Source organism: Diadema antillarum, unplaced genomic scaffold, assembly GCF_040938485.1.
Source record: "Diadema antillarum isolate AM-2024a unplaced genomic scaffold, OU_Dant_1.0 scf00000112, whole genome shotgun sequence".
In the NCBI taxonomy this organism is placed as follows: Eukaryota; Metazoa; Echinodermata; class Echinoidea; order Diadematoida; family Diadematidae; genus Diadema; species Diadema antillarum.
In genome coordinates, this window is record NW_027271001.1 from 3,754,458 (window position 1) to 4,006,762 (window position 252,305).

The 252,305-nt window shown below is 39.6% G+C and overlaps 11 protein-coding genes, 1 long non-coding RNA gene and 2 pseudogenes across 12 annotated transcripts in view; 4 read left to right on the forward strand and 10 right to left on the reverse strand.

The window, feature by feature from the left end:
- The window catches only part of LOC139719656 (protein retinal degeneration B-like), a 70,099-nt gene extending 69,656 nt beyond the window's left edge, over positions 1-443 (forward strand). Inside the window, exon 22 of the mRNA XM_071631062.1 lies at positions 1-443. This exon is cut by the window's left edge and continues 3,391 nt beyond it. The gene's annotated coding sequence lies outside the window, so the exon portion shown is untranslated.
- Positions 444-48,618: 48,175 nt separating this feature from the next.
- On the reverse strand, positions 48,619-76,648 carry LOC139719593 (xaa-Pro aminopeptidase 1-like). The gene is made up of 24 exons (XM_071631004.1): positions 76,524-76,648; positions 73,785-73,882; positions 72,749-72,865; positions 71,255-71,318; positions 70,508-70,612; positions 69,641-69,784; positions 68,991-69,260; positions 68,057-68,197; positions 67,330-67,411; positions 66,978-67,072; positions 66,223-66,374; positions 65,398-65,484; positions 64,455-64,520; positions 63,941-64,011; positions 63,048-63,125; positions 62,531-62,602; positions 61,972-62,098; positions 61,182-61,251; positions 60,403-60,507; positions 59,648-59,719; positions 59,131-59,228; positions 57,831-57,947; positions 57,210-57,418; positions 48,619-48,895 (listed from the first exon to the last, which is right to left on the reverse strand). The coding sequence occupies exons 1-24, from the start codon at positions 76,570-76,572 to the stop codon at positions 48,619-48,621; spliced, it is 2,766 nt and encodes a 921-aa protein (XP_071487105.1). The 5' UTR covers positions 76,573-76,648.
- A 6,328-nt stretch (positions 76,649-82,976) lies between these two features.
- LOC139719628 (uncharacterized) lies at positions 82,977-93,221 on the forward strand. The gene is made up of 3 exons (XR_011710111.1): positions 82,977-83,079; positions 92,427-92,531; positions 93,179-93,221. It is a non-coding gene; the product is annotated as an uncharacterized lncRNA (long non-coding RNA).
- Positions 93,222-94,151: 930 nt separating this feature from the next.
- LOC139719594 (ATP-dependent RNA helicase DDX18-like) lies at positions 94,152-102,773 on the forward strand. Its single transcript, XM_071631005.1, has 10 exons — positions 94,152-94,263; positions 94,891-95,041; positions 95,745-95,845; positions 96,320-96,519; positions 97,227-97,341; positions 98,055-98,194; positions 99,629-99,790; positions 100,881-101,033; positions 101,508-101,678; positions 102,585-102,773. Exons 1-10 carry the CDS (start codon positions 94,152-94,154, stop codon positions 102,771-102,773), a joined length of 1,494 nt encoding a protein of 497 aa, XP_071487106.1.
- Positions 102,774-107,223: 4,450 nt separating this feature from the next.
- LOC139719629 (tubulin alpha-3 chain-like) lies at positions 107,224-150,098 on the reverse strand. Its single transcript, XM_071631035.1, has 4 exons — positions 149,973-150,098; positions 122,732-122,954; positions 108,623-108,771; positions 107,224-108,441 (listed from the first exon to the last, which is right to left on the reverse strand). Exons 1-4 carry the CDS (start codon positions 149,973-149,975, stop codon positions 107,458-107,460), a joined length of 1,359 nt encoding a protein of 452 aa, XP_071487136.1. The 5' UTR covers positions 149,976-150,098; the 3' UTR covers positions 107,224-107,457.
- Positions 150,099-152,899: 2,801 nt separating this feature from the next.
- LOC139719631 (tubulin alpha-1 chain-like) lies at positions 152,900-162,350 on the reverse strand. Its single transcript, XM_071631036.1, has 4 exons — positions 162,162-162,350; positions 155,756-155,978; positions 154,956-155,104; positions 152,900-154,447 (listed from the first exon to the last, which is right to left on the reverse strand). The coding sequence occupies exons 1-4, from the start codon at positions 162,162-162,164 to the stop codon at positions 153,467-153,469; spliced, it is 1,356 nt and encodes a 451-aa protein (XP_071487137.1). The 5' UTR covers positions 162,165-162,350; the 3' UTR covers positions 152,900-153,466.
- Positions 162,351-168,484: 6,134 nt separating this feature from the next.
- LOC139719632 (tubulin alpha-1A chain-like) lies at positions 168,485-171,429 on the reverse strand. Its single transcript, XM_071631037.1, has 3 exons — positions 171,421-171,429; positions 169,988-170,210; positions 168,485-169,617 (listed from the first exon to the last, which is right to left on the reverse strand). The coding sequence occupies exons 1-3, from the start codon at positions 171,427-171,429 to the stop codon at positions 168,485-168,487; spliced, it is 1,365 nt and encodes a 454-aa protein (XP_071487138.1).
- A 4,587-nt stretch (positions 171,430-176,016) lies between these two features.
- LOC139719595 (tubulin alpha-1D chain-like) lies at positions 176,017-180,062 on the reverse strand (annotated as a pseudogene).
- A 2,356-nt stretch (positions 180,063-182,418) lies between these two features.
- LOC139719660 (tubulin alpha-1 chain-like) lies at positions 182,419-188,590 on the reverse strand. Its single transcript, XM_071631064.1, has 3 exons — positions 188,418-188,590; positions 184,234-184,456; positions 182,419-183,717 (listed from the first exon to the last, which is right to left on the reverse strand). Exons 1-3 carry the CDS (start codon positions 188,418-188,420, stop codon positions 182,585-182,587), a joined length of 1,359 nt encoding a protein of 452 aa, XP_071487165.1. The 5' UTR covers positions 188,421-188,590; the 3' UTR covers positions 182,419-182,584.
- A 3,782-nt stretch (positions 188,591-192,372) lies between these two features.
- Positions 192,373-196,283, reverse strand: LOC139719633 (tubulin alpha-1 chain). The gene is made up of 3 exons (XM_071631038.1): positions 196,151-196,283; positions 194,660-194,882; positions 192,373-193,505 (listed from the first exon to the last, which is right to left on the reverse strand). The coding sequence occupies exons 1-3, from the start codon at positions 196,151-196,153 to the stop codon at positions 192,373-192,375; spliced, it is 1,359 nt and encodes a 452-aa protein (XP_071487139.1). The 5' UTR covers positions 196,154-196,283.
- A 9,523-nt stretch (positions 196,284-205,806) lies between these two features.
- LOC139719597 (piggyBac transposable element-derived protein 4-like) lies at positions 205,807-207,654 on the forward strand. The gene has a single exon (XM_071631006.1). The coding sequence runs from the start codon at positions 205,807-205,809 to the stop codon at positions 207,652-207,654; it is 1,848 nt and encodes a 615-aa protein (XP_071487107.1).
- Positions 207,655-217,357: 9,703 nt separating this feature from the next.
- On the reverse strand, positions 217,358-220,532 carry LOC139719661 (tubulin alpha-1 chain-like). Its single transcript, XM_071631065.1, has 3 exons — positions 220,429-220,532; positions 219,066-219,288; positions 217,358-218,734 (listed from the first exon to the last, which is right to left on the reverse strand). The coding sequence occupies exons 1-3, from the start codon at positions 220,429-220,431 to the stop codon at positions 217,602-217,604; spliced, it is 1,359 nt and encodes a 452-aa protein (XP_071487166.1). The 5' UTR covers positions 220,432-220,532; the 3' UTR covers positions 217,358-217,601.
- Positions 220,533-227,455: 6,923 nt separating this feature from the next.
- LOC139719598 (tubulin alpha-1C chain-like) lies at positions 227,456-231,307 on the reverse strand (annotated as a pseudogene).
- An 11,561-nt stretch (positions 231,308-242,868) lies between these two features.
- Positions 242,869-245,221, reverse strand: LOC139719599 (tubulin alpha-1D chain-like). The gene is made up of 2 exons (XM_071631007.1): positions 245,101-245,221; positions 242,869-244,784 (listed from the first exon to the last, which is right to left on the reverse strand). Exons 1-2 carry the CDS (start codon positions 245,219-245,221, stop codon positions 243,652-243,654), a joined length of 1,254 nt encoding a protein of 417 aa, XP_071487108.1. The 3' UTR covers positions 242,869-243,651.
- Between the last annotated feature and the right edge of the window lie 7,084 nt (positions 245,222-252,305).

Consider the following 252,305-nt stretch of genomic DNA (forward strand, 5'->3'; position numbering starts at 1 on the left):
CATTGTTGCAAAATGTTTACAGTTGAGTGGCTTGTACTAGAGTTTAACAGTCATTTACCTGTGAAGGACCAAACCTATATCCAATATGGTTTTAGAATATATGACTTAGACAGAAACAATGTAGACTGATGATCAACACCAAAGTTTTCCTAAAACACACAAATGAATTAAAAAAAAACACATGAAATTATATTGGTGTGGAATATATTCTTAAAGCAAAAGATAGAGTTTTATAGTTTGTGAAGAAGGAAGAAATTGCTGACCAAATATTTTGTCTTGCAGAGTCAGTGTATCTCGATCTACTGGTACATACTCATCATTTCAGCACTCTGCAACTCCGAACAATTACAAGCCTTGAAAAGTTGGCTCCATGTGAAGTAAGATTTTGCCAAAATTTGTGGGGTTCAGCTGTGTTGTGGTGTCACGTCGGGTTTTGATAAGGTGAGATATGTTTTTATGACTGCACCATTCCAAGATGAATCAAAATATTTGTGCGTCAGTAGTGATAAAGATTTCCTTTTTTCTTTTTACTGTAAACTGTAACAACTCTTCTATCTATCACATACATGTTTTGTGATTCCAGTGTTGGCTTTGACACAATTGATTTCCCCCTTTAAAATCGAAAGGGGAATTGTCACACAACGGTTTGTCACTTTCGACACATGAGTATTATTCAGTACTAGTGGCTAGGTACGTGTACATGTAGATGTGTCCATGCTCCCATGTAGCAACTATCCTGATTAAACAAGAGATCAGAAATTTAGTCGGTTGTAAAGTTACATGGAGTTTAATGTGTGGGACCACATGTCACACTGTAACTGCCACGGGGCTACCATTTCAGTGGAAGTGGAATTTTGTGAGTAAATATGAGATTAAACCAAACCAACCTTTGACTTTAGAGGATTTGTTGTAAAATATGGCATGAAAACATGAATGGAAAGCAATGTGAGATACTTTAGAAATATTTCACAAGAGGAAGACTTGACCTCTGACTAGTGTTACTGCTGTGACAACTTAGTGTGCGATAAAGAAGACAAAAACTGGAAAGAGATTTTTTTTTTTTTTTGGGGGGGGGGGACTGCAGTTGAATTTAGATTCACAGGCCGTGTCTGTTTGGAATGTGTAAGTTACCTAATACCTCTGGGGCTAAGGTGTGCTATTTCATTCCCGCACAGTGAGTGAATTTGAGATTTAGAAAACTATTTTTGTTGTGTCCCACTCTCTATACACTAGTTTCTATGACAGCTGAAAACACAGAATATTTAAAAGTCATATCTACGGGAAGACATGCCTTACGTAGGCACTCAAGTACTGTTGTATTTGTTGTGTGAGTAGCTAAGTCTTGTGCAGTGAAGGTTTGCGTTCAAACCATAACACTGTCAGGCATGGAAAACAAGCATCTTTTGCTGCATAGTTCCGTCAATGTCTTTGTATTCTACCAACGACTTAAACTGTAAAAAGAAAAACAAAAATCTTGCAAATACTATGTATATATTGTATGCAAATTGAATGCCTTGGCAGAGATTTAAGATATATTACAAATCATTTATGATGACTCCCTTTAATGGGGAAGAAGAAACAGGTGAATTGTATCTTGTGAAGAAGGAAGCATGACTGAGATTTAAAAAATAGAAATGAAGATGAGGAAGGGAAATTAGCAAGAAAACTATGATACATCATAAGCAGGGTTTTATGGTTTGCATGTCTGTTTGTGTGTTAATGATGTGTGTAGAATTGAGGATATAATACTGTTTTGTGAGTTGCCAGTGTTGTTAACATATTTGAGGTACAATGTCCACTTTCAAATCCCATTTCTTGAAGGGTGAAGAGGTTTTAGCTCCAGCAGCCAGGGGCAGAAGTACGTGTCAGTTGAAGCCAGAGTGAGGGGCAAGAGATGCACCTTGCAAGTTTTGTCAAATGGAACTAACATCCTTCTGCTTCTACATGGAAGATGTGGTGCTTAGATGCCCATTGTCACAGACATAGTAGTATGTGCAGAAGGTCACTTGTGAGGTCTGTAGAAAGATGTTGCGATATCAAGAGGCTAGAACTTTATGTGGGTGAGATTATGGAGTCTGGTAGAGTTGAGTGTGTACAGAGAAAGTATGTGGCAGAAAGTTACTTGTGATTGTGAATAAATGTTATATTAGGTATAGTGCACCATGTGATTACTTCTGTCTGTCATCAAGAGATCTGAGCATGGTCTGCATGGCCTGTGTTGCCATGACAACATAGCACATGTAATTCATGCTGTCTCAAATGTACATGATGATGTGCATACTTGTGTGACGTATGCGTGCATACACCACAGATATTTGAATATTGTGTCTGCTCTGTCTAATCTTCATATGCCAAAAGCATTGCTTGAGCAAAAAATTGTTTTCCTTTTTTTGCACACATTTTCAAAGTGTAAAAGTTGTACAATTGTTAATAAGATTGTATATATTGTAAACTTCTTCAATATGGACAAAAAATATACCCACTCTCATTATGGCATGGCTATTTGTTAAGAAATGCTCGGTACTATGGTAGTGTAGAAGTTGTGGATTATCTGTTGTTTTTTTTCTTCCTCCGACATTGCGTTTTTCATGGAGTAGACATTTAGAAACTTTGCGTCACTGGCGGCGAGTCAACGCTAAAAAGGTGCAATGGCAAGTGTTATTTCTAGGGTGTATATGTACAAGGTCACAAACGGGTGTGTGACATTGGTTCAATGCTTCTTCTATTTCTCATGAAGCTTAACATGCAGGAAGATGTGATATGTTGGAAGAAAGAAGTATCACTGATAGCGTTGGGAAGTATAACAAGTTCCTGTACCTGCATGTAGACCTTTGCTAACATTATGCGTTATTGTTTGGTTTCATGTCACTACTTCACTGTTTTTCACAAGTGTGTTAACTTTTTTTTCTGTCTTTTTTTTTCATTTTCCACAATAATAATTATGTTCTTGTGAACTTGAGTCATTAACTGCAACATTTACAGAGTTGGATCTCTTGAGATCAGACAGAGTTATGTGCCAAGGTTTGCTGAGGTGGACACAATCTTTTATCTATTTATTTGTTTATTGTCTTCTTTTTTAAAGATGTGCATGGTCTTAGAGCATCTTTTATATCGCTAGAACCCCATTTAGTGCAGAGCTTTAGCTGTAGTAGAATCTCCCTCATACTCCCCCACTTTTTGGCTGCTACAAGTGCTGCTGTACTTCACATTATCCTATCCCTAATGCAATTCAGAATGCCAGATGTAAAAATTGAGTCAAAACACTTCCAAAAATCATGTACTCCTATCATATTTATGGTTTCTGTTAGAGATATTGCAAAATTGAAGACCGATGTCGAGAAAAAATGAAGTGTCTTCTGTGTGTAGCTTCTTCAAACTCTCCAATGGTTGTTCTTTGCATTTTGAGGGAATCTCCAAAATCTTGTGTACAGTTTCATAACTTGGACATTCAGACACCCAAACTGTGTATTATCTATTTATTGAACTGTACGTGTATTTGTCTTCAGGTATGTGCCCATGAATGCAGTGAACAGTCACAAATTTGGACATGTTTAAATTTTGTGTTTTTCTTAAAGTGCACAAATAGAGGTCCGTCTACTGCAGTGTTGTATGGTATTTATTGCTTATTTTTGTGCTTGAAAGAGGCTGTTTTGGCTCTGGACTATAATATAGTTATGTGCTATGGATCGAGACTTTACACCATATCTCATGGTCACTCGTTTATACTAAGGATACAGATTTATTTTGTCCCCCACCCCATTTTCATTAAGTTTATATTTTTGGGGGGTGTTTCTTTCTACCCCATGGGTATTGGCCGATCACTCTTTTTCTAAGCATTTCAGCCATTCATTATATTTTTTTTATTTCATTTTTGTTTTGTTGTATTTTGTTGTATTTTGTCAGGTGAGACCAGTTTGTACAATTCAGTGGCAGATCCAGAGGAAGTGGCACTGGGTGCGCGCCCCCTCTTTATTTTTTCGTAGATCAAAAGAAATAACCAGGAAAAAAATGGGGGGCGTGCACCCCCTTTGATATTGTAAAGGCCCCTCTCCTTTATGGAATTCCTGGATCTGCCCCTGTTATTGGCTATAATAAACATTCAGAACTCCAGAACCTTCTAGAACAGTCCTTTCCCATGCGTGATTTTAAATAGTACGTCCCCTCAAATTTGTAAGGTGTAAACTAGCTTGATAATGGCAAGGATTTGGCGGTCAGCTGTGGATTATTTCTGTATTTGATTCTTTGTGGCACTGACAGGGTCTTAATGGCTTGATGATGAGGCCTTTATATGCATGTTTCAGAAACATTTTGTGTAAATAATGTTCTTGCTAGGGTGAGCTCAAATGGAAGAAGGGAGTGACAACTTAAGGCAATCTGTATATTTGATATACTTCACTGTGAGTTTTGTGTCATTGTGTGCTTGTTTCATCTCTCCAGGTATGCAACCAGGCATCTGCTGTGATGAAATATTTATCAGCATTTTCCTTTTTAAAACAAGTTTTTTAAATGCTTAATGTGTACAGAATTCATTCAAAAGTAAACACTTGATTGCTTCTTCTTTTTTTCTTTCTCCCAGAAAAACTGTTGAAGATGGTATAGCTACATTTGACTGTTTTGCAATGAAATTAGGCTTTGGTGTAGTTTCCAAGCTGTCTGTATTGTAATATCGCTAGATTGAATAGTGTATTTTTTTTTTAAAGTCAGATATGAATATAACATTCTCTTTTTGACAAAAGTACTATTTATCACTCAGAGTTTCTTCTATTCTATGTCATCGAATATTGTGAACCTTCTCAATTGGCACTCTGTGTTGGGCCATTTTGCACCGATTTTCACAGCATAAGTTATTTTATGTATCTAAATACTGTACGTGATTGTGGAAGCAGAGATAAGGTTTGTGTGTATTTGTATTGTCGAGAAGCTTGCCTATTTTATGGTGACCTCAATTCTTTTTCTTTTTTATCCGCAAAAGACCTGTGTAATATTGCAATTCAACACTGAATCAAATTGCGTATTTCCGCCCGTACTCTCTCTAAAAAAAAGAAGAGTGAAAATTTTCACTCTTCTTTCTTTAGAGAGTAGTGCTCGGAGTGTTATGTATGTATGTGTAGTGAATAGCACATTATGTTCTGACCCCATACTACACCCCATAAAAGATGTGGATGTAGTTTTTGTGAGTGCGTTGAGAAATCATTGAAATTGTACTGCACTATATCAATTCAGTCAGAAAAGTATGTGGCCTATGCACCTTGCTTTCACAGCTGGCTAATTACAAAATTAGTGGGTTTTTTTATGCCCCTAACCCAATTGCGTTCCAGAGGGTTTAAATTCCACAAATGTAGAAATGTCAGTGAGACTAAACTCCCCAAAGCTCTGATGTGTATTTTGGTCCCCATGCATGTCTTGTGATAATGTCAGATTCCAAGCTGCCAGTATAATGTAATAATGATGTATCCATGATACCAGGAGAGCTGATCTTCGGCTAGATATTTATTTCTTCAGTAAGAGATGTGTTGCCTCATGTTTTTGCTCCCCTGACTTCGCTTTGTTTGTTGGTTCACTGCGACCATTGCTGTGAACCAAGACCTTGTCTATCTCTTTGGGTTCCTTCCCTTGAAAATGACTGTCAACTTTGTGTGGGTCAATGCACTTTAGATCGTCGCTAAGGCTTGGACTTACACCATTTGACATATCATTTATTGAAAGTTGTGATTTCATGTGCAGGCCATGCTTTTCTTGTTTAAAATTCTGCATTCATATATGACGCTCAAGCTGTGCTTGCGCTCTGTGAACAAATACTACAAAATTATGATTATACAAGAGAGTGCATTCTTGTACTTTGATGATATTTTTTAAGAAGAATATTTTGTTGCTCTGCTGTTGCAAAGAAAGTAGTTTACTTTGGTTTTTATTTTTATTGTGTGTGTGTGTTCACCTAAGTTGAGATGTGCATATATATGTTCTGGGCGTTTTGATGCACTCAGATTTGTTTTGATGGTAAGATCAGATTTGTTTTGATGGTAAGACATGTTCTGGTGTTATGAGGAACTCCGAATTTCTGCAAAGGTAATTTGAATATCTATACAAGCCCTCCTCCTCCTTCCCCTCCCCCTCCCCCTGGGGGAAAATAAGGGGGGGGGGGGATTGTCGGGTGATTCCTTTAGCTGGGTGCATATCCAGAATCAATCCTATCCACAAATAAGCGGAAAATTAGTGAAAATGTGCACATTTTTTTTTTCAAACAATGGGTTAATGACATGGAGATTGAGCTTGGAATGCCATCAATATTTGACACACAGAAATTTTTTGGACTATACATGTATTAAGAATCTGATTATTTGTTGCCAAAGACAAAACAAAAACAAATTTCAGTGCGACAGTATTAGTATGCATCTAATCAGATTATTACTGTGTGGAAAAAAAAATGAACGATTTGTACACAGTAAGTTTTCCTCCCTTTTCACTTGAGGAGAGAAATCTTAGTCTGTTTTAATTGGACAGAAATCACAAGTCGGGAAAATTCAGCACAAATTCAGATAAACAGAGAAGAATCTGTACTTTTTCAAAATTTGCCAAATTGTCTCGTCTGTGGTGCGATGGCCTTGTTGGAAATACCAGCTGTCTTATGACTAAAATGACTAGGGATTCCCTTACAGAACACTTCTCATTTGTGTTGTATATGAAGTGCTAGTGATCTTGATGTTTTAAAACATCTTTCTTTTCTAACTTTGCTGAATATGTACTAGAGGTAAGCTCTAACATGTCTAGGTAAGGCATGCTGGCTCCTTTTCTTGACAGCAGTATTTGATGATTTTTAGCTATTCAACTACATGTATTAGACAAAACTTTCTCAATACAAGTCTGACTTTGCTCAAAATTTCCCTTGTCTGTTGCTCCAACATCATTAAATATGAGGAGAAACCAACATTTTCTGAAACGAAAATTTCTCTTCTGACACCAGAACCTGTCTTTCCATGTCTATTCTTTTCATTTCACATGTATGTGTAGCTGCAATTTTGACTGTGATATTGCATTATTTGATTTGTGTTTTCATTGACGTCCGAATCGATGTAGGACACTCTTTGTAAAAGCATTCGAGGCAGTCACTAGCTAAGGGAAATAAACCAAAATTAATATATTAACACAAATTATTGAAGTAATATTATTGTTTCTTGTATGTTGATGTGCAAAGATAAGAAGTGTAATGGCACTTTTATTGAACATAATAAAATGGAGAAACAAAAGCATGGATGTCACATGATTTTTTTTTTCTTGTGGTCATGAAATAATGAAAAGTTGTCAAAAATGTCTTGTGCTTCTCTATTTGTGATAATGTATTTGCGATATCTAATGGGTGATGTTCATTATTCCAAAGGTCCGTTAGTCTGAAAATTAGATAACGTTCGCTATTACGAAAGTTCGTTAGTCCAAAAAAATAAAAAAGGTTGTTGATCCGAAAATGAAATAGACTGCGTTATTCCGAGGGTTCTGCAATCAGATATAAAAATTGTTTTGTCAGTCCGAAAGTTGGTTATTCCAAAGGGTCTTAAATCCGAAAATGACACAGGATTTGTTTGTCATAAAATAAAAAGAAAGTGCGTTTTGGGTTTTGTTTTGTTTTCGATTTTGTTTTTTAGTCCGAAACTGAACTATGGTTGGTTAGTCCGAATAGATGGGAAAATCAAGGTTCGTTGATATCAAAATGAAATAATCAGTGGCGAAAGTGGAGGGATGAGAAGGATACACGTACACTCTTTCTGTCGAGTATATTTGTGACAGTTGTCGGGACTGATCTATCCGACTACTGTATCACGGCCACGGGATTACGCAGGATTCTTTCAAAAAAGGGGGGGGGGGGGGGGGAGTGTGGTCAGTACACACAATCATGTGTGTACTGACAATGTGCGTCAGTAGGCAAAGTATTTTCCTCTAGATTATGTAGTCTTTGGTTGCTACTTCTACAAAGGGTAAGCCTTGAAAAGAAAACGTTGAAATAATTACACTGACTGTGATGCTCAGTTTTTAGAAACTCGCAAAAAAAGAGAGAACGCATTAAGCTGGATGATTATTATATATTATATATACTTTTTTTTTCAACATACAAACATATTAAGAAAAAGTTCCTCCTCCCAGAGTTTTGTTACTTACAATACTACAATAATCAAACTAAAGGATTCATGCACCGATTTGATTCATTTTATCACGCAATTATTTTAGCAGTTCTGTTTCCAGCTTTTGTCAAACATGTATGCATGGAGGTTTATGTATGCATAATAGAAATTCAAACCTTCACCAAAATATGCATGTAGACAAAAACCTCTCATGAACGCAAGCACACAAACATACCATACACACGTAAGTGTGCAGAGGAAAGAAAAAGTGTATAAATGTCCAGCGATTTAATTTTTCTTCAAGTTGTAACAAGTATACAGAGTCGTGCTATCACATTCAGTTAGGTAATAATCATGAACATGATACAATTATCTTATAATTCTTGTACTAAAATACAAATTACTCTGTGATTCCATTTTTATGACTCCTTTTTTGTAATGTTTATTTTTTTAAAAGATGTATTATTTTCATGATGATGTTCTATACTCTCATTCAAATGGAAGAACCTCCAACACTATAACATCTAGTCTGCATGGGCGTCGACCGGGGGTGAAGGGAAAGGGTGTACAGATCCCTTCCCATACAAATGGGGGGATTATTTGTCCATCAATAATTCCCGAGATGTGGAAAATATTCTTTTTTTTTTGTTTAGAAAATTGTCGAAATATTTCAAAAAGATTGTGCACCCGATCGTTGAATTTTAATTCTGAAAATATAAAGTATCTCGAATTGGAGAAGGAAACCCCTTCACACCTCCCCTTGCTCTGCCTCCCTATTTAGACCTAGTATATATTTTGAGGATTAACAATTTTCCGAATATTCCACAAAAACTTTGCATAAGATTTTGTTTCAATTCCACAAAAAAAAGGGATCGGTCGTGTAGGAGGGGATATCCCACTCCCAAACACCGTCCACTTCATAGATTCGTGAATATTACACAGTGATGATGCATGCACAGAACTAAGTCATATTTCCAAAAAGGTGCACCAGACACCTGACCGCTGAATTCACAAAATGTTGAAGATGCAAAATTTCCCTCATGTAGGAGGGGATGCCCCCCTCCCACACCATTCTCGAACTCGGTCCCCCTTCACAGACTTAGAAAACTTTGAGGACTTACAATTTTCCGCTTAGTCTTTACAAAACGTGCATCAGATCATTTTATTTCAATTTAAAAAAATGCAAAAGCTCATTCGTTGTAGGGAGGAGGTATCCCTCTCCCACATTCTCCCCCTCCACCTTAATAGTACATGTATTATACACTGTGAAGACACATGCGCGGAACAACAAGTGAAATAATTCCATATAGCCATTCACATTCTATATATTTGAATATTTATTTTCTTACATTTTTATATAAAATAATATCCAAATCGTTACTTCACCAATTAGTGAGCACTAGATCGCTGAATTTCATCTCTGAAAATGCAAAATCTTCCCGACCCCCATAATTGACCCTCCCCCGTTCGGCTGCTCTACTCCCTCTCACATATCCTCAAAGTATTGCCCCACCCCTTCCTTCATAAAAACCGATCGATGCCTCTGTTTTACATGCTTATATAGTAAATATATATATATATATATATATATATATATATATATATATATATATATATATAGTTTGAATATAAACGAATACAATATCCGGGCATATTACCTCAACTGGTCCGTGTATACAATAAACCAACCACTGATTATAGACCCTATATCGTTTACTTTACATGATTGTAATAGAAAGATATACATGTAGATATAAAATTGTATAGACAGGTAGAAGGATTATAGAGAAAGTTAGAGAGAGAAAGACAGAGGAAATGAAGGAGACAAAGGTACTCTAAAAAAGAAGAGTTCAAATGTTCACTCTTTAAGGAGTGAATAACAGAAAGGGTGAGCTTCGAGTGACATTGGAGTGAATTTTGAGTGAAAATGTTCATTTCAGTACTTTTGATGTGACCTCAGGGATTACTCCAAAATCTTCGAGTGATCCCGAGGTCACTCCAAAATTAGTGAAAATGAACATTTTCACTTAATATTCATCCATTTTTACTCGAAACTCACTCTTTTCTGTTATTCACTCCTTCAAGAGTGAAGATTTTCACTCTTCTTCTTTTTCAGAGAGTAATGTACCTGTTAAAGAGTACACAAAACATCATGGGTATGTAATTACATTCTTGTCTCAAGGTTACGTGATGGAATCATAATATGACAATGTTTCAGATCACAAACGATGTCAAAATCGTGACAAAACAATTAAACTTTTCATTAAGTAATCAATTTTCCAACTAATGTGAGCATAATGTAGCATTGTTCTCATAATACTATATTCTGATATAGCGCTATATATATACTTTATACAGCAAGGATTTGACACAAGTCATTATCAACATTTCATAATTGAATTCATATACTTAATGGCCATGCATGAGTACATAACAAACTTGCCCTGGAGTTAAACCAAGTCAATGTGGTTTACTATAAATTATATGAAATAAATCACAGTGTAATTACGTATTCCTGATTGTGCTAATAAACGGAACAGGAAAAATAGTCAATGATAGTCTCTATCATAGTCTCTCTTGATATAATGATTCATTAACAAACTGTGCGTGCACCGCGCGAAGAAAGATATGTATCTACAACAAAATTACTCACGGAGGCCCTATATACGTCTAATAGCATTCAAAGATTATTGTTGTAACATAAATGTATTTTTACTCCGAGTGAGTACGAGTGAGTATGTATTTTACTGCAAAGTGATGTTCACCGTCAATGTGGAGTTTTTGGTCGGAATGGAAGCGCCTATGTGATTAGAAATTATCATGCAATAAAATGAAACGCAACTCTTTTGCATACATTTCAATGCCCCATTATAGAAAAAAAAAACCCTCGTCAGATAGAAGGCGACCTTCAGCATAGATAAATTCGACCTTGCGTATTCAATACTGCACTCCATGCCGTGTCATACGTTTGGTTTGGTTTGGTTTTACTTCCGTACTTGTTCTCCAAGACATCAACAAATTGATACAAAGTATGTACAAATATAAAATATAAATCATTATACGAATTGTTAATTTCCTAATGAAACTGTCCGCGATAGTATACAATAGCGACATTGTATTGCATATACTATACTATTAAATCGTACGTATAAATGAGGAAGAAATACAGGAGATCGTCATCATACACAGAGCTTGACAAATGGGGTCCCATCATTTTCCCTACATGTATATAACAACCTATATATCATTTCTCTACCATGCTATAAATGTACATTACTATTCTTTCACACACACACACAAAAAAAAAAAGAAATGACACTGTGGTCTCCATACACCATTTTGATTATTTCACAGTTCGTAAAATGTTGTACTTCAAAACGACATAGAAACACACAAGGCCTACCACGTTGAATCAAACGCGAAATGTCGTTATGGCATCTGGTATACCTCCGCCATATCTCCCAACGGGTCCATAGTAGGCTCACATCTTTACAATGGGAGATGACGATTTCACATCAAGGGCAAAAAAAAAAAAATCAATCAGAAAAAACACCTGAAATGACATGTTTGAAAGTTAGGTGGCAAAATCCCAAAATGTGTTGAGTAGTTTTCGTGTGTACGTGCGTGCAATGGATGGTACGTAGAGTACTACTCATTTCACCTGAAGCCAAATATACGGCGTGATTTTTTTTTTTTACATTATCTTGCATCATAATTAATATGGAGAGTCTCCAGAAAAAAAAAAAAATCAGATTGACACTTTGCGTACAAGTCAATGACAATGGATAACACGTAATGTCAATGAATCGTGGCTATTGGAATTGTCAATTATGCTAAAAAGAATTGCTCGTACCTTTCGACTTACCTAGGAACAGATATGTAGTGACGTTGATTTCATGTCACGATTGAGAGAAGGGGGTCGAAAATACCGAAGGCGACCCTCGGGCGGAAAAAAATAATCCCGGAGATACAATGAATACATTAGGCAGGAGGGGTAGAAGAACAGCCAAATATTGGGGGGGGGGGGGCGCAACCACAGGAGCGCAGCGAGCTGTACGGCAGGGTGCGGAACGGGTATCCCCCTGCAGCACGTAGGAGCTTTAACATTTTGACAATTATCAAGATTCGAGAACCTGCAATGGTACACACTAATGGTGGCTTATATTGCAAAATTTAAGATAAAAAAGAAAGAATAATTAATGTTCATCAATCGTGATATTGTTCACTGATCCGCGTAGTTAGTTTGTGGAGGGGCTTGGTACTAAGGAAGGGGAGAGGCGAGAGTGTTAAGAATTTTAATACTGTAGTATAAACGATCTTGTGTGCGTACTTTGGTAAAGTTTTGCACATTTTTTATAAAAAACTAAGAATATAAGTATATTTAGGAACAACGTGAATGGCAAAATCGTGGTATACATGTACCTGTTACATCTCGATCAACATGGGCGGCTTCACTGTTATAATACATGTATGAGATGGAGCGGAGGGATCGATGTCCCCCTCTCAAACGACGTAATGGAGCTTTTGCATTCCTTGAAATGAAATTCAACGATCTGGCGCATAATTTTTGAGTGATATTGAGAAAGGTTGCTATCACTTTATTTTTACCTTTTGAACAGAGTCCCAGATACAAACTGTATTAAAATCCTATCATAATAGAAAAATCGACGGGGGGGGGGGGGGGAGGGGGGTCCCCCCACTCCTGTCGCCTCATTCATATTGGTATAAATAGAAATTGACCATATGCTTAAACTTGATAGACATTGTAAACAATATTCAGAAATCTCCCTACGAATTAATCCCCCAGAAAATAAATGCAAACAAAATAACAGCGATGGCGATATTTTGCATTTCACATTATATCGCATCATATAACTATGTAGAGTCTATCTGGAGTGCAGAAAGCTATCTCACCATTCTCGAACTCTTGTAAATAGTACCAATGCCTTTCTGGCTTTTGTATCTTGAAATCACAGATGATATTGCGCATGTGCTCCAAATCTCTCGTGTATCGATCGATACTGACGAGACCCTCCTCGTGCTTCACCCAGGCTACAATGACCGAATCATCTCGACACACAGCTGGGAAGGCAGACATACCCTCGTCCTTCTTCAAGACATTCTCCTTCTTCCCCTTACCATCAAAACACACGACAGTTGAGGAATCTTTCAGTATCAGTTTCCCCGTGGTGTGAAAGGAGAATAGTTGCATAGGTGTATATCCATCACACATTAGTTCCCTGAATGCCTGACCACCCTGTGGGGTGAATACTTGGATCTTTTTGGGATTCCTATAACTCACATAGATATTATCATCTCTATCCACAGTGAGACCACCAAGACCTCCTTCATCATTATTCATCGTCTTGAACGTGACGTCAAGCTTCTCCCACTGTGGAGTGTAGAGTGACATCTTTTCGTTTGTATCACGTACAACACTTCGACCATCAGACATGAATCTAAGTTCACGGATACCGACATCCTTCAGCACGGTTTGCTGTAAATCGCCATCAGGTGAGTAGAGATAAATTCCGCCTTTATACGATCCCACCGCCATCTTACCGTCTGGTGTAAGCCTCATACAGTTCATGCTGTCTTTGACTGGGAGCTCTACGTCTGCTTTGACATCCCACGTGTAACCTTTCAGCTCTCCCAGACGAAGTTCATTGACCTTCACGTATTGAAATTTACGGAATGAAATCTTTTGAGCTCGTTCTGTCACACCTCTCGGTGGTTGGTTGTCAGGATCAACTCGGCCCAGAAAGTTCTTAAAGTTCTCAATTAGTGTTTCATGTACAAACAAGTCCTCTTTCTCCAGTGGTATGTATAGCTCCATACCTTTAATTATCGTCTTTTCCAAAGCAGTCATGTTGCTAATTGTTTGGTGCCTCTCATCCTCCATGATTTGTAACTCTCTTGCGAATTTTTCAGTCAATTGTTTCACTTGACATTTCAGCTCTTCTCTTCTGTCTGACAATAGTTGCATATATACCTCGTACGTCTTGTCGATGTCATCGTTGAGCCTTCTCATCACGTTTGTTATTTCACTACGTTGTGTCTGTATGAACTCGATATGGTTTTCTGCGGTTGTTTGTTTTGATCTTCGTCTTTCTCTCAACTCATTAAAATTTTTCATTAATTTCTCGTAGTGGATGACAGTTTTTTCCCGTCGATGACCAGTTTGAAAGTGCTCTAGGATCCTACATGTACTGCAGATATGTAAAATAATATACGTCGATATGAAACTGCCTAATATAACTATGCAGAACCACGCTTTATCTGCATTTAAAGGGCCTGTCTTCCTCCTCCTCCGCTTTTCCAGGGAAAATTTTCCCTTGAGTACTGCGCTCACACCAACTACTTCGTGGTTAGAGGACGGCTTCTTAAAGTGGTTTATATCACATAATTTACACATAAATTTCCTACAGGTCCGACAGAAGGACAAAGCTGGACGTTTTTCGTCCGTATCACAAACTGCGCATGTTGGGCTCTTGGTCTTCACTTCGTCTACAAGAGAATTCAGGGGTACGTTTCTTTGTAACTTACTCCCATCTCCACGGGGTACAGAATTTCCATCCCTGCATGCAGGGCATACGATAGTTAGTTGGCCGGGATGATTTTCAAGGTCAAGTTCCAAGCAGTTTTTGCAGAAAATGTGAGAACAATCCAGTAATTTTGGTTGATTGAAAAGTGCCAGGCAGCTAGAACACTCCAGATTCGGTCTGCTGATTTGATGAAACGTTGTCATGGTGTCTGTCTGTCTATTAGAAGAGAAACACAGAGGTAAACATGACTGTCAACATCAAGGTTATTACCAGCAGAAATATTATTAATCAACTTATCTTTATTTGTACCATACAGGAATAAGAATGTACATCTGAAGCGTGCTGTACACATAAACGAGTGTGAATACTGTTCATCATGTTTTATATCAGTATTAAAGTATAATTGCTGATCTATGTCGGTTATTTAAGAGGAGGAGATCACAACATGTTGTCCGATTTACCGCAATATCAATGGATGGTGCGAGTAAGAATTGATATCATATTACTATCATAAAATGCAGAGTACCTCAGGGGTCTATTTTCGACCTTTATTTTCCTATGCTGACGACACATCCATGAGTTACTCATATTGCAATAAAGGAAACCTCACAGATTATTTGAACGCATTGGTTGAAATCCAATTAAACAATTTATCTCTGAATGTAGACAAGACAAATTTCGTTGATCTCACATGAACGTATTGTCAGTACGCATACACATACACAGACACACACACACACTTGCATTTCATAAATTTCTCTGAGCGAAAGAAACTCTCAGCATTTTTATGTGTCACACACAAACACATACGTCAGACAAGTTGGACAGTAAAGTTTAAGCATTTTCAAAACCAAGTGCATTAGCAAGGCACAGCTTACTGTCGTTCTATAATAATAATAATAATAATAATAATAATAATAAGAAGAAGAAGAAGAAGAAGAAGAATGGTTTACATTTGGGTTCTACTTTGCTGATTTATGTTGAATTCTTTATATAATTAATTATATATATATATATGCACTTTTTTTTTGCGAAAAGATATTCTTAACATTTTCAAGTGAAACACACAAACACACAATAATGGACAGTCAAGTTTTAGCGTTTCCAAAACCAAGTGTATTAGCAAGGCACAGCTTACCGTCGTTCTGTAATATCCAGAATAGTTTACATCCGGGTTATAATTTGCTGATTTATGCCGATTCCTTTACTTGAAGGACACCGCATATTGCATTTTGTTGTTTTTATCATCCTGTTGATGAGTATCGAGAATAAAACAACAATGAAAGAGAGGAGTCACGAAACATTCATTAGCGAACTTTAGATCTGCGTCGCGAGCGCTGTAGACGACGCCTTCTCACGGGTTCGACAATGGAAACATTGTCTCGCCCATGTGCAGAACACCATTTTTAGCCTTGTAGCGTCGTCTTACGGTTCCCGTCACAAATCTAAAGCTCGCTATTTAATGATAGGCGATTTACGTATTAGATGTCTCCTTTCACGGTGACTCTTATATAACTGACAGTGCCTCAGCAGGTTTCTCCCGCATGCTCGTCAGTTCTGGAGGCTTCTTTGTGTCTTACGTGAATAAAAACATAGAATGTAATACCTCTATACAGAAAGGGGTTCTTCCACGAAGAAATTCCTCCAGCGAGAGAGATATTAATAGACAGAAGTCATGTACAAAAAGAGAATCAGAGAGAGAGGATATGAGCCAAATGATAACAAAGAAACGAAAGTTCGTTTAGCTTTTCGTTTATCATGTAAAAAAAAAGTGTCTTTGATCCATACACAGACCTCCCAATCTTTCTGACTGCAAAACAGGGATGATTTGGCTCAAAGGTAGGAAATAAAAAGCAGTTTCCTTATTATGTGTGTTGTAAAGTTATCAAGAAAAAATAGAACACCTTTTTCAAAACAGGAGCTGCGAATGGTCAAAATTCAGATTCTTTCCTCCAAATTCAGAATAGTTGGGAAGTCTCCCCACAAAACATCTAAAACCTTTGGGTGACAGTAACGGCACTGATTTCCTTTGTCTTCCTATACATGAGAGAGTTTTTACATTACTTTAGCATTGTTGTTTTAGCAAACAACACGATTTGCTGCACTCTATTTGTGCAATATCTTAAAATCATGAACCATTTAAGTATTTATGGCAAAATGCAACTTTTGCTTGCAATTTGCCATATTCACGTTTTAGCAATCTGAACTCCGAACTTGCATGGTCAAAATCCAATAAACAACAAAAGTAAATACGTTGCCTACAGAAGGCCATGCGGTAACATCCGAAGCACACTAGAAGACTATACACGAATATATACCCACTCGAATAATATAAGCCCCATCATTCGTGCATTTTGATAATCGCCTGCTTATTGTCAGCGCCTACAGTAGTCCTTCTCAACTCTGTATCGTTCTGTTATAACAGAAAGATTTGTCTCCAACAAATTCAATCAGCTTTTTGTACACCTTCCTGCACTTAATCGTTAAAAAAAAATCATTCTCCACCGCAGTTCAATCATCAGGGGCCTTTGTGGAAATAGACATGAGAGGATCGCTCAACATGACCATGACGAAAAGACATAGGCCTACATGTAATAACAGCGTGAATGGCGAGGGTTTCATGCAAACAAAGTTTCCCTTGTTTGCGAGACTTGCACCTTATTTCAGGCACACCTACTATACAGGTTCAAATCCTGGCAATATTGCCATAAGGTCTATAGTTTCCAAAGATGAATTCATCTCAGGTTTTTGCCTTGATTTTCAGATTTCTGATCATAATTATACTAATACCTGTATGGAAGATTTTTATTTAATTATCCTGTAAAAATAAACAGCCAATATACTTAGATAATGGAATAGAATTATATGGCAACAGGAATCATACTATGATACTCAAAATAATTTTAATCTACTGGTATTGTATATTGCTTTCATAACCATGATTTCATGTGAAAATCAACGACTTGTGTGTGATTTTGATGATTTAATAATTAATTCATCATTTAGTATGTCAAAAAAAAAAATGTTACCTTCAACTCTCCCGTTGAATCTGTCCCGAGTAAACTTCTCCTTTTCTATTCTATATATGAAACCTTGCTTCATGCAAGTTACCGTATATTCCTGACACTGAAATGTTACAAATAAAAGAAAAATGCAAGAACTTAAATGATGATTTAGTCAATGAAAAATGGAATGTCGCTTATAACAGATGATATAAAAAGTGTATTCTATACCACTGTATACAATACAATGATAAGAATCTAAAATAACCTTTGGTGAAAAGTATATGGCGTGTAAAAAAAAACCAGCCACACAAAGACCTTAGCTTCTTATTAACGCTAGGACTTTAAATTCAGTCGAGATCCGTATAATGATAAAACAATAAATGTTAACAACATCGAAATGATCTTGTAATAATAAGATATATTCATGAGAAGTGCAAATTGCGAAGGGTAAAATTATGAGTCAAATAATAAGGCAAAACACAATGACTATGAATAAAGAAAGAATGAACAGATCTATCTTCGATTGCAGATGCGCTTAACTCATTTTTACCCCAACGAACCCGATTTTGTTTCAAAGGTGGATTGCGATAATTCTAGTTTTTTTTCTTCTGAATTTTACTTAAACTGAAATACAAGTTAAACTGTAAATACTGTGAAATCCTTTCAAATTAAGACTTATAGACTTGATAATTACAATCAATTTAGTATGAAGTAATTCAAGCAGATACTCTATCAATATCACATCTCTTTAGTAGACTTGCTAAGGGGGTAAACACCGCATTTTTTAGTACAAATGTCCTACTTAGCACAGATGTTCTCTAGGGCAATTGAAAAATTTTCATCTAAAGAGACACTCTGTATCTATGCAAATAAGCCTTAATTTGCATAATTTATGCAGAAATACATTTAAAAATTATTAAAAAATGTATGTGCATCTTGCAGAAATATCTAATTTGTTAGAAGTATTCTATAGAGTAAGTGGAAACAATTCCTGCAAAAATTGATATCATACCTATGTAAATAAACATAAAAATTGACATAATTACGCAAGTGATTGTGCAAAAATCTGCATGTTTGAGAGAATTTCTAAACTATTAAGCACTGGATCTTGTACGCTGTAATACAAAGTTTGAACCTGGGATGGATGTTCCTTGGGTCAAAAGTAAATGATTCATCTGAAGAGACAAACTGTCTCTATGCAAACAACTTGTTATTTGCATAATATGCATGCATATCAATACCTACACATCTACAGATAATCAGAACAAACAAAAAGCCTTAATGTGACAATGTCTTAAATCGCTTTGAACTTAACATCCAAAAAGCTAATAGAATAAGACAATATTCTCACAACACTTTTCAGTTGCTTAAATTGTTTCCATATTATTTAATTAACTTAGGCCTTTTATGCATAAATTATGTAAATAAGTACAACAGACGTGAAATTTCAAAACATATTGATCTTTGAAATGATTTTTGCTATCAATTTTCCCTCATTGCATAAATGCTTTCCAGGGTGGGAAAAATAGCAATCGATAGCGACACTCTTTAAATATGATTATGCAAATCTAACAGTAGGGCCTACATATGAACAGATGCAAATCGGAACAATAATGCTTACAAAAGGACTGTTTTTCCCTTGCAAACAGTACACAACTGAGGTCATGGTTAGAAAATCATTACAAAAACGCTACCATATGGAATTCTGATTTTCATTGTATTTTGTAGACAATCAAGCGAATAAGAGGCTTTTTACATCAAACTGATTATAAACTTGTGCAAATTATGTGGATGCAAGGGTATCTGCACACATTAAGAACTTACAAGCTTGAGTTAAAAACAAAGTCTGTTTCTGAAAAAAAAAAATGTTAACTCAGTATACTATGAGCTACTATGGCATGGAAACTATACTAGAAAATTTATACACAATAACATTTTGATAAGGCAATAATATGCAAAACTTGTCATGTGAACAATAAAGGAGATGTTATACTTTAAGTCAAATAATCTCAGTCTCTGACTTAAAATGAGTCAATTTCAACCATAAATCAAAGCAGAAATAATATGTTCATAGCCATAAACGAGTGTATTCGATGGCTTTTACAATTACTAGGTGGTGATTTGTCAACAGATCGTAACAGGCTACTGTTTACGAGAATCGTAAATGTCATGTTCTCCCTGGTTGTGATTGTTTTCCCTTGGGATAATGTAACTCTCTGGTGGTCCAAAGAATGTTATATTCCACCACATATCAGCTAATACCGGATCATGACCTACATGATCTTGAAGCTTTTTCCAAGAAATAATTATGTTAACTGGTTTAGTATAAAGATGTCAGAGGTTGAATTAAAAGAAATACACAGGTAAAAATGTAAAAGGTAAGAATGTCAGAGGTTATACATGTGTGCATCAAAATTAACTTCCATGCGACCCATACATTATGTGTAATGTGATGTTGTTAAATGTCACTGAATTCCATGTCCTTTCCTACTTATCAAGAGGAAACAAAAACACTTGAGAGGGGAGGGCTTAACATTTTTTCGATAATCAACAAAGGTATCACTGTCAGGTAGAACATGCACAAATATGTACTAATTTTCATGATACCTTGATTCACATTCAAGATATGAAAGAAAAAGTAAAATATATTACTTTCATCAGAGCTTTGACATTTTGGCAGGAAATTTCCCAGAATATATCCATTAGGTAATACATGTATATATCAAATTTCAAGAAAAATCATACAAGCATTGCAAAAACATGAGGGAAATAGTGAAATTTTGAGGGCCCAATCGACCTTGATCTTTGACCCCTGACCTTTGCCAAATGACGCCTAAATTCCCTAGAAAATCCCTGCCAGTACCAAGTTCCATGAAGACACCTTGAACCATTTGCGAGATACAGAGAAAAAAGGGAAATTTTAACATTTTCACCTGAACTTTGACCTTTGACCTCTTGACCTGAAACTCTCATGATTTAAAAATAATGTTTTTTAATTTACTTTCTTTAGTAATTATGTAAGTTGGCTGGTAATGATGGTTCAATTATTCAAATTCTTTTCTCATTTTGTTTCATAAAGTGTTTGTAACGGGTTATATCTATCTAGGATGAGATTTAAGGGGAGTTTCATTAAGGTCATTATTCATATTATGCAAATAACAGGTTGTTTGCACAGAGACAGTTTGTCTCTTCAGATGAATCATTTACTTTTGACCCCAGGAACATCCATCCCAGGTTCAAATTTTGTACTACAAGATCCAGTGCTTAATAATTGAGAAATTCTTTCAAAAATGCAAAAAAAAGCGTAATTATGCAAATTTCATGTTTATTTGAATAGGTATGAAATCATTTTTTTTGCAGGAATTGTTTTCACATACTCTATAGAGTACTTCTACCAAATTAAGGCTTATTTGCATAGATATAGATTGTCTCTTTAGATGAAAAAATTCCAATTGTACAGAGGAACATGTGTGCCAAATAGGACATTCTTGCACTATAAAATGCAGCGATCACCCCTTTTTTCGCCCTTAGCAAGCCTACTACTTAGAACATATACAGTAAAATTTTAATGCAGGGATTGTGCCCAATATGGAGTGCAAAAGCGATACCAATATTTAAACAGACGATGAAGCGCATCTAAAATTTTTGCCATATCCTATTATTGCCCTCCATTTAAAAAGTCTTATAGAAAAGATTACATATATATACATAAATGACAGTTCAAGCCCCTTTCATAATCTTAGTTTGGTTAAAGGGAATGGCTAGTAACTGATCAGTGGGAATTAGTGGGAATGCTGAGGGATGATTGTTCCAATCCTTGTGGGATTCATTTAAGAGTACATTATATATCTATTCTTGTGTGAAAATTATTTGCTTCAGAATGGTCTCATATTCAAGTAATGTGCAGTTTAATGTTTCCAGGTAAGCGTCCCTGGTCAGTGACGGGGCATTAATTTGCACATTACTTGAATATGAGACCGTTCTGAAGCAAATAATTTTCACACAACAGTAGATATATAATGTACTCTTAAATGAATCCCACAAGGATTGGAACAATCATCCCTCAGCATTCCCACTGATTCCCACTGATCGGTTACTAGCCATCCCCTTTAAGGCCAAAAAGTTCCACTGATACTCCACGGTAGGCCCTACAATTAATAAAGTTACAAAACAACTTACTTAAACAAGTTGCTGTTTCAATATTCACGATATATGAATTTAAGATAGGCCTTACCTCAAACATAACATTCTCCTTTGCAACAGGGTGAACGAGGTCAATGTCTCTTATGTCTGAAATCAATCAATTAAAATCATAAAGTGACCATTCCTTATTAATAAAACTACGTGTGAGGTACAAATAAATTTGTGTAGGTATGTTTCTTACACTTACCAAGAATGCTCTACTTCCGGGTCCATTGTTGCTGATTCACTAGTATGTCTGCATCCTAAAGGAACATTTAGACATGGGATCACAACTTGTAGTCTGTTCAGCCTGTAGGAAGGTGCAAACACAAACAAGATCGTTAACAGCCCGTTATACGATCGCCCCGTCACTGTTCCTTGCCGTTCTATTTCTTTCAGGATTTTTTAAAGTATCTATTAAAGAATTTATATACAAAATATATTGCTTTAATTTTACAACTTCAAGTCTTATCTTGCCTGATGATGTGCAGTAAAAAGGACCAAACACGTGATCGGGTTATCAATAGGACTAAAGTTGTTCCGCGAGAATATCTTTTGTTTGTTTTAGGTATTGATGTAAAATGATATTAGTAGGCCTATTTCTATTCGTTTACAATTAATACTGCCAATCTTATCTTCTTAAGTACAAAGTGGTTACAAAGTGATAATAAATATCATAAATTTTATTATCCTTATCATTATTACCATCATTATCTTGCACATGACGCATACAGAGCACAAAGTACAAAGTGATCTTGTTGCCTCTTATAATGGATCGTCCTGTAAGACCAAAGGTTTTCAAGAATAAAGGTTAGGCAAATATAATTATGTTCGAAGAATGGCACGTAGACTCATGAGAGTGCCGTCAAATCACTCGTTTTTCCCCTTAACTTTTTTTTAGGTGATACGGGAGTAGCTGCAACTGTTCTACCGCATGCAATATTTAACATTTATCCCATAAATCATTTGAATTAAAAACTAAATTCGCCATTAACACCGTGGAACCATAAGCGTGTTTAATCCGAGACATAGTTATCTTAATCTAAATTTACTCCACTGCATCCTACTTAATAACTGCCTATAGAGTTTCATGGTAGAATGAAATAGTATGTTCTTTGATGGTTAACGTGGTGGTGAGATTAACATAAGGAAAGATTTGCTGTGCACCAGTAACACAGGGAGTCCTGAAAGGACCAAAAGAGATGGGGAAGGCGACATAAAAAAGAGTAATGAAGAGTCTTCTTGTGGGTGATCTATCACTTGGTCTACTTCCACTTCGTCTGATAGTCATTTAGTCTCAACCCACATTGTCTAATCCTGATATTTTAGTCCAATTACCACTTAGCCTCATAACCAGATGCAATGTTGTACTTCCAGATGGGCTATGCCCATTTTGTCTGATACCCATATTTTATTAGACAAAATGGGAAAAAAAAAATCCAAGGACACAAAATTACAATTAGACCATCTGGTCATTAGACGAAACGATGATTAGCCAAGCTATATTAGGCATTAGACCAAGTGAGGATTAGACCAGACGGGCATTTGACGAAATTGATAGAAGATCAAATGAGTTCAGCCATAGTGGTGTTAGACGAACTGGGAAGTAGACCATCTGGTATTAGACCAAGTTGCAATAAACCTTCCTGCGTTCTTAATCGGTATGATCCGAGGGTGGAATGACCAAGTGGCCAGTCCTAAAAAATGGACTATGGGTATTCTTTTGATAGGAAGTGAAGTCCTGAGGGGACCATCACAGAGTGAATGGCTCCGATATGAACCATTGGTTAGTTCTTATGTTAATGCTGATGCAGGTCTGAAAGGACAGATCTCAGTACCTTTTGGCTTATTTTCATGTAACGCAGAAGGTGTCACGGTCATGTTCACCCAAATGAATTCAAGACGGTCAAAATGAATTGAAATGTATAAATCTTCAAAGATTTATTGAAGTTTGCTTTACAATCAGTTTCCAACCGGAATAATCACTTGCTTAGAAAATTACAGTGCAATTAACCATACCAAGTCAAGATTAGATGGGATCGTTTCAACGAAATGCAATTTAGATATAGATAATAATACCTTGCCAGCAACGGCGTAGCCAGGATTTGATCTTGGGGGGGGGGGGGGGGGGTGGCGGTTAGTCTGCGAGGGAGCGAAGTGACCGAGCCCGAGCGAGCGGAGCGAGCGAGGGGGGGGGGGGGAGGGTGTGGTAGGGGGGTGTCCCTCCTCCCACGGTGAGAACTTTTTGCATTTTGATGTCACTTGTTTAAGGTAGCAATATATTTTCATGTCGATTATCATTGAACAATTTTGCTATAAAATATGGTATCATTTAAATCAATATCTTGTATTAATTCTTACTCTGAATATCATGAACGCGACTGAGCCCGAGCGAGCAGAGCGAGCGAGGGGGACGGGGAGGGTGTGGGAGGGGGGTGTCCCTCCTCCCACGGTGAGAACTTTTTGCATTTTGATGTCACAAATGGTGCAATTTGATGCATGTTTTTGCTTGTTTTTGCGTGTTTTATCGACTTGAAACAGTCCCACTCGTTTGAGGTAGCAATACAATATTTCATGTCGATTATTATTGAACATTGTGGCTATAAAATGGTATTAGTTAAATAAACGTCTTGTATCAATTCTTACACTGAATATCATGAACGCTTTCTACTCAGCAATCAAACAGAAAAAGCATGCACACGAGGGTGTAGATAGGGGCATTTCCCCTCCCACACGAAGGTGATTTTGCATTTTCAGACCTTAAATTCAGCGATCTGGTGCAAATTTTTGGTGAGATACTTTTTCATCGAAGTGTTAAAATTGCGGAATAGCTCTTATTCCGAATGTGCATCATCTGTGTGTATGTACAAAGTCTAGTGAGGAAGAGCTTAGGGGAAGGGGGATTCCCCCTCCCGCTCGGCGGAGCTTTTGCGTTTAAGAATTGAAATAAAGCGATCTGGAGCACACTTTTTGTGGGAAATTCGGAAATTGTCATTCCCAAAAATGTATTAAGTCTAAAGTGGGTAACAAGCAATGGAAGGGTGGCAAGATACCTCTCCCATATTCAAGGGAGCCTTTTTTCAGTTTTGCTGAAGCTTTTTGAACTGAAATTCAACAATCTGGCGCACGCTTTTGTTGGAATATCTGGAAAATTTTCAATCAGAAGAGAAGTGAAGCAAGCCTGTGGAAGGAGATTCTGTATAATTTTCTGATTGCAGTTAAACGTTTTGGTGCACACATTTTGTGTCATATTTAGAAAATTATTTATGTTCAAAGCCTAGCCACAGTCTACTTCTATGCATGGGGGGGGGGGGGGGCGAGCAGGAAGAAGGCGTGGGCGAGTGTTATCTCCACCCTTCCGTACGATGGAGCTGTTGCCTTTTTAAGGTTGAAATTGAGATATCTCCTATACGCATATTTGATGGAATATTTGGGAAATCATCCAAAAAAAAAAAACCCTGATGTGTGTGTGGGGGGGGGGGGGGTGGGAACTGAGGGAGGAAAGGGTCGATTAAAATGGGAAATTCCCCTTGTACATGAGGGAACTTTGAGTTTTCGGAATATAAATTGCGTACCACTATAACTGAGAAACTACCCACCAAGTGCGACTGAGTATACCCGCGTATGAATTAATTAGCACGCTTGATGACCGCGCGCTGTCCATTTGTTTTGTACATGAAAATCGCGCAGTTCCCAGTCTTTTCAATTAAGCGTCTTTGGTACTATGCTATATCCAGTGGTTAGAGATCGAAGGATAAAACCCAAACAAACTAAGAGATGACGTCATTTCGATTCATGGTGCGCCGGACGTGTCAAAACTTGAACTACTTGAAAAACGATTCTTTGCAAATTTGCGGCTGTTTCATTGGTTGAAAGTTAAAATGAGGTCTGTATCGATATTCACAAGAGATATCGATACGCCATCTTCATTCTTTTTCTCAAGTCGAATACTGTATAGTCGAGTCGAGTCAAGATACAAAAATATGTCGTCAAAAGCGAGCCCACTGCTGAAGAAACTCATGGAGTCTCATTTAGATATTAGACCAAGTGACTTGATCATTATTAATGATAAACACATAAAACAAATTATTTCTGATTTACGCGATTTCTTTAATTTAAAGTGTTTATAATTCCATTTGATCAATTTTTTTTTTTTTAAATCATGATGATTATAATTTCATAACCCACATGTTACCGGAACAAGATAACACAGGAAGCCATGTACATGGCATCTGATATAAAGGTAAGCCCTAAGATTTATATTACTATTAGTCTATTCGAATTTGGAACAATTTAAAAAAATATATATTTATTTATTGTTTTGTGTTTGTTTTTATTTACATTTTTTTGTGTGTTGTGGTTGTAATAGAACGTGGCTCTAAAGGCAGTTTGGATTATTTAGGAATGGGGTGGGGGTTTTTCATTGCATTAGGCAGCTTTCTAACGCCAGACCGAACGTCAAGCTTAGTACGAGGTGACGTCTCAAATTCTTACCCTCGGGTCGTCTTCTAAATCTGAGGACGGGAGTCGGTGGAGATTTCCCCGATTCCACGTCGTCGCGACTTGTAACGACGTGAGTGACACTGTATTTCTTTGTAAGGCCTAGATCTATATGATTATGGATAATAATCTAATTCTGCTAGGTTTAATCTTCACGGGCCTAAAAGATAGATTGAAGTGTTAAAATTCACATAAGTTAAAGAGAGAGAGAGAGTGAGAGGGTGGGGGGGGGGGGTTATGAGGCATTTCCCCCATCAGAAATGTTCCCCCCCCCCCCAGTTAACCCAAACACTAAAAATGACCTCTAACATGTTGTTAGAGACTTTAGAGGTCACAGTCGCCAATTCCCCCGAAAATGTCAATCCAACTTAACACCCCAGGTTCTTCCTTCCCCTTGGCCTTCTTCTTCTTTCCTCTTTTTTTCTCTTTTCCTTTCCCCTTTCTCTTCTTCCATACCTAAAGAAAATTTGTGACAAATTTTAGACAAGTTGTCTGATTTTACCAACATCAGCAAAGAATAAGGGGAAAGCACGAATGACAATAAATCAGAGCGAAGAGATTGTGTTACATGCAGTCTCTTCGGCTCGATAAGAAACTTGACACCCCACCTCTCTCCCCTTGTGGAAATTTCCACAAAAGCAGGTGCCACACCCAGGTGCGTGCCAGACGAAAGAATGCGCGCGCTGGAATAAACAGCGTGTAAATATCCTGGAAATATCGATCGAAGAACCAGCTCATTAGTTGAATTAAAGGAATCATTGCAAAAATATCGTGATTCTATAGCCTTTCTTTTGGCGCATAGTAGGAAACATCAAACAGTCGAATATAGTGTACTTGATCGAATATCTTATGTTCCCTGAACACTAAAAAAAAAAAAGATCGATTAATCAGTCAATTAAAAATGCAATCACAGAAATAAAAAGGTCTCGTATGCCCAGAGAAATTCACTACGAGTAGGTTCAATGAGATGCAGTCATCACCTGGTTAGACAGCAAAATCGTGACAATTAATTTCAGTTCACGCTCATCATAACTGCTTATTACTTATCAAAGTTTTGGCCAGGGAGGTCTTTCTTCCACCTCCCTGGTTTTGGCTATCAACATTCGTTCGTACGTGTTTTTTGTTTGTTTGTTTGTTTTGTATGTTTTTCCTCAAGTGAAAGACGTAATGATTTCTTCGTATCGAACGTAGACTATGTTTACCGTTTATCCAAACAGTAGGCGCCTAGGCGTACTTTCTGAATATATTCAGAAATTTCTATCAACATTTTAAATATATTACAAGACTCCCAAATACCAGTTGAAAAAAAAATAAGAAATCGAATTTTTGAGATATGAACAACAACAAAAAATAACTAGATCTGTCGTCTTTGGGACACGATACATACATGGTATAAGTATGAACTTGATAGGCATATCACTTTCTGAGCTAACCTCTGCACAACTTTTGGGGAGAAATAAAGAAAGAAAGAAAGAAGAAGAAGAAGAAGAAGAAGAAAGAAAGAAAGAAAGAATCCGTACAGATACAGAAGGTGATTCGAGAGGATACTCGGATCACCTAAAAATGCATAGGAAAAGACCACTTCAACTTCGAATGACTTCGAATTTCTCAAAACCGTTCCCTAGTTCATGGACATCCCATAGAAACGCGTGTTTTGATATATAGGCCTACACGTTGCTATGGCATGTCCTCGAACTATTATATCTAGTTTCGCGAAACTACGGCCTGGCATGGCCACAGTAATTTTTTTCCGTAACCTCCCGCCTCCCCTTCCCCGATTCGAAAACAGCTTGATTGAAGCCCCTGCCTATATTTAAACACGAACCTTATTAAACCCTAAGTTAGGTACATGGTTTATATGGCTAGTGTTTGAATAGAATTTACTATTTTAAGTTAATAATAGACTGTCAGTATTGCAACTGATAAACAAATTGCCCTACATCGACGTAAATATTTTGTTCATAAATATGAATAAGACTCTCAGTAGTTCCATAATCGTTTGTGTGTCGATCGGCAGGTTAGGGTTACGGAAAAAATAATCGCGGCCTGGCCTCTGCTCTGCCATGCCTCGTCTTCTGTACACGTGTATGTACGCCTGTACTGTACGCCTGTACTGTATACATGTACAACACGGTCCACATCACGCACATGGTTTTGCAGCAGATTTCACGGTCGACGGTCGGTCGATGCTACACTACAGCAGTGAATGCGATTGAAGGATAGCGAGCTTCGCGATGCCGCGGGCTGTATGTGATGATTTTAATCACAAATCGTGTTTGGTAGTGTGGTTTTTTGAGCAAATTTGTGCTCAAACCTTCTGAAAAGACCTTTAGTCTGACATCAGATAGAAAAAGAAGACATACGAGAATGAAGTGAGTATCAGTATGTTATAATAAAACTGAATGAAAATTGTGTCAGTTTCGCGTTTTCAGGAGCCGGTGAATTTGCCCGGCTCGCGATCGCGAGTTTGTTTTATTCTGTTACGGAGGGATACCATGCAAGAAGCCTCGCAAAATTACATGACGGTCCTATTATAAAATGGGTTCAAGAATGTAGCCAATAGGAAGCGCTGAAATGAGACACACCTCCTTCCTTTACTTCAATACAACTGCACTGCCTGTAATCCTATGGTAGATTGCCGATCGTCTGTGCGCGCGGCGGCTCCTTTGATGAATTGCGTGCATACGCGTACGCGCCGTCAATCCTGTAAACAACTTCTAGTTCGGGCTGCCGGCCGGCCGGCCTGTCTTCCCTTGTGCATAACATATGTGGCGTACGTACGTATACTGTACTATACGTACACTTTGTACAGTACAGTAGACCAAGCGTTATGGGACCGGACACGTACATGGAGTCACTTTGAAGAGCAAATCCAACGATTTAGCAGGTTAATTCTCACGCCGTTTTCAGAGTATGTTGTCTAGTAGGCCTATATGAGAAGTCAATATCAAGTCTTTAAGGTAAAGGGTGCATATTCTATGTAAAATAAGTAAGTTTTCATGCGGGTGTCCGGAAACCCAACCCCCCATTATACTTATACTGTATGTGCGGGACTTCCGCGAGTGCGACGTGCGTAAAAGTTTGGGACGAACATCTTCGGACGTCTTGATCCACAAAGGTACGTGAAAAACGCTGAAAAATGATGTTAGTTTTCGAATTTTCGACCCATTTTATAAAACAAATGATGCACAGGATTATTTCGTGGCGTTAGTGTAGGCGTAGCTCACTCTCGGGTATTTACAATGTAGTGCATGTTTCCCAATTGTAAATACCCTCGAGTGCACTACGCCTACACTAACGCACTCTATCCTGTGCATCATTAGTATATTAACGAACCTTTTGACACACTCTGGTTAAATGACCGACTATGACGCACATAATGGGTCAGTATGTGACGGACATTTTGCTCCCGTGACGGTACCACGCATCATCAAATTGGTGGTACTTGACGCGACCATGACGCACTTTTCCCGGGGGTCAAGAGGTGCGTCATACAAATGACAGCTGCATAAACATATACACTCGTGGCTATCTGGTTCAATGCTCAGACACTTCTGCTTGGAGAACAGTTGCTCTAGTTTGCGTTCCTAACAAGAAATATTATCCGTAGTGTTGCTCCACATAACAAGTCATGATGTACAATTTTATTATAACTAGCGGGTACCCGTGCTTCGCAGTGGCCATGGCCACTGTGCACAGTGAACGCGTCGCCGCAGTTACCGTGCATTCGCGTCTGACGCGAGCATCACCGTCATCGCGCGTATAACATGACCCTGATGTTGCAACGCGTAATCCATGTGTAGGACCGCATAGCAACCGGCTTGTGCCGAAAGGGTGGGTTGGGTGGTGGCGCGTCGCGTTAATGGGAACACCACCCTTCGTCCAAAGCCCCCCCCCCCCCCGGTTTTGCCGAAAGGGTGCGTTGGGAGCGTTGGATCGCGTCGCGTTGACTGGAACCCCACCCTTCGTCCAAACCCCCCCCCCCCCCGGTTTTGCCGAAAGGGTGCGTTGGTACTTTTTCTCTTTTTCTCATGTAACCCTATAAAGCCCAAGCTATCTTGATGTTATTGTTTGATGTTTCATCGTCACATTCGGCACATGGGTAGAGCAACTCATAGTCTACATGACCGCATACTTGATTTTTTTTTTTCATGGTGACACATAGAGGGCGCTATTCACCAAAATATAAAGAAATACATAGGAAATATGCTAAAAACATGATTTTTCTGTATAATTTCTTTATCCCCACTATGTGTTATCATAGACCAATATTTTTCATATTTGCCACAAATGATTTGCAAGTCAAAGCTCATTATTTTTTATGGTCGAAATTTCTCAAGGTCACTACATGGGGGCGCTATTCATAACAAAATAAAGAAATACATTATGAGACCTGTGATGTATTGTTAGGAATAGGTACATGCATATAGTTATCATATTTCATATACCAATAATATCGGAATTTTAAGTTTGCAGATTGATAATGTGATAAACAAATGATATTAGAGGTATAACTTGGGTGGAGGAATCAAAATGACACAAAATAGAATGGCAATCTTTGGAAAATACTGTTATTTTCAAGTACCTCTATTATATCTACTGTTTTATGGCATTGTCACAGAAAAACAAAGGAAATAATAGGAAGAACATTTCAGGGCCATAATTACTTCACATTTTGCTCCTTCAGCAAATTTCAGCCAAGAAACGCCCATTTTATACATTATAATATGGGTAATTGGAATTGGAACAGAAAAATATGCAAAATCTGACTGACATGGTTGTCAGTTTTATTGTTGCCATGGCAACCAGCAATATCAAATATAGCTTAATCATATGTCAAAATGTTTGGAATAAGATTTTTAGAAAAGTCACCAAATTTGGTTAAAACTGAATTAAGGGCGAAGGAGTGGCGAATGAAAATCGGGTAGGGGGCACAATGTGCCCCCCCCCCCTTGGGCTTTATAGGGTTAAAAGACGAGTTTTGAATTCATATCTAACCAACTGATATTAAACAACAAATAGCAATTAGACCAAACAGTAATTGGACGAAATGATGACTAGACCAACTGGTATATATTAGACCAACTGATATTAAACAGTCTATTAGACCAACTGGCTGTAGACCAAGTTGTAATAGAGTGTAAACCGATCCGGACGATAGCCTCTTTGAAATGGTTGTTTGAAGGTTAAATATAAATTCAATTCTTTTGATATTACGTAAGAAAAAGTACCAACGCACCCTTTCGGCAAAACCGGGGGGGGGGGGGGCTTTGGACGAAGGGTGGGGTTCCAGTCAACGCGACGCGACCCAACGCTCCCAACGCACCCTTTCGGCAAAACCGGGGGGGGGGGCTTTGGACGAAGGGTGGTGTTCCCATTAACGCGACGCGCCACCACCCAACCCACCCTTTCGGCACAAGCCATAGCAACCAAGCTGTTTATTATTCATTTTTTTTTTGTTATTTGCATAGTAAACGATTGACCCCCTACTCTAACCTACCCATTGCACATCTTAGATACCTGTTCTATCATTGTACGGGGTCAGTTCAGTATGAAAGTACATCGTTTAGGAGCCTATTCGTGAACAGACAAAGAGAGAGTCTCTGATTTTATTAGTTTAGATTTCAAACGGGTTAAGTTTGCATCATGTTTGCTCTAAATAGTAGGTGCCAAAAGAGGTGTTGCTAATGAGTAATGACATCCAAATAGTAGGCCTAATAATGTTACTTCTGAAAAACTGTTGCTGCTTATTGTCAATTAGAGAATGAAGGTATTGTTTTTAGTTGCTGACGTGCATCTGTCGTCTCATATAACACAGGCGATATCAAGAACTGTGAGGCGTAGCCGAACGGTTCTATCAGAGACTCCAACCCAAGCGCCTTCTGATCTGGAGATTCTCCCGCCTGAAACCCCTAGCAAACGGGAGACTCCAAGTTGATGTGTGAGAAGCGCGAAGTTCCTAGGATTCTAGATGTTCTCTGGTGCTATCAAAGGCTTGTTTTTTCAACATACGATAGAAATAAGTAAGAAATCCTTTCCACCGGGAGACACAGAGCCAGGGCGGGAGAAATCAAATCTCAAACGGGAGAACGGGAGATTGTGCAAAAATGGGCTTTCGGCGGGAGATCTCCCGTCGAAAACGGGAGAGTTGGAGTCTCTGTTCTATGCTAAAAATAATGGAATCCGATCGCTTGTTATATGATATATAGATGCAAGTCAGCAGCTAAAAACAATACCTTTATTCTCATTCTTAAACACTTCAATTCAAGATTGGTTTTAATTTTAAAAATAGACTAACTTTTAGACTAGGCAATTTTTACATTTTTTACACAAAATATTACCTGGGCTTTAGAATCGATCAGTCCCGTTATTACTATGCGGCTCCAATTGGTTCGAGCAGCGCGTGTGCGCATTGCGTAGACGTGCACATGCTGCAGCCATGTGTATGTAACACGGCCAGGAACCAATGAAATTTCAAGAACTGACTAAAGTGTTTAAGAATGGTTGATAAAGTTTAGTGATAATGTTTGTGAGACAAATATTTCACCTTTATAAAACATTGTTAGAATTACACGCTTCATATAAACTGTGAAAAGTGTTAGTCATGATGAGAAGTACATAGGCTTAGGACATGATGATTTTGATTGGTGGGGGGGGGGGGGGGTTGGGACTGAGATGCAATGAAATTTCTGTCCAATGTTATGCATTCCAGGAGGCAAAGCTACTTGGCAGGGGTTCCAGGGGGAAAGCCCCTTATTGAGGATCATGGCAAAAATGTGACCGTCCACAACGAATCACTCGTTAAGTTGGTACCAAGGTGAGTCTGGTTTCTGGGTTCTGTTCGTTTCCAGTGGAAGAATTGAACAGGTGTTCTCTACGATAATGTGATCCATGGGCGTTTGTTTGCATTGATTGAATGAAGTATGTTATACATGACCGACCCAGTTACCACCCATTGCCTTTTATCGTTCTTCGTAATCAACAATGCCCAGGGATTGCACTATGGTACAGAACACCTAATCAATTCTTCTACTGAAAACAAACAGAAACTAGTCTCAAGTCGGTGCCGACTTTACAAGCGATTTGTGGTGGATGGTCACAAATATGCTGATGCCTTAATGAGATAACGAAGGTCTAGTAGATTTGTTCATAGGGTCTTCCTTTGCATATGAAGTGATGGCTTGAGAAAACTACTGGTAACCACAGTATTTCATGTGTTTTTACTACTATGTAAAGTGTGCTTGTGCATGTCAACCAAAATCAGTATCAGGTAGCCATTGCACATAGATATACCACTATTGTTATTTATATTAGGCCATATGAGCCGACCCATTCATTTTTAACAGAATTTTTATTGGACTTTTTTTATGGGAGTATCCGCTACAGACCCTATATGCATTCCACCATGCGGAACAGCATTACAATTGAAATTGCCGCCATCGTGGAGGACATGGCTTGTCATGTACACCATTTCGCTGGTTTGCATCAGAGTTGACAACCCATTGATACCGGGAATCGGTTGACCAGGCAACATTTCAATATAACCATTGTTTTCTGGCATCTTGTAGGGGCAGAAATTCTATGCATAGGGTCTATTGCATTTGCAAATGAAAGTGAGTCAGAATTCCCAGTTACACCAGCCCAAATCAAATTATTGTCCCCTGGATTTACATTTGGAAAACTGTTTATAAACAATGTCCCTGCTGTACATGTATCACAAGCAGTGGTGTGTGTATTGTGTAAAAGTATATTTCTTATATTTAAGAATCCCTATATTCCTTAGTTTCTTTTTGTTTGTTTGTTTGTTTTGTTTATTTTTTAAAGATATCGAAATGACAAAACTGGCTCAAAGCCTGTTCACTTACTCCTTTATCTAATTTTTATTTTCTTGTGACAGCTTCTAAAATCCACCAAGAACTAGTAAGAGAACTTAAGTCTGATGGAAAATGGTCAGAAAATTGTAACAAGCTCCTCTGCAGCACAGATGCTTCGTTTCTCCTTTATGAGTTTGACCGATTCAGGAGCATGACTGGCAAAGTTTATGGCGATAAGACCTATGAAGTACTGACAATAAATCCAGTTATGTTCTGGTGTCCAGTGATGGACTGTAAATCAAAGAAAGGTATGATACAATTATCTATAATGGAGCTCTAGGGTCATTCCATGCCAATTCACCCAATGAAAGTGCAATTTTGCACCCTTCCGTCTCAGAATTTGCTCAAATTTGGTACACATAAAGTTTAACATTACCTTCCCATGAAACAAAAAAAAAGCCATTCCGAGCTATGGCCCGCCCTATTTGATTCGTTTTGGCAAAAATGGTTGTGACCTTCCATTTCAACGGCACAATGCGTCTGAACTGGTTGACCAATTTTTGTGAAACTGGTACCATTCAAAATGAAATTCAAAGAGGAATTCAAAAATGGTATCAAACATATTATTGGAGAAAGTTAAAGTGCTATGACCTTTGACCTTTCCTTTAACCTTGCTTTTGCCCCCCAGACGAATAATATTTTTACTTGATTTTTATGTATGTTAATTGTCAGTATAGTATTAACATAACATGTAAATATCTAGGATGATATTTTATTTCTTCACCTTTAAAAACTCTTTTTAATGCAATTTACAAAGTTACTGTTACCCCCACATACTGATATTTTGTTGGTAATGTGTGTACAAGACTCCATTATAAATGAATACTTTCAAACTAAAGTAACATTACAATCAAATGCAATAATGTATTCCATATCTGTTGCTGATGCTTCAAAGATCTCAAGGATGTATCCAGTTTGGGACAGTAGAGCTGACTACATGTAGGAAGCATTTTGTTTCTGTCAAAACTGCAGATTTCTGATGATTTGTATATGTATACCTATTGCACCCCAATCAAAAGGGCTAAACAAATGTCTCTCTTCATAAGCAAATGGAGTCTACGTACATGTATACATTATCATTGTGTTTAATGTTTCCTTTATTACCTGAAATGTTTAGTTTTCTGTTTTAATTGAATGTAATTTAACTTCAGTTTGGAAGTATTCAAGTAAGCCTGAAGACACGTGAAAAGAACGTCGCTGCATTATTTTTTTCGCAAAAGTTCTTAATTTTTTTAATTATTATAATTTATGCAAATGAGGTGCATCAAATTTCATAAAATTCACAAATATATCAATATTTCCTTCAAAAATTATAATTGGATTCTAATTCTTTGCAGAAAGTATCCCAGAAGCATTGTCAACAAGATTATATGGTAATATTTTCAAATTTCAAAACATTTTCTTTGTATTGTATTGTTTTCCGAATTTCTTATGTATTCTATTGTTTTTATTTCTTATGTATTTCCTTGTTTTTAAGATTTTTTTTTGTTTTCTAATCTAAAATTAGTTGATGTGAAGTCACATAACATCTTTTAAATGGCCTAGAAGATTGAAAAAGCTGTGTTTTAGAGCAATTTATGAAATATGCTGCTTTGCACACAAACGTATGGGAAAAGCAGGTTTTTGCCAAATTTTGGGCAGACATGCACTTACGAAATGTCACGTGACCTCGCGACCGGTGGTCGGATTTTCGCAAAATTTATTTCAAAAGAAAAAAAAAGTCACCAAAAATTATCACGCGATCAGCGGCGGTCGCGCGGCAGCAGAAAATTTTTGTACGGGGGGGGGGGGGGGGGTCAATTTGACCCCCCCAGTGGACATAGGGTTAAGGGAATCTCTTAACCATGATTAAGTTAAAGGAAGCACATAGTTTAAGGGACTCATGGCGAGTGTTTTATTACACAAGTGTTAATGGTGAAAATGGCCACAGGACAAAAGTTCCTTCTAAGTCAGCAATATTTAATTCTCCATTTTCAGTGCCACAAAAATCTTCTTAATGTGTGTAATTATGGAAGTTATATCTCACTATAATAAATGCTTTTTCCTGACCCCCCCCCCCTCCCTACTATACTTCATGATCAATTTTGCCAAAACTGGTTTATGTCATTAAGAGACAATGCCGACGAACTGTTCAATACAGTTAGAGGAAGGGTGGTAAACAAAATCCAGCAGTCATATCACATGTATCACATTTTTAAGTATAATAAATTGTTTCTTCCATTACAAAATATTTTTGCAAGCAGGTCTTTTTATTTTGTTCACTAGTACCACATAAAATACTCCAGGCATTGCATGTCATCGTTAGATTTGCGATAGTATATTTAATTAGTTAATGCTAGAGTTCCATGTAATTATCTCCCAAAGAATTTAAAAGGTGGGTGATCCGTTCCACAGCATCATCCCCCACTTTACCGTATTGCATATATGGAGATTTTGGAACCACATGAATGTTAATATTTTCTCCATGATCCCTTTAGATATGAACAAAATATTATAGAGGGCTAGAGGATTAAAAAATTAATAAAGAAATCTTTTATATACATGCACATCTGACATTGCACCATTCTTGGTGTCCTCATACTCTGTGACTGAAGTACATGTATGAATACAGAGTTTCAAAGATGATGTTCAACTATGTGATTGTTTGGCAGAAGTGCATGACCACAGGAAAGATGCAATAGTATTATTATAAAGTCCTGATATTTGAAATCATATACAAGATAAGATTTTGAGACGAATGAAAGAGAGCAGGCACCAAAAGTCAATATATTTTGAAAACCTGCTCAAAGTGGCATTGTATTGTGTGCAGGTGCTAAAAATTGCTAAAAAATGTTTGATATTGTGCAAAGTTCCCTTAAATTGTGCAAACTTTTCCAAAGTTTCCTGAAAATGTGCTAAGTTGCACAAAATTGCTGGAAATGGCGCAAAGTTGGGCAAAATTGCCTAAAATGGCGCAAAGTTGTACAAAATTGCCTGAAATGGTGCAAAGTTGCGCAAAATTGCCCGAAATGGCGCAAAATTGCACAGAAATGCCGGAAAATGGCACGAAGTTGCGTAAAATTGCTGGACATGGCGCAAAGTTGCGCAAAATTGCCGGAAGTTGCGGAAAATTGTCAGAAATGGGCACAAAATTGCCGGAAGTTGCGGAAAATTGCCAGAAATGGGCGCAAAATTGCCGGAAATGGCGCAAGGTTGCGCAAAATTGCCGGAAATGGCGCAAGGTTGCGCAAAATTGCCGGAAATGGCGCAAGGTTGCGCAAAATTGCCGGAAATGGTGCAAGGTTGCGCAAAATTGCCGGAAGTTGCGGAAAATTGCCAGAAATGGGCGCAAAATTGCCGGAAATGGCGCAAAGTTGCGCAAGCAAATGCAAAGTTGCCTAAACTTGCATGTCAACTTTGCATAATGTTGCGCAATCTTTGTCAATTTTGTCAATTTTTGGCAACTTTTGTCAATTTCCATTGTGACATGGGGCCTATGAGCATTACAGCCCACGAGTGTGGCACTAGGTATACAAGGCCCATGAGATCAGGAACAGAAACAGCCCATTCGACATCGCAACACGGGGCCTATGTGTTGGTCTCATGGGCCTTGTTTGCATAGAGTCGAACTCATTGGTTGTGACTCGTATGCCTACAGCTAGTGGGCTGTATATCTAACTTGTGGGCCGTATGACTCACTGGCTGTATGACTCACGGATGTCGGTCGCGTAACGTGCACCCTCTGTTACTGGTAGACCTATATAGGTATTTTCAGCATCTCTGCACATATCAACATTTACCAACGTAAGTCTGTTTGTGTGTACAGTGCATGAATCATTCAATTGGTAGAGATATGAGGTAATGGCAGAGTAAGCTTTTACGTGAGAAAAAAACGTCATTACCGGATAATTAGTGTTTATCCTAGCAGTGCCTGGCAGGTGATCCTACAATCATGTCCTTAGACATGCCAGGGAGGTGAGATGAAATGCCTACTTGTAGGAGTTGTTCCTTTCTCCTGCCCTGACATGGCAATCTTCAGTAAGGATTTTTTTTTTAAAAAGATGCACCACAATTAATCTTATATCACAAAAAATTGTTAGTACCAAGTGGCATGGAGAGCCATCGTGCTATCGAGGAGTTTATCATGTAGGCCTACAGTTTTACTCTACTCATTCTTAGCGATCGCAGCAAGTGTTATTTGAATTGTTGTTAATTCATTTATTTGAGGGGTGAACCGTGGGCCCAAACGAAATCTTACATAATGTTAATAAAGGGGTGGTACAGTAGTGGTGGAGGTGTAGTGAGGATTAGGCTTTTAACTTTTTGCGAGATGACAAGAAACCACCTATGAAATAGCACAAAGCATAACATTCTAAGAGGTATTCAAAGTTTATTTGAAGAAAATCGATTTCTGAATTGCTGAGACATCACTTAACAAAGTAAAACAAAGCGATCATAATAAAAGGTGGATCCCACCTTTTATTAGTATCACTCTGATGTTTTGGATATCTCAGCCATTACAAAACCATTCTTCATCAAATAAACGCTGAATTCCACTTAAAATTAGACGGTCTTCATATTTCATAAGCGGTTTCTCATTATCTCACCAAAAAAATGTTCAAACCTGAAGTTACGTACGTCTCAACCAAAACTGTATGACCCCTTTTAATCTATTGAAAATTGACACGGGTCCTAAACACCAGACGTGCCAGAGGAATATAATGTGTTGCTCATGAAACATGTTGTTACACCTGTATAAGCTGAATAATAAACAAATAGCACTCTGGAAAGAATGTACTGAGATTACATGTATGTCCCTAACGGCGTTGATTTGTTTGTTGTCTAGTTGCTAAATAATTCAATAAGTTGTGGACAAACTTGAATGAAACTTGAATTGATTCAAAATTCAAAATTCATTCTTTATGAAAATGAAAAATTCCATCAACTTGATACTGACATAATTTATGTTCAGGGTAGCAATCATTCCCCCTGTTTTCTGAAAGCGGTTATTCAAGCGCTTTTTCATTATGCCAGAAAAGTGAGCTTTTGTGGAATTCCCATTATATTTTCTTTATATTGTAGTCCACACATACGTCATAACCTCTAGTAGTCTCCCCATCCAGTGGTTCGAACACCAAAACTTTAAAAATTCATAACTTCTGCATCGATTGTCCAATTTTCCTCAAACTTTCACTGATATATTCTACTAATGTTGCTGCTTTCACTCAATCCACATTGCTCTTTGGGGTTGGGTTCCCTTTAAAGGCACCCCGCACTATACGACTTTTGGTCGCACGACTGAGCGACTTTGGATCTGAAATAAACATCATAATGAGGCTATTAAGATTTATTTCGGATCCAAAGTCTGTCAGTCGTGTGACCAAAAGTCGTATAGTGAATTTGCGGTGGCCTTAACGCCCGCCGCACATTATACGACTCACGACTACTTCAGTATACGACCATAAGACCCAGTCGAACGACCTGCCAACGCACACATTATGACCTGACCTTACGAGTAGGCTTACGACTGTTCTGTCTTCAGTACATATCAATGAGTATTAAAGCGCACAGCGTGCGCTTGCATTTTACTGTATGTTGATTGGCTGACGCCCACGACCGGTCGTGGAAATTCAACATGTCAAATCTCTACGACTGGCGTTATGACCCAGTCGCACGACTGGAAACTGGCACGGCTGGTGACGTCACACTTCCGGTCTTAAGGTCGTACGTCCGGTCGGATCGTATTGTGTGCGGCGGGCTTAAAGACCTAATAAAATGCTTGCAAAATGTTTTAATATGCAAAAGAAATGTAAAATATATGTCATGATTATCAATGTAAATGGGTTGTCAGTGTCGTTCCGGTTTTTATCGCTTCTAGAAACTCCCCCAAATATCACATTTTTGGAGGACCCCGTTGCAGCTTTTGCGAAAAAGATAGTCACGTGACCAACACCCCTGAACCGATTGATGACGTATAAGCACGGAGTTGTGCTCAGTTAGCAGACGCCGCTCAGCACAAGCACTCAGATTACTACTGTAGCTTGGTACACGCGCGTACACGATAGCTAGCCCGGCCAGGCCCGGGCCCCGCGGGATGTGCGCTCCCGGTCGACCCACTGACTGTCGACATGTACGCATTACCACGTACATTATCACTAAGTTAGCTTGCACAGATACCTGGTACCTCGAGCATAATGTCTTCCCCTATATGGGTAAACTTCGACATCGATGATGATGATGAAGACTGCAGCTCTGACGATAGCGGAGAAGAAGAGGAGGCACATGAAGTTGAAGGGGAAGATGGGGAGGGAGAGGCAACCGATGAACCAGAACGTTATCGTGGGGCTGCACCTTACCGATATGAACCAGCTGCATCTCCCCCGCTGCCAGTGCAAGAGCGTATGAACATGGCACCAAGCCCGAGAATAGACCTCACGGAAACGATCGCCTGGGAAATACAGAGTGGTATGTCTGGTATGCCCCCATATAGTTTAACGTTAGAAAGGATATACTGTATTCTACATGATTGACATTGTAAGTTGTAACTGTTTGTCTAGTAAGTAGATTAGAAGAACAGGCCCAGCTCGCTCACAAAGTGAGCGGCTACTCCGGCCGCAGCAAGCAAGCGGGAGCGTCCCGGCCGTGGCCTGGCCCGTCGGCCGGCGCTTACAAGTTAAACTACCAGTAGTACTTAGTCTAGTAGTAGATCTAGTAGCAGTCTACTAGTAGTTATAGTAGTCTACTAGTACTACTACTAACACTGCTAGTAGTAGTAGGCCTACTATTACCACTACGGCTCTAGGTCTAGTAGACTAGTAAGTAGTAATAGCAGAATCTTTGGTAGTAGTACAGAGGCTACACTCTTAACGCCTAACGGTTAGGGGGATATGTTGTTACAGGGTGGGTCGTGGCTCAAAAAAAAAAAAAAAAAAAAAAAAAAGGCCTAACCAGTTTCCCATAGTCAGTTTCTGCAACATTTGTTATCAGTAATTTAGATGCGCCATTTTCTAAGAAAAACGATACCAAGAATTATCGTCAATTTTGGTCGAGTAGTTTTTGTTTTATGCTAAAAATCATACTGTGGAAGGAAGCCCAAACGCCGTGCTTATCTACCGATGAATGCCACGGTGGGGCTGGATTCACGAGTAGGTCTAGGCCTATAAAGCAGGCGAGTCGCCGTATAGTATTAGTACAAACACGCAGTGGTGGTGGGGCTATCGTGAAATAGGCCCCACCGCAGTGCGCGTGCACCGTACCCGTGCGTTTATAGCAAGCAAGGGTAGGTCCTCCTAGGGTTTAGGGTTAGGTAGGGTTGTATTTATGGTTAAATTGGCCGTTAAATTAGTCGAGGGCCATACATGTATTATGAAGTCATTTTCGCCGCATTCACGAGTATTTACTGTGGAAGGCAGCCCCACCGCCGTGCTTACCTACCGAGATGAACGCCACACGGCGGGGCTGAAACAGGCGAGTCGCCGTAACGCTAGTATTACTATTACTAGTACAGACACGCAGTGGTGGGGCCTATTTCACGAGTTTGCCGAAAATAATGGATATCCAAGCGTACCACAGTTGTAATCTGTATCATTGGCAGTATTAAATCCGATACAGTTCATTAAATATTCTTTTGTCTAAAGGCTTAGCCAATGACAATAGTGCAGCGCAGCACCTGCTATGCGCTCGCTAGCTCGCTCCCCCGCCAGCGCTAGCCAGTGCAGCCGCCGGCCGGCTGCCGCTGCGCTGCGCTAGCATAGCCTTGCCAGCGCTCGCTGGCTACGGCTAGACTGGTCGTGAACGACTCCGTTCTTAGACGTCATCACAATTTAGAAGTGATAGTGCGCCGCATGCGGCGAAAGTATAGCAAGTTTTCCAAAACCGAGGAAATTGCATCCATTATGTTAACAAATATAGAACAAAATTCAGAACAGTAAAAAACCCCGCACAACCATAGAATTACTTAGAATTTAACATTTAATATTATTACATCATTGAGAAAAAAATGCCTAAACCATTTTATTAGGTCTTTAAGACAACTGGATTATGATTAAGGGGAGGGGTGACAGGGAGGGGTGGAGCTATAGGAACTCACCCAAGATGCAGATCATCACAAGATAGATTGTCGATCTCATGGTTGAGCTGGTCGTGACATAAACCGGCACACTGTTAAAATGGGAAAACAAGTAACATTTCAACTAATATATCTCACCATGATTCCGTACATCGAGTAACGTATTAGAAGGAGAGATGGTGCCTTTTCGATCAATTTATTAACATCCTTGATAAAGTTATATCCACAAACGTTAATACTGTATTTAGTAAGTCGCTACTTTTACTACTGCTTTCTTTCTCTATCTCTCTCTCTATTTTTTGTCGAATGTCGGTAAAAAATTATTGAAGTTGGTTAACGATATACAAAAAGAAACGATGAAAAACTATTCATGGAGAAACTATTACCTCAGCGTTGGCATATAATGGCACAGACGTTATTCCCTGCTTGAGTTAAAAACAACAACAGCAACAACAGTAGCAACAACACTAACAATAGCAACACTGACATATATACTTTTGCATATAAGCAAAAACATTCAACATTTTGTAAGCCAAACATGAAACGAGTTCTAATCAAAAGGAAGACATTTCGGAGTGCATTTATCCAACTTACTCAAAGTGAATTTTGCGTCAAATAAAACAAAGAAATCCACAATAAGTTTGATCTGAATTTTAGGACATCAGTTGATGGTAGCTTTACAAGCATCCTCCACCGTGGATGAATATATCGAGATTAGATCTAAGAAAAAAAAAACAATCATGTTGAGCTCATTTGGACCAAAACTCATAGAATCCTGTACTTATCTTGGAAGTCTCATATTTATGCATGATAACCAGCAGGGCACTGAGCTCAATTACCGAGATTTTTTAAAGCATGTAACCTGAAGGGGGTAGAACCGAAACATAATCATTAATATATATCAAATTAATCATTACTGTCACAATGTAAACGTGACATCAATCCATACCTTTCCCGGTAATGAGAGCTACGTCAGGTTGTATGATATTATGGGAAATATTCCCTTCCCTATAGTTGAGGCTAATTTTCCATCCAACGGATACAATTTTTTTCGGGAGAATAGGATTTATTTTTTTTTCTTGTCAAGGAGACAACCTACCTATGAGCTGATTGCAGTCATCGGCGCTTTCCTTCGACACTGATCGCAAAATTTCCTGCCAGACTTTAAATGCACTCGATGCCCTGAGCTACTTGCCAACAGTTCCAATGCCATGTTTTTTTATTATTTGTTTCGTTTCGTTTTGTTTAATTTTCGCAGTATAAATTTGCTTGCCCGTTACGACAACACAATTTCGTTGTGCATATTTTTATATTCATAATATGCCATTAGCGGCCTACCGATAGACCAGACATTCTTTACTAATATATGTGTACGTGCCTTAATCACCGTTTACGATGACCACGTCTTGGTTTTCATAATTATTTTTACATTCGCGTCCGGCCTGCTGTCGCCAGGCACTTCTCATGAGCATTTCATGAGGTCAAAAGTTTATATACGTTACGAGATTCTTTGATGGTAAAGGCCGTGTCACACCATAACGCGGGCTTGTGGCGAGGAGGTAGTTTTCAGCACGTAGAAGATTTTCAGCGGGCGAACAAGAATGTTTGCAATTTTCATTCATGCCTTGTCATACCGTACGGGGGAACTTCTGCGGCTTGACTTGCGGGGAAACAAATTTACTCCAAGGAGCGCTCCGCAGTTGGTCCGCACCTGACAGTATCTAGCGCGTAGTTGCCCGGAGGTGCTCACGCAAGTCCGATTTAACCGCAGCCAAGTTTTGAGCATGACCAAAACTTTTTCCGGGTGAGTCGCGGGAATGCCCGTAGAGGTCCACACAGAACGCCAGCAGGAGACCCTTAGCGGCAGTACTTCCCAGGCAATTCCCAGGCAGGTACTTCGCAGTCCCGTATGCAGCCAAGATAATAAAATTCTGTGAGATTTCAGCCATTCCATTAGAGGAATTGTTCTTTGCAAGTCGCACGCAAGGCTGGTGTGACACTACCTTTAAGGCCGTGTCACATCAGCCTTGCGTGCGACTTGCAAAGAACAATTTTGACTACCCGGAGGTCCCGTAGATATCCGCACATGACAGTACCTAGCATGTATCTCAAAAGTAGTCGCCCGGAGGTGCGCACGCATATTTTTTTTACCCGCAACCGTGTTTAGGCCCTGTCACACCTTTCCGGGCAAGCTACTCGGGCTTGTTGCGTGTAGGGATTTTCTAGCATACCGGACATTCCTGAGGGCGGAAAAGGATTTGTGCGAGTCAGCGCATGTGTCTTACTTGCTGGACGCGTTATACTTGCGAGTACCTGTATACTGTGTGACCTTTGTACCAGTCGCGTGGGGGCTGACAACTTAGTGAAGAAATTCCTCTAATGGAATGGCTGAAATCTTACAGAATTTCATTATCTTGGCTGCATACGGGACTGCGAAGTACCTGCCTGGGAATTGCCTGGGAAGTACTGCCGCTAAGGGTCTCCTACTGGCGTTCTGCGTGGACCTCTACGGGCATTCCCGCGACTCACCCGGAAAAAGTTTTGGTCATGCTCAAAACTTGGCTGCGGTTAAATCGGACTTGCGTGAGCACCTCCGGGCAACTACGCGCTAGATACTGTCAGGTGCGGACCAACTGCGGAGAGCTCCTTGGAGTAAATTTGTTTCCCCGGAAGTCAAGCCGCAGAAGTTCCCCCGTACGCACAGTGGGCCAGAATGAGCTCAAAGTGCGCCAAAATTATATCCCATGGTTTCTTTTTACCCAAATTTGGTGTCATGGGGTAATTTAGGGCGTAGAATTGATTGAACATAATTTCAAACTCATATGACGTCACTGTAATGCTGATTTTTCATTGGCTACCAAAAATCGGTCTGTAAATGACGCATAAAGCAATGCAAATCTTAGGCTGTTTTATTTTCTTTAAAGATTAATTTGAAAAGGGGTTGATTTATCTTTCCACATTCACTGACACTGCTTATCTACTACCACTGAATACAAGATGCTTACATATTATGTCTCAGAAAGTGTACAAACATTCGGCAATCGATTTCATGCTGCGCTGGAAGTTCCATAATTTACCCACGTACTGCAAAATCATACTGTTGTCCGTGTAAATTAGAATATAAGTTTATGATGTATGCTGTACTTTTGGGTGAATTTCTTCACTCTATTCTAGCAGGACATAAATGTGTGATATAAAATCATTCTCTCTACTTTATAACCTTAGGTCTCTGCCATATCAATTTATACAGGCGCAACACTCGAAAAACCATTTTGTCTAATTTTACTGGAAAGATAACAAATTGTGAAGTCAGTAATCAGGAAAATAAAAGTTTATGACTTAACAAATTGTGAAGTCAGTAATCAGGAAAATAAAAGTTTATGACTTAACAAATTGTGAAGTCAGTAATCAGGAAAATAAAAGGTAATGACTTAGCAACTAAGAATGAGTCTGCCTTGTATGAAAGTTTACTTGAAAAAGCTATAATAATAGATTTTTTTAATGAAAAATCTATCGGAATCACTATCATGTGAAATTATAAATTCATCCCCGTTCCACAAGGATTTTTTTTTCTCATCAGTCAGTCGTCGGAAGCAATTTTTTTTTGCTTCCGGCAAACCACCTAAGTATATGGGATCACAGTCTGATGAATCTGACTTGTGTAAGTCGCCTTATCAGGTCAATGTCAGACAGGTCGGGCAAGATCCGATGAGGCAAGATCGTCCGATGAGGATCACGCGAGCAATGTCTGACACTGACCTGACAGTCGGATTCATCAGACTGCGATCCGATACACTTTGGTGAGCAGTCGGATAGCAACAGACTTTGCTTCTAAAGAGTAACCGATGAGAATAAAATATCTGTGTGTAGGTGTATAACGTTCTATCTGCATATATTATGTCAAGAGTGGGATCGAAGTATTTAGGTGTCCATACAGTATGTATCGCAGAGGGAATAGCTTGTTTACAGTAGTGGCTATGACAATATGGACAATATGGACAATATGGCTATGACCTTGGCTATGTGCAGTTATGTACTCTTTTATCTTTGGAAGAGGGGTCTGTTAGGTGCCGGAACTAGCCCTATTCATGTATTTCATAACTCTGTTTACCTCTTATTCAGTGTTAATCATGTTTCTTGGCCTTTAACGTGCAACCAAAAAAAAAAAAAAAAAAAAAAAAAAAAAAAAAAAGATTTAAAATATAATGCCGCCCTCATGCGGCGCCGTATGATAACGTAATTCCTAAGCGGCTGCCAGGTCCAAAATAGACGTAATGTGCCGCGGAAAATCAGCTCTAACACAAAAAGTGGCAAAAGGTGGCAGCCAAATCTTGTATCAGCTTAAAGCTGAGACTTCAGAGAATGTGGTGGTTATAGAATTTAGTTGGAAATCCGTGGCAATCTAAACTTTTCATTTGGATATATTAAAAAAGACAAATATTACCATCTTTTCAAGGATATTTACCAAAAAATATTCATGAAGATTAAGTTTCTTTGCATTTTTACGGCATTCGTAACGTTAAATAAACTCTGAGAAATATGTGGGAAAAATTACAGGTTGATATCTCAAAAACTACATGTCGATATTACTTATTTATTAAAGAGGTTGCAATTTGCTTTGAAACTCTTAAAATGTTGTATTTTGCTACTTCAGGTAGAGAATATATCCCTTTAATGTACATATCTGATTTAGATATTTTTCTTCAAAGTATTTCCTCTCAATAGCGCATGTCAAAAATTTAAAAATCCCAAGTGCCCAAAATGACTTTTGGCGCACTTTGGTATCTCTCTGGCCCACTGTGGTACGGTTTGACAAGGCATGAATGAAAATTGCAAACATTCTTGTTCGCCCGCTGAAAATCCTCTACGTGCTGGAAACTACCTCCTCGCCACAAGCCCGCGTTATGGTGTGACACGGCCTTTAGGAAAGGACTTTTGGAGTTTTCTTGCGCATTTTGTTAAAGGTGTGTTTGTTCATTTTTATTTTGCTAGCATTCCGTGCGGAGAAATCCTAAACATGACAGGTATTTAATACCATAAAATGGCGTTTGGATCTATAATTCAGATTATTCTAGACATTTACCAGCATTTTTTGCAAGATGATTCTTTGTAGTTTGAGAACACATATCAATAGCGTACTTACGTAAATCCGCAGTACTCGTATCAAGTTTAAAGCGTCGGTTAATGCATGACATGCATGAGTTACACCACAACCGACTTCTCCCGAATAAATTTGTCAATTTGTACCGATTCTGCCCGAATATGGCCTGAAGCGGATGGATTCGGAACCTATTCGTCTCTGATTCGGGGAGCTCCCCGAATCAGAGAGGAATAGGTTCTGAATAGGTCTCGAATCAGAGCAGAATCGCCAAAAATTAATTGACCCGAATCAATAAATGGGCATCCCGAATAAAGCCGAAGGCCAACCAGAATAGCGGCCAGAATCGAGTCAAATGTGGCCAAAATCGAGCCGAATAACACGAATAAAGCCGAATCTGCCCAGAATGCCCCGAATACCTTCCCGAATTCATCGGAATCATTACCCGAATACAGAGCCGAATAGGTCATGATACGGCCGAATAGCAGCCGAATAGGTCGAATTCATGAGCGGACAGAATGACCCGAATAGCCTCGCTAATATAGCCAGATTGGCTATACGAGTGCAGGGAGGCCCCTGCTTCATTCCGCCTGTAGTACCCGACGGGGAAATTCGTTGGCGTATTCGGCGCATTTGGCCATATTCGTCCCGATTCTGGTCGGCATTTGGGCTACATTAATTTTGGCTCGGTTCTTGCCACTATTTTGGTTGGCATTCGGCTTTATTTGGTATGCCCAAAATTGATTCGGGTCAATTCTTGGCGATTCTCCTCTGATTCGGGACCTATTTGAAACATATTCGTCTCTGATTCGGAATGCCCCTGAATACCTCAGTGAACTCATCAAGCCATATCATTCAGATCGTAATCAACGTTCAGAATTAAAGAATCTCCTGTACGTCTGAAATAAGTGTCAAACCTAAACATTTTGTAGGCCCTATTGTGATAGCGTGGGCCGCTTTCGGGATTTTGGCGGATCGGTGTTTACGACGCCGCTGGTGGAGGTGGTGGTATCGTAATGTCGTCGGGATCTGGGGGTGTTTCATCAATTTTGTCAGCGCTGACAAGTTGTCAGTCTCTGACAATAACCATAGTAACAGTCAGTGACCAGAGCAACTCAACCAATCAAAACCAAGGATTTTGCTGAAAATTGTCAGGGACTGACAACTTGTCAGCGCTGACTAAATTGATGAAACATCCCCAGGCGACGGATTCTCGACGGATTCCGCGGATTCTTCGCATCAGATGACAGAGTCGTTCATGTCTCCTTCTGCAACAGGCCTCCCAGCTGTCCACGAGTCAAAGAGGGAATCACGAGGACGATCGAGGGAGGAATGCTTTTCACAAGTTCGAAGAACGTGTGGAAAACGTTCCTCGATGCCGACCTGTTCCGCCACACGGTTTCTGCGAGGTGGGTCTCAAAGTTGGTCATGCTGGTACCATTTATCCTCTTGAAATGGACCTTTGCATGCTTCCACGCCCCCTCTAGATCCTGTTCGTATGCACCTTGATCACTTCGCCGCTTAGTATTATTGCTGGTTGGGTGTCCAATACATTGACACCTTAATGTTTTTCTATGGAAATATCTCACGATTTGCCTGAAATTGTACTCACGTGTAAAGAAAATACTCTTAATTCACAAGCGCGTATTAACAATACGATTTGCGGTACACGCTCCAAGACAGAACTGCTTCGAACGCGTGGGCCTGGGTGTTATTTTGACGCACTCATTGCCCCGTAATTTTGAAACCGACACGGTCCCTCTATTGAAAATAAGTGTGAAATGCACGAAAAGCCTTTCCAATATGCATTCATATTCAACGGTAAGATTATTTTGCTGTTGATCTTGTTTATTGTCGGATTTTTCAGTAATATTTGGACATCTTCAAAAGCCAGAATCGGAGTTCTCGGCCCCTATTGAAAATGCATCTCCTACCAACTAAGCTTTCCTCCAACTCGATCTCTCCACGGAATTTCTCAATCTCTGTGTAATACAGATCGTGGACAAACGGTTTACAGAGGTCTCTCATGTTGTTCGCCCAATTTATAGATGACACCGAATATCCCGTTCCAGACATGTTTCAGACTTGCCTCAGGTTGGGATGAAAATAGCGACAACCCGGTGAACAGGAGGATGTCTCGAACGTCGAAGTGAGTATGAGCATGGACCTAACAGAAAGGTCCATGGTTCGAAGAATGAGTTCTTCGTAACGCAGTATCAAACATGGTCCCTCGGCCTCTCCTACCTTTCTAGGTAGGTGTCCAACACTGGAAACCGACACCCCTCTATTGCGCGTACGCGAAGAACGAAAATGCATGTATGAGACAACGCCAGTGCAGTCGTTAATTGATCTATTCTTCACTGGGGATATGGAAATATCCCAAATATTAGGTTCCCCCCGCAGAAAAACCCCCAATAATAAACCATAACAACAGCCGACGTGGTGTCATTGTTTTGCTGCAAAACAATGATACCATGTCATATTATGAATGCACGATGCAAAAGCAGTACGTGCACTTCACACGTATTGGCAATTTAGAGGGTAGGGGTGTCGGCTTCAAAGTACGGCGTAATCGAGTGCAGGAAAATGACACCCCACTCGTTCTAGCGCGCGTATCTCTAATCGCATTTTCAACACGCGTTCGTGAATTCGAAATATTTTCTCCACGTGATTAAAAGTTCAGGCAAATTGTGTGATTTTTTTTTTAAATAGAAAAACTTAAGGGTGTCGATGTATAAGACACCCAACCCTACATTTTTGCCCAAAAACTTCTCAGATCAATATTGACCGCACTACAAGGCCTTATATCCCTTAGCCACTCCCATATCTGTCCCTCTTCTAACAAGCCAAATAGGCCTAATCCAAAGAAATTCCATGGATTTGAAAAATCCGAAAATGTGGTGGTATAGGCATATAGAAGGATCACCCAACCGCGTACTGAAACCGTTGTTAGGGAGTGAGTCAACTCAGTTGAAAGAATAAACGAATGTAAAATGCAATACAATTTTCGAATAACTATACAAAATAAATCACTACCAACCGTTCGATATTTGCGTCATTAAGGGGCAAGACGGATCTCATCACGAACGCATGGTCTTCATCTCATGAACGCATCGTTTCGATAGCGCATCTTCATGTCTTCCAAACGCACTGGGTCTTGCTTTCTCAGTGCAGCTTGGTGAACAAAACTAGGTATCGCGCATTCATCGGTGTCCTTGATAGCTTAACCAGTCTCTCTTTTATTATCATGCTCATACTTTATGTCCCCCTCCCCTCCCACGTATATTAGTGCAGTAATCAGCACGTATTCATAAGCCCCGTTTCCTCTTCTTTTCTATTCAAGCCGCACTATAAACCATCTGCCTATACGAATTCAGCTTGATAAATATCATCGTCTCTCTCATTTACTTTATGTCCCTCCTCCATACTGTATAATAATGCGGTAATCATCATCATCATCGTCATCATCTTCTTCTTCTGGTTAAAAGCATGCCTTTGCAATAAGCTCTTGCAGACTGTAATAAGCACGTATAATTCATAAACCCCGTTTCCCCCTGTTTTTTTCCAATTCAAGCCGCACTAACCATCTTCCTAAAGAAGAGGTTAATTAACCTTGACAGATATCTTTGTCTCGTCTCTCTTAGTCTTACTTTATATCTTCACCTCCTCGGCCTCCCAGATCAAAGACGATTTGTAGGGCACGTACCGCGCACTTAATCTTTAATATTGGAAGCTAAAAAAAGACCTTTGTCTGCACGTATCCTTGATAATAGCCTCATCTCTTTTATGGTCATACTTTATGCTTGCCCCCCCCCCCCCCCAAAAAAAAAAAAAAAAAAAAAAAAAAAAAAGATCAGGAGACTTTTCCTTGGTGTTACATGCCGGAACTATTTTCCCACAACCACATCAGCAAGGACATTTTTTGTATTTCATGTTTATTTTTTATTATCATTATTTTCTTTGTCGTTCGGGGGAACATAAAGTATGAGAACGCCGGATTGATATCTATTCAGAAGTACATGCAAAGCGAAAGATAGAGTGCATATGTCAGTTTTGTAATGGCTACAAAATGTATTTACATACAGTAATCATCAGTAGGGCACCTACATTATTCTCCTCTTACATGTCCGTCAGTGTTGTTTATTCTAATTACTTGGCGTATACAGTTCGACCTCGATTATCCGGCCATGTCGGGACCGGCACTCATCCAAATAAGCGAATTGGCCGGATATGGGAGACACAATATAGCTGCCGTCCAAGCTACCGTCCCAGTGCACTGGCAGCTAGGCAGGTAGCGTACCCCGCAACGGTGGTGTAATCTATGCCAGCCTGCGCAAAATTGTAGTCCCTTCTTCACAAAAATAAAGTATATCTTTATGTGAAATTCATACATGTTTTACCTCATTTCTGTCGGGAATATTGTAGGTAAATCGTCTGAGTTTTTTTAGAAATTTTAATTGAGTTTAAAGTCACTGTTTTTTTCTCAATTTTTGGATGAAAAAAAAAAGGTCCTTCACTGCGTGAACGCGTCCGGATAATAGAGATTTCCGGATAAAAGGACGCCGGATAATCGAGGTCGAACTGTATTGATTGATTTTGCAGCGTTGATTCTAGTCTGGTAGATTTTACTCACTCTGAGTTTGAAATTATTGTGATGAGCTTTGTGGGTTTGTTCAGTGCAGCCTACAGCGACGTGTATGAAAGTTTCGTGATTGAGATTAGATAGTAGAACTCTCTCTCTCTCTCTCTCTCTCTCTCTATATATATATATATATATATATATATATAGGCCTATAGGTTCTAATGTAGACCCAAACTTTAGTCTCAACTCCTGTGAAAGTTCGGATGACAAAAATCATTTCTACCATAATCTTTTTTTTTTTTAGATGTTAGATTGTATTTTAGTGTTGAATGAAATGATTGATTTATAAAGGTAATACTTCGAAATATTGGAATTATACGACATTGCGATATACATCATATGCCATTTAGACGATACTATTGTTCTGTTGGTAGATCCTGATGAAGACTTGATGACAGGCCGAAGGTTCGATTAAAAGGGAGAACAAGATCGAGAACAACATCCGCCTCAAGTCTGATTTCTTTCACTACATATATATATATATATATATATATATATATATATATATATATACATATATATATATACATATATATATATATATATATATATATATATATCAATTAATCTACTTTGCCTTTTTGCCCTTGGTATAGAAAAATTTGTAACTAATTTGTTACTATAATATGTACTTCAAATTTGATGTGAAAGCTTAGCATTTTTGTTTGATTCGTCACGGTTGACTGCTCACATGAAAATGACCCCGTTGCGCGATGGGATAAAGACCAAGCTCGACAGAGTTATTCCAAAATACCCCCCCCCCCCCCCACAAGTCATGCGGTCATTCGACAATTAGATAGCGATTTATTAAGCTGATTAGGGATGCAGCCTTGAATTAAAAATAAATAAATTTAAGACACGAACATCATTAGCGGGAACATTTCATTGAATTTATTTACTCTTAAAACAGTACAGCAACCAGTACATTGAATTCAAAATGACGCATAAGCTTGTGCTCCTTCAAATGGAAAGAAAAAACAACAACAACAAAGAATACCCTGGAGAGCCACTGTGAAACAAAAGATGTCGCGCGTTCTGCACTTAATCAAGTAATGTGAACTTACTTACGTCGATCAGCATCATTCTGTCTATGGTATTGAACATTCAACGGTTGACGCAAGTAATGCTCGTATTCTTCCAATATTTTCTGCCATCACTTAAAATTCCCAGCACCCTGCTATGACTCACTGTCATATTTCCTGGAGATCGGCCATACCTTCTTCAACAAAACTCGTAGTTGACCAAATTAAAATGCACCGTCTACGTAGAAGAAATACCTATAAGATGATAAAGAGTCCAAAAGAGTCGCACATGGGACTTTCATCTACCATTGATTATAATAACCTTTTGACGACACAATTGCAATGCATGTCGATGTCAACCGTAGAAACAATGATGCTATCGATACGAAGGATTAGAGGCTGCGATTGTAAGTAAGCAAATTCACAACGATAAATTTGTCAATGCAATCTTGGGCAGGCAAGCGCGCGTCTTTACCAACCAATAACTTATTAAGCAAGTTGTTTTATAAATCTGTTGGTCTGTGTTGTATATGTCTTTTTTTTTGTATACATGAATACATGATTTTGCGTTTATTTTGGAACTGAAATGCAGAAATCAAACCATATCAAAGCAAATCAAATCAATATTTAAGACAATTGAATAACATTTCCCTCAGTCTACAGGTTACGACATCATACCGTATTAATGCCGATACACACGTAGAAAAAAGTACTGTACTGGTTAATTGACAAGACATAATTATACTACATGAAAACTAGAGTAACTGCATTATCACCCTTGAGCATCGTAAGAAGCTTTAGATCTGCGATGCGAACGCTAAGACGCCGCTATTGGGCAAAAAATGGTGTTCTGCACATGCGCGAAACAGCTGTTTCCATTGTCCAACCTGGAAGGAGCGTCGTGAACAACAGCGTCGCAGATCAAACGCTCGCTGATGTTGCTGCTGTGAACACAGCTGTCTTTGAATGCGTACGCAATAGTAGGCAATTAAATGCATTAAAAAAAAATCACACACGTTGTCATCATTTTTGTTAAATTAGCCACAAACAAAATGAGACATAAGATTGAACATTTTGATTTATGATAATATGAGATGACAGATGAGGGGAACCATATTATCTGGTCATTAATAAATGATAAGTCTTGAAACAAGACCACGAGGTTGATAATTCATCATTAGTTCCATACAAACTAGACCTTGTACGTATTACTGACAGGCAGAGCCACAAAGAAGTACTAGAAGCTTCGAGGCACTAAAAAAGACGATCACACATCCGAAAGCAGACTGGTCACATGTACATTCACGTGTTGTTATGTACTTATTGAAAATCAAGTAATGTACTCACAGCACAATCAGCTTCAACAGTAAGACGTTTACATTTCTTTTTATGTCTCAAAGATCTCGGAGGAAATTAAATAACAGGGGTATATCTTGCCAACCAATAAAGGAAAATTCAGCGCACGACATGCACACTTCCCTGTTAGAAATTCTCACACGCACTCAACGCACACGCACTCAACGCACACGCACTCACGCACAAGCACCCCGTACATATGAATATACAAACATACACACACGTATGCACAAATACATAAAATGTAGTGACCTATACATTGGCACAATTGCTTGAAGAGTAAGAATAAGTATATTGATATAGGAAAGTAAAAACTTCTCACGTTTTTGGGACAAACAAAGAATCATTGGTATAGTGACGTCTATGACCACAAATATTATAATACCGACAGCACAGAGTATTCTAGTACATGTACTGTTTTTGTTACACAAAATCAATGAGTTTCAAATCAATTTCTGAAATAAATCCGAACACAATTACTTTTGTATCTAACATGGAACATCAAAACCGATAGGTTACTATGGCGAGGTATCATTGGCACAGTATACCATAGCATACAATCATGACTTGTATTCCTCTATATATTGTGACTCCAAACATGGTGAGCACGGAAATCTCGGAAGCACTTGTCAATATCCATGGTGACGTGATTATTTCAGTGTTATGAACATCAAATCAGACGCCAAATACTCGTGATTTTGTTTCATAGTTCTTGGGTGATTGGAGGAAGGAAAACCTCGAAAGAACGAAAAGTTAACGTAAAAATGTCTTCAGTCAGAATGTCAGTGGCGCTAAAATATCGAATCCATTCAAATCAATTTGCTAAGGCAAGATGACACAACCACACACGTGCCCGAAACAGAAAATATCTTTGAATTACAAAAAAAAAAAAGGTAATGGAAGTCCATGCATTCCATAGATTAAATCCAACTAAATCGATTAAATCATGACATAAAGAGAAAATCACAACTTGTCGCACTTCAACTAATAATCACTTTGTTATCATGAAAAGGGGGAGCATTTTCAGATACCTTTGAAAAGGCCAACCATGAATGTTTTGTCAGAAAAAAAAAAATCGTAAAAAATTCACAGAACAAAAAATTTAATAAAAAGCACGCGATCAAGATTCCTCAACCAACAGCAACTTCACAGTGGCCCTAAAGAAAAGCATTTTGAATGTAATGGCATCTAAAAATGAATACGTAAAAACCTGCAATTCAGCCTAGTTTCAGTAGATCACATTTCCTAAATAAATACTGTGGCCATCGAATAAACACTGATATTAATCTAACAATCATTCAATTGTGACTCCTTCTCTACTGGATTCCTACGAGATCACTGAATGAGCACCATAGATATGATCGCATCTAACCGGAGTCCATGGTACACCTTCGAAAAAATGAAATTAACCACGCTTTTTTCCCTCTTTTCAAAAGGCTAATGCTACAGGCCAGGAAATACACCCTGTGCGTGTTTGAATCAAATTTAATGATTTAGCAGCATCACAGCAAAATTCAACTGTGTTCATAACAAGGTTAACTATTATTATGACCTTGTATCGTTTTCTTTATTGTTCCCCCTACCAACTTGCAGCATGGCTTTGATGTAAGGCTATTATGTGTGCACGCATTCAATAGGGAGTACTCACAGGCGGAATACCAACCTAGCCCGTGGATCCTGGTCCGTCAGACAATTTTATCATGAACTGCAATAACTGCACTTCCATGGTAAAAGCTGAGCAACAACGAATCAGCTCTGAGAATTTCAAGTCTTCATTGAGGTAATTTCATTAATCATCTATTAAACAAATGCTGAAGCTAAGAGCTAAGTTGAATATAATTCACGACAATAGGAGACAAATGTATATTATCATTATGGCAACCACAGAAGAAGTCTTTGGTCATCAAAAATGCACCCCGCGAGATGTTTCTGTTCTACCATATGCAAGGGCGGATCCAGGAATTCCGTAAAGAGGGTTCGCCACTACAAAATTGAAGGGGGTGCATGCACCCCATTTCTTCTTTTTATTTCTTTTGTTTTAACAACAAAAAAAGGCCTGGTGCGCCCCCTGGATCCACCACTGATATGAAACAAGTCTGATTACAGACATTGTGAGCTCACAGCTACAAGCATGAAAAGAACGAACTTACTTTGTATTCAAAATACCTCTACGGATTCACATGAACGTAAAGAGTGCAATGGTATACATCACAAGTCATTCATCACATCATAAAAACAACAGTCTGTATCTTCTTTATACAGAAAGCTAAACGCTAAGTCAAAGATTATTCACGACAATAGGAATTTCACTATGCGATGAGAAAAATCTGACAAGAGTCATGACCTACTATTTTGTTCAAACTCTCTTTCTGAATAACCAGTTGAAGATGTAGAAAGGCACAGCCTTTTTATGTGCACATGTATAGGTCATGATGCAGATTCTGCATCAGAAAACTACAGGCCTGCAAGAATCAAAAAAAAAAAAAGAAATCACCTGGCGTGTACGAGTGAAAGTACTGAGAAATCATTACTACAGTGCACATCAATTTTCTGTCCAATAAAGCACATTGGTCCCATAAGACTGACTTTAAAAAGTACAATGCCACATGGAATAATGGGAAAGACAGACAGGTGCATAATATACAAATCATACCATTTTCCATGTCACTAAAAATCTCATTATTCTAAGAGGGGACAGCCACCTTGATTTTGTAGTTTTTTTTCTTTTCTGGCTGTGTTGGATTTATCTTCTGTAAGACCATGGCTAGATGATTTAAAGACATTGCGTAAGAAAGTGTATGAAATATGCAGCCAAAATAGAGATTACTAAATTCTTGACACAAGAGACGCTATGATGGAGCAGACGGTCACAATAATTGCAGTCGTTGTCATGGAGATGGATGGGGCGCCCCCAATGTACTCCCACCTGTATTTCTGGAAGCGTGTTCTCCGCTCCAGCCACCGCCGCGCTGTGCCGGAGAGGCGATTGCCCAACTCGTTATTAATCTTCTTGTTGTACTCGTTGTACCACGTCAACTGGAGGGAGGAGAGACAGAAGGAAAGAAGACTAATGCACAAGAATTCAGTGACGGAGGTTGAGAGAAACTGTTGCTTGAAGCAATCGAGAACCCCCCCCCCCCCCCCGACAAAGAGTCTTTAATTTTCACCCTTGATGGGTAGAATTAAACATCAGGAAATGACAGATTACTGTCAGATTACATCATTGTAGGATAGAGACTACAAATTGACTAATCGATCGACTGATTGATTCATTCATTATTGACTGATATATCATTGGTTCCATCTAGTTCCATTTTTCCATTTTACGGGTCATGCAGTTCATGTGCTTATGAACAGCAAATATGCCACAAGCAAGCACTCATGCATTTTTAAAGAAAATGATCTTGCTTATGAGTGTATGATAAAAGCACGACGTTTTCCTCCTTACCTGTTTTCGAGTAAAGTACTCGAACTTGATCAGCCTTGGCTCAAAGGGGACCAGGGAGACGGTCTCGAACTTGAGATACTGCACGTCATCATCCTCGTCTTCATTCAGCTCTTCGTACTGAAGAGAATACAGAAATGGCAAGACCCTTAACATGATTATCCAACTCTTTCAAGGGTGATGTAATTTTACACGTTGGTATCAAAGGTTGGAGCAAAGCATCTCTATGATTTGCGTACACACACACACACACACACACACGCACACACACGCACACACACACAAAACAACAACAACAACAACTCTTGGTTCCATTACAGTGAATACAGAGAGAGAGAGAAAAAAAAAAAAACATCCACGCAGCTAATCACCTCTCCATCTTCGCCTAGAAATACTTAGTAACTTTATAGGGTCGAAGTCAAACCCGAGGCAGAATTCCTGGGGCTTAAGTGGATATAATGATCTTTCAAAAAGGCGAGTCATAAGTGCAAGCTCATCGCAAATTAGAGTCAGAACTTTTCATCTTAAGTCGACGCGGTAAATAACATTAACGACTGGAAGGAAGACACGGTTAATTTGGAATTTAGAAGGGTTTCCATCCGATCCTCTTGGCAAGACTACGAAGACAGGATATAAGGTGGAACAATGTCGTTCTCGTATACCACATGTCATTAAGCCGTTGAAGACTAGCCCTGAGTAATACTCGGGAAGGTGTCTATAATATGGGAAATGCATATTCATCCGTAGCAAAAATCAGCTCGTCCTCAACAGGTTAAGGAATAAGATTATTGGAAATTCTTACTAAGTGACTGACAAAGAAGGCGACCCCTTGCAAAAATGTTATGCTGCAACATAGAGGTGTATATTCTTGGTATATTAACTTCTTTGTGGAGCTATAGAAAACCTGAAGTTCTATAGAAAACTTAGTGTTACAACGTGGTTTATTTGTATGTAAAACAACTTATATTTTTCTGTATGAAATAAAAAGAGATCAGTAGATTTTCGCCAATTTTGTCAATTTCTAGAGCAAGCGAAGAAGGTATGCTAGACGAATTATGTATGAAAACACTAAAGGTTTTGTATCTAATACGAATTGGAATCGTATTCATATCTATATATTTATAGATTATACATATTTAGACGTTTTGCAGCTGCCTGTAACATTGTATTGTCTTTATGTATCTCATTATGCAACTTCTATTTTGTACCTGAACGTTAAGTGAATAACATTTCATCGTCAAAAAAAAAAATCCTTCTTTGTGGTGTAACAATCACTACAGAGTACACAGAGCATAACACCTACCTGAGGATCAATTCTCACGACCTGTAGCACGTTGGTGACTCGAACGCCGAAGTCGTTCTCTCGATTGCCGTCGGGGTCGCGGTAATAATATCCGGGACCTGAGGGAGAGGGGAGCAGGATATAACAAAAAATTATTACGTAATAATGCATGCGTCTCGATAGCAAAATGAGTGAAGTTCAAAATGAGGTTCCACGGAATATAGAAATCAATAGGTATCGTAAAAGGGAATTAACACACGGAAAGAAATTAAAAACTCTCCAAAACTTTCTTATTTCATGCTTGGTTTCGATAAAACATCTAACATTTTGTACCGTTGATCTGATTATTTCTATCAACTACATTGTAATCAATAGTGCATTGGCATTAAACTCTAACTGCCAAAACCCATGACGCTGGTTAGGCTAGGTCACACATGAAGGCTTTTTCATTGTTTTCATCCTTTTTGAAACTTCCTTTCTTTAAACCAGTACTCTTGACTTTCCTCCGTAAGACAGAATAGATGGGAGTGGCACGTACCGACAGACACAAACATGCTCCGGTTGAATGGTTGCTCGTCCAGTGTGTACCCCATATCGATAAAGACCGGACCTGCGGGAAAAAGACAAACGTGGTTTAGAGAACTTATTTATACTTAAGTTTACGAGGAGGGTTTACACGTTATACCTGTGTACATCACTCTGACAAAATTAAATGATTCTGAGTATATATCACTTCTGGAAAGATTAATTCATTTTAAAGGGAAGACGTGCAGTACATGCAACTGTTATAAAAGAAAATTTCTGATGAATTTACAGAAATAATAATGAGGCGTCCAACATTGTCAAATGATAGCGTCATGCCAAGGGTGCCACAAGGGCGTGGGGGGGGGGGGGGGGGGGATTGAACCCAGGTCCATCCCGTTGACAGCGTAGTATTTAGTCCCCTAGACCCCAGCATCTTCATTGGAACATGTAAGAAAAGAGCATTCTACTTCAATGATTTAACGTATGTTATCAAATTCTAAATGATTTGTTTTATATAACAATGAAACAAAGACCATTCCTGAATGCTAGACAAGTTTGTCAAGCAGTACTAAAAGTTTTGAAATTAAACGGGAGCAGAATGATGCCTGGGACAGATCCATTCTAGGACCTGAAGAAAAATAAACGTCCATAAATTGCAAAACTAAACAGGGCTATTCATATGAGTGCAAAATGGCAGAAGGTCGTTACTTGCCCAAAAATGCGAACGAGCAGTAACTAATATGCATTTACTCTTAAGTAAGGTATTACCTTCGTGAACGTTGAGGTACTGCCCGACGCCGTACCCAGTCGGGTGGAAATAGTCGAGGCCAACCTGCCAGAGATACTGGCGCGCCACAGCGTCCAAATCCCGACCTAGTAAGTCATGGTAGAACGGTAGAAACAGAAGGACGATAATGCTAGTTTTCAGAGAAAAACCTTGTTAATTAGTTTTATCTTCTGCTATCCTTCGTGTGGTGAATTACCTCAAGAATACACTTGTATCGGTATATAAAAGTGGTTTAGGCACAGAGATACATAATACGACATGCACAGTACGAAAAGTAATCAGGCGAAACAGGACACATGGCTTTCGATATCAGTCATTATTGCTAACTTATTATTTACGAGATGTGAAACAGGCGATTTACATTTTACACGATAGTATTTTTGTCTGCATGTGAAATCACGTCCAAATTTGGCGAAAACATCAAACAAGAGGGCATCAATCATTACCCTCATTTGAGTTGCAAAAGGCAGTAAGTCTTGTACTGACATAACAGCGGCATTTCGGTACTAAAATGGCCGAGTGTATAATTCAACTTCAGAAACTTCGTGATTGTGGATGTGTTGACGCATTATTTATTTATTGCATGGGATATTCCTCAAGTCATATCTCCTTTTCATGTTGACAAATGTGCTGTACAAGAAGTCAGTCTTCACAAATACTTTGACTACATGTACAAGTAAGAACGATAACAGTCAATAAAATATTGAAAGAAAACGATAAAGAGGACAAATATGTCATTGTAAATTGACTTGGCCATTACCGTAGACATTTGACTGGAAAGTAGTGTTGGACAGATCAATCAGCCCCATCACAACTCGAGTGTAGACTTCCTGTGGGGGCACAGAAGAGAGAAAGAGATGGGGAGGGGGGGAAGACAAAAAGAAGCATGAGGGCAGGGCAATGATTGGGTAAAAGAAGGTGGAAACAAGACGGAGAGGGAAATATGAGGATCGACATAAATATATTATGATCTAGAAGGACAACATTACAAAATTACGTAATCGAGCTCAAATTCAATCGCCTTTACGATATCATGTGTGTATTAGTGTTTTTATTTAGTAAATCATCATTTTTCATTTCCTGTAATTTTGACTGCCTGATTATCGGCACAGCGTTAATCATCTTCTTGGCAGCATTACCATCAAAGGCTCAAAGCAAGACATCTCATATCTCAAATTATTCCAAAATATTACCATAGATCTAGGTGATATGAGCTGATTGGAATCAAATAATTTGCTTCATATAGATACGCTATGACTTTATTGCAGTGAATGTAACAATCATTGTTCACCCCCTCCCAACCACACGCTCCACAAACACGACGGCAGCATTAACACTCAATCTTTCTTTAAACTCAATCGCTGAAATGTCAGACAAGCTGCAGTCAAGACATTTCAAAAGAAAACAAGCAATATGCAATTCAATGCACTCCCTCTGCTTTTTATTACTCATGGCAATAACACTATTGTTTGCGTGGTGTCATCCCGGGTGTCATCTTTTATCATGATTGCGATCGATATACGACTTTCCCTAATATCTCGATTTCTTACCTTTTGGAAATCTGTGGGAATGGAGGGATCGTAGGCTCGGTCGTAGTTATATCGATTTTCGTTCTCATTATCGCGATACTTTTCGATGGCGAAGTAGAACGTTCTGGAAAGTGTTGTTGTTCCTTCCCTGAAAAAGAAGGGTCAAAAACGAGTTTCAAGTAATCACGTTGTATGCTTTGGCGGCGTGTTTGAATTATTAGCTCACTCTATATGCAGCATTCCATTAATTCGTGAGAGTTTCTTCACATGCAGCCGAAACATGTGGGTTGGAAGCATCAATTTCCTCAATGAAGAAATTTGAAAATAGAAAGAACTAATCTCTCATAAAGATGAATGTGAGTGTAACGCTTTCGTATCCTCCACGAGATACATTACCACTATACTCGATCCTTTGACCTCTGCTTGTTAATCATATACCACTACATCAGCGACCCCTTTTACTCTTGTTACCACTTATCCCCACCACTATTTCTTCTACTTAACTACTTTCATAACTTCCCACTACCCATCATAAAATGCCACAAATTGATTATCATAAATGAAAGAATGTATCACATACCTGTACTGCCCTCCGATGTCGTAAAGAAACATCTTGCCGGTGGGCACGGCTACGCGTGCTTCCTCTATGGGACTGAGAGAAGGAAATGCGGTGAAATAAGAAATAGAACAGTTTTTCACCTAGCATTTACCTTCCCTTAATGCATCACAGTCAGTACATCATATTCTATACAAAGGATAATTGTAGTCGAAGATTATGCATCAAGAAATGAGGGGTTATCAAGCAGATACTTAAATGAAATGGATAATTCGAGGGCATATATATAAACAAATTGCAATCTATAGGCTAAGATTGCGATCTAAAAAAATAAACATATTGCTGTTTGGATCTCTAGTAGCAGGTGCTTTCTACATCCTTTATTTGAGTACAATGACACGCATCAAAGTAGTATTATCAAAGATCATATATGCAGATTATCAGTCTACATAATGGACACACATCCTGCCTGACACCATCCGATGTAGACTACTTGTTATAAGGACAAGAGAGGACCTGTTGCCAATGACACGAAACTTACTGGTAGTAGTAGTCGGCACTGTTTGGTCCAACGGCCGAAATAGTCTCGTAGCTGGGATATTGGTAGGTCGTGTGTCCTCTACATGATGGAGCGAAAAGACATGGGAGACAATTAAGATGGCAATACGAGGTTAAAATCAGCTATAATCAGTGGTGATGGAGCTGACGGCTGGTATTGCGATTAACACAGAGCCAATTAAAGTCTTCTGTATCCCCCTTTCTCCCCTACTCCTCGACAGAAAGATCCCATAAGAAAGTAATTCCTCTATGAAGATTCTTGTTTGCGGCTCATCGCATGACAATTACATTTTGACAGGATATTTGGGGTTCTGTTGCCTGAATTTACTCGTCATTTGTGTTTACTATATATCAAAACCACTGACATTTCGCGTTGTTTTGGTCATTTCAGTTTTTGCTGTAACAACAAAACATATAGACCAGTGGATCTTTTGAAATACTACACTTGAGATTAATTGACAACCCCCCCCCCCCCCAAAAAAAAAAAAAAAAAAAATCACAGAAACCACAATGGTTGAGCGGGAACGAACATCATTTCGAACGCGTCCCTCCACTCACCCCTACCCCTCCTTATTCATCCCATCAAGGACCATACAAATGGTATTTCCTAGATGTATCACAGCAATTTCACGACAAATGATAATAACAAAAACAGCTATATTCATGTGGTCCTGCTACCCTATCCTTTGTCTCTCTTTTTTTTTGCATCACGTGATTTTGCTTTTGATGTCATCCCTAGCGAATAATAGTAATAATAATAATAATAATAATAATAAGAAGAAGAAGAAGAAGAAGAAGAAGAAGAAGAAGAAGAAGAGAAAGAAGAAGAAGAAATGAATAATCAAGAGAGTACTGATCAGATGATGAGGGTCTTACTCTCGGAATGTTTCCGTCTTCTCGGCTACCATCCACTCGGTCAGTGACCTTTCATCTCCGACCTTGGGATCCTGGGAATGACAAAGAACAATAATACAGATAAATTGTGCGCTATAATGGTAAAATCAAACCCACAGCCCTATAGGTATAGCGATATATGTTCTAACTTTTAGCTTTCATCATTCAGATAGATACAAATGAAATCGTTTGACTTCCGAAACAATCTAAATGACTTGAATCGCAGCTAATAGAAATGAAATGATGAAATCACGAATTCAGCAAGAATCCATTGTAGTAAAACTGCAATTTAGATACACTGTACTGCCTTCTTCAGTCCTTATAAAGAGTAAGTAAGTATAGCAGCATTCGCGTTCGTGTTTGTTTTATCTGCTATAAGCAATGCATTTCTTGGCAGAAAAGAGTTTATAGATGTCCTTACTCTGTTCAGGTACGAACGGGCATAACGTCCGACACGTAATGTCTAGTCTATTATGAGATTCATCCTTATACTCACGATTTGATTTTGAAGAATGTCATCCATCCAGGCGCCAACCTCTATCGCTGTTACAGAATCGGCGATCTGAAGAAGAAATAGCGGGACATTGAGGTTTGTAATAATGCTAGAAACGAAAAATTTTAGTAATAATGATGACGAGTGATGACGACAATACTCGTAATGAAGATGAAGATATTGACAATAGCAACAGTAATAACAATATCATTAACATTGATGAGAGTAGTAACAATAATGATAATAATAATAATGACACTAATGATAATGATAACAATAATAATAACACTACTACGACTACTACTACTACTACTACTACTACTACTAATAATAATAATAATAATAATAATAATGATAATATATTAATAATAAAAGCAATACATTTTCTAAGTAATACAATCACATAGAAAAGTTTGAGAATTGCTAGACTAATTCAGCACACGTCCCTGCATGCCAAATTGTCCCTTTAACAATGATAATAATACAAAACTTTTACAATTCATCTCTTCTTTTGGTTATTTGCAAGATGTATGGTCTGCTTATTTCCAGGTAATTATTAACTTTTCTTTACACCATGTTCTGAATCCAAAACCTTAACACATTCAAAGCGTTCCAGCAGAGATTATTGAGCAGCACAGAAGTGAAATGCAAAACTACAAACTAATAGGGAATATGGATGATATGTTAGCAAATGTCCCTTATCTATATATCATGTTTTTGAGCTTTAAACAGTCACGGTTAAGGCTATCTATCACAGCTACAATTGTATGTGGTCTCGTCTATTAGATATGATTTGAACTGTCTAAACATGAATTACAAGCATACACTTCTTTTAAACCAGACTATCAATCCAGCAAACTCTATATACTTTCACTGTCTAGTGCTTCCAACGTATTGGGAACGCAAAGTGTATCTAGCTTGAAGAGCTTAATTTTCACAGACTTACGAAAGCTTTCTTCATGGCTGCAATCTCTACGTCATTCTTCACTGCTTTCATGAGCAAGATTGGGGAAGGTTCAATCAGGTACCGCCTCTGCAGAAATGAAAATGTAATAATATACTGTAAAAGTGGATATTTTCGCGCCACTAATTTTTCGCGCTTGGCCGGGTCAGTAGAGTTTCGCGTGTTTTTAATTCCGCGTAATCAAGACATCACGCACAGGAACGTATGGCAAGCAAAAATATTCGCGTGCTTTCATTTTCGCGCTAGTTTCTGGTTGCGCGAAATGCGCGAAAATTGCAACACCGCGAAAATTTCCACTTTTACAGACTAATTAATATATGCTCCTATAATTGCAGAAATATATTAGTATTCAGCCGTGTCTTCTTCAGCATTATCTAGATTATAATTGAGTGACACGACATTTGCTCCTGCGACAATTGCTCCGGTCTTTTTTTTTTCTTCAAGGACCAAGAGTCGGGGTTAGGGTTGTGATAGGTTTGTAGGTTTAGTTCATTGTGGGGATTAGGATGAGGGTAAGGATTATGTTTGAGGGTAGAATTTATATATGTTTTGCTTAGCGTGCAGACTTGTCATGGGAGCATTGTCGTAGGAACAAATGTCATGGAACCTATAGTTGTGCTCAATTCGCTCTAATTCTTTATGTCAGAAGCCCAGACGAAAAGGGGGACTTTCATTCCTTCATAGTTGCAAAGAAGAAAAAACAAATGTATCGAAAACAGTCATTAGGAAAGGGCGCCATCGAAAGAGGCGGATGAAGAGAATAATGAGGTAAGACGTGGCTTTTTTTCATCTTTCTCCCACTCTTACCCTGTCGCCGTTGACACGGGTGACGACGGCGTCGTAGACGTAGTAGTTGGTGGAGTTGCTGAACCAGATTTTGGAGCTGGAGTGAAGAGTCTTGAGATCCTGTGGGAAGGAGGAGATGTCCCGGGCCGTCACACAGCTGGTCGGTGACGAGGCTGCAATGGTGGTAGGAGAAAGGGATTATATCGCATTAAACAGAAAGGAAGACTACTACTTTCCTTTTCTATTTTGTCATGGAATGAAAAGGTCTCAAAATGAATGGTATAGTTTCGGTTGAGATGGGGCTTCAGGGTTCCAACTTTATTGTGACATATAGTGAGAAGCCTCGTATGAAATACCTTTAGGAAAGATCTCACAATTTTAAGAGAAATTTAAAGTTTATTTGACGAAATTTAGTTTTGAAATGGCTGGGATATCCAAAAACAAAGAGGTCCCAATAAAAAATGGGACCCATCTTTTTTTTTAATTAGCACAACGTTGTTTACAACAGTCCAAAATAACTGGCATGGAAAAGGTTGAATTTTCGTTCAAACTCCAGCTCTAACAACATTTGCTCCATAAAGTTTCAACCAGTCGGGCAAGTTAGCAAAGAACCCAATGCTGGCGAGAACATAACCTCCTGATCGAAGGTGTACTCAAGAAGAGTTAGGCAGGAAGCCTTGCTATATAGGAGCACTTCAACGCATAAATTGAATGTCAAAACGAAAACCATAAATTGTGACGTCATTTCAAGACTCGATATGAATAAGATTACATACCTCCTTGACACCGCGAACTCTCTAACTCGAGGTGTTCCCTGATGTGTGGATACCGTTCTGCGTCAAGGCGACGGTTGGCCTCGTACAGATACAGACTGCGTGAATGGCAAACATGGAGAAATGTGCATGAAAAAAAAGCAACAACAGTTAATTCGTAGTTATTGAAGTTTATTCTTTGTTATTTTTTTCTAATAAAACACAACACACACACACGAAAAAAAAAATCTCCTTTCTGTGCATGGATTTTTATTTACATTGATTGCATGGCATAATACACAATATTACACAATAGGTTCGCAGGATGTCCGGACCTCTTTCAAATCTTCTGACATTTACTGTATATCGAACTCACTTGATGTAGGTTGTTCCGATGATTGCATACGAGATGAATAATGGGTTGTACGGGATATCTTCGCCACGCAGGTTGAATAGCCCTGGACAGCAACATTGTTGAACACACAAAAACACATTTTTAGGTAAATCGATGGTTCTCTTTCATTTTCATAAATAATGTTTCTCTTACGTATCTCACTATCGGTTTTCGGTTAAAGAAAAGTAAAAAAAAAAAGAAGAAGATATAATTCAAAATGAATAAATCAATAAATTGGTAACAAGGTAAACAGTATAAGACCACGCAGTATCATAAACGCCAACCAACTATACTGTTGTCTCTTTCTTGTGGAACATTCATCTTAGTTTGGCTCGGGGATACAGCTCAATTGGTGGTATAATGATAGATATGGACAATACTAGAAGATAGTCGTTTCATTGAGGCATATGGTGACGTGTAATATTTCCACAGGGCCTACTGTTTTCAAGTTTGATGTTATACAGGTCTGGTTATAATTTCACAGTTGTCAAAACAAAAAATGAGTTCGTGTCGATTTCAGAATAGATGTTGCGATGAATTTTAGGGAAAAAAGAACTATGTCAGGATTGAATAATTATGTAAAAAGCAGCAAACATGCTAATCTCAGCCCAGATGTGGACAGGTTTATGCTCGCCGCACTGTGAAGACAAGTGCGATCGACAGTCGTGATTTCTAATACAAAGTAATGGGATAAATACGTTGAACTTACACGCTATCTCGTCGAGCTTGGTGACAACCAACATATCGACGTCTTTCTCAGACATGATTTCTCGCAGAGTTTTGAAGTACAGGATGGGGCTTGTCACGGAAGTCTGTCGTCTCCTGAAAATCTTGTCCTGCCAGTAGTACCCTGAGGTGAAAACAATATTCAGAACTCCAGGTAAACGTGTCGTTGTTTTCTTTTAATTTAATAGTCTAATCGTTTGTTTTCTTCCACAAAAGCTTGACGATTATGACTGAGTGATATAATATGTCATGGTGAAACATCACATCTCCAAAAGTTCCATTAGAATTCTTTTGCTATGCCCAACAAAGAGTGTCAAGAACGATTCGAATGAAAAAAAAGTAACGTCATATATTTAGTTCTCTTTTGTATATCCCAAGGAATAAACATTGTTCACAACAGAAGTCAAATAGGGTTTATTGCACTCTGATTGTTCTCGTGTAATATTAGAATATCCTATACGGTAATACTGTTCGAAAGCCCCCATCATACGCGGTAATGTGCACAACAAAGCACGTCGATGATAATAATAATATTAATGCAAAAATGCATGTCTTTGCATTGCCAGTAATCTTCTAAGCCTGCTGAACACACCACTTAAATTTTCATTCCACTGCGGTTGATTGTTCTCTACAGCCTAGCCCTGTATGATATTATAATTTTGCCGGCAAAGTCAAAAAATCATTTAAAACTTGATTAAAACAATTTCAAACACACACTCAAGTAAACAAATATCATTTTCTACAAACATAATTTTCTAGTACTTAAAATTTCTGAAATATAATAATAAGATTGTTGGTCTACTTCTGTAAGAAAAAAATCAAAAGAAATCAAAAGATTTAAAGTTTTAGAGGAGGATGCCTAGAAAAACAAAAGGATGACAACCAACAACGACAACATCCTATGATCCTACACACACCAGCATATAATTCTCTGTCTTGGATGAAGAGTTCGACTCCAGGGTATTGCAGACCGTACGGGTCTCGCGGATTGTTCCCGAAGGTTTCGTCCGTGTTGGAGGGATCGGTCTGCAACCTTCCGGCCAGCTCTATCCGAGTCCTGTCCACCAGGTTGTACTGCAGCTGATCACTGGTCAGCGTTTGGGACTCGGGGTTAGGCACAGGCGTCGCGGAGAGGTCGATGGTTCGGGGTTCTAGAATGTTCGTTTCTTGTAGCTCATACCAGTAGCCTGGAGCGATAAGAGAATGGACTTGCCTTTTAAGACACGAATTTGTTTGCATCTTTAAACATCTGTGCAATTTTCAACCTATTCGAAATATCAGAATTTCATTTCTGTAAAGACGATTGTGATTGAGGAATGCGCTAACATGTGTACAATCAGGTACAAAGTCAATGATAAATTTGTTGATGAGCATGTACATAACTACAAGTGTAAAACGAAGCAGTTGAAGTTCCGATCCATACCAACAGTTGCAAACACGAAAGTGTCTCGCCATTGTTACAACGTTAGAAAGAAGAAATAATTGACAGCCACAGCGGATCTTCTATAAAACCATCTAATCAATCAAACGACTATTTAGAAACATTATTGTGGTAACCATGACATACCGTAAGGCATAAGCAGCGGGTCGAAACCGACACGGGCACCATTCTCGAGTCCGGCTCCCCGGAGCTCTCCCGCCAACAGCTCCTGTTGATCGAGGTCGTACTCCCTGAGAAGCCATTGCCATGGCGTCAAGTAGTCATTGTCGTCTGCGTGGAAGACAGTGAATAGAGAGGCCATGAAATTGGTGATAAGTTGGAATATTGGGGTTGATTTAAGGGTCCCAAGCAAGTACAGCTGCATTTTATTAAAGTGGCTGAATATGGGAGAATAATTGGGTGCACGTCATAACTTAAGCTCGACACCCACGAGTCATACTTTCCACGAGTCACAATATCATAGCTCATGAGCTTGACAATGGGTTAAAAACAAGGACCATGAGATCGACACTGGGCATAAAAGACCCAGCACGATCTCGACACAATGATGATAATAACAGAAAACATATTCTAGACGAGCTCGACACTACATCACGGGGGCTTAATGTAATATATGCATTGTCGAGCTCATGGCTCATGAGCCTAATTTTTTTAAAATTTATTTCGAAATAACACGTAACTCAGACCTATGAAATTGAAAATTAATTGTGTGGTACATTGTATATTGATTCCTTCAGCCATCTGACAAGTTTCTCGTGTCGCCTTTCCGTTTCGATCTAACCACTCACTTTCATTGAGTTCGGAAGCAAATATCTCTTTCTGAAAGTGTCGACGACACTGTGTTGTCCTTGTTTCCTTTTTTTCTCATACAGTACCGGGTAGATGTTCAATCTTTGCTCAAATCTTGATTTTTTTCAAACAAAGAGAGATATCATCATTAGCTATGTCATATAAGTGAATAATATATTTAGTTTTCTTCTGTGTTATACCTACCTAAAACCATGACGTCCCAGTTACAGTCGATCTGCTGTTTGGCCAAGAGCTCGAATCTCTTCTCTGTCCAGACGGCAGCTCTTTCCATGGTAACTATGGCAACGCCTGATGAGAATCACAAGATATATAAATTACATAATGATTATCTGCAGTTTGCTCGTGAAATCACAAAATTTGATACGGTGCCACCAGGCGGTCTAGTGAAACAAAGCATGATATATTATTCGCTGGTTGCCATTTCATATTTTGCGGGCCGATGATTATTCCCGATGAATAACTGATGTCCCATTTGTACATCGTCGATATTGCATATCACCTCGGCTTCTCATAACCCAAAACGCAACCACAGGTTGTCACACGTTAACCACGTTAACACGTGCTTTTTATTCATGCGAAATCATCACTATACATTATGATAGAACATTACGAATTAATCACAAAAGTTGCTCCCTGAGAAAATTCAGTGCTTCTTCTGAGGGAGATACTATTGTTTTAAAGTGGCTATAATACTTAACTAAGTGATAGGATTTTGCACTTTAGATAAGAATAATACAAAAAAAAAAACTGAATAACCCGTTATTATGCTTCTTCATCGGACGCCGAAAAAACCCCACACAAAATAGTAAGCAAAGAGGGCGCCCTACACTATACCGTACATTGAAGTTTAATAATAGAGCAATGAAATAAACAGAACTGAATGGGCTTCTTTACAGTCGGACGTCGAATAAAAGAACTGTAGCGACTTACCTCCTGTTCCGTTGAAGCCTGTCATGTACCAGATCCGTTTATCAGGGTCAGCTGGATACTCACTCTGAAATTATGAAATACACGTGTATAAGCACAGAATTCACAGATGCATACTAGGCGGTCCAACGTTACTATACATACATCAAAATCTAATTAACCTTCATCTCCAACATCAACTCACGGCGATAAGTATGATGTTAAAGAATAATGGCAACAACAATAAGGTATTTGTCAAGGGCAGCCTCTTCAGTTTTGTCACTGTAACAACCAGAGGACCCTGTCGTTATACTTATAAAAGCGGCACCCATTAATGTACACTTAGGTAGAGAGGGACATCGTGTGTAAAAACGTCTCGTACAAGGACGTTTGTAAGCACCATATAGGCGGGAATCGAACTCGAGACTTTAATGAAAGTGACGCGTCCTATGTACATAGTACATTGTGCAAAATGTATGCCATGGTGCGCACAATATCAATAAATTCATTCATTACTATTGCTTACGATTGCTGTCAGTTTCTATAACTGTGCCTTCTTCAACGTTACAAATCCTACGCCATGCTTGAACTCGTACATTTTTGTATGTAAACAGTTTTTGGTAAACTACGTGGCAACATCGTTGAAATCGCTTAGATTCATAACAGGATCAAAATCTTCACCGTACAACTGATATCGAAGATTTTTTATTGCATTCATATTTCACTGTCATCGGAAACGCCTATCAAAATGAACAGCAGTTCTAAGCAAAACAAACGTCGTCTTTATCAAAACCGCCACCATCAACAACATCACAATCAGCCTCATCGTCGCCATCGAAACCATCGTCGTCATCATCACCGTCAATGTTACATATACTACTGGTTTCAAAACCAATGACACAATCAACCTCACTTACGTTGCGACGTCGTCGTCACCATGATAGCTTTTCGCATGACATTCATTGTCGCTTTTACTATCACCATCATCAGTCGCTTCGTCCTCTTCATCTTCATCACCATCAAACGGCAACCACCACCATCATCACCATCACCCACCCATCACCACCCCACCACCTTACAGCCACCACTATCACCATTACCACCATCACCATCACCATCGCCATCACCATCACCATCACCATCACCATCCATCACCATCACCATCACCATCACAATCATCATCACCACAATCATTATCACCACCATCACCACCACCATCTCTACAATCACCACAACCTCACAGCCACCACTTTACCGTCACCATTACCGCAGCACCACCACCTCCCCACTACCTCACCATCAACACTATACCACCACCACCACCACCATCAACACTATACCACCACCACCACCACCCTCATCACCATCATCACTTTATAAGGCTACCACCATCTCTTAGATCACCTACTCAACATTCTCGTCGCCATCTTCTAAATAACCATCCCTCTACGATAATTGTACAGCAAGGACAGCACTTTATGCTTCTCCTTTTCAGAGTTTGCCATACAGTCAGCTTACCCCGTGCGAGTCGTAACCTGGGATGATGTAGGCCTGATAGTTGAATCGGCCGTTTCTCATCTGTCTCCTCAGCTCTGTGATCCGCACATCGGAGAGGAAAGTGGTTCCTGGGTAGTCCTGTACGAGGTGGCGGGAGGGTGTGACGGTATAGATTAGTAATAATAATTTTTCAACGATGGAAGTCGACTTTACAGTTGTAGCTATAGTCTCTGTGCATACATGTGAACATTTTTCTTTTCGAAACCTTTCGTAACTTTAAGCCATAATCATGTTGTAAGTGTACTTAGTGTAATCAAGAAGTGATCAAAACGATTTACGGTGTACATGTACAATGTACGTTTCAAATGCAAGTAAGTACCAATCAGATAAGATACAACTCGCATCAATACCAGAAGTTACCAAGTATACCAACAATATAAACTGGTATCATTCTGCATTAAATGGCTTCATGATAATGAACCAAGCCTAGGTCCAAGAAAATAGTGTATTTCACAAACAAAACTAAGTTCTACATCGACTGAGAAAACATCAACCGTTTGCTATAGAAGGCACACAAATAGTGAATAGTATATGTACATGATCCACTATATCACGACTTCATCTGGGGGTGTGGGCAAAGAAAAGAATAAGAATGGGGGGGGGGTAATAACAGTTTGTGATTGACAAAACAGCGGAGTAAATAAGAAACGACTATGTATAAATTTCGATTTGAACAAAATCTGACCAGATATCATGCAGGAAAGAAACAAGTAGGCCTAATTGTAAATTATATGATGAGTCTTTGTTGACAAGGCTTTTATTATCAGGTCTGAGAAAAACAACAACGAAAACAAAAACATAGAAATGACCGATTTGTCATGTTAAAATCATAGGAATACAACAACAACAACAACAACAACAACAACAACAACAACAACAACAACAACAACAACAACAACAACAACAACAACAACAAAGTCCAAATTTCACACAGTTGGCAATTTAAGTATTGTCGTCTATCCCATCGAAATATTCAGAGTAGCGTTGCCTCACTCACCGGGGGGTAAACTTCGCAGTTTCTGACGGTCAAGGTGGAGGCCGTCTGCCGCTTGGACCTTGATTCCGCATGGTCTGCTGACCCATGTTGCACGGCGACTGGTTGGAATACAACATGAGAAGGAAAATTATCGTGTACTCGCAGAAACCTTCAAGTCAGTCTTTATCAGTTCGAACTGTAGAGGTACTCTAAATAAGCTTGCACTGCTCTGTTTCAAAGTTATCGGCAGGCATTTTTTTTTTTTGTAATTCATCTAATTAAGCAGTGATAGGAACATATACAATACAATTGTCTACACTGTGAAAGAGCAAATCATTTTGACGAATTCTAAAACACAAATCCGTGCCAAAGGATAATCTATGTCTGATTTGTAATGGAAATATACTGGTACTACGATGGCGCCGTTTTCATAAACTGATTGACACCGACCTACGGGAGCATAATATGATTAATAGCACAAAGAACAAAGTCACTTGTAGTGATCTACAGCTGTAATAATAACACTCATTCTAATGATAATTACTGCATCTATACAGGAGGACTGACTGTGCAGAAGGGGTTTTAAAAATGCGGTATTTCATATCGTACTTATAGCACACTGAAAACATCAATCTCAGTATTAATCTACAATCTTGCGAAAAGCTTTTCGTGTGTGCGTGATGATGGTGGTGGTGGTGATGTGTGGGGGTGTACATGTATACAAGTTGTAGGGATTGTGATTTGTGTAAGTGTGTGTATAGCCTTTAAGCTCAAATATTGATGCTGTCTTTTCGATGATGTTTTGTTTTTTTTTTACATTGTATTTCTGGGGGTTTTTTTTGTATTATGTTCCTGTATATTTCTGTATCATGTGTGTATCCAACTGTTTTTCAAGATGCACGGATCCTTGTGGAAGAACAGCCCGTGGCTGAAGCAAGTACCCACTTGGAAATGAAATGAATGAATGAATGAATGAATGAATGAATGAATGAATGAATGAATGAATGAATGAATGAATGAATGAATGAATGAATGAATGAATGGATGGATGAATGAACAATGTTATGCGTAAATATCAGGTTTTATACGGCATGAAACATGATGTAGTGTATGTCAGTCCTCCATAAGCCTTTTGTATTCTGTAGATCATATAAACTCTGAATGTGCAGTAAAATTACACCCATAATGAAGCTAAATTTAAGAAAATGTTAATTGTTTCATTGTGATACAAGTATACAAACCTACAGCACATGTTCAAACTGTAAATGCAACAAAAATACAATATAATACTGTACACTGCTTACTACAATGTATATCAACATACAGTGTACAAACCATGGAAGGTAGTTACCCTGGTGTCTCCATAGGTTAAGAGTTGTTATGTGTATAATTATCCCATATGTTTCTCTTGTCTTTTTTCAAATTGTTGCCAATTGTGTGTAAATAATGTGATTTTAATTTGATTTAATAAAACATATAAATAGACAAAAACAACAACAACAACAACAACAACAACAAACATACAGTACAGTGTACAAAAACATGTACAAGCATGCACCGGTGTCAATTTACTAGTTATGAAATAAGACTGTCTTTAACCCTCTACATGGGTTTACATCTTCTCCATGGTTATACTGTATGAAATGTACTGTATGTGCGTGAAATTTCTGCACATTGACTCAATTGGCACAGAAAGGATTAAACCTTTATTTTTGTGTTTATTTCCCCTTTTGTTCTGATGAGTACAACCTGCAGTACACTCTATTTACATCGTAACTGTATGATACGTATTTCTGGTACACAAAATGTCAGTATGCTCCTACTGTAACACGGGCATGTCTTCATTGGCGTAAACATCATTCCAGTATATGATATGTATTACACCGTATATTTCATGATTAGGTGCACTGCAAACACAACACATGTATTTCATATCATTATGCGGTATGCCATTACAACACTATACAATGTATTATGCAGAAGTGTCTGACTCATTCTACGTGGAATTACAGTGGTGTATACATGTACATTGTATACACTTGACATTGCATCATATCGTTTTAAACAAAGTCAAAATAACTGATGAATCATATATATTATGAATTCATACTAGAATAAATAAATCAAAGTAAAAAAAGAAAAGAAAATAGAAATGTGTGATATAATTGGACATACAAAATAATGTGCACAGTGGTGGCTTGGTCGGTATGAGAAATTTCCTGATCAAAATGCGTTGCAAACGCAGCACTTGCAGAGGAAATGTCGACAAAAGGCTCAACCTGTTGGTATGATTGCAAAATAATGATTGCCGCCTTCTGACTAACATTTTTATATACAACGGAATAACGGATATTCAGTATAAATGATGATGCTACCAGAAATGTGCCTTTTAAGTTGTATCATATACATGTACATTTGATATCAAATAAACAGAAGGTTGCAGGCTATAAATGGATAACTTTCCTTTCCGACACTGTTGCCGACACTTGATAGATAACGTCGTGGCAAACGAGTACACTCTGTAGATTATATAAAACTCAGAGTCAGGACTGTAATAGTGCGATATATCTAAATACACGCAAATCACTCACCTGCTTTCACCTACTGTATTTTGTATAATATGCACCTATAAGATATACTGTACATACGACGTGTATTCGGTATGGCAGGTTTCTACCATAAACAATTGCAATTTGAGTGACTGAATGATAAAATCCTCCTTCCCTCCAACATGTCTGAAGGATGCGGAACCAGTCTTACCAATCAAAATCCCGACCAGAACCCCGGCGTAGTAGATCATCCTAGCCATCGTCAGTTTATACTCCGCCGACGAAGCAGACTCGGAACAAAATGGCGATCCAAAAACCAACTATGAGGGTTGTGAATACTGCAAAAATGCGAACTTTTCTCGAGCAATGTTCTTGCAGAATACAAGCTCTCCTCACGAAAATATATCGCCAAGGCAACTGAAGCCAGAGGCTGAGGTCAAGACGCCGAACTCGAAACGGATATATTCTGCGTTCGTCAGTGTTTCACCCATTACACGGAGAACCAAGCTGACGTGCTGTAGATTATTTTTCACCAGTGTATCGTGCAAGTACCGATAAATTCACGTACGCATGAATCAACGGTTAGCCAGCATCAATTCTTCTCGCTGAAGCATTGATTTCAACAAAAGGCTTTTCAATTCTGTGCCCCTCTCTGTTATGGGGGGGGGGGGGGGGTGGTGGGACGGTTCGTGAGCCCTGCTCACTGAAGCCTAAAATCAAAGACTAAGCGAAGCCCGTGTCAGGTACGACTTCTCGCTCGGGTGTGGTGAATCATCGGTCTCATTTTTTTAGCATGATTGGTAAGAGGAATAGAAAAACACCAAGTTTGACACAACAATTTGGCTCTTATACCATCGATACACAGACAGGCCACTTGGACATGTTCGGTGTTTATCTAATAATGAGGAAAATAACAAAATGTACTAACTTTTTATCCCCCTTTCCAAGTCTCTCGAGTTATGAAGGCAAATATGTAAATGTTTGCAATTCGCGAGTCAGTATGTATTCCCCCAAAAATCTTTTGTCAGTGAGAGAGAAATTCATATTTGCATTATGTTTCGTTTCGTGGTGCGCAAATAAAGACGTGAGAGTTGGGCAATGGAACACCTTGTAATACCAATAGAAACGTTGCTTTGGACCAAGGAGGAATTGTCAGGAAAATAATAACCCGACAGCTGCTATCATTATTTTCATTTTTTTTTAAATGGAATATGCATGCTGGTCGCGCGTATATGGTTATGATATATGTATATTTTCGGGAAATGTTTTGATCTGCTTGCGTCCCCATTTCATTACACTCATCCCGGTAAGTTCGACGTCCACAAAATACATCTGATGTATTTTGTGGACGTCGAATCTTATGATTCATTAAATATTTGCAGGGGCGCGGGGTGGTTCTTGCAGACCGACAGCAATTTACAACAACGAGTACTGTGTATGGGGAACATGCATTACTTTGTAGGCTTTTGATTTCGTTTGATCGTTACATACAGAACATCACATATGTTGCAGAAAGACATTACGCACTGCGGAAAGTCTACTATTTTAATGTCTTGATTTGATTTTTATTTGATTTATTTATTCTCCGTATGGCATCATTTACATTTTTTATCAAGATAATCAAACATAATATATACAAATATGATACTCATTATAACTAGTTTCTACAATTCAAATAATTTTGATTACACATACTGTACATCTGTGACATATAATTACAGTACATGTGTTATGAATTACCATACAGAACGGTTGCCAATAATAAGCTATAAGCTTGACCCTTTGGCAACCGATGATACAATACGTTAATGAAATAAGAGAAGGGGGGGGGGTCCAACATGATGCTCGTGAATCATAAGGGGGGGGGGGGGTAATATGGTAATGTGAGAGACAGTTTTGTCTTGTTTAAGTTTGTGGTTTTTTTTTTTTCATCAGTACTCCGGATCGGGATCCATCCATCAGAGGTATTATAATCTTTGTCCAAGGAAATAGCATAAAATAAGTGATTTCTATCTTCCTATACGAAAGTCACAGTAGTTCTTGGATGCCTATGTTTCCTATAATCTCTTTATAGGCTGTTGTCTTCGATTTTGTCGCCCCCCAACAATATCCATGGCTTGCCTATGATAGAGTTCCGTCAGTGCAATTGTGTATTGTATCCTGTAGACTACTTGTAATGTACAAATGGATAGAATTAAAGGATGAATAAGTGAATTGAATGATAAACAATTTTTATTGAATTACTCAGTAAACAATGTACTTATAAACGGATAAGAAATAGATCTAGATGAATGATATATAGGCAATAATGTAAATAGATAAACGAAATCATGACTTTACCTATATTAAGAATTAATACATAATACATAGTCCTCAAGAAAGAAATATAAAGAAGCAACTTTTTAAGTCAGACATTGATTGAAATCAGCACCAATGAAGGATAAACATTCATCGGGAGAATCGATTGCGAATATACCGACCAGCAGAAAAGAGCCGCAGTAAGCCATCAACAGTCAACGATTCTTCTGTGTTTCATTTTGTCTGCCATTGAAAATTCTACTGAAGTTTTATTTTTCTTGTTCTTAGCGAGTCATTGCCACCTTACTTCAAGAGATGAAGAGACAGATAACAATTACACGGGGATGGAGAATTAGATAGACAAATAGATCAGTGAAGGTAAATAATGAAATGAATTTGACTAAAAATCAATCAATAATGAGAGCAAATCACAATATCTGGTAATCAGGTAGTGAAGAATGAAAGTTATGTATATCAATGATAATGATGATGATGATATTGATAATAATAATAATAATGTTGGGTGGTAGAAGGCTTCACTGTGCATCACGTATTCTTTCTGGAGTAAGTGAGTGGCCCTGAAAAGGGCCTACCCAGGGCCACTCAGGCCCACTCACTTACTCCAGAAAGAATACGTGGTGCACCGTGAAGCCTTCTACCACCCATCGTTCTACCACCACGGAAGCCTTATAATAATAATAATAATAATAATAATAATAATAATAATGATAATAATAATGAGGACTATCTCAAATTGAGAAAAGGTACAACGTAAAAGAAAAAGGGAGGACTGTCGTCATTGAAGAGCTCAAGCAGCGTGCGACGGCGAAGGCTGCCAAGGTAAAACGATACCAGCAACGTGTAACGCAATTCAGACAGAACAAACTCTTCAAGACGAACCAGAAGAGATTAACATGAGGAATTGAGTGGTACTAGAAACCACCAGGAGGAACATCCAGACCCAGTCGAATGTCAACAATTCTAGGGTAAGATTTGGGGTAATCCAGTTGAACACAACAAGGATGCACAATGGCTAAAAGATGTCAAGAGACAGCTCAAGCATGTCGAGAAACAAGAAAACATCTCCATTGATACACAAAAAGTGAAGAAACAACTGAGCAAAATGCCGAACTGGAAAGCAGCAGGACCAGACGCAGTGCATGGATTTTGGATCAAACATTTCACGGCAGTCCATGAGAGAATAGCAAAGCAACTACAGCTTGCTCTAGAGAGCGGGGAGGTTCCCCACTGGATGACCACAGGCAGGACGGTCCTCATCATGAAGGACAAATCCAAAGGTAATGTTGCCTCAAATTACAGACCCATAACTTGTTTAAACATGATATGGAAGTTAATGACTGGCATCATAGCGAATGAGATGTATTGCTTCATTGAAGGGAAGGACTTATTCCCTGTCGAACAAAAAGGTGGGCGGCGAGGGTGCAGAGGAACTAAAGACCAACTACTAATTGACAAAATGGTGATGAGAAATTCCAAGAGAAGGAGGACCAACCTGTGTGTAGCCTGGATCGATTATAAGAAGGCTTATGATATGGTGCCTCATTCGTGGATCGATGAATGCTTGCAAATGTTCGGACTTGCAGATAACATCCGAGCTTTACTGACAAATTCTATGAAGGCATGGTGCACAACCCTCACATCGAATGGCAAAGATCTTGGTCAGGTGAGAATACAACCAGGAATATTCCAAGGGGACTCACTGTCACCTCTGCTCTTCGTTATATCACTCATTCCACTTACAAGCGTTCTGCGAAATGTATCGGCCGGTTATGACCTCGGAGGAAATCATGGCTCCCTAAATCATCTGCTGTTCATGGACGACCTTAAGCTCTTTTGTAAAGACGAGAAGCAGTGCGACAAGCTAGTTCAAACGGTTCGTCTGGTCAGCAAAGACATCGGCATGGACTTCGGCATCAACAAGCGCGCTACCCTGGTTATGAAGAGAGGGAGACGAGTGAAGAGTGCAGGAATACCACTCCCTGATGGAAGAATACTACAGAGTTTGGAGGAAGGAGAGAATTACAAATACCTCGGAGTGTTGGAATCTGATGATGTCTCGAACAATGCTATCAAAGTGTCTGTGACGAAGGAGTACTTCTCAGGTGTAAAAAGTGTACTAAAATCACACTTAAATGGCGGACACGTGATCACAGCTCTAAACACCTGGGCGGTAGCAGTTTTGAGATACACAGGAGGAGTGGTCGAATGGACGAAGGCGGAACTGGCTGGTATGGATCGGAAGACAAGAAAGATGCTCTCGATCTACAAAACCCACCAAATGAGTGCTGATGTCGACAGGTTGTACCTGCCAAGGAAAGAAGGAGGCCGAGGGCTCGTGAGTGCGTCAGATTGCGTTGAAATGGAGCAAATCAGCCTCAACAATTACATAAACAGCAGTGAGGAAAAACTCCTTCGAGCCGTTCTGGTTGAAAGTGGAAATAATGTAAACGCCATTGATCCACTTACTTTCAAAAGCCAGAAACGAACAGAAAGATCTGCAAAGTGGAGAGAAAAGCAGCTGCACGGGCAGTTTTGCAGAGAGACGGAGAACATCAGCAGTAATGACACATGGTTATGGCTGAAGAAAGGAGAACTGAAGAAGGAGACAGAAGGACTGATCATCGCTGCCCAAGAGCAAGCACTGTCAACAAATGCTCTGAAAGCCAAGATACAGAAGAGAGATGTGGATGCCACATGCAGGATATGCCGAGAAAGAGACGAGACAGTGCAACATATCGTATGTGGCTGTAGTAAATTGGCGCAAAAGGAGTACAAAAGACGACATGACAAACTGGCACAAGTCCTTCACTGGGAGCTTTGCAGAAAACATGAAATACCATGTGAGAGCAAATGGTATATGCACGAACCACAGAAAGTTTCTGAAAATGATCAAGTTAAAATCCTGTGGGATTTCGATGTTCAAACTGACAATGTCATCCAGCACAGGCGTCCGGATATCATCGTCGTAGAAAGGGCTCGACAGATGTGCACAATCGTCGATGTCGCGGTACCGGGAGACAGCAGAGTAGCCGAGAAGGAGAAGGAAAAGATAGAGAAGTACCAAGACCTTGCCAGAGAGCTTCGCCGCCTGTGGAATATGAGAACGAAGGTGATCCCTATTGTCGTTGGAGCACTCGGAACAACGCCAAAGCAGCTGCGACGGCACTTGGACGATGTTGGTGTGCCAGATCGAGTGCAAACGCTCCAAAAAGCAGCATTGCTAGGGACGGCACGAATCCTGAGAAAAGTACTGGAAGTCTAAGGTTCCAGGATGGAACTTGACGTGATATTAATCTCCAAGAGATATCTTGTGAAGATAGAGATACCAATAACAGTAATGATAATAATAATAATAATAATGATAATAACAAGTCGTAGCAGTAGCAGTAGTAGTAGTAGCAGTAGTAGTTAGTAGTAGTAGTAGAAGTATAGTAGAATGACATTGTTCCTCCTGTCTTTTTCTTTTATGATCCTAGCCGCGATTTAAAGTGTACTTCAAAAGAATAATTTCCTCCAGAGCACCGCTTCAACATCGTTCATGATAATGTAATGTTTTGTCGATTTACATTGAGTCAAGAATGCAATACATTAATGGCCTTTTTGAAAAACAAAAGAAGAGGAGGAGGAGGAGGAGGAAGAGGGAAAATGGTTTTCACCTATATATTTTGTATTTATTTTGATGTCGCCTTATGTTATCATTCACAGCCGGGTCATATAGTTATTAGGAGGTTTTGATAGGGCCTATTTTACGATTTGGATAACTTGATAAAATACAAAAATGGCGATAAATTTTCTCATTTCAAACATTTGGCATACATTTGGCAGATATATGATGTTTTTTTTTTTTATTGCTGCACTCGATAAATGCTTGTTGAAGCAAATAAACAGAATATTGTGCCTTCTCACTTCTGCAAAATCGTCTTTTACCAAGTATGCTAGATTACTCGACCCTGCAGTCCTTGTTGTAGACAAAGATAAGCAAATAATGATAATCGCAAAGTTTACAACTACGACGATGGCGGTGACGATGAAAACAAAACAAAAACGATGAAAACTTATAAAAACAAATAGGCCTACATTGTATCTATAGACAGACTACGGGTGTGAGAAAGTGCACGAAGAGTTATTCAGTAATGATGGGTCCGATAATGAAAATACAATAAAGGAACGAGAAAATGATTTCGGAATCATAGTTAGGTAGAGTTTCGTTCCTAAACGGTCTAGCGCCACCTTCCATTCATCGACGCACATGCAATGCATGCAATTTTGGTGTTTCGCTGTCTACACAACCACCAACACGTGTACTAAAATAGTGTATACATATTTAATACACATGTGGTTTCGGCATTGTTGCACTTCTAGACGCCAGAAGTCGTTCCAGATACGACGAATTACTTTGATGCTAAATATCAGGTGACAACTCTGTTGAGTGTAAATGACAGCAACAGGTAAGATATCGGTCTATGAAGGCTTACATTCTTTTTGTATTTACAGTCTTGGTTGATATTCAAGCACGACTACAAGTTGCGTGAACCTTTGGGTTTTTGTGAAGCCAGGTGTTTTGCCATGGTCCCATGTATGGAAAATAATGTGTGTGAGAAACGCTGTAGTACAGTGCGCCTCGTGCTCGACCCTGGCTTTAAAAATCAATAGAATCTAGACCCAGTGCGAATTTCTAATACACTAGCGCCTGCTGCTGCTTTGTGAAATGTATTCTGATGAATACTTGTAGCATGTTTCATGTTGTGTCCCTCTTTCTGGACATGGATTATGTAGATCTAGAAAATCGTTAGACCCGGCCTAACCCCGTCGCGGGGCGCTGTAACACAGTAACAGCGCCCCGAAGCATCCCATGCGATTTTTAGGAAGTACTGCGACGCGTACAATTCTGTCACAAACTCACCGTTCAAAACGACACATGGATTCGCAACAAAAAGCCACATGTTGTAATACCATAATGTTGAATATTTTAGCCGACTATGTATTACTCACCATTACCTCCGAAAACAAGAGAAATCGCCATCATCTTTGCTGGAACCCCACTCGACACTATCGACACTGCCGCTCGCCATTTTGAAAATATCACGTAAGTAAATTGATCTGGGCATGCGCAAATGAATATTCATGTTTACGTCATCTGCCATATATGTACATATGTACAATGTTGCTCGTAGTTCTCGGACCATTCATAGCTATCAGTATCATCATCATGGAGTTCAAAGATGCTATCAAGGAATTAGAGGAGGAGGCTGGAATTAAGTTTAAAGAGGAGCAGGTAGAAATAATGGAAAGCACAGTGAAACAGAAGGACACCTTAATGATATTGCCAACTGGGTTTGGCAAGAGCGTTTGTTTTGGTTTCCATCACCAAATCTTGGATAAAGTGAGTATGCAATGGCATCAATAAGTACAGTGAAAGTAGCAAACTGAAGCCATACAGGGTACTAGTTATGATTAGATATTTCAAATCATGATAATGATAATCATTATATCACTATCATAATCTTATATAATTTATCAAGCAAGGCAGGTTCTGATGACATATTAATAATATTAAAATATCGATCAATTAAAGCAAGCATGGTTATGAGATAAGGAAAAATGATTATTGATTGAACACGAATAGAAAGGCTTGCATTATTGTCACCTTCCCTCCCCAGGTATATAGTATCACGATCATGAGAATGAGTACTAGGGACATGACATAATAATTTAGTGCTTATTTTATTCCTAATGCGAATGAGAAGGAAGAGAATAAGTGTATGAATATGCTTGTACATTACCATCACCAATACATAAAAGGTGTATCACACACTTGTATGTATAAATAACAATATCAATATGAAGCTATAATTGAGTGTATAGTGTTATTAGATATAGTGTCGATAATAGTGCAAAAAAAAAGACACTAAATGTTTTGAAAATGACATAGGGAGCAGTGGAATACAATCCCCATGACCATATGGATGGATCTGAAAGGGTTACTTTCTAGTTTTTCATTAACCAATCCATCATACCTTTAAGATGAAAGCCAGTCTAAAACTTTATCTATATTTCATGAGAATGAAAAAAAAAATCCAGGAGAACACTGCAAAAATGATAAAATCAGATTTTAAAAAAAAGGAAATAATGACATTCTGATATAAAAATTTCGGAAGACACTTCTTGTCCCATTGCTATGAATGAATGAATGAATGAATGAAGAAAATGAAGGACTACTCAGAGTCAACTTTATTGATCTGTATATCACAGTACATAGAAATTTAGCTTCCAGTTCATCCAACTTGTTACACACAAATAATCATTAAACACACATGCGTGCAGACACACACACACAATCAAACAGCAAGTGACATGCCCGAAAGAAAAAGACAGGAAAGGATTCCCATACGGTGGAATTCTTTGAAAAAAGAAAGGTCTCTTTAATAAATAATCAAACAATCCTGAAACATTGAAAATAGACAAGACATGTATGTAACAGAAGTGTATTCAAATCAAATCACAGCAGATAATAAACATGAAGCAAAAATGAATATGAGTCCCCAAGAAGCAGAGCTTGTGAGTGGAGCCCATTGTGAATGTACAACATTTTACAGTGTGAAAGGAAACTTGATTTATAGATGAGACATCTGGGACATTGCCCCTGCAGACTGTTAAAAAACAAACAAATAAAGAAACAAACAAAGAAACAAACATACCCTCTATCATGAAAATCACCTGTTATTTTCTTAATCCGTCATATCTCCAGATGTTCATTATGTGTGCACTTCCTTTATTGCAAATAAATAATGAACCACACATTCAAAATGTGCTTTAAAAACGAAATTAATAAGTGCCGGTAGGCCCGATAGTAAATCAGCGCCCAGCATGCGTTCTTTTTTGTTACATCTCATGAATATTCATTTCAGATCTCAGCGAGCCGTCCGGGTTATTTTCCACACGCATACATTGCGTATTATAGTATGTGCTACGTTTTATCCATATTCGCGCATGCGCTGTGTAAGTCGTACCACAATACGAAATGCGGTAGGACTTTAAAACCCTCGGATAAACTCTTTCACAGGGCTCTCAAAACAGATCATATTGTAAATCGACTTCGCCTGCTGTGATTGTAAGTATCTTATCTAAGAGTAAGGCTACTAATTTCAGTATAAAACCCTGTATTTTGGTCTCTGGTCACGTAAATGCTAAGCCATATCAGGTGCTTCCGTGACAGGATAGGCCTTGCTGTGCGACCCCTTTACGGTACGTATTTGTCCGTATGGGGTCGCTGCTGCGGTTAGACCCGGCCCTGCTGTTAGCACTGGAACTTGATTTCTAAGTTAAATTGCTTAATAATTTAAATCTTACATTTTTAAATCTATTTGGATTCAAGGCCTAATGTTAGAGGCTAGGACCTAGGCTAAGGGCCTAGCTAGATCTAGGTAATATACTGAATAAACCGTACTACATGACTAAATTTTACAACTTATATTTAACTTGAATATTTAAAGCATACTGGCCAACATTTTGAAATCTTGATAAAATTGATAAAAAAAACATATAATCCATGTAAATCTATGAACTGTTTTATAGACTATGCATATAAAATTAAAATCAGACATATTGGTAAATAATTTTTGTAGGCTAAGCATATGTGAAAAAGTAATCAAACATAATTGGCAAATAATTTATCCCCTAATAGTGTAGATGTCTACTTTCTATTGTGGATGGAGCTAGTTTGATGAGTAAGAAATAATGTTGCCCTCACCAAATCTAAACTAATTAGCAGATGACCTGGCTGTGAGATTCCTGTATGTGGCAGATTTTGCTCTCTTCTGCAGTGTTTGGGAGGGTTTCCATTCGTAGCATTCACTCTTGCAGAATATATTGATCTTAACTGCCAATTAGATTGCACAGAGAGTGTTGCGGATTCCTGTCGTTGATGCATACACACCATCTCTTGAGTGTCCTTCTTTACCCTTAACAAGTTGCGATCTCATGCTCGTTGCCGTTTTGTTGACCATATTGAAAATGGTCTCGCATCTGGCATTTGAATGAGGAATGAGAAGAAGGTACTTCGCTAGTTTTGACAGCTTAGGGAACCTTATAGGGAATTATCCTCCACATTCCTGAGTAGGCTAAGCTCATGCCAGAACTTGTCTATGCGGTCATCCTTTACTTCTGGCAAGTCAGTGGCACACTGAAAATCACATACACTGTAGTTCAGATGACAAGTCAAGTTGGACGTCTGTAAAAATTCACAAGTACTGTTAGAGAACTTGGTATTTGCTCATGCCTGCCAACACACAGAGGCAAGCGTGCTGGCAGCCGAAAGCAGAGGAAAATTCCAATTCTCTCCTCTCCTCGTGGAACTCCTGTCAATGGTCAGCATGGTGCAAACAGGGACAATCTCAGGTATATTACCAAATCGACCGCCACACACACACCGGACATGTCATTTTGTCTGTGGAATGCCCACTCTATGCGAAACAAGACTCTCGAAATTTACGACCTTGTCCTCGAAAATGACATCGACATGCTGGTGGTTACAGAGACTTGGCTCACGAAGGAAGATACAGCTGTCATTAACGAGTTTTCTCCTCCTGGCTACTCCTTCATGAACTTCCCTCGAGAAAGCGACCGCCATGGTGGTATCGGCATCCTGTTTAAGTCACAGTTACATCTCAAAATCAAGGAGCTAGATCAGCAAACGACTACATTTGAATATGTATGTGTCAGCGATGATTCAAACAACTTGAACATTGTTGCTGTCTACAGGCCACCTCCTTCAGCAGCCAATGGTTACACAGTGACCGCTTTCCTAGAAGAAATTGATGATTTCCTCGGCAGCTTAGCGATGTTAACTGGAGATCTACTGGTTGTAGGTGACTTCAATGTCCACATTGATGTTCTACGAAATCGGGAAACTAGGCAGTTTCTGAGTTCTGTAAAAGCAGCAGGACTGCAACAGCATGTTACTGGACCTACCCACAATATGGGCCATACATTAGATCTGATCATGTCTCGAAAAGAAAGTTGTCTTGTGTCCAAATGTTCAGTGAGTGACAAAGCACTTTTTGATCATTTCAATGTGGGCTGCATCCTGAAGAGAGAGAAACCAGATCCACAGAAGAAAACGACAACTTCTCGTAACTTCCGCCAACTTGACAGGAAGTCATTTGGACAAGATCTTCTGACGACTCTCAGTGATTTGACTACAGATGACAGCAGTTCTGCCATAGACTCATATAATCAAACTATCAGACGCGTCCTCGATATTCACTGTCCAGCATCAATACGCACAAGGAAGCAACGACCCTGCGTTCCCTGGTATGATTCGATGGTGCATGAAGCTCGACAGAAGCGTCGGAAGCTTGAACGAAAGTGGCGGAAGACAAGAGCACCATGCGATCGCGAGCTCTTCGTCAAACAGAAAAACCATGCCACTCAAGTTATCCAGACAGCTAAGAGAAGTTTCTACACTGATGTATTTCTTTCATCAAATCCAAAGAGTCTGTACACAACACTCCATTCTCTGCTCGGAACTGCAGATAAGCAACAGCTACATGCCTCAGACGATGATCTTCAGCTGAGCAATGACTTTGCAGACTATTTTGATGATAAGATATCCAACATGAGACAATCCCTTGAATCCAACACCTCTGGAAGTGTCTCATGGTCCATTGCTCCCATCATGTCAACCCTACAAGATAGTCCTGAGGATATGCCATCTCTGACTGAGTTTGGCTATGTTAGTGACAGTGAAATAAGGAAGATCATTTTGAGAGCTCCCAGTAAATCTTGTGATCTTGATCCATTACCCACCTGGCTTTTAAAGGAATATGTCGATGTTTTTGTACCAGTCATAAGTCATATTGTAAACACATCCATGAATTCCGGTGTATTCCCAGATAAACTGAAGGAGGCTATTGTCTTTCCTCGGTTGAAAAAGCCGTCACTGGACCAGAAAGTCATGGAAAACTACCGGCCAGTATCAAACATCGCTTTCATGTCGAAAGTAACTGAGCATGTGGTTTCTTCTAGATTGACATCTTATTTACGTGATTGCCATTTGCATGAGGACTTTCAGTCAGCTTACAAGGCCTTCCACAGCACTGAGACGGCATTACTTTGTGTGAAGCAAGATATTCTGCAAGAGATTGATCACAAGAAGGCAGTCATACTTGTGCTGCTAGATCTAAGTGCCGCATTTGACACCCTAGATCATTCGATCTTGTTGGCAAGACTTCAGTCTGATTATGGGATCAGAGACACAGCTCTACAATGGTTTACATCGTACCTTACCGGACGCTCTCTACGTGTCGTCACTAGGGGAAAGTTCTCTGAGCCTCATACTGTAAGATACGGAGTCCCTCAGGGCTCGGTGCTTGGGCCTCAACTCTTCACAATGTACATCAGACCTGTCGCTGATATCATCAGACGACATGGCCTACGATATCATCTGTACGCTGACGATACACAAATTTACTGTACTTTCGATCCACGCAATCCTGCAAGTCTGAACGAAGCCCGGATTAAACTGGAGGAATGCATCCATGAGTTAAGGCACTGGATGGCGAGTAATATGTTGAAGTTAAATGAGGACAAAACTCAAAGCATTGTTTTCTCATCTAGTAGACTACGCCCTACGGGAGATACAAGCATTCGGCTTGGAAACACTACTGTCAATGTATCACACACTGTAAAAAATCTAGGTGTTCATTTTGACCAGATACTGTCGATGACAGATCATGTCAGTAGAGTGTGCCAGACAGCAAACCTCCATCTGAGAAACATATCTCATGTTCGAAAGTATCTTACAGAAGATGCATGTAACCATGCAGTGCGCTCTCTAGTTCTGAGCAGGCTTGATTATGGAAATTCTCTGCTGGCAAATATGAATGTCAGTGATGTGAAAAGACTCCAAAAAGTCCAAAATCGAGCGGCTCGCCTGGTGCTTGGTGTAAAGAGAAGATCCCCGAGTGCTCCTTTACTGAAGCAGTTACACTGGCTCCCCATCAAAGAGCGTATCGATTTCAAACTAGCCCTTCTTGTCTATAAATGCATGATGAATACCGCTCCTCAATACCTATCCAACCTACTAGCCACCCCTACAGCCACCAGATATCAACTCCGGTCACAAAATGATAAGACAGTCCTACAAATCCCACAAGCAAAAACCAAAGCTTTCGAACGTACATTTTCACATGCTGGATCTGTTGTCTGGAACACTCTACCAAAACAACTCCGTCTATGTGATTCAGAGGAAATGTTTAGAAGGAAACTCAAGACTGAACTATTTCAATTGTAACTACTAAGTATGTTCCTATGCTTTGTGAATGTTGTTTGTTGATGTATGTACAGCGCTTTGATCAGGTCCTGTAAAAGCGCTCAATAAGAAATAGTTATTATTATTATTATTATTATACAATCACGTACGTACACGGCCGGCTAGGATCATGCCACGCCGTATGCCGCATCGGCCGCACCACGCACACGTGAGCTACCAAAACATTACTATATGCGTGGTTCTAACTACACGTACACGTGTACAGTTAGTCTTACATGCACGTAGATATGATAGAGACTAGTGCGCCACTGCAGTGTGCATACATGTGTGCATATTAGAAGGCTGAATACGGCGTTTTTGAGGAACGAGTTCCTTGAAATTATTATTAGTATTCTAATTACTAGCTTATTTTAGGGAATCAACGCACAATGAAGGGAAAATATGACTTCCATTTCAATTAATGGTAGGTTTGCTACAAAATCGGTAGATCGAGAAGAGAAAATCGGTAGCCGTTTAAAACCTCTAAAAAGCAGTAGTCTACCGCCCAAAGCAGTAGAGTTGGCAAGTATGCATTAAGGCATGCCATGGTATGGCATCATCTAATCTACACTTGGAAGTTGTTAATGATACCATGCTGATGAGCAGAGACTAGGGAAAGACTTCCTTTTGAGACATCCACCCCAATCACATTAGTACTAAATAAGTGCAGATTATACAACTCTACCTAACCTAACCTTGCTTGTGATACGCACGGATGCACGCACTCACTTTTGGGTGGCTGTCTCAAAAGGAACTCTTGCTGAGACTAGTACTAGTACAGTGCCTGCTGAGCATGCTGAGTTTGCTGAAACAGTTAATGCAGGAGGATGAAACCCAAATAAGGTGTGGATTGGTTTGAGTGAATGCAGCAAAAATAAGAAAACACATCACAGAAAGCTTGAGGAAAGTGGGACATTCTGATGAAAAAAAAGTTATGAATTGTTAAAGTTTCAGTGCAACCATCACTGGATGAGAAGACTAGACTCTAGAGTTCTTCTTGTACTACATAATCACATAAAGTACAGTACATGTAGTTACAGGACATGATGTCATGTCATGTATAAAAAATTCTTAATTAGTTAAAAAAAAATTAAGTGAACAGATTATAGAAAAAAAAAACAACATTCTTCCATAGACTCCATAATGTCACAAGATATTTGATGGCAGCAGCAAAGTTTAAAAAGTCATAATGTTTTAATGGATCGTGTGATTTTCCTAAAACCTTCAGTGATGTATTCTTCTACAAGGTATTGCTGCATTCCCTCAAGTCACATATAGACCGTCTATTTGGGTTTCTGTCTGTATACATGTGGTCAGATTACTGTAAAAGTGGAAATTTTCGCGGAGTGGAAATTTTCGCGCATTTCACGCAACCAGACGTTAGCGCGAAAATAAAAGCAGGCAAATATTTTTGCATGCCATATGTCCCAGTACAATGTAGTTAATGTCCTGGGGTGGTATTCTGAGGTCGTAATTAAGTCTGTAATTAACTTCGTAATTAAGTCGTGAAGTTAATAGGCCCTTAATCATGGGTAAAATCGGTATTCTGAGGACGTAATTAAGGTATGATGAAGTCCCCTGTAATTATCTTAGGTCCCTCCCATCTAATTGTTATTCCATCCAATCAGACGCGTTGTTAGAAGCCAAAATGATGATTACACGCGCAAATATGCCCTCAATGCGCGCTCCTCCACGCCCCTTTAATTACAACCCAAGAGCTCCGTGCGCACACTCCGGTATTTGATTACAACCCCTCACCTACACAAGTGAAGATCTCAACCTCTTTGCTCACAAAAAATGACAAAATTCCTCGAAGATCGGCTATATTTCTTTTTTTCTCTGAATTCTACGGATGCCATGATAACAAGATTCAACCGCTCCTCGGTTACCGAAGACGGTAAGCATCGTTGTGGCAGAGAAAACACAATGTTTTGCGTGATATCGGAGTAGTTAATAACACTCTTTGGTATCATTAAGTTTTCCATTAACTTTCATACTTAATTACACCCTCAGAATACCGATTCGTAATTAACTCTGTGGTCCTCTCAGAGGCGCACGCGCATTGATACGTGCAAACGCGTTGGTCCTTCCCGCCAAAACGTTTGTTGCTATGGTAGTTAATATACCCCCTACTTAATCATGCTCTCAGAATACCAATTCGGTAACTAAGTGCTAATCAGACACTTAATAAGCTCTCAGAATACGGCCACTGATTTCACGGAATTAAAAACATGCAAAATCCGCTCACCTGGCTGGGCGCGAAAAATTACCGGTACTCGCGCCAAAATATCCACTTTTACAGATGTCCAGACATACATAAGGTACAGAATACCGCGTGCTCTGGTACAATGGTAAACAATGTCAGACATGTTGGAAAGCTGATGTCATGAGAAATACTGTACATGTATGCTGCACAGTTTAACACACCAGATTTTACTCATTAACTACAAATATATTTTTAAATGCTTTTTGTCCTCCCTCTAGACAACATGCATGAAGAAGAGATAGGTGATGCCTTGGGAACAAATCCTGCCACCACTCCACGACCATCAGTAAAAAAGAAGAAGAAAAAGACGCAAAAATTGCAAGGTTTGTTTGCTTTCAGCCTTATTTTGCTGTTGTGTCATTCACAGTGCGTGATGTTTCATTCTGAAAGTCCAACTGTGTCCATGTTACTTCATAACTGACATACAATTGTATGTCAATAAGATCAGAGCCTTCAGAAGAATAAAAAAATCACGAAAGAGGAAATTTTCCACCAGTGTTCTGAAGCTCTCAATGCTGTACCAGAGCGAGACTTTAAAAGAAGCAGAAGCTCTCATAAGCGATGCAAAGAAATGTTATGTGTATCTTCTTCTTTTTTTTCAATTGTTCATGTTTTGTCTGGAGAAACATGAATGATATAATTTTTTTAGTAACCTGTTACTGGCAGATATTTATATGGGGGAAAAGTATAAGATCTTGTAAATGCACATGTAATAGGCAGGCTACTGATATCTTTGTACATGTACCTACAGTGTACATGTAATACATACAGTGTACAGGACTTTTCACACATTGGAGAAGTACAGTGTACATTACAATGTAGGTTACAGGGTTGCAACCTGAACGTTCAGACATTCCAGAGGTGTGTATATATATATATATATATATATTGCTTTTTTGTTTGTGTGTTTGCTTGCTTGCTACCACACTGGCAGTTTATTAAATCTCCTCAATTCTGTGATACCATTCAGAGAATTCAGACACAGCCAAGGACGAGGTAAAAGAAGAGGAGCCTGTCTCACAAAGCATCAAGAAGAAAAAGAAGAAGATGAAGAGAAAGGCTGAATCAGCAGCTGAACCTCAAGGTAATCATCAATCTGTTTTTGTAGTGGACATGATTACATACCTAGTAATCTTAGTCATTTGCCAATACCTTCACAAGAGAGTGTTATCAAAGTCATTTGGCGTCTGCCATCCAACATGATTTGATTTCTCCATTACTCATCTTTCTGTACACAGAATTTAAGTGAAAGTTTTGAAACTATCATTTTACATTATTAAAAATGTCACATTTATATAAGTAGTGACACAGGACAATTGACTACTGGTTTGATTTGGAGATTAACTGTAATGATGCTCAGAGATCAGAGTAATGCGTAGCAGTCAGCAATATTTCCATTATTACAAGAGTCCTACATGTATGCATCTATGTTTTAGAAGTTTGCAGAACATTGGTGTTATCATACCAAATGCTAATTATGGTTAGCTTGCAACACTGCTATCCCAAATAACCTGTTAGGACACAAGTTTACTAAGCAATTTCAATGTTATATATCTGATGATGAAAAGAGAAAGAACAAGTGTTGCCAAACTCAGCAGAGTTACTTTTAAGAAAATTGGACATGGTATGCAATCATGTATTTGCAATCATGTCAGTCACCGCATTGTTACTAGTAACCTACACTTGACATTTAGTCATGATTTTATCGATAGTATGTCATTTTGTCCCAGGCAAACTATGCGTGTCACATGTTTTATTACAATTTTACCAAGTTAATGATAAGGCAATACAAAATGACTTCTTGTGTGATCTCTCTCAAATACATTTTACATGTACCTATTTTGCCAAGAATAAAGGCAAAAAATAATGCTTAGAAGTCTGTTAATAGAGTGAAAGTTGATAAATCTGGTGCAAGGTGTCAACTTTCTACAGATGCTGCAAAAATGAGGAGAACTGAGGAGTCCACAGAAGCCCTGAATGATGGGGAAGAGAAGGAGAATGATGAGGATGATGATGACGCTGAAGAAGACATTGCTGTAGAAGCAGAGTGTAAGGGTTTTACAATGAATTGGAAGGAGTGAAAATGAAATGGTGCTGTCATTGTGTACAAGCATTGCTTCAGCTTTCTCTGTTCAAATATTTAGAACTTTATGTTTAGTGCAACTGAGGTACAATGAATGCTTAATGAGAGAGGAGTAAAATCCAAAGATAAAAAGTTCAAAAAGGCTGCTATTAAATTGATTTAGATATATTAAGACTCATAGCTGATGTCAGGAAAGCTGAAGCAATCTGTACTGAGGAAGGACCTTCAGATAATGCATGATACATTTATAACATATACTCATCTTACAGTGTATCTTGTGTGTGAAGAGGAAAAAAATACATTTGGCCTTTGTGCAGATGAGCAGTGACGTACTTCAAATTTTTGTACAGTTGATCTGGGTAAGCTTTACTACAAAATGTGGCCAGAAATTTTACTTTATTGTTGGAGAGAATCCTGTCTTTCAAGCCAGAGGGATACGGTACCTGAATATTTGATGTTATTGTAAGATCGGTTGTGCTGTCACTCAGACAGATGAATGATATCAACATCCCTGAGCATGAACAGTCGTCACTTAAAAAATTGTATATAGATTTTTAAACATACATGTAGTTTAGAATTATGGTGTTCTGTTTTCCCAGTGCCAGGAACAAGCTCATTATCGTCGGACCTCAGCTTTGCCTCGCTGGCTGACAGAGTTTCAGAGCTGACGCTTAGGGGTGTGGCCGACATGGGTTTCACCCACATGACAGAGATTCAGTCCAAGGCCATTCCACACATGCTGGAGGGAAAGTGAGTATGCTGTGATGAATTACAATTATTATTGCTGTCATTAAAAAAAAGAAAGAATCTTTGACAAAACAGCAGCATCTTCTACTACTGTACATACCCACTAGATGTTGAATTCTGGCCGTTTCACTATGCCCCGTGTCCTTCCACTTACACATCCATCTTGTATAAGTTTGTGGACATAATATTTTTGGAGAAAAAATGACATAGCGACAAGACCTCGTATGTACTAAATGTCAAATGTTCAGGAGAGCCAAAAAACATGGCGGCCAAAGCACTATAGCGAATGGGAGAGCCTTTCCTCTGACATGCCATGGTGGCTTCATTTTTTGGAGTAAGACAGTTGGGATTTGGACAGGACATCACTTAACCCATTATTTGACCATTAATCCAAAAGTCATTTTCACCAAAATTTCAGAAACAAGGTCTTGTCACCCCAGCGACGATACCTTTATTTTGCCACTGGTGTAGTTGAGCTTCACACACACATATAGTAGTTTGTGTATCCTTCACATATTACTTGCAGTTTTGTACCAAATTATAAATACCAAAATTGTGTTATTGTGTGTACACTGTGGATTTTGTTGCATCAATTACGACAAGATCATTAATTCATGTTGGAGTTATGACGTCTATGCTGGCCATTTTATGTAATATGATAAACATTTAAAAAGCATATTCCTTTTATTTGTTTGCTTGCTTACAGGGATATTCTGGCTGCTGCAAAGACAGGGAGTGGCAAGACACTAGCATTCCTCATACCTGCCATTGAACTCATGTACAAACTCAAATTTATGCCAAGAAATGGTAAGTGAAACCCAGTGTAGGAAACTTGGTCTCTGAACAGTATTGTTAATTCATGAAAGCACGTTACACTTCTCATTGTATCATAAACAGGTTTTATTACCCTCTAATGAATATTATTTGATGTAAGAAACCTGAATTTAAAAGCTAACAAAATATTGCTTGCTGTTCCTTTGAGATGAACTTCCACTACTTCATCCAGCTTTACATGCTGATAATTTTAGCGCCTTGTGGTACTGTTTATGTGCTGTGCAAGTACTGTATGTCTGCAGGGGATTTCTCCAAAGTTACTGTAACAGGCCAACTTTTGATTGTCCTGTTGAGGATGCAACATTGGAGAACCTTGTCAGTAGTAACTAAATATTAGTAAATTGTTACTGATTGTCACAGCTAGTCTGTTGTTTTCTTAGATGTGGAAGGCAATAAAGATGCTCACGTACTCCCTGGCAAACTAGTGTTAATCTTGTTATCCCGCAGGGACGGGCGTGATCATCGTTTCGCCCACAAGGGAGCTGTCCATGCAGACCTACGGGGTGCTGAAGGAGCTGCTTGAGCACCACTACCACACCTTTGGGCTCAGCATGGGGGGCACGGACCGCACCACCGAGGCCAAGAAGCTGGGCAAGGGGATCAACATCCTGGTAGCCACGCCCGGGCGTCTCCTGGACCACCTGCAGGTGAGGGGTGCAAAGGCTACCGGGCGTGTCTAGCTTTGGTTGGAGCAGAGTCCAGAACCCTATTTTGCTGGTGTTTCAGCTTCAGTCTATTTCTGAAAGTCAGATGAGGCATTTTAATCATGCAGTCTTAGAATGTTGATGCTATACTTTCAGGCATCATTGCAATGAACAAACTGATTGACATCATGGATTTTATATCAACAAGTTTGACATGCTTTGGTGACCCAAGTTCATTAGATATTGTGCTGTCATGTGACGAGGTAGCTTTGTGTTACCTGTCACCAGGTCAGGTCATATGTGTTCATTTATTGCCTGTGATAATTTCATAGTGGAAAGAAAATGACAAATCAAACAAAAACAAGGTGAGAAGTCCTGCAATGTCTCACTGGCACAACTTGAAGAGAATTCGAATTTGGATGGTCCCTATTGATGGGAACGCTCTCAGCCACTGAAATTCAGTCATGTGATCATGGCAAAAGAAAGGAGGCCACAGCTTTTGAATAAGACGTTTTCCTTCCCCCTTCCTTCCACCCCTTCAAAAACAAAAGAAGGAAATCCTCTCTTGCTCTCACTCCCTCTCTCTTGTTTTTCTCTCCTTCATCTCTCTTTGTATACATGTATGTTGTAGGTATACAATTGTATGTTCGTGTGTGTGTGTATGTGTGTACAAAATTTGACAAGATAATCTTGATCCTTTTGCTTTGCAGAACACACCTCAATTTATGTACAAGAACCTCCAGTGCCTGATTATTGATGAGGCTGACAGAATCTTGGATGTTGGCTTTGAGGAGGAGATGAAGCAGATCATCAAACTCTTGCCAAGTGAGTGTCAAGTTTAAATGTGTCATCCCACCGGTTCCGTGATGTGGTCCGTTCTTGTTTCCATGGCAACAAGTGACAAGATGATGCAGGTTGCTGTAGCTGGACCTCTGATGTGTAACTATGTATGGGAGGATCTGTGTATTAGATTTCATAGTATGACCATTCAGGGGAGGGCACACCAGAGGGAGGGTACATTGGAGGGAGGGTACATTGGAGGGAGGGGCTGGCTGTTTGAAAGTTGGTTTCTCACTAGTATGAGTGGAGTTTTGAGGAGACAGATGCTTGTGGAGTGAAGTTGATAATCCAGGTGGTATAGAGATAAATGAATTCATGAGACTTGACTCGACTAGATACTATTTTTAGTTTTCTGCTGCTGGTGTCGCAGGTTCTAGGGTAAGCAGCAGGCGGCTAGAATGTCTGATGCAGATGTCCTTCCCCTTTTATTTATTGATGAAATGTTATGTCACTAAAATGGTGAAATAAAATTTGCATTGTTTGGGGCATTCAAACACAACAAAAAGTGGTTCTTCCAGTTGCCCAAGTTTTCATGAAGGCAAGGACCCAATCTTATATCTTACCCTTCAACAAGTCTTAATTGTCCTGGATAAACAAGCAAAGGGATTTGTAGTATCATGTTTTTCATGATCAGCCTTGAGGCAATCCAGCAGCACAAAATCTCATTCCCAATGTCACTATGTTCACCCACCCATCAGAGAGGCGGCAGACAGCGCTGTTTTCAGCGACCCAGACACGCAAGACGGAAGACCTGGCCAGAATCTCGCTCAAGAAAGAACCAGTCTATGTCGGTGTGGACGACCACAAGGAGACGGCCACCGTCGACGGCTTGGAACAGGTACAACAGGGAGTCACATGACCTGATGACTGTGGGAATGATGGTGTATGATGCACATTACCTTTCCAACAGATTGAATCTTTCCTAGATGAGCTATGAACTACATTTAACTGATGTAACTGATGTTTGTAGTTTGTAAGTACTGCACTTTTAAATAATAAAAATGTATAACAATAAAATGTATAAAGCCGATAATGTTGGGGCCTGAATTTTTACTTTGTTGTAACCAGAGTTCGTTATAACAGGAGTGCACTGTATACAAGCATGCTGTGATTTGCATATAATTAAAACATGTTGGTTCATTTCCAATGCCATAATCCTTATGATGAGTATGTCTTACAGCGCATTGATCATGAGTTGTATGAAGAAATGCTCCCGTATGTGTGTACATCTCACATTAGCTTGTGTGCAACACTGAATATACATTCTGTGAGGAGTGCTTTGAATTGGGGGATCATTACATTAGGAATTTAGGTCTCTCCATATGGCTAATCTTATTGTAATTAGGTTCCACTATTTGACCTTCAACGCTGCAGGTAATTACAAAAAGGTGTTTTGCTGGTGTCCTCTTGTGGCTAAATCTGATACTGTAAACGTGGAAATTTTCGCGGTACATTAATTTTCGCGGATTTCGCGCCACGCTCGGCTAGCGCGAATTCAAAAACGCGCGAATATATCGTCACAATTTTCTACGCACATTTTGAACGGGATGAATTGTGTGCGCTTCATCGATGATACTGCTACGTAGTACAATGTACAGGCATGTTTACGCTACTAGTACTGTGCGAAGAGACGATACCCTAGATTGCTGTGTACTGTAGCATGCATGTGTGCACCGCACGCATCGATGCTACAGTCCCCCGTGACTACGGTACTAGAGTCACAGCTGTACTACGTATTTGAGTGCTTGTACTCGCAGTCGAGCTGCTCGCTACGTCCCTTGTCGTACGCTGGCATAGCAAGCTATGTAGCAGAGGCTTTGGATGAAAGCAGTGAATGTGTACTACAGTAAAGTAACCTGCTGCGGAGCGCGAATTTAAGAACCCGCGAATACGTTTTCGAACCACTCAGCGCGAAAAATTAATCGCGCGAAAATATTGACGTTTACAGTATATGACAATTTCTTCCCACCACCCCTTCAAATTACCTGTAAAGCACCAGTAGACATCGTATTGAGTAATTGGCGAGTTTTACTGTATACTGCAAATATTTGTCATGGTGTTTGTTTTCGCAAATTTTGCGAGGCAGGTGCTATTCACGAATTTAAAGACATACAAAAATATTGACGCTGATCCCAATATGAATGTGATGTACTGTATTCCATGATCATTGGGAAGTCCTGATTTGCAAAAATTTAGACTCGCTAAATATATAGCATAATATAGAGTAACTCATCATTGCTTATGTCTTCTCGTTCTATATTTCCGTCTCCAGGGTTACGTGGTGTGTCCCTCAGAGAAACGCTTCCTCCTCCTCTTCACCTTCCTAAAGAAGAACCGGAACAAGAAGGTCATGGTCTTCTTCTCCTCCTGTATGTCGGTCAAGTACCACAGCGAGCTACTCAACTACATCGACCTCCCTGTCATGGCTATTCACGTGAGTAGTCAAGTAATTCTCCACCACACTTTAATAATGCCCAGTCACTTATAAACACGGATGCTCAAGGATCTACACGGTGATCCGGGGAAATCCGGGGACGTCCGGGGAGATCCGGGGAGATCCGGGATTTTGGTATGACTGTACACACGGTATCAACACGGCAGCTACACAGATAAAGCCGGAAGAGCGCAGCGTCTACACGGACAAACACGGCATCTACACAGATCGACACGGCAGCTACACGGCAGCCACACGGACCACCCCGAATTGCTCTGCCAACACGGCAATCCCCGGATGACGCCGGATGTTTTTGACCTCCAAAAGTTGCCGTGTTGGCCTCCCGACATCAACACGGATCTCTCCCCGGATCAGATCCGGGGTGGTCCGGGGTGATCCGGGATGTCTATGTGACTGGGGCATAACATACAGTGCACTCCCATTATAATGAAGTCCTTGGGAGCCGCAGTTTTCTTTCATTATATCGAAATTTTGTTATAGTTGAACAGTAAAGTATGTAAATGTAGTATACACTGTATATGATAGTCTTTTGACCTGAATTTTTACTTCTCCATAACGAGTATTTTGTTATAACCATGTTTGTTATAACTAGATTGCACTGTAGTGTATGTTCTGTTTCATAGTGGCGTTTGTGATGTTCGTAGGAGTGTTTTCTTCTCTCCGTTTTCCCTCTTGTTCATTTGGTTTGTGTTTTTCTTTCTCCTCCGCATCACTCTTGTAATCATTTACACATATTATGATTAGTGATAGCATTGTTAGAATTATTTTAGATGACAGACAACCTTGCTTAAGTCAAATCTGTTTGTACTGCAGAAATAGCACTGCTTTGACTTAAAGGAAATTTGATTTATGAGGGATTAAAATCAATACAATATAAAGAGAAGAGGACTTGAAAAGACCTTTGACTTAGGCGATTATTCGACTTATGCGAGGCCGAATTAGGCAAGGTTGACTGCATTATAATATCAATGATAATAAAGGTGATGATGGTCAGTAGTATCATTGATATTATTATTACTACAATTTGTATACTGTTATTTTAGAGTTTTGATGTCGTTTCTGATAACAGGGGAAACAGAAGCAAAGCAAGCGGACGCAGACCTTTTTCCGCTTCTGCAACGCGGAGACAGCCATCCTGCTCTGCACTGATGTGGCTGCCAGGGGGCTGGACATTCCGGCGGTGGACTGGATCGTCCAGTACGACCCTCCTGATGACCCAAAGGTGAGAGGTCAATGGCATATCCCCAATCACTCACAGTTAGCTAAAATATACTTTGCCTGTATTTTACAGATTTTGTATAACTACTTAGATGCCACTTTTCGAAGACTCTATGTAAGTAAAATATCTTTTATTTTTAAAGAAAATTTTAAGAGGGAAAAAACACCTACATATCCGCTTTTTCTGAGAGCATATCACTGTAGCCACTTCTGCAACACACCATTTGAAGAGAGCCTACTTTTAGTTTCTGTTAGTGGTCAGATTGTGTGATATATTCTTGTCCCAATTGTGCATTGAGTTTCTATATATTTTGACAGTTGGAATGGTGGTGATATTGAAATGAATATATGCAGTGTCGGGGCCCAGCTACCAGTCAACATTCATTCTGGGTATGTTCAGCACATTTGTATAATGGCTAGTTGTGGCAATGGGAACTTTGAATATTTTCTTGTGTTGTGTGTGTGTTTGTGTACACAGGAGTACATCCACAGAGTTGGTCGGACTGCCCGGGGGTTGAAGGGCAAAGGTCACGCCCTCCTGATCCTGCGACCTGAGGAGCTGGGATTCATCCGATACCTGAAGCACGCCAAGGTGCCCCTCAACGAGTTTGAGTTCAGCTGGAGCAAAGTGTCCAACATACAATCTCAGGTAGAATACATGTATATTTTATCCATCGTCCGCAATAGTTAACTTCCTGGGGGGAGGGGGTTTCACCACACTACAAATACGTGTATGTTTGGCCTTCACAGAGTATAATTAAACAACAATATGCGCATTAAAACTGCCAATTTAAAGTTCATAACTCTGTGACCCTCCAATCTCCCTCCTGTTGTCATGCCGGGGTAGAGTGGATAGGGTTTTGGACTTGTTCACTGACGGTCATTGGTTCAAACTCACGCCCAAAAGAGAATACGGTGTCAAATGTCTGTATCTCTTTCACCTGGGTGAACAAATTGGTCCCTGGCAATGCAGAGGTAATGATAATGGCAGAGCATGCTGGGAAAGTTACTGTATATGCTATATATACTTTGCGAATGGAACCTTTTGCAAATTTGAACCAGTAAGAACAATAATTTGAGAGGTTGAATTCGCAATTGAAAACCATGCACACTGAATGAGAAATATGCGCAATCCGTTTTCAGCAGAAAAATTTGTGATTTTTCACCTTGATGATTAAATGCAGACAATGCTTTTATGAGTTGTTGATTTTGTGAATATCAATTGACTGGCTGTATTTATGAAAGTGTAAACACTGAATATTATACCATGTTATTAGTGCTGACGTCACAGGGGCTGCCCTTACATGTATAATGATGACCCCTTTGTCATTATATCCCGTTTGAAAAGGTGAGCATCAAAGCGTCATGCTTTTTTCCCCGTTTTTTATTTGGTATCATTCTTACTTGCAGATCTGATTGGAGAGGCATGTATCAAATTGCTCATTTGCTAATTGTTTTTTCATTTTCTAAATTGGAGGGAGAGAGAAAGAGAGAAAGAGAGCATAAGAAGAGACTGTTTCTGATTTTGACTAATTCCTGGCTTTCTTTCCGGCAGCTGGAGAAGCTGATTGAAAAGAACTACTTCCTGCACCGGTCAGCCCAGGAGGCCTACAAGGGCTACGTCCGCTCCTACGACGCCCACAGCCTGAAGAAGATCTACGACATCAACACACTGGACCTGCAGAAGGTCGCGAGGTCGTTTGGGTTCAAAGTGCCCCCCAGCATAGACCTGAGTATCCTTTGACTTCGGCAGAGAGAATTTTATTTCATACATTCATTCATCTATTCATTCATTCTATTCATTCATTCATTCATTCATTCATTCATTCATTCATTCATTCATTCATTCATTCATTCATTCATTCATTCATTCATTCATTCATTCATTCATTCATTCATTCATCCATGTATCCATTCATCCATGTATCCATCCATCCATCCATCCACCTTCCTATTCATTTTCATTCATTCATTCATTCATTCATTCATTCATTCATTCATTCATTCATTCATTCATCCATGTATCCATCCATGTATCCATCCATCCACCTTCCTATTCATTTTCATTCATTCATTCATTCATTCATTCATTCATTCATTCATTCATTCATTCATTCATTCATTCATTCATTCATTCATTCATTCATTCATTCATTCATTCATTCATTCATTCATTCATTCATTCATTCATTCATTCATCCATTCATTCATTCATTCATTCAGTTGTTGTTGTTGTTGTTGTTCTAGGGAGAACAAACAGCTCTTCTAAAGAGTCACTTCAAAAGCGTCTCATGCAAGCCTACCCATCTCCCCCCACCTCACCCACACTAGGTGACTTGGACCAGACTGGTTTACCGATACTCATTCAATTTGTACGTATATCCTAATAGCTAGCCAAGGCTGTTACTGACAACCAGTAGCCTTCCCCAAAGGCTTTCCTTTTGTAGCAAAAACTGATCTCTACAAGCTGGGTTGGAAGTATTGAAATGTATTTGGTCAAAACAACTAAATTGATTATCTGGATTCTGCATTCATATCAAATCAGAAAATGAATATATTAATGAAATTGAAAATAATTACTAACAGGTCTCTTTGGAAGACTTTCAAATTCATAAGAATATGATTGTGAGCACTTAACATTGAATGAATGACTTTTTCTCCTTCCAAAGTCATAGAGTATTTTTAGGCCCAAAATTTGCATTCAAGCAAATTTAGCTCCTTTTTTGTTCTTTGTGATTACTCATAACCCATAGAATTAGTAATAAGGATAAGAAGAAGAACAGCAGCATGTGTCAAGTCCATCTTTTCCCAAAGATGCTTGTACGTACAACCATGACCTGCGTAATAAACCTACATGGTTCACATGTATTTGTTTTCCTGAAGATTTGGGAGTTGATGTCTAAATTTTTACAGGTATGTAATCTTTTATGATGTAATGTGATACCATATGATCATCGGTCACATGATGATAAAAGAATGGTGAAGTGTCTTTCCTTATTTCCTCTAGCATTGTGTTGTCCCCGAACTTTCCTTGTGCTGTAAGATGATCAGTATGTATTTAAAATTGTCATTAGGGGGTCCAAAAGCTGAATGATCTGCCATTTTGCTTACCATAACTTGTCACAGACCTGCATCAAAGTTCTCAGGAATTGTACCTTTATATCATCATTGATTTCATCAAGAACTACTTCAATATACTTTTCTACTCTAAAAGAAATACATAGAGAGATAGAGAGTTAAAAAAAGTCATTGGTCAGTTTGCTGAGTGTTTGTAGAGAATCCAGCCCCTCTTCTGTAGTTCTGCAGCCTTCCACTGCCCCTAGGCCCTCACCCCCACCCCTCTCCATTTTCCCTAGCAACACACAAAACCAGCAGAATACATTTCTATTTCACCTGTGGCTTTTCAATATCATCGGAACTCCCTTTAGGAATTTAAAAACTGTTTGATCAGAATTCTGTCATGACCCCTAGCAACCATGGAAAGTAGAGTATGAAAAATATAGTCACCTCTTCCAGTAGCTAAAATCTTTCTTTTTGTTTTGATAATAATGTAGTTTCATATTACTAGTATATTTCATTCATGTAAAAAAAACATTGACCCTTCACGGCAGGCTTGAAATTAAGAAGTACTGCATCAGAAGGAAAAATTTTCATAAACTTAATTGTGTACAGACTTCTGTAATGGAACAATACCGTCTCTGAGACGAGGCTCAAGTTTGTCAGCAGGAGACCTGTCACCTTTGCTCCAAAAGTAAGAAAATAGGATGTCTTGATGTGGTGATTATTCTGTACTGCATCCAGACTGCTTTACCTATATCTGAACTGGTCAAGCAGCTTGAATTAAGAACAAAAATATCCTTAATCAGCTGGCCGTATTGTGTACATAGACTACATTTCCTTATGAATAAATATCCATCACTTTGCGCTAAATGAATATTGTTGTTTTGTATAATTTTTCATTTTTATGGCGACTGGTGTTCCTGTAGATAACTGATGATTCAGAGCAAAGTTATTGGTGATGATGATGGTGGTGATAATAGTGAAAGTACATGTAGTTACTTTGACGTTAGCTTCGGTACATATAGAAGCGATAGCAGATTTCTCCCTTTCCTTGGGCATTATCACTCTGCTATCGGTTACTGTAAATAAAACGTGGCATGTATCAGTCACCATACTCTTTTGAAATGAGGAATATTTACTTTTCTTCCGTTATGCACATTAAAGTTTTGTGTTTTCTTATTAGGTCACAATTATATGGTCTAAGTGTGAAGGAATATTAGGGTATTTACGTCATCCATTGAAATACTTAAAAAGGATTGGTGTATCATAAGGTGAAGATGAGTGATTGTGAACTCGGAAGGGATTTTGGGGTGTATGTCGAAATCTGCAAGAACACTTTGCAACAAGAATATAGTAGAATGATTAAAAGTATGTTTCATTTTGAGTTGCACGATCAGTAGACTGTCGTTCATACACACATCAATCACACATTGAAGCGAAAGCACACACACACACAAAAACCACCAGTGTGACGAGGGCAAATTTGACTTAAAATGAATAATTTAATCAGCAACTCTATAAGCAAATGTCACTTACACATAAAATCTATTTCAGGCACAGCGTAGCCGTCAAGTACTCTAAACACATCCCGTCTGCGCAACCGATGCACCAACCCAACCTCTTTGTAGTCCCATAGCATTTAGCGTTATTCACAACCGCGACTGCAGCATTCATTCACACCTGTGCAAACGGCCTTATCTTCGGATCTGATTCGTTCTGCTCGTACGAAAGGAAGTTATGCCAAGCCCTCAGAAATTGGTTGTAAAATCAGGAGATAAAAATCCCCACGCTGAAAATCTATCCCTACGTTGTTGGCCGGAAGTGTAAATTAGTCATACTTATCAACCATATAGCACTTTTATTTTAAACTAAGCATATTTCACACAGCCACACGTTATTGCTCACACACCGTTCGCTCACACCGCACAACACGTACACGCTACCAAGCATCCATATCAAAAATTAGCGCGCGCAATTCAAACTAACTTCTCAAGATCATGGCGCTTTGGCGATCATTGGTCAACCAGTAGCATTGCATACGAATGAAGAACATGAAGAAAGGAGTTTCCGGTCATCCTGTATCACGGATCATAATGTATCTTCATTTCCGTAATATTCTATAAAGCACTCCCCATGGCCGAATGGAAGCTACTCTTTTTTTTTTTTTCAATAGAGAAGGCAGCATTGCCGCCATTTTGTCTCAGAGTTTGACAGGAGTGTGTGTCTCTGTAACCTCCTCGCGAAAATGTACATAATCATAACGTAAACAACAATAGCTCATCGCTGTTTAGACCAAACGAAGTGAGTAAATGCATCCATAATACAATACTTTGCAAAAAGGCACCCAAGATAATTATGTACATTCATACCAAGATGAAATGGCGAGTTTGCAAGATAACGACATCTTTCTTCATGGAGAGGACGCTGATAGATACAGCGACAAAAAGCGCGAGCATCGGTAACAAATTTGAATCGCTGAAATGAAATTTCGGAGGAGTAACAATTTATCAGCATAACCTACAATTACAGCGTGAATGTTTCAGCTATGTAGAAATTATTGTCTTAGAGCGAGCAATCATCGTATTTATTTTTATGAGAAGTAAATTACACTGTATCTACCAGTATAATTTTCGGTGCCACAAAACGTTTCAAAAAGAAAATAAAGAAGAATGAAAGTTCACGACCTTTCCATGACTCCAGGAATAAATATCGTATTTCAAGTACTATCATAGATGGAATGAAATTCAATCCTCGATGAAATGATTATAGATTGTCAATACTGAAAGTTTGATTAAAAGATAATGAAGAATTCTTGCTAATATACTGTCGACATACAAAGGTGAAAAATTTAATGTAATGCTCACCACGTAAGCTTGGTCATGAGATGAAACAGCGACAGGTTTTTTTTTTCACATGTTTCAAGTAAAATTGCATGATAATTTGTCATAGAAAAAGTGAGACATCGTACAATTCAAACATATGACATGATATCAACAATATGTAACAAAAAAAAGTTTGCATTAACAAAGTGTGAATTACGTCCGCCAATTCATTGCAATCAAGTCGAATGTATGATAAGCAGCAAAATGATTACCGTAAACCTAATTCGAACCTACGTATCAGACGTGAGTTCATCTCAAACACTTTAAAACTGAACATAATATTGTCAAAATCTAGAAAAGCTCTTAAACAGCAAATTGATTAGTCATACTATTGATGATCGCAACGATCAATTTACTGAATGTAGTTTATAGCTGATGATGTGCAAACTATGATCCATCAGACAAAGCGATAGTCCCAAGAACAAAACATTTCAAAATGTAACTTTTTACATAGAAAAAAAATGGATCACAAGTTCTTTTCAAGTTTTAGTATTCTTCGTTCTCCCCTTCATCAGCCGCGTCATCCGTCGAATCGAGTCCGACTTCTTCATAGTCCCTTTCGAGGGCGGCCAGATCTTCCCTAGCCTCTGCAAACTCTCCCTCCTCCATACCCTCTCCCACGTACCAGTGGACGAAGGCACGCTTGGCGTACATCAGGTCGAACTTGTGATCCAGACGAGCCCAGGCCTCGGCGATGGCCGTGGTGTTGCTCAGCATGCACACGGCACGCTGGACCTTGGCCAGATCGCCACCGGGCACGACGGTTGGTGGCTGGTAGTTGATGCCGACCTTGAAACCAGTTGGGCACCAGTCGACGAACTGGATGGTGCGCTTGGTCTTGATGGTAGCGATGGCGGCGTTGACATCTTTGGGGACGACGTCACCACGGTACAGCAGACAGCAGGCCATGTACTTGCCGTGACGAGGATCGCACTTCACCATCTGGTTAACAGGCTCAAACAAAGAATTTGTAATCTCGGCCACACTTAGCTGCTCATGGTAGGCCTTCTCGGCAGAGATGACGGGAGCATAGGTGGCCAATGGGAAGTGGATACGTGGGTACGGCACCAAGTTGGTTTGGAATTCCGTCAGGTCGACATTGAGAGCGCCGTCGAATCGAAGCGAAGCAGTAATGGAAGAAACGATCTGGCCAATGAGACGGTTCAGGTTGGTGTAGGTTGGACGCTCGATGTCGAGGTTGCGACGGCAGATGTCGTAGATGGCCTCGTTGTCGACCATGAAGGCACAGTCGGAGTGCTCAAGAGTGGTGTGAGTGGTCAAGACAGAGTTGTATGGCTCGACCACTGCTGTGGAGACCTGAGGGGCGGGGTAGATGGCGAACTCGAGCTTGGACTTCTTTCCGTAGTCCACGGAGAGACGCTCCATGAGCAGGGATGAGAAGCCGGAGCCGGTGCCACCGCCGAAGCTGTGGAAGATGAGGAATCCCTGAAGACCGGTGCACTGGTCAGCCTGTCGTTAGAGGAACAAGGGGAACAGCAGATTAGATCGAGTACCAGAACATTTTCTCCAACAGAAGAATTGCATCTTGCGACAAGACGTGATGTGAACTCTAAACGTACGTTATTGTTATCAACATCTTATTCCATAACGCCAGCCCGAAAGAGATTCGTACTAATTAAGACTAACTCACCAACTTCCTGATCTTGTCCAGGACTTGGTCAACGATCTCCTTGCCGACGGTGTAGTGACCACGGGCGTAGTTGTTGGCGGCATCCTCCTTGCCAGTGATCAGCTGCTCAGGATGGAAGAGCTGGCGGTAGGCCCCCGTTCGAACCTCATCTAGGCAAAATGGAAACAATGTTTATAATGTAAGAGTGACATATTCGTCACGCAATTAATAGTGGGACAAACAGACACACACAGACACAGATACAAAGACACGAACAGAGAAACATATAGGCCTACACATACACAATGACGTCCTGTCAACACATGGGAACAAAACTGATGTGGATTTAGGTATCTCCCCATGATCGCGGTTCCATATGACATCCCCTCCTTTTTATATCATGTCAATTGGCTTTGGTCATCGCTTTTCGGGGTCATCGCTGCTCATTTAAGCAGAGGTATGGATGAGGTTAGAAAGCAGGAAGGAGATTGACTCAATACTTAATTATGCAGCGTCGACATCACATGTTTGTCTTATAACTTACGGTGCTTGTCTGTAACCGAGTTGGTCAATACCCTATGTAAAATGAACGTCATCTACGCATCATCCATGGATGATGCCTATGAGTACCTTTTGCTTTCAAGGTTAGTGGAAGGTCATAATAGGGAGGTGAATTTATATCTCTTCCACCTCCTTGGTCAATAGTCATCGGCTTGGAAAGAGGTTTTACACGAGTGGCTTAGTTTAACAGCGTTATGACGTTGTACCCATTGTGCCTTCTCAAGAGCTTTTTGGATAGGAACTTCTCACATACTTGTAATGGTACTTAGTTTATTTGCACTAATTGGACTTGGTTAGATTCATTCATGGAGAGGCACGGATGAGTTCACATGGTCATGACATTTCGATTGTGTGGTTTGCTTCAACCACGATTCCGAATTCAGTTTAAAGGGAACGTATAGTTCTGGTTGAGCCCTAACTTCAGGTTTGTAACATTTTTGGGTGAGATGATGAGAGACCTCTTGTGAAATATGACAGAGCATGTAATTCCAAGAGGAATTCAACGTTTATTTGATGAAAATTGGTTTGAAATGGTCGAGATACCCAAAATAGAGCAATCCTAATAAAAGGTGGGACCCACCTTTTATTATGATCGCTTTATTTTACTTTGTTTTTTAATGTCTCAGCCATTCCAAAACCGATTTTCATCAAATGAATTTTGAATTCGTTATTTCATAACGGGTTTCATGGTATCTTACAAAAAGTTAAAAGCCTAATCCTCGCCTCCATCAATACTGTATTATCCCTTTAATACAATATCATTCATTTCCTGATGTATATTACCGTCCTAACAACGGCCGATAAGACTGATATGCCCAGCTAAAATCATGCAACGCTTGAAGCAGGGAGAAGAATCGTCTCCACGCTCAAGTTGACTGCACGAGTGTTTTGACAACAGCGAAGGAGCCGACAGTCTCCTTTACGTAAATGTGACTATGTTGTCGTGGCCGCAATAGTCTTCCTGCAGTCTCCCATTCAAGCGCATACATAATTTATTTTTCACTAAGCTATACTTTCATATATGACATATGAATTCATGAGGCAAAATTTATCTCTTTCGGCTCATACGGTTTAAGAGTTGTAATGACTTGGCTTTGGTAAGGGTGAAATTAACTTAATTGACGACAAGAAGATTGACAATATATTAATCATCATTTATATTACGGTAATATTATGATGATTATATTTTCAAATTTAAGGGAGAGCTGTGAGGAAATTCACATGGCCGGTTTATTTATTATGCAATTATGTTTCAAGAAAACAAGCACTGGGATTCCATAATTTTCGAATTTTTGTTTGGTTTATTGAATCGTTACTGCTTTGTTTTATTGGCGATCTTTATCAAATCAATTTGATCACAGAACGGAGTTTGCCTTTAAACATTGATTTCAAAGTCAGGAATTGTATTCACCACGCATATCACAGGGAATGTAAGGCAGGGACAAAATTAATATGCCTATAGCTGTACTATATTGTGACCAATATGATTCGCGATAGTTTTTAACCATAACGTATGTCTCGAGAACATTTAAGCGGTCGTTATAGGCGCTGAAAAACGTGTGATTGTGTTTATTTGGGTGTTTGTTTTTGTACGGCAGCAGTAATTTTGAAGCACTGGAACAGAACAGTATTGGAAATTATTTGAAGAGATGTGTGACGCAGTGTCACTGCAGTGATCGGACATACGTATAAACGGGCAGTACTTGGAGTAGATAACATGACATGTTCGTTTGTTTGTTTGTTTGTTTTGGGTAGTGAAACAGATAAGAAAACCTCTGTCTAGTCTAGAACCAGCCCAGGGTGATCATGAATAAAAATGGTAGTAGTAAGAATGATAATGCTGATAATGATAATGATAATGACAATGACAAGACTAAGAGGAAGAAAAAGAAGAAGAACCACAGCTACAAAAACGACAACGACTGATACAAAAGGCTTGTTTCCAAATTTTGTTTGTCTTATGTGAAGTGACTATAGAGCTGGTGATAAGTCAGTACTTGTAGCCTTTAACAAAGACTACGCCTACTTACTAGTATTTTATGCTCAGTGGGATACTCTGCGGGATTAACCTCAGAGAAAATGGTCTTCATTATGGCTTGATGTGAGCGCTAATTGGTTTAAAGGAGCTCGTAAGTAGGAACGTAACACCCACTGTCTACAGAAGGCAATGCAAGAAAAGTGGCGACGGCGATATTACATCGGACTGTACAGAGACCATACGTCCAGACAGAAGTTGTTTGTATCGCCTTCACTGCATGAGCGATAGCTCATTTGTGTGGATACCATACGGATTTGGAAAAGGTGTATGTTACACTTCCTGAGTTACAGGAAATAGACTATGGGTTTTTTTTCTTTATTGTTTGTGCTTCAGTTTTCTCCGTTAGCAGAGACGTCCATTTAAATGGGGAGTCAACCAAACATGGATTCAACGAGTTACCAATGCAGAAAATGTAGTGAAACAGTCAAAGTCGGATATGAATGATACACCAAGTGATGTAGATGGATCAGTATATAGTGTAATATGAACGGAGTTATGACTTGCAGTGAACCCCTTTTTTTCAGCCCCAAAGGAAACCCGGAAGAGCCTCTCACATGCATGAATGAAAGTTTGGAGTGATGCGATCATCATCTCATCTTCGCTATTAATCATCATCAAGCGCACGAGGAGGAACGGTCGGGAGAAATACGACCAGCGCCCGGAACATAATTTCACCCAACAGACTCAGCAACATAACATGCCTTTACCAGCATTGCATTATATTCGGGCTGTTATTGACCTTGAGAATCTGTTATCTCATATTCGTTCGACAGACGATCACATTTCGCATTCCTGATGCGTGAAAAAGGATGCCCCGTCGCTAATCGTCATTGGCAAATGATTTCGACCTCAGATATCACCTATCAAGCTATAACCGGTTGAAGAGCTGATATAAGTCATCACTTAAGAAGTATTGATGAAGGTCGCTATATAGTCACTCCGATGTCTGTTTAACTAGTCACCATCTTCCGATTCTGCGTATAGATGTTGATGCGAATGATTCGCTTCTTAAAAGCGTTGCAGTCCGTTTTGTAGCCAGATGGGCGTACTGAGGTCCGTGAGCTTATGGGAGGGGTTGTCACTTCAGCTTTTGTGTGAACATCTCCCGGCTAGCGGCCTCAACGTTTTGACTCGGGCTTTACTCTATCTTGTAGGCCTACCATTTACAAGCGTGAATGTCTCCCTCTGTTCGACGTGATTATTAAGAGCAATCATAATTCAGCTCTTCTTCCAGTAAAATTGCACTTTCTTTCTTTCTTGTTTTACCTAAACGTGTTTACGTTTACTTTTAAATGAAGGAAAAAGGGTGCAATCACTCCAAACGAACGAGACACTTCCATCAGACTCGAAATTCGAACGGAGAAAGTTACCGGGGAAACAAGTTTCAATGTTTTCAACCACTTCTGTCTTTGTCGAATATAAGGTATGCGGAGTTTTACTCTAAGGTCACACACTTCTCTGCATAATAACCGGAAGTCATGTGAAAGGAGAACTCAGTGAACACTTTCAGTGCTCACAGCTAGGAACATCGGTTGTTATAGACCATAGTGTCACAAAATAATGTGCTTTTGTTCCTAGACAGTCAAGTGGATCTTGTGAGAACGTGTGCCTTTAAATACTCGTGATTGTTTCATAAGTGCGATGATTGCGAAAATAATTATCGCTCAGGATGTGGCGTAATCTACATAGAAAACACAGAAATGTGGGAATGAAGGTTGAAGCTATTATACAGGCATCCTCATCACCTTAAGGTGCAATAGCCCCCCCCCCCAACGTTAAAGGCGGCTCCTCGAAAGTTCTGTAGAATGGAATTTTACAGAATGAGTAACCACAGAATCTGGTACGCGGTATCAGGTATTCTTTCTATCTCTGTTTTTCAGACGTGGTCGTGACAAATAAAACGCGGTGACACATGATTTGGGGGCACATCGCAAGAAGAAAGATGTCGTAATGAGGATTGGGCAGGAGGGGTGTAAAGAGTCTACCCATTATAGTCTGGTAGGAATGGGGGGTCCCCATGCACCCCCCGAACACATTTTTTAAACTTACTTTTTTGTAACCCTTAGGGTGTCTAGTTAATGAATTTTTTTGTTCCCAAGAAAAAATCGTGTCCCATGGGGGTCATTGGCGGCCATCTTGGCAGCCATCTTGGATTTTCAGGGAAAATCATTATCTTCCATAACTTTTGAACTACACAGCATATAATTATAAATAAAGCATTTCTGCAGGGTAAACATGACACGAGGAATCGATTGCAATGGTTATTTACATGATTAAAGCAAGTCTGAAACAAGACAAGAGACCCGCGGGTCTAGCGCTCACCTGAGTATCGCAAGTTCACCTTTCACGCAGTCACTAATCTAAATTATTTACAGCTCCACCAAAATTTGACCAGGCATTCTCAAGTAGAAGATGAAAATGTACAATAAAGGCCCAATTTTTTTAAGATTCCTTAATTTGGGGGGATTGGGGCCCCCTGGGGCCCTCTGGGTGGGGCATGGTGCCCATTTTGATAAATTGAGATCCTGACCCCCTAGGGATGCTACGTGCCAAGTTTGACAAAAATCCATCATGAGGTTTTCAGGAAGAAGATGAAAATGTACAATTCAGGCCCCCATTTGGACCCTTCCAACCACCCCCCCCCCCCACCCAAGAGGGGCACCCCTGGATCTCCTATGAACAAACTTGAAACTACAGTCATTAATGTACTCACTCATAGTATTATCTCAGCTCTATAACTTCTGATTCTAGAGAAGATTTATAAAGATTCCTTCATTTGGGGGGTTTGGGACCCCTGGGGGCCCCCTGGGTGGGGCATGGTGCCCATTTTAACAAATTGAGATCCTAACCCCCTAGGGATGCTACCTGCCAAGTTTGGTGAAAATGGGTCATGGGGTTCTCAAGACGACGATAAAAATGTACAATTTAGGCCCCATTAGGACCCCTCCTCACCCCCTCCCCTGGGTCCCAAGGGGGGCACCCCTGATTCTGCCATGAACAAACTTGAAACTACAGTCATCAATGTACTAACTCATAGTATTAACTAAGCACTATCACTTCTGGTTCTAGAGAAGAAGATTTTTGCAGAATCCTTAATTTTGGGGGGCTTGGGCCCCCTGAGGGCCCCCTGGGTGGGGCATGGTGCCCATTTTAACAAATTGAGTTCCTAACCCCCTAGGGATGCTACCTGCCAAGTTTGGTGAAAATGGGTCATGGGGTTCTCAAGAAGAAGATGAAAATGTACAATTTAGGCCCCATTAGAACCCTTCCCCACCCCCCTCCCCTGGGTCCCAAGGGGGGCACCCCTGATTCTGCCATGAACAAACTTGAAACTACAGTCATCAATGTACTAACTCATAGTATTAACTTAGCTCTATCACTTCTGGTTCTAGAGAAGAAGATTTTTACAGATTCCTTAATTTTGGGGGGTTTGGGCCCCCCTGGGCGGGGCATGGTGCCCATTTTAACAAATTGAGTTCCTAACCCCCTAGGGATGCTACCTGCCAAGTTTGATGAAAATCGGTCTTGGGGTTTTCAAGAAGAAGATGAAAATGTAAAAAGTTTACGCACGACGCACGACGGACGACGGACGACGGACGACGGACGACGGACGACGGACGACGGACGACGGACGACGGACGACGGACGACGGACGACGCACGACGCACGACGCACGACGCACGACGGACGCCGGACGAAGGGCGATCGCAATAGCTCACTTGAGCCTTTGGCTCAGGTGAGCTAAAAAGCCTAAAAACATGCAAATTTCGGTGTCATTTTCACCGAAAACTACCCAATTAGTTTAACTTTTGAATTACACAACATACAGGGACAAATAAAACAGTAATTCAGAGTTAATACGGCATGAGGAATCGTTTGAGAGAGTTATTTACATGATTAAAGCAAGCTACATACAAGAAAAGTCCAAACATGCGAGGAAAACCAGTGTTGTTTACTCTAGAAATATTCCCAAGTAGTCTATATACATATATACATGACAATCTCATACCTCCTAAGAGTAAACTTACCTCTTTTTCTTAACAGTCTGGTAGGAAAGGGGGGGGGGGGGGGTCCCGTGCACCCTCATTTTTGTATCCCTTAGGGTGTCTATTTAATTTTTTTTTTGTCTCCAAGTGAAAATCGTGTCACATGGGGGTCATTGGCAGCCATCTTGGATTTGCGAGGAAAATCATTAGTTTCTATAACTTTTGAAGTTTCCAACATACAAGGACAAATAAATGATTTCTCCAGGGTAAATTTGCAAGGAAAAATAAAACATTTTTTCAGGGTATATATGACATGAGAAATCGATTGAGATGGTTATTTACATGATTAAAAAATGCTCAATACAAGAAAAGTCCCAAATATAATAAATTCTGTATCGGTTACACTGAAAAGTACCCAAATAGTTCAACTTTTGAACTATACACAACATACAGGGACAAATAAAACATTTCTTCAGACGAAACACAGCATGAGGAATCAATTGAGATTGTCATTTACATAATGAAAGCAAATTTGACACAAGAAATGTCCCAAAACTGAAAAATTAAGTGCTGTTACTCTGGAAATGGCCCAAATATTTCATGCTACATACATGACAAATTGCATACCTCACAAAAGTGACTAACAACTCTGTCTTTAGATCATTGCCCAAATAGGCCTTTTTTGTTTTGTATCAAAAACATTAAATAGAATCTGAAGAGAAAATTAATTTCAAGCATTGTCACCCCTCACTTTGTGAAATAGAATAAGAATGTAAGCACTGTGGTAATTCATATGCAAATACCCTTAAAAAGAGGTGACACATGAGAATAATGTTGATCACAACACTTAAAAGTGACTAATTGACAAAGATAAAACTTGAACTGAAATTTAACACTCTTTGTGCACGTTCAATTTCGTTTCATTTTATATTTAAAACGAGTTTGAGTTGGGATATATTCAAGGAAACAATCACTGTGTCAAAATGTCGAGCCGATTAAAAAATTTTAGATGCCAAAATGGTTTCATTTATTCTCAAGTTAAAAAAGCAGTTCATTCAAATGTATTTGCTTAAAGTTTATTGTCCGAAAACAAAAAGAGAAACATTTCATTTGACAGCCGGAAATCTAGCCTGTGAATAGGGACTGTATATCAATGTGGATTGCTGCTACTTTAATTTAGAAATATTTGCATGTGAATCGCTTTTGTGCTTACATCCTGTATGCATTCAATTCAAGTTCACATTGATTGGAATTAAGTTTCCTTTCGAATTCTGTTACAAGTTGTCTGATATAAGACGCAATATTCAAGCTATTATCAAAAGACATAATATTTTGAAAGGGTTAGTCACATACCGATTAGTGATTGGCTGAACACAGTCACGTGATGGAAGTACATTCGTTATGTTGGCCCATGGGCGAACATTCTTGTAATGTTCTCCCATGGGAAAACATTTCCACGTGACAAATGACAGAATTAAGGCCTAGGACCGCAGCGCACTTATAACCTCCCTCAATAGCATTTCAAACCCTTCGGGTGGAACATTGGGTATGTTCCCTCCGCCGCCAGTCATCATCTATATATTTCAACGTTTGTGACATGTGTATATGCTTTTCATGAAGTATGGAATTAACGTATATTGAAAAAATATAAAGTAACACAATATGACTTCACTTTTCTTAAAAAGTATTCTGAATGCTCACCCTGTGTAACTGTACAAACCACAGAAGCGGTTATGCAATATATCAGGTTTTCATTTCACACTTCTTTAATTTCTATACCGGTAGTCATCATCAAAACGATCATTGTAATCAATGTCTGGGTCCTCTTCTTCATCCTCCTTCATTTCCTCAGTAATTTTCTGAAGCAAGTCAATGAGGGAAGTCGGAAAGATAGGGCCACTTGACCACACTGGCTCCATCATAACAAAGGCTACCTTCTGCCATCCTTGTCCAGAATCAAAGGAGTCATATACAGAGCACCAGAAGATTGGTTGGTCAGCTCTCTTTAAGATGGCAAGGCGATGGGTCACACATTTAATGTGTGGGATAAGGTTGTCACTGCAAGGTGTATATGAGCATGAAGAAATCCACATTGGAGTTTGTAGTCATTTGTTCGCCCTCTCCCATCATCTGCTTTGGATGATGCTGCTGTAAATAGACTTCTCCACCTCTTGTGGTCATACATTAGGCATGTGAATGCTCCAATGTCTTCTGTCACTTCTTATTGGCTCTACAGACCACCCATCTCCAAGGTTTAAGTGGGGGACAAAAAACATTGGCACATTTCAAAGTCATGTTGTAAGATTTCTGCAGTGTTCATTATAATGTAATATTGAACAATTTACCACATTTCAGTAAAATATTGCAGAGATTATAATGTCATACTACTCTCTCCTGAATGCTGTATGGTACATGGGGTGGCTTTGTAGATTCTTTAGGGGTCCGACTTCGCCCCTACTCTTGAAGGCACTTGTTACATCTTCCCCTGTAAACACATGTCGTCCAAGTATTGTGGTACAGTAGCCCGCTCCCTTTGATTCAGTATGCCAGTTCAACGACATTCACAATCTGGCAATGCTCGACAGTCCATTTATCAAGGAGGATAGTGAGGGTGACGGAGTGAGCATGGTGCAAGAAGATCCAGAAAATGTCTCTGTCTGGTGTCCTTACCACAGCTGCTTTGTACCCAAGCTTAATAGTGGAATACTCGAGGTAGAGCGCTACCCTGGTGTCCTTCTCCTGGTTAGACGGCAGCTCATGGATAGAGCTTATTGTCTCCTGGGATGAATAATTAGGTGAACAAAAAGAATGTAACAGGAATCACTTAAGCTTCAGAGAATGTGATTTCTGTTACATTCCTTTTGTTTACACAATGATATGTTCCAGGAGACGATAAGCGATATCCATGAGTGACTGTCTAACCAGTATAAGAAGACGGACACCAGGGTCGTGCTCTACCTCAAGTGCGCTGCTAAACTTAGGTACAAGGTAGCTTTGGTGAGGGATCCAGACACACATTTCCTTGATCCCCTTGGTCCTTGCTTAATCCATTCTACAATGTAGTATCTTTCTTAATAAACGGACTGTCACGTATTGCCAGGTTGTCAATGTCAATTAACTTGCATTTATATAGAATCAACGGGAGCTCATTATTATACTGTATACCAAAATACCTGGACTACCGGGGAAGATGTAACAATTAAAGTGCCTTAATGGGTTGGGAAAAGTTGGACCCCTAAAGAATCAACAAAAGCTACCCCATATACCACATAGCATTCAGGTGAAAGTTGTTTGATTTCGTGATTTCAGAAGTATTCTACTGAAATCTAATAAGTTGCTCAGTATTATATCATAATAAACACTACTAAAATATTAGAATATGACTTTACAATATGACAAGTTGAGTGTTTTTTCCTCACAATTCTTGGTGATGGGTGGTCTGTGGAGCCAGAGGTGACAGATGACATTGAAGCATTCACATGCCTAAAATGTATAGCGAGGTCCGGGAGAAGTCTCTCATGATGGCGTTCGCAGCATCATGCTGAAACAGATGGTGGGAGAGGGCGAGCAACTGATGACCAAATCCAAGGTGGATTTCTCCTTGCTCCCACCTGGCAGAGGCAACCTTATTTCACACTTTCAATGTGTGAACCATGGGTACCACCTTGCCATCTTCAAGCGATCTGACTAGCCAATCTTCTGGTGCGCTACCGCTTTAATCCTGGACAAAGGTGGCATAAGACAGCCTTCGGTATCATGGATCCGGTGTGGTCAAGTGGCCCTATCCTTCCCACTTCCCTCATTGACTTGCTTCAGAAAGTTACTCCGTAGACAGAGGAGGATGAAGAGGAGGAGCCAGACATTGATTACAATGATCGTTTTGATGATGACTGTAAATTACCAGAAGTGTAAAACCCAAAGCTAACATATTATCGCTTACCGAATCTGTGGTTTGTATAATTGCATAGGATGAGAATTAAGAATATGTTAGACAAATTAAAGTCATAGAGAGAGAGTGGATTTCTGACTGTCAAGTGATTTTCATATGTTTATTTTCAGACAGGAAGGCTTTAAACAAATACGTTTGAATGAACCATTTTTAACTTAATCTTAAATAAGTTTAATGATAACAATATGACACCTAAATTGGTGAAACCGACAGAGCATTTTGGTACAGTGATTTCCTTTATGAAATTACACTTACTCAAACTCTTCAAATACAAAATTATATGAAATAGTAGATGCACTCAAAAAGTGTTCAATTACATTCTAGGTTTGAATTTTGTCGATTAGTCACTTTCACATGTGGTCAAAATTTGTATGTTGACCTCTTTCGATCTGCTTTTTTAGGGGTATCTGCATATCAATTGCCATCGTGCTTACATTTTTCATTTGATTTCAACAAGTGAGACGTCAAAATGCTTGGAGTTGCATGTTGCATATTTTTTTTATAAACAAAACACCATATTTGAGCTATGATCTAAAGACAAAGTGCCAAGTCACTTTTGTGAAGTAGTTTGTCATGTATGTATACGGATTTTGGGTACTCTACGGTGTAAATGACACCAAATTTTTCGTATTTTGGACTTTTTGTATCAAACTTGCTTTAATCATAAAAATAACCATCTCAATCGATTCCTTATGACACAGTTACCCTGAAGTTACAGAATTTACTGATTTTCCTCTCAAATAAAAAATGGCCGCCAATGACTCCCCCCCCCCCTCCGACACGATTTTTACTTGGAAAAAAAAATCATCATCTAATAGACACCTTGAAGGGATACAAAAATTTAGGGTGCATGAGGATCCCCCATTCCTAGACTTTAGTGGTTAGTCAATCATATGAGGTATATAATTGTCATGTATGTATATGGACTATTTGGGCAGAGCAAACAACACTGTTTTTTTATTCGCATGTTTGGATTTTTCATGTATCATAATTGTTTTAATTATGTAGATAACAATGTCAATCGATTCCTCATGCCAAATTTACCCTGGAGAAATTATTTATTTGTCCTTGTATGTTGGAAACTTATAGAAAGTTATAGAAATTAATGATTTTCCTCGCAAATCCAAGATGGCTGCCAATGACCCCCCATGTGACACGATTTTCACTTGGAGACAAAAAGAATCAAATAGACACCCTAAGGGATACAAAAAGGAGGGTGCATGGGACCCCCACCCCCCATTCCTACCAGACTGTTAAGAAAAAGAGGTTAGTTTACTCTTAGGAGATATGAGATTGTATTCACTTGGGAATATTTCTAGGGTAAACGACACTGGTTTTCCTCGCATGTTTGGACTTTTCTTGTATGTAACTTGCTTTAATCATGTAAATAACTCTCTCAAACGATTCCTCATGCCATATTAACTCTGAATTACTGTTTTATTTGTCCCTGTATGTTGTGTAATTCAAAAGTTAAACTATTTAGGTATTTTTCGGTGAAAATGACACTGAAATTTGCATATTTTTAGGATTTTCTTGTTTCAGACTTGCTTTAATCACGTAAATAACCATTGCAATCGATTCCTCGTGTCACGTTTACCCTGAAGAAATGCTTTATTTATAATTTTATGCTGTGTAGTTCAAAAGTTATGGAAGATAATGATTTTCCCTGAAAATCCAAGATGGCTGCCAAGATGGCCGCCAATGACCCCCATGGGACACGATTTTTTCTTGGGAACAAAAAAAATCATTAACTAGACACCCTAAGGGTTACAAAAAAGTAAGTTAAAAAAATGTGTTCGGGGGGTGCATGGGGACCCCCCATTCCTACCAGACTATTACCCCCCGTGTCATCCTCGGCGTATACTCGGGCTCTTGGTGATGAAGTGCATTGGTATGCTAGGAATCCAGGAGCACTACACCAGCACGGACAACGACGGGGAGACACGCGATGTATTTTATAACGACTGATTATCCCCATGGCACGCGTCGGGCATCAATTATCATTTTGAGTTCTCATTTTTTGTTTCATTTTGTTTGGTGAGTCTAACTTGTTTTCCCCCTCCGTTTCATATCAGATAAGATAATGCCGACTGTTGGGAGACCAAAATGACTTTATTGAATTGTGTTTACTTCGAATTTTGACGGGCGATTGCTCTCCTTTGCGGAGAAAAGCAATAAAGTTATTTCCCCCCAACCTCACTTTTTTTTTCTCATATGTTGGATAAGATCTGCTCGCCTGTCTAACAGTGTCTGCCTGTCTCTCCCTCTCTTCCTCTCTCCATCCCCCTTTTCCCTCTCTTTCCCCTTTCTGTCTCAAGCTGCACTCCCCTTTGATGAGTCTCAAAGAGAGTAGTCTAGATGTTGCTCTGGACGATTCATACCGTCCCCTCTTTCTCTCTCTCGCGCGCGCACGATTAAACTCATCATCTTGTTTTCACACCACAACAAGGTTGTGTTTCTCCACAATTTGGAACAATATATCTTCTCCATCTCTCCCCCTTGTCCTCTTTCTGAGCTTTTCTGCCAACATCTTTTTATTCTTCTCGTGCATCCACCTAAATACTCTATCACATATCTATTATCTCTTCTTCTTCTTCTTCTTCTTCTTCTTCATTGTTGTCGTCCATTTTTGTTTTTTTCTTCATCCTCCTTCCTCATCCTTGCGTTCCTATAATACCTCACGGTCAAATTCAAAATAAACGGTACCTGTCGTCATCGAGAAGTTCGACAGTTCCTCAGACCGGGTATTTCATTATCGAATGTCGGGGGAAGTTGTAAGGATAAAAGAGCGCGGAGGATATTCGGTGGTCTGTGCTGATATGGATAGTCGCGCATTCGTTGGCATTGCTTAGCATGGCGTTTCCGCCCCTCACATGTTATGTCGAGAGACGAGTCCTAGGCATCAACATGGATTATTCACATCGCTCTTCCCTCTGGGGTTTTAAAGGGTATCACGCTATCACTTAAGATTATGAAAGAATGTCATTGTATGGTTTACTGCCATCAGACGGGTAAATACATATTTCTCTCAGCGTTTTTTTTTTTTTTTTTTTTTTTTGGGGGGGGGGTACATAAAAGCGCTATCCTGTATCAATGAACATTCGCAGGGAATTTCAGTAATCTAAAATTTGTCTGGCAAATATTATGATAAACCATCACATTACCATCTCATTAGTTTTGCCGATGTTCCAAAATAGATTAAATGGACTCGGCTGGTTGCTGTTTAGGTGGATATGTATCAACAACTACTAAAACAGTACGTTATATGTGTATCGCTTATTTTCTTTTTTTTTAAATTATAGACATAATTCACGAGACGATTGTTGTTTTAGTTTTGAAGATATAGCGTTGAAATCATGCATTATGTAAGAAAAATTACGATAATAGAACTTCATAGGATTGTATCATGTTTGATATCATCATAGATTGCGTGTTTTATAGATAATTGAAGAAAAAAATGGATATAGGTGGATATTATAATAGATACATTAGGTATACAAAGTATAATAGTGGCAGCCAATAAGACAATCAATCCTAACGTCAACTTAGCACATTGAAGTAATCGTTGAGGGCGGTGTTTTTTTTTCTCATCTCACCAATGACAGTGGGTTCGAGGTCGACGAAGATAGCACGCGGCACGTGCTTCCCGGACCCGGTCTCGCTGAAGAAAGTACAGAAGGCCTCGTCCGGAGCCTTCACGCCCTTGTCCGTCGGTAGGTAGCCGTCGGGCTGGATGCCGTGCTCCAGACAGTACAGCTCCCAGCAGGCGTTGCCAATTTGGCATCCGGCCTGGCCCACGTGGACGGAGATGCACTCGCGCTGTGAGAAGGAAAAGATTGACGTAGAGATAATTTGTATCAGAAAACAATAACAAAAAAATTAACCACGAAAACAACAAATGACTGCGGAGGACGGCAGAAAGAGAGAGAGAGAGAGAGAGAGAGAGAGAGAGGGGGGGGGGGGTAGGGATTTCAACACAAGCGGTCACTCGTGCTGAGATCCGGCAAAGCTCACTCAACAAACAAACAAACAAATAAATAATCAATCAAACTTATTTTATAATCTGTCATTGGATGCAATGAACATATGTTATCAAGCACTTTACAGGACCAATGGACGGGGGTACATGGCAATGAGGAAAAAAAAGTGTCATACGGTACATGATAAAGGGGAACAATAACCGCAGCCAGCTAGGGGACTCGAACTGAGGACCTCAATTTAACAGTCTGTTGTCCTATGTCCACTGAGCCACAGCACCTCGCGATCCACTTATCAAATATAAACAATAACCTACTTTATACAATCTTTGTAAGGAAATCAAAGCAGCTAGCACAAACACATAATATATTGCGTATACGCCTAAGCATTAATTAAAAAAGCATCGTGACCTGGTAGCGTGTACTTTCTCTTGTTCCGATACCCTGGATAACTTGTAGTAATTGCATTCTGCAGCAATTTCTTGGAACATGATTAGTATCTACTACTACAACGTCTGAAAATAAAAATCGAGATATAGCGTAAGCATGCAGACCAAGTGCAGACAGTGTGTAATTGAGGCACTTCAAACATGTTCAGTACGTGCCTGGACCATTTTCAGTCGTGCACATCAAAACCAACTGGTCACATCCTGGTTTGAGGTCTTTGACTCAGTTTCATTTCTAGGACCAGTCCAAAGCTTTGTGAAAGCAGAAAAAAAAAGAAGAAAATCTTGGATTTATTCCAAACTATTTTTTTTTCTTCAGTTCGGGGGAAATCACATGAAAGTATTACAATCCATAACTCCCTTTTCTCACACATACAAACTAAAATGACATATTCTGTGTATATAACAGTACAACAAACTCACGTAAGAAGTGACTTGTATTCTGACCTTCTGATATTAAAGAAAACTTCGAACTTCAAAGGTCCTAAGTTTAAAAACGTAAACTTGAACTTGCAGGCCTACTACAGGGCTTCCGCAGAATTTAGAGCCTTTACCCCAAACACTACACAGAGCTTATGACAACCTTGCTTCTGTTTACTGGTTTTTGGCCTAAATTGTCCCTAGAACATTGTTAGAATTTCATTTTCATACTTTTTTGTTTTTGTTCTTTGTTTGCGAGTGTTTGCATATTAATCATCAAAAGTTTAAGTTAGTTGATTTAGTTCAAGAACATTACTTTAACCACTGACCATGCTGACTGTTAAAAATCGATTTGTTTTGTTGGTACTTCTTGTCAATACTAGCAATTTGAGTAGGCCTACTTTGTCGTAAGATATTATTCAAAAAGACATTTTGAAACTTCATAGTAGGATATCATAATCAATGGAAATTTCGCTATCATCATTTCAAATGCCGAAGTCTGTGATGAAATGCGCGGGACTGAAGCTGCAACTCATCAAATTGAGATGAGTTGGAATCTAGTCAAATGTGGTATTGTGTTCACGATTTTTGTGCGGCTTTTATACAATAAGAAATGCACGAGAAATTCAGCTGTCCTTTTTCTACCGTCTAGTTCCTGTAACAGCTCATGCCTTTTTACTTGCATATTTTGTATCTGTAAAGACGGGGTTGGGTCCTGATCTAGATAACGTATTCCTTGCCGGACGCGCTCCCCAGTGAAAAAAGAAGACAAAAACTATTGAGTGCATTAATGTCAGACTTTCGATAATGTCGATAAAACTCTTCTCAATGAAAACCAAGACGAGATATGAGGCACAATTACGGTGACATTGGTATAATAATAATAATAATAATAATAATAATAATAATAATAATAATAATAATAATAATAAGGTCTTATTTATCCAGGGTAGCCTCTTCAGTGTTGCCACTGCTCTACCAGAGCCATAGAAATGGCATGGCTTCCACAAGCTTTTACCAAGAATTATGTTTTTTGTTCCACCTGATCTTTTGTTGTTGCATGTTTTTGTAATCTCTTGGTCAACTGGTATGGCTTAATTGCTATTAAAGTATAATGTAACTAATTTTGGGTACCATGATTGGAACGGGGTCCTCACCTTCCATTGGAGGGGCAATTGATTGCCATAGCGGTAAATTCACTGCGGCTTTTTTTGTTCTTTTAGTTGCCTTGCAAACTCATTAAAATACTTATAGGGCTGCCAGATGAATTATATAAAAGACAATTTAGGTTCCTCATCAAGCCACATTGACCTCCAGTCTGACAGAGATGGCGAAGACAATGAAAAACAAGTAGTGCTAATTGACATGCAGCAAATGATCGCCATAGCACGTGACTGAACATCAGTATGTAGCAGGGAGAAGAGACAGATCTAATTGGTGCTTGATCGCAAAAATAAGCTTCAACATCTACATTAGATGTAGAAGTAGCGGAGGTACGAAATCTTTGGTAGATACATGTATGTCTTATTACAACGCGTCGCGGAAGAACCCTTGAAACAACACAATGTGCCGTCTTTTCCGATGTCGTTATTAACTGACAGCGATTTCGACTTGTTTTTGCTACCAAACTCTTCATAAAGGTACAAAATTACATCAATTAAGCTGGACTTACTGTTTTAATTCCGAGAACGGTTTCACGTCCGATCCTGGACGCTTCATCAGCTCGTCTGATTTGATGGCGGGAAGGCGTCACGAGCTGATGAAGCGTTCAGGATCGGACGTGAAACCGTTCTCGGAATTAAAACAGTAAGTCCAGATGATTTGATTTAATTTGGTACCTTTATCAAACGTTACCTGGATGAATCAGAACTTACACCATGTTGTCAAACTCTTCATAATGGATAAGTATACATAATCGACATCATACAAATTCGACGAAATAATTCTGATTTCGGTCATTTTGAAAGTGCAATTAAGTTATTACCTCTGAGAGCTGGTAAGTAACTGTTTATAGTTTGACGCATCAAGTGGCATGATTGGGTTCCAGTAAGCAATGAAATAACTTGTAGGCCTATCCCGGTTTCCTGTCTTGCTATACGCCGCATCTTTTCGGTTTTCTCTCCCAGTATTCCAACAGCCAGCGTATTATCTCATAAAGATCCTTGACTCCAGTTTGACCCTCCATTCCTCTAATCATCGTTAAACTTTATATCGACAGAGCATTATGCTTTTACTGTTTACTATGCTCGTCATGTGCTCTCAGAATTTGTAATATTGAAGCAAATAGACAAAACACAGGTGTTACTGACAGCAAGGAGTTCGAGTCAGATAGAGTTGAACTGACATCAACTCGTTTTCCCCAATTGAACAGACACTATTTCTAGTTTGACGATTGATGACAACACAAGCTGAATTATGCATTCGAACAATAGACGGTTGACTGGTATGAAACTTTCACAATACTTAGTACAAAAGCTTAGAGAATTAGTATTTAGTACTAAAGTTTATAGTAAGGAAAAAGCAATTAAAGGAATAATTGCTGAGGAATTTTGAAAGCCATACATGATTAATACTGCACACGGTCACATCTAATTACAAGCACTGGAAAAAGAGTGTGGTCAGTCCTATATAATCAAAGAATTAGGCACTTTAAACGTCAATTCCTTACCGGATGCCCAACTTTCATTTTGAGTTGACACACAGCGGGTGATATGGAAAACGACAAGAGCTGACTCGTTGCAGCTATACCCGTAGGGGAACAATATTATGTTCAAGTTGTCGAAATGAACGGAAAAGTGCTGTCAATGGCTGTGCAACCTGTCAATCACTACCTGTCAGAGACAAGTGTCACAAAAGGTCAGAGCCGTGTCAGAAATCAGGTCATCAAAATGAGCGACAGTCGATGACCATCAGGAAAATAATTCACCAGTCAGATATGGTTTCTCGGCATGTCGATCCACTTGAGATGCGTCCTATCGTGGAGCCACAATGGTCCTAAATCATGGAGTTACAGCACATGGAGCAGCCATGGTCCTATCAAACGCAGTCGATCGAGAATCATAGCCTTCCGTGTGTTGAAAATATGAAAGACACTCCCCCATCACCATCCTCTCTGTGTTGTTATTGTTGTTGGGCTTTTTTTCATGGTATATACAAGTGTAGTGTAGTCTATTCTTATCCTATGGATATTAACGTTCTGTCATAAAAGTGTAGGGGGAAACGAAAACGCCTTCCTCACACTGGGGTGTCACACTCATAAACCGAGCCACCTGGGTCCGCACGAATTAATCGACCGTTCTGGTTTAATCACGGATGTTGAACAGAATAAGCAGAATCTTAGTGGTGGATAAAGAGAAGGGATAGATGAATTATGAAAAGCAGCAATAAGTGAGGTTAACGTGTTTTCCAGAGATGAATTTCACAGTTCTGTGCCTTTCATGCATGCCTTTGGAGAGGGTTCGGTTCGGCCCTTACTAGTATGCCCAAATTGGTGTTTCGCTTTTAAAATGTTAAAATTATCATAATCAAGACATGCTTATTGAAAAATATTCAGAAGAATAATACTTGCAAGATTCCCTGCAGTATTTGGCCTCTTTGCAGAAGGCCATTTATCTCTTTGCCTTAAAACGAAAACAGTTTTTATCTCTTTGTTATCTCCGTATTAAAATAATTCATCTCGTCTTATCTCATTTAAACAAATGTAAAACCGAAATGCTTCAACGAATGAAAACATCAAGACAGAAGAGATTACTAATGACCAAGTTGTGATATTGAAAATAAAGCAGACACATACATAAATATTATTCCAAACAAATTTTCTCCCTAATTTGCGAATAAGAATGACCAGCTGGGTTACTTCTGTTATTTCGGAGAAATCATTCGGAGAAATCAAATATTTACGCAAAGTATCGGTCGATATCAAGACGACCTGCAAACTCCTTAAAAAAGGTAACTTCAAAATTACCTCTCTGAGTAATTTCTGAGTGAATAATTAGTATGGCCTATGAAGAAATGGAGAAGAAAAATTGGGGTAATTTTCATAAGTGACCACACAGTCTTATTACTATAATATGCTTTGCATAAACCATTTTGAGAGCGTACGATCTTACTCGCGTCGGTTCACTGGGCGTGTTTCCGTTGTGAACACAATTATCTTGTCCCGGATGGCCCCCTACACCTGTGTTACCTTTGGGTCGGTGCATCACTCGGCCCGGTCATATTAAAGACGGAAGCCTCTAACACCCCGTCTGGGGGCAATGCGAGAATCCAATAATTGATGTTGCTATACCTGTCTACCAGCTGGATGCGGAGTACCGCGTAATTGGCAGCGGCCGTCCTCTTCTGGGACGGGGAAGGAGGTGTGAACGCGTAAGCGCACGAGTTGTCGTGTTTCGCGAGATTTCGAAGCATCTGCACTATAGCAATAATGTCATGGGCGTCACCAGGGGGGGTGCGTTGGGTGCGAACGCACCCCCCTTCAGACCCTTAAAAAAAAAAAAAAAAAAAAAAAAAAAAAAAAACCCTCAGTCTGCAAGCGACCTCAACGCCGGACACTAAATGATTATTATTTTTTATCTATTTATTTATCTTTTTGAAATTTTACATCGGGGACAAAAAAAAAAAAAAAAAAAAAAATCGTGGGCAAAAGCAATTCGCACCCCTGGTTCTGGCAGCACTGATTTTATACATAATTATCTACTAGTGCAAGTGTATTCTATACAGTGTTGACTATAATACATAGATTTTGGACATCCTTCCCATGACATACTTGGTCACTTCGACACCACCTCACTGGTCATACCTCCCCCAGTCATGAACATAAACCGACACCCTTGACTACCAGTGCCGGATCCAGGAGGAGGGGCTCACCGGGCGTCCCCCGCCCCCCCCCCCGCCCCGCCCCTCTTAATTTCAAAAGCGAAAAAGTATAGCTACAAACGGCAGTTTTTGGACTGTAAAATGTCAAAATTTTCAAGCTCGCTCGCTGGCATTTAGTTGTAATGCCATTCTCCTGAAGTTGCTGCCAGTAATTGCCGGCAGTTCCACCCGGTGCGCCCCCCCCCCCCTTACTGCAAAAAATATAGGTACAAACGGCAGTTTTTGGACTGTAAAATGTCACAATTTTCAAGCTCGCTCGCTCCGCTCGCTCGCATTTAAATTCTCCTAATATTGCTGCCAGTAATTGCCAGCAGTTGCGCCCGGTGCGCCCACTCAATATCGAAAGCAAAAAAAGATATAGCATCAAACGGCAGTTTTGGGACTGTAAAATGTCAAAATTTTCAAGCTCGCTCGCATTTAATCTTTATGCAATTCCCCTGATGTTGCTGCCAGTAATCGTCCAGTTGCGCCCGGTGCGCCCCCCCCCCCCTTAATTTCCAAAGCGGAAACATATAGCTAAGAACGGCAGTTTTTCTACTGTAAAATGTCAAAATTTTCAAGCTCATTCTCTTCGCTCGCTCGCATTGAATCGTTATGCAATTCACCTGATGTTGCTGCCAGTAATTACCAGCAGTTGGGCCCGGCGGCATGCGCTCCCCCCTTAATTTCCGAAGCGAAAAATATGGCTAGGAACGGCAGTTTTGGGACTGTAAAATGTCAAAATTTTCAATCTCGCTCGCATCCAATCTTTATGCAATTCCCCTGATGTTGCTGCCAGTAATCGTCCAGTTGCGCCCGGTGCGCCCCTCCTTAATTTCCGAAGCGAAAAAATATAGCAACAAACGGCAGTTTTTCTACTGTAATGTCAAAATTTTTAAGCTCGCTCTCTTCGCTCGCTCGCATTGAATCGTTATGCAATTCACCTGATGTTGCTGCCAGTAATTACCAGCAGTTCCGCCCGGTGCGCCCCCCTCCCTTGATTTCCAAAGCGAAAAAATATGGCTAAGAACGGCAGTTTTTGGACTGTAAAATGTAAAATTTTCAAGCTCGCTCTCTTCGCTCGCTTGCATTTAATCGTTATGCAATTCACCTGATGTTGCTGCCAGTAATTGCCAGCAGTTGCGCCCGGTGGCATGCGCTCCCCCCTTAATTTCCGAAGCGAAAAATATGGCTAGGAACGGCAGTTTTGGGACTGTAAAATGTCAAAATTTTCAAGCTCGCTCGCATCCAATCTTTATGCAATTCCCCTGATGTTGCTGCCAGTAATCGTCCAGTTGCGCCCGGTGCGCCCCCCCCCCCTTAATTTCCAAAGCGGAAACATATAGCTACAAACGGCAGTTTTTCTACGGTAAAATGTCAAAATTTTCAAGCTCATTCTCTTCGCTCGCTCGCATTGAATCGTTATGCAATTCACCTGATGTTGCTGCCAGTAATTACCAGCAGTTCCGCCCGGTGCGCCCCCTCCCTTAATTTCCAAAGCGAAAAAATATGGCTAAGAACGGCAGTTTATGGACTGTAAAATGTAAAATTTTCAAACTCGCTCTCTTCGCTCGCTCGCATTAATCTTTATGCAATTCCCTTGATGTTACTGCCAGTAACTGTCTACAGTTACGCCCGGTGCCGCCCCCCTTAATTTCTAAAGCGAAAAAATATAGCAACAAACGGCAGATTTTCTACTGTAATGTCAAAATTTTTAAGCTCGCTCTCTTCGCTCGCTCGCATTGAATCGTTATGCAATTCACCTGATGTTGCTGCCAGTAATTGCCAGCAGTTGCGCCCGGTGGCATGCGCTCCCACCCCCTTAATTTCCAAAGCGAAAAAATATGGCTAGGAACGGCAGTTTTTGGACTGTAAAATGTAAAATTTTCAAGCTCGCTCGCATTTAATCGTTATGCAATTCACCTGATGTTGCTGCCAGTAATTGCCAGCAGTTCCGCCCGGTGCGCCCCCTCCCTTAATTTCCAAAGTGAAAAATATGGCTAAGAACGGCAGTTTTTGGACTGTAAAATGTAAAATGTTCAAGCTCGCTCTCTTCGCTCGCTCGCATTTAATCTTTATGCAATTCCCCTGATGTTACTGCTAGTAATTGTCTGCAGTTGCGCCCGGTGCGCCCCCCCCCCCCCCAATTTCCAAAGCGAAAAATATAGCTACAAACGGCAGTTTTTCTACTGTAAAATGTCAAAATTTTCAAGCTCGCTCTCTTTGCTCGCTCGCATTGGATCGCCCGGTGGCATGCGCCCCCTCCCTTAATTTCCAAAGCGAAAAAATATGGCTAAGAACGGCAGTTTTTGGACTGTAAAATGTAAAATTTTCAAGCTCGCTCTCTTCGCTCCCTCGCATTTAATCGTTATGCAATTCACCTGATGTTGCTGCAAGTAATTGCCAGCAGTTCCGCCCGGTGCGCCCCCCTCCCTTGATTTCCAAAGTGAAAAAATATGGCTAAGAACGGCAGCTTTTGGACTGTAAAATGTAAAATTTTCAAGCTCGCTCTCTTCGCTCGCTCGCATTTAATCTTTATGCAATTCCCCTGATGTTACTGCTAGTAATTGTCTGCAGTTGCGCCCGGTGCGCCCCCCCCCCCCCAATTTCCAAAGCGAAAAATATAGCTACAAACGGCAGTTTTTCTACTGTAAAATGTCAAAATTTTCAAGCTCGCTCTCTTTGCTCGCTCGCATTGGATCGCCCGGTGGCATGCGCCCCCTCCCTTAATTTCCAAAGCGAAAAAATATGGCTAAGAACGGCAGTTTTTGGACTGTAAAATGTAAAATTTTCAAGCTCGCTCTCTTCGCTCCCTCGCATTTAATCGTTATGCAATTCACCTGATGTTGCTGCAAGTAATTGCCAGCAGTTCCGCCCGGTGCGCCCCCCTCCCTTGATTTCCAAAGTGAAAAAATATGGCTAAGAACGGCAGCTTTTGGACTGTAAAATGTAAAATTTTCAAGCTCGCTCGCATTGAATCGTTATGCAATTCACCTGATGTTGCTGCCAGTAATTGCCAGCAGTTCTGCCCGGTGCGCTCCTCCCTTTATTTCCAAAGCGAAAAAATATAGCAACAAACGGCAGGGGTGTTTTTTTTTTTACTGTAAAATGTCAAAATAGTCAAGCTCGCTCGCTCCGCTCGCTCGCATTTAATGGTTATTGTTATGCCTTTCTCCTGATTTTGCTGCCAGTAATTGCCGGCAGCTGCGCCCGGTGCGCCCTCCCTCCTTTATTTCCAAAGCGAAAAAATATAGCTCCAAATGGTAGTTTTTTTTTACTGTAAAAGATGAAATCCTAGCTACGCCGGTGCCCTTTCCCCGCTTGGTTTCCCTCAACAACAGTAAAAGTCTAGGGATTGAGAGCTTCCTATATTCCAAATGTCTGTAAAAAAAAACAAATCTCGTTACGTTCGGGTCAAAACGCACCCCCCTTGAAAAAAAGCTGGTGACGCCCCTGAATGTACACCCTGTTAAAGAGGAATTCGTGGTCCGGACCATTCAAAACTTAGTCTGATAAAATAGGGAGCAACTTTATACGTACAAGAGTAAAAATTTGATCAAAATCGGATATAAATTAGGGAAAATATGAAATTGTGATGTTTCACAAATTCTTTCAAAACATAATCGAACATTTGATGTCATTACGCAAATAAGTGATATGATGACGTCATTACTTCACAATTTTCCATCGATCGTGTAAAAAAAAACCCACAAAACAAAACAGACATACATTTAAATGTGTATATCATAAGAGAGTATAAAGCTTAAAAGTAATCCTGGCTGAATAAGTTCAAAATAATCAGTCAGATATATTGGGATTTGATACTGGAGAGGGGGCCCCTCCCCAACTCAACTTGTCATTGTTGGTATCGAATTTGCATCAACAGAAAACAAAACAAAACAAAACAAAACAAAACAAAACAAAACAAAACAAAACAAAACAAACAAAGAAGCAGATGAGCCCTCCCTGTTCCATTTCTTAACATAAATACAAATTGTTATTTTCATCAGTCGTCATTTGTCGTTCTTAGTGCATCACTCGATCAGCATACGAACAGGCATCGAACGCGGATGCTATCCTTTCGCGCCCGGTATGAAGTGACCCATCTTACTGTCAACAAACCCCTGGTAAGGAGAAAGTAAAAGGATCCGTAACGCATCAGTGACGGATGCGCGTGTTGTGTGCGTCATCTCGCCATTACGATACATACACGCGTCTGTTCCGCTTTGTCACGGAGGGGAATAACAGAGCACGCTGTGATTCGACGAAAGAAAAGCGAAGCCTTTACCATAAACTTGCGGCGACCCACCCTGGAGCAATATAGGAACACGCGACTGCATGGGGTAGTAAAGCGCAGTGGATAAGGGGATACCATGTAGAAGACTATTTCAGTACAACGATCTGATGATGACGTCATTTCATGGAAAGGCATTAGGATCTCTGCTTGTGACTCAGAGTTCGCAATGATAAAAAAACAATGATACTTTTAACCGGTTATCATCACGATAGAAGGTGGAGCGAGGATGAGGTCGTTTTTGTCAAGGTTTTTGAGCTGGTATGAGGCGGTTCCCGAGAAGCGGGGATACGGGTGGGGTGTTTGCAATTAATACTTAATGATTGGTTGTTGGTATTGGATTTCACATAGTTTAATTTCTACCTGTGTCTCTATCGTTTTTAGTAACCAGCTATAAATCCTCACGTTTCCCCAATGATATCTTTTGCATATCATATTGTTATCGTGTTTGATTCTTGTCTGAACTGCAAGTATACATCCTCGTGTGATGAGCGCATTTCCAATACTTTACTCAGTGCAAACAACTTTCTCTCCTGTTTACACTCCCTATACACTTCCAGAGCGATAAACAAAAGGCTGCTATTTGATATGCTCTTATTGTGAAAACAATTGAAATAGGAGAAATTCGATATCGCTGAGAGACAAGAAGAGCTTATTTCGCTGATTCACAAGGTTTGCAACCCTATCCTCATTTGGAGCTGCAGATGGTAAATTGGCGACATAATATTGTAGACGGCGCAATATCTTAGCTTTCATGATATCAGAGTTTAGACATGACTATTATGACATGAAAACATTATAATCTATATCTATACCTATGTGATTTATATCTATATCTATATCTATATCTGTATCTATATCTATATTTATATCTATATCTATATCTATATCTGTATCTGTATCTATATCTATATCTATATCTATATCTATATCTGTATCTACATCTATATCTAAATCTATATATCTATATCTATATCTATATCTATATCTATATCTATATCTACATCTATATTTATATCTATATCTGTATCTGTATCTATATCTTTATCTATATCTATATCTATATCTATATCTTTATCTATACATTTATATATATATCACATTCTTTCTCTCTCACATTATTTCTCCATATATTTCTCTTTCTTTATCTCTCCTTAATATAAACCATCGTCCCATAAAGTAATGAACTTGATGATTACTTCTATATGACCTTCAAATGATTGCTACCGGATATACCATCCTCGCAAATTATAACGTACAGCTTGGTTAAATTAGTACTTTGTTTTGCTAATAAAAACAAAATCATACAGGAAGACTATTTTGAAATGAAGGTTATGAGCGATAAAACGTGAAGGTATTAACTTCGACAGTGTAAGTCTGCGATCACCATTTGCAACCTATCTGCATGCAATGTGTATGAGATATTGTCGTCTGGTGTCGAGGGGGTTAAAGCGACGCAGGGTTGTCGAACGGAAATGCACACAATATTCGTTGGCATGCTTCCATTTTGACATCTTGTAAGACACGTGCAATTATTTGTTGATAGTCATAACTCGAAATAATGAGATGATGACGATTGCATTTGTTGATCATTTATTTTTATCATTATCATTTCATCAACATACTTCCTGAAAATCTTTATAGTAAATGAGAATTTCTTACACTTTGATTAAGTGTCAAAATGGAAGGATGATTTATCCATAACTGTCTTTGTTAATGTAACTCTATTCTACTGCATGATGCTCATTGCAGGATAGTGATGGTAAATCACGTTGTTTTCCGATTTTTTTAAGGGAAAAATTTTACCATGGTCAAAACGCAATTCAGTTTCCACGCTTTGTTACTAGTACATTAAGTAAAAAAAGAACAACAAGACGAACATTGAGTAAAAAAAGAACAAGACGAAACACAAAGAAATTTGCATTATATTGTACATATCTACACACACACACACACACACACACACACACACACACACACACACACACACACACACACACACAGACACACAACACACAAACACACACAAAACACACACACACACACCCACGTTAAAAGATGCAGTCGCTGGCAAGCAGTGGTGTACACGTGGTGACGCAGGATGGTGCATAAGGGAAGACGAATTCGGCGGTGTGGAGAAACTAATGTTCTGGTGAGATCATCCCTTGAAATTCGCCCTGCCTGCTCGACCAGCAAGTGTTTTATCCCAGCAGGTGTACTGAGAATCGCGTCATAATGAGCAGAGACACAGTGAAAATCCTCTTACAAATAGCATTAGCCTCCCCATATCATAAGGACTTATTGCGTTAGCGTTGATAATGCGTTTTAGATTTCAAGACATAAACATGTACGTACAGTAAGTACCATTCTACATCCAGAACAGATAAAATGTGTACACAAACATACGCACATTAATTGATATGCAGAATGCCCTCCCAACTGTAAAGAACACAGTGTCCCATAGTGTGTGCACAGCGTATTCGTATAGTAAAATATGTGAAAACGCTCGAATTTAACAGTGTAAAGATGATTTCACACTGTGGTGTGGTTTTCACAGAGTGTTCACATAGTAATGCTTTGTTTCACACTGTGAATTGATGACTCACATTGTGTTCACACTGTTAAAACGCTCGAATTTAACAGTGTGAAGAGATTTCACACTGTGTTCACACTGTGTTCACACTTCGTTCTTTCCAGCAGGGCTATACAGTATATATATACATAAAAATACGGGTAAATAGTTTGAATGCAAATAGACGCCATTTTCAAATTTGTTTAAGTGAAGTCGTCATCAAACATAGAAAAATAAACTTTATAAATATAATACAATAAAATTGCACTCTATTTATCCATACGTATAGGCCTAGACATATCCATAATTGTAAGGATAGTTTCACGCGAGTGTTCATATCAACATAATTTCATCTGTTCGGGGAAAGTTCTTCTTTCCTTATAAGGAAAGTAAGCAATCTTGATTGTACCAGTAGACATACCGCAACGAGACGTATATATTTGCCAATGAAATATTGCGACGGGCGAGCATTCTTTATACTGCGTTATCTGAAGAGAATGCGGGAAACCAGCAACAGAGAAAAAGACAAAAGTATCTACATCAGGTTTGCTTACGGATGAGAGAGGGGGAGAGAGCGTGCGAGAGAGGGAGAGAGAAAAATCTTTTTCGCTGCGTCCAAATAAGGTCGCGACGCGTGTACCGGAATACGCGTCACAAAGCGCCGTCAATCATCAGCAAAAAGATACGAAGTCAAACATGCTATCACGAAATCGTTTTGTGCCGATTTCATATAGATGTCCTCAGCACAAAGCGAGACTGCTCGTGTATAGAAAACATACCAACTATTCCAGGCATGTGGTGTTTGTGTAGCTGTTTTTCCGACAGCAAATGTTATAGTGGAGAGACACATAAAAGCTATGAATTGTTAATATAGGGTTGCTCTCTGGGTTTTCTTTTTTTTTTTCAGAATCTCGCTTTGCTTTTTGTCTGAAAGGGACTGTACTGACAGATGAGAGCAAGGGACATGTGTTTATTCAGTGCTTTGTAAAGCTTTACACCAAACAGTCGACCTACCGTCTGCTTGCTACTTCTTTTGCATGCATTTCCTTATTTGTCTGTCACTTTTTTTCTTTTAATTTTGCTTTTATCTCAATTTCCGGATTACATTTTGTTTGTTTTTTCTCTTTTTTTCGTGACGTTTCATTGCATCGCTTTCAAAGCTGTATTTCAAGCAAAGTGCTTGGCAAAGTGCTTGCTCCATATGAAATGATATCATACAGATGAAGTTGCTATCTACTTTTTCCTGTAATCAAGCTTTCGGCCTGTCATGATCTTCATCATGATCTACCAAGAGAACAAATGGCGCCAGGTATACCTTCGATATTATATACGTAGGTATAATTGGAAGTTATCGCACTGGTTGCTGATCAGTCTCTCGCTTAGTCTCATGCAAGGCTAGGACAACTATGTGTTCCAAACTTTTCCTTTGTAGATCCTCCCTTCACAAAGGAAGGTCCAAGGAAAATAGACGGCAACGCACTCTCCAGGCATGGTTGCTCTGTTTAGCCGGCGTGAGCTCATGCATCCACCGTACACGACTATACCCTCTCTCCTTTTTCCTCGTCCCCCTCCCCCTGTATACCTAACTCCCAATGTCTATAGTCGTGCTTCGTGCTAAATTTTCGCCAACTTTAAAGTGAGCTTTTCCCAGTCTCGATAATTACCCCTCATGGATCCAAAACGAGCTGCCCCTGCATCCATCATAGTTGTCGCTTCCACAGAAGAGATAATTGGCTCACTTCACGCCGCATTGCCTCAAGTTTCTCCGTGATTCCCTCTTACTCTTGTTGTCGTTGTTGCTGACGTTGTTGCTGCTTGACTGCCCCTACGACATTTATGGCAAGAGGTATCCTCTCCATTCATCCTCCTTAATCTATAACGAGAGACTCTCGTAGCCCAAAGGAGCATCCAGCCCTCATTATTTAAGGAGTGTGGCGTTTTACAAAGTGCGGGCCATTCATCTTCCGGGAAGAGCGAACTTCCCGAAACTTGGGATTGTGGCTTCTTATGGTCATGTTCCACGCGTGCTTTGTGTGTCAGTGTATGTGGTGGCATTCTTGTGATTTTTCACCATCTTCTATTCCCAATTGGCAATTGTAATAGGACATTTTTTTTCTGCATCACTTATATCTTATCATCATTTAAAAGTATTCTGAAAAGCAAATCATGAAATGGTACGAATGTGTATTTGACTGTAAACATCTGGCAAACTAGTAATATTTTGGTTAGAATGATGAAGGTACAGGCATAACACAAGTATTTCCAGTAGTAAGTATTCAATGTCACGCCGCTACGTCATCTTTCAATGTAGTGTCATGAAATTTGATATCCGACCCTCAAGTTTACTCCCTCTTTCTCATATTTCATTCTCATCATTTTTTCAAGTCTTATCATCAATATTGTTGTCATTTCGCTCTTGTTAGCCTCCACTGGTCTACAGTAGTCCTCATGTGAATACATTTTCTAAAACCCCTCTACCATGTCCTTCCCCGTTCGCCTCTCTCGCTCTCTCTTTTCTCTGTCTGTCTGTCTGTCTCTCTTTCTCTCCAGCTCTATCTATTTATCTCTCTATTTCTATCTATCTATCAATCAATCTATCTATCTATCTATCTATCTATCTATCTACCAATCTATCAATATATCAATATACATTTTTCTTTATAATCTGTCGACATGTTTATATTTATGTATCATCCATCTCTCTTTCTATTTATCTACCAATCTATCAATATATATCATCTATCTTTCTTTATAAATAACTTATTGACATGTTTATATTTATCTATCCATCCATCAATCAATCAATCTATTTATTTATCTATCTATCTATCTACCTATCTATCTATCTATCTCTCTCTCTCTCTGTCTATCTATCTATCAATCTACCTATTCATCTATCTATCTATCTATCTATCTATCTATCTATCTATCTATCTCTCTATCTATCTATCTATATATCTATCTATTTATCTATCCATCTATCTATCTCTCTGTCTATCTATCTATCTATCTATCTATCTATCTATCTATCTATCTATCTATCTATGTATCTATCTATCTATGTATCTATCTATCTATCTGTCTATCTCTTTCATCCCCTTCCCATCGTCTGTCCCTCTCCTTCCTCCCCCAATGTCTATGACGCGTTATCCGTGAACGATGATTCAACTCCGCGGAAAATATCGGTATCCATGAAATCGCCTGCGGGAAACATCAGGGTATGACATGGATTGCGTGGCATCTAAATGTCTCCTCCATTCAGTTGCCGTTTGAGCGCCTATCCAGATGTCTTCGCGCTTTAATTTTGGCCCGACTAAACAAATCTTTGACCCTGAAGGAAGACAGTCATGAACACTAGGTCACTTACGGCCCCACTATACGATACAATGACACTGGGTGGCTTTCACTTTTGTAATCCTCGATTCTCATATAATCACAGACAGACACAGAGACACACAAAGACAGACATACACAAACGCCTGCACACAAATGTAGTGTATAGAGAGAGTAACAAAGATAGGTAGATAGATAAGATCAATAGATTGATCAACTTTGACATTTTCTGAGAACCTTAGAAATTCAGACGTGTCTTACATTTCCCCCTCCAGTGACATTCATTGGCAAACAGTATCAATCGAATTTATCTGACGGTCTTGGATTGAATCAGATTTTTGTTTTACGTTAAGATTCGCAGTGTACATCCCCCGTCCCTGTGAAAACTGACGTACATAGAGGAACGGCAGTCCCCGCTTCATGTTATCTCAAATCAGTTTGTACACAGAGCGTTTGATACCCATGCAATGTGCACGCTATTTCAATGTTCTGAATGTTATGTCTACGTTGGATATGAACTGTCTGCCCACACTCGCAGTTTGATGTGGCTCCCGACATCTTCATAGAGGGGGGAGGGGTTAGATTGCGGAGCGCGTGATGTCATAGATGACTTCTCATTTTCTCTTTTTACGTTTATATCAAATCAACATCTCAGTGTATTTTTGTTCCCCATATATAAACATTTCTTTTCGTGCGGTTATAGCACTACCAAGTTCAACTCTTCATTCTTTGTTTTAATAATACCTTTTGTATAATTGCGGATTTTCGTATAATGTCTTCTTTAATCGTACTCCTGAAATGATGGTGAATGAATTGAATTGTATTGAATTGCTAAATGAGAGTGTATTCCAATTTGAAGAAAATTAATATCTGTGTGGTTTGAATAATTGACGCACTTAAGCAGACCACGGAAGGAAGTACAGTATTTGTTAGACCACTCGTGAACACATTAAGATATTTACTGAAGAAAAGAATTAATGACAAAACAAGGGAAAAACTCTTCAAGCACGTACGCACGTGGCGAGATGGACATCGTTATGTTCAGGAGAGCAATTGATAGTGTCATTTCCGCAAAGAAATTGATGTTACATTCCGTCAGTCTCTCTCTACAAAATGTATTGATGAGGTTTCTTGATTTATGACACCTCAATAATGTCTCTTTCAATATCACTGTAGAATGAAAATTATATTGTTTTCTTCAAAGCGTACCAGAACGTCTAGACAGACTTCAAAGGAGAAATTTCTTTTCTAGGAGAAATTTACAGCTGTCTGTTCCGCCATAGCATAGCAGTGAAAAACCCAAAACAAAGCATCAGTGATGAATGAATCTAATCTTGGCAGAAAAAAGGTGATGCGGTATAACATTTGTTACTATCTACTTTTATGTATGGCTCTCGTTGCCGCTCTTTATAACTTCTATGATGGATTTTTTTTTCCCTTTTCGTCGGTGAGCATTTCACCGAGCTCCTCAAACGTTTCCATCTGGAGGCCGACTATTCATGAGTCTGGTCGATTAATTCGACTATGACACATGAATGCCACCTCACCTGCAAAATACATTACGGGGGAAAACGACGGCTGAACTTCTGAGCCCCCGGTAAGAAACGAGTTGCCATGGCAACTGAATGTTCAAGCCCGAATAATGTTAAGCATGTCTACAAATACCCGTTGATTATGTGCACTGGTCTGCTGGTGAGCTGGCAGTCGGCAGTGATATTAGTATCTTCTGCGGCTTGCTCATCTTTCTGTTCCTCAACAGACAGAAAGACAGACAGGAGGACACACACACACATACACATTCCTCTCTTTCCCCCTCTCTTCCTCTGTCTTTCTCTCTTTCGGCTATCTCTGTCATATTTTCTTTCTGTGTCTTTCTTTCTATGTCTCCTTTTTATCTTTTTATGCGCTGTGTCTTTCGCTCTCTTCTGCTTCGGCTCCTCCTCTTTCTTCTTCTTCTTCTTTTTCTTCTTTTTCTTCTTCCTCCTCCTCTTCTTCGTCATCATCTTTCACTTCTCCTTCATTTTCTTCTTCATCTTCTCCTTAATTCTTCTTCTACTTCTTATTCCTCCCCCTCCTCCTCTTCATCATCATCATCATCATCATCATCATCATCATCAACATCATCATTTTCTTCTTCTTCCTCCTCCTCCTCCTCTTCTCCTTCACCATCATCATCATCATCATCATCATCATCATCATCATCATCATCATCATCATCATCATCTTTTCTTCATTATTATTTTCGTTCTCCCTGTCTCTATGCAATGGTATATATCTCTCTCTCTCTGATTTTCTGTCTATCTATCTCCTTCTGTGTTCCCCACCCCCTCTCTCTTCCCTTTCTATATCTCTGTCTGCTACTCTGCCTCCCCCTCCTGTTCTCCGTTTGCCTCAAAGCCGCCAAAATAGAAAATACAGAGGAATTACAACACGGCATTCTACGGATCGATGCGATTAAGCAGACGGACTTGTCTGTCTAGACAAAATGAGGTGCAGATTGACGAAGTATAGTTGAATAATGCATATTATGTATGTTGCATGCACTCGTGAGTGGATATCATATCATATAATGTGTGTGTGTGTCCGTTTATGTTCAACTGTCGCCGTTTGTGCCTCAGTCTTTATCCCTTTTTTTCTCTTCTATAAGGGACTCTAGAGATATGTGATATTAGATTTTAGTAGGTTCCTCCCACACACACAGTTACGCACAAAATATTACGTTATGTCGAACTCTACAGACACATTAAATTGTTTATTCTCCCCGGTTTATAATTCATGTATATATATATATATATATATATATATATATATATATATATATATATGATATAATATAATATACATTATAATATAATATAATATAATATAGTATAATGTAATATAGTATAGTATAGTATAATATAATATAATATAATATAATATAATATAATATAATGTAACATAATATAATAAAATATAATATGATATGATATATTATAATATGATATAATATAATATAATAAACCTATAATATATACCTCCCAGATTATGACCTTTGCGTAGACAGATGGTAGTATGCTCGCTTACTTTACGGCTGGTGCTTTACATATTGCTATGCATTACCCATAAACCGTTATGTTCCAAACTTGCATGTGTTCACTTTGTGTCTGGTCATGTGAGAAACGTGGATATATAATCTTAAACGAAGGGAAAAGTAAATTGAACCATCGTTTGTTAGGTTATATACTTTATTTTCGATTCCGCTGCACGCTATCTACTGTTTTTTATCATCTCATATATACTGCCCAGGATCGAAATAAAAATGTTTACAGTACCGTCGGCCCTCTCGTATCCAGCACTACAAAAGGTGATTAAGAAAACAAAACACACATACACACACACACACAGAGAGAGAGAGAGAGAGAGAGAGAGAGAGAGAGATAGAGAGAGAGAGAGAGGGAGAGAGAGAGAGAGAGAGGAATATGCCGTTATTTCAAAAAGAAGTGTGTGTACTATCCGGTAATTCAAAAGTACTTTCGATCTGCTTTTTGTGCATGTGCATTTTGGTCGCAGCTATAGCCCACCGCTCTTACTATAATGTTTGTATCGATGTGTAATGTTCGTTTTGTGCCGTTGGGGAGGGGTGCATTGTCTTTCGCAGTCTGCACGCGACATGCGTGTTGTGTCTGCATGGGGCAATGCAGAACATCGCATTGTTTCACTTATACATCGCGTGGGTTCAGCACGTGTCGCCTATCTGCCTATATATCTGATATCCAATCGCAATATCTTATTGCGCGAGCAATTTGTTTCAAATGTTTGCTTTGGCATAACCTCAAATGTCACATGATCACAACAATCATAATAAGCACCTTGGTTGTTGTTTGTTTGTTTTTGCACAAAGTATATACATATAGGCCTATTTACTACTATCTATTCTAAGTTTTGCGCGAGGAAGAAAAAAAAACCACCATTCTGTTTAATATTGAGCCCATTCTTGGTCACAAACAGTCAATTATTTAGTGCAGTTGCAAAATTGTGACTGATCCTTAAAATGGCAACATATTTCAAAAGGCTATACAGTACATCCTGTTCTCTCACATTGGCAATTTTTTCTTTTGATTTCATGCAGACTTGATGGATTTATTTGGTCCTATCTGGTCTTTCTCCAATATAGGATGTACGCAATAGATTTTAGAGTTGCCAATTTAAATGAGTGTATAATGATCTTTCTGCAGCAGAATGACATTCCGACTTGCTGGGTTCAACTGTTGTGAGACAACACCATTCTTTCTGAGAACCCCATGTTGAAACACTCTTTACTGCCAAGAAATTATGATTATTTTTCCCATTTTTTTCCAATATTGCCCCTATTCACATACGCCCTCCATTGGCTGTTCTGCCATTGCAAACACGACCGTGTGAACAAATAAAATGTCAATAACTACAACAGATGGTATCACGCCAGCAAAAACATTATTGGATTCACGCATTAGATTTCAGAGTTGCCAATTTAAATGAGTGCATAATGATCCTTCTGCAGCAGAATGATATTCCGACTTGCTGGGTTCAACTGTCGTGAGACAACACCATTCTTTCTGAGAACCCCATGTTGAGGTTGCCTTTAATCTTGAAACACTCTTTGCTGCCAAGAAATTATGATTATTTTTCCCAATTCTTTTTTTTTGTGTGTGAATATTTCCCCTGTATTCACATACGCCCTCCATCGGCTGTTCTGCCATTGCAAACACATGTGAACAAATAAAATGTCAATAACTACAACAGATTGTATCACGCCAGCAAAAGAAAAATTATTGGATTCACGCATTAGATTTCAGAGTTGCCAATTTAAATGAGTGCATAATGATCCTTCTGCAGCAGAATGACATCCCGACTTGCTGGGTTCAACTGTTGTGAGACAACACCATTCTTTCTGAGAACCCCATGTTGAGGGTGCCTTTAATCTTGAAACACTCTTTGATACCAAGAAATTATGATTAATTTCCCTTTTTTTATATGCCTGTATTCACATACGCCCTCCATCGGCTGTTCAGCCTTTGCATACACTTGCGAACAAATAAAATGTCAATAACTATAACAGATGTGGTATCACGCCAGCAAAAACACTCTGCGATGAACGAGGTGAGCGCCTGATACAAAGGAATGTAATCATTGTTACAAAGGACTATTAAATGGAGAAGGAAAACGTCTGGAACAACTTACCCGGTTAACTGAAGCTACGTATTTCTCCTTTGTCTTTCAAGGTATATATAGAATAAGAGCTTGTTCTCGAAAGCCGACGAAGCTCTGCTTATGATGGCAGTCTCCTGTATCGTTTTCTTCCTTATTTACGTATGATTATATAGTATGAAATGTCTCTACATTCTTATATGTTATGAAGTATTGTTACGGGATTGGCAATTCCATATTCATTTGTATATCTTACTTTTTCCTTCATAATTTGTACCCTATTTGTTACTGTAACCTGAAAAAAAAAAATGAAATACCAGAATAAAATCAAACCGAACAAACTAGGCAAGTTTTGATTTTGTTCGAAATGTTTGCAAGCAAGTGTATGATGCCAAGTACTCTACTCCGTACAGAGTACAGGTTCTACAAGCCAGAGATTAGCCGGGGAGGTATAGGCCTATATACCTATTTTTATGAGTGGGTTGCACGTGTCTGTCTATCTAGTAATAAAGTTGAAAGACTTAATCGAAGATGGTGTAAACATCTATCTTATATTGGTCTGTCTACGAAATCTTTTACAAAATGACATGCAGCACCGCCCGCGATCAACTCCTTTTCATATTTTTCTATTTCGCACATAGGCAGCCATCACGGCGTGTTGAATAATATGGCTCGTGGTACTGACGTGTTTACGGGTCACTGAAAGTAATCATAATCTAAATGCTTAGTTCTATAACAAGATGAACCATAGCCAATTTATCGAGACATAGTGTGCGTTGCAATAACAACGAAACTCGGCCGACGCATGGAACACGGCACGGAAATGTCATGGCGGATATTACACACAGACACATATAGACAAACATACATGAAATACAAAAGGGGGATGCTAAAGATATTGTTATTGGTATGACCATTAAAGTGTCTACGTGCTTTAGGACCTCTTCTGCGGGTAACTAAACGCCAATGATAAAATGATATTATAGCTAACTGTCGGTATGCTGTCATAACGAATGTGTATTGCTGCACGATCCACCTACTCTCGACGTCTCAAGTATTGAGCTCCCCCCCCCCCCCTTCCCTCCTCTCTGTTTAAACCTTTCTCGACCAAACAGTCAACATGATCCTGACTTTGTGCACAACACGTTGGCAGCGGTATACACCTGGAGGTCACAATCCGCGCCGATTCTATTTTTGCTTTTGAATGCCAATAAGCGCTGGTTCAGACTGTAAAATGATATCGTATGAAGACACCCACCGTGTGCATGCAGTACATAGTAGCTGCTGTGGCAGTGTGATGTGACATATGTGAAACGAATCCTCCCCCCCAAGTCTTTAGTAATTGAAAGAAAAGGAATAGGTATTCACAGCAATTTAAGTCACAACAAATATTGAATGTTGATGAATTATGAATCAAACTCAATTGATTTCTTCTCATCCCATTCGTTTTTGTGGTTAAAATGTCGCTTTCTCAGAATGACTGTCCACGATGTTTCCCTTCTGACTAAACGCGAAGGCTGTAGCAAGGATACTCTATTATATCGTTGTATATTCAGGGATATTCTATTTTGTATAATTTCAGTGGAAAGAAAAGATGTATGGATCTTGGTACAGAAATTAAAGGAAAGTAACGTATCTGCATGTAGTTTTACTCACACAACGAATGGAAACTTACACGGAAGTGACGCTTCAGTTATGTGACCAAGAGGACTTTTTAGGTGACCATCGGAAGCAATTTATGTGTCTTGAAAGTGAATGACTCTTCATGTAAATCTCTTACCATATTTGCTCAGAAATTTGCGCGAACACTGGCTAATCCTTAGCTTAGAATTCATCGACTTCAGTTACAGCAATTGACATGATTAATCTACATTAGGAAAATTTTTAAAATAGCATTTGCACTCACACACCGCGTGGCAGAGTCTCTCCACCAATCAGGAGATAGAACAATTATGTAGAAAGTCATTGTTTCAGCCACAGACTCTTTTGAAATAGATATCGAGTTTCCTGGGATATTTGCAGGAACTAAGACGATAAGAGCCACTATATAATATCCTGTGCTATAATACAAACAGTTTACGTCGACTATCACTACACAGATATATCATTGATTTTGTTGGCGACGCCCTTTGTGTATCAGAATTGTACATTATAAAGACACTTTTTTAATGGCGCTCAGGTTAATTGACTCCGATCGGTACATTATATTAGAGTTAAAACACATACACACACACACACACACACACACAAGCATTGAATGCACATACAGAATATGAGGAAGATGATTTGAAAATAACATTCAATAATGTTTTCCCATCTTCGTGATCTTAGACACTAATAGTGTGAACTCGACGTTCTGTGGGTACCTCGCGATGATGACTACCTTGAGATGTAGTGTGACGTCACATACGTATCACCTCCGTGTGTTCTTCAACACTAGCATGTATCATATACGGAGTATCGTTAATTGTATCTATCGTAGGACCAACTGAATTTTTCTCACAGGAAGGATTAGTTGTGTACTATCGCGCAATATCCTTCGTACATTATCTCGCCCATATCATGGTCATATATAGGGCAATCTTTGTTTTGAGAAGATTTGAAAGCCAAAGAGGGACGTTTTTCGTGGGAATAAATCGTGAAGATTAAATACAAGGAGAGCCCATGATCACGTGGCATTGGTCAGCCACCTTTTGGAGGCCGTATAGTGTGTAAGCTAATGGCTGTAAGTCTACCGTTCCTTTTGCTGTATTGATTCGACGGCCACATATCAGCATTTTTTTTGAAATTCTCATTGTCACACGAGTTTGTCCGTGATATCAAACGTTTTTATTCAATGATGTAGAGACAGTTTCTCTCTTACAAAAACAGTCATCATCAGCAATCATTACAACTCTACAGTAACTCAGGTACGATGGATATGCTCTTGATTCTTTACGAGAGAGAGAGAGAGAGAGAGAGAGAGAGAGAGAGAGAGAGAGAGGGAGAGAGAGAGAGAAAGGGGGCGCAGAGGGAGAGACGAACTTTACAGAAGATATTTATGCAACCCTACGAGATGCTCGAGACAAGGGATCTGGATCTGGATCTGGATCTGGATCTGGATCTGGATCTGTTACTCTGAAAAGCTCAGGTTGAGCATCACTCAGAACGTGACTGTGAATGGGGTGCCGCTAAGTCCAAATGCAAGTGCTTTTGTGGAGCTGTTTTGAAGGCATTTGTGCTTATTATTGATGTAAGCTCTTTATTAAATAGAGAATAATATACCCACTCTCTTGCCCTTTGGGGAAAATATGAGAATAGATGAGATTGAGCGTTGGATTGTGGAATAACCAGTTGATTGGGTTTACCTGCTTCTAGTTCTTGTCCGGTTATTTGCAAAGGAGTTTTGTAGACTCAAAAAAGCATCAATATCTAAGTCGATGGAAAGGGATGTGAAGGGATGTGAAGTCGTCATGACATTTGCTTCTATATGATTGTGATAGATATTACTTTTTTTTTTCTTGAAGACGCCTGGAAATTTCATGACTTCTTCTTAATCCTGACCTATCAATAGACTCCAGGGAAGAGTTCTCTGTTCCGTTGGAAAGGGTTTATACCCTCTGTATTAAAGTCAACTGGAGGAAAGAGAAAGGATCTTTTTTTTAACCCTTTGTGTGCTTTGATGCCGTTGGGGCAGAAAACCCCATACAGTTGTTTACACAGCCGAAAGTTCCTGGCATAGCACGGGTTAAGCGAGTCTTTTCTTGCGAGCTATACAGGTTCTAACCCCACCCTTCAATCTTTTTATTTTGATGGAAACATAATAAAAGCGAACAAAAGTACGTGTAAAACGTTAACGAGTTTGACCTTTCTATAATTTATGACATTGGACAAAGTTCTGATAATGCATTTATTCAGGTATTCATAATATCGTATAACATAACGATTAAAGACGTTCGGCGAATCCGATAGACATGTGACCGACGTGTCCTGTATCTAGCATTATCATTGTGATGTCACAGTGTGGAACACGACGTGGGGGTCGGACGCGTCCTCAAGCGGGTCACTTAGGACATTACACACTATTATGGTGGCCCTGTCTCGCCAGTGGAAGACCGGTATTAAAGAGACGCACTATCGCGAAGAAAATCGCAACCTCACCTCCAGGTGAGTCAGGGGGTTTACAAACACCTGACACCAAGGTGCGATCCAGACAATCAACAAATTATACACCAATGTAAACATTGACATATTTAATCCTTCCATAAACATCGTCGACCATGCAGCGTTCGCATTCGACGCGTGGATTCTTCAACGTTCTTTCCTTTCGCTCAAGCATAACGTTCTCCTGAATATCTAAACGATGTGTCTACGTTGAGTGATGTTCTTGATACATTTGAATCTATATGAGTAAACAACTCTTGAGCAGTCATTAGGAAATATTGGTCCGCCAAAAATACGTCACAGAAGGATTTAGACTGGGCGGCGTGGAGTCATTCAACTCATGATTGTAAAGCTGCCAATATTCCCTGAATCTGCACATCATGTTCCCCCTATGGATAAAGAATTCTCTTGATGAAGGAATTTAAGTAGTCCCAATAACCCCCAAAAGTGAGATCCCTGAAATGTTTAAGTCATAACGAAAAGTGGCAGAGGAAAGATTCTTGACATTTGGAGCTTAAACGTAATGATTAAATCAAACTATAGACATTTTAGTCGAGTCTGGATAAACATTAAATCAAAGACTATTTCTTCTTTGACTGAATATGTTTCCTGAGAATTTTCAAGCTAGCTCTTCCCTTAACTAATTTCCCCTATAACCTCTCAGAAATTCCGGTGAAATGATAGAAATTTCTTTTCCAATTTCCTTCTTCCCTATCCAAACAAGGAAGAAACATGCAAATAAGCGTCGTAATTTGATACATTTATGGCGTCGGATTCATGCTCCGAGGGACTTACCAAGTCTGCAAAAGACATACAAACAGTACTTGTGGTTCATGGAAGAATACGATTCAAGTTAGTGTTGCATTTTGTTTATTCTAACGCGTTAACAATGAAAATTATTTTGTAGTTTCTGTCTGTGTTTTAGGCTGTTTGTCATATGTGCAGAACATACTGAATTCACCCAATACCTGATGATCATATTCATCGATTTCTTAATCAATATTAACTTATACAGCTACAAAAGCCATAGTAACCTGATACCACAATGGAAGCTTTAATCTATTCTTCGTATTCATACTCTCCTTATAATACAATTTATCGTTAGGTCATTACACAAACATAAAGCAAACCTCTACGAAATTGATGACGTCTTTGAGGAAAAGAAGACCAACATGCGATCTCAAAACTACCCACTCCAAAAGTCTCGAAAACTCTAATATAATATGTATAAAGCCGCAGGCAATAGACAATCACAATCAATGTAGATAATAATGAAGACGCAATTTCACCAATCTTATTGATCAGAAAGAGGAATGTGTTTTTTGACAAAACAACAACAACAACAACAACAACAACAACAACAACAACAACAACAACAACAACAACAACGATTCCAAAGCCTGAATTCCTACTTAAACGAAGGATGGTAACGGCTGAGAAATACACAATCGTGTATCAAATTTTCATGAATGAGTGTTCACTTTTACTGAAGCGTCTTAAAGTCAATATTGGATGAATGATCACTGCACATGCACCTCACTTCAGAACTCACAAAGCGACAAATACAATAATGGCAACAACGGGGGGAAATCCAGTAGAACAAAAATAATGCACGAATCTACTCACCATTGTGTTACTATTTCGGAATCAATTCGCTGAGAAGGAAGAAGAAATCGGTAGACTGACGATCGATGCAAATTTGTCTCAGGATGCCGTGATTCAGTGATTCAATTTTGGCCCGAGAGATAGAAAAAAAAAAATCCCAGCTCGATCCAGTAGAGTAAAAATTATGATATTGGTGCCTGTGGATATGTTTCTGTCTCTCTTCTCTTCCTTTCTCTCTCTCTCCCTCTCTCTCTCCTTGTTCCGTGGCTGCGGTAAAGAACGGCAACGGACTTCGCAGAGGTAAATGAATCGGGAGTCGCAGCTGCGAAGACTTTTATATCTGCTGTTCCGTGAGGAGTGCCGTCCTATCAGGATTGGAAGGAAGCATAGTCTCCATACTCAGACCCTATTTCCGCCATTCCCTGCAGATATCAAAATGCATTCAAAGGCAAATTGCGTGATGCGGTCGATAGCAATCGATATCAATGTCCGTCTAGTTATGTATAATTATCTCTCGTATGATTATAATCTCGATATCTACATCTAATCGTCTATCGCGGCTCTATCTCCACATTCAGGTAATCTTGTTTCCCTCTTCTTCTCTTAATTTCTCTTGGATAACCCCGAAAAAGTGCAGAGTGATCACATACTCGCATTACACTGTGTTGCTGTAATCGATACTCTATGGTGGCAGTTCTGATAATCGTTTATTTAGGTACGGTCGTACGAAGTTAGAATGATTGAAAGATCTGGTTGAAAAATGATAAATCTGATTCAAAACAAAGAAATTTGTTGGAAAACGCACATGAACGGTCAATGCTTCCCATGTGTCTGCAGCTTCGTCAGTATTGCATTTCTGCATGACGGGTGATATTGTGCTTATTTTCAAAGACTAATGTTATCCACGATGTGCTCGGCTATTTCTGATTGGCTCCAATGAAAACGCCGTCGGAAAACACCCATCGAGTACCGAGTGGTTTGCTGCTGTCAGTATATAGTCAAAGGGGGCGCTCTTGGGAATGGGGATCCCACCTCGCATGAGTAATGCATCAACCACGTTCAGTAACACTGCGACCAGTCAGACCTGATTCAACTCGAAGGTATTGCTGAGCGCGGCATGTTTCTCTTCCATCTCCCTGATCTCACCAACACAAATGAGATCAGAGGACAGGCATCTCTAGCCTAACAAACAGGGATAGCTCTTATAACTGAATGGAATTAGTCTGAGATGACCAGCCGGTGTTGACGACCCACCATTGCCGTAACCAGCCGTGGCGATGTCGTTAATCGGTCGTGCGCTCGTCGACAAACCTATAATGATTCATAATTAATGCGTCATCACCTGAGCTGGTAGATGATAGTCGGGGTCAGTACTCTGAGAGCAGCAGCTGATCTCACTTACAACCCTCCCTTACATTTGTCAGTCGTTTGTAGATTACAGAGGTGGCTGGTATGCATTATTTTACTTCCAAATGCTTGTTTAGGGTAGGGTGTCTGCCAAGAAATTTTGCACTAAAATATAATTTGACACTTAACCTTGGCCAGCTAGACGAGGTAATATGACGCTCTAGAAAAGACCAACCTTTTCAAATTGCAGTTCATCGAATTGTAACCCCTCCCCACGTTATTTTGCTTTGCTACGGGTGTAAACAAATATTTATCATCAATCTGCTACGTATTTGAATGCCTCATATCATCTGATAATCATCGTAGATATTCAGTCCCTTCTATGCAAAACCACGGAGGTATTAGGCACGCCCTTGGTAAAACATAATCTACCAGGGAGGTGCCTCCCTGAATTTACCCAGCCCCCGTCCGTTTTCAACGGCTTACAGGCATGAGACACCCCAGTACTCTGCCATACTCCTTGTCTTCACATTGAGCACAGAAAAACAGTAAGTTCTAATTTGTCTCTCACTTCGCGGCTCCTTTCTTACTTTCGTTCTCATTTCACTTTCTTTTTCTGTCTCTCTTCCCGTATTCTCTCTCTTTCTTTCTTTTTCTCTCTTTGGAAATGACGTCATGCACTATTCAATTAATACATTTTATATGCATTTATATTTTTTCTTCTCTTGCTTCTTTCTTATATCTCTATTTCAATTGTAGTCTTATATATATATATATCTATATATATATATATATATATATATGCGTATGTGTGTATCTCTATCTGTCTATCTATCCATTTATCTATGTCTATCTATCCATCTATCTATCTATCTATCTACTATCTATCTATCTATCTATCTATCTATCTATCTATCTATCTATCTATTTATCTATCTATCTATCTATTTATCAATCTATCTTTCTATCTACCTACCTATCTATCTATCTATCTATCTATCTATCCATCTCTATTATGCAATATATATTTACCTCTCAATATAACTTGGAACATGCATTACAAATTTGCATATTGCCAAGCTGTAGGCCCTACATATTTATCAGCATTTATCTGTGATTCATGATAATGATAATAATCCTAATTTTGGAATCTAAGTCTGTATCGCTTGAGAAACTTAGTAGATTGAAGATGTTACTAAGCCTTATATATATATATATATATATATATATATATATATATATATATATATATATATATATATATATATGTATATATGTATATATATATAAACAAGAGACCCATAGTATCCAATTCTTTATTATGTTATATATATGATATATATACAAAATTATATATACACATATGCCTAATAATTATGCATACATGCATTCATACATGCACAATTATGAGTATATCATATGTACTTATATATACGCGTAAATATGTAGATATATGTTTATGAGTGTGAAGTTTTTTTTTGTGTGTGTGTGTGTTTGTGTCTGTGTCTGCGTACGTCAGTACGTTAATACTGTATGCGTCATTAAAGTAATGTTTTCTCATTATTTTCAAGGATCAGCGAAGGTAAATCACACGGCACCAGTGTCTTTCACAATATTTTATTGACTTTTGCCCATAACAGGACATCACGAAACATACGTAGAGTCAACACTTGCACAATATTTCAACATAATACAAATCATAATAATTGCATGGTCACCGTGTTTACACGGAATAATCATCATTACGTTATTGCATAATTTTCAAAATGCGATCTTACGGAACGTAGAGGGAGTCCTCACAAACTGAGCGGGAAGTCGTAGCAGACTGCGCCAAATGTGGGACCTCTAGGTTACTCGTAGAAAGACATTGGCAAGAATTACATAGCATTTCTTCTTCTTTCTTTTTTTGTTTCTTCATGATCTACTGAACACTTAAGAACATCTAAAAACGTGAAAACAAACAAACAAATAACCAATTAGATGATCTGAAAACGACTGAGGAGGCACAAACAAACATGCATATGTGACGAAGAATGATGTAATGACTTTGGTGCAGTATGGTTAATTAATTCAGTGCAGGTGGTGGTTTCAAACGTGCAGCGTTGTTTGTTCAACGAATGGTGCAGGAAGACTTCGTGCGTTCCCCCGGGGAGATTGTCACGCTTGGTCTAATAGTCCGTGTCATCGTCTTCCTCTCCGCCATCCATGGAGTCGATTCCAACCTCCTCGTAGTCCTTCTCGAGGGCAGCCAGATCTTCCCTGGCCTCGGCAAACTCTCCCTCCTCCATACCCTCACCCACGTACCAGTGGACGAAGGCACGCTTGGCGTACATCAGATCGAACTTGTGGTTGAGGCGAGCCCAAGCCTCGGCGATGGCCGTGGTGTTGCTCAGCATGCACACGGCACGCTGGACCTTGGCCAGATCGCCGTCGGGTACGACGGTTGGTGGCTGGTAGTTGATGCCGACCTTGAAACCAGTTGGGCACCAGTCGACGAACTGAATGGTGCGCTTGGTCTTGATGGTAGCGATGGCGGCGTTGACATCCTTGGGGACGACGTCACCACGGTACAGGAGACAGCAGGCCATGTACTTGCCGTGACGAGGATCGCACTTCACCATCTGGTTGTTTGGTTCGAAGCATGCAGTGGTGATTTCCTGTACGCTTAGCTGCTCGTGGTAGGCCTTCTCGGCGGAGATGACGGGCGAGTAGGTGACTAACGGAAAGTGGATACGTGGGTAGGGCACCAAGTTGGTCTGGAACTCCGTCAGGTCGACGTTCAGGGCACCATCGAATCTCAGAGAGGCGGTGATGGAGGACACAATCTGGCCGATGAGACGGTTCAGATTGGTGTAGCTGGGGCGCTCGATGTCGAGGTTGCGACGGCAGATGTCGTAGATGGCCTCGTTGTCGACCATGAAGGCACAGTCTGAGTGCTCAAGAGTTGTGTGAGTAGTCAGGATGGAGTTGTATGGCTCGACAACAGCTGTGGAGACCTGAGGGGCAGGGTAGATGGCGAACTCGAGCTTGGACTTTTTGCCGAAGTCGACAGAGAGACGCTCCATGAGGAGAGCGTTTAGCCCTGACCCGGTTCCGCCTCCAAAGCTGTGGAAGATGAGGAATCCCTGAAGACCGCTGCAGGCATCAGCCTGGGGAGCAGAAGCAAGTCAAATAACATGTCATTGCACTGCTACGGCTTACATACTCGGTAACCAATAACTTTTGTTCATCAATTTGAGCAATATTGAGCACTATTCTTCCATATATATCTGATCATTTCCCGTCATCTATAATGCTTCGGAAAATGCGGCTGTTCATCAGACCCGTTAGCAAAGTTCTTATGACTCATGGACAGCTAAGGTAACATTAAAGTTGACAATAACTTAACACTCAGAGGAAGGAGACATGATACACAATGCGAAAAACAGTAACAGGCTAGCATATTGACCAACTAAGAAGCAAGCGTATACAAAGCAAAAACCCGGTCATATAGAATTTCTGGAAATTCCGGAAATCGAAATCATACTGCAGGTAAAGATGTTGGAATTATAGAGCTTGAAGGCATGGAGGAGGACGAGGAGAGGAGGAGGAGGAGGAGGAGGAGGAGGAGGAGGAGGAGGAGGAAGAGATTAAGAAGAAAGTCGTGTATCAACTCACCAGTCTCCTGATTCTGTCCATGACGGTGTCGATGTGCTCACGTCCCACGGTGTAGTGACCACGGGCGTAGTTGTTGGCGGCATCCTCCTTGCCAGTGATCAGCTGCTCAGGGTGAAATAGTTGGCGGTAGGTTCCGGTACGGACCTCATCTAATCACGTAATTCAACCATGCGAGAAAGAGAGAGTGCATCCATTTAATATCATACCATTCCGATACATTATGGTACATCAATTCCGTTTATCCTGATCACAGGGAACATAGATCGTATGGACATAATCAATGAACCTCTTATTTGAAAAAAACAAAAACAACCCACCAAAACATAGCTAGTTACATAAGAAATAAAGGGCACCAGCAAAAAGGTTTAACCTTCGTATGCATTTAACTCATTGGGATGTATTGATCTTTCTACCAAATTTGACAGCCTCATATCTTTATAAATGAATACTATCTTTTTATGCCTTGACAGCAACATACTTTTTAAAAATGAGGACATCAAAAGATTAAAACCAACAACAATAAGCCTACAAAAATGACCTCAGCTACTACAGTAAGCCATGAATCTAATGTAATGACAGTAAAATACATTTAGAAAGTAGATGTATATGTCCCTAACTTACAATGTACCAGCGTCCTGTTATGCCGTTCTTCTATTCGATTACCATAACTAGCAATTTGACTAGAAATATTCCTAAAGTTCCAGAGTTGTGTATAACCACTTGTCCATTTATATGCGGTTTTTTTAAATGAGTGTGTGTGTGTGTGTGTGTGTGTGTGTGTGCTTTTCCATACGACTCACCGACGACGGAGGGTTCGAGGTCGACGAATACGGCGCGGGGCACGTGCTTGCCCGAGCCGGTCTCGCTGAAGAAGGTGTTGAAGGCGTCGTTCTCGGCGCCCGGCGTGGAGTCACTCGGCATCATGCCATCGGGCTGGATGCCGTGCTCGAGGCAGTACAGCTCCCAGCACGAGTTGCCCATCTGGACACCGGCTTGGCCCACGTGGATGGAGATGCATTCGCGCTGTCATGGTAACAAAGGATGAAAAGGAGGATATTAATCGGATGGCGGACAGTGAGTCTCGTAACATTTAAAGAAAAAGCAAACTCAACGTTCGACTCAGAACTGTTTACTCTGATATGTAGCATTATTATCCTTTTGACTTAGAGAGAGGCGCAAGTTCTTCATGCATTGTTAAGATTTGTTCAGTTCACTAGCAAACATTTTTACCTTCAATTTGACTAATTTTCTTCAACATCAAAAAGAAGAAAATGGTGACATGCTTTCTTCATCACATTCCAGGGGACCTTCAATATCTCCACGGGACTTGTCTTTAAAAGGCACATTCGAAATCCTTAAAGGACAAGTCCACCTTCATATACATGTGGATTGAGTGAATGCAGCAATATTAGTAGAACACATCAGTGAAAGTTTGGGGAAAATCGGACAATCCGTTCAAAAGTTATGAATTTTTAAAGTATCTGCGTAGTCACTGCTGGATGAGAAGACTACTATAGTGTATGATGTCATATGCGTACAACCATATAAAGAAAATAAAAAGAGAATTTCACAAAACTTTACTTTTTGAATTAAGTGCACATTTCTAAGACTTGTTACTGACATATGTTAAGGGTAATATTATTCCCCCTGCCTTCTGAAAGAGAAAAGTCAAGTGTTCTTTTGTTATGCGAGAAAAGTGAGAATATGTTGAATTTTCTTTGTTCTTTCTTTATACCGTTGTACTCATGTGACATCACAAGCTATAGTAGTCTTCTCATCCAGCCTTGAGTGAGCAGAAACTTTAAAAATTCATAACTTTTGAACGGATTGTCCGATTTTCCTCAAACTCTCACTGATGTGCTCTACTAATATTACTGCATTCACTCAACCCATATGTCTATGAAGGTAATCTTGTCCTTTAATGGGTGCTCATAAAAACAAAATATTGTCTACATTCGAGCAAATGGGACAATGTATAGAGAGATAAATAAAACCCCAACCATCCTGTGTGCAATGGAGTTATGAAATCACTGAGGTGAACTAGACAGCATTCTGGAGTAGGAGGAAACCCGTGGCATCCGGTCACGACCAACCAACCCATGTTACCCTTCGAGAGAGGGCGCACTTGAAATTCTGACTGAAGGCAATCATTGACGTCATTGTCATTAAATTTTACACGTTGACAAAGATGGGAATACAGGCTTTGTGATGTTTAAACTTTGGTTATTTCCTTGATAGTCTCGGGCATGTACATCCTGATGCAAATCGCCAAACCACAATCATGATTTTGCTCTGGCTATGCAATGTTGAACAGCGCAAAAACATTTTCTTTTCTTTCTTTTTTTTTCGAGCGGTGAGCGCGGGGGGGGGGGGGGGGGTTGGCATTATCCCCACTCATAATCACGCCAAGTCCTCTCATCGTCTATAGCTGAAACTTGTCAGAGATAAAGTCGTGTACTGTTACAAGTGCAAAAGTCGAAACTTTAAATTTATCAGCATTATTTGAAGGAAGGGAGCATGTGAGAGACGAGTGGATTCATTAAAGCGTACTTTGTCGATTTATGGTAAAAGCAACGCGTTCTCATTATTGGACCGAAAAGTCTGTCAAATGATGGCGCTATTTCAAATTGCTTGGGTGGCTACAGCGACTGGAGACCTCCTATAATAAAATCCAAGTCTTAGTCACATAAGATGAAAAGACAGACAATCAAAACGATGCAAAAAAGTTCGCACGAACTTTCGGCAAAGTTTTCAGAACGGACACCAAGACACACACAATGTGAAAAGACGCACACACGATAAGATAAAACGAACGCGCGCACTAATATAATAAATATGCACAGTTGTACCTTATCGCTATACTGAGTATACAAACAGCAGTGCAAATGGATGAACACACATCAAATACATGAAATTGATAGGCAGGCGACATAGATGCAGAATACTCATTGCTACATCACTCCCAGCATCACGTTATGATTTAATGTGAAACCGAAACGCATTTCATAAGAGTTTTGTTAGCGTGTAAACTGATGCTCGCGAGCTCTTTACCTGCGGGGTTTGCTGAGTGTAGAGTTTCGTTATCTTCTCCATGATGATGAAACACACTAGAAAAAAAAAATGTTTCCTCCAAAGTACTATCAAATATCAACGCCCTCTCGACGTTTTGGCAAAGTAGAACTGTGTATCCTTACGAAGTAATTCGATGGCAAATTTTGCGTAAAAACGGCATAATCCGGGCACGGGTAGAATATAATAATCCGTCGCACAAACGTTCGATGTATTCGTGCAACGCGAAAATTTGTCAGGACAGCAAGCGGAGGATAATCTAGCGGGTGTTCATGGCAGATGTTGTGTAGGGCGCAACTGTCTAGGCAAGGGGCATGAATAAGAACTTGCTTTCTTTTTAAATTGGGTGCATTGAATCACTTCCTCCACACACAGTGGGACGGGGCCAGACGGGATTTGCCTAATTACGGAGAGTTGGATATCTATCCGAACTTTGTGACAGGTCCCCTTTTCTCTGTCGCCTACCACATGCCATATGGCTTTGCTGTGGTACACATCCAACCTATTCGCCCCGTAACATAACGAGCAAAAATAAGGACAGTTGCTAGAGTTCAGTCCAAATGTTGCAGCTTCAGGGTTACCGATTAGTATTCTTTATGATACTTGACAGATTACAAACAATTTGTTTTCCTTAAATTTGGTTTGAGTATCTTGGCGTTTGATCGGTGAATGTTGAATAGTACGGTAGTGAGTGAGAGTGTGTAGTGCGGTTTAGCGTACCGGACTTCTGAGTGTTGATAACTTCGCAATTGAAGCTTCTTTTTTTTTTCCTGTTCCACAGATAGATTCCACAACATATCAGACTTTGATATCTATGTAAGTCTACGATGTAGCATAGCTTTTTGAAAGACGTATGGCGAAGAGTAATGGCTCGCCGTTTATTGATACATTCGACAAACTTCATCTAGTCAAGATAGTATCTTTTCATGACATAGTTCTTCATGTTTTCATTCATTTTCTAGTAATAATGAATTATATCATACAACTCTTTGAAACATTATGTAACATCAACAGGATGATTATGTTAAAGGTCCTGATTACCTTTCGGAACAGTGATTTAAAAAAATGTTCCAGATATCACATTTGATGCATATATGTAGGTCTGTTAATTGTATCACAAAACATCCTACCATAATATAACATTTTTGCAGTAAGGCCTAAAATACAAGGGGATATCAGTATTTTTCTCATTAAACCATAACTGAAGTAGGTGACCTCTTGCGATGATTTTACTGCATACAGTCAGGCGTGTGCTTGTCATGTTTTAACCCTCTCTGTGCAACGAACTTTGAACAGTTTTTATAATGCTATGGGGTTTACTGTGAGAATTCAGTACTCATAGCACACAAGGGGTTATGGTTAAAGAGTCTTAACTTGAAGGATGTGAACCGCGGAGGAAGAAACATGCGTATTCAAAAGATACCTGGGAAGTATAAGTTTTTTTTTTTCCTTTTAGAAATATCAAACGCGTTTAAAAGACCGGGAAGCCACGTCGGATCTGATGAAGAAAAATAAAAATAAATCGCTGTTCTTGAACCACACCAGTCATTGTTCTGCTTTTATCATTATGTGGGTGTCTATCCCGGGTGTTTATGCAGTGTGTTTCATCTATTCAGTAGAATCAACTACCCTTTCCAGTGAAATTTTGCAATCAAAGTCTACTTCCTTTTCAAATTAATCATCTAGCCACCTGTGCGTCCTTTAATCCGCAAGCATATCCCCTAGTATCATTGTGTCCCGGCCCCCTAACTCTCGTGGCAATGACTTTATCATATCCTGCAGATTCAACTAGGATTTCCTGTTGACGGAACCTGCTCGATCGAACGCGAGGAGCAGCAGTTGCAGTAGTTGCAGGTCACGTGGTGTATCCCAGGGTACCTTGGGATTCGAAAAATGAGGCGGTTCCGGAAGGTCGGAAGGTCAGCGATGCTCGTCCTCTCCCATTCTTCGTGCGCGGGGAGACTCAGTTTAGGGAATGATTATTGTTTTCTGTGCGTGATTTCGAACTAACTTGCAAATGCGTTATCGATATCAGTGGTACGCCCAAATTGAGCCCCAGATAGAAATCATCTCACGCTATGAAAAAAAGAAAGAGGCGACAATTTTGCTAAATTCTTAATCAACAAAGGAATGATTAATGAGCCATTGTCATAAAAACACAATGGGAATTAATTCAAAATCATTGCTATCACAATCTGTGAATGAAAAAAAAAAGGTCAGTGTAGTGCTATTACAGCAATGCAGCTGTTCTCTGAACGAATTCAGTGGAATTTGTCACTGTTAGTATACAGTTCGTTATACAACAAGATTTGGACACATCGATGTAATTATTCGACGAGAAAAACAGGCCAAAGAGAGTTGATTGTTGCCATTATAAAAATCCATTTACAGACTTAGAATAGTAAGGCTTAATGAAAAATAACATTTTGTGTAGGTAATGTTATTTCGAGGACCACACTTACAAAACAAATATTCACGTCATTCTCATAAAGCTACAAAGCCTTTCTAGACTCATCTTTTCGTTTTATTGAGAATCACAGGACTTAACCCATAATTCCTTTCGAATAATGTCTGGCCTAAAAGTAAAATGAATCGACTTTTTGATCAGTAACAATTGCATGCACTCGTCACAATCCGAAAGCCATACGCAGGCACGCACTGATGTATTCAGATCATTTTTTTTTTAATTCTTTTTTTTTTCTTGTGGTGTCTCCTCAATCACAAAGTGTCCTTTTCCTTTTCTTTCTTTTCTACAAATTATGAAGATTCGGAAATTCACCACTCGATGATCATAATCATTTTATAAAGTGCAAAGCATAGGTCGGGTCTTTTATCACTTTTTTTTTCTTGCAATCCTTCCGCATTACTATGTCACATAAATTCGTCTTTATTACTCATTTTCTGAATGGATGGGGAGAGATGAAAAAGCCCCCCTTTCACCGTTTTTCCGCATTACCTGATTAGTCTTGTACTTAGATCGTGTGTCCCTTTTGCAATCCTGAAATATAGATTTCTTTAATAAGCTGGAATATTTTAGAGGTAAGTAATTTAGACCCTTCCTCAGAACTATTAAACTGGAAACTCTTTTATAATGGAAGGGGAAAATTGATTGTACTGTAGATTTTCCAAGAATTTGTTCAGACTCCGAAAAAAAAAAAAAAAAAACGTTATTCGTTTTTCCCGGTACAAAAGAGGAGTGTGTTCGTGAGTGACATGGAATTAATTTTCAATTTCTTTCTTTCTTTCTTTTTCAAACTATGAGGTGTATTACAGTAAGATTACATACTCGATGTTGGGAGGCATTATTCTTCAACCATTCAATTTTTCGTGACTTTTGCAAAGGGGATATGCGGCCTTTGAATTTAAAAGTTTTTTTATCTGGACTTTTCTTAGCTCCACGTTTTTTTTCTTTATTTATTTTTGTTTTTTACTGAATCGTTAATATTCCCGCATTATTTTGATACGCGGAAGTACATGCACAATTCATCTGAAAGACAACGTGAATATCCATTTACATTCACAACCACGCCCCCAACGTGAAAAGCTATGATCAGCAATAGATCAATGTCACACGTACAGAATGGAATATACTCAAATCTGTGTTCCATCCGGATTATAGCACAACAAAAGGTGTATAATGCACGATGTAAGAAAGAGAAATCTCTTGCAAAGAACCAGTATACATTTTGCGATGACCAACAGTTACTGGAAACACCACACCCGACAAACATTTTTCAATCGGAAGTTTTACCAAAGCCGTGTCTGTAGACTACCCGTGACCACGTTGCTCTATTTAAATAAAGATATTCTGGTGAATACCAAGAAATTACTTGATTGAAGACTCTCATATTCTTGGAAGCATGTTCTTTTCTCAGTGTTTGGATAAGATGGGTTCTTAACCATACCTTGCAGTAATGCATGGTCGAAATAATCATTGCAAAGATTGACATGATTATGCTTATATTTTGCTAAATCGACACCAGTTAGCAACGTCTACAAGGGCCCACTGCAAACACTGCCCTCCCCTCTCATTTAAATTCAGCCCTGGGTGCATTCTAATTGATTTTAACCAATTGATAATTGGTTGATTGATTGACAGTTTAAGTACTTCTACGCTTGGCGGTCTGACACACTTACCATGTTGACTGATTAGGATGATGTTACACCGACTGGAAAAAAGACAAGGAATTGCTCAGAGTGAGATGATGATCGTCTGGTCTGGTTAATTCTTCTGCTTCTCAGCGCCGAGTTCGATGCGCGGACCAAGAAGAGAGAAGGCCAAACGGGTAGGAAAGTTTCCGACCCGACCGATAAGTTTGGTGAAAGATAAGTGAAGCAAAATCGGTGGATCGCGTCGGTTTTATTGCAACTTCCGGGGTACAAGCAACGTGCGCAGCGCACTCGGCGTGCACGCTTGTATTGTCATATGATTTGGGGATGCGAGGAAGGAGCGCGTACGGCCTTTCGTGGTAAAGCTGGTAAGAAAGGAAAGTTGCGCCAACAGAACAAAAAACTGTATAATTGAGGTTTGTAATTCTAATGAGAACAACACAAACAACGAAGGAAACAGGAACGGCTGACACCATATAGCCGGAAATTTGATTGCAAACCGACCGACCACGTTGGCGGAAGTGACAGTAAGATTTAGGTGTAAAGCACGAGATTTTGCAAGACAGCAGGAAAGGAGTAGATAAATATACAGTTAAACATAAGAAGGGGATATATTACTTGCTTAAACATAAGGAAAGAAAGAAACCAACAAGGTTAACTGAATCATTAACCAGTAAATTATTTATTAGAAAAAGAGTGTGAGAGAAAGATATAAATGATGAAGAAAATGAGAAATGATAAGAGGGAGAGAAGGAGAGTGAGTAAGTGATAGAGAGAGAAGAGAGAGAGGGAGAGAGTTAGAGGAAATGGATTGGTTTAGCAGACAATCTGGTAGTGGCATAGCCATACCAGGAAGAGAGTCCCGTTCCTATGATAATTCATATCGCATCGCAGCTGTACCGTGTGCCAACGAGTCCGATACCCTCCCTTTCCCTTACTCAAGCTTTGCCGCCCTCTGTCGTCCATATGTTGTAAGTGCAGTCATACATCATCTTTGCCTAACTGTGATGTGCAAGCAAGTCTCGTGTTGTACATAGACAGTGATGGACATTACAAGTGGTGCCAATGCAGCTCAGAGAATGCAAGTATTCCATTGAACATTTCACACACTTGCATTGTGCATGGCTATGGTAAAATACAACGCTCTCACGTCGGTTCGAGTTAAGGCTTTGGAAAGTCATTATTTTGTATATCATATCTATCAATGGGTATCTGTGCTTGAGGAACCCACAAACAACTGAAATGAAATAGCTTGCAAGTACACAAAGAAACTCACAAAGAAACACACTGTCACTATCTGGAAGATGTACTTCAATTTTTGTCTTTGTTTTTAGACAACATACATTGTTTACTCTGTTGAGCTTCTTATTATAGTGCCGTCTTCTAAATGTCGTTTTTAGACAATGTACATTGTTTATTTGTTTTGCTCCTTATTAGTACCGCGGAGCTAAATATATCCATGTCAGTAGATTGGTTGTCTTTATGCAGTTAAACAACACAGAAGCAGATAATATTCAAGACTTAGATTGAACAAAAATCACTAATACTGTTCATCATGTTAAGGAAAATGCTCACCCCTCTCCAATCACAGATACTCAAAAGAGTGTAAATCATAAGTAATGTGGAAAAAACCACAACTATAACGTGCTCTGTATGATAGGCCTAATGAGCAGCTGTTTCTGTGCCAGTGTAATTGGGTATATCATGGAATACAATGTGCTACACCACACACCATAAGTACGTGTTGTTGATATAGGAAGGCAGAACTCATTCTTCTTCCATCTTGCGGCAGTTTATCATTCTTCACTCCCCTTCTGTCTACGCATCGCAAATGTTTAAAGGGATGATGCAGTTTCGGTTGAGATGGGGCTTCAGGTTTTTCAGCATTTTTTTGATGATGATTTCTTGAAATAATGAGAAACCTCTTATGAAACATGAAAGAGCATATGATTCTACAAGAAAAATTCAAAGTTTGTTTGATGAAGGTATCCCCAAAAAGCATCCCTAAAACGGTGGGACCCACTTAGAATTGCTTTGTTTTACTTTGTTTTGGGATATTTCAGCCAATTCAAAACCGATTGTCATCGAATACTCTTTGATTTCCTTTCAGAATTTTATGCTCTTTGTAGTATCATATAGTGGTTTCTCATCCTCGCAAAAAAAAAAGGTTAAAAAAAACCCCAAACCCGGAATCCTCATCTTAACATATGCCATCCCTTTAACCCCCTATGTACTGAGTATCCTGTCGATTTAAAACACCGTTGCAACACAATGCAATTGAATGCAGTTAGCAGTGATAGCAAAAGTGTAAAACCCAATCTTGATTGGCACGTCTTCCACGAAGAAAGGCATACAACACAGCGAGACACATGCGAGTTTACAACTCGAGTAATAGTGCCTGGTACATAATAATTACGAGTGGACTCCCGTAACAACGATGCCCTCGGAACTGATTTCTTTCGTTATATCAAAATTTCGTCATAATCGAACATAGAAAAAAAACAAGCAAACATAGAGAGGATAGTGTTTGAGCCTGAATTCCTATTTCGTTATAACCGGAATTTCGTTAGACTGTGTTTGTTACAACGGGAGTGCGCTGTATTACAATTACAATTACAATTACATTTCCATTGAACTGCACGAATGCAGTTCAATGGGAATGTACGACAGTACATTATCCAGTAATCATCGTATAATATAGTAAAATTGATAAACGCAGTTTAATTGTTACTTTCGTGAAATACAGGCAGATAGTGCACTTTCTTCTATTCTATATTAATTTGCCAGAGCCAGCAAAATAGAAACCAAAACCGTCTCTTAAAGCGGATAAGTATCTCGGAGACTGCTGTGTGGTTGGGAAAAAGCACCTCGTTCATATTCAAGGCACTATCATGACGTGGAGGAAGTATAATTATACGTTGCAAAACAGCATAGTCAATTCGTCCATGTTGATTAACGATTCAATTTCACTTCGCTTGTTTCGATATCATAGGATTATGATTTATGGAGAGCCTCGACGCGGGGTGTCGTCTGACAATACCAATACAGGATTGAATGCCGTGTTTATGAATTAGCATGATTTGTGTCTGTACAATAGAGTGTGCGTCTAGGCTTTCGTTTGTGTTTAGATATAAACTAGGAAGTTATCTTCAAATTCGTGGTACCATAATGGCGGCAATATGCATGATATATTGTATCAGTGCTTGTTTGTTGGTGAGATGAGTCACGTTTTGTATTTCTACTAAAAGTCTCACCACTCTATCCGGGGTATTTGTTATACAAAATTCATAAGAAACAAGCAGAATAAAACACAAAAGCGGGCAGATATGATAATTTCTGTTTACTGTGTGTGTGTGACAGTGTGTATATCATTTGAATTGAACTACTATTGAAAAAATAAAGACTATAGTGTATGTATGGTGTGTTATATAGCTCCCTTATCAAACCAAACGCAGATATGTGTATAGGGAGGGGGGTCCAGAGATAGAGTCACCTATGGCAGGCAGATAATTCATGCTGTTTAATGTTTTTGTCCTTGTTTTTTTTTCTCTCTCATTCGCGCTGTAGCAGTTCAGAATATTATCGTGTTATTTTGAAGATGCATTAGTGCTTCTTTTTCTTTTTGCTTTTTGTGTATAGGACCTGGAGTATAGGAGTTTGGTATCGCTATTATAGTCCTACTCTCAACAGCAAATTATGTGATTACAATGATTTCCTGCAATCTCCAGACATCACTTGTTACGTTTGGGAAATGCAATGTGTTTTCATATTTTTGTTTCTTGTCTCTTTTTTCTTCTTTGTTTGTATCATTCCTATAACACAGCATTCTATATCTGTTTTATTCTAGAATATGTCTGAAATGAATGAATGGTCGTACAAGTGAACAAAATCATCTTTTATACATCGGATTAAATAACATCAACATTGGATATATAATTATAGTATACAAAGAGAGACAGGACTCCAGTAGACCGGTTAGCAGAGACTCCAACTCTCCCGCCGAAAGCCCATTTTGCACAATCTCCCGTTCTCCCGCTTGAGATTTGATTTCTGAGATTTTGAGTAATGTGCAGATTAATGCCCCGTCACTGACCAGGGACGCTTACCTGGAAACATTAAACTGCACATTACTTGAATATGAGACCATTCTGAAGCAAATTATTTTCACACAAGAATAGATATATAATGTACTCTTAAATGAATCCCACAAGGATTGGAACAATCATCCCTCAGCATTCCCACTGATTCCCACTGATCAGTTACTAGCCATCCCCTTTAAAGAGCAGCGTGTTCTTTTTGGAACCGGAGCTCTTATCCATACGACATCCGGTGTGCCCTAATGAGTGTGCCTAATGAGAACCGAGCCGGAAAAGCAAATTTCGCCCTCTCGTGGCAAATATGTCTCCAGCGTTTTCCTTTTTGCCTGTCTGTACGTTTTTACATGAATTAATATTTATTTTATCATAAAGTTTATCAACCTCAAAGCGCCACATTACTTAATTTTTGTAATATTTTCCTTCTTACTTCCTAGTCACATTACGTGGTATTTGCAGCACTTTATTACGTCTGCCATTTTTTCTAAATCATCATGGCGAATTGCAATATTTTAGTGCTGTGTTAAAATGGTTGTACTCTTCTCTTTTTTTTTTCAGGCCACCAAATCATGCATTGTCTGGCCATCTGAAAATAAAATTTGATGAATTTGTCGGCCAAAAGGGCCATGGATATATATATATACACGGTTCTTTGGCATTTATTTATAATCAATATCATTGTATGACGCAGTGTCAGGTAATTATAGATTATGTCAAATTACTTGTTTTGCGTGCATCAGGTGGCTTAGACGTCAACTGATACCATCAGTTGTTATCACATCGAAACCATATACTCAAAAAGTCGGACGTCAGTTTCTTTTATTTTAACTCCTGTAGAAGGATAATGTAAGCCCACACACATACACACACTCACTCTGACAAGCACTTGGGTAATGAATATTTCGTCCCCGAGTCGAAAATTAAAAGTCTTCCTTCACTAACGGGCTCATCTACTGCGTTGGGTTCCAGCTCGCTCACGTTTTGTATGCGTATGATAGCATCAGTTCGATGATCCTACCAAAATATTATGTGAAATAATTACACAATTTATAAACAAGTGGCACATTTACACATCACAGGATTTTATTATCGGCATTAACACAACACCAACTGGCATAAGACAAGACAATGATGAATAAATAGATAAACAGGAATATTGATTTGAAGAAACACAGAAACTTACAATACCGAGTAAACTGATCCTGCATTCATTCACGATATTGCAATACAAGAGATTCTATGTACGAGGCAAGTTTTCCTTCTCTTTCCAAGGTCTGTCGTGTTTTGCGGGTTTTTTTTTCTTTATAGTGAATCATCTAACAGATTATCCTGTAAGCCTGTTTGGGAAGCATAACATTGAACATGAACATTAAACCATGGGATGTAAACTCATTACGTAGTGAATTAATGAGTCTTAATCTAGGGCGATGCCATGAAGAATTTTACTCGATCTGAGTCGAAAAGTTTCTCTAGAGCATTCTGTGGTTGCGTTTCAACACAGACTGGTGGAATAAAAAAAAACCGGGTACGTTTACGGATCAGCAGAATCGGGCATAAAAGAAAAAGGGCAAAGTACCAACTCTTGACCTTGAAGGCATACAAAGTCGAGGAGTATGTCCGCTGGGCACAATTCCACAACGGATTAACAGGCAGTGTCCCTTGGAATTAATGTGAGTATGCTCACTTGCTATGAACATGGAACTGGAAATGGAAATGAATATGATAATCTTTATATTAGGATTTCTCGAAAAAAGAAGATGCCAATTGATATTTCTATTTTTCAAGAATCGCGCAGCATTTTAGTATTTACCCACCCTGAGAGACAGGAAAGGTACATTCCTGCATGAAAATATTAGATGAAGGAAAACACATTTTGATACGCATGAAATAATGGGTAGGCCCTACTCCAATAACGTTAGATTTCGTAATAATTGACGTTCGAATGGTCAAGAGGGTGAATTTTGGTCCTTTTTGCAGTGACTGAATAGAAGTTATTTCACCTTCTCCACTGTAGCCATTTCGTAAATGGTAGTTAGCAAAAAGAAAATAACAATAGTCAAGCCAATTCGAACATAATGCATGAGAAATTCGAAAATTGTGACTCTTACAATACAATTAAAATGAGGGGCATGCTATGCGAGGAACAGACATTTGCGCGTGAACTCGGGCGCTCAACGCTTGAATAGGAGCTTGCAAGAGCTTCTAGTCGGGTAAAGCTGGTTTAGGTACAAGCTTTTCTTAGAAATCATAAATGGTCTAGTACTCATCGCCTTCCTCCTCGCCCTCGGGTTCCATGCAGGAATCGACACCGACCTCCTCGTAGTCCTTCTCCAGGGCAGCCAGGTCCTCACGAGCCTCGGAGAACTCTCCTTCCTCCATACCCTCTCCCACGTACCAGTGGACGAAGGCACGCTTGGCGTACATCAGGTCGAACTTGTGGTCGAGACGAGCCCAGGCCTCGGCGATGGCCGTGGTGTTACTCAGCATGCACACAGCACGCTGGACCTTGGCCAGATCCCCACCGGGGACGACGGTTGGTGGCTGGTAGTTGATGCCGACCTTGAAACCTGTTGGGCACCAGTCGACGAACTGGATAGTGCGCTTGGTCTTGATGGTAGCGATGGCAGCGTTGACATCCTTGGGGACGACGTCACCACGGTACAGCAGGCAGCAGGCCATGTACTTGCCGTGACGAGGATCACACTTCACCATCTGGTTGGCGGGCTCGAAGCAGGCGTTGGTGATCTCGGCAACGGTCAGCTGTTCATGGTAGGCCTTCTCGGCAGAGATGACGGGAGCGTAGGTGGCCAGAGGGAAGTGGATACGAGGGTAGGGCACCAAGTTGGTCTGGAACTCCGTCAGATCGACGTTGAGGGCACCATCGAATCGGAGGGAAGCGGTGATGGAGGACACAATCTGGCCCATGAGACGATTTAGGTTGGTGTAGGTGGGACGCTCGATGTCGAGGTTACGACGGCAGATGTCGTAGATGGCCTCGTTGTCGACCATGAAGGCACAGTCGGAGTGCTCAAGAGTGGTGTGAGTTGTAAGGATGGAGTTGTAGGGTTCAACCACCGCGGTAGCGATTTGTGGAGCGGGGTAGATGGCGAACTCGAGCTTGGACTTCTTTCCGTAGTCGACGGAGAGACGCTCCATGAGCAGAGAGGTGAAACCAGATCCGGTGCCACCGCCGAAGCTGTGAAAGATGAGGAATCCCTGAAGACCGGTGCACTGGTCAGCCAGCTTCCTGATCCTGTCTAGGACCATATCGATGAGCTCCTTGCCGACGGTGTAGTGACCACGGGCGTAGTTGTTGGCAGCATCCTCCTTGCCAGAAATGAGCTGCTCAGGGTGGAACAGCTGGCGGTAGGTTCCAGTTCGGACTTCATCTGCAAAAGCAAAAGACAACCATAAAATGTGAAATTCTGCAGGACGAGGAGCCGAATGTTAATGCTAAATAGTGTTCATGCCACAATGATTGCTGCTGACATAAACTCGATTTCAATGTCGCGTAAACTTCAAGCACTCCCCTTCAGTTGCTTCTCATCGTGTAAAAATGCTGATTAAATTTCTCTTCAGATCATCGGCTCATTACATCATAAATACTTTAAACAACAATGAAAAATGATATTTTTGGATACTTTTGATAAATCACTTAAGTTATCGAAAAGACAACAAATATATCACATCGTGATAATTATTCAGTTGTTTGATTATCATGATTATAACAATGTCCTTTCCCATGCAACAACGTCTTACCGACAACGGTGGGCTCGAGATCGACGAAGACTGCACGGGGAACGTGCTTGCCGGCTCCAGTCTCGCTGAAGAAGGTGTTGAAGGAGTCGTCACCTCCTCCGATGGTCTTGTCAGAAGGCATCTGGCCATCGGGCTGGATGCCGTGCTCCAGACAGTACAACTCCCAGCATGCATTGCCGATCTGGACACCAGCTTGTCCGACGTGGATAGAGATACATTCACGCTGCAAGATTAAAAAAAAAAAAGGATAACTAACTTGCTACTTTTTGATCGGGAAGAGAAGGGGCGTCGACGCGAAATCTTATCAAACATACATAATCATTTGTGTCTGTCTGATGTACAGTATCCATATACCACTTGTAGCGAGGACATTTTAACTTGCTACTAGTTGACAGTGCTGAAATGTCATCGCTAAGAACAGATTAGTTATTCTTGTCATTTCAGCTCCATTCAAAACATGTCCCATCTTGTATGTTTGGTGTAAGCAGATGAACTGAATACATTTTCTCGCTTGAATCTATCAGTGGGCTTATAGATTTGACTCTCAAAGGACTTAACACGATCAAAAGGGTTTCATGATGACACGAATTGCACGGAAAACATCATCACTTCATAAAGCATGAAACTACAGCTGATGACATCTTATGAAAGAGGAAATCTACTCCAGAATTTTATCAATTTCATAAGAAGAGAAAAAAGTCCTTTCACTAGAACAGTGCAAAATGATTGATATCGGATAAGAAATACGGAATATATGGCAATCTGAACTTACACTCTTTTTTTTCGGAAAACACTTCTTGACCAGTCATTATGAATAGTTAAATTAGAAAGTTGATAATCTCATGCCCTCACAGATTCATTTTCGTTTTATATACAGACATGACCAAAATGCCATGTTGCAGCTGTGTAAACATAAAACGAACAAAATGTTAACTGTGATATACTTTGGTATGAAATTATGTTTTTCACCTGTATTATCTAAAAATACCATCTTTCCCCCCGAATTTCATATGACATACATGAAAAATTGTGAGGGCATGACATCATCGACTCGTTCACTCAAATTCATAAGGACTGGTCAAGAAATGTTTATCCCAAAAATTGTGAAATTTCAAATTGTCACATCTCCTATATTTCTTATCGGATTTTTGTCATTTTTGCAAAATTCTGTGGGGAAGTTTTTTCTCTTTCTTTTAAAGTATTATATTTCTTAGGGTGGATTTCCTCTTTAAGTTGACGAACTGATTATTGTGCAAATATTTCAACCAGTTGTAGGCATAATCCAAATCACCGCTCTGAATGTACGTCATGAATCGTTATGTATATCCAGTAATATCATGTGCGCAACGAGTTGCGAGCCGTCGACCATCGCGCTTTCTGTCTCACAAGAGTATGAATAATTCAGTACATTGATTTGCCCTTCACCCTCCCACCACTCCCATTATACACTCATACGCACACACAAAGGCACACATAATACTATGGTTGCCATTGGCGACCATTAGCAAAGTGGTATGCTGCACTTATGTGAGTGTATTTGATATTTAGTATGAATACTGGATAAATAGCATGTAATTTGATCACCAGACGATGGTCATAAACACGCCTCACTAAAGTCATGCGTACAGAATACTTTGTACTTAATTGCATAGGTTAGTTCTCCCCCTCCCCCCCCCCCCTCCCCCGGCATTACCACCACAAACAATAAATTAATATGCATTGGTTGCTACTGGCAACAGCCGACCCGGTGGGATACTTTATGTGAATGTGTAGAATTAATGCATTCAGTTTACCACACAATATCGACTAATTGCACATGATTAAACGCCCTAATGAAACCTTATGCAACAGAATATATTACATGCACAGGAACACTGCTCCCTAGATGCTGAACACACGCACACGCACACACACACACACACACACTCAAGGACACAAACACACTCATCAGCATTACCATGTACATGTACACCCATGGTGGTTGCCAGTGGTGACTAAACCACTGACTTTGAGTTATCGCTTCTGGGAATGCATTCAGTGAGAATGAATGGTACTACTAGTAATCAATACGGATTTAAGAAGCCATTAATCGCAGAGTAATCTTTGGACTTGCTTTACACGTATCCGATAATGCATTACCAAGGAGGTGCTCGCCTTATGCCTCCTCGGTACTAGACCCTACTCATCCACACATTCCCAATAACCAAATCTTCATTCATTCATGCATTCACACAAACACCACACAAAAGCAAAATAAGAATACACGCAGTGGTTGCCAATGGCAACCACCAAAGCCGGTGCAACGCCACGCTTCAGAAATCCCACGATGACTCACGCACGAGTTACCTACCACAAAGAGATATACAACTAGCACCGTGGTACACTGTACAAACACACTGGTTCTCAATGAGCAATTTATGTACACATGTGAGCCTCAAGTCTGCCAATGCACATATTACATGGATTTCTTTCCTTCTATATTTTGAGACAGTAAAATGCTTACTTCCCAGCCACAGGGCAGGTGTACTGTACCACCAGGAGTGGCGACACATCCTGATATGGGCGTTAAATGTGGAACAGCTGTAATTTACATGAGTATACAAAAAATTGAATCTAATGATAAGACAAACCGAAGGCCAACACTTGTGCTCCGAGTTCCAGTAAAATCGGAGTAACCATGGATGTAGCTTTATTGAAAACTACAAACTATAGAAGAAGTGTTTGTCTTTTGAACAAGTGACTACACAAATAGCATTTGACGGTTTCTTGTGTGCCGTCCTATCCCAGTTGCTGGTCTGTGCTACTACATACATTTGGGAATATTTCCAATTAAATTTAATATTTCACTGAGGCGAAACCTCTGAAGAGTCAAGGCAGCCTTAAAGACCAACTCACCATTGTTCCTGACGATTAGTACACTCCAAGAAAACTAGAGTCAAAATGCTGAGCCGAGGGATTTTATAAACGCGAAGAGCCTTTTCCTTCTCCTGTGTTGATGGCAGGGGCTGAAAGAGAATCTGTTCGGTACTCAGTAAAGTTGTCTGCCGAATCACAATCATTTAGCCTAGGTGACCAAATCGATCCGTGTGCAAGTCAATGTACGTGGCGCCTTCAAGCATCACACACACACACTCATATACACATAATAATACAGACAACCGTGCGGAGATGATGCTCATCTGAATGGCAATAGTTCATTAACAGGTGTTCGGGATCCCAAGGCGCGGTGGTGTCGTTCAGTACATCTGACTCGATGGGCCAGCTCGATGATACAATTATTCAAATTTAGTCTCCATTCTTTCTTCTCACTCTCTCACAATCATTATTCGTTTTTCCCGATCACTGGGAAATAAGCAGAGACACATTCATAGACTGTTCGGGTAATGTATTCAAATTCATGCACATTTCTTTTCTTACAGCCTCGTAAGAAATAATTCCATTCACCTGCTCCCGCCAATTATGTTTGTTGGGCAGGAATTCACATAGCAAATCACTCGTTGTTGCTAGGTATAGACCGATCAAGCCTCCAGCAAGCTTTGTGGTTCTTATTAAAGGCAATTCCTATGAACAAAGAACGCGAAGAAATATTTGTATTCTTTACAGAAACGGTCTGTCCATTCAATACTACCTTGATGATCAAATTGACGTCATTAGTAAGTTGCTGCGTTGGGCAAGCTTCGAGTAAGCTTCATGGCTAGCGGGAATGACGTTTGTTGTAAATGTATGCCTGGAATGATAATGTTTTAATATAATTTATGCGATAACAAACAATGACGATACTAGGCGTTTTCACATCAGCCCGATAAAAATCCAAACTCGAGATATTTTTCGCAGAAAATAGTCAGCAAAATAGCGCGCTATTTCGAAACATCGGGCTGATGTGAAAACGCCTATTGTGATAATAGGATCGACGTCTCTAGTTAGCTTGTAATACATACACACATTTACAACACAGCTTCTATCATGGATGGCCAGAAGTCTACCTGAAGGTTTGCCCGACATGGAAAAGCAAATTAATTGTGTAAGCTGGGTTGCAAGTATTTTAAACAGGATGCAGTTGAAAAGATGTGGCAGTGAGCATGTCACACATTCTGTGTAGTAGGTAATGAAAAATATTTTTAATAATAATATCAAAAATGTAATTAAACTCACTTGTAAAGTCATCCAATGGAAGGAAATCAGGAGAATCACACCAAATTAGAGTACTGCTAATCTCCAGTGGTGTAACAAGAGTGTCTTTTTCAGTTATATAGACATTGCAGTGTCTGTAATTACAAGTGAAATCCGACGAGTGGATTGGCAGAAGTTTTGTCACAGTCAGACTTGAAATAAAAAGGTTCTGAAATTGTAGACAATGGTAGATGTTCAAATATGCTTTCATGGATCAATGTTAGTGAACACAATTAACTGAAGTGATGACGTCATCAACTAACAATTCTCACATTCGTTTACGCGTACACACAAAAGAAATAATAATGAAAATCATGTTTTGGGAGGATTATTATAAACAGAAGCGACACTTCTCCTTGTACGGTCATCATTATTAGACAGCAAAGATTTATTGAGTTGGATTTTTTTTTCACGCTATCATTGGAAATTTAGTGGAAGTTTTGGTGAGCCGAGACCATGATACTGACACACTTTTGACGTCATAATATCATCCATCACCTTTATGTTATTTCGCATAAATTGGCATTCGTCGTATATTAGATGTCATTCTTTCGTAAGTTAATCATGTGACAATTGGAAAATTCTATCACTTTCATAGCATCATATAGTACCAATTTTGATGGAAACTTTACCATTCTTCTTTGTTTGATTTAACGCCATCAAATTCACCTTGAATGTGGGGCGGAATTACACTTAATACACACACACACACACACATATGATATATATATATATATATATATATATATATATATATATATTTATATTTATATACACCTGAGTGTGTGTAGCATTACTGTGTTGAGGTATAATACTGATATCTGCAGCAATGGATTTTGTCATCTTTGGAGCGTATTTCATCTGTCATAATTATAGTGACTACTGTACTTTATTTACATATATGTATATATGCACATAAATGTACATATATATATATATATATATATATATATATGTGTGTGTGTGTGTGTGTGTGTGTGTGTATAATTGCATTTTCCAAAAAAAAAAAAAACGCCACTCATTTCTGACATATTATGGCGTCTGTTTTATGACATGTTCCCATCTGTGTCCAATTATATAGAACTATTTTGTTTCAAACTTCCTCACGCATTTATCACGCGATTTCTATTTGAATGTTAATTTTGTTTGTTCAATTGTACGTAATACATTACCTCTCTCTCTCTCTCTCTCTCTCTCTCTCTCTCTCTATATATATATATATATATATATATATATATATATATATATTGTGCAGTATTCTGACAATTAGCAATTCATTGTTTGGTATGACAATTATCACTTGACTGAGGTAGTGGTCCTTACAGTTTCATTACTTGTCGGACATTGGCGATCACTTGCATTTGGTACGTTTTTGTTTTGTTTTGTTTTGTTTACACTTGGCCAAAATCCAGCAAAGCTATAATCATGTTCTTAATCTACACGACCATACACACAGCGTGATCATCTCGCATCTCGCATCCTTCAATCTTCCATCTAAATTTCGCGTCAAACTTAATCATACTCTCATTCTCTTATAAAAAAAAACAATGTCCACCATCACGCAAATAGAACACACACTTATGACAAATTATCACTGTAAAAAAAAAAAAAAAAATCCAAAGAAACGCACTAAGCAAAACTTCTGATAGCACCTGAGCAGCTTTATTCTCTTCTTGGGGGGGAGGGGGGGTTGACATTGCCATTTATTGCGTATGTTATCACCTGAGCATTTTCATTTTAGAGTTTACGAAAGCGTTTTTTTCAATCGTTGTCGTCATCGTCGTCGTCACAGCCGTGGTAACTTCAAGTCATTCATCAGACGCTGTGAAAAGTCACTGTCACTGGAATTCAGCTGTCGTCTAATACTCCTCACCCTCCTCCTCCTCCCCTTCACCCCCGACGGAATCGGTACCAACCTCCTGGTAGTCCTTCTCTAGGGCAGCCAGATCCTCACGAGCCTCGGAGAACTCTCCCTCCTCCATACCCTCTCCAACGTACCAGTGGACGAAGGCACGCTTGGCGTACATCAGATCGAACTTGTGGTCCAGACGAGCCCAGGCCTCGGCGATGGCCGTGGTGTTACTCAGCATGCACACGGCACGCTGGACCTTGGCCAGATCGCCACCGGGCACGACGGTTGGTGGCTGGTAGTTGATGCCGACCTTGAAACCAGTTGGGCACCAGTCGACGAACTGGATGGTGCGCTTGGTCTTGATGGTAGCGATGGCGGCGTTGACATCCTTGGGGACGACGTCACCACGGAACAGCAGGCAGCAGGCCATGTACTTGCCGTGACGAGGATCGCACTTCACCATCTGGTTGGCGGGCTCAAAGCAGGCGTTGGTGATCTCGGCAACGGTCAGCTGCTCATGGTATGCCTTCTCGGCGGAGATGACGGGAGCGTACGTGGCCAGAGGGAAGTGGATACGAGGGTAGGGCACCAAGTTGGTCTGGAACTCGGTAAGATCGACGTTGAGGGCACCATCGAATCGGAGGGAGGCGGTGATAGATGAAACAATCTGGCCGATGAGACGGTTCAGGTTGGTGTAGGTGGGGCGCTCGATGTCGAGGTTGCGACGGCAGATGTCGTAGATGGCCTCGGTTGTCGACCATGAAGGCACAGTCGGAGTGCTCAAGAGTGGTGTGAGTGGTCAGGATGGAGTTGTATGGCTCAACAACAGCCGTGGAGACCTGAGGGGCGGGGGTAGATGGCGAACTCGAGCTTGGACTTCTTTCCGTAGTCGACGGAGAGACGCTCCATGAGCAGAGAGGTGAAACCAGATCCGGTGCCACCGCCGAAGCTGTGGAAGATGAGAAATCCCTGAAGACCGGTGCACTGGTCAGCCAGCTTCCTGATCCTGTCGAGGACGAGATCGATCAGCTCCTTGCCGACGTGTAGTGACCACGGGCGTAGTTGTTGGCGGCAGTCCTCCTTGCCAGTGATCAGCTGTTCGGGGGTGGAAAAGCTGGCGGTAGGTTCCGGTACGGACTTCATCTGCAAGGGTAGAAAGAAGTTCAAATCATCCATGAAATTATTTATTGTGTCGGGCAATCGTTGGGTAATTGTGTCACGATTGTTATTTTAAAAAAAAAACTGTAATGAGAAAATCATTTATTTAGACTGTTTGCAATCTTTAAATATTTTCAGTGTACCCTGATGAGATGATCCTAGAATAACGACATGAGTTTTCACTAAATTTCATAGATGAAATGACTGATCAATCTCCTTGACATTGATATAGCTAAGAAAAGAAAATAACAAGTAATAATATACTACACATAAAAACGACATATCCCATTGAAAACTGATTTATTGAAAATATGATTTCATCAGTTGTATGATGATCCTAAAAGCATAAAAGTGGTTCTACTCCACCCTCTTCTACAACATGACAGCATCAATGGATTGATAAGAAGGTCTTACCGACAACTGTGGGCTCGAGATCGACGAAGACGGCACGGGGAACGTGCTTGCCGGCTCCAGTCTCGCTGAAGAAGGTGTTGAAGGAGTCGTCACCTCCTCCGATGGTCTTGTCAGAAGGCATCTGTCCATCGGGCTGGATGCCGTGCTCCAGACAGGTACAACTCCCAGCAGGCATTGCCGATCTGGACACCAGCTTGTCCGACGTGGATAGCAGATACATTCACGCTGTAGGGAAAAAAAAAATTGGTAATCAAAGAATTGAATTGAATTGAATTGAAGTTTATTTGTTCAGCATAAAAAACAGCAGCTAAAGACATCGATGAACAATCATGACAGACAGAGTAAAAACAGAACTTTGGAATACATAAAGCCGAAGGGAAGCAGCCAACGAGGAATTAAAAATTTCATTAAAATCTGGCCGACTCAGATAATCAATTAAAAAATGCATTGGTGGAAAATTATTTCATATTTATAAAAAAAAACCGAGATGAACAAATATACAGTTGCAAGAACAAAACAAAAAGCAATACAGCATGTTACACAAAACACTACATGTACATTACGAAGACAGGACAAACAAAGTGAGTTACAATCATTAGATAGAATACATGTAATGCCAGCCAAGCATGTCAAGAACTTAGGAATGATAATTTTGTATAAAATCCTCCTTAAGTTTACGTTTGAATACATTAAAAGAGGTAACTTTACTATTTACGAACATCATCTGGTCGATGTAACTTCGAGAAATTGAACAAAAGCAGCTAGGGCCAAAAATTGCTCTCCCCCTCTCTTATCATTAAGGCAATGTCTCCCCCATGACGCTGTAAATTGCTTTATGCTTTGGGTTGTTCATTTTTTTGTCTTTTTTTTGGCTGCAAAATTGACCTCGATGACATATGAGCGCCGTTGGAGAAGGGTTCACACCTGACAGTGTATTGCAGCTTAAAATTGACACAAATTACCCAAAAGAGAACTCATTACACCGATATCAATTATCAAATTTTCCAAAGACTCATTCAAGAATTCGTTCTTGCCAACACGCCAATAAAAAACACAAAACAAAGAGAAAATAATGGCACTTGTGCTGGAAGAAGAGTAAGTTATATAGGGATGCACTATCACAGAGAAGGACTCGGTGCCAATGGATAACTGAAGTGGACCATGTTTAGATACCATTTATTTCATAAGGTTTTTGTATTTTTGTCTTTAAAATGGGGAAGATTTTCTCCTATGCATCTTAAGCCATGATTTATCGTATGAAGCCATCAATATTGAGCGACTTCTATGCTAGAGGTATTTCAGTTTCAACATTTTGCTTGCAATCTGAGTACGTTTTTGTTTTTCAACAAAAAAAAATGATGAAAACGCCTGAAGGCCTAAATTTCTCAGGTTCGTTGTTTAGCAGCTATGGAGTCCCGTATATTCTTAATATGACAGCTATAGGTCATTGGAAATTGTCAACGTTTCATGAGACATACCCTCAAATCCAGCTATAAACCTTGAGGCATTCTCTTCCGTGTCGTATACAAAAATAGTTTAGGAGCCCTATGTTTAGCAAGTAAGAAAATATGATTTGGGAAAACATATAAAAGCGAGACATTTTCTCCTTCTTAAAAGTTGAGAGAAAAATAGTGGAACATTGACTTAATTGTAGCACACAATCAAAACTGCAGTTGAAGATTTATACAACATTTAAACCATCATTTTGTTTGTTTGTTGCTTTTTATCTTTTCAAACCCTGAGTTCTTAGGAGGACGCTTTCTACAGTTGGAATGCCAAAATTTAGTTTTCAGGAGTTAGCGTATTGAATCCATAAAAATCGTCTATGGGTTTGTTTTCCTAGCTACCATCACATTGTTGAAAGAAGAAGAAGAAGAAGAAGAAGAAGAAGAAGAAGAAGAAGAAGAAGAAGAAGAAGAATTAATAGTTTTCAAACTCACCATGTTGGATGCTTATGTCTTTAAGAGTATCTGAAGTTTTTGAAGGACGCTTCTTCTCCTCCTATGTTGATGGTAGGGTATGAAAGAGCCTTTGTGGTATTTACTTGGAAACCACCTGCCTATATACACTGATATAGAACCCTTACTTCTAGGATATCGATTGACCCGATTGACCAATGGAGAGAGCGAATAAAACACATGGCTGAGCGCGCCAATCTAAATGATAATGCCAAATGCAAGGTGGTTTACTTTCAAAAGAATATCCCTTCTTTGGTTTTTGTCTCCTTCTACGACACGCTGCTCAGAGAGGCATGTTTTTTTTTTAATACTTCAAGTGGCTTCACAGTCAAGTGCGTCGCATCACAACTTTAAAAGATGCTTCTTGGACATGAATGATTCATGAGAAACGTTGGCGTCTCTCGTTGATTTTGCCTTGGCAACTAACCTATGCGTCTTTACACACTAGCAATGAGCACATACCTGCGGATTGACACAAAACACAAGAAATTTGCAGTGATGATACTTACTTCTCGTTTGACATTGCATTTCATGCATTCTTCTTTAGATAAATGACACCCGGAGAGGCCATAACCTTTGCCGATTACGCTTTATGGTAACTGCTCACGCAACCCTTCCAAAGTTTACATTAAAGCTGATTTTTATACTCACACAGTACCGGGTAAATTAAAACCTACACAGGTAGGTGAATATTTCTCCGATGACCGAGATTTGTATCCATAGTTGTGTGCGTCATCTGTTCGCAATAAATACATTCAAATACTGTGAACTCAGTACAAATACTTAAGCTACCAAACAAACAAACAAACAAAAAACACACGAACAAATAGTACAGATTTTTGATCATTGGAAAGCAAAGGCCCTGCAAGGAATATAAACGCGATAAACTTGGCCCAATAGAACTTCTGCCAAGGTGTTACATAATCTGTAACTTAGCAAACCAACTATTATTATTATTTATTATTATTTATTCGGCATTTGCAAAACAATACAAGTGATAACAGAGAAACAGAATAAACAAACAAAACACAAGAAAACAAAGTGTCAGGCTTTCCCTGTTGAGCTTCCCGAAGGAGCCGGGTTGGAAAAAAGCAATCAAAATCACTATGACCCTTGGGCCTCTCCAACCAACTTAAGGAAGCACATCAGGGAACTGTTGAACATAAAAGAAAAGAAATAATACCATTTTGAATTAAGCGTCTTACCCTGTTCAGTTTCCACCAACTATGATCTTACATGGTGGAAATCCAGAGCTAGAGGAAGTAATAACAGTGAAACAAAATGAAATCCTTGGGAAATATAAACAAGTAAGCTATAGGTTACTATTATGCACGAGGATTCTGTGTCTTATGTAACCAATGATAACCAAGTAATGACCAAAGTATGCAAACTAGTTTCTGATTAAACGAAAGAAAGATATTATTCAGAGGGGTGAAGGTTCCGATGCGAGTTTCGTCACTTCTTGTCTCCCTCTACAAATTAAATTTGTTAAGATCGCAACTGAGGTTTCTGATTGCTCACCCCCCCCCCCCCATCTTAAAAATGTATTCCAACACAGCCCAACTTGAGCTACATTTTTGGCGTTTTGTACGCGATACGATGTAAGAAATCAGAAAATCCCACAAAATTTCTTTTTTTTTTTTTTGGAGGGGGGAGGGGAAGGAAATCTACACATTCCTGCTCCTTGTTAGAGACATACGTTGAGGGTAACATGCCCCCTGTTCCTGAAAGAGGCAAATCAAGTGCTCTCCTATCATGCTGGGAAAGCAAAAACGTGATGAATTTACTTCATGTTTTCTTTTTATCGTTTCCATACGTGTAAGAAAAAACCCTTTTTACTTTGTTTGTAATATAAAATTGCACATTTTATGAATTATCTGTCAAACTTGACGAAATACTCGAGTCAGGACCGGCAACATGACCTCATCTAATTTGCATATACGTCATTGCTACAGTTATATCATTAGTTCGAGAATTCATTCAAAACTTGAGAATTTCCTAACTTGTATAGTTTTAGGGTTACTTTCATGAAAAAATTGAGTATTTGTTCAAATGATCTAACACTTTGAAAGCCACCATTAACATGGTATGGAATGACATTTTAGTTGTAATATTTGTATATGCATATATGTGTGTGTGTGCTCAATTGTGTTTTTACAACTCCTTTAGCTGGTTGTATTCTGAGCAATTAGCAGTTTCACTGTCTGTATGATTTTACCGAATTGTCAATGTTTTGTCACCAGTAACACCATCAGTTGAGTTGAGATTGCTTTTTGGTATAATGAAAAGTATATCGAACTAATTTGTCCTAATGAATCGCCACATCAAAAGTGCAACATCGAACATCGTTGGATTTACTAGTGACCTTTTACAAATGGAATGATTTGCGCTAAAATCCAAGAAGGGGGTATCATGTCCCCAAACTACTACACAGTCACACACACGGCTTCATTTTCCTTTGTTGTGAACACGTTTGAATGAAATTGAATTTGTCATGGACATAAAGAAATTTGAAATGTACAATCTTTCTATGTAGGCAATTATTGTGTCAATTCTTGAAATCCTGAAAAGTGCTTTTAGATGTGACCACTGAGTAGCAGTATCTGAACGGAGCAAGATTACTTGGCACCGATGGATTTTAATGCCTTTCTAAGGGCTAATCTAATTAGAAATGAACACCGCAAACACACATGAACACACACACGCGCGCGCGCACACGCACACACACACACCCATACACTATCATACAAACGTACGGTCATGCACGATATGCGCGTAAACTATCATTTCCTGCAATTTCATACGAATGACAAATCCACTTTAAATGCTGCTAAACAGGAAAACACATTGGAAGTTGGAACAAATATTGATTACACTTGCGTAACTTTATTTTCTTCTCGGTCGTAGAATCATTGTTTACGTACGCGACCACCTCCGTATTTTTTAGTTTTCAGTTTATGGAAAGATTTCTGCCTCTGTTTTGTAGTCATCATATTTGTGATGAGTTCTGGTTGAACTTGAAGGGCTGTGGAATTCAGCTGTCGTCTAATACTCGTCACCCTCTTCCTCCTCGCCCTCAGCATCGACGGAGTCGACACCGACCTCCTCGTAGTCCTTCTCCAGGGCAGCCAGATCCTCACGAGCCTCGGAGAACTCTCCCTCCTCCATACCCTCTCCCACGTACCAGTGGACGAAGGCACGCTTGGCGTACATCAGATCGAACTTGTGGTCCAGACGAGCCCAGGCCTCGGCGATGGCTGTGGTGTTGCTCAACATGCACACGGCACGCTGGACCTTGGCCAGATCGCCACCGGGTACGACGGTTGGTGGCTGGTAGTTGATGCCTACCTTGAAACCAGTTGGGCACCAGTCGACGAACTGGATGGTGCGCTTGGTCTTGATGGTAGCGATGGCAGCGTTGACATCCTTGGGGACGACGTCACCACGGTATAGGAGACAGCAGGCCATGTACTTGCCGTGACGAGGATCGCACTTCACCAACTGATTGGCAGGCTCGAAGCAGGCGTTGGTGATCTCGGCAACGGTCAGCTGCTCATGGTAGGCCTTCTCGGCGGAGATGACGGGAGCGTAGGTGGCCAGAGGGAAGTGGATACGAGGATAGGGCACCAAGTTGGTCTGGAACTCCGTCAGATCGACGTTGAGGGCACCATCGAATCGCAGAGAGGCTGTGATGGACGAAACGATCTGGCCGATGAGACGGTTCAAGTTGGTGTAGGTGGGACGCTCGATGTCGAGGTTGCGCCGACAGATGTCGTAGATGGCCTCGTTGTCGACCATGAAGGCACAGTCGGAGTGCTCAAGAGTGGTGTGAGTGGTCAGGATGGAGTTGTATGGCTCGACAACAGCCGTGGAGACCTGAGGGGCGGGGTAGATGGCGAACTCGAGCTTGGACTTCTTTCCGTAGTCGACGGAGAGACGTTCCATGAGCAGAGAAGTGAAACCAGATCCGGTGCCACCGCCGAAGCTGTGGAAGATGAGGAATCCCTGAAGACCGGTGCACTGGTCAGCCAGCTTCCTGATCCTGTCGAGGACCATATCGATTAGCTCCTTGCCGACGGTGTAGTGACCACGGGCGTAGTTGTTGGCGGCATCCTCCTTGCCAGAAATAAGCTGCTCAGGGTGGAACAGCTGGCGGTAGGTTCCGGTACGGACCTCATCTGCATATTAGAGAAAAAGAAATAGGAGTGTGCCCCTGCTGGATTACCATTTGTATAAACTTGTTTCTCATTTGCAACTCATTTGTGAAATTTTTTGATGCCTCTGCCAATTGCATCACGGACGACTGTTGAAATTGTAAAAAATGGACTTTAATTGCACATAAATAAAATCTTTAAATATTTTCAAGTTGCCTGATGAATGATTCTAAAATGACACCAATTTGACATTCAATTCCACTAATGAAATGATACGCAATGAAACACCAATTTTTCTCTGTGACCATATAAAATTAAATGAAAACGATGTATTCACAAATGTAGGGTACATACGACCACGAAGTTAATTTTGGCCCTTCTTCATATCGACATTGGCATACACAAAAATACCGAAAATACAGGTACAAGAGACATGCCACATGGTACACCAGTTCAATCAGTTGTATTGTCATCCTCAAGATACAAGCGGTACTCCACCACTCCCTCCCCAATGACAATGATTCAATGGAAAGGTCTTACCGACTACGGTCGGCTCGAGGTCGACGAAGACGGCACGGGGAACGTGCTTGCCGGCTCCAGTCTCGCTGAAGAAGGTGTTGAAGGAGTCGTCACCTCCTCCGATGGTCTTGTCCGAAGGCATCTGACCATCGGGCTGGATGCCGTGCTCCAGACAGTACAACTCCCAGCATGCATTGCCGATCTGGACACCGGCTTGTCCGACGTGGATAGAAATACATTCACGCTGGAGGGAGAAATTTGATAATAAAAAAAAATTGGCATTTTGAGGAAATGAATAAAAAGCAATGTTGATAAACGACTGTCTTGTGCAAAATGTAAAAATGAGAAGGCAAAAGTTTTGTAATTTACACTGTACATGTCGTAAATTTTTCTGACTTTCTAATTTAGATCTCAATGACCTGGATGACACTAGCTGGAGCGCTCCCTAAAAGAAATTCCGACTCGTCTTGCCTTGCCATGCCTTGTGGTTGGAAGCAACTCGTATTACGTAGATCCTTCGTTATTCTTTTTTTAACATCCTACATCTTATCCTCCCTAGACTCGAATGAGTTGGCCTATTTGTTTCAGAAAAAAAAAAACCCGGAAACGATGGAGCCACTTAACTTCCTTGTCAAAAGAGGTGACAGGAATACCACTCCCAAGTATCGGTCAAACCCAATACTGAACTGGAGCATCTTAAGGCAGTAATGATCCATAGGTCATACCTGGTTTGACATCTTTATTCAAAAGATTGTTTTTGTGGGTAATGGGAAGCGATCAATATTGCGTACATAGTTGCCTCAATGGACATGTATTCAACTTGTAGTTTGGGGAGCGCCTACTTCATTGTTTTTCTTTCAAAGGGTCAATGTACGCATGAAAGTGACTTGCGGAATTAATTGTAAATACACATAACATGCGCCCACGGCCGAGATTTTGCCCTACGACCTGTTCAAATGAGGATTGCAATATGCGAAGCATCCTCGATTTCGCTGCATGGTTTTGAGGAAGGCGGTATATCACACACGCGATACCACCTTGGTTCGAGTCCCACACCCCCGCAGTGATCTCCCAATAGTTTACACTTGCCGTTTAATTACGAGCCCCTTTCTTCGCTCCTATTCAGATATAATTCAACTCGCTTCGAGACGAAGCTTACATTAAATTACCTTTTGCATCTGAGACAAAAACACGCATAAAGGGACTGTACAGTACTGGTTGAAGTAGGGATCCATGTTTCGAACATTCCTAAGTGAAATAATGAAAAGTCTCTTATGAAATATGAAAGAGCATGTAATTTTAAGAAGAATTCAACGTTTATTTGATGAAAATTGGTTTTCAAATGGCTGAGATATCCCCCCAAAAGTGCAAATAATAAAACGCGACATGCCACAACTTTATTAGGATCTCTTTGTTTCACCTAAAGTTATTTTTGGATATCTCAGCCATTTCAAAACCGATTTTCATCGAATAAACTTTTGATACCCCTTAGAAGTGCATGCTCTTTTGACATCTAATGGTTTCTGAATATCTCGCAAAACGTTAAAAGCTAAATCTTTACCTCGACCAGAACTGTACACACCCTTTAACATTGAGGAAGAGTTTCTCTGATATCTGTACCAAAATTAAGAGTAAAATGCAATTGGACTTTTAGTTTTTGTGTGCGTTCCACGTGTGCGTCGTGGGGTAGGAGACTTCCGGATGTTTTCTAGACTTGAGCATTTCAACGTCTATAAATCGGTCTTACTATACTGGCTATATATTCACACATCTGAATTTATAGATCTAGTCTAGTGATTGGGGTGACGAACTAGAATGGTTTCATTACAAATAGTTATGAACGAGGATGACATAGCAGCTTCACATAATGTCATAAGAATGCAAATTGGGCCTTCAAGGAAGCAGAAAAGAAAGCGTGCATGAATTCTACACCAGTGAAACTGTTTTAGGAACTACGAAAGTGGTATTGTAACAGTAATGGAATTGCCTTGCCAAGAATATGTGAGCCTCCTAGTCCTATGTCACCATCCTTGTTCAGTGTATCGTTAATATTTTTTTTTTCCAGAGTATCGGTTTATCTGCTGTAGGACCACAACATACTTCACAAATGTATAAACTATAAGTTTTACATGGCACCATCGATTTATGTAGTAGGGTCTACATGATTATTATGCTATTTAAAAAGAAAATGTCTGGAATGTCCCTTTAACAATACGTCGAGCGGGCTTACAAATACTCCTTCACATTCCAATTAACCTGTCTGTGCCAGCTTGTTCTCTGCCAATCTAAATACACTCCAAAAAAGGGTGGGGGAAACATAAAAGAAATCCGAGTGCTCCAGGCAAACAATACCTTAACGCTAGACATTTTCTCACACTCAGAAAGAAGGCAAATATTTTCATACCGGTAACTGGAAACTTGTGGTAAATGTAGCACACGTTTTATGATTCAGATTTAGCGGAGGTTATTCCCTGCAAAGAATTTTCTTTTCTGGGATGAATTACCTCTGCCAAATACAAAATATATAAAACATGAGCTACATTTAAATTTCCGTTTCCTACAAATTTTCAGTTAATAAAATTGAATTTGAATTACTGGTAAATTTATAACTTTATTTCAAGGGTGGTTGATATAACTATGATAAAAATAATCAAAGAGGTTATCTGTAAAGCTTTTGAGATAATCATTTTTTCCAACGAATTCATACCAAGAAGCTGGAAAGCAAAACGTAAGCTTCAATTAGTCCAGGGGCCAGGCCAGATATTGGTACCACCCGAGGTGGCAAAACCTTTTTGCGTTTGGTGTCATTTTGTTTGTCGGGCATAGATATGCTTATCAAGCTATGATAGCATTTCCAAATTGAATAGCTTAGTCATAATAAATGAATTTTAACCAATTTGGTCTCGTTGTTATATCCCTATACTTCTGAATCGAGACTAACCGGTATACAAAGAAGAGCACTGTCAGCAGGTGTTCTGTTGTAAACGCCGTGCGCTTATTCTTTATTCAAGGCAGAGAAGGGAATATCCAAAGGTTATGATGTCCACAGCGTTTAGACTTTATTCAAGACGGCGAAGGGAATATCCAAAGCTTATGATACAGTGTATATCCCTTCATCTAAAAATAAAAAGCAATTCCTCGTGAATTTTACCGTATTTTTCAATTATCTATCATTTTCCGGAGAAAACGCTACGGTGAAAACGCTAATAATACCACGCCAATGTCGCTTTATTTCCATCCAACAATGAAAGATAATGCAAAAACAATGTACCGGTACACTACATTAATTATAATAAATAATACTGTTAATGAACAGAGTGATTTTTGTTTAAAACTGATGTATTTGTTTAGAGGGTAGTATAAAGAACAGATTAGTTAATTCCTTTTATTAGTAACTTTAGATATGATAACGGTACATTGTTCTAGATAAAGACTAGGTCTAAGCGCACCGCGTGACAGCTGTGGACATCATAACCCTTTGGATATTTCCTTCGCTGCCTTGAATAAAGACTAAGAGCACCGCGTTAATGGGTACAGAACAGGCAAATAAGGCAAACAGAACAGGCAAACAGGCAAACAGAAGAAATTTAAGCAGGCAAATAGACGTACCGACAGCTGACCAAGGATACTCATTACAATATTTTTTTTTGGAAAAAAATGATAAAAGGAAAAGAAATTTATAGATCGCGTGTTTGGCGTAAATATTCTAAAGAGAATGGAAAAAGCCACTAAACACAAAACAACAACAACAACAACGGGTACAGAACACCTGTGAACATACAGAAGACAGTGCTCTTTGTTGTTATTTTAATTTTTTGGCGTGTATCATTCATTTATGAATACTTACGCCTTCTTCTTTGTATAGCGGTTAGTCTCGATTCAGAAATATAGGGATATAACAACGAGACTAAATTGGTTAAAAATTCGTTTATTATGACTCAGCTACTCATTTGGAAATGCTATTCATAGCTTGATAAGCATATCTATACCCGACAAACAAAATGACACCAAAAAGGTTTTGCCACCTCGGGTGGTACCAATAACCCATTTTCGGGTCGTGGCCCATGCCATGGACTAGTAAATGTAGTATACTAGAGTTCTATAAGAGGACACATGGACTTCAAAAATATCAAGTTTCATAATCCCAATTTTCGTAATGCGTACTTTCTAGTCTCTTTCGCAAAATAACTGACAGTCAAACTTACCATTTTGGTTGCTTATGCTGTAGAAAAGCGTCGAGATATGTTGAAGTGAAAGGCAGCAAAGTCCACGAGAGAGCTCTTCTGCTCCTATGTCGATGGTAGGGCCGAAAAGAACCTCAGTGGTTTCTACCTAGAAACCGTCTGGCTTATATCCGTTGAGCTTGTCGTCTCGCATTACAAAGAAAGCCATATGCCCCAGCGCGCCAATCTGAATGATAATGAGTTGTGCGTGCCAGGAAAGGGTGTGTCCATAGGTTTCTACAACGTGCTCGCTGCTCAGTACATGCGTTTGATTTCGTACAGGTGGCTTCGCGGTCAAGAGCGCCGGATTGATTTAAAAAAAAATACCGCTGGTATCGATGGTTGTTGTTTATTCTTTATTGCCGACATACATTCCATTCTACAAATTCTTCTTTGAATATGCAAGCAAGGCCGCCAATCTTCCTGGGCCTTGCCCAACTCATGAGGCTCCTCCCACTATAGGCGGGATTGCCTATATAATTATGCAAATTCAAATTTATAGATGGGTGCTATTTTAGCGAATTAGTCGGGTGCACGAGTTTCTAATGAATAGAGTATTGTGAATCAAGCGTGTATACACGAGTCGTTGCTGTGACTACCAAAGCAAAACAAATAAACAAACAAACAAGCAACAACTTAGCGCGAAACAGGTGAATTCATGATTTGAAAGCACAGACAGACATGCAGTGAGGAATGCAAGGGGGAAATAAGGAAACAATTCAGAGTTTACCAACGGTGATGTTACATAACCTGTAATGATTTATCCAGTAGTTAAAGGGGCCCTGAAATCCAAATGCATGTTGATCTGTGTCGATTCATAATACCCTCAACATCACTTTTGCGGTGAAACGAATATCTAGAAACATTCCATATATTTTTAATGATTTTTTTCTTCTATTTTTCTTCAGATTACTTGGGAACGCCCATAAAAAAAATCCTTTCATACCAATCGATATTCATATTCTTGAGATGACATCATTTGTCAATCATTGCTAAAGTGTTGAAATGTTTAACAAAATCAAAAGCCATTGGAATGCACCTTCCCCTCGACTCAGCATAACTTGCATGTTTCAGTCGTATTAATGTGACGAACAAAAGACATTGCGAGGGAACATGTGCACATGGACTTATCCCAAGCTCGCTTTATTTGAGATGTACATTTATAGCCTACATAGTTTTGCCTGCTGCACAGGCTAAATGGGCCTAATCTGACAAAACTACATTACTTTACTTACGTACTTCTGTATAAAAAAAAAAAAAAAAATCCGAATGGTCACCGAACAACGTATGTCAAGTTACGAAGTTTTTTCCTGCCTAATGACCTCATAATTTTCCTTAGGTAGGCCTAGATAGAAATTTACGAGTCTTTTAATCTACAAAAGTTACTACACTAAACTACTACACTATATTTGGACATTCTTGACACGACGTTTTGTAAAACATCAATGATAAGAAGAAAATGTCAAAACTCGAAACGTGCAGTGCTCTCCTAACATTGTCCCGACATTGTCTGGGTAAGGTCTTTTAAAACATGGCTTTGAATAACAAATACTAGTAATATTCGCATAGCATGAAGCATACAATTATCTATTACAAAACTATCATTTCAATTGAATGTAGCTATACAGCACCTCAACTTGCGCCTAAGTTTCCCTATATCTTCATTTTTAGTTGCTCTTCTCTGCTAAAAACAAACCTGTGTATGTATACTAGTAATTGAAAATGGGTTTATTGTTTACACAAGACTCTATCATCGCAATGCTCTTTCCCGTTGACGTCCCCCCCCCCCTTTATCACAAACTCAGTGCCGTTTCATTCGTTTTTCGTTGTTATTGCCCCTTTCTCAGATGTAGTCATACAAGTGTGTAATTGTTATATATTTGTTTGATCTCTTTATACGAAGGCATGTTCCAACTGTACAATTGTTTTCTTTCTTTATGATAATGGGAAATAAACTTGAATCTTCGTATTGTATTTGGGCAACTGCAAATTCAATCGCCGTTCCAGCAATCTACAATACAAGATCATGATGATTATTGCTTGCATTAATCGTCATTAACGTTTCATATAGCTTGTTGAGCGTTGGTATCGACGTCCAGTTGGCTCTGTTTACTGGCCACCTGGAATCTTCGCTCTTTTTTGTAATGTTTATACTTGTTTAAATGAAATCGGATTTGTCACAAACATGTAGAAATTGTGTTTTTTTACAGTACATAGTTTTTCTGTGCAGGTAATTTTCCCGTCAGTGTTTGAAATCTTGATATTGTGCTTTTATTTAGATTGAGCGCTGATCTGTCGAACTTCTTGCGATAAGAGTATACTTGGCGCCGACCTTCTAAGTACTTATGTCTTAAAGGGATCGTATAGTTTTGGTTGAGACCTAATTTCAGGTTTCTAACATTTTTTGGTGAGATAATGAGAAACCTCTTATGAAATATGAAAGAGCATGTAATTCCATGAGGAATTCAACATTTATTTGATGAAAATTGGTTTGGAAATGGCTGAGATATCCAAAACAGAGCGATTCTAATAAGTGTGGGACCCACACTTTATTACGATCGCTTTGTTTTACTTTGTTTTTGGATGTTTCAGTCATTACAAACCCGATTTTCATCAAATAAACTTTGAATTCCTCTTAAAATGGTATGCTCTGTACTATATCATAAGTGTTTTGTTCGTATCTCACAAAAAGTTAAAAGCCCAATTTTCATCTCTACCAATACTGTACCATCCCTTTAACATCACAAATACTAGGTGTTACAAAAACATTTCCAACTTTTGATTCTTAATAGTTCAAAGACTATATATCAGATAAAACTGTCATTGATATGAGTTACAGCTGAATGGTGTACAATTTAGTTGGAGGTGATATGAATATGAAAACCTATATTAGTTTCATGAAATCAATGATTTATTTCAATGTTAGGTTCCAGATTTTGAGCAAATTTTAACCCTCTGTACAAAACTGGAACTTTACACAGGAAACAATGATGTGTACATGTATGTGAGTGTGTGTTTACAATGACCCTGAACAATGGACATGGCTATCATACCACCTGTTCAGAGCTCTGCTGCAAGCCACATGAATACTTTATTAATGATTCATGTGGATTACCCCGAGCACCGCTAGTCTGAATTTATGACACAAGGTGAAAAGCATGCACATGAGAAAAATGAGCATAATATGTTTCCATGTGCTTGCATACACCGCATTTGGTTGAAAATAGAGCAAAATCTGAAACCTAACTGAAAAATTACTGTTGAATTTTACGAGACTGAATCATTCTTTTATTTTCAAATTACCTCCAACAAAATTGTACACTATTCAGCTTATTGTTCATATCAATGTTAGTGTTATCTGATATATAGTTTTTGAACTATAAAGGATCGAAAGCGGGAAATATTTTTGTAACACCTAGTACACACCGCACAAATATACAATCAGGCATACACGCAATTGCAACCCAAACTCATACATACGTTTACTCATGTACACACACATTAACCCACACCTTGTGTTTGCAAAGGCACGTGAATGATGGATGTGTAGATGTTTAAAATCCGTTTGAACTAATCCTAACCAGGACAGGCATTCAAAACTTGGAAAACAACCATACTGAAAGAGAAAAGAATAGAATAAAAACAATTTGACACACTTCCACGTCGCAAGACCCCTTTTTCATAATCAAACTCAATGACTCTCTGTAGAATGACGGTCTTAGTTGTTTATAAAATATAAGGAAACAAAATGTGACTAACACAACGACACACTTTTGAACAATTATTGATATATAGCACTTGAGTGGATTTATTTTTTTTCCGGTTCTTTCGATATACTTGAGTTTTTGGAAGCATGTCTGCGTCTGCTTGTGCCATCATGATTATTTCAAGACACCTAGGTCGTCAACAATCAGCGCTGTGGAAAGTCCGTCGTCTCCTAATACTCGTCACCCTCTTCCTCCTCGCCTTCAGCATCGGCGGAGTCGACACCGACCTCCTCGTAGTCCTTCTCCAGGGCAGCCAGATCCTCACGAGCCTCGGAGAACTCTCCCTCCTCCATACCCTCTCCCACGTACCAGTGGACGAAGGCACGCTTGGCGTACATCAGGTCGAACTTGTGGTCTAGACGAGCCCAGGCCTCGGCGATGGCCGTGGTGTTACTCAGCATGCACACGGCACGCTGGACCTTGGCCAGATCGCCACCGGGCACCACAGTTGGTGGCTGGTAGTTGATGCCGACCTTGAAACCAGTTGGGCACCAGTCAACGAACTGGATGGTGCGCTTGGTCTTGATGGTAGCGATGGCGGCATTGACATCCTTGGGGACGACATCACCACGGAACAGGAGACAGCAGGCCATGTACTTGCCATGACGAGGATCGCACTTCACCATCTGGTTGGCGGGCTCGAAGCAGGCGTTGGTGATCTCGGCAACAGTCAGCTGCTCATGGTATGCCTTCTCGGCAGAGATGACGGGAGCGTAGGTGGCCAGAGGGAAGTGGATACGAGGGTAAGGCACCAAGTTGGTCTGGAATTCTGTCAGGTCGACGTTGAGAGCACCATCGAATCGGAGGGACGCGGTGATGGATGAAACGATCTGGCCGATGAGACGGTTCAGATTGGTGTAGGTGGGACGCTCGATGTCGAGGTTGCGACGGCAGATGTCGTAGATGGCCTCGTTGTCGACCATGAAGGCACAGTCTGAGTGCTCAAGAGTGGTGTGAGTTGTAAGTATGGAGTTGTAGGGTTCAACCACCGCGGTAGAGACCTGAGGGGCGGGGTAGATGGCGAACTCGAGTTTGGACTTCTTTCCGTAGTCAACGGAGAGACGCTCCATGAGCAGGGATGAGAAGCCAGATCCAGTGCCACCGCCGAAGCTGTGGAAGATGAGGAACCCCTGAAGACCGGTGCACTGGTCAGCCAGCTTCCTGATCCTGTCTAGGACCATATCGATGAGCTCCTTGCCGACGGTGTAGTGACCACGGGCGTAGTTGTTGGCGGCATCCTCTTTGCCAGTGATCAGCTGCTCAGGGTGGAACAGCTGGCGGTAAGTTCCAGTACGGACTTCATCTGTCAAAAGAGGTAAACATTAAACATTGAAGTGAAGTGAACATTTTAGTTCTGAAATCCACGTTACTAGAAGAGTATCAATGAAGCCGTTAGTATTCAATTTAGAAAACGAAATATCTTGAACCATATGAACATTTCATCGGCTAATCATTGCATTGTCGAAGACAATTAAAAATGATTTATGATACTGCAAAAGATACATATAAGATTTCAGCGGTTACAAGGAAATGAAGGAGTGATACACTAAGAGAGATGGGTGGGGAGGAGGTTTTTTTTTCTTCTAAAATATTAGACATTCAAAACAATTTCGTTCACCGAAGTGCAATTTTCACAATTATTATGTTAAAGTTGGTGTTAAGAGATAAATGTAAATATAGTACGATTTCATGTAAATTGGACGTGATTGTAAGGTCGCAGAATTTCACATTTTAATTATTTTCAGCAAGAAATAGTGTTATTGTTCAATCCCCTCACAAACTCGAAGTTTCAACGTCATCACTCACTTCCTTGTACAGTGTGTGTGTGTGTGTGTTTGTATATATATTTATATATATATATATATACATATATATATATGTGTGTGTGTGTTTGTATATATACATATACATAAAAAGTATATATATATATATGTACATATATATACATATATATATATATATATATATATATATATATATACATATATATATATATATATATATATATATATATGTGTGTGTGTGTGTGTGTGTACTTGATCATCAAACAGATACAACTCCTTCTCTTGAGATCAGATCCTTGATCTGATCTCAAGGTTATTTCACCTGTACAACATGACTTCAAGGATACAATATGTTCATTTTGATTTCATGCAAAAGAAAAAAATCTTGATTTACGGGTCAATTTGATTAGAGATAATTGCATTATCGCTAAAAGGCAACCATTGTTGCGAGACTAAGGTCTCTGGTTTTTAGTAGCATGTGTGACCTGGGAAACTTCCATAATTTCTTGAAGTGTAATTTTGTTGATATCCATACATATACCATACACTTACAGATCTGCTAATAACTATAGTCTTACAGAAGCCAAATTTATCATGTGGGATTGCACCTCTGGGTTTAAGATTTTAGCCTCGGATGTTACAAAAATGATTATGATAGCTGTCGACTTCTTACCGACAACAGTAGGTTCGAGATCGACGAAGACGGCACGGGGAACGTGCTTGCCGGCTCCAGTCTCGCTGAAGAAGGTGTTGAAGGAGTCGTCACCTCCTCCGATGGTCTTGTCAGAAGGCATCTGACCATCGGGCTGGATGCCGTGCTCCAGACAGTACAACTCCCAGCAGGCATTGCCGATCTGGACACCAGCTTGTCCCACGTGGATTGAGATACATTCACGCTGTAAAGAGGAAAGCATTAATATTGTTAATTGCTGATAGAGAGGAGAACACGAGAAGTAGGCATAAGCGCAAAGTCTTCGCGTGGAATTCATGTAAATTTATTCATGAGTCGTAAGTTTTGACTGTCTGCTATAATCTGTACATCTTGTCACAGGCGAATTCATAGGCATAGCTACCAGGCATGCCAGGTAATATAATATTCTTTCCTGGATGCCCTGCTCCAGATAGTACTGACCAACCATGCATTGTTTCTAAATTATTTGGACATTTTCTCGTCCGAGGTAGGTTGGTCAAAAACGGGACGTCACTCTCAAGAAAATTAATAAAAAAAAAAAAACGAAATAAACGTCGAAACCTGTCTTTGGTGCGAAGTACTAGATCTGATTAAAAAAGGCATAGTTTTTCACGGTAGGGGCCTACATGTTTTTCGAGGTAGGTTTCATTCTCCTGAAACTCGCACCAAACATAATTAACGTTACTAGAGCTTTACAATCTGAACTTAGATTTTGAATAAAACGAAACAAGCCTCTAGTAAAACTAGATCTAGATAGTCTATAGTGAAGTTTCTCCGATAAATATTTACCTAACAAAACAAAGATGGACGCAAAGGGAAGGCAGGCATGATTTTCTTTTTCTTTTACTTCCTTCAGAAAGAAGAACAATTCTCTCACAGTATACAATAACGTGAGCAATTTCTTTTTCTCAAATTGAAATTGAAATTAATCTACATTTGCTGCACATGTAGAGTTCTAAGTCTTTGAATAAATAATCATCGTCCTGTAAATTTATGTTAGTACAGTTTCCGAGTATCCCAGTCTCATGCTTCATGAGGCATTGTCTAATGCAATGGCGAGTCCTTCACAAATAAATTACAGCAATGGGGAAAACGTTATTTTAGAGTGAACGAGTATAAGTAAAATTTAGCAACAATTGAAAATGTGAAGGGTATCCAACGAACAAAATACGCTCCTCTTCCCATTCCTTTTTTTGATAGACTTGTCTCTAGATTACCGGAGGATTCATGCCTTCTCCAATAAGTCCAAGAAGGGGTACATTATCGATATTATAAAAACAGTTAAAAGAGTTCAAAAAATGAGAACGTAGAAGTCTAGATTTGTATTTCAAAAGCTATAAACACGTGGACTTTTAGGGTAAATTGAATTATCTTTCATGCCTGCTGTTTTCGTAGCAGTGATAATGGCTGCTATCTACACCATTTCACAAAAACAAGTAATAGGCTCTACTGAAAGTCGACAGTCAAACTTACCATTTGGGCTGTGGAAAAGTGTCGAAATTTGCTGTAACGGAAAGTACGTTTATCAAGGGTGTTCTTCTTATCCTACGTTGATGGTAGGGCCGAAAAGATCCTATGTGATGTTTGCTACGGAAATCACCTGTCTTTGTAAGTCAGGCGCATATCGACTGATGTTATTGGTCAATGGAGAACACAAATAAAGCACATGCCGGAGAGCGCCAATCTGAATAATTATGCAAAGAGCGTGCTTGCATTTCAAGGGTGTGCCTATACAGCTTTCAACAACGTGCTGCTTTGTGGGGCATATCATAAATGTTTGATTTTAAATGTCTCCGCGGACTAGAGCGCTCAATTGATCATGGTGATTGATTATGAAAATCACCACTTCAACCATTTATTTTTTTCTGTATTTTAACTTTGCTGTCTACAGTTTATTCTATGTTGACGAGTATAACGGGGGGAAATCAACGTTAATGCAAATCATTGCTCATTTTACATTGCATATTATGCATCTTTCTCTTACTGTGACACCGAGGGAGGTTAGTAACCTGCTCATTAAGCCCCTCCCACAGGGCGGGTTTAATTGCGAAGTAAATTCGAATTTGTTGGCATGTGAACATTTCTCCGATGAATTGTTAGCGAACAGACAATTTCCGTAGTGTATTACAATTCATGGATGTTTCTTTTCCTGCAGCAGTCTATAATAAGCCAGTTCACAGTTAGCTCATGGACAAATTGGTACAAAGATCTTTATTTTTTCTCAATTGGTTAGGCACTTCACTCGTTAATAAAGCAGCGTGATGCATAAGCGTGCTCACAATTTATGGAATTCACGTTCAAACAAAGAATGAATTTACGCAGAGCAGGTGACAAGAATATGGTCTGTCAATTGACACTCCGGCAAGCATTCATTTTGTCGTTTTGTGTTGAATGCATAAACAAACTTTTTCTACCAACATTGCTAAATACCAGGCTTGCTGTAAGGTGGATATTCTGGTAAGCACCATTCATAAGGGTCACATGAATAATCATTACATCAGGGATGCTTATCTCAGTGAATAAAAAAAAACAAAAAAAACCAACGTACCTGATTGTACAAATGACCTTTTTCTGCTCATGCACAAAGTGGAACTGTAAACTGGCTTATAGCAACGAAGCATTTTCATTCACCTAGTGCTCCCTCCAGCATAGGTCCTCAGACAAAGAAAAAAACAAAAGTAAACAGACAAAAAAAATCACCCTATGGTTGCTAGGTAGGGCAAGCCTCCGACCGGCTTTGTGGGCGTAGTGTTAACTCTTAATGTGCCAGGCCCAAAACCCCTAACGTGCCAGAGATTTTTAGCCAGTGCTCGGAAGCTCCGAATCTGGATAGACAGGGTAATTTCAAACTGTCATATCTCTGTAATTACTGCTTGTTTTGAAATGTTGTCTGCACAAAAAATGTGGAGAAATGGTAGTTCTTTCGTGCCATGTCGTCAGTTTGCAGTAATATTTATCCTAATTTGAAATATTGCTGAAAGAAATCATATCATAAAAAAATTATTAAGAAATTTTGGGTAGCATGAAAAGGAAGAATTAATTGTGAATTTTCTTCAATAGAACGTGTGTTTGACTCTGTGACAAAGTTTTAGATATACATTTTTTCTTTCGAATGATACCACATTTGTCAACTAGAGTCGTATACTTTCCGAGATATTCGCAGTTTGTTTTGCCCATGCAATTTACTTTTTTGACCGAGTAGTTCATTCCCAAACTTTGGTTATTTAGTCCCGGTTCCTCTTTGAGAGTAAAGGTAATTGTCCCGGGTCTTGGAGGAGAGTCTTTCCACTCTTTTATCCATTTGAGCAGGAAGTGCCAACAGTAATCCCTCTTTTGTTAGTGTGAGGGGCGAGCGTGCCCTATTGAAATCGGCAGTCCTTTGTCGGTGAGGGGCTCGTTGGCGTGCGAGCCCATGGTCACAGGCGGAGATAATCCGAGGATGCCTTGAACAATGTGCTACACTGTCGGACCAAAAAATATCTTATTGACAATGCGGCGCATGCCTTCCTTATTATTTCATCAAAAGTCTACGAGTAATCGATCAATGGTCAGTTCCTTGTTTTGCGTAGCTACCCACCACCAAAGCGATCGCGGCATGACTAAAGTGTAACCTTAGTAACTTCATAACAACGACGCGTGTTTGGCTCACAACAAGCGATTTACTCACAGCACCACGAGGACAGCCGCTGAAACCTGCAGTTGAAGCCACGTGCTTGTTGCGCCTAGCGCTGGTTGAAACCAGATACGTGGAACAAAGTGGAATTTGAAAATATAGCACTACACATATCTACATAATCCTCATTCTGAAACGTTCACCAGATTTTGAAGAGCAATCAGACCCTCATCTAGGTCTAATATTCCCGCGAACTGTATGCGAACATCGTTTTGTAGGAATATGAAATTCTCAAACTAATTAGTCTATTTCAAAATGAAGGACATAATGGCACACAGACCAAGAACTACACATCCATATGAAATAAACAAAGGTTACTGATAGTGCATTTGCGTGCACTGCAGTGCGGTGATTCGGGGGGGGGGGGGGAGGCGTAAAGAAAGGGAGAGAGTGATTTTTGGTTTGCGTATTTCTGAATATTTCAAAAGATTTTGATCGGTAACAATATCATTGTTTACTGAAATTATTTTGGAGCTTAGTGAGTTTCATTTTCGTATCGCACCAATATTATGACCATGTGAAAAAACTATTACTTTGCTTTTTGACGTGATCGGTACATTGGGTGTTGGGTAACACTTACAAACAGAATATCAGCGATATTAGAGGTATCCCAGAAATTGTACTTCACTTCGGAAAAGTGTTTTGATGCTGGACCTTCGCATGACAGCAGATTCATTTCCCGACATTTTAACCGCTAACGTCTCACAACCTTAGTAATATCGGAGAAAACTGCAAAATCAGAATGTAAAGTCTAGCACTCATCCGTCGCGAAAGTCATGCATCCACACATCAAAGAATATGATCAAGTCAAGCACGCATCCTTATGTTTTGAAAAAAAAAAGAAAATATATATAAAATTGTTAAACATTATATGATTAGTATGATCACGTTATTTGAGGTAAAAAAAAAAAAACATGAGGGAAAACATTTGAGGTGCAGTAAAAACTAAAATCTTTCCAACAAAATTACCATGATGCAAAATGATAGAAAGAGAGAATCAAAGGACTTCAAAAATCATCGTACCCGTGTAGCAGCTATAAAGAAGAAGGCAATGCTGGTAAGTGGGATTGAGCCGCCGGGGCAACAAAATATCAAGCAAAGAAACAAGATGTCAATCAATCAAACAAACAAACAACGAAAAGAAACTACAAACATAAAGACAACCTTTAGAAACTCTGCTAATGTGGGTTTTTTTGATGTCATTATCTCTCTTTTGAAATTACGTCTCCTTACTCGCTAATCGCTCCTGATTAGTTTACGTTATTCAGCAGTATAGTCAATACAGCTATCTTCTGTCGGAAGATCTGAGGCGCTTTTCTTATTGCTGCTAATTCTGTTCACTACACGTCTTGTAACTCAGAGTGTCATCTTTTTCTCTAGCAGAAACAGTATTTACACTCTATACTGTCGAAGTTCAGTCGTCCCGGTGTAGCGTAGAATGCTAGCTTCATTATTCATACTTTTCTTTATCAATTTTTATGATTTCGATCACTGATCGTGCCTTTGCATAAATCAAAGTATGTGCTCTGTCTCCCCCTCTCTTTCTCTCTCCCTCACTCTCTCTTTATATCTTGCCCCTCAACTTCTTCATTTCTGATCGTTGACTTGTTATTCACATTAGGCATAATTGACTGTGAAGTTACGATAATCTCAATGTCAATAGTAATCACTATCGCTGCAAAGGAAGGGGGAAGTTTTCGCCGTCTGGTTCATGAGTTCAATTAGATGCGCTCAATGATGATAATAATTATACATAATAAATGAATGCATGTACACGCCAAATACAGAATGAGCTGTTTTTCACGTTTGTAGTTTCGTATACACCCATGCAATCACTCGTATGCTGTAGGATGCATATAGGATGATGCTTCATTTCGCTACAAACTGAAGGGTTTCAAGGAATGAATGCAGAACACAGGTGGTACTGAAACTCATATTTTGTTGTGCACAGAAATGAAGCAAAATATGCTATAGGCAAAGGGAGTCGAAGTAATTCCTGTCAAAGATTAATTTGGAAACGTGTTTTACTGACCTAAAAACTCAAACCATGTTCAATAAAGCGTAGGTGTCACGCTAGTATATAAGTTTCATTCACAGGCTTCGACTATAACTATCATAGGGCTCTTCTAGTCTTCATAAAACATGTATCGTTTTCTTGCAGCTCCGCGATGCTCACTGCATTTGAAAGTCGACCGAAAGAACTCTCACAAAAGGCGAAGTTTGTATATGCTTATACTGCGTTTATTCATGAACTAAAGCTTTCTTTGAACATGCAAAATCTTCACAACTTATGCTACCATCAGGGGAGGTCTCTTGAATTCTTGGTTTCTGTTCTGTACGTTGCTCTGATTGACTCTTCTTTCTTGGTAAAGACCCTATCTGCGCTAATGATAATCATTTCCTATTTTTTCTCACAGTCCGTCGAAATCAGAGGCCTTCCTTCAACACCCTGTCATTACCACATTCTTCATACAAGGTACCCCACGTATTTCAAGTACCTGTATACAGCTTGTTGATTTTCTTTTTTTGATAACAATTAGATGCATTACTGACATAATCACTTCTTGAAAAATGTACACGAAAATCGTTGGTACAATGCATACAGTCAATCCACGTTGCTATAGACATGATGGAGGATGGTTATGGAAATACATGTACGGACCCATCACAACAGCCACGTCCCACCGGTATCGAGACAGGAGTAATGCAACTGGAATGGACAGAATTTGAATCTGTTTTGAAAATTGAATAATACAGAGCTAAAAAATGATAGTTTGATTTTTTTAAGAACATGTGAATACCTCTAGTATCCAAAATTCACGGAAATGGGTATTGTACTGCACGCGATCTTCAATTCTGATCTGTGGTAACAGCGAGTTCTTCAGATCGGCGACGCTAACATCAAGACGGCGCAGATTCCCGTGTTGGACAATGATCATGGCTGTTGGCTGTGTCGCGCATGTTCAGAACATAATGATCTGCCTGATTAGCGTCCTCTTAGCGTTTGCGAGGCAAATCTTTGGTTCGTGTTTATACCACTGTGTGGTCAAGATGAGAGAGATGAATTGCAAGTTTTATGATTGAAACTTGTCTGTGTTCTTTCTTTCCTTTTTCTCGCAAAAGCTGATTGCTTTTCTTATAGGCTACAACACGGTATTATGTATCCTGAAGAAGCTTTGCAAAGCGGAATAAACAAAAAAATCTGACTGCAGCATGAAGGAGAAGCATTTTATGTTCTGCTTTACATGGTACATATTTTGTCCTATACTATTATGACAGAGAAGAAGCGCCGTCTTAGGTTATCAAGCGCAGTCGTTATAACATTATATATATATATACTTCTATATACATGTCGGTAGAAAAGATGAAGAAGTAGAATGGTAATGAATTTTGAAAGTCCGAATGTGCTAATAAATAGCACTGTTGGACTGTCAAAATGCATTACCACTCTACTTGTTTATCTTTTCTTTACTGGTACCAACACGCGGACTACGAGTTTCATAATACATAATCATAATCTATATATATATAGCATACAAGGTGAAGCGGCTTGGCCTCCTACGTTGTGGGTGCTGCATTATATTCATGTGTAGGTGTGACGGGAAAGACTGCTCGCAGATGTTGCAGTAATGTTCACTAATAGCCTTTTACTCTCCCAAGCTTTCGACCGAGTTACCAGTCTTTTTCAAGGGCTTGGAACGTAAACACAAAAGCAGAAAAGCAACCAATTTGCATACATTTGAACAGAATAAGGCAAAATCGTATATAAAGGTATATATATATATATATATATATATATACATATATATATATATATATATATATATATATATATATATATATTCACAACAGTAGGTCAATATAAACTCCGTTGGAGACATAAATTTGACGCATTTTCGCCCATAGGGCTTTGTCAAGTCAATACATTTGACACTTTACGTCTCCAACGGAGTTTATATTGACCTACTGTAGTGAATCTATACTTTCTTAGGACTCCGAGAAGAAACTATTTGTTGCTGTTATATATATATATATATATATATATATATATTATATATATATATATATATATATATATATATTATACATATAAGAGAGAGAGAGAGAGAGAGCGAGGAAGAGAAGGCGCCTCGACCTTGTACAGAACAAGTGTACATGTAGCTACTTCATTATTCATCCAGGGTGAGAAGATAAGGGCATTCACGAACGTAGTTCAACGAATGTGTGTATACGTGGAACATGTACGTTGAATTATCTATACGTCCATGAATGCCTTTATCTATTCCCACTCTGCATATTATGTATGTATGTATATCTTTTAAATCGACATGACAATGCTTTATTGAAATGAATATTTAATTTCTTTTCAATATTTAGTTCGTTGACATACTTGATGAAACCTAGATTTACAGCCCACAATCAATTGCGCGATAATATAGTCTGTCACAATCATTCACGTGTTTGATTCTGCTGGCAGAAAAGGTACAATATGACAGGGAAAAGGTAAGGTTGACATTCGCAATTGAGGTGTTGCCAGTTCAAAACACTCATTCCCCATTATTTTACGAGTGTTTACAGACCGATATTCTTGTTTCGACGGGATATGTTCATATATTTCCATAGTTTGACCAACGAAATACTGACACATGTTTTTCGAATGTAACAAACCATGACCAAGGTTGGATATCATGGCCTTCTTTTGTCTGAGGCGGTCTTTCGGTAGGCGCTTTCATCTATGCAAATAAGGCACTCTTATTGTATTCGCGGTGAGGTGGCGTGGCCATGAGACATCTATTCACGCGTGCCGCGCCTTTATTATGGGCTAGGTTTTGGAAATAGGCGACACTCTTTCTTTTCAGGTCTTTCAAACGAAAGTTTTATTCTAGAGCTATAATAACCTTTGCTTATACGTGATTGGCGAAGGTATCGAACGTTGATAGTTTTAATCCTGCTATTCTATCACCCGAACTGATCACATTGACTTACATAAGAAGGGGGAAATTGCCAGTGATCATCATTTATCTCGATCGATAGTGTGATTTTTTTATGCACATGTGAATACCTCTAGTATCCAAAATTCATGGAAATGGGTATTCTACTACCCGCGATCTTCAATTCTGATCTGTGGTAACAGCGAGTTCTTCAGATCGGCGACGCTAACATCAAGACGGCGCAGCCTCCCGTGTTGGACAATGATCATGGCTGTTGGCTGTGTCGCGCATGTTCAGAACATAATGATCTGCCTGATTAGCGTCCTCTTAGCGTTTGCGTGGCAAATCTTTAGTTCGTGTTTATACCACTGTGTGGTCAAGATGAGAGATGAATGGCAAGCTTTACGTTTGAAACTTGTCTGTGTTCTTTCTTTCCTTTTTCTCACAAAAGCTGATTGCTTTTCTTATAGGCTACAACAACACGGTATTATGTATGCTGAAGAAGCTTTGCAAAACGGGATAAAAAAATCTGACTGAAGCATGAAGGAGAAGCATTTTTATGTTCTGCTTTACATGGTACATATTTTGTCCTATACTATTATGACAGAGAAGAAGCGCCGTCCTAGGTTATCAAGTGCAGTTGTTATAACATTGCTGAATTTATAATTGTATGTAAGATACATATATTTTGGTATATATATATATATATATATATATATATATATATATATATATATTTCTATATACATGTAGACAGAAAAAATGATGATGAAGATGAAGACTGTCAAAATGCATTACCACTCTACTTTTTCATCTTTTCTATACCTACTGGTACCAACACGCGGACTAAACGTTTCATTATATATAATCATATATATACAACATATAAGGTGAAGCGGGCTTGGCCTCCTACGTTGTGGGTGCTGAATTATATTTATGTGTAGGTGTGACGGGAAAGACTGCTCGCAGACGTTGCAGTAATGTTCACTAATAGCCTTTTACTCTCCCAAGCTTTCGACGGAGTTACCAGTCTTTTTCAAGGGCTTGGGACGTAAACACAAAAGCGCGCAAAAAAGCAACCAATTTGCATACATTTGAACAGAATAAGGCAAAATTATATATATTATAAAGATACACATATGTGTATTAAAAATATGAATATATATACATATACATATATACATATATATATATATGTTGATAAGGTAGCCCACGTGTTGGCAAGATAAAAAGATAAGTAACAAAGCTGTAACAAAGTTCATGCTGTATTCACCAACGGTTTATTTCTTCACACAAATTTTCGAGCGTCTCGCCGCCCTTTCTCAAGTGTTGATACTGAGAGAACAATAACAAAATTCATTTTACATTATTGTATTATTCATTGTATTTTTGTTACTTATCTTATATATACTATATATATATATATATATATATATATATATATATATATATATATATGAAATGAGAGAGACAGAGCGAGAAAGAGAAGGCGCCTCGACCTTGTACAGAACAAGTGTACATGTAGCTACTTCATTATTCATCCAGGGTGAGAAGATAAGGGCATTCACGAACGTAGTTCAACGAATGTGTGTATACTGTATATACGTGAAACATGTACGTTATCTATACGTCCATGAATGCCTTTATCTTTTCCCACTCTGTATATATGAGTATATATATATATATATATATATATATATATATATATATGTACATGTGTCTTTTAAATCGACATGGTAATGGTTTATTGAAATGAATGTACTTCATTTTATTACAATGTTTAGTTCGTTGACATATTTGATGAAACTTAGATTTACTGACTAAAATCAACTGCATGATAATTATAATTTGTCACAATTATTAACGCGTTTGAATCTGCTGGGAGAAAAGGTACAATATAACAGGGAAAAGGTAAGGTTGACATTCGCAATTGAATTACTGCCAGTTCAAAACATTCATTCCCAATTATTTTACGAGTGTTTACAGACCGATATTCTTGTTTCGACAGGATATTTTCATGTATTTCCATAGTTTGACCAACGAAATACTGACACATGTTTTTCGAATGTAATAGACCATGACCAAGGTTGGGTGTCAAGGCCTTCTTTTGTTTGAGGCGGTCTTTCGGTAGGCGCTTTCATCTATGCAAATAAGGCACTCTTATTGTATCCGCGGTGAGGTGGCGGTGGCCATGAAACATCTATTCACGCGTGCCGCGTCTTTATTATGGGCTAGGTTTTGGAAATAGGCGGTACTCTTTCTTTTCAGGTCTTTCAAACGAAAGTTTTATTCTAGAGCTATAATAACCTTTGCTTATACGTGATTGGCGAAGGTATCGAACGTTGATAGTTTTAATCCTGCTATTCTATCACCCGAACTGATCACATTGACTTACATAAGAAGGGGGAAATTGCCAGTGATCATCATTTATCTCGATCTCTCCTGCGATTCAACAACGTTACTGCTTCATAATCTCTAAATACTCTATCAGTCTCTCCTGAATGAGCTAAAGTGTGCTCGCTTCTATGGCTCCACCGAGAAAACGGCGAAGGCGTGAGTTCACTGCCGAGGAGGTCCGTGATTTCATGTTGGACTCTGACTTCGAAATCGAGGATATTGTAGATAACAACTGGGAAGAAGACACGCAATCATCTCGTAGCAGTGAAAGCACAGAAGAACGTGATTCCTCACGTCTTCTCCCGGAGTTTGAAGAGCACGGTGAATCACTGTTTGAAGACTCGTCAGGCGACGAAGCTGATGGAGGTGACGATGACCACCTCAATGATCTACCTCCGCCTCATCCAACAACTCATGCTGAACCACTCTCCGATCACGATTGGCGGAGACTTGAGCCTGACGAGCGATTCAAGTCAAGTCGACGAGTGTATGACGACCAACCCAGACTACTTTTCGACGCTGAAGGATTGGAGCCAGTGGACTTTTTTACGAAGTTCTATCCGACTCCCATCTTTGCCCACATAGCAGATGAAACGAACAAGTATGCGCAACAATTCTTCGATTGCCCAGCGCCCCTCCCAGAGGCTTCTCGATTCGGCGTATGGCTGGACACCGATGAGGAGGAGATACGCGCTTTCACCGCACTTCAAATAGCGATGGGACTGGTGTCAAAGCCATCTGTGCCTCAGTACTGGGAAACGAACTCCGACATCTTAGTGACTCCTGGGTTTGCCGACGTCATTTCCAGGAATCGATTTCAGCTATTGAACACCTTCCTTCATTTCAATGACAACGAGAAGCTCGTGCCCCGTGGACAGCCCGGTTTCGACCCCCTTCACAAGACGCGCCCCCTCATCGATATGTCCCAGCCGACGTACCTTGAGCATTTCCTTCCCGGGGGATACCTGTCAATCGACGAGAGCTTGGCGCCGTTCAAAGGAAGAATCTCCTACAGACAGTACATCCCAAACAAACCACGGAAATGGGGGATAAAATTCTGGATGCTCTGTGACGCCCAAACGGGATTTTGTCTGCGGTGGCGGCAGTATGTCGGAGCCGAGGGACAAGACAATGGGGACAGCGCCACTGAAGCCCTGGTGAAACAGCTGACGGAGCCATTCTACAACACGGATCGCGTGATCGTGATGGACAACTATTATAGTTCCGTAAAGCTCTACGAGGATCTGTCACGGAACGGACTTGGAGCCTGTGGAACGGTGAGGAGCAACCGACGAGGACTTCCAGAAGAGATCCGACGTGGTGGTCTGCACCTTGCGAAAGGTGACGATCCCGTGTTTTTCGCCAAAGGGAGGGAGATGTCAGCAGTGACTTGGCATGACGTGAAACTCGTGAACGTGCTGTCGACCGTCAGCAGCAACGATCTCAAACAGAAGCAGATACGGAGTAAGAACGCCGAAGGAGGTCGCCGTACGATTCAGAAGCCAGCAACTGTTGACGTGTACAACAGGTTCATGAACGGCGTGGACAAAATGGATCAACGCATGTCCTACTACCGCTACCCTCATAAGAAAATCAAGGGATACCGCGTAACCTACCACTTCACCATGGAAGTAGCTCTCGTGAACGCTTACATCGCATTTCGCATGGCTGGCCACAAGATGTCCACGCGCGACTTCAGATGTCGGGTGATTGAGGGTCTGCTGAACGGCTACAGAGCATCTCGCTATCGTCGGACACCGTCACCTCCCATCGCCGACAACGAGGCAAGACTGACTGAGCGCCACTTCCCAGCAGAGTTCGAAGATCGACAACATCGTCCTGACTGCTACGTGTGTTCGGACCGCAGGAGGGGAAGGCGAAGACAGACGAGGACATACTGCCGACAATGTGGACTTGCTATGTGTTGCATCCCGTGTTTCGAGATCTACCACACCAGAAAAGATTTCCGATCATAGGTCACAAACACTGAGTCTTCTGATGACATGAACTCTAAACAATGTCATGAACTTGTCGTGTATAGGCCTGTCTACCGTTGCTTATAGAATATGCATGTTCAAATTACAGCTCACAGATGGCAAGCATTTCCAGGTGCATGATTCATTGTAATTACATGGACATTATTGGTTTTACGATCCAAGACTGAGATGTATTGAAGTATAATCGCGATATCTGTCTGAACTTCACCCCAAAAGAAACGTTCCGTGTACTCTCACTTGTACTCATTTGCATGTACACAAAACCAGGTGGTTATTGTCTGTCAAATCGATCCCAATTACCAATGATTATGTCATTAGCCAGGGTAACGTGAAATCTTTAGACATGAATTTCTCTGCCAAGTTATCTCTCATATTACATTGCCTATTTACAGTGTACACACAATGTATGTACATTTCAATAATGGTGATATTCCCGTAATTGTAAGGATTGGTTATTTATTATCCGTAAGTCTTCGAAATAGTAATTAATAGCATTAAAAAAAATCAAATACTGTACAAAGAGATAAACGTTCATATTGATGATATGGTTATACACAAAATATCAATGACAATGTGATAATTTATTGAGATGTAGCTCACAAGTTCTTGTATTATCAGAAAAGGTTGATATTATGGGTCAAATCGATCCCCATGAGTAACCAGTGATATGCCAGTGATTGTGCCACTAGCAAGTTTATTATCAACTTGTACTAGTAATTTATTTTGTATACATACATATGTCCGACAAATTATGGAATTATGGATTTGTGTAGTGCTCATTACACTTACAATGTATACTTGTCAGTGGCAATTCTGAATCTCGATGGTATATTGTCGTGTTTATGAATTCAATGGTGTATCTTATCAAACTTTAGATTATGTGGGGTTATTTATGTCATTGTGTAATTATTCCTTGGCTCTTCAACAATAAGTAGCCGCTGTCATGATTTTACAGCGAGTTCCACGATCGCATTTGAATAAGTAATTGTCATATCACCACATATTACATGCATGTAAGTTGTCAATGTAAGAGCAGTGAATTCTTTTCCAGATATCACTAGTCATCGTGTGAATGAGGAATTGAAAATAAAGCATTATTCACAGTGACGAGTGAAAGAGATAAACTATACTCATCTGTTTCTTATTTGTAATTTAATCAGCGTTGCTGAGTGTGTAATGTCAGATCAAAGCTGATCAATTATAGTGAGATTGCAAAACTGAAGTGTATGTAACTACTGAAGGATACTAGTAGTATCTAGAGTTATTGACGAGAGAAGGTGCAATGTATATTCAGTAACAGGTTGTATATGTGGAGTGAGATCAGTTTGAAGAGAGAATACTATTGCCAGAAAGACAGAGAGAGAGAGAGAGAGAGAGAGAGAGAGAGAGAGAAAGTGACGAATGGAAATGGAACTCGACGTTCCAAAAATAGTTATCTATGACATACAGTATAACGATAATAATAATAATAATAATAAACATGTGTGCATATAATATATATATATATACATATATATATATGTATATATACATACATACATATATATATATATAAATATATAAGTATATAATATGCGTATATTTCTTACTCTCTCTCTCTCTCTCTCTCTCTCTCTCTCTCTATATATATATATATATATATATATATATATATATATTGTATACATACATAGATCGAGGTCGTCAGTTTCTTCTTCGCCTAAAAACACAAAATCAAATAAACAACCGACAAACAAGACTCAAAAGCACACATACAAACAAAGCAAGAGTATGATTATTAGCACACTTAGTTGCATGTAAGGTTGGAAAAGTATAATAAGCGAAGCTGAAAACATGCACAACAAAGGAATTCATCAAATCATACACTCCATGCAAACGTACTGTACAACAACGTCAACATGTAAGCTAACAGTTTTTATATCCGCATCAAATCATACGAGACGCAAGGTACGAAGAAACAATGCACGAAGCCTTGTACAGCAATTCCTCTTTAGAGTATATAGTTCTCCCCCCCCCCAAAAAAAAAAAAAGAGAGAGAGAGAAAAAAAAAAGAAGAAATGAAATTCGCCAATAGGGTATTAGTAACAACAAGAGTTTGAGAGACAAAGCGATTCTGTCAGAAAGAGAGAGAGAGAGAGAGAGAGAGAGAAGGGACAGGTGGATATTGAGGTTAACGTTACAACAATAATTTGAAGTTATTCATATATCATAGAGAGATATAATAATTTTACCTCGACTTCTTCACTTATTTTGTGAAGTAAAGATTTGAGTTAACGACATTCTTGTATGACCAAATTGCACCAATTATTGAATATTGAAAAAGGCTGCGTCTTGATCGTTTGTATGGATAGTACCCCTCCCCCCCCCAAAAAAAAAAGAACACACACACACACACACACATATCAAACAACACACAAACAAGAATCAAGGCAAGTTCCACAACAAAAGGTTTGATTATACGGGTACACTTAGTTCTATCTTAGATTAGAACAAAAAAGCTAAGCTAAAAAAAGGTCAAAATCACGTTGCACTTTGCACAAATTACGTAAAACAGCGTCAGGTGTCAAGTAAGACAGCCTACAGTACTGTGATCTGTTGTATTTGCCAAATTTATTCACGAAATTTTGTAGAAGAGGAAGTGCAAGAGAGTTGCTCGCCAAGTATATGAGGAGCTCATTGATACACAACAACAATAAGAAGAAATAAAGACATATCGCGGTTCGATTCATTGCCCAGAAATGTCAAAAGTAATATCTTTATTTTGTATTTCCGATGGATTTTTCACCGAGTCAAAAATCCGTTATAAAACGATCCTCAGAAGTGTAACGTCATAATAATTTGCAGCCCTCGATACGTACGATAACAACAACAGAAATGAAAACACGGCGCACTACGCGGTGCAGATAGCAATAAGGTTCGTAAGTCCACAGGGTTTTAGTGAGAGTTTAGTCAGTTTGAATGACTTCCGCTATCTTGGAAAGTCCTTCACGTACGTTTTTGGATTTGATCAATGTCAACATTGGAATTCCTTTTGTTGACTAGTTTTGTTGAGCACTTTACTATTTTGCAAAACATGGGACACTTATCGTCAGAAGAAAGTACACAATAAACGCATACAAAGGGCCAAAAAGATAGGACATTAGCTATCGCGATGTGTGCTTTGTGAATGTCTATGAATCGTTTACTATGTATACAGTAGGAGAGCGGATCGTATCACCGAACGCCTTTTTTGTGGCTTTGAATTCAGCACAAAGTGGATGAAATGTCTGCAAAAAATAACACCGGTTATTCACAAAGTCCTGAAAATACGAATTCAGCAAAAGTACGCAAATTATTCACTCAGGTTTTTGGAGAATAGGCTTCAAGTATATCTTTCTCTCCAAAAATTTAAAAAAAAATCAAAACTGAGTTGTCTTTTACAACCGCAAAAAAAAAATCGCATTATAATTAGGTACATGATTTTCGTAATGACATAGTCAATGCTTTCACATCTTGTTCTTGCACCAGAACCACAATTCTTACCCAAGGTTCACTACATGTACCTACTAGTATTCTTACCGAGGGGAGGACAAAGAGAAAAAGAATCGGCTAATGAGGCTCATTTTTTTTTCTCACCGCAAAATGTCTAATACGAACATTTTGAATAGTTCCCATGATAAAATCTTGCGATAAATCGACATCTTCTTCTAAATCTGAGGTAAAATGTGAATTTCTTAACGTTTTTGCATTTTTGTGTTGCATTCTTTTTTTGCGGTTTCGGTCCTTATAAACGATTTGTGAGGCCAGTCTACGAGGTCCCGCGAGTATTGAAGATCGTAAGTACGCAGAAATATGCGTACGAAATTACTATGATGTCGGGCACTACCATACCAGCTGCATTATGTATTCAGTACTTCCCTTTCTCAAGGTGTGTATATCGAACTCTTTCTAGCGCTAATGATATTATGTAATGACACATTCATACACAAATGGGACTATACCTGGGTATTTTTATACCCTTTTCACCTCCCCCTCTTTTTCTACCATTCTGTCTTTAGTCCTAAAGTACGCCAACCTAAATTTCTCCTGGTATTCACTTTCATTTGAACAAGGAGACCGGCAATGACAGGCTAAAAACAATGACGATCACGTCAACGCAAATTATATGGATGTGCCGTGCGGCTTAGTTCACGAGTCAAGTTTTCGCTTGCTGGTACGCGTGCATACACAAGGACAAAGGCGTTTTCTTCTTTTGTATCTGATTGTATGTAAGCGTCGGGACGATTACAGTACATCAAACAGACAAAAGGATGAAAGGCTTGACCGTCAAAATAAAAGCTGACCTTCTCTGAGGGACAAAATGAAAGCATGCTTTCAGCCGTCCCGCAGGACAGCATCCAAGCGGAACAAGACGACTGGAACCTCATAGAAAAGACACGCAGACTCAATAGCGTACACACGCGTGGTTTACCAATGAGACTTTTGATTTATACACAGCTCACAGAGGGTGCGCTCACGCCGAATTTTCCCGGCGCGAAGAAAACATACCTTGTCGAAAAATCATGAATTTACTCTAAAAAATCCTATGTAAGCATACACAAATATTTAGTTCAAACGATAGATACACTTATCTGCTATCATTATATATCAATGGCAGTTTCATAGTGCAAGTAATTATGATACCACAAACATTTTAATGAGCAGGAGTTTTCTTGCTCTTCTTAGTCGCCGATCGGCGACCATGGCACGTCAGGACTATGGTCGCCGATCGGCGACCATGGCACGTTAAGAGTTAAAGGCAATTTTTGTGAAGAAAGTATATGCATGAAATTCCAATGCATCAACGAAACGGTCTATAATATCATTACCTTTCTTCTGACGTGGACCCCTTAACCCTGAAATCCAAATGCATGTTTATTTGTGTTGATTTGCGTCACTTTTGCTGTGAAACGAATATCTAGAACATTCCATATATTTTTAACGATTTTTTTTCTTCTATTTTTCTTCAGATTACTTGGGAACGCCCACAAAAAAATCCTTCCAAACTAATATTCCTCAGATGACCTCATCTGTCAATCATTGCTGAGTTCTGAAATGTTTAACAAAATACATTGGAGTGCACCTTCCTATCGACTCAGCCTAACTTGCATGTTCCCTCGCCATGTCTTTTGTTAGTCACATTGATATCACAGAAACAGTGATGTTAAGAATATCATAAATCAACACAAATCAACATGCATTTGGATTTCAGGTGCCCTTTAACATGTTTAAAAACTGTGAATCAGTGTGTAGGCCCCATTGAACAAGTTGTTGCTGCTATAGTTTCCCAACATTGACTGAAACAACATCAAAAAGATAGCACTTTGCATGCAATATATTATTTTTGATGATTTGAAAGAATAGACATGAATGAGTGACCATCAATGCAAAAGATTCTTTAATTCGTCGAAAGCCAACCTGAAAGTCGGGAACAACCTGTGATTTTGAAGAGCAAACAGTGGGGAATGTGTATATAAAGAAGACTCTTGACTGGGTTGTCGTGGGGTGGTGTAGAAGTGACTGAAAAAGGCAGGATCTGGCGCAGCAACGATACTTTCTGCCTGTTTGTTAACAACATCACACAAAAGCAACACAGGTAAAGTATAAATATGTTGATGTATATAATTCATTTCGTATATTATATGAATTTTTTGTAAAAGTTTAGACAATATCATTTCACGATATGTATACTTTGTATCACGTTTTGATTTTCGTTGATTGGAAATAAACTATGATTGAACTGAAGTAAAAAATTGAAATAGCATAGCCTGATTTCTCCTATAACATACAGAAATATGACCAAGCTCAACTTTTGTTAGTGTAACGACATAACTGCTTTTGACTTGAATGTCATCTGAAAGGTGTTTCCAAGTTTCACTGAGGCTTGTCTGACATAGCAACAAGAATGTACACAATTTGTTGTGATACAGTAGAAATTAACCACTTTGAAATGTCTGCACGTTAAATGAAGAGTGAGCATTTCCGCCGAATAACGTACACGTTGCATACAAATTGTATGCACACTTTGAAAAAAAAAACTGTTCGTGGCATCCAAAAGGTTTACCTGAGGGTTCCCACAGACTTGCCTGACATAGCAATATCCAATGTATGCAAACTGGATTCCACGTGTTGAAAGGCATAGGGTATGTAGACCTTCAGGTGAACATAGTGAATGGGATAGTGATTCTGCACGTTTCTGCACGTTTCCATGTTACTAATGTGGTTAACTAAAGACATTGCAGGGTAACAATCTTATGCAAGTTATGCTCAGTCTCTGTAGGGGAAGGTGCATTCCATTGTCGTTTGTTAATCGCATTGGTCCAGTTTCAACACTTTTACCGATGACTGACAGATGACGTCACGGAAAGAACCTTGGTGTGTTTTTTTCTTTCTGGCGTATCCCAGAAATCTGAAGAAAATAGCAGAAATATTGTTTTACATTACAATACGGTACATATTGTTTAGATGATTCTTTTGGCCGCAAAAGTAATGATCAGGGTATAGCTTATCATAAAGCAATACAAGTCAACATGTAGTAGCTCTCCCTGACTTGCCTGAAGAGTACAGGCCAACAAATTTTTCGACCTGTTCGATCCAAATAATTATATAAGCTCCGGTTACGTTATCATTTAGCTTTTGTTTTTTGTTCTGGTCTCACTATCAAAACCCCATCCCTGTTTATAAACTCTCCTGACTGTCATTGTTCATGTCATCAAGAGGAAATTCATCTGAAATAAGCATCAAAATCCCAACGGGTATATGCACCTTACTTTGACTAATTCACAATAGTATAGGTGTTACAGAACTACATTTCAGAGACTATACATATAATTATGATGACAGTCGTTGCTGATGGCATGCATCAGGAAAAGATATGAAATTGTGTTGTACGACCCCGGCCTGGTTAAAGTATTGCATAATCAAATGACCAAGATTCTGATACATATTTCGAGCAAATAAATCATAAGTAAAATTTATACCATGGACAACATAAGGAATTGGACATCAGGGGGCATTTACTTTTGAAACAAGAACACAGGTTGGGAGAGTATTCACGAAAAATGATGAAAATCGATAATGAAAGTCAAGCTGCACATGAAACAGTGGTATAAACCATGATCAAATTAGATATAAGCATAGGTGATCGTCATAGTGTATAAGGTTCCCAGAGGCCTGGATATAAAATCTCTACCGAAGTTCCTTTTGTCGTTGTTGTTGCAGTTGGAATGGATCAAAAGCAATAAATTTATCATATCAAAAGATTGTGGAGTTGCGATGAATTATCAGTGGTGACTTTTGAGAGGAGAGAGGTTGTCGTTACTCAATCATAGAGCCATAATACTGTAATATTTCTAAGGTCTGTGGAAAGCAGAGGGCAAACAATAATTCATAGGACAGAGGTGATGACGTCATCACGTGATATAGTTGTCTATGCAGAATTTAATTGTCTCTTACAACTCTTCAGTGAAAATATGTGAAACTTTGGATTTTCGTAACGTTCTTATCTTTAATGCAAAGTGTAATGCAGCTTATACCATTCAGTTTCCGTGAGTTTATATTCCACTGACCAGTCATCTGTTATCAACGTGAAACTGAAATAGCGTTGCATTTGAACCATTCGGCAAGAGAGCTCAGCCATGCTAGCTTCAATGTAGGTAAAAATAAGATTATACCGGTCATTTTTTACTGTAGTCATTAGTATCATTATTATAGATGTGGCTGTTCTATCTCAGTCCTTCTCAAACCAGTCTGACTATACCCTCTTCTTCTCGGCTGCCACTTCCGCGTCTGTATAAACGGAGGGTATAACATCAAAAACACCATCGAATGCTGCCAACGCTCTATGAGACATAATATTTGTCATTGTACAATACGATGTATAATGTACTTTTACAACATTTCACACGGCAAGTAAAGGATAATGAACATTTCAGATTTGGTACATTATCGCGAAAATAATCTCAAAATCAGATTTACAACTCATCTTGAGACCATTTCTGCTCAATTTTTTTTTAATGACTTCAAAGAGAGATAGAAAAAAATCCTTAAAATCAAATTCGTTTCTAGAGCATTGATTGTCAGATTATTGACAAAGAATGATTTGAAAGTATTATTTTGTGATTAATAAACTAAGAATACACTTGTTATAGGGCGATGATGACATTACCTTATTCGATGGGATTTTGTAAAGTTCATTCATTTGCGAACTTATCAGTGATGAAGAAAAACATGCAAAAAATGCGAATGTTGAAATATTCCCCATATTTGCCAAGTCTATCGTACGTGTTATTTTTTATTTTACTTGATTTGCTTTTATCAATGTCCATCGAAAACGAGACCGAGTTTCCTTTTCACAGAAATGTTCAATACTGTATACGTGTACATGTAGGCTTACCTGTACAATTATATTTTTTTTACTCCATTTGTAAAAGGGCATACCACATTTTTATTGGACTAGCGCCCTCATTGTCGAACTTTTTTCTCCTCTCCTCTCTCTGTCTCCATAATGAATACAGTCACACACACACACAATGCACTGGTATGTCATTAATTGTATCGTATACATTGTATCAAAATCTTTATTTCAGTTTGTTTTTTATTTCCCCTACCCTTGACCTTCTTACTAGGGTTTTCTTTCTTTTCTTTCTTTTTAAAAAAATATTTTCGAGAAAAGAAGGGTGTTCCTTGGCACATATTTTTTTTTTGTCGTTTGTGACCACAAGAGCAGTTTGCCAAAATTTGATAGAAAAAAAAAGTAAAAACACACGCGTTTTCTTGTACAAGTACGAGACAACTGGACGAATACCGCACACATGAAGGCCAAGATGATTTTTTTTCAGTGAATCTAAACAGAGCGGTGAAGAGTTTTACGTTTAAAACAGTTATCCAAACCATTAAGTAACCATCACATACAGGTGTATTGTTGGACATGTATTATGCAAATTAGACAAGGGCACATACAGTCATTAATGTGTCTATGTCATTTTTTTTGTGTGTCAATGTAAATGTTTACGGTGTTTGTACATGTATACCTGTACAAGTGTACCAAAATGTATGTTCATTGTACCCGTCATGTACAGACTATGTCTGTTAGTGTACGTGTCGTGGTCATGCATTTACAAGTCTTGTGTTTGAGCTGATATTGACTTGATTAGCGTAGCCACTTCCTTGTGGAATTAGGCGCAAGTAATAAACGTTCTATACAAGTACCATTCCCGGGAAAAACAAACAAACAACAACAATAACAACAACACACACACACACACTCACATGTACAAACACAAGAAGTTTTTAAGTTTGTTCGTTTTTTTTCTTAAGATTTTTGTAAGCAACCTCTCTGAAGCTGACACAAACAGACACGGTCAACACCACGCAAGCACTTATATATTCTCACCTCTCAAAGCCACACCTACGTCCAACAACAACAACAACACACACACACACACACACACACACACTCACATGTACAAACACAAGAAGTTTTTAAGTTTGTTTGTTTTTTTCCTAAGATTTTTTTAAGTAACCTCTCTGACGCTGACACAAACAGACACGGTCAACACCACGCAAGTACTTTTATATTCTCACCTCTCAAAGCCACACCTACGTCCAACACAGCACTCCCCCACCAATAACTCGGATAAGATATTGCGCAGGAAACCGTAAGTTTATGAGATATCAAAGCTTTAAACTTTATTGGAACTTTGCTCCAAAAAAGGCAAGGTGATTGATTGTGCTTTCAAGTGACTGAATGAGAGTTTATTTTTTCGGCATCCTTGGGATTTTGCTGCAGTTATGGAAATTTCAACAAAGTCTTGTTCCGAGGGAATTGTCATTGATGTGGAATGGTTCACGAAGGAATCTGGTCAGCGTTCAAACTGAATGCGCTGTGGAATGACACATGTTGTCATCTAATACTCTTCGCCCTCTTCCTCCTCTCCCTCAGCGTCGACGGAGTCGACACCGACCTCCTCGTAGTCCTTCTCCAGGGCAGCCAGATCCTCACGAGCCTCGGAGAACTCTCCCTCCTCCATACCCTCTCCCACGTACCAGTGGACGAAGGCACGCTTGGCGTACATCAGATCGAACTTGTGGTCCAGACGAGCCCAGGCCTCGGCGATGGCCGTGGTGTTGCTCAGCATGCACACGGCACGCTGGACCTTGGCCAGATCGCCACCGGGCACGACGGTTGGTGGCTGGTAGTTGATGCCGACCTTGAAACCAGTTGGGCACCAGTCGACGAACTGGATGGTGCGCTTGGTCTTGATGGTAGCGATGGCGGCGTTGACATCCTTGGGGACAACGTCACCACGGTACAGCAGACAGCAGGCCATGTACTTGCCGTGACGGGGATCGCACTTCACCATCTGGTTGGCGGGCTCGAAGCAGGCGTTGGTGATCTCGGCAACGGTCAGCTGCTCATGGTAGGCCTTCTCGGCGGAGATGACGGGAGCGTAGGTGGCCAGAGGGAAGTGAATACGTGGGTAGGGCACCAAGTTGGTCTGGAACTCGGTCAGATCGACGTTCAGGGCACCATCGAATCGGAGGGAAGCAGTGATGGATGAAACGATCTGGCCGATGAGACGGTTCAGGTTGGTGTAGGTGGGACGCTCGATGTCGAGGTTGCGACGGCAGATGTCGTAGATGGCCTCGTTGTCGACCATGAAGGCACAGTCGGAGTGCTCAAGAGTGGTGTGAGTGGTCAGGATGGAGTTGTATGGCTCGACAACAGCTGTGGAGACCTGAGGGGCAGGGTAGATGGCGAACTCGAGCTTGGACTTCTTTCCGTAGTCGACGGAGAGACGCTCCATGAGCAGAGAGGTGAATCCAGATCCGGTGCCACCGCCGAAGCTGTGGAAGATGAGGAATCCCTGAAGACCGGTGCACTGGTCAGCCAGCTTCCTGATCCTGTCGAGGACGAGATCGATCAGCTCCTTGCCGACGGTGTAGTGACCACGGGCGTAGTTGTTGGCGGCATCCTCCTTGCCAGTGATCAGCTGCTCAGGGTGGAACAGCTGACGGTAGGTTCCAGTGCGGACCTCGTCTGTTAAAAGAAGGCAACGGAAGATTGTTATTAAACAACTGATGCTGCATAAAAAAGGATTTGAAATCTGGCAAAATAAGAACGGAATACTAGTACATGTACATGTACCACCCTTAATATGTTTAAATCAATACAGCTGTAACTGATTATTTTGCGTTCTATGGTTTTCAAGTCTGAAATTAATTAGGAAGTTACATCAAATATGACTGCCATTGATTTGAACTGAATGTGTCAGTCACTATACAATGCACATTTAATCATTTTAATTATTTTAAACAATTTAAAACATACACAATTAGTTACATTCAAATGGCAAAGTTTTGGTGCTTACCGACAACAGTGGGCTCAAGATCGACGAAGACGGCACGGGGAACGTGCTTGCCGGCTCCAGTCTCGCTGAAGAAGGTGTTGAAGGAGTCGTCACCTCCTCCGATGGTCTTGTCAGAAGGCATCTGACCATCGGGCTGGATGCCGTGCTCCAGACAGTACAACTCCCAGCAGGCATTGCCGATCTGGACACCAGCTTGTCCGACGTGGATAGAGATACATTCACGCTGTAAGGTGGAAAAGCGAACAGAGAGGTTTGATTAAGTACGTGTTTATTTGTAGCTTTATAATGAGTGGACTTGTTTGAAAAATTCAGAATGGCACCATCCAGAACCCAAGAATTATGTCCCATTGGAAAGAGAGAAAAAATGGAGAGGTTCAATGCTCATCCCTCCGCCCCCCCCCCCCCCCGTCCCAGCCCCCGCAGCATAATCTTCTCTCAAGGTGACAATGGCACCTGCAGTGCCGCTAAGTAAAACTCATGAACCATCGCATGGCTAAAAAAGGAACAATTGATTGATGGATGGTTCGTTCGTTCGTATTTACTTTATGCCGACTTCAAGTATGTTGACAGAACAAAGTCCAAATTCTGGTATCACCCACCCATCACGTGAAAAGCGGTTGGATTATTCCGGATTGTTCCGGCGTCAATTAAGTCAACATCCAAGAAGACGAAGAGTAAACACGTGCTCAGCTCAGCTAACATGCATGGGTGTGCGCACCGCACCGCAAGAGCGATTTTTACAGCCCTTATCAAACCTCCTCAAACCATGATGAAAAGTCGATGAAACATGAATAACATTTTGACGAGCTACGAGGGATATCTGACACTGCTATAATGAACAAGACTTTATCTGTGCACGCGAGACTCAAGAGTTATAAGAAGACCACTGAGAGTAAAAATCAAACCAACGGAAGGTATAATGACAATCTTGCTGTAAGGTCTTGCTGTACACCATACAGTGAATTCAGCTCCTACAGACAATGACAGAGGGCAGTTAGACTGGCAGTACTCTTGGAAGCCAAAACTCAACTCGAAAAGGTGAAGACAAAATTTATGCTGAAATATTCCTTGTCCTCACATTTGGAGAAAAAACCCGTAATGGTACAAAATACATGGAAATATATAGTAACATAATGAACCATGGTTAACATATCAGTAAATAGAAATTCAAGGGAGCGATACGATTTTTTTAAGAATATTTAACCAGGGAGGTGATTTCTCACCATGGCACCAGTCCATGTATCTTCACACGATCTCAAACCAACCCAAAATTTGAGGAAAGAGGAGGAGAAAATATTGCTAAATTTGGACACCCATTTTTGATGGAGAGATGAGGGAAACTATCAATGATTATTCCACTTACCATGATTGCAGATTATGTCGTAAAAACAACGAATGAATACGAAGAGGTAATGGCTTGATGAAGGCACTTTTCTCGTCCCAAGTCGATGGTAGGGTTTCGAAAAGATATACTGACGTTGCCACGACCGCGCCGAGGCTTATATAGCCTTCTACGAGTCGTCTTTTGATTGGTCCAAATAACGGTTACCAAGGAATGCCAGCAACGGCAACCCGCCTGTTGCTTTGAGGTTGCCATAAGAGACGGCGAACGGTCTTTCAAACATATCTGACCTATGATCCCTATTAGTCGTCTATTCAGACCCTTTGCAAGAGCCGTTCTTGCTGTGGGAAGTAGTTTTGGGAATGTCACATATAAAACTATAATGTTTATCTGTTTTAACTGCCCATTTTGCATACAGAGATGAAGGTTTATTGATATATTCAACAGCAGAATATGAAGAGACTAAATTCCGCACAAATTCATGGCGCGCATGAGGTCGAATGGTAGCTGCAATATGTGATGTGTTTCTACAGCTGTATATCGTGCTTTCAAGCACGGAGGTGATCTCCCTGTCACAAGTATCAAACGTTGGGTTTCCCCAAAGATTTTAATATACTGTACATATATTTTCTGGTTTCTCCTCCTCAAGTGTATATTTCTTTGTCTTTATTGATAATAAAGTGTACAGGATTTATTATATATAACATACCAGCAGAGTGACAGAGAGAGATATATAGCTACCATAGCTTGCAAGCTCTAGCCTTCAGGCTTCACACGCTGCTTCTGGCGCGTGTTGCCCAGAGAACACGGAGATTATCGTCCTCGTGTTATTGGAACCGTGGTTTCGGCAACGTGTCGCATTCCAGAGAGGCTTTATCATAAATGCCAGAATAATATAACAGCATGTTCCTTGATTACTGTATAGTGATTGTCCCGTAAAGTGTTCAGTCCTTATTTATGGAAGAGCTTCATTGCAATATTGTCCATGTATTACTGCCTTTTCTAACGATTATGTTCGTTGGCAGCGGTAAAAAGACCTGAAATATGAAAATGAGACGAAACTACAGAATATCATCGGACACTATCATCACCTATAAAACTAAAAAGGTCATTGTGGTATATGTTCACCAATCTTTTCTTCATTAATCACGTTGGTAGAGAATGATACCAATATATCAATGATATGTGAGAGCAAATTATATATATACATATATAATTATGATATGTCCTGTCAACCTATTTTAGATGTAGGCCCCTAATACGTGACATTTTATATATCCATCGTCGTCCGTAGCATAATAGTAAATACGAGAAGCTGTGTCTCTTTCCACCTCCCTGATCTCTGTGCTTTTATTCACGTAGTACAAACAGTAATTATGATAGAACCAACGGCAAGACTGATTGCCACCCTGCTCTAGTCCTATACGTCATTGGTGAGGAATGCGGAAGTTGAAGATGTCTGGGAATAGATACAGCGATATTAGTATAAATTAAATGATACATCTTGAAATACAATTTGTCCCGTGGGTCCTGCAAAATGGGCTTGCGGATCAAAAGAGCTGTCGCTGAATTATTGAATCCATGATCCAGCAGACCTATAGCTGAACAGGGTTCTTAAGATCGAAGACTAGGTGATATTACGTAATAAGTACTTAACGACCGTTTCACGCAGGCTCCGATCCTGGTCTATACAATCATGTTGACCTTACCAACGGCTGGAGCTTGACCGTGGCAACAAGGACGTAGAATTGGCGTATCGATAACACGCGGAACCTCCCCATCGAATTTTACACCGTATAATGCATACTCGTTATCTATGGTCTAGTAATATGAAGATGGTCTTTAACGCTCAACTCAAGTGTAAGAAGTGTTGTCACTTCTTAACAGGTGACAAAAGATTTTATTAAGAGAATATTTCATCATCTTTTTTCCTTCCATCCACCTACAGATTGCCTTTTTGTATATAGCAAGCAATTAGTTCATATCTCTTCTTTTTGTCATAATGCACACAACCACAGTCAAGCACATTCTCAACCAAATTCATATTTATATACCACCCGCAAATACAAAATGTATTTAGGCCTACATGTTTTGTAGGAGATGGAAATATAAAGGTATGTATGAATGAATAATTGAATGAAAAAGGATGACTATTGATAACGAAAAACAAATTCTTATCCTACACCTTTATATAATTACTATGACTCTCAGATTTCAGACCCCATGTCCTTATTATGAATGTGTAACATATTATCGCTTAGATGATAGTATTGTTTACTTCCAGTGATTTTCAACATTGATAGAAAATGCGATTTTTAAAAGTGTTTTTATGGAAGAAAAGCATAACGTACAAACGAACAAAACGATACATGTGTTATAATTTCATACAATCAAACAAAGTATTGCACATTAAACATGAACTTATTAAAATAGATGACAAGATCACAGTTTTTTTAAGACAATGTTATAGGCCTACTCTGTTTTTCGTTTAGTATTTGGCATGACTTTAGAGATCTCTGATAAAGTGGTCTGTAATCTCGCCAAATATAAGTGTATGTACATATCATATGTTTTATATCATATTTTCTGATGATTAAGCCTTACTCTTATCGACAAAGAATGTATAGTTATTTCAGTTATGGCCGTATGAATGGTTGAAAGAATTAGCTGTCTATAGATGGAAAAATCCTACATGCTTTAGAAGTAACGATCGAACGTATGTAGATATTGTCATTCAAAGATACAGCCCATAAGATTTTAAATGGCTATTACATCTTTCCAAGTTATAGGTTAATATACTGTACTTCATTTCCTATTAAATATCTTGAATGTGTCTCTATACTTATGTGTGCAGTGTTTGTCCTGTACTATAATTGGAATATGTACTATATTGGAAATAAGCGTTTGAGTATTCACCTTTTATAGATAATCGCCAAACAAAACTATCTAAAAACAAAACAAAAGAAAACACGCATTCCAGTAAATTATATGCGAAAAAAAGAATATGTCGCATTTGTTGGGGTAAGAAGACAGGGAATGAGTCTACTTATCTTTATCGGTTGCGTTTTTGTCTCTGTAATTTTGATTTCTCCTCTTTTCATCAAAACTTTAGTCACGGGAAAAGTTTCTCTTTGTTCATTCTGCAGGTGAGTGTGCTGTAACTGAATGTGTCTATCACGTACTAGTAGTATGCGATTTTGTCTGTTTATGCCGTGAGTGTCTTGTGTTATTTCTAAACTATTCTCCCTAATCAGTACAGCCTCGTGGTGTTCGACCTCCAATAACGCACTCCGTATTTCAGTTTCTCGATAAGTTATGATCAGGGGGCACCACTTGGGAGTTGTTCACACTCCCAAGCTGGTAAATCACTGGATTGGCCTGGTGACTGTGCGAAATATAGAACGGAATCGACTTCTTTTACTGACGAAAAAACCGACGGGCTGTGTATCACGCTAGGTGTGTGTAATAATTAACCCACTGAAACAGTATTCTTGAAGAGAGCTAGGGGTTATTACTCAAGGATCGAGTGTGTGATAACTCCTTGATATAATCATAGTTGCATATTACAACGTACAACAAGTTCTATATTGGTTGATCGGGTCAGGAAGGTGTACTCGGCTGCGTTATAACGCCTACATGCCGATTCGCATTGGTCCTTGAATCTATCCTATGCAAGAATGCGATGGCTGGAAATGTGCTAAAGGACTGCCCTAGTGCCTAGTGTAACGCATGGACCTAGGTACAGTATATCCATGGTGTAACCCCTGCCAACGTAGAGTGCTCAGAGTAGTGAAACCATGACAACAACAAAATAAATGGCTTTTATACGCTATTCAGATTTTTTATTTTTATTTATTTATTTATTTATTTATTTATTTTATTTTCATTTTTATCGATTTATTTTCATCTTTTTTTTTTTTTTGGGGGGGGGTCTTTGAATTGTTGTGGAGGGAAGCACTATGGAAAGGAATGTCTCATTTTCACAATATCATTGTCTGTGCTGTTGGTTAGGACAGGGAGGTGACACTTCTCTCACCTATCTGGTCATATAGGACAACCAATAACATCTTGCTCCGTAGGCAACCTATGTAACTAACTTTTAATACATGCTCTTTAATGCAGCACATGCAGCACTAAAACAAGTTTGTAACAAATCCGTTTTGATTGAACGCACAGAGTGAACCAAGGAGGTATCGATGCAACCAAAAGATCGACCATAAAAATATATGTGCGCCCTCTTGGGCTCACACCTGGCCAGCTGTTTTAATACACAACGTAATTACCCAAAGCTGGACACACGACAAATAGTTTGATAAGCGAGAGATTCAATGTCTCTTATGTTTCGTTAACAAATTGTTTCACTTTGACAAGTATTAATGTTCGATCTTGGTTTAGAAAAGAAAAGAAAAAACAATGTATCGTAAGCAAAACATGTGCTTTGTAAGCTTATGTATTCTTATGCTATCGAACAGTGATGAAAATGTTCATACCATGTATTGTTTCAAAGTATGTTCGCAGGTGCTCTTTTTTGCCATTTATATGCGTTAGATATATAGTTAAATGAAAACAGTAAGACAGACTGATTAAACCCCCACGTTAATGGTGTCTAGGAAATTTGTGAAGAATCAAAATATGTGAACGGTATCCTCGTTGAGTAAGTATGTACACTTTGATTCTAGATAATATTTTGAAGACTGGGCATTGCTGGGAGAAATGATCAGAAGATAAATGTTGTTCCATTGCAGTGTAATGAGAGCTGGAGCGAGACAGCTTTCTCGAAGAGCCGACGAATGTAATCCTTGGCTTGAGTCACTAGTCGGGCTGTCATACTGTACAGACTTGACTTCTTGAGATGAAGTAATAGAACTTCTTCTACACAGGCATTATAGAGAAGTTATGATATTTTTACCTGAAAACTCTTATTTGCTATAGATACTCAGCGTACAAGCATTTTCTCGCTTGCCACGATTGTCAGTGGTTTGATCTTCTGGCGCAGAATTCATGTGAATAACTTAAAGAGGAAATTCACCCCAAAAATAAATTACTTTAAAAGAAGAGAGAAAAAAGTTCCCAACAGAACGTTCCAATAAATGACAAAAATCTGAGAGGACGTAAATGTATTGTAAGCCGTATAATGTGTCAATGTCGTTAGCTTATTAGAGTGTTGTAGAAAGTGATACGTGTATTACATGGTGATTTACATAAAAAATTAATGTATGTTGTTGAGTTTATTTTTCTATACTGGAGGCTCTTTTTAAAATGATTTCTTTATTATATTCATGTATTAGATTGTTGCAAACTCTGTACACGAATTAGGGCAGTGGTATCTATGATATTTGTTGGCATTCGTTAACCAGTTTTGTGCGTTGAGTGTTGATTGGCACAGGAAACTCCAGAGGGATGTTCACACTATCCAAACCCCCTGGGAAGGAAAGGGTTAAAATTCCATCATCAGCTTTGTCTAATTGACACGGGAGTACTTCCGCTGGATTCAGATAAAAAGATGTAACAAAATGTTACTACATAGCAGGTTATATGGGAACAATATCATAACAAATAACATCTTATAAAAGTGTGTTGAAGTTATACAATAATCATCATAATTATTATCTATTCACGGATTATTTTCTTTTTCAACTGCAGAGAGTTTTTTCTATCGCTATTACATTTCATTTCTTTTTATTTATACTCTCTCTTAATGCAAAATACAATCTTAGCGTCTTTTTAGAGACCATCCAGCCTTTTTCCAAATATTTTCAACTCGGAAGTGCAGGACTGAATAAGTTAAAACCCCCTTGTATCATCAGCGTATGCAGAAACTTTTCATTCTATCGATAGGGGGCGCTGTTCTGTTTTTTGTATTCGCCTGACTTGGAAGATTGACGACTGGCCGCGCTCACCGTTTTTATTTTGCTCTCGAAAAACTATGAATACAAATTTGCATAAGTGTTATGAAAAGAACACCTCCTTCTGCTGGAAAAGTGTGAAATTGTGATGTCACCAGGAGCATTAACAGAACAACAGCATTGGGCAAAAGGCATCTATTTCAGCACCTCCCTTTGCAGTACTCATTGAGTTTTTATTTACTATCATGTATTTTGTATAACCTTCACGAAAAAGGAGGCCTAGTAGACAACACCACCTTTATTTACACAAGTTATGAATGGTACCCCATTGACTTGCCAGACCTGACAACAGCCAACGTAAAGCGACGAGTCTCTTTGATATGTTTACATTGATCTTGATAAGTTAAAAGTGGGAGAAAAACCCCGAGAACAAACAATTTTTGCAATTTCGAAGATTAACCTATTTCGCACGTGATGTGCAAAAAAAAAATGTACGTATGACTTAATTTAACAAGGTGTTAACGTCATTGTCTACGGACTCTTTGTTTGAAAAGAATCACCCTTTATAATCCTTTCTAAGTAACAAGATACTTCACAATAACTTGACTGAAGGATTTACTTTCTTATTCATAAAATTCACTGCTGTGCTTGTAACGTATTATTCTTACTCCTTATCCTCAGACTAACTCGAATAGTTGGCCTGGAATTCTCCTCTAGACATCAGTATTCGCCGTAACCTGTTTGTGAGTATGAACTCTGATTGTATAATATGCACTGTATGATATGTAAATCTATGTATATGTATAGATTATGTTTACTTCATATACATACATAATATGTATATAAATAAATAAATAAATAAATAAATAAATGATATATATATATTAATATCTATAATGCAGATATTCTATATCATATATATATCTTTTATATTCCTCCCCCTCTTCCTCTCTCTTTCTCCACGGTAACAACGAATCCAAATCCAAAAGTCTAATGGAAGAAAATGAAAGTCACACTACAAGTAGACATCAGTGACTACACTGTGCTCTTGTCCACTCGACACAATGACAGTACTTGTCTCTCAATATTCTCTGTAAAGTTCGCACTTTTTCCCTAACCCGGCTAAGTATAAAGAGGAATGAACGAGAGCGATACAGATTTCATCTTGATTATAGATTATTTATTTTTTTCCATTTCACCTTTTTCGATTCTCTACCGCTACATGAGATGTGTAGAAAAAGCAAAATAAACCATAAATTGTCAATATACTTCTCATAATAAATAGTCTAGTGTGTTCGTCTAGGGATTAAATTGATTGCAAAATTATTAATTTGATCGATTAACTAGTGAAAGTATAGAGTAATTGCAAACCCATGAATTAATTATAATCAGTACATCAAACTACGGTGGAATGAGCAACTAGGATAGCAAGACGAGGAAATATATCTTGCCATGTTTCGACTTCTAATGAAACCTTTCATTCAGCGCAATTTGTGTTGTGTAGATTAAAGGCAATTTGTGCAATAATGATCACAACGAGCTGTGTAGGACATGACATGGGATCGGTTGTACGCTACGCCTTACTGAAGAGCACTTCACATCTTTCGTATTGCTTGGCAGCCAGTAAACGGGTTTCACGCATTTACTATAAAACTGTAGTTGTCCCGTTGCATATGGAACACCCTGTAATTGATGTGGTAGGAATTCATCTTCGTATCTTCACCTACAGAGTCATGACCTAAGGTATGATAAAAATGAAATATGATTATCGTATTGCGGGTAGCTCTTGGTTTCAAGTATCGTCTAGTACTCGTCTTCGCCTTCGCCTTCCTCCTCATCGGCGGCAGAGTCTACACCGACCTCCTCGTAGTCCTTCTCCAGGGCAGCCAGATCCTCACGAGCCTCGGAGAACTCTCCCTCCTCCATACCCTCTCCCACGTACCAGTGAACGAAGGCACGCTTGGCGTACATCAGATCGAACTTGTGGTCCAGACGAGCCCAGGCCTCGGCGATGGCCGTGGTGTTGCTCAGCATGCACACGGCGCGCTGAACCTTGGCCAGATCGCCACCAGGCACAACGGTCGGTGGCTGGTAGTTGATGCCGACCTTGAAACCAGTTGGGCACCAATCGACGAACTGGATGGAGCGCTTGGTCTTGATGGTAGCGATGGCGGCGTTGACATCCTTGGGGACGACATCACCCCGGAAAAAGCAGACAGCAGGCCATGTACTTGCCGTGACGAGGATCGCACTTCACCATCTGGTTGGCGGGCTCGAAGCAGGCGTTGGTGATCTCGGCAACAGTCAGCTGTTCATGGTAGGCCTTTTCGGCAGAGATGACGGGAGCGTAGGTTGCCAGAGGGAAGTGGATACGAGGGTAGGGCACCAAATTGGTCTGGAACTCCGTCAGGTCGACGTTGAGAGCACCATCGAATCGCAGAGAGGCGGTGATGGAGGACACAATCTGGCCGATGAGACGGTTCAGGTTGGTGTAGGTGGGACGCTCAATGTCGAGGTTGCGCCGACAGATGTCGTAGATGGCCTCATTGTCGACCATGAAGGCACAGTCGGAGTGCTCAAGAGTAGTATGTGTCGTTAGGATTGCATTGTAAGGCTCGACTACAGCGGTAGCGATTTGTGGAGCGGGGTAGATGGAGAATTCGAGCTTGGACTTCTTTTCCGTAGTCGACGGAGAGACGCTCCATGAGAAGGGATGAGAAGCCGGAGCCGGTGCCACCGCCGAAGCTGTGGAAGATGAGGAATCCCTGAAGACCGGTGCATTGGTCAGCCTGAATGAGACAAAAAACAAAAATGTACATTCTTGAACTGAAGGCTTTCATAATGGGTGCGGAAGTTGAGTTACTGCGACGACTCGCCTCTATTTTGAATTCGTACTGGGACTTTCTTAAAATGAATGCACGTAAACGATTATGAGTATGTCATGGACTCAAACAGACGAGCAAACAACAACACACGCAAACAAAGAAAATACTGTAAGACATATTCGGTGACACGAGAGCCTTTTGGCGCCTATTTGATTCGGAACGTTACAAAGGCTAAGAATGTCGACAATGTCTTGAAAAAGAACGATCTAACATTCATGACATTCATTGGAATATCTCCCGACGTATTGTGGTTGTTGTTTCTTTCTTTCCTCTCACCAATTTGCGTATTCTGTCGAGAACCATGTCGATGAGTTCTCTTCCGATTGTGTAGTGACCACGGGCGTAGTTGTTGGCGGCATCCTCCTTGCCAGTGATTAGCTGCTCAGGGTGGAACAGCTGGCGGTATGTTCCGGTACGGACTTCATCTGCAAAGGTAAATCGGAGAAAAAATGAAATGACATTTCATCCCCTTGAGATCGTGTTAACTTAATGGGCAATTAACCCCAAATATATGATTATAAGTGCAGTATATCCACATTTACATATTTAAGGTATTTTCCCCCATTTACCTTCTCTGAGATGAATAATGTTCTCGAATGCTCTCGAATGTATGCAGCGCCCATGAGAATTAGCACACATAAAATATATATATTTTTTTTTATGTGGGAAGGGGAATTTTAACAGTTTTAAAAAGTGTGCATCAGGTATAAAGTTAGCCTCAACCCATCTCCTTGACACATATGCTGGAGGTAAAATAATACAGTAGTCGACTTCCATGCTCGGAAAATGTAGAAACAAAAACGGAGCTGAGCAATCACTCTTGATTCTGCAAACTATTCAGCGCAGTATAACATTTTAAGTATACCTTGTTATGATAACTGCGAACGAACGCCGTTACCGTTTTGAGAGTTGATAATTATATTGTAATGTATTGTACCTTTCTTTTTAAAGTCTGTATGAAGAAGGAACTGAAAAAAAAAATGACGCTCCCGAAATTTCTATAGCACTTCTTACCGACAACAGTAGGTTCGAGATCGACGAAGACGGCACGGGGAACGTGCTTGCCGGCTCCAGTCTCGCTGAAGAAGGTGTTGAAGGAGTCGTCACCTCCTCCGATGGTCTTGTCAGAAGGCATCTGACCATCGGGCTGGATGCCGTGCTCCAGACAGTACAACTCCCAGCATGCATTGCCGATCTGGACACCGGCCTGACCGACGTGGACTGAGATACATTCACGCTGGAAGAGGGATGAGAATGATGACGATCATTGAATGTATCAATTACTCTATGTGGAGCATGAGGCTGTCTTATTATGACTTGGGACAATATGCGAGAATGAAGGCTCAAGGAAAAAGGTTTGCACACAAACGTCATCTGACATTTCTTGGTTTCAAGTGATTGTGTACAATTTATCATGTGACCGCATACTCAATCATGAGACTGTCACGATGGAAACGGCGTTGTTTTTGTTGTTTTCGATATAGAAAAAGAAAATGAATTGTGTCTATTCCTCGAAAAGCTGCAGTTCAAAGCAGTTACGTTGCTGCCATCTATTTTTTGTAGACCGTAAATACTCCGACACTGCTTTGGTCTTACGAAAGGGTGGGTAGGCCTAAGAAGTATTCGACCAGTAGACTCGTGCACTGTAGTGACGCCACAGTGAGTTGCGGCAACGATACAGAACCAGTAATCTCTCTAACGAGAAAGAATCCGCAGAATTGTATAGGCCTACTAGATATTTCTGCTTTCAGGTAGCTTCTCACCAATGTATGAAGGAAAGGGACAGTTTTTCTTCATCATTTTTTTTAAAATCAATATCATTGCCATCATCATCATCATCATCGTCACTATCTTATTATCAATTCTATTAGTATTTTCACCATGACAATCATTATATATATATATATATATATATATATATATATATATATATATTAATATCGATAATGCAATTAATTTGGTAGAGAGGACGGATTAAATCATCCCTGATTTACTACTCGGGCAAGCCCACTACATAAAACCATTCAACTAGTCATCAAGTTACTAGTTTCAGAAATCCGCCTGAAAGATCGCTTCTTCAGACAGACGCATTGCACAGTTATCCGCTGAGTGGAAGACAGACCACTCCTGCTCCTGTACGACGGCAGTGTTTATCCCGCCATCCCACATCGTGCGATTATCATCGTTCGAGACAGACTGGTCGCGACTGGCTGTGGAGAACATTACGCATGAGGTATCCCTGGTCGATCGAAGCAAACACATTCGCTGGATGGAAACTAACAACACATTTTGCTCGTCTTGATGACTCATTGTGTGTCATCCTCTCAGACTAACATCGAGTCGCTTACTTCAGGCAGACGACACCGAGATTTTCCATAGAAATTCAACGTATCAACAGTGCCGTATTCCAGGAAAGGAGGGACGCAGTTGTTTCACCTGTTCTCGTCTTTAAGAGCCGCCCATTGTATGCCAGACCCTCACCATTACTTTGAACTACATTATGATTGACATGACAATATCTTTCATATTCTGGTCGAAATTTATCTCGATCTTGCCATGGGAAAAGACAGGCTGTCATATATCTTTTCTTGACAGCTTTCAAGTTGTTTTCTAGGTCTTGCAAGCCCTCGGATATGTGTTTCCCCCTTCACGGTGGATCTGGAAAAGACTCCTGTGCATCTATAGGTGGAAAGTGTCGGTATTTAATGCGCGTTGGAAAAGTTGAAATTTGCGATAATTCACTTCAATATTCGGACATTGTCAGGCAGTCTTCTCATTTACGGAAAATTTATCACATTTAGCAAATGCTACATCATGTTCATTGATTATCAAGACGATGTGTGACAATTACTGCCAGGATCATGTCACGCTCGCATGCGTCTCTACGAACTAATCCATCCCATACCTCATCGCATCCCGCCAACACTCACAAAAAATAGACACCTTGTGAAAACGTGTGGATTACATCTCAAACGACACTGATTGGCATTTAGCAGCCACAAACGCAGGATACCGAAAGTGTCTATTCTTGTTCACACCCTCCACGCCCTCCATTCACTTCATTCACACTCCGTCCTTTCACACCTTGTTTATGTTTGCTTGTTCTTGCGTTGTTGTTTTTTATTTCAGTCTTAACAATTTGGTAAGGCACGTCATTCATCAGCCCATAATTTTTATTACGCTATTCAAAGTTTGCGACTTATACTCGAGAGAGAACAGTCCATATAACTCCCAGTATACTATATTGACAGATATTGGCAGTCTAATCTGATAATTGGATGGTGGCATTGTCATTGACGTAAAAAAACAACAACAGCAAACAAACAAACAAACAAACAAGGAACATCAACACCGCTCCCAGTCAATTATTCAAATTAACTTTTACAGGGAGATTGCTCAGTCTCTGATTGAATCAACCTCGAAAGTGGCGGCATAACGATGTATCTTGCATTAATCAGATCTGCTGACCCTGAACACCGATCAGAGGACTAATATCCGGACTGTTGTTCGTGGATCGATAGCGTCGCTAATTAATCCCATGCACCGATGCATAGAGGGCGTTTTCAATTTAATTTCTCTGCTTTTCTTTCAGACGAGAGCTGCGTATTGCCATGATTATTAATTCGGCCTTGTGCTCCCTGAATAGAAGTGGCAGCATCTCACGTATTCACATATTAGATGTGCGACAGTGAGTCACGGTGAGGTGTATGGACGGAAAGTGCACGTGGGGAAAGTCATCTTCATCACAAAGTCAGCACAATGTCAAAACTCTGTTATTTTCCACATCGATCATCCAACACGAGACATTAATGACCCTCAGTCGCTGTTTCAAACGTCGCCTTATTTTACTTTTATGTGGGAAGAACAATGGAACGTCGCTCAGGGACTGTATATTCTTGCTGGTCATTGGAATGTTACTTTTCTTATCGTACGTGATAATACACTGCAGCTCTCTCAGGAATCAAATTGCTCTCAGTGGTCTAAGATCTAATGCATATATGCAATCCATCTTTGCATCTACCTTTCATTTTTTTTCTCTCTCTACCTTCTTTTTCTCTGCGCACACACGCACACACACACACACACACACACATACATACACACACAGACTTACGCACACACACGCAGCTTAGAACATAGTTTGTCATGTGGATTTCTGCCTATAGATGATGGAATATTACGCAGAAAATCTCAGAAGAGCTTTTGCAGGTTTTTGTGAGATGAATGATCGCTCTAGATGGCGCTCGAGTAAAACAATCACATAATAATACGTTCGTCTGCTCCATGCCTATACCAGCAGAATATCCGTTATTCACGCCACCCTTGACTGTACCCCTCGATCTCGATCTCTATACTTCACACTCACAATAATAGCAAGCCAGCGACAAGCGAGTCTGCTCATTAAGCGGCTTGCACAACCTTCAGCCACCCCCCCCCATACCCTCCGTCCAATACGTACCCATAGCCGTGTCCATGGCAACCCCTCCGGGAGCTGCGATGGATTTTAGCCGAGCGCCTCCTGCCACACCCGTGCGGTGTCAAATCATACCGTGTGAAGAGTGTGGGGAGTGACGTATTTGTGGGCTCTATTATGGGTGCCCTGTATCATAGCAGTTATTTTCATGGACACAGGCAAAGGAAGTCGAATGCGAGGAACCAATCTTGTATACCGGACCTCTTGGCGATGTCTTGGACGCAATGAGAAATTCTGTTCTAATTTCCCGACTCAAATTTAAAACCGTCTCGCTGTCCTTTTGTGATAGGCAACGTTAGCGTCAAATCAAACCTTGCTGAATGCGTGTGAATTAAACACAATGTCATTATGCATGTTTGTCGGTTTGGTATACATATATGACATTTCATATAAATACCACGCTGTCGTTAGGAGGTTTTGGCGTACGGAAATGATTTGCAGCATCATTGGCCAGGCAATGAGGCCATTCGTAAAAATTTTTATTTCTAGAGTAATCACCTGATATTTTTGTAGGCTTTATTTCATGTTTGTTTTAACCTATATTACAAAAGAGGAAAACGACAACCACTACAACGCCAAACGTGAGATTTATGCAGTTTTGGAATAAGAAACATCAGAAATACAAAACAAATTTCGAGATAAAAAATATTAATCAAATAACGAGATAAATGCTGCAAATTCCGTACTGACAGATTGGTCCACTAGTGCATAACACTACGAGAAAGATGATCAATGATGCACCAAAACATAAGTTGATGCGGATCATATCAGATTAATCCCAGTCATATAGCATACAACCTCATTACCGTATTCACAAATGGTATACAGCCATCAAGCACAAAGAGTGGTAGCGTAGGGTTGTATTGCACGGCAGCTGGATTATTCAGTCGATAATAACTGTTATCATTTGGAATTTGTTTCACAAAATTGTCAGGCATAAATCGATAATGGCATTGGAAAACATGTGCTTACAAAAATGAGTGAAGATTAGACCCTGGAATTCGCGCACTGCGCATCGCTTTTGCGCAGGACCAACGCCCTTTTTTCTATCTTTCATGTACGATATCACCATCATCATTATCTCTCTGGCCTTCTCTCCCTCTCCCTCTCCCTCTCTCTATCTCTTTCTATCTTTTCCTCCCCCAGACACTACCCTAATCAAGAGAACACTCGCGCTCTTGTATGGCGCGAAAATGGCATCGCTGGGTCGTGGCACTGTCCAGCTTTGCACTGCACGCACCATCTACAGTATCAGAACAGGAATATGCCTCCCGCTCTATCGCCTGCACTTAATGAGATGCTTCTCCACGCTTGACAGTGGAGGGTTAAAAGGAAAATAAAGTCATCAAATGAATCGGAAAACAGAATGCAAATCGAAACTGTGTAATATATTGCCATGATCGCATATATACAATTATATGTAATCATATTGTCATTTTGCGATGTACTATTATCTCAAAATCTATCTATATCTGTCCACATAATTTTATTGTATCATCTCAGTTATTTATCTTTCTATCTGTTTCATAGCAGTACCATCATTATGCTCAAAAAAACAAGTCAGAACTTACACCAATTGATAAACAGACAGATTGTTGAATCATAATAACATGATAGTGATGCACCTCTTTTTTTGTTCCCCCAAGAAATTTAATTACATAAAAGCAAATTCAGTCTTCTGATATCTCAAGACTTTGGGGATGCCAGTCCTTTACGATACAATTGCACTTTTATGTGCCGGTCATGATATTATGTCCCCTGTCTGAACTATACACTGCAAGCTGCAGTGGCAAGTCCTGCCAGTAAAACTACAACTATAGAATACACGTCTGCGTTTCAAGGGTAATAATGAAGCTTCTATGCCTATTAAACACTCATCCTTCATTGCACTTCTCTGTAATTCTATCTACGTAAAAATCAGGAGAAACTCAAGTCATCAATATTTTTTTTTCGGCATACGTCATGCGTGTAAACACAATCATTGTTCCAGCGTCCTTATTCCAGCTCTGAGGTAAGAAAGTTAGATAAGTTAGCACATATTAGCATGCTTTTTTATTCACAATGACAATCTGGAATCGAGCCGTAAATACTTGAAAGATTTAGGATAAGTTGCTGCACCATTCTTTATCGCTATACAGCTTAATCAATGATAACTACGAGAGCATTACGTAACTGCGGTCCCAACGCAACGATGATCATAATATTTGCTTTGTACGTCTTAGCAAACGACTGTCAAATATGGCCTATATCCTAGATACACAAAGCGTGCAAGTTTACGCGTTTTTGAGGAACGGTTTGCTAAAGGATGGCTTGCTAATAACAAATCCGAGTATATCAATACTGAAGCATACGCGTGTTTATTCAAGATAAAATACACTGGACAAAAACATCGACATAGATATGTTTAATGGAATACTTTTATACAGACATACAAATCGAAAGTAAAACCTTTAAGAGAAGGGGGAGGACAAGAACAAAGGTCAATGTTATGAGTATGTACTGAGATGGACTTACCATCTTGGCAAGATAACTGGATTGATACCTAGAGCTGCGAAGCGTCGCGAAGAGAGCTTTGAGCAGACGTTTGGTTATCAACTGATGAAAACGCACTCTCGTTCGCGGTTTTTTATGCCGCCGCCACACCAGCGCCTGTGGGGGGCATGCGCAGTCGAACAGTTGTGCGTCCTTTTTCTCCTCATCTGCTCAATTGTCCCCAAAATGGTGAAAGTGTTTCTGGCATTCCCGTTCTCATCCGATGCTGACTCACTGAAAACGCGCACAGGTGTCACTTATTCAGTTATTGTTGCTCATCCTGAATGAGTTTACTGAACACTTTACCCTTAAAAACCAACAACAAACAAACCTAATGTATCTAGAGTAAAATTCATCATAATGTCTGTTATCTTTATTCCTCAGAGAAAGCAGTGATTTCAACCCACGGTGTTTCGTTGGAAATGTGCCATATTGGTCAACTCATATCTATGAGACTTTTAATGTTAAATTGGTTGATGATCCATGGTTACCATGGTATCTGGTATACCGTATTGTCCTACCATGTACCCTACCACATTAGGTATTGTTAAATACACAAAATGTGAACAATAGTTTTATCGAAATTGTTTCAACAATAAACCGTCTGCGGTTATGGTTTATTGAAAAGGTTAGTGATATCTCATAATATTTGTGACTTTCTTGCAGATTTTTTATAGGGTAGGATACTTTATGATGCATATCACCAAATGTGGTAAATCGAACATTCTTTTAATCACTGCTCCCAATGGTAAACAGTGGCTTTAATGTCTTCGAGTACAACGCTTCTTCCCTCTCTCTCCCTCTCCCTCTATTCTCCCATTTCCTCTGTCTAAAATATTCATATCTGGCTCCATCTACATGTGCATTACATTACACGTGCCTTCACAGAACAGATAACATGTTCCGCTATCAGCAATATTCCATACAATTGTATATATCACTTTCTCGTCGCTTTCCACGCTCTACACTTCTAATATGGCTAATAGTCTCTGTTGGTTTGATCTTGAATGTATCGATTGATCTAGGCTTTTTGTTTTTAGTTGTCTCGTCTCTTTACTTCTATTTCTGTTTCCTCCCTTTCCCCTCTTCCACTTCTTTTTTTTTTCATCCCGCACACTTGTAATTAAGTTTCCACCTATTTTTTTCTCCTGTGAGGTGCCCACATTGTACAAGCATAGTCTTTTGAGTGGGTACCTCCACATTTTTTCGCAGAATGTATAAATATGTTTGTATGAAAAATGTCTCATTTTGTAATGACTACTGACAAATGTTATTTTTTGCTATCTATGTATCATTCCTTCACACGCATGTCGAATTTATACTTTTTGTACATTCTGTTGAAAGAAGTGAAAATAAGACCTTTGAATTGAATTGAATTGTATGTGCAAAAGTCCACACGCTATAGTTAACTCCAACTCCATATGATAATAATGATAATCTGTTATCTTTGAATTTAAATTTTGAAATTAAGTTTGAAGTTGAATTGAATTTGGAATTATGATTTGTTTTACGTGGCCGGTGTGGGAGACATCAATACCTATGACAGTTACAGCTCGTTATTCCGAAGGTTCGTTATTCCGAAGGTTCTTTGGTCCGAAGGGTCGTTGTTCCGAAGGTTCGTTATTCCGAAGATTCGTTATTCCGAAGGCTCGTTAATCCGAAAATATGATGAGGTTTGTTATTCCGAAGGTTCATTAATCCGAAAATGAAATAAGGTTCGTTGTTCCTAAGGTTCGTTAATCCGAAAATGAAACAAAGCTCGTTGTTCCAAAGGTTCGTTACGGACCCTATATCACTTCGGATCAACGAACCTTTGGAATAACGAACCCTATTTCATTTTCGGATAAACGAGCCTTCGGAATAGGGAACCCTATTTCATTTTCGGATTAACGAACCTTCGGAATAACGAACCTTCGGAATAACGCCACATTTAATGTTCGGATTAACGAACCCTTTTTCATTTTCGGACTAACGAACCTCTAGGTATATAGGGAATTTGTGTGTTTCGGATTAACGAACCTTCGGAATAACAAACCTTCGGAATAACGAACAGCACCCCCTATAACAATATATACTTGCTGAATGGACTTCCCTTTCTCTCTCTTTCTGTCTCCCTTTTTTATTATCTCTCATATTTTCTCTTTTTCAGTCAATATCCGGCCCGGCCCAATCAAGTCCCCCTCTGTCCCCCTCTCTCACTCTACTCACAGTGATAGCAGCAGACCGTAGTATGGGACTAATGGAGGTGAGATATTCGTGTAGCGGTAATGACATGTTTTATTCAGTACACGCTTTATTCGCTTCCCAAACGAGGAATATTTAATGAGGCATAGATGGCCTGACATATGCATCACATTGTACTGATAATCGTCGTGTTTGTACCCGGGAAATATGTGGACATGTCACAGAATAAAGATATTGTGTATTGGCAATTGGATGGCAGTGCTTGTTAATTCTTATAAGTCCATAAGATGGACATTCACTATCAAAATATTATACAATACGTAAATGTATATATATATATATATATATATATATATATATATATATATGTGTGTGTGTGTGTGTGTGTGTGTGTGTGTGTGTGTGTGTGTGTGTATACTGATTATACAAAGAAAGTAGGTCGTAAAGAATGATTAAAAAAAACAGCTACAAACTGTTTAGGAATATTACTTATCAGTATAGTATTCGACCAGTACATATACATGTATATGCTGGTCGAATGCGCGTGATGGATTGGGAACAGGCTAAAGATTTTCTGCATACTCATGTTGATAAACAACGGCATTCATTCACGAAATTACTAGTCAAGAAGTGTATTTCTTTGTATTGTTTCACCTGTAACACACACTTCACGACATGTCACGAGGGTGCCATTATAACACCCCTCCCCCTTTCAAGGAAAAAATGACGGGTACAGGAAAGAATGTAATTTTTTCAATGTTAAGAATCAGAACCTGACGAAATCCTACAACATATCATTACTTTTTTTTGGCTTGTTTTTTTCTTGGGGGGGGGGGAGCTGGGGAATTCAGCTACCATAATTTCAAAGGTATTTCCATAATTTGCGCACATTTCATGATAGCTACACAAGTTAAACTTGAATTATGCAGTGATGTTTCTCTTGAACGGGAGACTGAACCTTGAATAGACACTTACGTCAAAAAAAAAGGAAATATGAAAACTCTCCTGGAATTCTTTCGGGATTCTTAGCCAAAACATGTGCTTCACATGAGTTGCTGTTGTGCATCTGCTTGCCAAACGCCACACCGCATCCATCGCAGATGTCACGTATGGTTTCACATGACACTGATACCTAAGATTTGCCATCATTTTTTTTTTTGTAATGAAACTTGTGCTATTTTGTTTGTGTTTACTCTAGTCTCCACATTGACAATCAACTTGAAAACGGAGTGTCGACTTTAACTTCAAGAACAAAGAACGGATACATTGATGGGTAACAAAAATTAACAACCGGCAAATTGTAAACTTGTATATCGGATGTATGCAGACACGCATGGACCAGAATGCCTTATAACATATAGAGAAGTGTTCTTTCGTGAGCACTGTAATACATACGGACACAAGATGTGGACTACTACTATGTATGTTGCATGTGCTGTCGCTCAAACCAAGGAAGTATAGGTGTTGAAATGTTCGTGTGTCACGCACGAATCGCGTCATAATATCATGATACGAAGGTCGCACGCAGCAGGGGCAGTTACCCCCCCCCCCCAACCCCTCCCTTGCTCTTATCACTAGTATGAATTAATACTAGACCCTTTTTGAAAGTAAAACAGAAGTGTGATATAAAGGCCATCTTGAATAATGAAATATTAATGAAGAAGCCGTCATCAAAATCAAGCTTCCGCTTAAAGGCATTATTTACCATTTGCAGATGAAACAAAAAATCTAGCTTGTATAATGCTTCGAAATAGCTCTAGAGATAAATGTGAGTTAGGGATAGACATAACCAATGTAAGAATGTTTAACCAATGTCAAGTATTGTTAAACATACAAAATGTGAACAATAGTTGTGATAGAATTGTTTCTAGAATAAACCGTCCACAGTTAGGCCTATGGTTTGTTGAGAAAAATAGTGATATCTCCTGATATTTTAGACTTTATTGCGAAATAATTCTCATACAGTATGTAGGATGTTTTATGATACAATTGATGTACACATATGCCTCAAATGTGATAACTCGAACATTTTTTATAGATCACTGCTCCCAAAGGTAAACAGTACCTTTAACATAAAGATGGCAGTCTCCTTTTTCGTAATGGTTTGATTGAAGAATCAACGATTTTCAAATTGTTTGCGATTACTACCATTCTAACATTTAATTTACTTTAAAATGCAGAAATAAAATCATATTTACTAGGCCTATACCATAGTTTCATTTAAGGCATGAAAGACGGCGAAAATATGAGGTATAGTGAGGATAAAGTGAAAGACTTTTGCCCCTCAAGATTTTCTGCTCATCATACCACAGCCACTGACCCTACACCTCATGATTTCGTGTACACATCAGTGTCTCTTCAACTCTGCGCTTTTGAAAGTTGGAATAGAAACCGACATATATCCTCCATTTCTTTTGTAATCAGCAAAGTCTTATTTCACTGCGCAGTTGAAGTTTACCCTTCACTTTAAGCGCGATCAGAGTCAAAGCGCGCTCCTTATGTTGCAAATTACTGTGATAATGAAGTCGATGGGTATTCCAGGCACATTGACTCTCAGCATAAGAACAAGTCTGTCGCGGCTGGTTCATGAACTATACATTTGTTAAAAACGTCAAGTCTAAAGATCACTTACCTAATTTCTTTCCCATGCACGTCTTATCATTGTTATGTGTCTGTGGATGTCTAAAGTTTACCTGCAACAAAAGACGTAACTGAGGCGATAAGCCCTTAGGTCAAATATGTGACATGTCTTCTGCCACAACAAAAACTTGTATTGCAGAAAAATATGCTTTGTCATAAATGGATCATACTAATCATTTTTAACTAATTTACGAATCAAAGCCTTAAATTACAAGATCGATAACCGTACTGCGTTATTTTTCATTATGGATTAAACAAAAAGATTATGGGTAATTCCTAAGTCTTTCCAGATTAAACATGAACCAACCTATACATCATTCACTGTGTATGACTATAAAGAAGTACTCCGAACGGAGTAACATTAATGACAGCCTGGTAGCAAGGCTAAAATATTCATAATTGCCATGCACACATCAATGCCATGTACGACCGCAGAGCAGTCCGTGTCTTGTGAATTTCACACTGCTGTTGGCTTAAAGGCATAACAAACGATGAAGCAAGCGACGATGGGGTGCACTTGACGACATGCACAGTGAGTGAGGGCAGCGCCCATATCAGACGACGTCGTATATCGGGGCTATGAGTCATCGTCGCTGGTCACGTGACGTCTGAGAGCGAAACGTGACGGGTTTAATAGTCTGAGCGGCAGGGCTTCGTAGTCATGGCAACCAGCTGCTCCCTTCATCGCAGGGAAGTATACATCAGATAATGAATAGTTATGTGTGACATACATTTGTGGGAAGATTTGCTATGGTATGAAATCATGCGATGTCGTGACAAGGTTTGATATGATATGTCGACATCACGTAATGAGCGATTCAAGCATAAGCGAGCTAGAAACCAACTGCATGCTATCGCTCGGTTGTTAGAGTCATAGACATAGGTATATACAGTCAAACCTGCCTTAGCGGCCACCTGTCTGTAGCGGCCACTGAAAAATCCCCCGAGAGAAAAGCCCTGTTAAAGACCCTGTGTATAGCGGCCACCTGTCTAACGCGGCCAGCGGCCACATATTTTGTTTCCCGCGGTAGATTTTAACCTGTCTATAACGGCCACTTTTTTCCGTTTCCCTTGGGTGCTCGCTATGGACAGGTTTGACTGTACGTGGACATAGTGTAACGCGCAGGCAGACGGACAACAAGAGAAAGAAATGGTGGGAATAATAAGAGAGGGAGAGAAAGAAAAAGAGAGAATTGAAGACTCACCTTTCATGCTTCCTCGTATTATTGTGAATGTGAAATACGAAAAATACAATTCTTAAAAAATAAAAACGGTAAGAAAAAAGTAATTTTGCCTCTGACGAAGATTCTGCTGAGAGCGAAAGCTCAGACTCAGAAAAAAAAAATGAAACACAAAACGAAAAAAAAAAGTTTTAAAACTAATCAAAATTAAAACTGGCATCATCCAGCTAACTAATTTTATTCATATACACTGAGACTCGGAGTGTTCTGTGGTATGGGAGTGATTTAATTAGTCTGGTACATTACCGGTCGATGAGGCGTGTTGAACTCGATCTACCTGAGAATTGAAAATCTCTCTTATTGTCACAATATCACAATGCAAAATTTATTTCCTTTATACTGACTTTTGCATCAGAAGAAAAGTCCAGTTGTACTAAATGTGTGGTAAACGCGGAATCAAAATCTTAAAACCATACCGCTCACATGCCATTTCAATTCATTTATTGTTTTGTTTGTATCAAACAGGCCAGCACATTCGTCACCACTACACGTGTGGACCAATATACCCATTTATCCAGTCATTCATTCGGCCTGCGTGTACGTTCATCTCAACACAAATCTCTCAATTCTCTCGCTCGTTTGTGTCCTGTAAATCCCACTCTATTCTGTTAAGGACATTTTCTTGAAGCCTTGTTTGCAAGGGTACATCATCACTCACAATCGATTTTATGATAATTCCGTCACTCCTCTAGTGTACACGTTTGTCTTCATGCACACTACACTCACTCCACTGCTCACCACGCAGTTGCTATTGTTGCTATATAAGAAAAGAGGCATGATTTACTTCAGCTTTTCCAGACCTCACCATCCGCAGCACAGCGCACTCTACCAACCAGCGGATAATGAAGACTCTTGAACAAGAGGCACACTCTAGCTACAATGACTATTTATAGAGATAGCTTTGGAAAGTGGTAAAAGATGCAATGACAAAATGACATCATGAAAGGTGTGCAAGCAAGGTACTGTGTATGTATTTCAGGTAGTCTCGATACAAGAAGGCATACTACAGTCTGTGTATAATGAACGTGATGAGCCTTGATGAAACGATTACATCTGTATCCTTACAGCACTTGACGGTAGATAGCAACTTCGTCTAACGATAACGCTGGAGACAACGTCCATGTCTTAAACGTGGAATTTTATAGATATTTGTTATTTAGATGTAAGAAATTGTCACTAAGATCAAATTATGACTACAGTTTTACCATTATATTCGAGACAGACAAGGCAAATAGGCTTTATATCTCATCTCAAGAAGTTGCACTTGAGGATATCTCTATAGATACTTGCTTTATTGCGATGAGGTGTTCTTTTGAAAGATGTGAGAATCTTTTTATTGCAAGTTCTCACTACAATGACGTGTTACGACTGACTTTGGACAGCAAAGGAGATTCTAGCGAGTTGTCTGGTTACGAGACCATAATCACGACATTTGAGTTGCTCTAATATTCGTCGCCCTCCTCCTCCTCTCCCTCACCCTCGACGGAGTCGACACCGACCTCCTCGTAGTCCTTCTCCAGGGCAGCCAGATCCTCACGAGCCTCGGAGAACTCTCCCTCCTCCATACCCTCTCCCACGTACCAGTGGACGAAGGCACGCTTGGCGTACATCAGGTCGAACTTGTGGTCCAGACGAGCCCAGGCCTCGGCGATGGCCGTGGTGTTGCTCAGCATACACACGGCACGCTGGACCTTGGCCAGATCGCCACCCGGCACAACAGTCGGCGGCTGGTAGTTGATGCCAACCTTGAAACCAGTTGGGCACCAGTCGACGAACTGGATGGTGCGCTTGGTCTTGATGGTAGCGATGGCAGCGTTGACATCCTTGGGGACGACGTCACCACGGTACAGCAGACAGCAGGCCATGTACTTGCCGTGACGAGGATCGCACTTCACCATCTGGTTGGCGGGCTCGAAGCAGGCGTTGGTAATCTCGGCAACGGTCAGCTGCTCATGGTAGGCCTTCTCGGCGGAGATGACGGGAGCGTAGGTGGCCAGAGGGAAGTGGATACGAGGGTAGGGCACCAAGTTGGTCTGGAACTCCGTCAGGTCGACGTTTAGGGCACCATCGAATCGCAGGGAGGCGGTGATGGAGGACACAATCTGACCGATGAGACGGTTCAGGTTGGTGTAGGTTGGACGCTCGATGTCGAGGTTGCGCCGACAGATGTCGTAGATGGCCTCGTTGTCGACCATGAAGGCACAGTCGGAGTGCTCAAGAGTGGTGTGAGTGGTCAGGATGGAGTTGTATGGCTCGACAACAGCAGTGGAAACCTGAGGTGCAGGGTAGATGGCGAACTCGAGCTTGGACTTTTTTCCGTAGTCGACGGAGAGACGCTCCATGAGCAGTGAGGTGAAACCAGATCCGGTACCACCGCCGAAGCTGTGGAAGATGAGGAAGCCCTGAAGACCGGTGCACTGGTCAGCCAGCTTCCTGATCCTGTCGAGGACGAGATCGATGAGCTCTTTGCCGACGGTGTAGTGACCACGGGCGTAGTTGTTGGCGGCATCCTCTTTGCCAGTGATCAGCTGCTCAGGGTGGAACAGCTGGCGGTAGGTTCCTGTACGGACCTCATCTGGTAAGGCAGTGGAAAAAACATAGACGAGCCTTGTATCATTACAGTTTTCTATTAGGGACAGAAGACAACGTAGACGATTAGCATAGAACGTCTATTTCCCTGAAATCAATGCTCATCCTTTGCCCACGAGAGGCGATACAGAGGTAAGGTTAGATATTTTGTTTATTATTCTTGACATAAGAACATTTCCGCTATTTGAAATACATACTTTGGTCCTGGCTAAAATGAACAAAAAAAGAAAAAACAATTTGACAAATCATAGTAAATTATGGTTATATCATAGTCTCAAAACATGTTTGAAATAAGTCCTTACCGACTACGGTTGGCTCGAGATCAACAAAGACGGCACGGGGAACGTGCTTGCCGGCTCCAGTCTCGCTGAAGAAGGTGTTGAAGGAGTCGTCACCTCCTCCGATGGTCTTGTCAGAAGGCATCTGGCCATCGGGCTGGATGCCGTGCTCCAGACAGTACAACTCCCAGCATGCATTGCCGATCTGGACACCGGCTTGTCCGACGTGGATAGAAATACATTCACGCTGTAGGAAGAAAAGTCAGTGATATAAACGATTGTAATCGATGTCGACTTTGAGCAGTATACAGGCAAAGATAAAAGGACATATCAAAATGTCAGTATCAACTGGCAACTGAAGATTTTCAGCAGTTTCTTTAAGAACATCCTTTCCGGTCCGGTTCTAAACATTTATCAAAGCTTCTTGGTGTATCAGCTAAGCAAAATCATTGATGGTGTACGGACCTTGCAGTATGTAATCCGAACCTGTAGAATTGATATACAAGTATCCTTCGTGGAGGTTCTCTGTTAATCTATTTTGGAAAAAAAAGAAATAAGAGACTAATTGCCGAAATGTCAATATTCAAATATCTGACAATGGCAAAAAGCACTTGGCCCAAAACAGAAATGTTTCTTGTTTTCATAGATATGACATCGCAATTACGAATCATAAGCGTTGCTTTGGAATAAAAAGAAAATAATAACAATTTTGATTTGATTTTAATGATTTTGTTGGAGTTATGTAAGGGTTTCAACCGTTATCAACGTCTTTCAAGTTTAAGAAAAATGAACGCAGAACAAAACATCAGCAACATAAAAGTTCATGACAATAGTCAGAAGACCTGACTGAAGTTTAGCGATGCGCTCGAGCTGATTAATTAGCAGATGAAAATAATGTTTTGAAGCTCGGCTACAAAGGTTGATGTGACTTTCTGCAATTTTCTACACACACACACACACACACACACACACACACACACACAGAACTTAAGAAGCACACACACACAGACACACACAGACAATCACCAGTGATCATAAGTATCGTAATGTAAAAGGGTTGCTACCCAACGGCATTGACGTACGTGAGGAGAACGCAAATGGAAGCCTGAAAATGAACTCTGGTTGTCATGACAACTATGAAGCAGTATGTGAAATATTCATTAAGCAGCTACTGTGCGTTCAAGCCAATTGGTTATTGTGTAAGCTGGTTCACAGAGGCTCGTTGACAGATATGCCCAAAAAAAATATCTCGAAATTTTGAAAATACATATACAGGACCATCACTTGTCTATTAACTGTCAGACATGTGTGTCCATCGTTACAATTTTTATCTTCATCTGTTTTACCCTTGGTTGCCTTTAGTATTGATACCTCTCCTCCTCCACCACCCCCCCCCCCATGAATTGTTCAGTCTTCACCATCTCCATGCAGAAGAACATTCAAGCAAGATAACTTCACATCGACACCAATTCATTCTCATAATTCATCAACATATTCATCAACGCAAATATGAAATCAAACATTTTGAAAATGATTGATAAAAAAAACTGTTGGAATTTTGAGTTTCAAGTGCAATGAAGTAACGGGCAGACAACACAGAAGAAAATGGAAAAGCTTTCTGAAATTCATCACAGGCGGCACTTACCATTTTGGCTAGTTAAGGCAAGGGTGGTTCACAAAACTGCTCGCAACGTGCGATGAGCTGTAAGCAATCCGTGGTAAGTGGCGCATCCAGCTCTCGACTCGCTGGTATATCACCTGGCTCGACGGCAGTGCCTTGCCTGCCAGCGGCAGCCCCCGTTGTCAATAAAAACAGACGACCGACATGGGGCGTATCCAGGGAAGGCAACCAATGGCGGCGCGAGCTTTCGTGTTTGCGCCGGATTCGATCCATTGTCTGTGCTCCTGCCTCACAGGGAGGTTGCCAGGTGAACAGAGTTATTTTGAGGGCAATTCTTGTCATTCATTGCCAATGTCATAGATTGATGCGTTTATTGATCACCATCCAATCAATAGAAAAGTCGACAGGGAAGTCTGTTGATATGAATGTTCCTGTCGTCAAGTGATCATGGAAGATATGAACAGAGAGAGAGAAAAAAAAAATAAATAGATAAAAGAATCGTTCATGGATAGATTGGTATATATATAGAGAGAGAGACACAAGGAGATAAAGAATCATCTTTCCTTTAAAGGGGAACTCCAGACGATTTTCATAATTTGACATCGTATATGTAGTACATAAACCGACAGCTACATGTATAGATTTTGTGGAATTTATCGTGGTCCTTGATCAGAGAACAAAAACAAATCAAAACAAAACAAACCCCAAATTGCTCTGAACAAGGATTACGACGTAGGAGCCTCGCATATTTCAGAAATGTAGCAATGTTATTCCTTTAAACCAGTTCACCTGTGTAGAATTTGCCATGCTTTCTTTTTATGTTCTGCTTCATTGACCTCCGCTCACGTATTTGTAAGGTGAGGCTACTATGCCATCATTATTGTTCATTGTGATTTGTTATGAGTTTTACAAAACATTCTTAATCCTCGTCCAAATTATTATAAAATTTACAACTCTGTACCCAGTATATAACCAACTCATGTCGTTGTTTAAATGTAAAAATCTGAAAATCATCCATAGTCCTCCTTTAAGCGTCATGACGATAATAAAGCACCACGTCTTTTCTTATCATAAACCAGCAGATTCGATGACATGGGAATCAATCCGCGCCCTTAGCGGAACACAACAGAACAAAATTAAAGCAGGTAATCAAAGAAAGCACAGAGATATGTGACACCAGGGGGGCATTTCATGAAGGAACTTGTCGGATAAAATATCTGACAAGTCAATAATATCCGACAAGTTTTGAGAAAATCTTTAGTCTGATTGGCTGATTTCTCTGAACTTGTCGGATATAATTGACTTGTCGGACATTTTATCCGACAAGTTCCTTCATGAAACGCCCCCCCCCCCCGGTTTGCTGCATCTCTTCCTTTTTGTATAGAAGCATAAAAAAAAAGAGATAAGATGTGATAAAGCGATCAATCTGTCACTGTTAAATGATTAACAGAAAATTTGTTAACCGTAGCGAATAGCATCGAAATCTGATATCTGCACCGAAAGCAGAACGTAACAGAACAAAAATAGACAGTCAAAGAAAACACAAGACTATAAAAAAATGACACTGGGTATACTATTTCTCTTAATTTTTCTGTACACTAGTAAGAATGGAGAAAAGATCTGAGACTAATCGGTTACTGATGAACGCGTTTAAAAGAAAATTAGTGGTCCGCTGTGTATCCAGAACTCGAACATCGATGTCACCGAGTTCAGATCTGGACAAACTGTTACCAAGGGCATCATTCAAGCACATATTTTATCAGACAAGTGATGTTTGTTATTCCGAAGGTTCGTTAACCCGGAAGTGAAATGAGGTTCGTTATTCTGAAGGATCGTTATTTTGAAAGACAGAAATTCCCTATTCCATGTATACCTATAGAAGGTTCGTTAATCAGAACATTATACAAGGGACTCATTAATCAAAACATTTGTGGCGTTATTCCGAAGGTTCGTTATTCCGAAGGTTCATTGATCCGAAAACGAAATAATGTTAGTTATTCTGAAGGTTCGTCAATTAAGAAATGAAATAGGTTCGTTATACAACGGTTTGTTACGGACAAACCCGAAAGTGAAAAGAAGGTGCCTGACAACGAAATACGAACCTAATTCCGAAATAACGAACCTTCGGAATAACAACCAATATCTGTATCAGACATAGGGGCGCAGCTCCCCCTTCCTTCCCCACGTCACACCCCTTCTGCCTCCATCGGCACTTCATCGTGCTCTCCTTGCGAATTCCACGAATTCTTCCTCGTACATCCAATGTTGGAAGTGGATTTTTTTTTCTTCAGTGCACACCCTGAAAACATTATGGGAAAAAAAAAAAGCAGAAACCGCCACACACACAGATTCCAAGAACCTTAAATAGACAGCTCTCAAATGATGCACATGCGTGCTTCATGTTTCGTACATTTTATACGTCAAGTTTATTACCATCTGCTGAAAGGAGGATACACCCCAATCTGCGTGTAGTCATATGGATGTGCCTAACATGAGCAGAGGAAACGATTCATTTTCAATTATATCGATAAGTTGCGGAGGCAATTATTTTCTATTGAACAAAATGAAACAAAACAATTGCAGGATTATAATTTGAAAATTATACACTACAATAATGTAATATCAGACTTTATATCCTAAAGAACAGTTCAAAACGACTTTAAGTGTCAAAAATTGATTCTCCACTTGAAAATGAAAAACTAATTTGTCTCTTTACTGAGCTGATTAAAATATATACTAATAACATCGTCCCGGAGGGCCCCCCCCCCCCCGAAAAAAAAAAAGCAAACAAAAAACACACATTCCGCGGCTCTTGGTGTTGGTATGTGTGTCTGTCTGTCTGTCTGTCTGTTTATCGTGTTAATCACAGCGAAAAAAAAAATGAAGTATCCATGGATGTTGCAAGCCTAATACATCTTCAAGCAAGGGCAGCTGGCCAGATTACGGTATATTGGAATCAGCCGTCAGGTCTATTCGTTTATATTCTATGCTTTTCACAGGGTAATGGTACTTTTTTGTTGCTTTGTTTCAGTGAAGGACTTGGCGTCTACACTCATTACAAAATAAATCGTTACCTGTCTCTGTTCTTAATCAAATGACGATATACCTTTATATCAAAGGCTTAACTTTCAACGTTAAAATGGCATACTATACCATACACTGCATGCACTGTATATGTATGCATATATGCATGTATGTGTGTGTGTGTACAAACATATATAATTACATTCTGGCATTATAGATAGAAATACAGTTATGTTATGCTTTCATCTCTAACCAGATAAAAAGCATGAAAGATTTCAAGTGAAAATTGTCATTTATATGTTCTTCTGACATCGTAAGTCATGTTCATCGTCCATGCTGTGTGCGTCTACGTGTGTGTGTGTGTGTGTGTGTGTGTGTGTGTGTGTGTGTGTGGTTGTGTGCTACTTGTAGGCTACCTATCCAGATAAACACTGCTAAGAAAGAAATAAGATTCATCTTAAAAGACCCCCTAACATCCAATTCTGGTTCTGTGTCCATGATGATCACTGTTACTGTGAATTAGGTCTTGAGTCAGGAATTCTTTGATAGAAACGTGCATCAAATGTTATCACTTCAATTTTTTTTTGCACCCGCTAATCTCCATACTCCTCATTTTTGTTTTGCTTTAGGTGACGTAATCAGAAATAAATTAAGTCAGCTGAAATAAGCATTTTAACAATAACTTATGCAAGGTACGCATCGTGCAATAACCAGGTGCACCGGCTCACTATAATTTATAACAAGATTCGCATAGAGTATACACTCCCATTTTAACGCAGACCTCGGGACCAGCTGCTTTATTATTTTTATTATCATTATTATTATTGTTATTATTATTATTATTATTATTATTATTATTATTATTGTTATCATCATCATTATCATTATCATTATCATCATCATTATTGTCATTATTATAGCCTAACAAGTAAAGTACATAAATGTATAGGCCTATAGATAATATTCTTTTGACCCGAATTTTTACTTCGTTGCAACGAATATTTCGTTACAACCGTGCTCGTTACAACGGGAGTGAACTGTGCAGTATAGGGGCCTATACTGCCACACGGGTGCTGTTATTCCGAAGGTTCGTTATTCCGAAAGGTTCCTTAATCCGAAACACACAAATTCCCTGTACCTAGTGGTTCGTTAATCCGAACATTTGTGGCGTTATTCCGAAGGTTCGTTATTCCGAAGATTTGTTGATCCGAAAATGAAATTCGGGATAACGAACCTTCGGAATAACGAATCTTCGGACTGAAGAGCCTTCGGAATAACGAATTACCTTCGGAATAACGAATTACCTTCGGAATACCGAGCTGTAACCCTGCCACACCTGTTCATTCCTGGGACATTGCCTACAATGGTACATAACAATGACCGTCATAATTGAAAGGTTCTAAAGTGTTATTCTATGAACCCAGGCCTGTCCTGCAACTGTGAAATATGTGCATTAGATATAGTCAAAGGTGTCTAAAATTTTAGCCATTGTGGCCCCTACTTCATCTGATTTTACTGTTGATGACATCACGGAAGGCAGTCCAGAGTGTTGTTATCTTATTACCGTCTGCACGAAAAATTAATCTTGCACAGAATTATCAAATAATCTGCAAATACACATTTTGATTTTTTTTTAAAAGTCTAGAATTTGCGATTTGTAAACCTATACGGATCGGTGGAAGTCAACATTAGATGGCTGTCAGGTGACCTATTAATTAAAAAAGCAACCATTTTAGTTACGTTGCGAACTGTGATGGGAACTTTTCACATCTTGCTGCGCACAGCGGTCTGCAGTCAAAGGAGCCACGCTGACATGGAAAACATTCCCACACGGTATTGTAGCTCTCAACTCTACTCTCTTGTCGCTCAAGGACGTCCTTTTTAATATACCGACTGGGGGAACCGGTGCGTGGCATGAACATACTGTGTAACATTAGTGTGAATCTATACTGTTCAGTAATATTTAAAGACATTATAAAGAGATCGTGCAAATACCAGACGGCAAGTTGAAACACTGCTTTACAGGCGAAGACACGCATGTGTGGGAAACAAGGAAACAATATAATACGCCTCGTGACGGCGTTTGTCATCATGTAAGATAAATGCATGGGCTTACTTCAAATGTGCATTTTGCTTTACCTTGGTCGTTTTATTTCATTGATCTGATGTTCCTTGTGTAATGTTTGTAATGAAAAAAAAAATGGTTCTCTGACCCCGTTCTAAGGAGCAGTTTGCTTGATGAAGTATGAAAATTCTCCTTGAATAACTTAATTGGGATAAAGGCTGAATTACGATTTGACCCGTCTTACCGTGCTTCTAAACATGCTAATAAGAGTTGTCATAAACATGCTAATAAGAGTAATCTGATAATGTCATTTTTACACTGATCTCAATCCATGTGGCAAACAATGAATGAAAGAAGCGAGGCATATAGAGAATTGTGCAAAAATTGTCAAGTTGGCCCACAACTTCTTGTTGCAAAGTGCAGTAATTAACAGCATGTACCTTAATATCTGTCCAATGGTATACCACAACAACATCACGTGTTTTAAGTCGATACGTTGATATGCAGAAAAGCTTTCAA

Bases quoted from the DNA above. Each gene is read 5' to 3' on its own strand.
- LOC139719593 (XM_071631004.1), bottom strand. From the start codon at position 76,572: ATGGCTAGGATGATCTACTACGCCGGGGTTCTGGTCGGGATTTTGATT. The intron at 65,485-66,222 runs GTAAGAGTGGGA...TCATTTCTGCAG, and splicing joins CCCGTGTCAACGGCGACAGG to AGGCGGTACCTGATTGAACC. The intron at 61,252-61,971 runs GTAAGAAATCGA...GTGCCCCCACAG, and splicing joins TTCCCACAGATTTCCAAAAG to GAAGTCTACACTCGAGTTGT.
- LOC139719594 (XM_071631005.1), top strand. From the start codon at position 94,152: ATGAGGAGAACTGAGGAGTCCACAGAAGCCCTGAATGATGGGGAAGAG. The intron at 96,520-97,226 runs GTGAGGGGTGCA...TTTGCTTTGCAG, and splicing joins GTCTCCTGGACCACCTGCAG to AACACACCTCAATTTATGTA. The intron at 97,342-98,054 runs GTGAGTGTCAAG...CCCACCCATCAG, and splicing joins GATCATCAAACTCTTGCCAA to AGAGGCGGCAGACAGCGCTG.
- LOC139719629 (XM_071631035.1), bottom strand. The intron at 108,772-122,731 runs GTGAGATGAGAA...CATTTTGCCTAG, and splicing joins CCTCGAACCCACTGTCATTG to ATGAGGTTCGAACGGGGGCC. The intron at 108,442-108,622 runs GTGAGTTAGTCT...CTCTAACGACAG, and splicing joins TGGACAAGATCAGGAAGTTG to GCTGACCAGTGCACCGGTCT.
- LOC139719631 (XM_071631036.1), bottom strand. The intron at 155,105-155,755 runs GTGAGTCGTATG...TTACGTGATTAG, and splicing joins CCTCGAACCCTCCGTCGTCG to ATGAGGTCCGTACCGGAACC. The intron at 154,448-154,955 runs GTGAGTTGATAC...TCTGCTCCCCAG, and splicing joins TGGACAGAATCAGGAGACTG to GCTGATGCCTGCAGCGGTCT.
- LOC139719632 (XM_071631037.1), bottom strand. The intron at 169,618-169,987 runs GTAAGACGTTGT...TTGCTTTTGCAG, and splicing joins TCTCGAGCCCACCGTTGTCG to ATGAAGTCCGAACTGGAACC.
- LOC139719660 (XM_071631064.1), bottom strand. The intron at 183,718-184,233 runs GTAAGACCTTTC...TCTAATATGCAG, and splicing joins CCTCGAGCCGACCGTAGTCG to ATGAGGTCCGTACCGGAACC.
- LOC139719633 (XM_071631038.1), bottom strand. The intron at 193,506-194,659 runs GTAAGAAGTCGA...CTCTTTTGACAG, and splicing joins TCTCGAACCTACTGTTGTCG to ATGAAGTCCGTACTGGAACT.
- LOC139719597 (XM_071631006.1), top strand. From the start codon at position 205,807: ATGGCTCCACCGAGAAAACGGCGAAGGCGTGAGTTCACTGCCGAGGAG.
- LOC139719661 (XM_071631065.1), bottom strand. The intron at 218,735-219,065 runs GTAAGCACCAAA...TTCTTTTAACAG, and splicing joins TCTTGAGCCCACTGTTGTCG to ACGAGGTCCGCACTGGAACC.
- LOC139719599 (XM_071631007.1), bottom strand. From the start codon at position 245,221: ATGCCTTCTGACAAGACCATCGGAGGAGGTGACGACTCCTTCAACACC. The intron at 244,785-245,100 runs GTAAGGACTTAT...CTGCCTTACCAG, and splicing joins TCTCGAGCCAACCGTAGTCG to ATGAGGTCCGTACAGGAACC.